This window comes from Ursus americanus, chromosome 14, assembly GCF_024610735.1.
Source record: "Ursus americanus isolate L20-20 chromosome 14, mUrsAme1.1.p, whole genome shotgun sequence".
NCBI lineage: Eukaryota > Metazoa > Chordata > Mammalia > Carnivora > Ursidae > Ursus > Ursus americanus.
The window spans coordinates 6,210,259-6,463,314 of NC_142140.1; the positions used below are offsets into that span (position 1 = coordinate 6,210,259).

The following is a 253,056-nucleotide window of genomic DNA, read 5'->3' on the forward strand; positions in this document are numbered from 1 at the left end:
GGTCCCTTCATAAAAATAAGAAGCAAAAATAAGATGCAAGGCCAGACTCACCCACACCAGCCATGAGACAAAACTTCATAAGAAACCAGGGAACTGAGAAACATTTCTATAACTGAAACCTTTGTAGATCCGTGATATCTTTGGAGATGTTGCTAGAGAATGGAGTTATATGTGAGGTCAAGACTGGATCTGACTTCCTCTTGGGGTAGTTTAACCTAAATGGAAGACTTTGGAGAATTCAGTTCTTCATCTATGCTGAAGCCTCCCACTTCCCCGAACTGAAGTTCTTTATCACTCTCTTAAGCAGATACCATGACAACACAGCAGGTAGCTTTTTGCTCCTTCAGGTTGTTCTAACTCGAATAACAACATTGCTAGTTTATCATTTCTAGCTAAGTCAGGCAATACCTGCTATGCAGGATTTCTAAGCAAAATAATTTACTGCAAGAAACTGTCAATTACCTGTCTGCCTTGGTGACTCTGAAGAGATTGACCAAGACCAGAGATATGAAAGGAAAATATTTGTAAAACAGAATCAGAGTCCTTGCGCCCTCCACTTGGCATCATTCTTATCTTTCTAGAGTAATTCTAAGACTCCTATTCAAGTTGAAACTCACCCTGATGCCCTTCCATGATGAATTTTTGTATAACTGGTTGTTCATTTGTTCCTTATTTAGTTAACCAATTCATTTCAGATGAAGCCCAAGTGTATGGAAGTGAACCAATTTGCATGTACTTTTAGTTGGAATAAGTGTTTCATCCTACCACAGGTGAAGCTAAACTTCACACAAAGAAGCATATTATGTGAAGCACTTTATAAAAGGAACATGCACATTTTCTGACAATTATTTTAGCATATTGGGTTCAAGTAGAACTTATGAAAAGGGTTTATCGGGTTATTCTTTTAAGAAAAACCCTGATATTGGGGCGCCTGGGTAGCGCAGTCGTTAAAGCGTCTGCCTTCGGCTCAGGGCGTGATCCCGCCGTTCCGGGATCGAGCCCCACATCGGGCTCCTCCGCTGGGAGCCTGCTTCTTCCTCTCTCACTCGCCTGCTGTGTTCCCTCTCTCGCTGGCTGTCTCTCTGTCACATAAATAAATAAAATCTTTAAAAAAAAAAAAAAAAAAAAAGAAAAACCCTGATATTGATGAAAGTACCTCAGTATTTTCTCACCCGAGCAAACTTGTGTTGGTTAAATTATGCTGCTGGGTTGCATAACTGAATTAGGAAGCGGGAATACCAGAAACCCACTTGAGGTTTAAAGAGCAATGAAGTTGAAATAACTGTGGTGTCCAAAGTATTGAGTCAAGAAAATGCTCTGAGTTCACAGAGTGATTTGGAGAGAAAGCAAAAGGAATTCAGTGGTTATGTGGTAAGGTAGTAAGATTTTTGAGCCAACAGTCAAAGGATCTAGCTTCGGATTCCAGCTTTTGTTGCCGCACACTAGGGAATTCATTTCTCCTCTCTGGGTTTCAACCATAGAATAAGGTGCTTGGATTAGATGGTTTCTCTGAGGTCCCTTCCACGTCTATTAATCTGTGAAATAGGTGACCCTAGTTTACGGTATGCTGGTTTTGATCAGTGATACATTTTTTTATGGTTTATACATGATTAAATTAAATTAAAATATGTACTACATTAGGATGCTTGGGATTTTTTCGATTTTTTAAAAAATCCCTGCATTCAAGTTGGTTAACCAGACTATTTAAATCATTTAAGACTAGAAATTGCCAGGTAAAATTGATAGGGAAGGATTGTTATCTATGTCAACAAAATAACAAAAAAAGAATGAATGGGGCATGGAGATTATCAGAGCAAGCTGTCACAATAGTAGCATGGAGACCTTGTATCAAAGACAAGGATGAAGATATTTAACACTTGTCTAAGTTTTAGCAGACAGAACATGAGAGCAAGAGAATTTGAAGAAGGCCATGGTGGGAAAATAGATGTTCGTAAATATTTCTTTATTTCAGAGCATAAATTTTGGTTTAAAAGAATAAAAGAAATAGAGGATGATCAAAAAGAGCATTTGTGACATTAAAGAAATAAAATGATATAACGTGAAAAAGCCCTTGATACTTCATAGGCTATAAGCAAAGTCTAAATACAACTTCTTCAATAAAAGTGGTTATCTGAGTAAATGTTAGCTTCTAATCTATCTTTTGAAGCCTAATTTTTATGACCTCAACTAGTAAACTTCAAAGTCTCCACTCGAAGGATTTCTGTAGAAAGTATGGAAATATAGAAGTTGGAGCAGAAGATGAGCAAGATAGAGGTGTTATCCTAATGCATAAATGTTGATGTCACAGAACTGTGAAGGATGCCACTAGCCTGGCTGCCATTGGCTGAGGAACTCAGTACTGCCTCTCTTAGGGTAGGTTGCCTGAGATGGGGACTCTGGGATGGAGATTTGCCTGAAGAAGATTCAACAGGAATTCTCTCTAGGCCATCACCTGGAAGGGAGTGAGGTGAGTGGGATTGGGCAGGAGAAGCTGAGCTGTGGTACGGTTGCAATAATGGGTTTAGCCAATCCCACAGAAAGCTCTGGAGCCTTTCAAAGTTGTCTTCAGTCAAGGTAGGAAGGCTGGACCTATGTACACTCACACACATTGGTCATTGGATGTGAGCTGCACCTGGGGGAGGAAACACAACCTGGGGCAAAGCAGCTCCCCCTGGCTGAGGGCAATGGCCAGAGAGAAACTCACCTGTGAGATTTAAGTAGCTAATGCTGTCAACTGCTGGGGGAGAGAACACCCCAGTCCTGAAAGGCCATTTGGGGTCCTGTAGCACAGCATCCACTGCTCATCTTGATAGTATGAAAACTAACTCCTCACTGTGTAAAAACTGTATAAAATAGAATCAAAACATCAACAAACAAGAGCTCAGCTCCTAAGCAACCTCACCTATCTTTTCCAAAAAAGATCGTGATAACAAATGCCTTTGAGCAGACGAAACAGATTGCCACCAAGTCTATGCACCAAAGCGAGTGAACTCGATTCATTGGAGAGTCTCTGCACAGGAAATCTGGCAATATACCATCTATGCCCATATCCAATAATAACAAGTTAAGAGAAGTATTTAAAAATTTCTTAATAACAGTAACTAGTGTCCACTAATACTGTGTCTGTGAGGGAAGAGCCAAACAAAATGACATGAGGGGAAAACACACAACAACTTAAAAAGGACAGGAGTCTGGAATCAGTTAGTACCATAGGAAAAAATGTGCCCTAGCATCTCACTATACCTAAGGGTATCACCACATTACAGCTCATCACTGTGACTGCAATTTTTAATGATTAAGTAGGTGTTCAACAAAATTGTATTCTGTACATTTTGCTTATAAAAGAAAAATAAATTTCCGGGCGCCTGGGTGGCTCAGTCGTTAAGCGTCTGCCTTCGGCTCAGGGCGTGATCCCAGAGTCCTGGGATCGAGCCCCGCATCGGGCTTCCTGCTCAGCGAGAAGCCTGTTTCTTCCTCTCCCACTCCCCCTGCTTGTGTTCCCTCTCTCGCTGGCTGTCTCTCTCTGTCAAATAAATAAACAAAATCTTTAAAAAAAATAAAAATAAAAATAAAAGAAAAATAAATTTCAGAACTATTTCCTTTTAGAATAGTTAATTTTGAAAAAGCCTGATGCTTATTCATAGTTATCCAGAAAACCTTGGCTGTCCAGATTCCAGTCAGTTCTCAAAAGGATCCGTATAGCCAGTATTTACTATATGCGTAGACTTGGAAGTTAAAGGTTAACAGGCACGGCTTCACAATGTTTTATTAGGTAGATGTTCACACAGCAGATCTGTGGCAGTGGCTCCAAGATCCTATTTCTTTCCTTCCGTAATCAGGTCCCCTAGGGAGTACACTTGATAAGCAGGAAGCTCGGTGCAGATTCTTTCAGGTGAATTAGACAATTCAACTGCAAGGAGTTTGGAGCATGCTCTTTGCCTCACCGGCCGTGTCACCCTTGCTAACCTAGCTTAGAAAAACTGTCTGCCGGGAGGTAGAATTCTGCTCTGGCTTGGTCATCCATTCAGTCTATTTCCTCTTGCTTTCAGAGGGGAAAGTGGATATAAACAAGACGGTAAAAGCAGGGCTCCAACCAGCCTTCAGAAGCTCTGACTGCTTTGGGAGTGAGCGATTTGCCTTTCCACCGACTCAGTTACATAGGAGGAGAAAGTATTCCTGAAAATTTACCTAACTGGAAAGTCGATGGAAGCAAATTTTTTGTGAAACGCTGAATCATTCTGCTACATTAGCCAGAAGTTTATGCAATTTCTCTTTTATCACCGGAAGATCTTTAGTAATTGTAGGCACTCCTCTTATTTCAATAGCTTCAGAGAGGGATTGTTGACACCTTAGATTAAGCCAGTGGATACATGCCACCTTTTTCCATTCATAAAGTCAAAGAACAAGTCATGTGCCGAAAACCTGAAAGTCTTTACGGGACTGGACTTCAAAACAATTTTTTTTTTGTCTTGAAGTCTTTTTAACATTCCTATAAGATCTCCATACCACAAATACAATTAGGAATCCTCTAATCTTTTTTTCAGATTGTAATAAGAACACTTAACATGAGATCTATCCTCTTGACAAATTTTTAAGTGTACAATACAGTGTTGCTGGCTATAGGTACAATATTGTGCGGAAGTCTAGAGCTCACTCATTTTGTTTAACTGAAACTTCATGCCCCTTGATTAGTAACGCCCTGTTTTCCCCTCCCCCCACCCCCTGGCAACAATCATTCTACTCTGCCATCCTACATATTTGACTACTTTAGATACTTCGTATGAGCGGAATCATGTACTATTTGTCTTTCTGTGTCTGGCTTAGTTCGCTGAACATAACTTCCTCAAGGTCCATCCATGTTGTTCATATATTGCAGAACTTCCTTTATTTTTGAGGCTCAATAATATTCCATTATACGTATAAGCCACATTTCCTTTATCCGTTCATCTGCCAAAGGACACAGAGGCTGTTCCCATATCTTGGCTACTGTGAATAGTGAGTGTTGTGATGAACATGGAAGTGCTAATATCTCTTCAAGATTCTGGAAATCTTCTCATCTTAAACGCATACAAATCATATTCATTCTCTGCCTTTCTCCTCCCTTCATCTTTCTTTGTTCTCAGGCGAGTTTCCTGGCTTAACAGCATTTCTGACATTCACCTCAATTACTGTGTTTCCACAGAACAGCATGACACATTACTCTATACCCTGGCATAACTAACTAAATCCACCCTTTTTACAGGTAACAGTTTTGCTTACACTGTATCTTCAGTGATGTGGGCACTTGAATAAATATTAATAAGCAAAAATAATTATGTCTCCTTTATTTACCTTTTTGTTTGAAGTTGCTTAACATCTCCTATAGTCCTGACCACACATAACACAAGCTATCTCAAATTAGAGATTTTTATACTTAAGAAAGAGACTCACCTTTCCATTTATCCTAATTGTTAATTTTCTACTCAGATGAAATATCTAGCACTATGTAAGCCTTGAAGTGGAGGCATCTATCTGAAAGTATACATGAAAATATGTAAGACTCATTCAAACTATTAATCATGTCCCCACGGTTAAAAAAAAATCCAAACACTCAACACAAATCAAGTGAGAAAATTGGCCATAATCTCAAGAAGTAGTTAGTAATCTAGTTCTAATCTCTTAGAAGTAGTTCTACTTCTAACCATGGCAGAAGAACTGGAACAGACTTGTCCTCCCACTGTAAATGACTAGAAAACAGATAAAAATTTATGAAACAACTATTTTCAGACATTAGACAATAGAGAGCACAGGACTGTGATCCTTAAGAGAAACAAAAGAAGCAAGTCCTATGATCACCAGAGCTTTCTGCCAAAGCACTTTCTGGACTACAGTGTAGTGAAGGGTACCCAAGCAGAACAGGTAGGTCATACTAAGTGAGGAGACAGAGATTAGAATTCTGGGGAGGCTGGAGCATATGGTGTAGAGAAACAGTAAGGAGAGAAAAGTTCCAGAAGTTTGCATGAGTTCCCCGTTAGTTTGTACCTGAGTACTAAGCTGAGCGTGCATAGAATGGGACCACACAAGGCGGGGGTAGTAAAAACTATAACAATTACTGGGAAAACAACTATCAGGGAACTATAAGCACATAGTTCAATTCATGGAGCACAATTCATACAGCTCACACAATGCTGAGAGACATTCAGGTATAGACCTCTTAAAACACCTGGCACATTCAGTAAAGACCTCAGGAAGACCATGTTTTAGAAGGAGGACTATGGGCTCCTGTGTGGCTTAGTTGGTTGAGCATCTGACTCTTGATTTCAGCTCAGGTCATGATCTCAGGGCTGTGAGATTGAGCTCCAGGTCAGGCTCCACACTGGGCATGGAGCCTGCTCAAGATTCTCTCTCTCTTTCTCCCTCTGCAGCTTCCCTCCCTGCCCTGGTGCTCTCTCTCTCTTCTCTCTGAAAAAGAAAGGAAGAAAGGAAGAAAGGAAGAAAGAAAGAAAGAAAGAAAGAAAGAAAGAAAGAAAGAAAGAAAGAAAAAAGTAGGGCTAAACTAACCATAGATTAAGGCTATTCTACACCTATGTAACAAAACTTAAAAACCAAGCCTCAAAAAGACAAAATTTATCTCCAAGTATTTTAATGGCCTTTCCAAATCTCACAATACTCTTTGAAGGAAGATAACAAAATCCAAACAATCAACACAAAAATTCACAATGACCAGTATCCAATAAAAAGTTGTTAGACTTGTGAAGAAGCAGGAAATTGATCCATAGCTATAATAAAAATTAGTCAATAAGGACAGTCATAAAAATGACAGAGATGATGGAATTATCAGAAAGGACTTTCGAAGTTATTGTTAATGTATTCAATGATTTGAATAAAAATATGAATACAATGAAGAGTGAAATTAAAGATATGTAAAAAGACTGGATGGACATTCTAGAGTTGAAAAAAACAATATTTGAATTGAAAAAATCCACTGGATGAGAGTAACAGTACTTTAGGAAATACAAAAGAAGACCAGGGAAATTGAAGCCATAGCTATAGAAATTACCTGGACTAAATATGGAAGAAAATCATTGAGAAAAAAATGGACAGAGTCATGTGACTTTGTGACAACATTAAATGGCCTAACATGAATATAATTAAAGTCCAAGAAGGAAGAGAGGTAGAAAAAAAAATGAAGAAGTAAAGACCAATTTTCCCCCAAATTAAAAAAACAAACAACCTATAATCCTACTAATCAAAGAGGCTTAATGAATTCCAAGCAAAATTAATATGAAGGAAAGTATATCAAGACACATCATACTCAAACTGCTGAAAACAAGTTATAAAGAGAAAATTTAAAAGCACCCAAAGACAAAAGGCAGATTATAATACAGAGGAAACACAGATAAGAATGACTTCTGACTTTTCCTCAGAAACCATGAAACCAGATGATTTTTAAATGCTGAAAGACAAAAATACACAGTGAAAATATCTTTAAAAATAAAGGTAAAACAATGACATTATTAGACAAACCAAACCTGGAAGAATTGGTCAGCAGCTTACAAGCACTGCAAGAAATGTTTAAAAAGTTATTCAGGATGAAGGACAATGATTTTGAAGTTTGGATTTATACAAAGAAATAATGAATCTCAGACATAATAAATGTGTGGGTAAATATAAGAGCTTTTTTCTTTTTTTATTGTATTGAGTGTATTGTATTCAACATACAGAGTGTTTATAACGTATATAGAATTTAGAATGTATGCAATAATAACACAAAAGCAGGAGGGAGGAATGGAATATATTTTTTTGCATTTTTGTTTGTTTTTTGGAGGTTTTTTGCATTTTTTATTGTGGTAAAATATATATAACTTAAAATTTGCCTTTATAACCATTTTTAACTATATAATTATGCACTTGCCTATTTCATATAAGTGGGATCATATCATATTTGTCCCTTTGTATCTGGCTTGTTTCACTATGTTTTCAAGTCTCATCCATGTGGTAGCATATATCAGAACTCCATCCCTTCCTATGGCTGAATCATATTCTATTGCATGTAATACTACATTTTGTTTATCCATTCATCTGTTGATGAAAACTTGGGTTGTTCCATCTTTTGGTGATTGTGAATAATGCTGCTATGAACATTAGTGTTCAACTATCTGAGCCCCTGTTTTCAATTATTTGGGGTATATCTGGGAGTGGAATTGCTAGGTCATGTGGTAATTCTATGTTTAACTTTTTGAGGAACTGACAAACTGTTTCCACAAGGGTCACACCATTCTATATTCCCACCAGCATTAGAGGAGGGTTCCAATGTCTACATTCTCACCAACATTTGTTACTTTATAATTTTTTAGGTAAAACATCCATTCTATTAGGTGTGACACAGCATCTCACTGTGGTTTTGATTTGTATTTCCCTACTGACTAATGATGTTTAGCATCTTTTCATGGGCTTACTTGCATTTGTATATTTTCTTTGGCAAAATGTCTATTCAATTCCTTTGTCCATTTTAAAACTGTTTGTCTTAATGTAGTTTTTTGATGTTGAATTGTAGAGTTCTTTGTATTTTCTGAATATTAAACCTTTATCATGTATATATTTGTAAATATTTTCTTCCGTTCTGCATATTGTTTTTCATTCTCCTGATAGTTTTCTTTGATGCACAAAGGCTTTTTTGATAGACTCAAATTTATCTATTTTTCCTTTTATTTCCTGTGCTTTTGGTGTCATAGTTATGAAGCCACTGCCAAATCCAAAGTTGTGAAGATTTGTTCTATATTTTCTTAGACTTTTAAGAAATTTAGCTCTTAAATTTAGGTAAGTTAAAGGTCCAACTTCATTTCTACATGCGGATATCCAATGTTCCCAACACCATTTCCTGAACCCTGTCTTTTTCCCATTGAATAGTCTTTGCACTCTTGCCAAAAAGCAGTTGACTAGAGATGACAATTTATGGGCTCTCAATTCTATTTCATTGGTCTACATGTTATCCATATGCCCAGTAGCACATTGCTGTAGCTTTGTAGTAAGTTTTGAAATTGTGAAGTATGAATTCTCCAACTTTGTTCTTTTTCAAGATTATTTTGGCTATTTTGGATACCTTGAAATTCCTTATGAAAACACAGTTGGGATTTTGATAGGGACTGCATTGAATCTGTAAACTACTTTCAGGGGTATTGTCACCTTAACAAAATTAAATCTTCTGACCTATAAACATGGAATGTTTTTCTGTTTAATTAGGTCTTTAATTTCTTTAGTAATATTTTGCAGTTCAGGATACAAGTTTTGCATTTGTTTTGTTGAATATGTGTAAGTATTTTATTATTTTTGGTGTTACTAAAATGAAATTGTTTTCTTAATTTCCTTTTTGGATTGTTCATTGCTAACACATAGAAAGGCAACTGATTTGTGTGTGTGTGTGTGTGTGTGTGTGTGTGTGTATCTCACAACTAGCCTGAATTCGTTTATTAGCTATAACAGGTTTTTTAGGGGGAGATTGGGGGCTGGATTCTCTAGGATTTTCTACATGTAAGATCATGTTATCTGCAAAAGAATTCATTTTGCTTCTTCCTTTCCAATTTGGATGCTTTTGATTTCTTTTTATTGCTTAATTGTTCTGGCTAGAACTCCCAGTACTATGTTCAATAGAAGTATCAGAAGCAGGTATCCTTGTTCTGTTTTTGATCTTAGGAGAAAAGTTTTCAGTATTTCACTATTAAGTATTATGTTCACTAGGATTTTTCATATATGGTTTCACCTTCTATCATGTTGAAGAAGATCTTTTATATTACTAGCTTACTGAGTGTTTTTATCATAAGAAGGTGTTGCATTTTGTCAAATGCCTTTTCTGTGTGGATTGAGAGGTTCATGTGGCTTTTCTTCCTTTCATTCTATTAACATACACTGATTTTCATATGTTAAAACTCTCCACTACTTTTTTCCCTTGTGAATGAGCCACATTGTCCTGTTTCTTTGTATGCATTGTATTTATTTTTGTTGTTGTTGTTGTGGTTGAGACCTGGAGATTTTGAATTTTATAATGTGGTAACTCTGGAAATCAGACTCACCCCTTCTCAGGGATTGCTATCAAGGGCTACAGTTTTCTATTTTAATAGTGATGTTTCCAAACTGTATTTACAGAGCCTGTGTTCCTTGTTGTGTGTGGTCACTGAAATTTCTATTGTTATTTTTGAAGTCAGTCTATGAGGGGAAGAGTATGATCTCCTCAACAACGTGTTCTATCTCTTTAAATCTTCTGATAGGTGCTGTCAGGGAAGCTGTCACAACCTGAGAGGGATGAAACAGAGGTAAGTGTCTGTGCTGGTCCCCCAGGGAACAACCAGATTGACCAAAATGTACAATGCAATTATCCTTATTGCCCATCCTAGCGCTATCTCCACAGCAACAGAAGGACTGAGGCATAGGGCATGGTAGTTCGTTCATGTGTGCTGCTCTCTTACCAAGGTTCAGTAATCTCTCCTTTCATCACGTGTTCCACCAGTTACTGTAAATGCCTGGCCAGGTTCCAGAGTTCTGAAATAGTTGATTCTGATTTTTTTCAGGTTAATGTTTGTCTCAGTGAAGGGACTGACCCTGAGGCTTTCTCCTTCACTATTTTCTATGATCAGGAAGTATCTTTTTTAAAGATTCTTACATTATATGTGAAAAAGTATATTACTTAGCTGTATATAAAGTTAAAAAGTGATGCAAAGATGCATAGATATTATATGCATTATTATATGCATTATATGCATAGGTATTATAAATCTAGAGAAATGCAAAAGGCAACAAAAGAGTCTACCTAATATGCCAGTCAAAGGTATAAGAGAGTACTCTAAAAAATATTAAATCAAACCAAAGGATGCAGGAAAAGAGCAAAAAAGGAGAAAAAACAGAAGGGACAAATAAAAAACAAATAGCAAGACAACAGACCTGAATTCAATCATATCTATTATATATTACATGTAAATGATCTAAACACTCCAATTAAAGTGCAAAGATTTCTAAATTTTCAAAAAATTTTCAAAATTTCTCCTAGTTGTATGTTCTTTGTGCAAAGTAAAGTTTACATATACAGACACAGATTAGTTAAAAGGATATCATCCAAAATATACAAAGGATTCTTTCAACTCAGCAATAAAAAGACAAATACCTTAATTAAAAAATAAGCAAAGCATTTGAATAGACATTTTTCCAAAGAAGATATACAAATGACCAATAAGGACCTAAAAAGATGCTTAGAATCATTAGCCCTCATGGAAGTGGAAATAAAAACCACAATGAGATACCACTTCAGACGCACTAGGGTAGCTATAACCCAAAAGACAGATAATAACAAGAGTTGGCAAGAATATGGGAAAAGTAGGTGGGTGGGTTGTTGGGTGAAATAGGTGATGGGGATTAAAGAGTACACTTATCATGATGAGCACTGAATAATGTATTAAATTGTTGAATCACTATATTGTAGACCTGAAACTAATATAACACTGTATGTTAACTATACTGGAATTAAAATTAAAAACTTAGGGGCACCTGGGTGGCACAGCGGTTAAGCGTCTGCCTTCGGCTCAGGGTGTGATCCTGGCGTTATGGGATTGAGCCCCACATCAGGCCCCTCTGCTGGGAGCCTGCTTCTTCCTGTCCCACTTGTGCTGCTTGTCTCTCTCTCATTGGCTGTCTCTCTCACTGGCTGTCTCTGTGTCAAATAAATAAATAAAATCTAAAAAAAATTAAATTAAATTAAAAACTTAATAAAAATTAACAACAACAAAAAAAAGAATATGGGAAAAGTAAAACCCCAGTATACTGCTAAGTGAAATTAGCAGGGCCACAGATTAGACAATGAATATACAAATTCATTTGTATTTCTACATACTACCAAAGAACACATGGAAAGTAAAATTAAAAATATATTCATAATAACATTCCCAAACTTAAATTACTTAGGAAAAAAATTGATGAAATATGTTTAAGACCTATACACTGAAAACTACAAACTTGGCTAAAATATATGAAGGGAAGAATCATGTTTATGGATTAAAAGACTCAGTTCTTCTCAAATTGACCTATAGATTCAATATAATCCAAATCAAAGTCCCAATAGACTTTCTAAAGAAAAGAAATGCATAAGCTGAATCTAAAAATTATATGGAAACATAAAATACCTGGATTAGCCAAAACAAATTTGAAAATTCTACTACCTGACTTAGTATAAGCCATAACAATCAAGGCAGTGTCGTATGGCATATAGATTGACCTATATTCTATAAAATGATGAGAATATATAACAATGAGATTATATATATATAGTTAATATATAACTAAATTCTAATATACAAGACTATATTCTATAAAAGAATGAGGCTATATATATAATCTTGTTATATATATAATCTCACTGTTTTATAAAATATATCTCATTTTTATATATAGTCTTACATATATAGTTTTTTATATATATAGTCTTTATATATATAGTTTTATATATAGCCTCATTCTGTATAGAATATATATAGAATATTATCATAGAATATATATCTATATATAGAACATATATATAAGTATATGTAGATATATAGAAGGTATAATGTCTATATATTATATACTGTATATAGAATATGATCACATATATTATCTTATATATTATATAGAAGATATATATGTATCTATATATTATATAGAATTGATTTCAACAAAAAAATCTAAGGTAATGCAATGGGGATAGAAAAATCTTTTCAACAAACAGTGCTGAATAACTAGATTTCTATATGGGAAAAAATGAGCCTCAGTCTTCATCTTACTAAGCTAGCTCAAAATGGATTCTAAACCTATATATAAAATAAAAGATTGCAAGGTATAGAAGCAAAGGAGAAAAATCTTCACAATTTTAGGAAAAGCAAAAATTTCTTATATAAGATGCATAAAGAGCTAACCATAAGAGAGAAATAATGATAAATTTGACTTCATCAAAATTATAATCTACTCTTAGAAGAAATCTACTAAGAAAATGAAGACAAGTCACAGACTAGAATATTCATAATACATATTTGTGACAAGAGACTTGTATCCAGAAAATATAAAGAACTCTTATGTAACAGGAAGACAAATAAGCCAATTATTTTTAAGTGGGAAAAAGGTTTGATTAGACACTTCACAAAAGAGGATTCACAAATGCCAATAAGCACATGAAAAGATGCTTAATATCATTAGTCATCAGGAAAATGTAACTTAAAACCACGATGAAATACCACTATATACCCTCTAGAATGGCTAATATCAAAAAGACATACTATCAAGTTTTGGCAAGGATAGGAACACTTAGGACAGCTATACATTGCTGGTGGGAACACAATACAGTCCAACCACTTTGGAAAACCATTTGGCCATCTCCTGTAAAGTTAGTATCTTACCATCTGACCAAGAAATTTCACTCCTAGACACTCCTCAAGAAAAATAAAAACATATGTCCACACAAAGGCTTATAAATGGATGATTATGGCACTTTAATTTATAATAGTCCCAAACTATAAACAACTCAAATGTCCATCAAGAGATGAATAGATAAATCGATCGTGATATGTATGGACTACCAGTCAGCAATAGCAAGGAATGAACTGCTGCTATAGGCAACAAGAATGATTCTCAAAAACAATATACTGAGCAAAATAAGTCAGACACAAAACATTACCCACTTTTTCATTTCATTTAAATGAAATTCTAGAACAGATACAACTATCTTTAGTGTTAGAAATCAGATCAGTTGTTGTCTTTAGCCCAGGGCTGTTTGGCTGGTGGAGAAGAACAGGAATTGATTGCAAAGGGCACAAGGGAATCTTTTGGGGTGGTAGAAACATTCCATATTCTGATAAGTGGGTGGTTACATGGATATAATCATTTTTTAAAAGTTTTTAAAAATGCTGATTATAGTAACATTCAGTTAATATTCAGGTTGGTTTAATGCAATACAACTTTGCACTAAATGCCAAGGAAGGAATATAAAGTTGAGTTAGACATGGCCTTGCCTCTGTATACCTTTCTTCAGACAGATAAGTATATAGATAATTATTATACAAAACAAATTGTAATTACATCCTTTTACAATTTCATACTACCATGAAGGGACAAGACTTAGTCTAGACTTCTAAAACTGTGCAAGAATAATATGGATTCAGCTAGTGGGGGGCACAGAGTAGGTGCAGGGCTTTCACCATAAAACCTACATATAACCATGTATAACAAAGCATTAAATGTGTTCACTCAAACTCTATTAATTGTACATTTGTAACAATATGCAAAGCACATTTAAGAAATTCTTGTTGAATAGGAAGTTATGTAATTTAGGACTAATTTAGGACTTTAGAGGTAAGGTATCATTAATAAATAATAAAGAACCAATGGACATTGTATACTTTTTTCTTTATCACACTCTTTTATGAAGATAAATTGTCATGACAAAATAAGTGTAAGCTTCAGAGATAAACCTAATAATAATAATAATAATAATAATAATAATAATAATAATAATAACAGCTAACATTTATGAGGGTTTAACAGGTGCCTGGAAGTGTGCAAAGTTCTTTGCATGCCTTCCCTTATTGAATCTTCACAATGAATCAACCTGTGAAGTTAAGTCTTCTTCTTCTTATTATTACCCATTTACAGATGAGGAAACTGAAAATTGGAAAGGTTAAGTAACTTTGCCCAAGTTTACAAGTTCATAACAGACAAAGCCAGGAACTAAACTAAAGTCTATTGCTCCTGGAGCTCAACTTCCCAACTATTTTACTGTCTCAAATTCCAGTGTGGTACTTATTAGTTTTGTGTCTTTTGGTAAGTAACATAGGCCTTTGAGCCTCAACTTTCTTGTCCACCAGGCAAGAATAATTTATGGAGGGTTCTTGATTAAATGAGATGATTTAAGTTAAATTACTTAGCACAGTATTTGGAAAGGGTACAATTAACATAGCTCTTCTTTGCTGCATAATTTAGACTTAATTTATAACATGTATAGTTTAGGACTTTGTGACTATCAAATGAGAAAATTATGTAAAAGTCCTTGTCAAACAACAGAACACTATATAAATTCTGACTATTATTATAAATCTACAGAGACATAAGTAAAACTTTGCTGTTTTTTTCTTTTTTTAATTCAGCATGTAAAATTTAAACTCCTAAGACTGCCCTAAGAGTAGTTTCCAAACCTGGCTGCCTAGCAGAGCTACTGGAGGAATGTTGTAAAAACCATATTCCTTAATCACATTCTATCTACACAGACCTACTAAATTTAAGATCTCTATGACCCTGGAATCCAGGTGATCCTAATGCACCTGCCTGGTGATGGCTGCCCATATAAAAAACACTTATGTTTATCATTCATTTAGTAAATATTTAATGTATTTAAACTATGTCAAAGCACTGTGTGGGTCCTATGATTAATGATTTGTTATTAGAAACACCAATTATTCATAACTGGATATCTCTGATATGTATGATAGCATTCTTTTAGTGTCTTAAATGTTCTAAGATCTGCTTTATATTCTTAACTTATCTAGGAAAGCATTTCTTGAGAAAATTCCTTTTTTATTGAAATACATGGATTGAATTAAGATGGTCAAATGAGTGTGAAATAAATCTATACATTCCTCCTATGCACAATTCTATATAATGATAAAAAATATATATGTGTAAAAAGAATAAAAACTAAGACAGGAGTCCAAAATGGTGAAGGAGTAGGATAGCTTAGCTTTTTCTGTTCCTAGGAATTCAGCTAGATAACTATCAAATCATTCTGAACACCTGCAAACTCAACCAGAGATCTAAGAAAAGAATAGCTGCAACTCTACAAACAGAAAAGTGACCACTTTCTGCAAGAATGCCAAGATGGAAAACTCACCTCAAAAAAGAGAACAAGAGACAGTACTGACTGCCAGGGACCTAATCAGTATGGATGTAAGTAAGATGTCAGAACTAGAGTTCAGAATAATGATTATAAAGATACTAGCAGGGCTTTAAAAAAGCAGAGAAGACACTAGAGAATCTCTTTCTGGAGAAATAAAAGAACTAAAATCTAATCAAGTTAACATAAAAAAGGCTATTAATGAGATGCAACAAAAAATGGAGGCTCTAACTGCTAGGGTAAATGAGGCAGAAGAGAGAATTAGTGATAAAGAAGACAAAATGATGGAGAATGAAGAAGCTGAGAAAAAGAGAGCTAACTACTGATTCATGAGGGAAGAATTTGAGAGATAAGTGATGCCATAAAACAAAACAAAATTAGAATAATTGGGATCCCAGAAGAAAAGGAAAGAGAGAGAGGGATGCAGAAGATACGTTGTAGCAAATTATAGCATAGAACTTCCCTAATCTGGAGAAGGAAGCAGGAATTCAAGTCCAGGGTGCACAGAGAACCCCCTTAAAAATAGGTAAACACCTCAACATATAATAGTGAAACTTGTAAATCTCAGAGACAAAGAAAAAATCCTGAAAGCAGCTTGGGACAAGAGGTCCATCACCCAGAAGGGTATAGAAACATTAGACTGGCAGAAGACCTATCCACAGAGACCTGGCAGGTCAGAAAGGAGTGGCATGATATATTAAGGGTGCTAAATGAGAAAAATACACAGCCAAGAATTGGCTAAATGACAAGGAAGGTTGTCATTCAAGATAGAATGAGAGAGATAAAAAGCTTCAAGGACAAACAGAAACGAAAGGAATTAGTGATCAATAAACCAGCCCCACAAAAAATATTAAAGGGGATACTCTAAGCAGAGAGAGAGCCCCGAAGTAACATAGACCAGAAAGGAACAGAGACACTATACAGAAACAACGACTTTACAGGTAATACAGTGGCATTAAATTCATATCTTTCAACAGTTACTCTTAATGCAAATGGGCTAAATTCCCCAATCAAAAGACACAGAGTATCATTGGATAAAAAAGCAAGACTCATCAGTATGCTGTCTGCAAAAGACTCATTTTAGACCCAAAGACACCTCCAGATTTAAAGTGAGGGGGTGGAAAACCATTTATCATGCTAATGGACATCAAAAGAAAGCTGGGGTAGCAATCCTTATATCAGACAAACTCACTTTTATTTATTTATTTGTCAGAGAGAGAGTGTGAGAGAGAGCACAAGCGGGGGGAGCAGCAGGCAGAGGGAGAAGCAGGCTCCCTGCTGAACAGGGAAACTGATGTGGGACTCGATCCCAGACGCTGGGATCATGACCTGAGCCAAAGGCAGACAATTAACCCACTGAGTCACCCAGGAATCCCCAAACTCAATTATAAACTGAAGAATGTAATAAGAGATATGGAAGGACACTATATCATAATTAAAGGGTCTATCCAACAAGAAGATCTAACAATTGTAAATATTTATGACTCTAACCTGGGAGCAGTCAAATATATAAGCCAATTAATAACAAAATTAAAGGAGCACATTGACAATAATACAATAATAGTAGGGGACTTTAACACCCCACTCACAGCAATGGACAGATCATCTAAGCAGAAGATCCACAAGGAAACAAGGGCTTTGAATGACACGCTGGACCAGATGGACTTCACAGATATATTCAGAGCATTCTATCCTAAAGCAACAGAATACACATTCTTCTCAAGTGCACATGGAACATTCTCCAGAATAGATCACATACTGAGTCACAAATCAGGTCTCAACCAGTACCAAAAGATTGGGATCACTCCCTGCCTATTTTCAGACCACAGTGCTTTGAAACTTGAACTCAATCACAAGAGGAAATTTGGAAAGAACTCAACTACATGGAGGCTAAAGAGCATCCTACTGAAGAATGAATGGGTCAACCAGGAAATTAAAGAAGAATTTTTAAAAATTCATGGAAACATATGAAAATGAAAATACAACTGTTCAAAACCTTTGGGATGCAGCAAAGGCAGTCCTAAGAGGGAAGTATATAGCAATACAAGTCTTTCTCAAGAAAGAAGAAAGGTCTCAAATACACAACCTAACCTTATACCTAAAGGAACCAGAGAAGAACAGCAAATAAAGCCTAAGCACAGTGGGAGAAGAGAAGTAAAGATTAGAGCAGAAGTCAATGAAATAGAAACCAAAAGAACAGTAGAACAGATCAATGAAACTAGGAGCTGGATTTTTTTTAAAGAATTAATAAGATTGATACCCTCCCCCTGGCCAGACTTATCAAAAAGAGAAGAGAAAGCACCCAAATAAACAAAATCATGAATGAAAGAGGAGAGATCACAACCAACACTGAAGAAATAGAAACATTATATGAACATATTACGAACAGTCATATGTCAACAGATTAGACAATCAGGAAGAAATGCATGCATTCCTAGAGACAGATAAACTACCAAAACTGAAACAAGAAAAAATAGGAAACCTAAACAGACCCTTAACCAGCAAGGAAATTGAATCAGCAATAAAAAATCTCCTAAGAAACAAGAGTCCAGGGCCAGATGGCTTCCCAGTGGAATTCCACCAAACATTTGAAGAAGAAGTAATACCTATTCTTCTGAAGCTCTTTCAAAAAATAGAAATTGAAGGAAAACTTCCAAACTCGTTCTATGAGGCCAACATTACCTTGATCCCAAAACCAGATGAAGACCCCACCAAAAAGGAGAATTAGAGACCAATATCCCTGATGAACATGGATGCAAAAACTCTCACCAAGATAGTAGCCAATTGGATCCAACAGTACACATTAAAAGGATTATTCACCACAACCAAGCGGGTTTTTTTTTCCTGGGCTCCAAGGGTGGTTCAACATCTGCAAATCAATCAATGTGATACACTACCTTAATAAAAGAAAGGACAAGAACCATATGATCCTCTCAAGAGATGCAGAAAAAGCATTTGACAAAGTACAGCATCCTTTCTTGATTAAAACTCTTCACAGTGTAGGGATGGAGGGAACATACCTCAGTATCATAAAAGCCATGTATGAAAGACTCACAGCAAATATCATCCTCAATGGGGAAAAACTGAGAGCTTTTCTTCTAAGGTCAGGAACATGACAGGGATGTCCACTATCACTACTGTTGTTCAACATAGTACTGGAAGTTCCAGCCTCAGCAATCAGACAACAAAAAGAAATAAAAGGCATCCAAATTGGCAAAGAGGAAGTTAAACTTTCACTCTTCGCAGATGACATGATACTCTATGTGGGAAACCCAAAAGACTCCACCCCAAAATTGCTAGAACTCATACAGGAATTCAGCAAAGTGGCAGGATATCAGATCAATGCACAGAAGTCAGTTACATTTCTATACACTAACAATGAGGCAGAAGAAAGAGAAATCAAGGCATTTATTCCATTTACAATTGTACCAAAAACCATGATACCTAGGAATAAACCTAACCCAAGAGGTAAAGGAGCTGTACTTTGAAAGCTATAGGAAACTTATGAAAGAAATTGAGGAAGGCACAAAGAAAGGGAAAAGCATTCCATGCTCATGGACTGGAAGAACAAATAGTGTTAAAATGTCTATGCTACCCAAAGCAATCTACACATTCAATGCAATCCCTATCAAAATACCATCAACATTTTTCACAGAGCTGGAACAAACAATCCTAAAATTTGTACGGAACCACAAAAGATCCTGAATAGCCAAAGGAATGTTGAAAAAGAAAAGCAAAGCTAGAGGCATCACAATTCTGGACTTCAAGCCATATTACAAAGCTATAATCATCAAGACAGGTACTGGCACAAAACAGACACATAGATCAATGGAACAGAATAGAGAACCAGAAATGGACCCTCAATGCAATGGTCAACTAATTTTCGACAACGCAGGAAAGAATGGCCAATGGAAAAAAGACAGTCTCTTCAACAAATGGTGTTGGGAAATTGGACAGCCACGTGCAGAAGAATGAAACTGGGCCACTTTCTTCCACCATACACAAAAAGAAACTGAAAATGGATGAAAGACCTAAATGTGAGACAGGAATCCATCCAAATCCTAGAGGAGACCACAGGCAGCAACCTCTTTGACCTTGGCGGCAACAACTTCTTGCTAGACACGTCTCCAAAGGCAAGAGAAACAAAAGCAAAAGTAAACTATTGGAACTTCATCAAGATAAAAAACTTCTGCACAGTGAAAGAAACAATCAACAAAACTAAAAGACAACCTATGGAATGGGAGAAGATATTTGCAAATATCTTATCAGATAAAGGGTTAGTATCCAAAATCTATAAAGAACTTATCAAACTCAACACCCAAAAAACTGATAATCTAATCAAAAATGGGCAGAAGACTTGAATAGACTTTTTTTCCAAAGAAGAGATACAGATAGCTAACAGACACATGAAAAGATGCTCAATATCACTCATCATCAGGGAAATACAAATCAAAACCACAATGAATTATCACCTCACACCTGTCAGAATGGCTAAAATAAACAATACAAGAAACACCAGCTGTGGTTGAGGATGTGGAGAAAGGGGAACCCTCTTGCACTATTGGCGGAAATGAAACTGGTGCAGCCAGTCTGGAAAACAGTATGGAATTTCCACAAAAAGTTATTCAGGTTTTTGGGTTTTGAGTTTGATAAGTTCTTTACATATTTTGGATACTAACTCTTTATCAGATATGTCATTTGCAAATATCTTCTCCCATGTCATAGGTTGCCTTTAGTTTTGTTGACTGTTTCTTTTGCTGCACAGAAGCCTTTTATTTTGATGAAGTCCCAATAGTTCGATTTGCTTTTATTTCCCTTGCCTCACGAGACATATCTAGTAAGAGGTTACTGCGGCCGAGGTCAAAGAGGTTGTTGCCTGTGTTCTCCTCTAAGATTTTTATGGTTTTGCATCTCACATTTAGATGTTTAATCCATTGAATGCATTGAATTTGGGCACTGGGATAATAAAAAGTAGGCCAGTGTACCAGTAAAAGCCAACCATGAGAGACAGAGAATCTCCACAGCCAAAGCAAACCACTGTAATTTCACATTTGGAAGATGTCTGTCCTCTTTAATTTAGCATCTAAATTAGACAATGGCAAACAGAAAAAGCCTTCACATAAGGATCTCACATACAAGATAAGCATACAAAGAAGAATCACCAAATATTTGAAAAAAATCAGCAGCATGATAAAAGAAGCATTAAACTCAATAAAGACATTAATTACTGAGCTAACAGAAGAGTATGAAATAAATATAATGATTTTCCATTAATATACTGCAATAAGTTCACACTTTCACATACCTTATCTGCTTTAGACATGTAGAAATATCTGCAAAATATAAAAAGCAAAACCCAAAAAGGTCCTTACACTTATGGTCAATTGATTTTCAAAAAAGGTGCCAAAACAATTCAATGGAAGAAAATAGTTTTTCAGCAAATGGTGTTGGGACAATTGGATACATGTATATAAATTGCCAAAAAGCATATGAAAAGATGTTGAAGATGACTAGCCATTAGGAAAATGCAAATTAAACCCACAATGAAATACTACTTCTCACTCACTAGGATGGCTATAATACAAAAGACAGATTATTACAGCACTGGCAAAGATGTGAAAAACTGGAACCCTCATACACTGCTGGTAAGAATGTAAAATTGTGCAGTTTCTTTGGAAAAAGTCTGACGGTTTCTCAAAAAAAAGCAAAACAAGGCAAAACAAAAAACTAAACAGTTACCATAAGAACCAACAATTTCACTTTGAGGTATATACCCAAAAGAATTTAAAACATGTGCCCATACAAAAGTGGTACACAAATATTTGTATTTATAATAGACCAAAGATGGAGACAACCCAAATGTCCATCACTAATGAATGGATAAATAAAATGTGGTACATTCATATAATGGAATATTATTTAACAATTAAAAGAAATGAAGTATTGATACATGCTACAAGATGTATGAACAGTATGCTTAGTGAAAGAAGTCAGTCACAAAAGACTATATCTTGTATGAGTCCATTTATATGAAATGTCTAGCAGAGGCAAATCTATAAAGACAGAAAATAGATTAATGGTTGCCTAGGGCTGAGAGAGAGGTAGGGAGTGACTGTTAATTGTATATGGTTTCTTCTGGGGTTAGTAAGAATGTTCTAAACAGACTGTAGTGATGGTTGTACAAGCCTATGAAAATCCTAAATAACATTGAATTGGACCTTTCAAGTGGGTGAATTGCTTGGTGTGTGAATTAAATATCTTAAAATAAAGCTTTCAGTGAATGCACATTGTAATCTCTAGAGTAACAAAAGAAAGGTTAATAATTGAATAAATACAAGCTAAGAGAAGGGATAAAATGAAATAATAAATATTTCTTAATTGATCCAAAAGAAAACATGAGAGGAGTTAAAAAAAAGGCAAAGGACATATTAGACAAATTTAAAAAAAAATTAGATGATAGATTTGAGCCAAGTATACTGCAATTACATTAACTGAAAATGAGCCAACAGCTCCAGTTAAAGGTCAGAGATTGTCTAATTAAAATAATCTAAATATATGTTGTCTGTAAGATAGCCACCTTCATTATAAGGACACAGAAAGATAGCAGGTAAGATAGGCCATGCTAACTGTTATTGACTGTTATCACCTTGAATTCATATGGTGAAGTTCTAACCCTGGTACCTCAGAATGTGACTATATTTGAGGATAGAGCCTTACAAGACGTAATTAAGGTAAAAAACAATGGCATTGGGATTGGCCCTAATCCAATCTGATTGGTGTCCTTATAAGAAGAGGAAGTTATGGGATGCCTGGCTGGCCCTGTCAGTTGGGCATCTGCCTTCGGCTCAGGTCATGATTCCAGAGTCCTGGGATAAAGGCCCTCATGGGCTCCTTGCTTAGCGGGGAGTCTGCTTCTCCATCTCCCTCTGCCTACTGCTCCCCCTGCTTGTGCTCTCTTGCTATCTCTCTCTCTCTCTCTCTCTCTCTGTCAAATAAATAAATCAATAAAATCTTAAAAAAAAAAAAAAAGAAGAAGAGGAGGTTAGGGTTACAAGAAACAGCAGGGATGTGCATGCACAGAGAAAAGTCCATGTGAGGATACAGCAAAAAGTCAGTCATTTGCAAGCCAAGGAGAGAGGCTTCAGGAGAAACCAAACTTGCCAGACCCTTGATCTTGGACATCTAGCCCCAGAACTATGAAAAAATTCTGTTCTTTAAGCCACTCGGTCTGTTGTATGTTGTTAGGGTAACCTTATCAAACTAATATACAAACAATGATCAAAAACAGTTATTGTAACTATAATAGTATTAGACAAAGTAGAATTACCAGTATTTGTAATGAAAAAAACAGAAGTATAAGATACTACAGATATTGAAAAGATGAGATACCATAGAAAACTTTATGTTAATAAATTGAAATTTTAAATTAATGGACAAATTCCTGGAAAAACACATCCTTCCAATACAGACAAAAGAAGACAGAAAATGGGAATTGTCCTATATCTACTAAGCAGACTGAATTTTAGTTTAAAATTTTCTCATAAAGAAAATTCCAGTGTCAGATGGCTTCATCAGTGAATTTTCAAATACTTAAGGAAGAAATAACATTAGCCTAATGAAAAACTTTCCCAAAGAAAAAGAGGGATCACTTTCCAACTCATTTTATGAGGCCAATATAATTGTGACACCAAAACTTTGGTGAGGACATCATGAATAAATAAAAATACAGGGATGTCTGGGTGGCTCAGTTGGTTGGGCATCTGCCTTCAGCTCAGGTCATGATCCTGGGGTCCTGGCATCAAGTCCCATATCAGCTCCCTGCTCAGTGGGGAGCCTGCTTCTCCTTCTGCCTGCCACTCCCCCCTGCTTGTGCTTGTGGTCTCTCTCTCTCTGAGAAATAAATAAAATCTTAAAAAAACACATTAAAATAAGTAAATAAATGAAATTACAGATCAAAATTTCTTATAGAAAAAAACCCTAAACAAAATGTTAGCAAATCAGATCTACTGATATATAAGAGGCATAATACATTATGACCAAGTCTGATTTATTCCAGAAATACAATGTTGATTTAAAATTTAAAAGTTGAATGATATAATTTACATATTAACAGAATCAAGGAGAAACCACATATTATCATCTTAATAGATGGAGAAAAATCATTTGATAAAATTCAACATTCGCTATTGATTAAAAAAAAAACTCTTCATAAGCTAAGAATATAAGGGAACTTCCTTAATCTGATAAAGGGTACGTTAAAAATTAACCAATCAAATAAACAGCAGGAAAAAACCTAGTAAATATATTTAATGGAGAAATATTGAAAGCTTTCCTCCTGAAATTAGAGACAAGACAAGAATATATGCTATCACCACTTCAGTCAACATTATATTGGAGGTCCTGGCCAGTACAGTAGTCACAGAGAAAAAAGATATAAGGATTGGAAAAGAAAGAAACAATCATCATCCACAGATGACATGATTGCATAAGTAGAATCCAAAAAAGTCTGCAAGCCATTACAAATAAGCGAATTTAGCAAAATCGCTAGATATCAGATCCACATACAAAAATATCAGTGGTATTTCCATATACCAGAAATAAACAATTAGATAACACAAGTTTTTATTTATTTATTTTTTCTTTCTTTCTTTTTTTTTTTTTAATGATTTTTTATTATATTATGTTAGTCACCATACAGTACATCCCCGGTTTCCAATGTAAGGCTCGATGATTCATTAAGACAACACAAGTTTTTAAATGATTATTTGTATATCTTTATAAATATATATATGTATTTGTAATAGAAAAAAAATCAACTATCTGGGGGGAAAAATCTAGCAAAAGATGTGGAAGACTACACAGAAAACTACAAAACATTACTTAAAGGAATTAAAAAAGACCTAAATAACTAGAAGGATATACCATATTCATGAATTGGTAGGCTCAATATTGTAAACATGTTAAGTCTTTCAACTGGATACAAACCAAAAAAAAATTTTTCAGAAGACTTTTTGTGGAAAATGACAAGCTGAAGAATACTAAGATAATTCTGATGAACACTCGTGTTAGAGCTACTTGATAACAAGATTTACCATAAAAATATAGTAATTCAGACAATGCTATTTACAAAAGTATAGACCACTAAAACATAATAGGGGATTCTAGAACAGACCTCCAGATATTTGTGACTAAGTAGTCACTGTAATTTAGTAGGTCATAGGTTGTCTTTTTGTTTAATGGTGCTGAATTGACTTGATATCTATATGGAAAAATTAATAAATCTTGACTCTTATCACCTACCATACACTAATCAATTCCAGATGATTCGTAGATCTAAATATAAAAGGAAAAACAATAAAAATTTTAGAATATAGGAGAATACAGAACAACTTTTTTTCTTTCTTTCTCTTTCTTTCTTTCTTTCTTTCTTTCTTTCTTTTTTTTTTTTTTTTTAAAGATTTTATTTATTTATTTGACAGAGAGAGACAGAGCCAGCCAGCAAGAGAGGGAACACAGACAGGGGGAGTGGGAGAGGAAGAAGCAGGTTCCCAGCGGAGGAGCCTGATGTGGGGCTTGATCCCAGGACTCTGGGATCACGCCCTGAGCCGAAGGCAGATGCTTAACAACTAAACCACCCAGGCGCCCCAGAATAATTTCTTAAATATGAACTGAAAGCAATAAAATGAAGGGAAATCTTGATGTTTAGGACTTAATTAAAATCAAGAACTTCTGTTCATCAAGAGGGAGGGAAAGTAAATTAGAGGCTAAAAGATTGTAAAGGAAGATTGAAAATAATCCTTCTTTGTACACAATAAGAATGTCTACATGGAAAATCCAAAAATTTCTAAACATACAGCTAATGAGAGAATGTAGCAAGATTCCTGAAGAAATTGACATTTAGAAAAACCAGTAGCACTCCTGTACACTAGTAATAATAACTCAATTAGAAAATGTAACAGAACAAATGATGTCTATCATAATAACAAAAACTATAAGCTATCCAGAAATAAATCTAAGAAAGCTTATGCAAGATAATTATGTGAAGATAATTTAAAAACACCACTGAAAAACATAAAAGAAGTCCTAAATAAATGGAGGGATATTTATGGGCTAAAGGACTCAGTTTGTAAAAATGGCACTTCTCCTTAAAATTCATCTGTGTATTTAATAAAATTACAATAAAAATCTCAACAGGGTCAATTTGTCAACCTAATAAACTAATCCTAAATTTTTATGGAAGGGCAGAGAGTCAAGAATCACAAAGATAATTTTGAAGGAGAATGTGGTAAGGGACTTTTCCTATCAGATATTAAGATTTATTAATTACAAGAAGATAGTGCAGTATTTGTGTAAGGACAGATGAATAAATTAATGGAACAAATCTGAGGAGCCACAAATAGACACAAGCATTGATGTATGATAGACGTATCACTGCAAGTAGATGAGGATTATTCAAGAAGTGATTCTGGGATCATGGCTATCCATAAAGGAGAAAAATGAAACTGTATTCCTACATCACAATACCACTAATATTAATTTCAGGTACACCAAAGACCTAAATGGGAGTGGCAGATTTATAGAAGGAGGTTTAGGAAAGTATCTTTATGACCTTGAGATAAAGAAGGATTTCTCAAATAAGACACAGAGCATACAAACCATAGGGGAAAATATTAATAATTTGAGTATATTAAAATTTAAAGCTTTCATGCTTCCTATTTCCCAGGAATAAAGGGAAAGTTCTTTAACCTGATAAAGTTCATCTATCATATTTAATGGTATTTAATAATTTACTATGATGAGCATTTCCTAAAATTAAGAAACAAAACAAGGATGCTTCTTACTCATAATTTTCAATATTTTATTGGAGGTCCCAGCCAATGAAAATCAGAACAGGGAAAGATTTCAGGTAAAATTATCAGAAAGGAAAAGACAATATTTGCAAGTTATATGATTATTGATCTAGAAAGTCCAAGACAGTCAAGTAAGAAACTATTAGAATTTTCTAATTTCCAACCAATTAGAAAGTTAAATGGAATAAAATTCTTTTCACAATAACAACAACCACACACATAACTAGAATTAATTTTCAAGAAATTAGCAAATCGGGGTAGGCCGGTGATGGGTATTAAGGAGGGCATGTATTGCACGGTGCACTGGGTGTTATACGCAAGTAATGAATCATAGAACTTTACATCAAAAACTGGGGATGTACTGTATGGTGACTAACATAATATAATAAAAAATTATTTTTAAAAAAATAAAATAAACTACGTCAAGAAGAAAAAAAGAAATTAGCAAATCATATATGCAGAAAACTGTAAATTGTTATTTAAGGAATAAAAGAAGACACAATTGTATTAATTTATCATCAAATATTTGTTGAGCACCTGTTAAGTGTCAGGCACCATCCTAGGCATTGGGGCTATTTACAGCAGTAGAGAAAACAAAGGTACTTGTCCTCATGGAGCTTCCATTCTAGTAGGGGGAAACAGATGATAAACAAAATAAATAATAAAATATAAAGTATGTTAGATGGAGACAAATGCTATGGAGAAAAACAAGGCAGGGTAGGAGAATAAGAAGCGTTGGGGGGATGCAATTTAAAATAGGGTGGTAGGGAAGGCCTTGCTTAGAGGGACAGCATATGCTACCAAGATGGGAAGTCTTATATTGTAGCAATGTCAATTCTCCTGGTAAATAAATATGTAAATGCAATGCCTCCCCAATCAAATAATCAAGCCAACTTTGGAAAGGGAGAAAAGGCTAGAATTTTCCTAGCAATAAAAACACATGGTAAAGTTATAATAGTTAAAATTGCATGATCCTGGTCTACAAATGGAAAAAACAAACCAATGGAACAGAACAGAGTAAACAGGAATGTGTCATATTAAATAAGTGGTGGGGGGGGCAGACCTATTTCTTGCTTCATAACTAAAGTCTCTAATTATTTGTAGTTTTCCATCAGTTCTCTTGGATTGCCACCACAAGATCATTTTATCCCTCTTTTCCAATTCTTAAGCCTCTAATTGCTTTCATTTATTGAACAGCATGGACTAACAACTTCAATAACCTCCAATATCAGGTTAATAAAATGGCGACTGTGGTCACCCTTGTCTTAACCTGACTTTAGTGGGAATGCCTTTGGGATTTCCCATGAAATAAGATGCTGGTCTGGGAGCTAAGATATCTCTGTCTCTATCTCTGTCGCTGTCTCTCTCTCTCTCTCTCTCTCTCTCTCCATTTCTATATCCATCTTCATATCTACATCTATAGCATATATAAAAATAAAAGCATAAAAGCAGTGTGTATATAAATTCATGTTAATGAAATAACATGGTAATTTTTGTACTTTGTGATTTTAAGAAGGTATCCATTGGTTCCTGTTTTATTGAGTGCTTCTATCAGGAATGGGTTTTTAATTTTGTCAAATGTTTCGATCTGCTAATATGATGACTTGTCTATTTGATTGACTTATGATAACTAATGATTTCCTAATAGTAAAGCATTCTTGCTTTCTGGAACAAGTCCTGCTTGATCATGACATTTGCTTAGGATGCTGTTGAGTTCTATTTTCAAATATTCTATTTAATAATTTCTGCATTAGTATTCATAAGCAAGATTGCTCTGTAGTTAAATTACATATATTTTTTTGTAAATTATATTTTCCTAGAACATCAAGTCTCCAGGTCTTTCTCTCATTGTCTCACTAATACATGGTAGAGGTATCCAGAGGCTACAGCATGTAACATCACAATAAACTCAGGGCAGAAGTGGGTGAGAATCCAGCTGTCTTCCATCAAACCAGATATTAAAGAGATCTGCAAAAATGTAAACCAGCTACTCCTCTCGGTAATTTTTAAAGAACAGAATTTATATTTTTCCTAAAATTGTTATTTATGTTAACATGCAATGGGTTTTAAATTATTTAACATTTTAATTAATACATAAATATTGTTTAAATTGTTAAATTTAATATCAAACATGGTAAACAGTAATAGATACAACCCACATAAATGAAAATTCTTTTGGGTCTGGAGACCGCAAAATTGCTTCTCTTTTAATGGTTACTTTCCCCTTGCCATTTCCTATTTTCTGTCTTCAGGCTTCCTCTCCTTTTTCAAAATTAGTTTGGCTATTGGATCATTTATGTTTGTTAATTTTTTCAATGAACCAGCTTTTTGGTGTAATAGTGTCAGTTTTTACATCTCATTAATTTCTGCTTTTATCCTTACCAATTTCTTTCTTCTGCTCTCTTTTCATTTGTGCTATTTTCTTTTTAGTTGCATATTTAATTCATTTATTTTAATATTTATCAACATAAATATCTAATACTATTAATTTTCCTTGAGTACTGCTTAGCTATATTTGTGAGATTCTGATGTGTCTGTTTTCAGTATCAACATTTTTTAGAAATTCTGCAATATCATGTTGCATTTTCCCTTTGACCCTAAGGTTTTTGATTATATATATTTCAAATATCATAAATAACATAGTTTTTTATTTTCCTTTTTATTTTTCTATGCCCTTTAAGAAATATTGCAAAATTTGAAATAATAGAACTCAAAAGCATGAAGTTTTACTGCTCATCTGTTTGTACTTTGCAAACCTCATGCACCGCTCCATGCCAGGTTTGTGATAGATGAGTTTGGGCTAGATCCCCTCTGAAATTCCTTCCAATTCTAAGATTCAGTTATTCTAAATGTATGTGTACAGATAAGATTTTTAAAAGATTTTATTTATTTATTTATTTGAGAAAGAGAGAGAGAGCACACACACAAGCTGGGTGGGGGGGAGTGGCAGAGGGAGAAGGAGAAGCATACTCCCCGCTGAGCAGGGAGGCTGACCCAGGGCTCATTCCAGGACCCAGGGTTGATGACCTGAGCCTAAGGCAGATGTTTAACCAACTGAACAACCCAGATGTCCCTTTAAAATTATTTTTTAAAAAATAGTTGTTTCTCTCCTCAGAAAGATTTTATGGCTCAGAGAAAAAGCAAGTGTCTTCATTCTGTCCCTAACCCCTAAACTGACTGCAGCCAAGCAGACAATTTCCTATGCGAGGTGAGTTTAAAATAAAGTGGAGGTGGCAAAAGTACAGGAGACTGAATACAATTCTGGCCATTACCAACCAGGGCCCCTGTTCTCAGGGCCACTGCCCAGTGTTGCTTTATTGCGCTAAAGGCCTATTACACTGTGTTCTGTTGACAGCAGAAATTGCACACACTGTTTATCTCCAGCAAGGGCAATTGTGCAGCAAGGAGCCCAAATGACTCCTATTTATACACTGACAACATGAAACCCCTATGCCAGCAGCTTGTTACTACCCATTAAATAACATACGATCTATATTTGGAAGTATGTTACCAGCCTCAGCATAATTCAGAAGAAGCAATGTGGCTGATTGGTAGGTTTTATGTTGTGTTTGTTTCATGGTTCTGTTTGATTGCCTGAATTCTGCATTCTGAGGGTTTGCCAGGTGTCTTCTCAGAAACACCCTTCTCTTTTGTGCTCTCCAATATACATTCTTCTGGTAGGCACGTGGCTGGCCTTTTACCCATGGGCTGGGGCACATCTACCAAAATCCAACTTTGGTTGTTTTGTTTTTTCTCAATTTGGCTCCCAGCAGACTTACCCTTACTCACAGTAGAGTGTAGAATCCTCTACTCCTTTTAATATTGTATTTAAATACAGTACATTTTAAAATGAATCCCTTCCTTTCATACAGAGTTGTGTCTTCCTCTCTTCCTTCTATCTTACAACCATGAAACATTTGCAGGTTTGTTGGAAGGCAATAACATCTAACTCAGGAGTGGGAGTGGGAACACTGGCTTAGCCCCAAGAGGCTCTGGACAGCCACCAGGAGGAAGTTAAGCTTCCTACTTGTGTTTATCAATTATCTGCCACATAGTGCTTTTCCTCAGTTCATTGGATGTGGAACCCGGCATGAGGAATCCTTCTTCCCACAATGCCATTAAATGCTTATTGGTTTTTGAGATGTTCTTTTTTCCATGAAAGGAAAAATACATGTATTTTGTGATCCTGGAAGATCCCGTCTATTGGTCTTGGACTTCATTATGAAAGAGAGAGATCTGGGATGGGTGTGAGTGAAAAAAAAATGGCAATATGATACACATTTTTAATGTTCTCCGGCCTTAGTCTTTGTAACCTTTCATTAGATTGATCCTGTCACTTAGAGTAAATGTTTTAATTAAAATATTTCAAACAGCCAGCAGCCCTGAGGCTTGAAACAATTGTAAGGAATAAAGATAGTGTCAAAGAGCCCAGTCCCATTTTCCAAGGTACACTGTAGGACTCCTGCTGTCTTCACTGCGCTGGCAGTGGTTGGCTGTGATCCGGAGGTTGACATTGAGTCCCTTGCCTCATTGTTGTCAGAGTACTTTGGCATGCACAGCACATGCTACTATCTGTTGAAGGTTCCTGACCTGTTCATCCCAGGTGGATTTTGATTTGAGTAGCTGCTACTTCTTCATTTTGATACTGGTTATAATATTAGTTATAGCTCACATTCAGCTAAATAGGAGGTCTAAGATCTTAGATTTAAAGACAGGCTGGAAAGGGGTGCCTGGGTGGCTCAGTTGGTTAAGTGTCTGCCTTTGGCTCAGGTCATGATCCCAGGGTGCTGGGATTGAGCCCTGCATTGAGCCCCAAATCATTGGGCTCCCTACTCAGTGGGGAGCCTACTTCTCCCTCTCCCTCTGCCCCCACCATGTGCTCTCTCTCAAATAAAAAAAAAAAATCTTAAAAAAAAAAGACAGGCTGGATGAACAATCATCAGGATGTTATAGACTGGATAGCAGAATTGGACCAGACTAGCACACTTGGCATTCCTTGGAAGGGAAGCAGAGATCACCTTGGGGTACAATAGGTCAACTGAGTGGTGTGCCTGACCTGCTGTCCTGCTTTAACCAGAATAAATTTGATCTATTTTATACATAAAGTTTCCATGTAAAGAACTTTTTTGAAAATAAAAGGTGTTCTATTACGAAAGAAATTAAGCTTCAAAACTAATGGATTAAAAATAATACTTATAATTTATAAATTTCCTAGAGAATGCACAGATCCCCCAGACTTTTAAGACTTGCTGTCCATGACTAGAAGAACAAATATTGTTAAAATGTTTATACCACCCAAAGCAATCTACATATTTAATGTAATCCCTATCAAAATGCCACCAGCATTTTTCACAGAGCTAGAACAAACAATCCTAAAATTTATATGGAACAACCTGAATAGCCAAAGCAATCTTGAAAAAGAAAAGCAAAGGTGGAGGTATCACAATTCTGGACTTCAAGCTATATTACAAAGCTGTAATCATCAAGACAGTATGGTACTGGCACAAAAACAGACACTTAGGTCAATGGAACAGAATAGAAAACCCAGAAGTGGACTTACAATTATATGGTCAACTAATCTTCGACAATACAGGAAAGAATATCCAATGGGGAAAAAAAAAAGGACAGTCTCTGCAACAAATGGTGCTGGGAAAACTGGACACATTTCACGCAGAAGAATGAAACTGGACTGCTTTCTTACACCATACACAAAAATAAATTAAAAATAAATAAGAGACCTAAATATAAGACATGAAACCATAAAAATCCTAGACGAGAACACAGGCAGTAACCTATAGTTAATAACACCATATTGCATATTTGAAAGTTGCTAAGAAAGTTGATCCTAAAAGTTCTCATCACGAGAAAAAAATCTTGTAACTGTGTGGTGATGGATGTTAACTAAACGTCAGGTGGTGAACATTTTGCAATATGGACAAATACCAAATCATTATGTTGTCCACCTGAAACTAACATAATGTTATATGTCTATTATACCTCAACCAAAAAAGTATTAAAAAGAATGTTAAAAAAAAAAAAAACAAGAAAGAAGAAAGCCAGTCTCTCCAGCTATAACAATGTTTTTTGAAAGAGCAGTCTTAGGAAAATGTGCTCAGTCAATCCATGAACTTAGCTTAGGGGCCAAACTCTGGCTTCAGAATTCTAAAGATCAGATCTAAAGCCTTGATAAATCCTTAACCTATTCCCTTGTCTTGAGGTGAGCCATGGACCCATTTCTTTACCTTAAAACAGAAAAACAGATCCCAACAGCACAAACTTGGAAGAGATATTGTGAAATCCTTAGATCATTCAATAGGAGAGAATCTCTAGAAATTTCCTAAGGAAAAGTTTGTTTCACTCACAGGTATTCAGTCTACTAGGAAATTACAACTCTAAAAATAGGTACAAAGTCCAGCTCAGGAGGCCACTCTTGATGAAATCCTTGTATCGTTAATTCTTTGGTCCCACCCTAAATTGAGCTTCCTGCAAGTCTAGGGTTCCTTTTGCCTGAATTCATATGCTTCCTGTAGTCTGACCTGAGCGTCTCTGCCCTACCTCCCGAGAGACTGCTGTTTCTGGTTCACAGCTTGCACTCTTGGGCTCAGGCTAACATCTCCGTGTTCCTGAGAATCTTTTCTTCCACAGATGCTACACCTTCAACTCTGTCTCACAGTATTTCATCTCCTCTGGAGGAATCTGTGAGGTTTCTCTTATATGTACAACAAGAATAATTCTATACTACATTTATTCATGCAGAAAAAAGAGACTATTATTATACATGAAAGTGTTCAGATATCACCAGTAGTAAGGGTCTGGAGATCAGAACAGTAAGTAGTGACTCCTCTCAGGATCCTTTTTTCAAACCACCAGACTTAGTTGGATACTCATGTACTTTATTATTTAACTATTTGTAATGATCTGTTCAATATCTATCTTCCCCCATTAAGCTGTAAACTCCATGATGACAGAACCTTTATTTGTTTTGTTCATTACTATATTTCTGGGACCTGGCAGAATACCAGGGACATAGTAGGTGATCAATATATACTCGGAGATTAACTGATCAATGTTAAAATAATTGCTTAATATCTTAGGGCTTTAGTTTTTTCATCTATAAAACCAGGGGATAAGGTAGATTATCCTCACAATCCTTAACAGATAGAGCTAATTTGTGTCATGATTTGCAAGGTGTTCTGATGTCTGCAACTTACTATGAAATGCATTAAAAATGTAAGATGGATTGTTGGATGCATAGAGGGATGGATAGATATGGGACAAAGCGAGCATAATACAATGTTAATTGTAGAATACAGGTAGTGAGTATAAGGATATTTATTTTATAGGTACTTCAACTTCCTGTGTATCTTAAATTTTCCAAAATAAAATGTTGGGGGGAAATGTGTGACTCAGAATAGCCTAAAACATAGATTTTGATAGGGGAAAAAAGCTGAAGAGAATAATTCAGTATAAAAATAATCAACAAGAGTTCAAGATTATTAATAGAATGTAGGGATGAAATAAATGTATACATTTTAATAAAATTTTGTGAACTTGCAAAAGAAGCAATAAGTGCATTGTAAGACTTTAGAGGAGAGACAATAATCACAGGAGACTACTGTATTGTAAGTAGTACTTACAATAGTAAGTAAGTAAGAGACTTACTGTATTCTAAGACTTTAGAGGAGAGACAACAATCACAGGAGACTATTAGGTGGAAAAAAAGTGCTCCATGGAGTAGGTGATATTTCAGCTGGGTATTGAAGGGTGTACATGATTTGGATGGGTAATGAAGATAAGAAAAGTAATTTTTAAGAAGCTGAGGATAGCTTAAAAACTATAAAATGAATATATGTATAGAGCAAGAATGCAAAAACAAGGACAGTGAATTTTACATCAGCTTAGCTGCAACTTAAAAGGGGGAGATAGGATGGAAAAGCAATAATAGTGATAAATAAAATGTGTTAGAATCTTCCTTATATGTGTGAGGTAACTGCACATAGCACTTTCCATGCATTATCTCATTTAATCCTCAAAACAACCATATGAGATATTACAACTACAATCATATAAGTAAGGAAACTGAGGTTTACAGAAGTTTAGTCATTTGCCCAAGATCACACAGCTAATAAGTGGTAGAACTGGTACTGAAACCAGGTTTGTCTAACCCCAAAGCCCAACTACTTAACTATTAGACATAACGTCTACCTGGTCAATTGAGGCCAGACTCTAGTGGGGCTTAACGACTAAGATAAGGAGTTCAGGCTCCACTTTCTAACCGGACATCCACTGAAAGATTTTGATGATCAGAGATCTCAAAATAAGTGTACCTTGCAGACATAAGCAAGAAATTGAAGCTAGGAAACACAGTTAGGAGACTGTCACAATAAGAGGTGTGAATAAATGTCTTACCCCAGAATAATATCTATGGAGACAGAATAAAGGAATAGTCTTTAAGAAGAAATAATCTATTGACCTCTTCCTACTAATAATACATTGAGAAATTCACTGCTTTAGTATTAAATATTCAAATCAAAAGTGTCTTTAGGAGTTATATTGTGTTAGCTCAGTGAAACTCCAAAGGCAACTGAGCAGCCCAAATGTCTTCCAGTCCACTTACCAAGCTACTCAGGTCTCAGGGCTGGTTTGAGAAGCTTTAGAGTATTTTTTTAAAGAGTTTATTTCTTTATTTGAGAGAGAGAGAGACACACACAGAGAGATCATGACTGGGGGGAGGAGCAGAGGGAGAGGGAGAAGCAGATGCTCCACTGATCAGGGAGCCTGATGTGGGGCTCAACCCCAGGACCCTGAGATCATGACCTGAGACAAAGTCAGATGCTCAACCAAGTGAGCCACCCAGGTGCCCCTACAGAGTCTTTAGAGTATTGATAAGTCAGGATCGGTTGAGCCATCTATGGGACTCCTTTGGATCTAGTCTTTGAATTCCCTATCACTACCCATGAGCTCTAGAGTGGATCCAAAATTCCAAACCTGTGTCATCCCATCAGTAATCCAGCAAAGCTAGTCCCCTTTCCCCAAGAATTGGATCTAGAACAATCAGGGTTGGTCAGGCAGTCACTGAACTTAACCCGATCCACTGGGATGGCTGTGGCTTTCTCTTGCAAACTGCCTGAAGGAGTTAGCTGAAGGGTGGAAATTCTTATCAAAAGAGATGTATATGGATATGGAGGTGGATGAAAATGAGAAGGGTGGTGTTCCCTGGGCAAAATTTATTTACACATGGTGTGGGGTCCCTGAAACAGCTCTCTGGTGTTCCTTTCTCCCCTTTTTCTCTCTCAGGTTATTTCCTTGATACAGGTGAAAGGCCAGGGAGTATGGACTGTGAAACAAGAGAAGAAAAGATTCCTGAAAATATAGACTAGTGGACCTGCACAAATATGTGTGTGTGCATATGTGCACGTGTGTGACTATATCAATATCCAAACAAGATAGAAAGCAAGTTCTCAAAGAGTGATAGGGTGTTGAAGAGGGAGGGTACATCAGACAGAATTAATAACTGCATTATTTTCCCCACATGTTTACAATCAACAGGCTTTGAAGTCCAAGGAGAATTGTAGAAGGAAGAGTACCATTGAAGTGGGAGCCCAAAGCTCAAACACTCAGAAATCACCCGTAAAGAGGGATAGCATCATGGAGCTATTGTGAGAATCTAACAAAAAGATGGAGGAGTCAGTGTTTTATAAACTGTAAAGTGCCTTTAAGTTGCAAGGTGCTATATAAACTGTAAAATACTACATAAATGTAAGGGGTGATGATTATGATTATTTGAGGAGGAAAACATTATTCTGACTGTAGTCTGTGGCTTGAGAATAGACAGTAATAAGGTTATTTTTAACATACAACAGAACTTGCCTGTTGAAATGCATCTTCTGTCTTTCAAAATCAATAACCTTGATGGGACTTGACATTCATTTCAAAGAGAAACAATTCAAAACATATGAGACTCCTTTAATGGAATTAATTTCCTTCAGAACCAGTTTATAAACCACCCAAAATTATCTCATTAATTTACAGTCTCATTTTGTTTTGAGCTTTACATATTATCTAGCTTAATCATGAGAATTGACTCCAAAAGAATTTTACATGTTTTTTTTAAATCAAAATTCACTCCTTAAAACAATAATTCTTTACCATTTTTTGTGTGTGTTGGGAACCCGCCAAAATGCACAATACACAGAGCAGTTTGCATGGGAATCTGTATTTTCCCAGGTAAAGAACTCCTGACCTTCCACAAGTTACAGAAATTCAAATTTGAGGGTCTAAGGACAATCATTTTCTGAGCATAAGCAGCAGGCTTGTTGGAACAAACGTTTAGGCTCCCAAAGGAATTGTTTGGAGGAAACCACACCACTGTAGGAAAGATCACATGGTATGAGTATCTAAAAATTAGCCCATTAGAGTCATACAGGGTTTGTGTTGTCATTTCCATAGCTGCAGTGGTTTTTGTTGTGCGTGTGTGTGTGTGTGTGCGTGCACGTGTGTGTGTGTGAGTGTGTGTGTGTGTACGCATGTATGCTCTTTGCTAGTGGGATGCTTAGGGCAGAAGCATTTGCCTCCCTAGGTGTCTACCCTCAACTCAATTTAACCAACTTAATCTAAAAGAGCTATAGCCTTAGGAAAAGGCATCTAATGGGCTGAAATTGCCCTAGAGGCCCACCTGGTTACAGGAGAAGAAGGAAGGCATGATTGACATTTTTTTAACTGCTCCTGGAGGAGTCCTGGCTAAGGCGGTATTTGGGGCTTCCACTGGTGTTCTCTTCATGAAACAGAGAGGATTTCTTGTGATCCTCTCACACACCAACCACTGTTAGGAAGAGACGTTAGATGAATTAATTCATTTAACTTTTTTTTATTCAAATATAATGAACATACAGATTTAATTAGTTTCAGATGCACAATATACTGATCCAATGATTCTATACATTTTTCACTGCCCATCAAGATAAGCGTACTCTTAATTCCCTTTATCTATTTCATCTATCTTCCCAGACACCTCCTCTTTGGCAACCACCAGTTTGTTCTCTGTATTTAAGAATCTGGTTTTTGTTTATTCCTTTTTTTCTTTGTTTTTTCATTTGTTTTGTTTCTTAAATTCCACATATGAGTGAAATCATATGTTATTTATCTTTCTCTGACTCTTATTTCACTTAGCACTATATACATCCATTCATGTTGTTGTAAATGGCAGAATTTCTATCTTTTTTATGGCTGAATAATACATAGTATATATATGTGTATATATATATCACATCTTCTTTCTTGAAAAATTTTTAAATATTTTAATTTAAATTCAGTTTCATTAACATATACTGCATTATTAGTTTCAGAGGTAGAATCCAGCGATTCATCAGTTGCATACAATACCCAGTGCTCATTACAAGTGCCCTCCCTAATGCCCATCACCCAGTTACCCCATCCCCCCACCCATCTCCCCTCCACCAACCCTCAGTTTGTTTCCTCTTGTTAGGAGTCTTTTATGGTTTGTTTCCCTCTAGGTTTTCCTCTTATTTTCCTTCCCCTCCCCTATGTTCATCTGTTTCTTAAATTCCACACATGAGCAAAATCGTATGGTATTTCTCTTTCTCTGACAGATTTATTTTGTATAAGTATCCTCTAGTTCCATCCTTATCACTGCGAATGTCAAGATTTCATTCTTTTTGATGGCTGTGGTATATACATTCCATTGTATGCATATACCACATCTTCTTTATTCGTTCATCTGTTGATGGAGCTCTGGGCTCTTTCCAATTGTGGACATTGCTGCTATGAACATTAGGGTGCATGTGCCCCTTCGAATAACTACATTTGTATCCTTTGGATAAATACCTAGTAGTGTAATTGCTGGGTCATAAGGTAGCTCTATTTTTAACTTTTTGAGGAACCTCCATACTGTTTTCCAGAGTGGCCGCACCAGTTTGCATTCCCACCAATAGCAGAAGAGGGTTCCTCTTTCTCCACAACCTCACCAACATCTGTTGTTTCCTGAGTTGTAATTTTAGCCATTCTGACAGGCGTGTGGTGTTATCTCACTGTGAGATTTTGATTTTGTAGTTCCCTGAAGCCAAGCGATGTTGAGCATTTTTTTCATGTGTCTGTTGGCCATTTATATGTCTACTTTGGAGAAATGTCTGTTCTTGTCTTCTGCCCATTTCTTGACTGAGGTTTTTGTTTTTTGGGTGTTGAGTTTGATAAGTTCTTTATAGATTTTGGATACTAACCCTTTATCTGATAAGATATTTGCAAATATCTTCTCCCATTCCATAGGTTGTCTTTTAGTTTTGTTGATTGTTTCTTTCACTGTGCAGAAGTTTTTTATCTTGATGAAGTTCCAATAGTTTACTTTTGCTTTTGTTTCTCTTGCCTTTGGAGACGTGTCTAGCAAGAAGTTGTTGCCGCCAAGGTCAAAGAGGTTGCTGCCTGTGGTCTCCTCTAGGATTTGGATGGATTCCTGTCTCACATTTAGGTCTTTCATCCATTTTCAGTTTCTTTTTGTGTATGGTGGAAGAAAGTGGCCCAGTTTCATTCTTCTGCACGTGGCTGTCCAATTTCCCAACACCATTTGTTGAAGAGACTGTCTTTTTTCCATTGGCCATTCTTTCCTGCGTTGTCGAAAATTAGTTGACCATTGCATTGAGGGTCCATTTCTGGTTCTCTATTCTGTTCCATTGATCTATGTGTCTGTTTTGTGCCAGTACCTGTCTTGATGATTATAGCTTTGTAATATGGCTTGAAGTCCAGAATTGTGATGCCTCTAGCTTTGCTTTTCTTTTTCAACATTCCTTTGGCTATTCAGGATCTTTTGTGGTTCCGTACAAATTTTAGGATTGTTTGTTCCAGCTCTGTGAAAAATGTTGATGGTATTTTGATAGGGATTGCATTGAATGTGTAGATTGCTTTGGGTAGCATAGACATTTTAACACTATTTGTTCTTCCAGTCCATGAGCATGGAATGCTTTTCCCTTTCTTTGTGCCTTCCTCAATTTCTTTCATAAGTTTCCTATAGCTTTCAAAGTACAGCTCCTTTACCTCTTGGGTTAGGTTTATTCCTAGGTATCATGGTTTTTGGTACAATTGTAAATGGAATAAATGCCTTGATTTCTCTTTCTTCTGCCTCATTGTTAGCGTATAGAAATGTAACTGACTTCTGTGCATTGATCTGATATCCTGCCACTTTGCTGAATTCCTGTATGAGTTCTAGCAATTTTGGGGTGGAGTCTTTTGGGTTTCCCACATAGAGTATCATGTCATCTGCGAAGAGTGAAAGTTTGACTTCCTCTTTCCCAATTCGGATGCCTTTTATTTCTTTTTGTTGTCTGATTGCTGAGGCTGGAACTTCCAGTACTATGTTGAACAACAGTAGTGATAGTGGACATCCCTGTCATGTTCTTGACCTTAGAGGAAAAGCTCTGTTTTTCCCCATTGAGGATGATATTTGCTGTGAGTCTTTCATACATGGCTTTTATGATACTGAGGTATGTTCCCTCCATCCCTACACTGTGAAGAGTTTTAATCAAGAAAGGATGCTGTACTTTGTCAAATGCTTTTTCTGCATCTCTTGAGAGGATCATATGGTTCTTGTCCTTTCTTTTATTAAGGTAGTGTATCACATTGATTGATTTGCAGATGTTGAACCACCCTTGGAGCCCAGGAAAAAAAAAAACCCGCTTGGTTGTGGTGAATAATCCTTTTAATGTGTACTGTTTGATCTTATTGGCTAGTATCTTGGTGAGAATTTTTGCATCCATGTTCATCAGGGATATTGGTCTCTAATTCTCCTTTTTGGTGGGGTCTTCATCTGGTTTGGGGATCAAGGTAATGTTTGCCTCATAGAATGAATTTGGAGGTTTTCCTTCAATTTCTATTTTTTGAAACAGCTTCAGAAGAACAGGTATTACTTCTTCTTTAAGTGTTTGGTAGAATTCCCCTGGGAAGCCATCTGGCCCTGGACTCCTGTTTGTTGGGAGATTTTAAAAAAAACCTTTTTTAAAGATTTAATTTATTGAGAAAAGTGAGAGAAAGCGAGAAGAAGAGAGAGAGAAAGCACAGATGGAGAGGAAGAAGGAGACTCCCTACTGAGCAGGGAGCCCAACGTGGGGCTCGATCTCACGACCCTGAGATCATGACCTGAGCTGAAGGCAGATGCTTAACTGACTGAGACACCCAGGTGCCCCTGTTGGGGGATTTTTGATTACTGATTCAATTTCCTTGCTGGTTATGGGTCTGTTTAGGTTTCTTATTTTTTCCTGTTTCAGTTTTGGTAGTTTAGCTGTCTCTGGGAATGCCACCATTTCTTCCCGTCTGCCTAATTTGTTGGCATATGACTGCTCATAATATGTTCTTATAATTGTTTGTATTTCTTCAGTGTTGGTTGTGATTTCTCCTCTTTCATTCATGATTTTATTGATTTGGGTCCTTTCTCTTCTCTTTTTGATAAGTCTGGCCAGGGGGAGGGTATCAATCTTATTAATTCTTTAAAAAATCCAGCTCCTAGTTTCATTGATCTGTTCTACTGTTCTTTTGGTTTCTATTTCATTGACTTCTGCTCTAATCTTTATTTCTCTTCTCCCACTGCGTTTAGGCTTTATTTGCTGTTCTTCTCTGGTTCCTTTAGGTATAAGGTTAGGTTGTGTATTTGAGACCTTTCTTCTTTCTTGAGAAAGGCTTGTATTGCTATATACTTCCCTCTTAGGACTGCCTTTGCTGCATCCCAAAGGTTTTGAACAGTTGTATTTTCATTTTCATATGTTTCCATGAATTTTTAAAAATTCTTCTTTAATTTCCTGGTTGACCCATTCATTCTTCAGTAGGATGCTCTTTAGCCTCCATGTAGTTGAGTTCTTTCCAAATTTCCTCTTGTGATTGAGTTCAAGTTTCAAAGCACTGTGGTCTGTAAATAGGCAGGGAATGATCCCAGTCTTTTGGTACTGGTTGAGACCTGATTTGTGACTCAGTATGTGATCTATTCTGGAGAATGTTCCATGTGCACTTGAGAAGAATGTGTATTCTGTTGCTTTAGGATAGAATGCTCTGAATATATCTGTGAAGTCCATCTGGTCCAGCGTGTCATTCAAAGCCCTTGTTTCCTTGTGGATCTTCTGCTTAGATGATCTGTCCATTGCTGTGGGTGGGGTGTTAAAGTCCCCTACTATTATTGTATTATTGTCAATGTGTTCCTTTAATTTTGTTATTAATTGGCTTATATATTTGACTGCTCCCAGGTTAGAGTCATAAATATTTACAATTGTTAGATCTTCTTGTTGGATAGATGCTTTAATTATGATATAGTGTCCTTCTCCATCTTTTATTACAGTCTTCGGTTTAAAATCGAGTTTGATATAAGGGTGGCTACTCCAGCTTTCTTTTGATGTCCATTACAATGAGAACTCCACCCCCTCACTTCCAATCTGGAGGTGTCTGCATCTAAAAGGAGGCTCTTGTAAGCAGCATATCAATGGGTCTTGTCTTTTTATCCATTCTGATGCCCTATGTCTTTTGATTGGAGCATTTAGTCCATTTACTTTCAGGGTAATTATTGAAAGATATGAAGTTAGTGCCATTGCATTACCTTTGTAAAGTTGCTGTTCCTGTAGATTTTCTCTGTTCCTTCCTGGTCTTTGTTCCTTTTGGGCTCTCTCTTCACTCAAAGCATCCCCTTTAACATTTCTTGCAGTTTAGTGTTGACGAATTCTTTTAATTTTTGTTTGTCCTGAAAACTCTTTATCTGTCCTTCTATTCTGAATGACAGCCTTGCTGGATAAAATATTCTTGGCTGCATATTTTTCCCATTCAGCATGTTGAATATATCATGCTAGTCCTTTCTGACCTGTCAGGTCTCTGTGGATAGGTTTGCTGCCAGGCTTATGTTCTCCCCTTGTAGATTAAGGATCTCTTGTCCTGAACTGCTTTCAGGAATTTCTCTTTGTCTTTAAAATTTGCAAGTTTCATTATCATGTGTAGAGGTGTTGACCTATTTTTTTTTTAACTTTGGACCATTTTATTTTTTTATTATTAACATATAATGTATTATTTGTTTCAGGGGTACAGGTCTGTGATTCATCAGTCTTATACAACACACAGTGCTCACCACAACACATATCCTCCCCAGTGGATGTTGACCTATTTTTATTAATTTTGAGGGGGGTGGTTCTCTGTGCCTCCTGGACTTACATGCCTGTTTCCTTTCCCAGATTAGGGAAGTTCTCAGCTATAATTTGTTCAAATAAACCTTTGTCCCTCTCTCCCACTCTTCATCTTCTGGGACCCCTATTATCTAGATATTATTTCATTTTATGGAATCACTGAGTTCTCAAAGTCTCCCTTTGTGGTCCATTAGTTGTCTTTATCTCTTCTTTTCAGCTTCCTTATTTTCTATCATTTTGTCTTCTGTATCACTGACTCTCTCTTCTGCCCCATTTAGTCTCACTGTTAAAGCCTCCATTTGTGACTGCATCTCAGTAATAGCATTTTAATTTTGGCCTGATTAGATTTTAGTTCTTTTATTTCTACAGTAAGGGATTCTCTAGTGTCTTCTATGCTTTTTTCAAGCCCAGCTGGTATCTTTATAATCATTGTTTTAAATTCTAATTCAGTCATTTTACTTATATCTGTATTGATTAAATCCCTGGCAGTGAGTATTACCCCCTGTTCTTTCTTTTGGGGTGACTTTCTCCATCTAGTCTAGTCATTTTGTCCAGAAAAGAAAGGAGGAAAGGAAAAAAAGAAAAAAAAAACTCAGTAAAAACAGCAACAACAACAAAAGTTTCAAGAAGTGTTTCTGCTGAATGCTGTGTACACTCTGGTGTTGTGTTTTGGCTGCTCTCTCCCACTGGACCTTCTTCTAGAGTTCCTCCTTGATTGTAGTGCAGTGTTTGGACTTTAAGTAGGTGTGCTTTGATTTGTTTGTCAAAATAAGTCTCGCACCTGCCATGTTCTCTCCCTCCAACTGTGCAGATTGTTTCCTTAATCCTCAGATCGTCTTCCTTGTTGTTCAAAACAGTTGAATGTTGACCTAGCTTTTGGAGATCAGGAGCATCCAAGAGAAGCACTTCTGACATGAAGGAGAATTCTGGAGAGCAAGAACTGAGGCAAGAAGAAATTTTCTTCCTCTATTCATGTGCTCTCACTGTGCCCTGAGGCAGAGGACAGAGACCTGCACAGGCAATGCTTGGTGGTACAGACCGCTAGGATTTAGCGACAAGCCAAGCACTGCCAATAGGATCTCCCACATCCTTTTCATCTTCTTTATCTGTTCATCTATCGATGGATGCTTGGGTTGTTTCCTTATCTTGGCAATTGTAAACACTGTTGCAATAAACATAGGGGTGCATATATCTTTTCAAATTAGTGTTTTCATTCTTTGGGTGAATACCCAGTAGGGGAATTACTGGATCATATGGTAGTTCTATTTTTAATTTTTGAGGAACCTCCATACTGTTTTCCACAATGGCTATTTCAGTTTGCATTCCCACCAACAGTGCACGAGGGTTCCCTTTTCTCCAGATCCTCGCCTTGCCAACACTTGTTATTTCTTACGTTTTTGATTCTAGCAATTCTGACAGGTGTGAAGTGATATTTCATTGTGTTTTAATTTGCAGTCCCCTGATGATTAGTGATGTGGAGCTTCTCCTCATGTGTTTGGGCCATTTGCATGTCTTCTTTGGAAAAATGTCTATTCAGATCCTCTGCCCATTTTTAATTGGATTACTTGGGTTTTTGTGTGTGTGTGTTGTGTAAGTTCTTTATATATTTTGGATATTAACCCCTTATGAGATATATCATTTGCAAATATCTTCTCCCATTCAGTAGGTTGTTTTGTTTTGTTGATGGTTTTCTTTGCTCTGCAGAAACCTTTTATTTTAGTGTAGTGCCATTTGTTTAATTTTGCTTTTGTTTCATTTCTCTTGCCAGAGGAGACATATCTAGAAAAATGTTTCAATAGCCGCTGTCAAAGAAATTACTGCCTGTTTTCTTCCAGGAATTATATGGTTTCAGCTCTCATGTTTAAGCCTTTAATCCATTTTGAGTCTGTTTTTATGTATGGAGTAAGAAAGTGGTGTAGTTTCATTCTTTTACAGGTAGCTGTCCATTTTTCCCAACGCCATTTACTGAAGAGCCTTAGCTCATTTAATTCTTAAAATAATCTCCTCAGAAAGCTACTATTGTTCTCATTTCATAGATGAGAAAGTTGAGACACAGAAAAGCTATAATCAAAGTCAACTAGCTAATAATTAGCAAAGTCAGGATTTAAACTCAGATTTGATTCCAGGCTCTTTCTGTGGCCCATCACTGTCTCTTCCCATTTCTTTCCTGGCTTCTGAAATGCTCCATAAGCCTCTCCCTCCCTGGAGGGCTCCTGGAAGTGAAACCCATTCATTTATCTCATGAAGGACAGTGTCTTGAATGGCCCATCAGACACTAGGACTGAGACTCATTTAGTGTTATTACTAATTTCCTTCATAACCTTGGCCAGCTCCTTAAGTTGCCTGGGCCTCAGTTTTCTCAACTGTAAAATGAAAGGATAGATCTAGATGAAACCTCCAGCTGTAAAATTCAGTGACTGCATTCTGTTCACTCACTCCATTTCCCAGTGGGCATGTCTCCTCATCCTGTGGGCTGCTCACAACTCACTAGTAGGGTGCCCATTCTCTGACCACCCAAACTAGAAGTATGCTCCATTCCCACACCACCTACTGCTTATTGTCCATTTTACTCTTTTTTGGCTCATCTTTTTCCTTCTCTTTCCATATCTTATCTGAATTTAACTAAATTCCTCAAATATTTTTATTTCTTTTTAAAAAATATTTTATTTATTTATTCGGGGGGGGGGAGAGAAGCAGCACATGAGCAGGGGGAGGGGCAGAGGGAGAAGCAGACTCCTTGCTGAGCAGGGAGGCAGATGTGGGGCTTGATACCAGGACCCTGGGATGATGACCTGAGCTAGGGGCAGACGCTTAACTGACTGAGCCACCCAGGTGCCCTGATTTTTGTTTATTTATTTAACTTCTATATAGTATTCCAATTTATGAGTAAACTACAATTTATGTTCTAATTCCCCCATAAGAGACAGTTGGTTGTTTCCATTTTTCACAAATGGTGCTGCGACTAATATTCTTTTACTTGCCTTCTTGCATACATGTGCAAGAGATTCTCTAGAGTGAATGTCTAGAAATGGAATTACTGAGTCATAGGGTTTGTGCATTAGATATTGCCAAATTGTTCCCCAGTGTGGTAGTACCAACATGTTTCCATTTGTAATGTGTAAGCATTCTGTCTCCCATATCCTCACCAATACCTATCAAGCTTAATTTTTTTTCCAAACTAACATTTTGACTGCATATGTCTCACAGCACTGACCACTCTCTTCTTTATATTTGTATATATGTTACCTCCCCTACTGGATGGTAACTTTATGAGGGCAGAATCTTTGCTTAGCTCATTTTTATATTCTTCCCACAAGATTTATTGAGCTTAATAAGTATACCATAAAGAGTTATGAACAAAAAAATAAGCAGAATTACTTAATTCTGACCCAAAGAGATGGGGAGTTCCATGCGGCAGGGATGAGGTGTTCTAGCTTTATTAATACGGGGTAAAGATATGGGTAGGGAATCCCCATCAGCTGCCTAGAGGGCTGCAGAGTGGTCACAACTGGCCTACAGACTGAAGGCTTCAAGATCTATAGTGGACTATCACCAACCCTGGGAGATCCCAGGTTTAGATCATTTTTTTAACATGATATTCATCAAATATTTATTGATTGTTGTGAGTGGCTAATTTCCTAGTCTCTGGGGCCAGCTTTATTATGTACCAAGAGGGATGTTTCTAAATGGAACTCCCCCACCTCTGGCCCCACCCCATTACTAAGAGTTGAGTAGAATCCATGTGTCCTTTGGACTAGGGTGCTACATGACCTATGGTAAATGCCTCCCCTTTTTGTCACCCTAGCAGTTCCTGGCTGACTCATTTTCTAAATAAGCCACTTGTGGTTTTTGGTCTGACATCACATGTGGAAGAATGAGTAATTTTTTAAGAACCAGAACTATATTCAATCAGAATAAGATACATTGTGTATGTTACTCATGGTTCTAGGACAAGGGGTCAACACTGATACAAGTTCTCTGACCTTCTCCCACTGCTCCTTTCCTGGGGCCAATGGCTAGAGAGAAGATAAAGGAAGGAGGAAGGTATGGGTGCAAAGAATTTTTCTGTATATTTCTTATTTTGCTTTCACATTATGTACAATTTAATAAAATTATATCTTGTGTCCTTTGCTAGATTAAATAAAAATATAGCAAAGTTGCCAAGGCCATGAGTTAAGCTGCTATACTACTTGGGTTCAAATCCCGGCTCCACTGCATGCCAGCTGGGTGAATTTGAGCAAGTTATTGAATCTTGATGTGCCTCCATTGCTTCATTTATAAAACAGTAATAGTACCTATAATATAGGATTCTTGGAGAGAATAAATGAATTTATACATGTTAAGTGCTTAGAATGGTGCCTGAAACTTAGTAAGCACTATGAAAGTGTTAGTAAACATTTTTTGACTCCATCACAATGTTTATGCTCATAGTAAGTGCTCAATAAACGCTTTTTGATGAAATGAATGCATTCTACTAAACATTCCTAGGATCAGGGGGACAGAAGTGACCACAAGTGGCAGACCCTTGGTTGAAAATAGAAGGAACCCTGAAGATCAATTCCCTGGAGCATAGGGAGTTCCCTGCTCCCCACCTTTTTGTTTGGTTTAATAGTTTGTTCCCCAGTTATGTGTGTTTTGAGGGAGGAGGGCTGCCACCTCCCCCCATCCACCCCTGGAGCCACTCAATGGGAACTTCTACTTCCTGTTTTTTAAGTGTAAGAAGAAGGTACAGTTCTGCATCCTTGAACCCTGAAATCATGGGCTGAGTTAGAAAGGAGACCCTGGTGCCAGAGAACTTCACTCTCTGGCCTTTCAGTATCTATTGCTGGTGAGGAGGGGTAGCAAGATAGTGGCATTTGGCTGAGTGTTATTTTGTTGAGTTAGGATGGGTATGTGATGGAAATTAGATAGATATAACATTAACACACTGGTTTCCATTTATTAGTGCAGATGTGGTGCTTATCTTCACAGGACTTGTAGTCTTCGGGAACTACTCTTGTGTGAGCTGTGAAGAAGCCAGAGTGAAGTCCCTTGGAGCCCACCCTCAATCGCAGACCTCTTTAGGATGCCTGAGGCCAGGCTTGTAGGACTCCACTCATCAGAGCAAGTTGGTCCAGCCTCATTGGCACCACCATGTGGCTTTAGCTGAGGAGCTTGATGGACCAGACAAGGAGGTCTAACTTGGCTGCCACAGGAACAAGGGTGCTATGCTTACTAGAAAAGCTACAGATTCAGTAAAATTGGTAGAAATGCCGAGTTACCAAAGGAAGTTCAGTCGTCCTGCATGAAACATTCACCAGGAGATGTCAGGAGGCCCAGCATAAGTGACATCTAAAGGATAGCCATACTCTCAACCACTTGCAAATAGCCACTCACACATAAACACATTCACATACATACCGGCACAAACAGCTTCACTCTCCTAGATATTTTCCCTTCCCTACACTTGCAAGCACACACATATGCTTCACATATACTCTCTCAGCCAAAAGGGTGGCCTAGGGGAAACCTCATGGCTGAATCAAATGCTGGTTAATGCTGCTGCTTTTATTACACCAAAGGTCTTAACATTTATTTGGAGATGAACACAAAACTTGGCATACTGCTGTTACAGTGGCATGCATTCTCTACAGTGCAGCTTCGGAGCTTGAGATCACTGCAGCACGCACATAAGAACTGCTCTCCGGAGGAGAGAAAAGGTGGTGGTGGGGAGAACTGCAGATCCTTGCCCTCTCAATTATCAACAGACTAAAGGTGCTTTACCATGATAGCAGTCGAGGAGTCTCTTGTTTTGGGCAAGTGTGTTTTAAACAGCCAAACAGCTATGACAAGGGATCCAAGTGGGTAGGTTCCTAACACTTAGAGCCAAGAGCATTTTTGGGTAAGTATATGCTCCCCAAACAGGCAGCACTGACTAAAGCGGGGGCATGCTTAGCACTGCATCTGAGCTAGGTAAAGCTACCAAGAGTCCTCAGTGAAGGGAATCCTGGTTTCATGAAGAAGAATAAGACATGAGGGCACTGTCACAATAAGGCCACTAAACTCACAGCAAACAATGACCTCAGAGGAAACTCGCAGGACTATAGGAAAGCAGCTCTATTCTCTCTGATATCAGATGCCCCTTGCTGGGTAGGCACCTGCCCTGAGACTTTCACATGGTCTTTTCTGAGCTGCACAACATCACTTAGCACAACGGAGCAGAGGAAGGGACCACACACATCAAGGTCATGGAACATCACCAAGGGTGGCTGACTATTGGCAAATGTCTCAGATGCCTTTCCCGGTTGGGCTAGGTGTCCCCGTGTATCTGGAGAGCTAATCTGAAAAGAGGCTGGCAAAGGACTTCCTCAAGCTCCGGATGGTCTCCGCTTTGGCTTCATCCTCATTGGCTGAAGACCGGAAGAAGGAGGACTCAGAGAAGCTGAAGGCATTTGTCAGGGACTGCGACTTGCTTGAAGATAAAAACCAGAGAGAACGTGAGAGGGGGTGTTCCCAGTGAGGCAGGGAAAGACGATGACATGAGGATACACAACCGAACCCCTACTCCCACCCCAGGGAGACCAGGGTGATGGAGGAGAAAGCCACAGTGGAGTGCTGCCAGGACCCGGGGAGGCCCCTGTGCTATTATCTCACCTTTGGTGCTGCTAAAACAGGAAAGGATGGGGGCAGTGTGGGAGAGAGGGAGAAGGGGAAAAAGAGAAGGGAAAGAGGGAGGAGTCACTCAAAGGCTGCTTCTTATACTTAATGCTAAACTAAAGGGTGCACAGGCTACATTTCAGAGGTCCTAACTTGGTAAGTACTAATCTAGGAATCTCACACCCTTCCCTTCTGATGAAATATAGTAACCAGGGGACCACAGACTCTTTGCACTTTCTTTTCCATCAACTGTCAGTGGTAAAACCAGCATCAGAAGACCTGGGTCAAAGTCTTGGATTTGCCCTTCACTCACTCTTGTGCTTCTCTGGGACTTGGTTTCTCATTTGTGATGTACAGATGTTTTGTAAAATGCTTTCTAGGCCTTTTCAGGTCTTTATATTCTGCTTATTTCCTCTGATTCCAAATAAACTTGGAATAAACCAAGGCCTTAAGTTACCTGCTCTTAAAATGGACATGACCATCCTTTGTAGCCTTCCTCAGAAAAGCCCTAATATGAGGTCTGTGCAGTTCAGGGTATCCAGGGGCAAAAGAGATACATATCTGGTACACACGAGGACATTAAGCAGTTTTCTAATTAAAAACCCAAATCACACACATTTTAGGAGACAATTTTTCCCCTGAGAGACTAGGGATCCAGAGGGAAAAACTGTGAAGACAAGAAGGTCTAGGGGAGGCCAAGCCCAGTACTTGAGAAGAGAATACAAGCTCTGGCGTCTCCAGTGGTCTGCCCTGTCTCCTTGACTTTCACTGTCTCTTTCCTGATGATTTCTGGCTGTAGAAGTCTTCTCCTGATGTTTTAGGGCTCCCAGCCCTTCTCTACATTTGGGATACAGCCCCCAAAACTCCCTTCTACAGGAGTGTGAGCAGTTTCTCTCCTGCAGTGACTGTGAACAGATGCCCTTTAGAGTTGGCGATGAGCCCCAACTCGCTGGCTTTTGGGAGGGAGGGCCCCTTCTGCATGCACAGCCAGGGGCACCGGCTATAAGCCTCCTGCTTGTTGTCAGACGCTGGCTCTATTTAACAACTTCAGCCCAAAGGCTGTGGCAACCCAAAGATCTGCTCTCACACTGGGGGTGGCTAATGAGAAGGCAGGAGAGATTTTAAAAGTTAGCATGCAGAAAACAATTGGATTAAGGGTAGGTTATGGGTCAGGTGAGATGTGAAATGTGCCACTGGCCAGAGCTGGGGAGCAGGAGTCGGTGATGCTCCTCCAGTCACGAGGGCTGGAAGACCCAGAGAAAGTGGTCATCTGGACTACCTGAGCCTGGCTCTGCCACTAACTAGCAGAGTGGTTTGAGGAAGAAAATTAATCAAATCTCTCTGAGCAGTTTACTCATCTATATAATGACTAGACCATGTCTAAGTGGCCTCCTTTTCTCCCTCCCTGAGGAGTCCTATCACCTCACTCTGAGAAGCACTGATGGGTCACTCCCATCCCTGCAAGGCTACAGCTGTTTCTGCTGACAGTGATGACAGAGGCCCGTTTGGGGACAGTGGAAAGAGGCATCTCTGGTTCTAGAGGAGAGGGGAGAACTAACCACCATCCACACCCAGGTGCTGTCCATCCCAAGTACAGCTTTACTGTTTTCCAGGGGCCCTCAGTTCTTCCTCTGAAGCAGGACAGTGTGGTGGGGGCTTCTAGGGTGTAAGGAAGCCCAAGAAGATGGAGTTCCTCAGGGTATCTATCTGGGCCCTGCTCTGATGACCACACCAGAAACCGACATCCTTCTGACAAAGCTGAAGGTAAAACGTTGAAATGGATTTAACTACTTCCCCCTTTTCCTTCTGGGCAGCCTTGCTGATTGCATACCCTAAACTGTGAGTCAGAGGCAGGAAAGAGGATTTTTTTTTTTTTTTAATTTTAAGAGAGAGAAGTGTGCGCGCAAACACACACACTCACACAGAAAAGGAATGGAAAAAAAGAGTGGGAGACAGGATTAAAAAAAAAAAAAAAAAGAAACAACAACCCTAAGCTAATATAAGAATAGGAAAGGGGCAGTGACTCTGCCTTATTGGCAATCCCCAGGAAGAAAGGGAAGGGCCCGAGCTTCTAGCTAGACCTTAGACTTTCACTTCCTTCTTTTCTACCCTCCCCAATCAACCCCCAACCATGCCCCCAACCAAAAAAACAAAACAAAACAAAAAAAAAAAAAAAACAAAAAAACAAAAAAACCCCAAAACCAATACCCAAAAAAAGCCCCACAAAAATATCTGTAGAGAAAGCCTGATTGAAGGTGCTTTCTAGCAGCTCTGGAGCCTAAGGCCTGTGAGGAGGGGCAGGAAGAGGGGAGGGGAAGGAGCTGCTGAGTTGTCTCTTACTTGAGTTGTGGGTGAGGCTGGGGCTTCTGTGGTGGAGCAGCCGGGGGTGGCTGGGCCTCTGCCAGGGAGCTGCTGCTGGAGGGTGCATCTCCGTGGGTGGTGGAGGAAGAAGAGGAGGAGGAGGAAGAGGAGGAAGGTGGCAGTGATGGTCCAGGGGGAGGCCGGCGTGGAGGCAGCACCTTGCCTGGGGGTTGCATTCCTTGGGGTTGCCCAGGGCCCCCTAGGTTCAGTACAAGAAAAACTTCATAATTTAACCATATCAAAGGGTTTCCTTATTAGAATCTATGTGTTAAAGGATGAGATTAGTTAATCACCAAAATGTTAAGCTCTATTACAAGAAGCCACCTGCGGCTCTGTCCGGCTCCAGAGCCAGTCCCTGGTTTCCCTCATACATCTGCCACTACTTGCTCTTCCTCAGAGACACAGCACCTCAGGCACAGCGGAAGTCAGGAGGACAAGAAAGGAACCATGGGATGAACGGCCCTGATCAGAAGCAAGCTCTTGTACAGAAGGCCCCCTAGACCAGAGGGACCCCACCACTCTTCCCCAGAGGTTCCTCAGGTATAGGGCAACCTGCCCCACAGTTTACTAGAAGGTCTCGAGTTCCACACTGTAGATGCAGTACAAGGCAGTGGAAAGAGCACAGGTCTGGGAATCAGAAAGTCAAGACACAGTCTATCAGTGACTCCCTGAGCCAAGTCAGCAAACTTCTCTGGGCCTTGGTGTTTACAACCATAAAACTGTGAAAAAGTGATCCCTAGTCTTAGTTGTCTTTCAAGAAGGTAATGTTTCAAAGATGTTAATGGACAAGAAAGTTCTTCAAAAAGTATTGTGTGCTTTATGATCATTAATGATCACAGACTTTGTTTTGACAGAGCTGGGCCTTGTTGGGCTCCTGACCCGCACGTGTCTGATTGCCATGCCCCGCCCCACCAGGGCTTCATATTAACATTAACTCAAGCACACGACTAGGGGGTATCTTCGGTTTCCTTGTGCTCTTTTGCCTCTTAGTACCATCCTTAGGGCTCTACTCCCTCCCCAGTGTGTGTGGTGAAATTCTCCAGAAATCCAAGTCCTATTCTCTCCTGGGGATGTTGTGGGCCCCATCCCACAAAGAAGCAGCCCCCCACCTCCACCCCACCCCCAAAAGGACCAGGATACCATTCTCTCAGCATGAGACAGAAAACCATCTGGTGGCCTGGAAGGGGAAAAGGCCATCCTTCCTCTGGGGGTTGTCAGGCAGTAAGTGTGATACCTGATTGCTCAGATTTTGCTAAGGAGGGGTTCCTGCAGTCCGAACTCAAAAGATGTCCTCATCAGTGCATTCTGACTAGTGGAAATAATGCATAATTGGCCTGAGAGATCCAATTACTCAAGTCTCATTCCCAGCATCTACATTCATGGGCTGGGTGGAAGGAGTAGGCTTATAGAAACTCAGGAGCAGCTAAGAGTTGTGTTGTAATTTAGTGTCCTAGAAACACCAGAATACCTATACCCTCTGGAGAGAAAGAATTATACATCTACGCCGCTGTGCATCCATGATTATCAGCCCATCTCCCTACTACATGGCGTGGGCTCCACTGTATCAATTACCAGTGAATACCAGAGTTAGTTTTACATAAACAAATACATAAATGGACTTTTGGATTGAAAACTTGAAGTTCCAAGTTCAAATCAGATAACCAGTGAAGACGAAGGCGACAGATCAGCATAGTTCACGTTAGCCAGTTTTTGCCTCTTCCCAAGTTTGGCTTCATCTTGTAAAGTACAGCAGGTTGATAGCTCAGCCTCTTACACCAGGAACCTGAGTTCTTTCCGACTTGTACAGAGATGCTTGAATAGCCAGAAACTTTACAACTTAACACTGAAGACAGATATAACTTTTCCTTTATTGCACATTAAGCTGTACAAGAGAGTCACAAAAGAGAGGTACTTAAATCACACTTCCAGCATTGGCTGAGGTTCTCCCAGCTGGATCGGTACAAAAAAAGGGGACAACATCAGAAAAGAAATGGGTACAAAACACCTGAACAGCAATCCTATACTGTGACATGGATGTCCCCCAGGCCACAGAGTTGTCCCTTAGCATGCTGCCTGAGGGCCATGATAGTCAGGTTACGCTGCCTGCTTGCATTTGGCAGTAGGAGCCCTAATCAGTTTCTCCCCCACCTGAGAAACTTTGGCTAACACCACCCTGGAGCCTGACTGAATTCAAATGGCAACGTTGTATTTGTGGCTCACAAATGTCACATGAAAAGCACCTGGATGTTCACACTGATAACATGCAGAGAAGCAACACCACCATCAGCTCACCACTCGGACAAAAAGTAAAAATAAAAAATAAAAATGCATTCCTCCATTCTGGGAAATGTTGCTTTATTCCTTTCTACCATTTCATCAAATTGGGAGGTATTTAAGGACCTGATTCTTATGCAACCCACCTGGAAGTGCATAAATGCATTTATGTATATATTTACAACAGATTGACCACCATCACCATCTAAGGAAGGGATCACAGATGAGAACACTCACACTCAGCGCATTTCCCTGTAGCCTCAGAATTTGCCAGCAACCAAAGGAGAAACTAGGGCACGTGCCCTTGACACATATATCATACTATCAACACTATTTATTCCTCAGACCTGGAATCCAGACTGGTAACATATCAGTATGGAAGTGAGAGGAATGTAACAGTAGAGCTAGAAGCACTTCTTTGAAATGCAAACTGCTGGCATGAACTCCCACGGACCACAGCGCTAGAGGAGAACGCTCAGTGCCCGTGCCAGCCCGGCTAGGAGATGGCACGATGAGGCACTGAAGCCGAGGCCTGATTTAATTAACTGCCTCATCACGGTCCAGGAACCACATGTCAGACGAAAGAGGACTAACTGGCTGAAGACAGATATACTCTTTCTTCAAGAGCCATGGCTGTGGAGCCTCCGCCCCAAACACACACGAGCTAAAATCAGAGACAGTTCTTCCCAGGAAAGATAAAACTCCTCATTCTCTGGCCTCTGGAGGGCTCTTGTAACAGCTGAAAATGAAAGCAGGAGTCCACCTCAGAGTTCTGTAGGCAGTGTACCCACTCTGTGAAATGGGACATTTCAGTTTTTGTCTCATGATTGCCTAGGGAGAGGCCAAGAGCAGAATGGTCAACTCCTTCTCAGACTTTCAGTAGCTTCCTGCATCCTATGTCCAAAATTGCTAAAGAATCATCTCTGTACATAGGTCAGGCTTTGGGGAATACAAAGCAGCCTCAGTTCCACAGAAGCGCATAATATGGCCAATTCAGAAACAGCAACAAAGAAGAAACAACTTAGGGGGACTGAGATCAACACACAGAAAATACAAGTTCACTTTGATATTGCACATCAGCGGCCCCATTTTTTTTTTTTTTTTGTCTAATCTCGTAGCTAATTAGTTAATAATAAAAAAGAAGGTACACTGGGATGTAAAATACAGAACACATTCCTGGAAATAGCTTGTTCTTTATATTTCATGTCATCACTAAAAACACAAGAGCTCTACAGGCACAGCCAGCCTATTCACATAAACTCAAACTGCACCAAATTTTAGCAAATGGAGAAAAAGGTGGATGCCTTCAGATTCAATGGATGAAGCAACGGAAATTAGACCTTGAAAATCTCTTAAACTTCTATCTATTTACCCTAGTCATGCAGAAAGGAAGCAAAAAGCACAATTCATTGAAGATCCCAAGCACACTCATGGAGGTAAGCAGGGGGTGGGGGGGCGCTTTAATCTGAGCCTGGGGGGGTGGGGGAGAGGAGAGGAGTTGGGTTTTATTTCTGTGGTCTTTGTTTCTCCCCTGTCCATCCCCCCAGTCCTATTTCACCCCACATTGTGTAATACTTTAAAAAATACTATCAAACCACCCAGAAGATAGAGTCACACTGGACTTGGGAGAGGCACAATTCTTTTGTACACTGTTGACAAACAGCCCTGGAATCACAAGTTATACAGAGAAACGTTAAGTGAGCATTACAAGCACGAACAGGAACAGGTAAACAACCAGACAGGGGAGCTGACACTGCACAGGAAAACACAGTCCAGTCAGCATTGAAAGAACGCAGAAACGGCACCAATGGGAGGGTCTGTTGCTCCCCTCCCCGCTTTCCTTTCTTCCCTTGTTTGTTTTTGGCTTAAAATTTCTGCTTTGAAAAATGAACTACCAATCACTTTAAGAAGCTTGGACTTGTTTGGGCCCTACTGCAATGCCATTACAGTCGAGAATATACTGTAAACAACCTTGGGGGGCTGGCCGCTGAGGTGGGGTCTTGCTCGAGTCCGGATCCTTAAGTGTTCCACTCTGGAAGACAAAATGCAAAAGAGATAAAAACAAAACTCCGAACAGATTCCAAAGAGAAACTGTGGCTCCGTGGCATGGGCACAGTGGGATCTGATGGGGATCATGGGGTCCAGCCTAGAGGCTTCTGCTGTTCCAGAAACATCTCAAAGGGGTTCTCAACCTCTGGGGTATTGCTGGGGCACAGGTCTAGGCAGTTTGGGGCTGATAGGCATTGTCTGAGACCCCCTAAACCCTCCCTCTTAGACTTATTCTGTCTAGAAGTTTTGAGTCTTCTAACAGCACCTGGTTTTTTCTCTGGCGGCTACCCGCTGTCCAGTTCCCCGTCATACTCACAGGCCCAGCTTCCTGAAGGAAAGGGAGGATCAACACCAAACTCCAGAGAGTGGGTTGGGCTTTAGGTGATTGCAGGGGCCCCAGGAGCAGGGGCTGGACCAGGCGACGGGCCCAGACTTCTCTCACTTCCCTTGTGTAGTTAACTCTGGGGTAGGATCAGCTCTGGGGCTGGCTCTGGGGTCAGATCCACTCTTTGGGGTATGCTGGAACTCCAATAGGGAAGGACTTGAAGGAGGGTGCAGTCATCTGTTTCCCCCAAACCCCCCTTACCCAGAGGAAAAGAATAAAATATTAATGCTTGTAAAAGTGCTCAAGGCCAAGCTGTTTTTCCTTCTCAAATAGCATAAATGAATTTTATCCAACAACATGGCTCCACTCCCATGCTTCCTCTCCTCCCAGCTATCATTCTGATTATGCCCTGACAGGATCAAAGATGCATGTGACTTCAGTTTGTCTAACATATGAATTAAAGGCAGTGAGCATTTGGAGCTTAAATTCAGTGCAAGGGAAATGCTCTATAAAGCCTAAGCGTTGCCAAGTGTGCCAATGTTGATGTCACAGAGGGACCTGAAGGGGCAAGGCTGTGAAATGGGCTGAGCATGTCTTCAGCATTCTCCCACTTCCTCTTTCAGTGCTTCCCTTCCTCGTGACGTGCCCCTCAGCCCTATTCCCACGTGAAAACTGTTTTTCCTGTTCCCCATTTCCTACGGACCTTCCATTCTCACCATCAGTCTCCTCTCCTGCCTGTGAAGGCTTGTTTTCAGCTCCACTCAAGGAGAGCTGAAGTGTTACCCTCTCCAGTGTCATGGTCTTTAACAACATTACCTAAAACTATCCTACTAAGAGGAATTGGGGCAGTAGGAGGCAGGGGACCTTTGAAATGTCCTTAGTGCCACTACGTCAGAGGGTGCCTGTTCTGTCTACGATCCTCGCCCTCTCACAGATCACAGCAAGCACACCAATACTTCCCCTCTCCTTCTTCCAAGCACCGTCACGGGATCCACGGTGCTTGGTCTGAGCTCTGACACCGAAATACCCATACACAATACACCAGCTAGAGACCATGCCATCCATTCAACAGCGAGACCTGTCAGTTTTTCCCTCTCAACATCTAAGATTCACCGCCTTCTCCTGATCATTGCTGGTCAAGCCTGTACTATATCTTGCTTAGACTACTAGACTACTACTATTGCTACTATACTACTACCGGAATAGTTTCCTCCTGCTTTAGTCTTCTCTCTCTCCAATCTACCCTTTCTGTGCCTACCTACTGTCCTCCTATACTCCTTCCCTAATTGTGTCACTTTACTGCTCTAATAACTTATAGCTAACGCTACGTATGTACCAGGGAACATGATGGACACTTTGATAAATTATCGCAAACCTCATAAGACCTCTATGAGGTAGATGCTATTATTATCAACATACCTAATTTTTAGACAAAGAAACTGAGGTCCAACTAATTCAGGGAATTTACCCAGGGTTACACAGTAAAGGCTGATGCAGCTGGGCTGTGAGGCTAGGCAACCTGATGCTCCATTTTCTTCCCATTGCCAACAGGATGACAATCATATCCCTCAGGCTGACGTCTAAAACTTGCTGCAGTATGGTTGGAATTGATCTTCCTGGCCTTCTCTCTCTCTCATGTCCTAAACACACTTGCTCCCTCCAAGCCCAACCCCTCACTCCTTATTCTCTAGGGTAGGCCACACCATGTTACCCTCCAGGAATACCTTTTCACCTGTTCTAGCAATCCCATCCAATACATCCCAGACATCTAAGTCACTTTCTACCTCATCCATGAAATCTTCGCTTCTGACTGCCCCCTTTGACTGTGATCTCTTCTCTAAAATCCTGAAACAGCACTTAGGAGACTCAAGAGGGTCTTCATAGTGAGGTGTTGTGATCCTAAAGGCTGGAATGATGCTCCGAAGAAGACTGACAGATCCTTCAGGGCACAGACTATGTGTCTTCATCTTCTCATGAATTCCTAACAAATGCAATGCCCCTTGTTTTCAAAGAAAAATAGGGATATATGGCCTGGAACAGGAGCTATTTATTTAAAAAGTTAAAACAGTTGGAATTAGGAATATTTTGGAAAATTCAAGACTATCATCATTTTACCAATACCATCAAACACAGGGCTGAGTATATAAGAGGTCCTTAATAAAAGCTTGTTAAATAAATGAACATGTAGTACAATAATGGTGAAAATCCAAAAAGGACTAGAGTATAAGTCTTTAAGAGAAAAATGTTGTTAAATCATAGAAGTTAAACCATGTTGTATTTGATATCCACTCCAGGGAGCAGCTCTGAAAATGGTCAGGTTAGGGAATTAAACTTGAGGCCTGCTATATGTGCCATATGTTAGATGCAGAAGGTAAAGTTAAAACAAGCCTCAAAGAAGCAGAAATTGCTTCCATCAAGACTGCCTAACCCAGGGACACTTTAGGCCCAGGACTTCTTTCCCACTGTGATCTCTTCTTTCTCTTGACCTGGTTGCCAACTAGTGAAGTCTGGGGCCAGGACATAGTGTTTGATAATGGGTGCACAGATAACAGGGTGGCTTTTCTACCTGTGCTTCTGACATGCTAAGACTGGGCTGGGCTTCAGCCCCACCCCCAACACACATACACATACACTGCTCCCTAGGTCTCCAGCAGCAAGTCTTTTAAGATTGGGCAGCAGAGTGACTAAGGAATTTGGGCCTTTGGGCTGGGAAGACCTCAGATCCAGATCTGCCATGCACTAGCTTTGTGACCTTGGGCAAGTTATTTCACCCCTCTGTACCCACCTTTTTTCACAAGGTTTCTGTGATGTGAAGTGAGATTATCTATCTATCTATCTATCTATCTATCTATCTATCTATCTATCTACCTATTCATCTCTCTAGATATCTATAAGCATCTGGCCCCAGGAGGTGCTAAGTAAAATGCAACAGATGAAGGTGATATTGATGAGGAAATTTCCTCTGAAATTCTGTTGTTACCCAAGTCTTATCCCCATGATGGAATACCCCCTGCAGTGCTCTATTCCTAGGCTTCAGAGAACTCTATTTAGTTGTGATTGTAAAGCCTCCTCTGGTCTCTCTGACAAGCTATCAGTGTTATGGTTTCTCATTGCCTGAGAATCATACTCAGATGAAAGACAGCAAAATTCACACAGTTTGTGGAGTCATTAGACTGTCTCTTGCCACTCTCCTTTCCTGGAGCCTCACCCCAAACCACTGATGGCTGCCAATCACCTCAGACATTGGTCAGGAACAGCTTAAGATGTTCTCCTCCAAGAGAATTGTCATTTTTAGATAGGGTTATGGAAGACCAAATAACAAGAGAGCAGAACTAGGGCCAATGGGCAAAAGCTCCAGAAAGATAGAATTTTAGTTATGGGGAGAACTTTCTATGGTAAAATCAGTGGAAGAGGCTATATTGGGAGGTGGGTGTATTCATGCAGAGGCTAGAGAATTAGGACAAAGATAATGTAGAGAATATTCCTTCGCTAAATATGAGATAGATTAGGTGAACACTATGGTTCCTTCTATCCTGACAATTTATGATTCAGGGGTGGGGGGGGCACTTTAAAATCCCATAGACTCAGTTTCAATGGTAGAACTCCGGATTCTCATTGGATAAGCTGACAGGGGTAATCATACCAGTGAAGGCTGGCCCTGGCTCTCCTCAGCCTCAGAAATATATATATAAGACATGGATGAACTGAGCCCAAAAGTTCCTTCCAAAAGCTTCAGAGGAAGAGCTCCCAGAGGCAGTCCTTTGAGCTGGAGCCTGGGAATATGCCTTGGCCACCCTTGTCTGGCGCCTAGGGAGCTTCACCCTTTCCTGGCTCCACAGAGGTTGTGGACTAAAGACTTCCCAGGGACTATGAGGGGTAGGAGAAGAGTCCCCTAGGACTATCTGTTGCTAGGCTGAGACTCTCTGGCTCCACCCACAAGCCATCCATCTGTTGGGGCTGAGGGCTATTCCCGTGGGGTTTGGCTACCATGGGATCTGTCTCCAGTCACCAAGAACTGCCTGAGATGCTGAATTCCACAGAAGTCTGGCCACTCTGGCGTCACTGCCAAAGTCTGGCCTGTAGCCAACCCGCAACAGGAGCCCATGGCCAGACTGAGCTGCAGTTTCCCTCAGGAAGTTGAGTTGACTAAAACAGGTAAGAATATGTAGTCCAATGCTTGTGCTCAGATGCACTCAAAAAAGAAGGGGGAATAAATGGCCTTTACAGCAGCATAAGGGGAAAACAAACACACAAAAAACCAAACAACTGTGGCTTTATAGAATGACAATGAGCTCAGAAGGTCTCCATTTATAATGCTGCTGCCAAAAATTTGATGCAGCTAGAGGGGCTTCAGTGTCTCAAAGAGGGGAGGGCACAGGTCCTTTGCTCTTTTATCTGATAAGCCTCACAAGAAAGCACTGCAACGTTCTGGGTGTTTCTTTAAGGGGGACACTAGTGGAATTAAAATGGGTACATGGGGAATAAGTGGGTACCCGGAGCAGATAGGATGGTGAGAAGTACGGAAATGACATCTTTCCTCCTGTGACTTTGGGAAAGTTACTTAATTTCTGAGTCTCAGTTCCTCAAATAGACCAATTGGAAGGATTAAGTGAGGTAACCATGGAAGCACCTAGGACTGAGTAGTAGATCAAAGTTAGTCAAATGTAAATCTGATCAAGATCAAGGATGACTTGGGTAGTAGTGAGCTTCCTGGCCTCCAGGCCTTAGAGGTGTTTAAGCAGGGCCAGGACAAACTCGTCAGAGAGATGCTATGGAGGAGGTCACGAAGTTGCAGGCAGATGACTTCTACAGGCTCTCTGGTTCTGGGTTTTCATTAATTCTTTCATGTATTTTTCAGTTCTTTAGGTGTCTGAGATAGGATACAAGCCCTTGTTAGCTGCAGAGTCTTGAGCCCAGCAAGACCCCAGAGCTATTGGGCCTGAGCAGAGGTGTCTGCAGGCACAGGCTTCGAGGGGCTTGGCAAGTAGAGTGTGCTACTGCTTTCCATCAAAGCCGGTTGGGCTGGTATCTCACTTTGCTGAACCACTGGGTTTTAGCAATCTGAGAAGTCAGAGAGGCAGGAAAGGCAGGTGTAGCTCAGAAACTCCTCTAGGTTGGCAGGTTTAGCACTTGGTTGTCAGGAGAATGAAAGCAAGGGTTTCCCTTACACAAGGTCATGAAGGCCCAGCTCTCTCCATTTTTACCTTCCCCAGTGGTCTGGTGGGGACATGAAAAAGGCATAGTGCATAGTGTTGTAGACCACTCCCTAAACTGGAAACCAGAAGATTCAGCTCTCCTGCTTATAAACTGTATGACTTTGGACAAGTCATTTGCATTCTCTTTGGTTATGCATGAAATAGATATACCATCTCATGTAAGGATGGTGAGGCTCAAAGTAATGTCTGTGCTTTGTAAACTGTACAGTGCTAGGCAAAGCAATGATATAAGTGAGCACCATTACTATTATTTAAATAATAATAACTATCAATCCAAAGGAATGCAGCTCCAACGAAGCTCTAGAATTTAATGCATTGATGGAGATCCAAGTATTGTTGGGTGGCTTCCTGTCACCTGGTGCATAATAGCTCAGTATGTAGGGGATTCTGGGCTAGGTTATATCATGCCCTCTGCATATCACTGACTTGTTCCAGTGAGGTCCCTGAAGATGCAGAAGAGTCATTTCAGAACAATAAATATTAGCTCTAAAGGTGAATGGACAGGAAATCACTTGTCTAGGAGAGAAACCAAGCCCATGGATGAGGATTTGTGGGGTTTTGTCAAAGCCACCTTTAATTTGCTATCCTGTGGCTTTCAGCAGACAAGCTGGGAGACAGGAGCTCCTATCTGAGGTCCCAGCAGAGATGAAAGCTGAGGAAGGAAAGAGTCACTGAGTGACTCAACTTTAGAGAGTTTTTGGCTTGAGTCCAGCTGCCCCCACCAAGGAGGAAGGCCTGTGCTTGCTCAGCATATCTGAGACAGGAAATTGGGAAAGGGTCTCAGGGTCTGGCCCCAGGAAAGAGGCCAGGCCAAGCTCCTTGCCGGACACGCCACAGAGCTATTCTGATCAGCTCCCCCAGGCTCCGTTCCCCGGTCTAGGACCCCAGGGGGAATGAGGCAGCAGGAAGGAATGTGGTTGGGAGGTTGTAGGTTCAGTCAGAGCAAAGGGTAAAGCATGTTTTCTGGCACCTTGGGATTTCTCTGAGATCACTCCAGCAGTTACCAGTGCCCACCTTTCTTCCTCTGAAAGGTTATGAAAGGTTCCCAAGGATGAGCTCCTCCTCCTCCTCCTTTCATGAGGGAAATTGCTACTCTGAGGGCAGAGCTCATCTCCTGGATTGGGGCCCTCCCATAATCAGTGATTTCCTAAGGACACAAGAAGTGTCCCATGGGGACAGTCCATGAGACCTATGGGGGCACTAAGGGCCAGGTCACCCGAGGTCAGAATGTCAGCCTCAAGTGATTAAAGATGTCCCTTAAAAGTTAAGACATCCCCAAAATAGTCAGTTTCCCTTAATAGTCTGCTAAGGGATCTGGTCACTAGTGACTTTATCTGAACCTGCCTCAAATCTCCTCACATTTTCAGCTTACACTCACTGGGGAACAAACTCCCTAAAGCCAGTCCTGCTGTGGGAAGCAGGAAGGCCTTTCATTTGTCCTAAATTTACTTCTTCTAAGCTATGTAAGTCCTTCTTAGTCCCATGTTCGGGATCTGAGCTGTGTCCCTTCCCCAAACTGCATTGCACTTTAGACCCCAGTGAAACCCCTTCTCAGTCTTGGTGTCCTGTACTCAAGAAACTTCATCTTTTCAAGCCTCTGTAGGTGGAAAGACCTGTCTGGAAATGTTTTGAGTATCTCTTTAGCCCAGAAAGCCAGTATAAAGGACTGGTACAACGTCCTACCAGAGGTCAGAGGCTACAGGTTTATGGATCTCAGTCCTTCAATTCTGAAGTCTCATCGCTGCCCTTTCCAGGTCTGAGGCTACCACATGTCATCTTAGATCTGGAAGGAGATTTTAAGTTACCTGCTCCAACAGTCCTAGCCCCCAGCCCACCCTTTTACCATATCCCTGACAAGCGGCCCACCTTGCCCCCCGAATGAACATCAGTGATGATGTGGCAGCCGCATACCACTTCTCAAAGTAGCCATTTCCTCTCCTAGTGTTAGAGAGTTTACTCCTGTCTTCTAGCAAGTTTGCCTTTTGGCACCAGTCCTCTCCCATGACAGCCACCAGAAAGCTGAAGGCACCAAGTCATGGGCTTCTTGGGACTATTGCTATTCAACTGGAGCTCCTTTAACTTTTACTCAAAGATTTGCCAAAAGCCTCAACCTCCTGGTTCTTTTCGTTGAGCACATTCTAGTTAGAGTTAGAGGATGTCCTTGTTATACTGTGACCCTCAGACTGGAGACAACATTGCAGGTGTGATCTGACCTGCTCAAGGTAGGGGAAGAGGCTCATCTTCCTCCTGGACACCACATGTGTACTAATGCTTCCAAAGCTGTCTTAGAATCACTCCTCATGGGTATAACCCACAAGCCAAATAGAAAGTTCATTAGTGTCTAAAATCTCTGCATTAGCAATTCAGCCCTTTTACTCTGGAAGACTTTACAGGAAAATAACAAAAGTGGAAGTAGTGTAATGGAAAATGAAAAGAAGATTAGCCACACAAAGGAGAGCACCAGGATGCCACCTCTACTGGCATGACTTGAAAGCTTTGTCTAGTTGAAGTTCTCTCCCTGATTCCCAACAGTCTCAGGAGCAGTGTACACCTCTCTAGAGCCCTGGGTTATAAGGCCCAGCTCGGATCCCAGAAGACAGATCCCAAGGTGTGTGGGGGATGGGAGAGCAGGGCCTATAGGGACTTTTCGAAGGTATATAGCCTGGAGGCTTTGGCCATCAATGGCCACCAGGTGTCACTGCCACCTTGAGAACAGTCTCCCTGAAGCACTTCAGAGCCGATGGAGTCACTTGCCCTGGCCAACTCTTAGGGTAGCACAAAACCTGGCAATCAGCTAGGCTGAGACCAAGTTGTCATTAGCCAGATAAGGTTTTGCCACTCGCCTCCCTACTTTCAGCAACATAGCCAGTGCCTCTTACACCCCCATCTCTACCCCTTTGAACTGGGCAAGCAGCTAGCCTCGGCCCACTCCAATGACTTTGCTCTTTGTTTTCTATAATTAATCCATCTCAGGCTAGGGGGCTAGCTGACAAGGCAAGGTGTGCCCTCTACTAATCTCCCCTTCAGCCTCCTTTAGGGGTTCTTCTAGAGTCAAAGAAATGAAAGCTGTAAGGGTGGAGCTGCAGACAAGGATAGAGAGGGAGAAAGAGAAAGGTAGATATATGACTAGTCATTGTCCATCCTGGTCTTGACCTAGAATACTGGGCAAAAAATAGCTCTTAGGGCTTGTGACTCAGGCCAGAAGCTCTTTAAGCCTGAGCTGCCAAAGCCACAGAAGAAAGAGGCCAGCAAGAGGGGCTTGATTGTGAGGAATGGAATGTAACTTAGTGACAGCAGCTAAGGGCTCAGTGCACCATGCAGAGTTCTGGCTGGGACCCAGGTAATATCCCTTGGTTTGTATCCCTCCCATTTGTACACTACCAAAATCGCTCATAGGATCCTGACACCAACTCCAATATGCTGCAAGGGCTGTTAAAGACACTTATTCCATCCGGGAACTCATTCAACAAATATGAACTGCAATGCCATATCTAGGGCAGGAGAAGGGGAGTGGTTTATCTCGGTAGGAGGAATATTTTAATCACTGTCATTTGCATAGAATTGCAATCACATGATCATAATAAAAAGCAGGCAGACATAGTTTTGTTACTGTTGTTTAACTCTCCTACTGATGACTGACTGCACCCTCCTTTTTTTTTTTTTTAAAGATTTTTTTTATTTATTTGACAGAGATAGAGACAGCCAGCGAGAGAGGGAACACAAGCAGGGGGAGTGGGAGAGGAAGAAGCAGGCTCATAGCAGAAGAGCCTGATGTGGGGCTCGATCCCAGATCGCCGGGATCACGCCCTGAGCCGAAGGCAGACGCTTAACCGCTGTGCCACCCAGGCGCCCCCTGACTGCACCCTCCTTAGTATACCCCTGATGTATTCAATGGCTACAAGGTGCTAGCTATTCTGCAGACCTTAGAGATACAGCAGTGAAGAGACCCCCTACAGTGATTAGGTGGTAACTTTGTATTGGATGGTTGAAGAAATTTCAGTTAGACTGTCATGAAGGAGCCAGCCATACAAAAACAAGGGGAAGAGCATTTCAGATAGAGGACACAGCTCATACAAAGGCCCTTACCAGTGAGGAAGAGCTAGGATGGTATGAAGGCAAAGAAGCAGGTAGGGGCCTAAATGAATTGCTTGGGGAAAATTGAAGGGAGGACAAATTAAAGCGGAAAAAAAAAGAGTTCTGCTTTGGCCATGTTATATTTAGGATGCCTTTAGACATGCAAATAAAGATGTCAAGCAAGAGTTAGAAATATGAATCTGGAGTTCAAGGAGTCGTCAGGACAAGAGATAGATATGGGTTAGCTGAGATCACCAAGGAAAGTGCACAGACCAAGTTCTAGGTACTGACATGTGGAGGTTTAGCAAAAGTGGAGGGGCCAGCAAAGGTGGTGAGAAAGAGAAACCAATGAGGTGGAATGAAAACTAGGCAAGAACAGGATCACTGAGGCCTAGAAAGGAAAGTGTTTCAAGGAGGGAGAGTGGGCAATTGCATCAAGACTACCGAGAAATCACGCAAGATAAGAAGATGGGAAGATGAGAACTAGGTGACATGGAGTCACTTTGACAAGAGCAATTTCAGTGGGATGGTGGGATTGGCTTTTAATTTATTTTTCTAAATGAGAGATGTTTATAGGTGGATGTGATAATTTTCTAGAAAAGAAGAAATTGATGATAGAGAAGAGAGGGATAACATGAGAGCAAAAAGAAGGTGGGATCCAGATCACCCATGGAGGGTGGGCCTTAGAAGAGATTCATGTGGCTAAAGATGCAGATAATCTGGCAGATGTAATAGTGGGAACACAGATGCAATTTGGTCTGACAACTCCACGGGCCTAGAGCCAGGATGACTGAAATGTCTCCTCAATCATAAGCAGTGGAAATGTACTACCATCAGGGAGAAATGGGAGGTGGAAATACGACCAGTACAGTCATGACGTCAAGCCCAAGTTGCAGTGTTTTGCCAAATGTGACAGACTGTGGTATACTTTGTCTTTAGCGTGGCCTGGAGTCAGGGCACGGGGTTCAGGAGGAAACTAACAGAGAATACAAGGAGGTACCATCTGACAAATGGTGACAACCTCTTTGAAGTCAGTCATGATTTCAATTTAGAATATAAACAATTTTTGGACAGGGACTGTATCTCATTCATCGCTGTAGCCTTAAGTATATTAACTAATTTTAAGCACACATGTTGAGCTAGGCCTGTGCTAGTCAGTGGAAACACAGTTGAATAAAGCATAGCCCTTGTACACAAAGGGCTAAAAGTATTTGAGAGACATTTGCTAAATTAATTTAATCATGTATATATATATTTTAAGGTTTTATTTATTTATCAGAGAGAGAGAGAGCACAAGCAGGGGGAGAGGCAGAGGCAGAGGGAGAAGCAGGCTCCCCATTGAGAAAGGAACCTGATGCAGAACTGGATCCCAGGACTCTGAGAACATGACCTGAGCCGAAGGCAGACGCTTAACTGACTGAGCCACCCAGCTGTCCCTTTATCATGTTATAGTAAAGAATTTGGCCTTGCCCAAAGAGAAATCTGGCCTTTGTCCCTCCACTCCTGGGAGATAAGTCTAAATTCTTCAAATTTCCTGAGTAAAAGGAGTGTCTTTTTATTTGTGGTGAGAGCCCCTCAGACCACACTTGGTAATATATGCTGATGAGGGGAATCACAGTGGTCCCTGGGGCCACATGGCATTAACCTGACTTTCACGGATGGGGATGCTGGAGACCAATTTCAAGGTGATCAATCAATCAAGCATGCCTATGACATGAAAGCCAAGGAAAACTGTGAACACTGAATCTCAGATGAGCTTCCCTGATTGGCACCATATGTACCTTTAAACATGGACGCTAGGAGGTTAGGACAATGGAATCCTCATGCTTGGAACACTCCCAGACTCTGCCCTGTGCATCTTCTTTTGGTTTATTTTTGATCTGTATCCTTTCCTATAATGCACCTGTGAGTATAAGAGCTTGCAGTAAATTATATGAGTCCTTCCAGAGAATTCTTGGGAACTCTGAACTTTTTGTTCGTGTCAGGAGAAAGGGCAGTCTTATAGAGGACTGTACTCAGACTTCACAATTGGGCAGACTCCAGGTTTCATGTGACCTTAGAATTGAAAGGGATCTGGATATCAACTGATTCAACCTAATTCTAGAAGTGAGGAACCAGAGGTCTAGAGATAGGGAATGACTTACCCAAGGTCACATAATGTTATGACAGAGTAGGACTAACCCCTGAGTATCCTGACTCCCAGCGACAGTGTACTTTCCACATCCTGTTGTAGCTTTGAATGTGATCCTGAGCAGAGAAAAGCTTATCAGAGAAAAGCTTATCCTTGAGTCACTCTGGCTTTACTACTAGGGATTTTGGCAGGAGCCCCTATATTTAGGAAAGCTCACTCCTTACTATGTTTCTTTTTTTTTTTTTTTTAAAGATTTATTTATTTATTTATTTGACAGAGATAGAGACAGCCAGTGAGAGAGGGAACACAAGCAGGGGGAGTGGGAGAGGAAGAAGCAGGCTCATAGAGGAGGAGCCTGACGTGGGGCTCGAACCCGGAACGCCGGGATCACGCCCTGAGCCGAAGGCAGACGCTTTAACCGCTGTGCCACCCAGGCGCCCCCCTTACTATGTTTCTTGACTTGACTCTGATAGCTTCCAGATTTTTCTTGAGAATATTTAAATTGCAATATGTAATGCTTGGAAAGTAAGGGACTTGTACCAAAGAAGAGCTAATGCTTTCTGTGGGGTGGAAAGTTTTTTTGGTGATTTCTCTTTGTTATTGAACTTTTATGCTTCAGATATCATTTCTGTATAATCTAAATTTCATTGCTAGAAGACATCTTAGTAGTTTTTTTTGTTCAGTCCTTCATTTTACACATGAAGATGCTGAGGCACAGAAACAAGAAGATATCTACCCAAGGTTACTTGGTAAGTCAGTAGCGAGGACAAGGCTGAACTCAGGTCTCCTCTGCATTCTAGTTCAAAATGACTTCCTTGTAGAAGGCCAAGAGAGTTTTGCACACTTCTATTTATAAAAGTACTTAAGGGATCCTCACAGAATCCCAGAACAACCCATTTTTGTTTATCATGCCTGGGTAGCATTGGGCTGTCTTACTCTGTCACAAGTTCTTTAAGCTGCAACCAGATGGTCTCTGTATTTCTCAGGGTTAAAGGGAAGAAAAGGGCTACCTGTCCCTCTTCCTCTAGGGCAGGGACAAACAACAATCTGCTAATCCCTAAGCTCTACAAAATCATAAAACCTAACCACAGGTCTGATATTTTTTTAACCAGGAAAATCTTTTTTTATCAACTCTCATCAAGTACAACATTTAAATAATGGGCTTGTATCTCTAACAAGCAATTAATCTTTGTTCTCTTAATTACCCTACTGTAATTCTCTGGTGACTAACATTCCTGATGTACAGAAACAGATTCTTGTACTTGCCCAGAGTTTTAACACATGAGAGCCAGCTACAGAAGGTATAAAACACCCACAGCATCCCACAGCAGGCGGGCTATTCTCAACTTGGATGCCCAGTGTAAGTCTATTATCCCAGAAGCTCCCATTTATCCAGCATGAGTTAGGATGGATGTATTCTACTCAAAGAAATTTTCAGAGCTCAAAAGGTATTTAGATCTATCTCATATTATAGGTGGAGAAACTGAGATCCAGAGAAAGAACTGACTTAAAATTGTCACACTGTTTATTTTAGTCATTTCTTAAAAAAAAAAAAAAAAAAAAAAGATTTATTTATTGATTTCCGGAGGGGGGAGCCAGGGGGGAAGGGCAGAGGGAGGGAGAGAATCCTAAAGAAGATTCCCTAAGACCTCAGGATCATGACCTGAGCCGAAATCAAGAGTCAGATACTAAACTGACTGAGCTACCCAGGCACCATTATTTTAGTCATTTCTACAGAAATAGTTCTTATACATTATATTTCTAGCTCTCTTTAACAATATGTGGAATACTGACTTAAATATAACTTTATTTATGGTTCAGGTCCATTATTATGAATATCAACTAGGCTCCTATGCTATGATTCTGTGACATTCAAATGATAAGAAGATAAATGTGGGGGTAATTTGCTTCTATACCATAACCCAGGCTTGTTTATACTGTTTTCCCCTCTCCACTTCTTTCCTTCTTTCTTACTAAGGAATTTCCGGAATCCAATTACTTGGCTTCCAGGGTTGCAGTATAATCCTGGCAAGGCGCTGATCTTTAGAAAAGGGAGTGATGACCTCGAAGCCAGAGTTCGTAGGGAACCCAAGCCCGGAGACGGCTTACTTACTTAATAATAGGTAACCTCTTTTGAGCATTTATGATACATTATATATATACTACATTTTAGGTTCTTCATTTAATTCTCATAATAACCCTAGGAGAGGGGTGCCATTGTCATCTCTGCTGAGTCACATATAAGTACTTTATCCAAGGTCACAAAGCCAATAAATGGAGGGTCCAGGATACATACTTGGGTAGTTCTCTTTCCAAAGTCCCCACTCTGAAATCACTACTCTATTCTATCTCCTTAACTGTTTAAAGTAGGATTTTGAAAGAAAGATTTCTGAGAGATTTTTATGTACAAGTTATAAAACTTGAGCCCTAGAAAAGGTAGTAACTTCCCCTCAAAGTCACACAGCTGTTTAGGGAACAGCTAGACTAGGACTCAGTTCTTGGATTCTTTGTCCCAAGCTCCTACCACTTCATTATGCAAAAGTTCAGTGGGAAGAAAGTTGGGGGACATTTCTGCAAAGGGAGATATCTCCTAGATGGGACTTAAGACCCTCAACCCCTGCCTTTCTTTGGCCCATTCTAGAGCCACAGGGCCTGAGCCACAGAAACTTCAATGTGGACTTCCTACCAGACCTGCATCTGGGATACTGCCATTGTGAATGTGGTTGGCCATGAGTCACACACCACAGCCACCTGAAGAAAGCTGCCTCCTCTCCCTTAGGAAGGAAAGCAGATTTCCAATTTGAGTTTTACCTCGTCACTATCTAACAGAATGAGGGACCTGACCCTTTCTTCTCTCTAAACCAGCACATTTCTGGTAAACACCCTTCTTTCTCCACAAACGCAGCAGACCCCTCACAGACAGTGAACAGCTGGTGAGAGGTCTAACCCAGCCCTTCCTCAGAGACCTCCCATTTAAAAGTGGGAGTATCCCAAGGGAAATGGGCTCTGGTTCCCCAGAGACTTCAAGTTCAGAAAGAAGAGATCCAGTGCTCCATTTTTGGACAGTTGTATAGTTGATATTGCAGACGGCTAATGAGAAGGCTCCTCCATCCTGGAGCTACCACAGTCTACAGCATGGGCTTGGAAATGGTTCTTGGCTCTCCTGTGTCTCTTCATGCTGCTTACCTGTGGTTGCTGGGTGGTTAAAGGTCTCTGAGGGGACAGGACAGGGGTCCTAGACAGCAGCTGGTTCATCTTGCTAATGACTAGTTCAGTGATGAGTTGTCTGTCCTCCACCTGGTGTTCACCAATCAGTGGCATACTGCAGTCCATGACCTGATGGAAGATGTAGTCCAGGTTAGGAAAGAGTCTGGAAACATCAAAGGCCTGGTATAGAGTTTCAGAATGAGTAGAACTTAAGGCATCAGAGATAGGTTGGGGATGAAACTGGTGTTCTTGTCTTGAGCTGAAAGCATGTTCCTTTGCAGAAACAGGACCTTGGTCCCCTCCTCCAGCAAACTTTTGCCTTGGATCCTTCCCCGCAGATGTCACCCAGGCCAGGGCTCAGTGAGACTGAAAGATTCGTGCCTGAAGGTAGTGGGGAAAGGGAGATAGCAAGTAGAGAACCTAGCCTCAGGGCTTAGAGGTTTGCAGTCAGGGAAAGCAGGAGTACATGAAGGTCATTCCCTTAACTCTCTAATTAGGAGTAGGCAGTTTTCATCTCTGAGACTTTTCACCCATGCAGTTTCTATCTCCACACATAATCTGCTCATTACACAACTAGATTTCTGCTTTTGCTCATGACCTGGGATGCCTTCCCTTTTCACCACCATCCTGATTCTTCCCGTACCTCAAAATCCAGGTAAATGTTTTCCTCCTTTAGGAAGTGTCCACCTAACCAGGATCATAGACTCAACAGTCCAACTCTTATGTATTGATGAGAAAACTGAGTCCCACTGAGAGAAGGGGGTATGATTATCTAGAACACTATGTGCCAGGTAGATCATGGAGTAGATTCTGAAGCCCACTTTGGGCTTCTGACACTAATCCTTTGCAAATACCACCAACTCCTGGCAAGGAGCCTTTCCTGCTCCCAGGAAGATTGGGCAGGAACATGTGTGAAGGATTCATACTGCTACTGACTTTCCCTTTAATATGGGGAAAGGGAGTCAGCAAAGTTGTGTTAGAGGACCAGGCTGAGTAAAGTATCTCCAATGCTCAGAGAGATGTTAAGAAGTATCTCCTGCAGGTTGAGGCACTGATTCACTCCATGGCCTTGAGCACATGCTCATGGCATTAGGCCTTAGTTTTCTCATCTGCAAAATGAGCATATTGAACCAATGATTCTCAAGTCCAGCTTTCTGAGAACAAAAATGGTAAATCACTACAATCTTCCCAGAGGAATAGCATTAGGCTAGAACCCCAGGAACCCAAATCTGGCATCTCTTACCCATGGCATGGATCAGCTTAGCTGATTGGAAACAATAGTAGAGGTAGAGGTATTTCACTATGCACATCCATTGGTCGTGTTCTCTGGGAATCATCCCCTGGCCTGAGAGACTCTAATCTAAATGCAGTTTGGGCCACCCACATAATTCTCAAGCTAAGAGCCTAGCCTCTAGCTTACTGAAATACTCTTACTGAGATACTCCTTTGGCCAGACTTACCTCAAAAATGTAGTCTTTCCCATCTTTGCCATGTACAGCTTTGACAGCGCAGATGTCCAGGCCACCAAACATCTCAGAGCAGGTGTCCACCCACAGCTTGTACCTGGAAGGGATGGGAAGGTATTCTGAGGCTGGGGTGTTAGCTCATATCAAGCCTGCTTGCTATTCATTCTCCTTGGTGTCTCTGCCTCTATCATCCCACCCCTTTCCTCCTCCCCTCCCTCTCCCCAGCAAGCATATTGCCTTCTCTACAATGCTTTCTCACTTGCTCTCCAGATGCCACCCAGGTTTCCAGGCTCAAAGCAGGTCTCACATACTCTAAGTGCCTTCCTTGGCTCTTCCAGTGCAGGGTAACTGCTCCTTTCTTGGAGCTTCTACATCATGTCCAGTCTTTATCTTCATAATTTAGCATATAACCCAGTCCTGCCTGATCTTGTTACCTGGTTGCTTGGGCCTTTGTGTTCTGTCCTGATTAGAGGCTTCCTTTGGGCAGGGCTCATTTCTTATACCTCTTCAACTATGGAAGTTGGGCTGGGGAGTGGACTCCTTCTCTCACTCACCTGTCTGACATGGCGATCTGCTCCAGCATTGCAGAGCCAGTGTTTGTCTTCCAGTTCCCTGAGATCGACGTCCTCCTGCAACAAGGTCCCATCAGGATAGGACAGACAGTAAGCCACACCAGCAAGAGGGGGGCATGAAACTTTCCAGAATTTTAGCTAACTGCTGCTTTCCCCACCTGTTTCTTGCATAAGTAGCCCAGGCGCCTGTCTGCTGAGCTGAGATCCTGGCTGCCCTGCCAACCTCTACCCTCAATGTCCTTCTCTCTATAGTCCAGCCCAGACTGCTGTGGCTCCATGGAGGCTTCCATGATCTTTTCAAAAAGATGAGCACTTACTCTCCTGAACCTCACTTACAGTCCTATATCTACTTTTTACATTAGTTATTTGAGCTAAGTCTTAGGTCCAGAAGTCTGTAAACCACTTGCAGCCTACCCACTTAGTATCTGGGCTGACCTGGTATATACAAACTGAATTCTATCAATCCTGGGAACACTCTCAGGATTCTTGTGAATATCTCCCTATGGCTTCCTTATTAGCTCATTTATTTGTCCATTCAACAGTTAATTTCTGAGAACCTACAGTATTAACAATGTGACTCTGGACAAGTCAATTAACTTCTTCAGGCTTAAGTTGCCTTGTCCATCAAATGTGGCTGATGGAATCAAGTCACTAACCTCTTCTCTGCTGTGCCCTCTGCACCCTCTCCATCCACGAGCAGGTGTTAGAGTCAATTAGGCTTAGACTAATTAGGAGGTGGATGACCTGGTTTCTGGTTCTGAATTTGCTCTTAACTGGCTGGGTGACCATGGGTGAATCACTTCACTCTCTGAGCCTCTTATCCCTGTGTAAACACAGGGTTGTCATGAGGATCAATTTTAAATAAAGTTTTAAATAAATTGTAAAACACCAAAAGTAGGCCTTATTAATTATTAGTCTTCACTCAGAGTCAAGAGGAAGAGGATGGCCTAGGGGACAGAAAAGCCCTGTTCACACTACTGACAGACCGTTCATGTGCTGTCCTTTTCACTTGCTACCGTTCATGTGGTAGTCTCCACTCAGCAGTTCCCAGGAGTACCTTCCCCGGAGGTCTGATCTCAGACACTGAGAAACCTAGACATACAGCTAGTTTTCAGACCGTGAGTCGGCCCAGTGAGTCAACTGATGTGATAATAACAACCGCTCACACTTGTACAGTACTGACAGCTTGACAAGGTTCTTCCTCCACCAACCCCTCACCAGAGCCTCAGTGCAAACCCCTGTCGTGAGGCTGACATCCTCGCCCCAACTTTACAGACAAGGAGATTAAGACTAAGAAAGGTTAAATGACTTGCCCAAAGTAGTGTACCCAGTCAAATTAGACATAAGATAAAAAAAGTCCAAGATTCTTGGTTCCCTCATTGTGCTGTGCTTCCCCTATACTCCACTACCTAGTTTAGAAAAAAATAAATAACTAACAGATGAGTGACTTGCAAAATCTGAGTAGGGACATGAAGATAGATCATAATAAAAACAACACTGTCTTCCTAACACTGTGGTTTATGAGTGTGTCCCTGTGACCAGGCTGGGCTCTTCAAGGGCAGGGACAGAGTCACTCATTCCAGGTACCCAGCACAGGGCCATGGTATATAATAGGGTCTTGGAAACTTTGAGTAATATTCTGTCCTTCACTCTCCACACCTTTTTCTAACAATGAGATGCAGGGCACAGATCCATATAGGCCACTGGGGCAGGGGAGAACATCAGGGGCATCCAGAAGCCACTCAGTAACAGCTCAACTACCTCTCAGGACTTCTAGGTCATCTGACCTCCACAGAGGGATGCACGTTATTACCTACTGAGAGTAGAAAGGGAACAACCCCCTCTATCTACCAAATATGGCTGTCTCTGGATCTCCAGGGTGAGAGCTAAGGGAGTAGGGAAGACTCTCAAACCTTATCTTGGCTATTACCAGGTCAATTCCTTCTGAAAGCAAGGGGATAGCTAAAAGCTTAGGGAAGAGGAACCAAGAGGACCTCAATATTCCCCCTAAATAACTGTCCCTTGCAAATTAAAAAGAAAGTAAACGTTTTCTAAAGATTCTTTGGGGGTGCCTGGTGTCTCAGTTGTTAAGCTTCGGCCTTGGCTCAGGTCATGATCCCAGGATCCTGGGATCGAGCCCCGGGTCAGGCTCCCTGCTCATCGGGAAGCCTGCTTCTCCCTCTCCCACTCCCCCTGCTTGTGTTTCTTCTCTCGCTGTCTCTCTGTCAAATAAATAAATAAAATTTTAAAAAAAATAAAAACAAAAAATAAAGCTTCTTTGGTTGCCCACCCTTCATCAGTATTAGAGGATTCTCTTTTCTTATGCTTCTTTGAAATTGCTTTTAGAAATCCTAACCTTTAAAAATGAGATGTCTCCTTTTAAGGATCAAGACACTCTTGCTCCACTATTGTAAACATTTTGTGTTTGTTTGGGGGATTTTATTTTTTTATTTTATTACTTTTATTTAGGGGATTTTAAAAGTAAAGGATAAGAAATCTGCTTTCCTAGGTGACTACACATACTGATTTTTCTGCTACTTTTAGCTGCTTTTCATAATTGTCTTTTAAATTATCTTGTCTTACATAGTGCAATTTTAAAACAATCCTAAATTCCTTTTTGAAGCAGCAAGACTTTAAATAAAAAACTGTAAACTTTTAAAAAGTAGTAATCTAGTAAAAAAGTGAAAAAGATACTATGCTTCGGTTCTGTGCAAGGGTTCTTCCCTGAATACTTATTGGGTGCCTACTCTGCGCCTGCTGCTGCACAAGCTGCTGGGGCTGCAGAGATGATTTCGCTGCTCCTGCCCAGGCAGCGCAGAGGAGGGGGACAGAAAGTCCTGTTTGTGCAGAGAGCTAAATTAGAGGTGTGTGTAGGGTTATGACAAGGGAGGGGGACAGGGCTCCTAACTAATTCCAGGGGTGGGGAGTACAAACACGGAAGGGGGAGACAGAACAATGGAAATAAATGGGCAAGGGCAAGGGAAGCTGCTCAGCCTTAAAGTCTGTTCAAGTGCCGAGTGGCCAAGACCAAATTCATATATCAGAATGTTCTTGTTTATAAAGGAAATACCACCCTACAGGTTTTAAAAAGTGAGAGGCTCGTATTTCCAAAATTGGAATCGTAAGCTATTTGCATTCTTATGTATATTATAGAAGATTGGGTCATCCTGAAATCTTTTCTTTCTCTAAAGTTTAATGGAGGAAATTTTTAACTTTCCATTCTGGCAGATGGACACAGTCATGTGAAGTCACCTATTCTTATAACCACTAGGTTTTTAATGTTCTGCAGTGTTTTCAGGGCTGTATATTTTCATTAGGAGTTTCTTAACCTTTTCTGAATTCTGGCAGCTTGGTGAAGCCTATGAATTCCTTTCAATGTATAAAAATACATAAGATATGTAAATGTATAAAATAAAGTACATAAAAAGAAACCCAATTTTTAAAATCATTATCAAAATAGTTATCAAAAACAAATCTGTGATTTAGTAAAAAGTACATATCTCTGTAAATAACAAAAGTATTTACAGGTATAAATGCAGTGACAGGTCTAATAACTACCATGATTCTTGAGTAGTGATAAAAATAATTGGCATTTAGAGATATTGGTCATAACTGCAGTGTTAATCAAAAATCTCTGTGATTACCTTTAGTAACAAAGTCACATGTGCTGTTGCTACTACTGTAGCCTGTTGTGATTTATAACCAAGAAGATGTCAAATTTCACTTAGAGGCTAGTGAAAATAAATATTAATTTTATTTCTCATCTTAGTTCATGGGCCCTCCTCTGACTTGAAAGGAACTCAGTCTGGAAGTCCCTGACTTGAATGGCACCCTCTCTCTGGTCTCTGCCTTTTGGGCCAGGTGAGGTTAAACTGAGAGTTGGCTGCTACCTGGAGGCTCAGATTTTCAACTGGGCTGAGGAGAAAGTGAAGAGTATCTGCTGGGACCCCAGCCCCACTCACATATAAGCCTTGTAGTTGTTGCCTATCTTCTGGACCCGGATGTCATACTTGGCGTCAATAAAAGGCTCTGCTGTGGCATATGTCTGGGTGAGGGCCACCACACTAGCAATGTCCTGGAAGTCGTAGTGGTTTTCCACTTTGACCTAATGTTGGAGCAAGGCAGAGAGGGAGAAAAGGAGACATACAAATACACATACTGAGAGTCACAAGAGCTCTGAGCCTCTAAAACCAGCAAGATGTTTTCCATCCAGATGTCAACCTGGGTGCCACATCTCCCTAGGACACCCTTTCTCTTTAGCTTCCGCTCCTAGAGCTCAGGAGCCACACTTGCTGCAAAGGACCTAAGGGCCCAAGCAACTGGCCTGTACTCTGCTTGTTGGAAGAGGTCTGTTAGGGTAACACTCATGACTTCGGGAGGCAGAGCAGTCCATAACTAGGCTCTCTAAAAAAGTGCCCTTCTTGGCCTCAACCCCAAAGCACAGCAAACCCTTACCATGGCCTTACCTTGCCCATGCCTGAGTGAGCATGGCCAATCTTCACCACCACAGGGAATGTGGGCAGTGTCAGCTGAAAGCAGAGGAGAAAGGAATGAACTGATCAGAGCATGCCTCACTCTCTGTGGAATCTTACAAATATTTTTCTTGGTAATAGCATTGGAAGGGTCCTTTACAGAACTAGCCCAACCTTTACAGATTAAAAAACTGAGGCCCATAGAACGACAGTGACTTGCCTAAGGTCACAGCATACCAGTAGCAGAACTGTAAGAACCCTGCTCTGCCACTCAGTACTCTCTACAACTTTAAAATTCATTGCTTCAATCTTCTCTGCATTATAGAGACCCTGGGCAGGACCAGTCCTGAGAGAGAGAGAGAGAGAGAGAGAGAGAGAGAGAGAAAGAAGAAAGAAAGAAAGAAAGAAAGAAAGAAAGAAAGAAAGAAAGAAAGAAAGAAAGGGGGGCGCCTGGGTGGCTCAGTCATTAAGCGTCTGCCTTCGGCTCAGGGCGTGATCCCAGCGTTCTGGGATGGAGCCCCACATCAGGCTCCTCCGCTATGAGCCTGCTTCTTCCTCTCCCACTCCCCCTGCCTGTGTTCCCTCTCTCGCTGGCTGTCTCTCTCTGTCAAATAAATAAAATCTTTAAAAAAAAAAAAGGAAGGAAGGAAGAAAGAAAGGGCATCTTTGAAAGGGTGAATTCTGTTGTATGTAATTTTATCTTAGTAAACCTGAATTTAAAAAGAAGTATATCTTCAGAATCTTAATGTCCCTTTTGTCATGTACCTTTTAGTCCCCTCCCCTTCCTCTTCAAAGGTCCAGCTTCCTGTAGTGAACCTGGCTCTTCTCCCTCCCTTTCACAATGTCAGCACTGCTCGTCAATATCCCAAACTCACCAACAAACACAGCTTAGAATGCTAAGGCTTCTTTCTGACCAGTTTGGGGTTTGGAAGAGAGCTGACTTATGAACTCGACATGTTTATCATTTGAAAAACATCCTTAAGAGTGTAAACTCTATCTTGAGGTAGCCATATAGAAACTTAAAAGGAGAACTGCCCTCCAAAGGCAGGATTTCAAGTGGTTACAAAGTGGCCACGGAGGAAGTACTATGGTGGAGCGGAAGGAGCACTACATCACATGTCAGGAGACTTGCATTCTTGTCCTCTCTGCCATTAGCTTTCTGCAAGTCACTTTACCTCACTGAGACTTTGTCTTCACATTTGCCAAATGAAGAGACTGGACTGGATGCTTTTCGGGGTCCGTCCAATAATAAACACATCAGGCTCTGTCTTGGTTCAGGTGTTATATGAAGAATCAACTCAGTCGACTACCAAATCTCATCTTTCTCAATCACACTCAGATTTCTCTCAATTTCCTTCTTTTCAAACATCACTACCACACCAAAATGAGATGATGTCTTTTGAAAAAATTAAAGTTAAAATAATAAGTCAGATTCCCATGGGAGTACCTGACCCGAGGATTTCAGTATTCCTGGCTGAGGCCAGTTGAAGTTGGGGCAAAGACCTTCAAAGGGGCTTGGAAACATGGTTCAAGCCTATTTAACGGAGAAGAAAGTGAGGCCCAGAGAGGCAAAGGTTGCAAAGCTACATTGTGACAGAATCAGAACCCGGCCTTCCACCTTCTAGTCCAGCACCAGGTGGAAATACACTACAATAATCTCATGGGTCTTTTTCTATTTGGAGACTTGCAGCACTATGCTCTGTCAAACACGGCGCACAAGGCTCCGGTTGCAGCGACCCCATGTGCCTTGCTTCTTTGTTTTCTAAGCTGTCCCACCTTCTATGACAAGACATAGTCTCTCCAGTGAATAATGACATAAGATAGGAACCATGTAGCCTAGGATCTGGAGAGGGCTTTGAAGTCCCAGGTTTGCAGTGTGGTGGGATATCCTGTGCTTTGAGCCCCCACCAAGAGTGCTGTCCTCAGCCATCTGCAGAGTCTGAGGCTCTGGATATGGGAAAGGGTTTCTAAAGCACAGGCTGCTTTCTCTGACATCTCTCCCCACCCCCCAGCCAACAGCGCCAAGACACACACACACACCCCAACTTTCTCTGTCCTATTCCATTACTGTTTGCTGTTGCTTTGGAGCCTCATAAATAGGGCATTGAAAACACTTCCTGCAGCTGAAAGAAACCCTGAGTAGCTTGTCTCATTCCCAGTGTGCAGCTCAGCAAGGGGTCCGTCCTCTCTGTCACTGTCTCTTTTGCCTGTTGTAATTCCGTCTGCCTCTCTCTGACTCTGCCTGTCTCACTTTCTGTTTGTGCCTCTCCTCACTCTTGTTCTTCCAGTGTGAATCACAGCCCATCGGTCTTTCTGCCCTCATGCATTTGTCTTTGTTGTGCTTTCTGTCTTTCTGCCTTGACACCATCCTCTTTCCCAGTGCTTTCCTCTATTTCTATGAGGCTTAATTGCTTAGGCAGGGAAACAGAGGCTAGGGGCCTCTCTCCTGGCTTCCCTCTTCCTTTTACTGAGCCTGCCAGTCAGGAGTGCTGCGGGTCCTGCAGCCGTGGGTGGCCTACAGCCAAAAGAGGGAGGAGCCCATCCGGCGGGATTGGCCCTAAGTCCACCTCAAAAAGCCTGGGGCGAGGGGCGCGACGCGTTCTGAATGAGCCCTGGAGGGCCGGTTTGGTCAGACAGTCCCCGCAGGCTCAGTCGGGCTTTGCAGTGTCATGCCCCGGAGCCCCCGGACCGCGCCGAGCTGGGCGCTGTTGCTGCGGCTGCTGGCGCTGCTGCGGCCACCGGGAATGGGTGAGGCGTGCAGCTGCGCCCCTGCACACCCCCAGCAGCATGTCTGCCACTCGGCGCTTGGTGAGTCCGGAGGCCTGAGAGGTCCACAGCAGGGGGTGGTTGTGTGGGTTTGGTATGGGGCTGAGCTGTAGACCTGGAGTCTGGAGGGAAAGGGAAGAGATCAAATACCGCACCAGTTGCCTCCCACTGGGGCTGATGGGTCGGGCAGGGCTGGCGCCATAGCAACCTTGCAAGCGCAGGGCCTGGCTGACTTGGAAGGAAATGAAAGACAGTGTAAAGGACCCCCATAGCGACCCCCTCACCCCTGCCTACTGCAATTATGAACTTCAACAAGTCACGGGAGCTATCCAGTGATTATTCTGAACTACTGGAAGCAGGGAGCGGGAGCCAGGGCCCAGGGAACTGGGCTTTCATTATAAATATCCCGTTGTGTCAAAGCCTGTAACTGATGTTTACTCCATGCACCCCCCCCCCCACCTTTTGCCCTTTCTCTTTCCTCTGCCTGAAGTGCCCTTCCCCTATACCCTTAAATTCCTGGCAGACTCCAATTCATCCTTCAAGGACTTATTCAGGTATCTTTTCTTCTCTGAAGACTTCCTGACTTCTTGGTGCTACCACACTATCTCTAACAAAAATTTTTGTACTCTGTTGTGCTGTTATTCTTTGTAAGTGTATTCTCTACTAGACCAAGAGTTCTGCAGGATGGAGGACCCTGTCTTAATCATGTTTATGGACCTAGTACCTAGTGTTGGGCCAGGCACATAGAAAGAACTTTATAATCAGTTTTTGATTAATGCCCAAATGGCAAGAGACAAACTACCTCTGTACAGGGTCAGAACATATTTACTAATTCAATAAACATTTACCAATATCAACTCTGGGTAGACTCTCTTGAGGCCTCAGGCTATATAGGTAGATGACTGCAAACTGACTGTCTTCAAGGGGCTCCTTCCTCCTCTATCCTGATGCCCACCTCTAACCCACTGCAGTCTGGGCTATGGAGAATTAGACACTCAAAACTAGCAGGTAAAGTATAGAGATTATAGGGCCCAGTAGGCCTGAGGAGTTTGGAACTTCTAGCAATTGTGGAGGAGGAGGAGTTTCCAGGTCCCCACTTTTACACACACGGTCCCCCTCACAATCCAACAAGACCTAAACCCAGAATCCCCCTATAAAATTCTCCAGGGGCCCAGGTCATCCAGATCCTAGATGGACTGCTCCCACAGGTTGCTACAGGTCCCCTCTTTTCTCTTCTTATGCAGCCATACGGGCCAAAATCTCCAGTGAGAAGGTAGTTCCTGCCAGTGCAGACCCTGCTGACACTCAAAAAATGATCCGGTACGAAATCAAACAGATAAAGGTACATGGGGACAGGACAGGGCATTAACCCCCTCGGGCTGCTGGGAGGAGTGGGGTCTGTGTACTGGGAGTGGGGCTGGTAGGAGGTGACCCGGCTCATTGATCCTGAGGTATTGATGCTGAAGTAGAAGTGGATGACATGTTGGGAACAGGGCCCACAGGCCCGCAGTGTCCACCCAGCCCTACAGCTGCTTGTGAGTGGGACTACTAGAGGTATTCTCACTGGAATAAACCAAGGTTTAGATTTTTAAGAGAGAAATGACCCAGTTGGGCCATCTGTGTATACCAAATCCTGAACTAGACTTCCGCTTAATTTTTTTTAGATTGAGAAATGAGTTTTTCCTGTTAAGATATAAAGTATACTCACTGACCCGACACTGCTTTTTTTGTAATTGCCTTTCAGATGTTTAAAGGGTTTGAGAAAGTCAAGGATGTTCAGTATATCTATACACCTTTTGATTCTTCTCTCTGTGGTGTGAAACTAGAAGCTAACAGCCAGAAGCAATATCTCTTGACTGGTAAGTTAAAGACCAACAAGCGACCCTATCAGTCTCTGTCCTAAGGAAAACAGTCAAGAAGGAGCCAGGGCTGTCCTTGGGCAGCAAACTGAGCTAGGTGGCATTTTCTTGGGCAGAAAACAGAGCTGTGTTACTAAGAACCAGCCTCTGCGTTGGGAGGAGCTGTGGTAACCTTCCTTTCAATGCAAGAGTCTTCATTACGGTGATCTTCGCCACTGCTTCACTATTGTAAGGACAGGCTGCTCTCCCAGCCTAGGGCAGCTGGTTCCTTTTTTTTTTTTTTTTAAGATTTTATTTATTTATATTTGACAGAGAGAGAGAGAACAAGCACAGGCAGAGGAAGGGGCAGGCAGAGGGAGAAACAGGCTCCCTGCTAAGCAGGGAGCCCGATGTGGGACTTGATCCCAGGCCTTGGGATCATGACCTGAGCCAAAGGCAGATGCTTAACTGACTGAGCCACCCAGGTGCCCCAGTTGGTTCCATTTTTAAACAGTTTTAATCGATGTAAGTTTGGTATCTTGAGCCAAAAATCCACCCCTCTGAAACTGCCCCTTGTGGGTTCATTTCTGCCTTCTGCCCATGATGATCCGTCAAAGCCCAAGGACGATAAATACATGCACTCTAGCTCCAGGCCTGCTGGCCGTGGTTCCCAGACCCCTTCCTATCTTGGCCACCTTCTTAAATGGGATATAGCTTGTCCCTGTCCCTCCCCTAGCACAGGCCCCTAAACTAGACACTGTACTACAAGTAATGTCTTGGTTCACAGAGTAAATGAAGATTGTGCATGTGCAACCTTGCCCCCCAACACACATATTATAGTTACTATAGTCTACAATGGCATTAACTTTAGATAGCTACATTGGGTCATGATCTTGGCTCATAGTGAGCCTCTGTGGCTAAATCACATCACACATCATATTCTGGGGGTACAGTAAAGCACAGGCCCTAACAGGAGCCTTCAGTCTAACAAGTCTAACAAATCTCTATGAACTTGGGCCCAGGCAGGTCTCCACACTCAATTGGTTGGGACAGAACAGTTAAGAAACCACACAAGATTATGACTCTGTAAGTAAATGAATGCAATACTAAATTATTCTGTAGTTCAAGGGAAAGAAGTATTTATGTGATTGTAAACAATTAGGGAAGCTTCACTGTGTAAGTGGGACCTGAATTGCCCCTAAAGGAAGAAAAATATTTGGAAAGAAGGCAAGGAAAAGAAAAACACGGCAGGTGGGCAAAACAGGAGGAATTTCCATTATCTGCCCATCCATTCAGCAATAATGACCACCTGCTTGCTGCCAGGCCTTGGGCAGGAGGGTGGAGACTCAGTGACAGGCCACAGTCCTCAAAGAGCTCACAGTCCAAGCTTCGCTCTTGAGAAGTCATAGCCATTAGAAGCCACACTGGTAGGGGCTCCCCAGATCTAAAGATGTAGAATTGTGTTGATCTGGGAGCCTCTGGATGGGAGAGACAGAGGCAGGGCATGCCACTGAGCCCTCCAGTTTCCAGGATTAGCAGACAAGGCCTCTCTGTGCCTAGACCTCTGCCAGGCACTGTGGTGCATCGGGGGAGGAGGAGACATATTCTCTGCCCTCAAAAACGTCAAGTCTAACTGAGGGTGGGGACAAACGACAAAATACAAGTCTACTGAGAAGTCATCAGTGGTGCCCATGCTCTTCAGGAGAAGGCAGAAGCTCTTTTGTCTAATGTTGAAAGCCTTTGTGACCAGAACACTGCTGACCTCTCCAGCTTTGTCTCCAGCCATGTGTGAGTGACAGCTTTCAGCTCCTCTTTTCCCCCAGAGCTGAACTAAACTCCTTGCAGTTGCAGAAGGTGTTCTGCTGGCTGTGCCCCTTCACCCTGCACAGGGTAGTCACAATGTCCAGAAGTCCTTTCCCTCATTTGTCTGGCAGAGGGACTCCTACCCACCCCTTCAATGCCTAATACAAGCATCATCTCCTCTCAGACACCTTCCTTGCCCCACACCCCTTCCACAGATGGAGATAATTGTGCTTTGTTCATTCTTATACTGCATCTTGTATATAATCACACAACAGTATAATTTTTGCCTACTTACCTATCTGCCCTACTGGTTATTAACCCCCTTGGGGAAGAGATTCTGTCATATTTATTTCTGTATTTCTGCCAGGCCATAGTAGTTATTCAGTGAGTAACTGAGTGACTGAGGTTCTAAGAGAGGTGTGTGCTAGGGTGGTCGGAGATAGCTTTGAGGACACTGTGGTACTGAAAATGGTCTTTGGAAGCTAGGAAAGAGTCTGATAAGTAAAGAGGGGGAACTTTCCGATGGGGAAGGGAGAGACTCACTGAGATAGGTATCAATGGGGCAGAAGACCTGGCTGTGTAGATATTGGGAAGGACTGGAAAGAGGAAGGGACCTATTATTTATGGACCCTTCTGTGGGCCCAAGCTGTGCTAGGAACTTTACAGACATTCTCTCATTTAATCCTGACAACAACTTACTACTTTCATCTTCGAGCTGAGAAGTTATGTGACTTTCTTAAAGTCACATGGCTGTAAATGAGAGAAAAGAAGGGGATTGCACAAACAGTCTGAATTTAAAGCCCATGTTTTTCTCTCTACACCACACTAAAGGAAAAGGCCTTCATCCCACAACTCTCTCTCATACAAACATAATCTGTGAATATCTTTCATATAAAAATTATAGAGGTTTTTCTGGTTCTTTCATTGAGCTCCATGTCACCACTGCCACCAAGAAGCCATTGAAGAAACTGCAATTCTGGGCTCTTTGAGGACCTGGGCTCCTGGAGCTCCATGAACAGATTCCTCATGCTAGGTCTCCCTCCATTCCCCTTGAAGGTCAGGTCCTCAGTGATGGAAAAGTCTTCATCCATCTGTGCAACTACATCGAACCTTGGGAGAACCTGTCCTTTTTGCAGAGAGAAAGTCTGAATCACCACTACCATCTGAACTGTGGCTGCCAAGTAAGGGAATATCCATTTGCAAGGTCTTTTGGGGATGGGGGAAGGGTCTTGAGCCTTGCAGTCTTACTCTTCGTGTATTCCTTCCTTTGTGCATGCATTTATTCCACTTATTGTACTATATTTGAAATCTGCCATGGATCAGCCACTGTATGAAGTTGGAGATGGGAAAGCAAGATAGTCCATAGTCCGTGATCTCAAAGTACTTCCATTTTGCCTGGGAAGGTGGCCATCATATAAAGAATGAGATAATATAGCTACCTTTTAAAGAGAGTCTACTTTTTGCCAGGCCTTGTAATGATGTATTTATTTAAAATATTTAATTTAGTCTTTATAACAAATTTATGAAGAGTTAAGATTTCCATTTTAAGGTAAAGAAATTAATGCTGTAGGAAGTGAAGTGATTTGCTCAAGGTCAGTGGTGGACCAAGGAGTCCTGTCTCACTCCAGAGATATCATTTGAAAGGCAATACTGTATGTTAGGAGATAGGGGAAAGGGAACTCAGGAGGAAGTTTGGGGACTAAGAAGGGCTTCAGGAGTCAGGGGCATTTGAGCTGGGTTGTAAGGATATGTAGGAGTCTGAAAGGCAATAATGGAAAAAGGACACCCTACTCATGTTGATGTTGTGTGGCTGTGACTCTAGATTACCACCTGCTATACAGTGCCCTGTACCATCTCAGCTCCCAACGAGTGCCTCTGGACAGACTGGCTGTTGGAACGGAAGCTCTATGGGTACCAGGCCCAGCATTATGTCTGCATGAAGCATGTTGATGGCACCTGCAGCTGGTACCAGGGCCGCCTGCCCCTCAGGAAGGAGTTTGTTGACATCATCCAGCCCTAGTAGGGGCCAGTGATCATCATATTCCTTCAAGCATCCTGAAGCCCAAGCCAGTTCTCCCTCCCTGTGGAGCTCTGGCTGTCACCACCTGCCTCATCACTGCCAGCCAGCCAATGGAAAGTACCAAGTGGATGGTCTGGCTAGTGTTAGGATAGGGATGGGGCACGTTACAGCTTGTGCCCAAATGCCAGCCCAGCACCTGTCAAGGACCAGGGAAAGTAACATGACGTTGCTAGCCAGCCTTCAGCCCATCTCCCCTGCCTCCCAAACCCTTTTAGTCTAGCTAAAACCTGTTACTGAAAGTTTTGATTTTGGCTTAGTTTGCTTTTTTAAAGCCAGAACTATTCCCTTTTCTCCTCAGGAGAGTGTTTTCTCTTACCTTAACTGATCTGATAGGGGAGAAATGGTGATTATTATACATATGAGATAATGTTGCCTTCTGATGTACGATAGCAGAAGGTGGAGTTCACAGAATCAGAAACAAGCTGATTTGGAAGAATGAAAAAGAACAACCCACTGTGGCTGTATGTCCTCTACTCATGTCCCAACTCATCCTAATCCTCTCATATACTTTCATCTGTTTGAGGAAACACTTGGGGGAATATAGAATCACTCAGTGTGAGACCTGCAATGGCTTAACCTCCTTCCACATGCTATAATCCCCTCTCTATCATTCCTGGCAGAGGATCTGGCCCAGTTAACATACCTCTTTGGACAAGAATAGACTTAGATATTGTCTCTCCAGGTTAACTGTCCTTAATGCCCTCAACTGATATCCATAAAGTTTCTCCTCTCTTTCTTTCAGAAAGTCCTTCTCTACTGCATTACTAATGTCTTATTCCTAATTCAGCATTTTTTTAAGCCAAAAAAAGCCTTTCTCTTTTAGAGACAAAATTCCCCTTCAGCTTTTAACACCTCAGAGATCTTAGGAGGTCCTCTCTTGAGGGCAAATTTCAGGACAGAGGACAGGAGAGAAATAACACAAGGACACTTGGGGGAAAAGATGGTAGATGGGGAACATATTTGCAACTGTTTCAACTGTTCTAAATGGTCAGCCTTGCTAGACTTTATGGCAGGAAAAAAGCCAGCTTTGTTCCCTGTCTGCCCTAAAGTTCAGTCCCCTCATCACTGTGTATTAGACTCCCTGAGAACTCCAAGCATGGACCCCTTAGGGTTCCTTAGATTCTGCAAGGCTTCCTGGCTTGCCCTAAAAGAGAAAGCCCTTAATGTTCATCTCAAGGATTTATGAAGGATGAGGGCTTAAAGTTCCAGAGTCTCTCCACGGCAAAGATGAAGCAGGTAGTTCTTTTCAAGGCCCAAGGTTACTACTCATCTTTTATGTGTGGTTTGCTAATAAGCAGGGCCATGCCCAATATGCCAAATGAAGGTTCTTGACTCACAGAAATGGTTCAAATGGAGATCCCTTTTGGAGTAGGGAGGAGGAGGGGGAACAAACATGATCTATGTCCCACAGTACAACACTGGAATGCTATGGCAGAAAGTCTCCATTGGTGGGTTAAGCAGGATCACCAACTGACTATGCAGGCCTGGGGCAGAGGATGTAGGGACAGAGAATAAGAAGGAAGTTGAGCTAGAGGTTGTAATAAAGGAAAAACATTAGCTATAGCCTCTGCACCAACCAACCATGTCATTTCTCTGCTCCTTCTGACATCCTAGCATGGCCTCAGAGAAGGCATAGTGTTAACCCAGTCTTATTGCAATCTTGAGGAAGCCAAAGGAATGGAAGGGGCTGCTGAATAATTATTGGAACAACACCTTACATCTGAGGAGTGCTTCACACTTTTCCAGAAGGCTGTTACTTAATCTCACTTACATTTTATAAGTACCATATTAGATATCCTGGTCAGGAATAATTATGCCCATTTAACTTTCCTATTGAGAAACTCACACACAGGGAATCTAACTAGTCTGGTGACATGTGGCAGGCCAGGGCTAGAACCCAAAACAGTAGAATCTTCTGATCCATAGGTTACTTTCTCAACTTGATAAAATGCCCTTGTTTCTGCTCTTCCCTATATGGTCTCCAGACTTAGGAGACCAGGGATTATCAATTAAAATTCAGCTGCTCTAGCCGCACAAATCAGGTCCACAGTTCAATCCCAACAGTCTCTGGGTTGAAATGCTGAGGCCCTCTTTAGGGCCCCATAATCACCATGTGGCTCACAATAGAAACGGCAGAGGAACTAAAGTCCCCACTCAATCACCTACCATCTCTTTATGGTTGGGGTAGTATGTCTGCTCAATGAGTGGGAAATTTTCTCCTCCCAATGTCTTGTAGATGGCCACCAGCTGGGCAAACTGCAAAAGAGAAGCAAATGTTTCAGCTTATCTAGACACTGCAACAGACAGACAAACATCAGTCTATCAAACAAATATGTATTGAGTATTTGCTCTGTTGGGGACTTTGTACAAAACACCGAGGATATAAAAGAGGTGTACAATTCTTATTTTTAAAGAACATATGCGTTAATTGGGGAAGGGAGAGAGAATGCACTAACATTCTTCAGTACCTATACAATTTTAATGATATTTCATCCATTCCCCATATCAAATTGATGAACTACGTATTTTATCATCTTTATTTTACATATGAAGCTCAGAGACAGTAGAAAAGTTGCCTGAAGTCACAGAGCTGCAAAGAGGTGAAGCTGGAATTGAAATTTGGATCTCTGACCTTAACACTTGCATGTCTAGAGATGACAATTGATAAAGCTAGATAGGTAACATGGGGACAGGTCTTGAAAGTTCAAATGCTAAGAAAGGAATGGTAGCTGTTTTCTGCAGGCAGGATGGAGTCATAAGAATTTGAGCAGGGGCCATGAATAAAGCTGCTCTTTAGGAAGATTTTGATGCTCCCGGTATGCAGGATAGAGAGACCTAGTCTCTCTAGGACTTACTACTCATCTAAGAACTGAACTCACTGGATCCTTCACCTAGGAGAATTCAGAACAACTCTGAAGAAGAGGTAGGTACACATACTTACAGTGTGAGGGTTGAAAAGCCTCTGGCAAATATCTAGCACTCCCTGGAGTCCCCTTCCCCCACATTTTATAAGTGAAGAAACTGAAGGCCAGAGAGATCACTTGCCCAAGGTCACATAATAGTTGAGCCGGATTCATAGCCAGGCCCCTTTATTTCCAATTTATAACTCTTCCTACTCCTTCATATGGCTGCCTTTCAGACTCTGCACAGACCATGCTCTTCCTGTAGGAAACACACAAGACTTTTCTGCTCAATCCATTCAAACACACACACACCCACACAGTATCTCCAGTGTACTGGCAGCAGGGGTAATCTAGCATCTTCCCTCTAGTGCTACTTATGTTAGTTTACACTCTAAACCACTGATATCTGGAACTGCTGGAAGGAAAAGTTGCCAGATCAAACTTGCCTTCTATTTATCGGAGAAAGGAAAGCTAGGACATTTTTCAAAACCTAAGGTCCTATTCTCTCTAAGGGATGTTGGTACATGAGCCAGTGGGGACAGGGGGGGTGTGGGGGGAGGAGTAGAAACTTAGAACTGGGTTGTTAGAAAACTGGGTTAGAGTCTTCTGGTTCTTGTTATGCCTTGAACTCACTTGGTGTCTTTGAGCAAATGATTTCTCCTCTCCAGGCCTCATTATCTTCCTATATAAAATGAAAGGAGTGAATTTGATCAGTTCCTCAAACTTTTTACCATAAAGGAACATCATTTTATTATATTTCCTTCCAAACTCCGCTATCAAACTGCAGTTTAAGTGACCATATATTGTGATCCTTTTGTTGGCAAGGATAGAATTTTATTATTTTTGAAATGCTGGAAAATGTTGGAATTTCTGGGTCACTCCCCTTTGTGACACGGCTGGTGACTATAGATCTTGAAGGCCTCCTCCAGAACTGAAAGTATGATTCAGGGACTCTCAAGCCCTCAAGATTTTATTATTGAAAGAGACTTTAGAGAGTCTCTAGACCAGACATTTCATTTTACACATGAGGATACAGGGGCTAGAGAAGCAAAGGAAAGCATAGGTTCCCAGATCATGCCTGGAATTGGGACTGCACTAGGACAGCAACCAGGTAGGTCTCTTCCTACCCGTTGCATGCTCCATTGAACCCTGCTGTTCTCACCATTCTTCAGTTTTTCAACTTGCTTTGACTGTCAAGAACAACCCCTCAGACTTTTCTTGCCTTCTCTGATTCTCTCCATCACCCCATTTGACCTTTAAGTCCTGCCAGCCCACCTTGGCCAGCCTGGATTCCTGTTCTGCCTCTGGATATCTGCCTGAGCTCCCACGGCTCTCCAGCATCTCCAACGAGCTGATGCCAGCTCTGCCTAACAACCTCTGTCCTGCTGCAGCCCACGCCCTGGCCTGGCACCAAGGCATGTGGGGCCTTATCTTTCCAGCATGTGGGAGAGTTACACAGACACCACAGCGATGCCGGGAAGGCCCACGGCAAAATCCCAGAGTCCTGGGACAGCAAGATTAAAATGGCAGCCAGTTCCCAGGCACTAGTTAATTCCTGGGAGCTCACCCTACCCTCCTCCACATTATCTCCAGCAGTCCCTGTCTGCTCAAGGTACTGGGCTTGGCATCTAACCCCTGCCTCCTTGGAAACTTAGATTAAGTCACAAGCACACAGTTACCAATTAAACAAATGTAATATCTGATAAGGGTTATTTCCTCTATGCATAGACAAAAGAATGGATTTAGGACATGGGGGTGGTGTTGGCAATGAATAGGAAGATAATGTTCATTATCACCACTTCTTCAGTGAATCGGGAGAGACTTCTCGGGAGAAATGAGATTTCAGGATCAGTCTGAGTTTAATATGTTATCCTTAGCCCTCCTGGAAATAAATGCTTTAATTCAACTCTTGTGCCTCTGTCTCTAAAAAACCCAGATGGAGTGATAGGATTTTTAGATGAATTTGCAGCAGTATGGGATGGTGGCATTCTTGCTTTCTCTGGAATGCTACCTTCATTGATAGGGCTACATCTGCTTCCCAAATCCCAGGGCACAGCCTGCCCTGACCAATTTATAATAGCAGATGTGCTCAGAGACACAGTGATGCAAGGTAGAGCCTTAACAACCCAACTGAGGCCTCCCCTCACACCAAGAGTGGTCACAATAAATATAGAAAATATGAACAAAAGTCATCATCTCAGAGGGAGCCTCCCTTCACAGTCACCAAATTTGTTCACCCCCATTAACAAGCAGAGAACAATATGTAAAATGTCATTAGTGTGGCAGCTGCTTAATGAAAATGGGAGACCTTGGTGTCTGCTTAATGAAGGGAGAACTTGGTGTCTGGCCAGGGAGTCTTGCTGTTCTCATGTGATGCCAAAGGCAATGTGCTGGGATTGTGAATGGGTGAGAATGTGAACCCTCACCAGATCCCAGATCCCAGGAGGGGTAAAGCCCTAGGCATAGGCTCTCTGATCCTCCCACCCTGGCCTCTGGCATAGTTTTAGAACACAGAGAGGGGAACTATTTTCTTTAAAAGATCCTATATATATATATATATATGCCATAACAACTAGACTGGCAAATTGGTGACAGGTACTACTATTATCCCTAGTTTACAGACAAAGAAAACAGGCACAGAGAGGTTTACCTAGAAGAAAAAAACTAGCAATAACAGAATCATCCTGTGTGGCTGTGAGGGAGCCAAATTCTAGCAGGTATTGAAAGGGTGGGGAAGAAAAGGGCTAGGGCTTATTTGCAGTGGGGAAGTTTGTGTGACAAGGGGGAAGTGGGAGGTCCCTAGAAAAGAAACTTAGTGAAGGCCTCAAATATGCTCTTCTGTGATTAGTAACACATTCAAATCATACAACTCTTTTAGCCTGTTTCTGCAGAACTCTAGGATTCTTAGATGCCTTAGGCCAGAGGGAAAGCCTGAATGAGTGCTGATCAGGAACCCAACCCTCCCTCCTCAACCACAGCAGCTCCAGACTCCTCATTCATGGGGTCTTTCTCTTACACTGTCAGGTCTCCCTGGTTTCCAAGGGAATGGGAAAACTGTGAGTTCAGATGTGAGGATGAGATCAAGAGCAAAGGTGATGGGTCCATCTGGTTAAAAAACCCCTCCAACTCCCTGGGTGGTGGAGGCTTGGGGTCTGAGAACTTCACAGTGACGCTTGGCAAGCCAGTGTGATAGCTGAAGTGATTTTTGAAAAACAAGAGGAAGAGGATGCGATTGGGAGCAGGTGTTTCCTTCTAAGAGGGCAGCCCGGAGCGGCAGTTATAGGAGCTGGGTCCCAACTGCCCTCAGGCCTTTCCAATAGACCATTCAGAGGCAAGAAACACGTATTTTTATTCTTGCATCTTATGGCTGAGGGCACAGCTTGCAGACCTATAAGGACTTCTTTACAGAATCTTTGTGTGACTTTGTTGTGAGGCCAAAGGTCTGGTCTACATCAAAGGCAGCCCAGCTCTTGATGATAACGTTTTGTGAGAGCCCACCCTATCCCATGTCTCATTTGAAGTTCCTCTCACATCCTCTTAGCTGTGCCCAGTGCATCTTGATTACCAGTGGTCCCTCCTGGGGGACTGGGAGATATGGGACCTGGATCCTATCCTTTTACCTGAGGGGAAGGGGGCCTCACTCACCACCCATGGCTTGTCACAGAAGTTGTAAATGGATTCCAATGAGTTGATGCTGGGGAGGCCTGCATACTGCATGCCAATGACAAGGTGGCGGAAGTCCTCATTCTCTGCCATGCCGAATGCATGCTGCCGGATAAGCACAAAGTCTGGCCGGAAGGACCTGGTAAAAATGTAGAGGCAAGTTTCCCATCAACCAGCCCCTCAAGTCATATATCATCTTGTCTCCTATTTCCAAAGCCCTAGGCAGAGAAGGGATATTAAAGGTCACCTGACATAAGCCCCTCATTTTATTATTTTTTTATGGACTACGAAGTGAGGTATTATGGCACTTCTTAAAGCAGATTTAAGGAACAGATGTCTAAAGTTCCCTTATTCCTTTGGATTAAGCACTGTCTTTTTCTAAGGTACAAATACCCTCAGGAGGGAAGAAACACTTTCAGACCCTCACACCTTAAATGTACAAGAATTTACCTGGTCCCTATGGGGCAATAAGAGAGCAGAAGCTCCTTGTGGCTTCAGAGTTTATGCTCCAAGGGGCCCCAGTAGACTTTGAAGACATATTTCCCTGACTTCACCACCCTGCCATGGAGATCCCTAACCTCACTGTCCTATTCTAACTCCTTAAAGCTGCTCCTTAAAATAGGCAATGCCCTCATCAGGCCCCTAGAAGAGCAAGGGTCCAGGCTGGCTGAGAATAAATGCCAAACTTCCCAATGTTATTCTTCCAAAGTGTACGCTAGGGAGGGGTGCAAATATTTTTCAGAGAACTGAGGTTGAGCAATGGCTACAGGAAGCACTGGGAGTACAGAATGTTCCCATGCATGGGAAGGCTCCCTGTGTTTCCCCTCTAGCCAGCAAAGCTCCTCAGCTGCTCCATCTTCATGCCCTGACTCCAAGGGAACCCCACCTTCCCAGAGAGTCAGTTCTGTAGCAGCATTCTCCCTCAAGGCTCTGGAGCTTTCCAGTTTCACACCGCATGCAATGACCGACCTGGTTCTCTGCCCAGGCACCCATTCAACCCGCACGTATAGCTCCAGTACCACCTGAGCTCAGAGATAAGTCTTTTAAAGTGGGGGTGTAAGAAGCCCTCCTCAGTCACTCAAGGAATGTGGCATCAATATAGCATGTGCTGGAGCTGTTCTGATCTCCTTGTGCCCCAGTTCTGGGAAACTGGCTCCAGCTGTATGCTTGAGATCAAACCTTATATGCCAGTTATAGGAACTGAGCCCTAGATTTCCTACACTGGTCAGCTCTTAAGTTCCTACACTCGTACCTGGAAGGGCCTGCCTTAGTTTTGTCAGATCCCTCCTGGCACCCTGCGATGACCTTTCTGTCACCACCTGCTTGTGTTCATGCATCCCTATGACTCACTCTACCTACAATTTGAGGGGCCCATCATTCTCTCTTGAGCTCGCTCCCCACCTGGACAGACATCTTATTTTTCTGTCCTCCTCATCTCTGGGATGGATGAGTTTACATTTCCTGTTGTTAAGGTTCCAGACACCTGAGATTTGCCTTCCCTGTCACTGAGCCAGTTCCTATTGGACATTGGAGACCTCAGTGTCAGGATGCTGCAGATTGAGGTAAGGAAGAGGATGAAGTGAAGATTCTTCCTGGAGCAAGATTCTGATATCTGAAAACCCTACACCATGCTGAGCCCCTGGGAAAAATGACACTGTGGATACCATTTTTCCCTCATCTGGAATTCTCGTTACCTCCCTCACAGAATTGTTTTATTAAATGTGATCATATCTATAAGTTACCCAGCACACCACCTACCATGTAAGTGCCCTGTAACTGCAAATTTTCTTCCATCCACAATGTCCCTTCCAACCTAGACATTCCTATCAGACCTATGAATTCCTAGGACTAAGGAATATAGAAAGAGTACAGGGCTGGGAGTTAAGAGAATTCACATAGAAACACAAGGCTCTGCTACCAACTCACTGAGTAAATCTAAGCAAATCAATGTAAAGTCGGACTAGGAGGTTGAACTAGATCAGAGGTTTTCAATTTTCTTTTTTTAAGCAATGGAATCCTGTTTTCCAGAGAAAATATATGCAGAGATAAAAGCACAAAAATCACACTGGTGGCAGTGGGGCTGGAATCCTAGAACCCCTCTGGTAGGAATCTGGTCACTTCTCAATGAGTCCTGAGCCCTTTCTCTACCATTGGACTAAGAGCGCTCTGAGAGCAGGAGCTGGTTTTCTCTGCCTTCCTCTACCACTTCTACACAGCCTACATCGTTAACTTCTGTACCGTACGTATGTGGCACCGCCACCCCTCTCCAACACTTGCCTTTGAAACCACCTACGCAAACCAGAGACAATAACTCTGAAGACAGTGACAGTGACCCTGAGGACAGAAGGGACCTTACCGGACAACCTTTGTGCCATTCCGGAGCACCTGCATATCCACAGCATAGGTCCCATCTGCGTGGGCCACCAGGTTAAGCTCTGAAAATTCCGCCTGGAAAATAACAGTAGGGGATTAAGAGGGGATTTCACGTTATGTGTTTTTTTACTACAATTAAAATTGTTTAAAAAAAATTAAAAATAACAGTAGGGGATTAAGAGGGGATTTCACGTTATGTGTTTTTTTACTACAATTAAAATTGTTTTAAAAAAATTAAAAATAAACAAATAAAAATAACAGTAGGGAAATAAGCCCATAGTCCTGGCTTTGCCAAGTTATCCATAGAATAGCAGCAGCCCTCCCACAAAACATTTATTCAGTTTTCAAAGCATTTTCACAAACTGATTTCATCTCACTATCATAGCAACTCTGTGAGGCAGGAAGGACAGAGATAATTCTCCCCGTTTACCAAAGAAGCAGTTAAGTGACTTCCTAGACGAACAAAACTTATTCTTGGCAGAGACAGGAGCAAAGCTTCGGACAACTCTGTGCTGCCTTTCTGCAGAGTGGGAATGCAAACTGGGGCAACATGCCCTCTATCAGTTTCAACATAAAAACACTAGATTTTAGTTTAGGCAACTGGGTGTTACTTCTGTTCTGCTCCCAGTTAGCTCCATGGACTTTAGGCAAATCACTTGTCCTCCTGTGGGTGAGGGGGTGTGGGAGGGAGAGTTTCTTTCATCGATAAAATAGGAATAATTTTGAATCAACACTGTCTATCCAACAAGTTGTTTCAAGAACTGAATACAATAATGGGTAGGAAAGTACTCTGTAAATCACAGAGTGTGTACTCTTTACACACTGTGTAAAGAATGATGAGTAACTTCTACGATTACATAGGAAGTACATGCATTGTTTAAACCAGACATCCCCCTCTCCACCTAAATGGACTTAATCTCTATCTATCATGAAGTGAAGGGTAGAGGAAGATTAAAAAAAGGGGAGAGGGGGCTTTCAGGACTTCACTACATTAAAAGAAGCAGGGGTGTGTGTGTGTGTGTGTGTGTGTGTGTGTGTGTGTGCGTGCACGTGTGTGTGTTAATTCTCTCTGAAGTGTAGCTTCATGCCCAGAGTAGGCAGCACTGGAGGCTGCACAACTGAATGGCAGATATGTGCCAACCCAGGAATATCACGCCACCAACAATATGGAGGTGTGGCCAGTGTCCCAGGAAGACATTTCCCTAAGGTTATCCTCTGCTTGAGAACACACTACAAAGAGGACCATAAGAACTACAGTTCTCACTACTTTACAAACACCAACACCATGAAAAGAAGTCAGGGAAGTTGAAAGGCAGACTTCATGGCCATATTGCATAGAAAAGCCCCAGGGAACAGGGCCGGGGAGAGGAGATGGAGGGCCTGGAATCCACTCTGAAGACTAGATGATTCACTCTGGGATGACAGGAGAGAACAATGATGACGCAGATGTAACTCTGGGCTTCAAGATAATTAATTACCTGTTCTACTTTGATGTCATAATCTCCAAGGACTTTTTTACCCCGGAAGCACTTGGCCCTGGAAAAGAAAAACAAAACAAAACAAAAAACACACAAATTAGTTTTGTACAAGTGTTTGAGATCAGAAACTTACCATCATAAAGAAGAGGACTATACCAGACAGAACCCCAGAATGAGTGTCAAGATGTGTGTCCTACCCACACATCTCTATACTTTCCTTATCTTCCCCCATCACTCTGATTTTCTAGTTGGGTTCCACCCTTGGAATTTTAGTTTTTAAAGAAACTGTTATCATTTTACCTCTTCATATCTATACTTCCAAAAAGGAGTTGAGGCAATTAATAATTTAAAAGGCAACTATAACCAACAAAGTAAGGATTAAAGGACAATCAATGAATGACAAAGCATTAATTATACCAGAAAAGAAATTTTAAAAGGTAGGAGGCTGACGAAAGCTACTATAATTGAACACAAAACCTATTCTGTATTTCTGAATTTCAGTCAAGAAAACTAGTCAGGCTGAGTTATACAGTACTTATTATCTTCCTACTTGTCATGGATCTAAAGGAACCTCACATTAATGCATCAGGGGCTTCAGAGCCCCTTGTAAGTGGACTGTGTTTATGTTTATACTGATATCCATTCTTACTTTGCCCTTTATCTCCCCCTCCCCACCCCCCAAAAGATGTTCTTACCTATCCATGTAGGCTAGTTCTCCATGTGTAAAAAGAGCCTTTCCACGCTATACCTGTTAGCGAGGTTGTCTTTCCCAGTGCTTGAAATTTCAAATTAGCATGTTTCACTTTAGGTTTCTAAAAGTCCCTCTCCAAAATAAAGGGAGAAACTAACATTTATTGGGCATCATGTTCTAGGAATTGTGTGCAAGTTGCTTTCAAGAACATCTCATTTAGTCCTAATAACAATTTATGATATAGGGAGAAAGGTCTTCATTTTTGAGATGAGGAAACCAAGACTCGGGGGAAAAATAGTGTATTCAAGGTCACATGGTAAGTTAGTGACAGAGCCAGTATTCACACCCAAGTCTGAGTCCAGTGCTCCTGGGACTGTATAGTCATCTCCCTCTGCTGATTCATTCTCTCCATCTTCACTCCCGCCATTACAAAAACTGACTTGTCATGTGTGCTGCATCACATATTTTTTTCCCCATTTTCCTTCTTCCGCTCAAAAGGGACTTGATGTTGTGAGCACTAGTTCCACTACAAATACTTCCTACTCTGGTTCCTGTGAACTACCCAGGACGAGGCCAAGCTATTTCCTTTCCTCTCTGCTGGAACAGTCCGTTCTAGGAAGTTGTCATTTGTCCTATCCAAGTCCCTGGCCACCCTCAAATTGTTCCTCAGAGGCACTCAGCCATCCTGGAGCTGGATCACTGAAGCCTATTCCCCAGCCTTTACCCCAATAACTCACTAAGCTTCATCAGCTTGCTTCCAGAACGCTGTTCAACATTTATAGCTCAGCAACCTCCTCTAGCAACGGGCCTCTACCCTATCCTGTCCCTTTGGCTACTGTTCTTATTTATGGACTTAAATGATAATCTACAGATGGCACTATCACTGCTCTGTATATCTTATACTCTGGAGGCCTTTGTCTAGGACTGTAAAAAGGAGAAATGGAGTAAATGACCCTGAAGGTTCCTTTCTTGTACTGATGAGGTGTGTCTATCTTATTACCAGCAATGCTTTTCTGATGCTTCCTCCTATCTTCCTGTCTCAAAATAGCTCTTGTTCTGTGAGGTAAGTCTCAGAGACATTAACAATAACCTCTCATTCTGTATGATACCTTGCATTTTCAAAGCACATTCCTTGCCTTATTTGTTCTTTACAACTTAGTGAAGCAGCCGGGTCAGACAGCACTGTTCGTTTGACCAATGGGGAAACTGAAACCCAGAGCAGTGAAATAATATGCCCAAACCACAGAAAAGTTCATAGGAGCTAAGCTTAGAACTTAGAGTTTACATCTAGGTGCTTATGTGTTGCCAAGTATTTTAATTCACTCACTTATTTTGTGAGTTTAAAACACTGAAATTGAAGTATATTTATAGATTCTGGCTGGGTTTATCTGCTACTTCCTGCACCTGCCCATTGACCAAGTTGGCTAATGATACTGTTTTCATGCCTTCTCCTCGCCCCCACCTCTCCAATGATCTTAATGCCTTTTCCTTAAGGTAATTTGTCCTGTTGAGAATCTTAGTCTGTGTTTCCTGACTCCAGGTCACTGACCTCTGTTGGCTGAGCACAATCTTATGGAACAGGAGCTAAAGATGGCAGGCAGATGGGGCACAGAGCCTTCTTCTGGAGAATGAGCACATTTTTCCTAGCTCTAGCCCTTGGAAATTTAGGTTCCAGGTATTTTCATGAAAAATTTTTTGCCTTATAAGCAAGTGATAGAAGTACCTCCTGATACTAAGATAACACTGTTAGGAGGCAGAAAGTTAGAATCCAGGGGAGTTGTGAATCACAAGGCTCTGTAATCATAGTCTGGGTGGGAATCCTAGATGTAGCCTTTCCGGGCTCTGCACCTTAGGCAAGTGGTTTAAAAAAAAAAAAAAGTATGTTATAGGGTGAAATCAGTCAATCAACCTTCAAAAGTACACAAAAGAATAAGATAAAAAATAAGTTTCTCCTTTCCCATTTCTTTTTCATCACACATAATCCCCATTATCAGTTGCAAGTATATCTTTTCAGTGTGGGGAAAATGTCTGCACATATATATGCTTTAAACATACATGCAGCATCATGCTATGTAAAAACTTCTTTTTTGAACCTTGATTTTTATTGCACTCAAAAATACATCTTAGTAATACGCTTTCAGCACATACTGATGGGCTTCTTTCTTTTTAATAGTTGCCTGAAATTCCATTTGAAGGTCGTACAGTAATTTCACCAATATATATTGGTGAGCATTTAGATTTCCAGTTTTTGGGTTGTTTTTGCCATTATAAACAGTGCTATAATAGCTAACATTTAAGAATATATCCATAGGAGGCGATCCTGGATGGCACAGTCAGGTAAGCATCTGACTCTTGGTTTTGGCTCAGGCCATGATCTTGGGGTGCTGAGATTGAGCCCCACACTGGGCTCCGCACTGAGTGTGGAGTCGGCTTTCTCTCTCCCTCTGCCCTTCTCCCTCTACTCTAAAACAAATAAATAAATCTTAAATATATATATCCAGGGGTGCCTGGGGGCTCAGTTGGTTAAGCATCTGCCTTTGGCTCAGGTGATGAGGTCCTGGGATGGAGCCCCACATCGGGCTCCCTGCTCAGCGGGGATCCTGCTTCTCCTTCTCCCTCTGCTGCTCCCCCTGCTTGTGCTCTCTCTCTCTCTCTCTCTCTCTCTCCATATATAGAAAAAAAAGAACACATCCATAGGATAAATAACTTATTTTTTCCAATTGTACTGAGATATAATTGACAAATGAAATTGTATATATTTAAAGTGTGCATCATGACTTAATATACCTATACTTTGTGAAATGGGATTACCACACTCATCTATCACCTTGCATAGTAACCATTTTATGTGTGTGTGGTGAGAACATATAAGATCTACTCTCTTAGAAAATTCCAAGTATACAATACAGTATTATTAACTATAGTCACCATGTTGTACACGGAGGATAAACAATTTATTGCAGAATTGCTGGTGCCAGGAATAGACACAGTTAAGAGTTTTTACTGATATTGCCACACTGCCCACCCCCCATTAGGAAAATATACCACTCTTCTCAGTGTTTGAAAGTTTGAGAAAGTTACTTCACCTCCCTTAGTTCCCTTCTCCCTCTCCCAACCCCCACAGTTTCTTGCATAAACTGGGCACAGAGAAGGACTTTCTCACTGGCGGTCTTGTCAAATCAGCCCAAATTCACCTCCTTTGCTCAATCCTAAACAGAACCCAAGATGTACATCCTTGAAGCACAGACTAAAAATATCTATGGTGCCTGTGTTGTCAATTTCCCCCTATTGTAACATTTTCTTAACAAGCCTAGCAGCTGAGGATCTATGTGAGTTTAATGGCTTGCAGCTTCCTTGATGGGCCAGCCAATGAACCATCTCACCTTATTACTAAAAGGAGTAGAGGCTTCTAGATTTAACTCTTCTTACTCAAGGCAATGAATATGCTCACCAGTTCCTATCCAGCTAGGGCTTGTGAGGCTGAGGAGCACAATTTCAGACACTTCTCTGCTAAGGCTGCCTCAAAACTTGGCCCAACTTAGGCAAGCCCAACTTAAATTCTCTGTTTTATGCATGGGATAATGGAGAAAGGTCTAGAAATAGGAGCCAGTGGAATTGGGTTCAGGCATAGTTCTACCACTTTTCAACTGTGTGACTTTGGGCAAGTAATTGCCTCTCTGAGCCTTAGTTTTGTCATATATGAGATAGGGTTAATAATAATTGTAATACTAATAGCAAGCATTCGCTATGCACTAGCCACTATTCTTTTACGTATTTTACCTCATTTATTAATACCCTACTCACAGGTTGTTGTGAAGACTTAAAGCCAGATGAGAATAACTGACATGAAAGTGTTCTGGAAACACTGAAATGCTATGCAAATATTAAGTACCATTAGCAAAATGCAACATTTATGTACCAGGTATTATTACTGTTTTATTATTACCACAGCCAACATGGCCTCTTCCTCTTCTGAACTTTCATCCCATTTATTGTCTGCTCATGATGTTTGGCTCATAGCATCATCATCTGATACCAACTTTCAAACTCAGTTGTCCAGTAATCTGGGACACCCCTCTCCAACTCTCAGCCTCAGACAACTGGATTATGTAATAATGCTTGGAATAAGGACCAACCACATGTGAGCCCTGGATTTTCCAGAACATTTTAGATTAAATAACGATTTTGTCCTGTTGTCAGGTTATATGATCTGAGCTAAGGCCTATACAAACATAATCATTGTATCTATAAATTTCTAACTCCTTCACTTACCTAGATTCACAATCAGGGCTTGCTTATTGACTGGAGATGTTAAGAGTGATGGTTTTGGCTGGAAAATGTAGAAAACCAGAAGAGGCCACCTTCAGGACTGACCAGACAGCCTGTCTCTGCAGGCCCAGCCTCCTCTTTTCTCACGTGTGCACATCTGAGGATGTCATGCAAAAATCTGTTCTCAATCTCCATCCACACTGGAACTAAAGGACCTAAAAACAGCCCATAGTGTAAATCCTCCCTAGGTGCCTGGGGTTTGTATAAGAATCAAATATGAAAGCACTAACAAGCATTCTTAGAGCTCTAGAACCAGTCTAGCACCTAGTAAATGCCTGGCACTGATCTGGATACTTATCTTTAACACGGTGCTTAGTTTCTGGCACTCACTGTCTCACTGGCCTTGTTCTTTCAGTCAAGCATCTCTAGGCATCAAGAAGTTAGAAAGTAAGCTAGAAATACTAGAGGATTCCTATTTCCCACCCTATGGTAAAATTAGGCCAGCCGGTCTTGGAGAGAGTTTGTGAGGTCCTGCCGCCACCCACTGGCAAGATGTGTACTGCAGACATGCTGTGCTCCCAGTCCGCCCATCCACTTAGCCAGCTGAATAGCCACCAACCCCACTGGCCCAGGAATATCTCTCCAGGTGCTTATTTGCTGCTTTGAAAAATGATGCCTGAAAATTCACTGTTTCTCCTAGAAAGTATGTGTCCATACACCCCAAGCTAGATACTTAGCTTTTTGCAATCTCTAGAAATAAAGGCTGTGATTTGTCAGTAAATTCAGCAATAATTTACTGAGTATCCAATGGTAGGTGCTGGGACTGTAAAAATATATTAGCAGTTGCCAAGTAGAGAAAGCACAGTCTAGAAAAGGAGAATGATATCCATTACCAATATGGGTTATTGCTAAGGTACCTCGCAACTCTTAAGATTTATAACTAGTATTCACATTCCCACCTTTCAATCTTCCTTTAAAAAATATTTAAAGCACACAACTAAAACAATAACAGAAGTTTCACGTAGCTCAGAAACATGTACACTGAAAAGCAAGTTCCCTCTACCTTCAAAAGCTCACAGGTTAGTGGAGAACAGAAGCATAAATAAAAGGTATACGTGTAAATATAGGGTACAAGCTGTAGCAGATGTACAAATAAGGCACTTTAGGAGCTCAGAGGAGGCAGTTCTCTTTGCCTGTAGAAGTCTGGGAAGGCTCCAGAGAGGGAGCTGAGTCTTAAAGAATGAGTAGGAATTTGCCATATGGGAAGAAGGAGCAAAATTAAATGGCTGAGTGTAAAGGCACAGAGGCTGCTTGAGCACGGAACACTGCAGGGAAGGACACTGGAGGCTGAGCAGTGGGAGCTGCAGGTCCCAAGAAAGGGAAGCATTGAACTGGCAAGGGGTTCAGATGTCAGGCTGAATAGTTGGGACTTAATTAATGGCCAGCTTCCAAAAGACTTTTTTAAACACTTTTTTATTATGAAAAAACTACCCTCAATAGTTATCAACATTTTGCCAATCTTTTTCATCTATCACCATCACTGTTGAGACTATTGTCTGAGCATTTTAAAACAAATCCCAAATATTATGTCATTTCTTCTATAAAATTTTAAGTACTATCTCTAACTGGTGATGATTTATTTTTTTAATGTAACAATATATATAACAAAATTTGCCATTTTAACCATTTTTAAGTCTAAAATTCAGTGGCATTAAATACATTCACAATGTCGTGCAATCATCATCACTACTTCCAAAACTTTTTCATTCTCCCAAATAGAAACTCTGTAGCCATTATGCAATAAGTGCCCATATCTACCCACGCTCCCAGTCCCTGGTAACCTCTAATCTACTTTCCATCTATGAATTTGCCTATCTTAGGGTAATGACTTTTTAATAATTAATTTATTAGTGAATAATTAATAATATTTTTAAACATCTTTACTCAGTCAATATTCAAATTTTCCCAAGTGTCTCCAAAATGCCATCAAAAATATTAAGCAGGGAGGTGACATGATCAGTTGTGCCTAAAATCTGAGAGAACACCTTACCTGGAATGTGGAAAAGACTGGAGGGAGCAAACCAGGGCTTGAGATCATTTGGGAAGCCGGTGCAGTAACCAGATTTCAGGACTTGGTTTTACCGGTACATAACAAACCCATAGCTACTGCACAGCACTCATCTGGCAACTCAATTGATCATTTGATTGATTAGGCCTCGGAACTTTGTAGCTGGCTGGAAAATGACAGTTATTTAAAAAGATGTTTAAAAAGATATTAACAAAGAGGATTTAATGAAGTCATAGAAAGTGGTATAGGGCTCTTACTAAAGATGTTCTAGAACAGAGATATAAAGGAGACCTAAAATAGGTAGGGCCTTAACACTGGTAAAGGGATTCTTAACTTAAATTTGGACTTGTTTTCTGGGGCGCCTGGGTGGCACAGCGGTTAATCGTCTGCCTTCGGCTCAGGGCGTGATCCCGGTGTTACCGGATCGAGTCCCACATCAGGCTCTTCCGCTATGAGCCTGCTTCTTCCTCTCCCACTCCCCCTGCTTGTGTTCCCTCTCTCGCTGGCTGTCTCTCTCTGTCGAATAAATAAATAAAATCTTTAAAAAAAAAAAAGTACTTATAAAAAAAATAAATTTGGACTTGTTTTCTAACTCATGAACCATAAAACTTTCTTTCAGTATGCGGAGAAATGCGTGTTATGGACAATTCGTTTAGGAATAAGAAGCAAACAACAGGAAAAAGCGAACACTTTTCTGGATAAAGAGTGCTGTGGCTATTCCTTGATATCATTAATTCAGTGATTAAGCTGTTCAATTAAATGCTCTGCAACTAAGGCACTTCTTAGATAGAAAGCAAGCTGCATGGTGTCTTAGCTGACATTCATATAAATGATCTGGAAGAGAGTACAAGGGGAAATTGCCAAGTTTGCAGATGGCATTCAGCTCTTCCAGGGATTAAAATGCCAAGCTGATTAGGGATAAACTGAAAGAAGACGTGGACGTGGGCAGAAAAGTGGCAGAGGAGTTTTAATGTGACTAAGTGTAAGAAAACACATTCAGGGGAAATGATTTTATCACAGGATCATCCAGTAAAGAAGCCTGAAATGACAAGCAGAAAAGAAAGACCTCAGTTCTATACAATGTCACAGACAAAACACAAAAAGATCGAGAGTGAAAGGTTAAAAAATGTTGCATATCATCAAGAAAGTTTATTGGAAACCAAACACAGAGGCTTTCTTACACTCTGACCTATTCTTGTACAAGTCGTAGGACTTTCATATTTCTAACCCAGCATATTAGGTCCACTTATCTAAAAACAAATGACATAATGAAAGTAGAAATGACCCAGGGAAAAATGGAACAAAATGTAAAGACTCTGGTTTTAGGAAAGACTGAAATAATGTCTTCTTCAGTCTGTAAAGGTAAAGATCCAAAGGGGACAGACGGGTATGAGGGAGGGAAAGAGAACACTGAACGACTACCTGTCATTCATCCCAAATAACCTATTAATCTCATGATATTTCAGGCCTTATAGGGAAGTCATCTCAATGTTACTGGTTTTATAATAAAATGAGGCTCAGATAAACTAAGTGACCTGCTTAGAGGTAGCAGTAATAGGTGGCAGACCTAGTAAAATTAAATTTCAGGGCTTCTGATGATCAAATTTAGAGACTGTTTACTTCCTCAAATAGGGACTAATGCTCTATTCATTTCTGCATTTCCAATACCTGTCGAACTATCTGACACATAGTAGATGCTCAGAAAATGTTTCTGGAGTTACTGAATTGAATATAGCTAGACATTTGGAGGTCAATATCAGAGAGTTCAGCCAATATCCTTGTGAAAGAGTCCTGGGCTTGTAGGTTTCTGAGGATACCTACATCGTCCATTTCTCTGGAGTTTATATAACTCCCTCAAGTTATCTGTGGGAAGACTTCAACAGCCTTGGGTGGCAGATGAGACCCCTTAAGAAAAACAGCAATCTCAAAGTTCTGAAAATGAAGGAAACACCCAAGTTGTGACTTCAGTTGGGAATACCAAATACTTTTCCTGAGCAGATTTTCTGAAGATCTCTATTTTAGGGAATAATTAAATGATGCAGTGTAACCAGATAACAAGATTATCAAATACAGAAGAAAAAAAAAGGAATCCTGTAATTCAGATCACATGGTGGGAAGATTAGATGCATTTGTCTGTAATTATAGCAGAGCTACAGAACAGAATGCTTTGGAGTCATGGGACAGATTCTCTTTCCATGACTGGCTTATAAAATTAAATCAGGCTGATTTGATTTTGGAGCAAAATGGGTGAGTTATGAAGTTTGCTTTAGAGAAACATCAAGCAAATATAATTTTTAAAAGATATGGATTTATTTTATGCTAGATAAACATGGCTCCTAGCATTGACAAATCTCTAGGTTTAACTCCAGTGTAGGGTCACAAATCATACCTACAATCACCACTGCCATCAAAGCTGCACATTTCCATCCATTTTTAGCAGACTAGACGCAGAGGAATGTTCTTTATAATCTGGCCCCACCCTTCTATTTCAAATTTATCTCCTACTACTTCCCTCCTGCAAGATAGCTGCAAAGTTTTTGTATGAATTAGAAAAAGGCACTCCTTCCTCCAGATGGATACACTCCTGTACTAGGGTACTTAACTTGACAAAAAGAATGTGGGGCTGAGTTTCATCCCCCACTAGTTTCCTCACTCGAATGCCCTTGTATGGTGAAAAACCTGCACAAGCATATGCAGACACTGAATGGTAGTAGTACATCAATCTACCATTAAGACACTGTTTCCCAACTACCTCTCATCAAACTACTGCCTCTGTGCTTTGGTCCGCTTAGAAATCACTGTTCTTGGGGCGCCTGGGTGGCTCAGTTGGCTAAGTGTCCGACTCTCAGTTTCTGCTTGTGGCCATGGTCTCAGGGTCGTGAGATCGAGGTGTGTTGGGCTCTGCACTCAGCTCAGACTCTGCTTGGGATTCTCTTCCTCCCCCACTACTCCTCCCCTCACTTACTCTCTCTCTCATCAATAAATAAATAAATAAATAAATAGAATCTTAAAAAAAAATAAAGAAATCACCACTTTCTCACAATAGCCAAGATATGGAAACAACCTAAATGTCCACTGATGGGCAAATGGATAAAGGAAATGTGATGTATACCTAAAATGGAATATTATTCTGCCTTTAAAAAGGTAATCCTGCCATTTGCAACATGGATGAACCTGGAGGACATTATGCTAAGTAAAATACGCCAGACACAGATAAATACTGCATGATCTCTCTTACATGTGGAATATAAAATAGTCAAACTCAGAAGCAGAGAGTAGAATGGTGGCTGCCAGGGGCTTGGGAGGGGGAAATGAGATGTTGGTCAAAGACTCCAAAGTTTTGGTTAGGTAAGATGAATGAGTTTTGGAGATCTAATGTACATTATGGTAGCAATACTGTATTATATACTTGAAGCCTGCTGAGAATTCACTTTTTAAAAAAGATTTTATTTATTTATTTGAGAGATAGAGTAAGAGAGAGAGAGAGCGCACAAGTTGGGGAGGAGGGACAGAGGGAGAGGGAGAAGCAGATTCCCCACTGAGCAGGGAGCCACATGCTGGGCTCAATCCCAGGACCCTGTAATCATGACCTGAGCCAAAGGCAGATGCTTAACCAACTGAGCCACCCAGGTGCCCCGAAATCTGCTGAGAGTTCTTAACATACACACACACAAAAGGTAATCTCAAAGGACTTTTATTCATCTATTGAGATCATAATTTTTTCTTATTGTATTTGCTGCTGTGGTGAATTACGCTGACGGATATTCAAATGTTATATGAACTTTGAGTTCCTGGGTCATTATGCATGATCCTTTTTATATATCGTGGGATCCAATTTGCTAAAATACTGTTAAGTATTGTTGCATCTATGTTTACTGGGGACTTTGGTTTGTGGCTTAGGTTTGGTGTCAGAGTAATAATGATGGCTTCACAGAATGAACTGGGGAGTAAGAATGTTTGTGGAACTTGTATTATCTCTACCATAAATGTTTAGGAGAATTCCCCTGTGAAGTCTATTTCTACTTTTCTTCCAGCCTTTGGATCCAGGAATAAGTCTTACTTTATTATACAATGTCCTTCTTGATACCTAATTGGATTTTATTAATTAATACATTACAAAGAATGATTGCATCAAATTTGTAAGTGGAATGAGACAAATAATTTTCTCTTTGCTTTTAGCCAAATTATTGCTAAGTTTATTTTAGCCTCAACCAAATTAGATGGAGAGTCTCCTATTTTTTTTTTTTTTGGTACAAATTTGAATTACCTTTGCATGTATCCTAAAACTTATTAGAGACCACTTGAAAATTAATGCTAAAAAAAAAGAAAGAAATCACCTCTCCTCATTCTTTAAGGTCCAAAACAAGTTCTGCCTCCCTTATGAAATCTTCCCTGTCTTCCTCTCCTATGGTGGTGGTTTTTCTTTCCTCTGAAAGCTTAGTCTGAAACCCATTCACTCATCACTTTAGAAAGACACAGCTTTGTATAATCCACCGATTTTTCATTTATGTATGCCTTTTCCTACTGTATCAGAGTCTTCTGAGGGTGCACACTATCTTATATTTCCTTCCCACTTTCCAACCCTAAGTCTCACACTCATCTCTGCTGTAAAAAAAGCATACTTGAGATAGTTAATTTTATGTGTCAACTTGACAGGGCCACAGGTGTCCAAATATTTGGCTAAATATTATTCTGGATGTGTCTGTGATGGTGTTTCTGGATGACAGTAACATTTGAGTCAGAACTGAGTAAAGTAGATTGCCCTCCCCAATGTAAGTACACCTAATCTGATCCACTGAAGGCCTGAATAGAAAAAAAGATGGTGGGGGCACCTGGGTGGCTCAGTCGGTTAAGCGCCTGCCTTCAGCTCAGGTCATGATCCCGGGGTCCTGGGATCAAGCCCCACATGGGGCTCCCTGTTCAGCAGGGATCCTGCTTCTCAGTCTTCCCCTGCCTGCTGCTCCCCCTGCTTGTGCACTCTCTCTCTCTCTGTCAAATAAATAAATAAAACCTTTAAAAAAAAAAAGAAAAAGAAAAAAAGATGGAGTAAGGAAGAATTCACTGTCTCTGCCTATCTTTGAGGTAGGGCATCAGTCTTCTGCCTTTGGTCTCAGACTGAAACATAAACCATCAGCTTTCTTGGTGCTTAGGCCTTCAGACTTGGACTGGAACTATATCATCACCTCTCCAGGGTACCCAGTTTGCTGACAGATCTTGGGACTTCTCAGTCTCCATAACTGGGTGAGTGAACTCTTTATAATAAATCTCTCTGTCTATCTACCTACCTACCTATCTTTCTATATACTCTCACTCTACTGATCTACAGATAGATAAATATCTATTATCTATATATTTATACAAATATTTATATATATATAAATATATAAGAAATACCTGTTATCTATGTATTTATTACCTAATTATGTTATCTTTATGTTATCTATATGTAGATATAGATATATAGATACAGATATCTATCTCCGCCAGCTGCTGAAGCAAAATTCCATAGACTGGGTGCTTAAACAATAGACATTTTTGATGGGAAGTCTAGATCAAGGCAGCAGTCTATTCAGTAAGACCCCCTTCCTGGCTTGGAGAGACCAACCTTCTAGCAGTGTTCTCATAGCTGTGTTCTCATATGGTAGAGAGAGAGGACTCTCTGTTTTCTTCTTTGTTTTTTTGAAAGATTTTATTTATTTATTTGAGAGGGAGAGCAAGAGCAGGGGGAGGAGGAGGGGGAGGGGCAGAGGAGGGGGGAAGAGAGAGGGGTCAAGGAAGAAGCAGAGGGAAAGGGAGAAGCAGACTCCCTGCTGAGTGGGGCGCCTCTACCCCAGGACCCTGGGACCATGTCCTGAGCGAAAGGCAGATGCTTAACTGACTGAACTACCCAAGTGTTCCTGTTTTTTTCTTATAAAGACATTAATCCAATCATGGGGGCTTCACCTTCATGACCTCATCCAAACCTAACTACTTCCCAAAGGCCCCACCTCTAAATACCATCACACTGGGAGTTAGAACTTCAGCATATGAATTTGGCAGGGGGTGGTGGATGGGTGGGGGAGATGGGACACACAAACATTCAGTCGCATAACAAAATCCTTAATAAAGACCTGTTGCTTGATTCCTGGCAGAGGACACCCACCCATCCGAGACTTGAGGGAATGAGGAACCACAATACATAAAATAGTATCATATAAGAATACAGTACTGTATGTTCATCAATGTCAAAAGCAAATAGTCATTTACACCTTTCAGCTGGAGTATATACTCCCTGAATCACAATGAAGAAAGAGCACCTTTCCCACTATATGACAAAGAAACAAGTTATTCATGTCAACTCAGAAATTTCGCATTTCAATCAGTTGCCAAGTGGTATGGCTCAGTGGAAGGAGCATGGATTTTAGAGCCAGATTAACCTGGGTTTAGGTCTCAGCTCCTCAATTTACTGCCTGAACTTGGGCTCTTTATTTCTCTGTATCTTTATCTATAGGATAAAGATAAGACCTATTTCTAAAATTCGTTAGATTTAAATGACCCTGATTTTAATGTATTCCTCAAACATGCTAAATTTACCATCTATTTTAAGCTTTTGCACTTTGTTGCAGGATATATCCTCCCACTAGACCTTTGCACATTCTGCTGCTTCTTACTATCTAAATCTCAGCTTACACATCACCTCCTCACAGTTACGTTTTTCCAGACTACCTGAGCGAAGGTAGTCTCCTCCCCTCCAGTCATTCTGTCTATATTATCTTCAAAGACATTATCTTTATTTAAAAATTTTCTTGAGAGGCGCCGAGGTGTCTTAGTCGGTTGAGAGACCCATGATCTCAAGGGTTGTGGGATGGAGCCCCAAGTTGGGCTCTGTGCTCAGTGGGGAGCCTGCTTGAGGATTCTCTCCTTCTGCCCCTCCCCTGACTCTCTCTAATAAATAAATAAATAAATAAATAAATAAATCTTTAAAAAAAAATTTCCTTGACTATTTGTTTATTATTTGTCTCCCCAGTCACAATGTAAGTTACATGACAACAGTGACTTTGCTGTCATGGTAACTGCTGTATCAATCCCATGCCCAGCTCTATTACAATACCTGTACATGTTAGGTGCCAGATAATATTTGTTGAATGAGTATGTAAAGTATGTAATAAGTATGTAAGTATCTAGCACAGCACCCATTCACACACCATAGGTACTTTTCCTCCCCCTTTCTATGTAAAAATCACTGGGTTGAACAATGTGCTTGTGTGAGTCCTTTGAAATGGAGAGCATTTCAAGAAAATGGATTCTTTGTTTGAATGTTGATCAGGCATTTATAATTATAGACAGAAATACGATCACTTACTCCAGTGTTTGGTGAGGCCATCCTCTGTCTTAATAATTTATTTTAGGTACAAATCAACATATTAGTTATTAAAGTGTTTATAAGACTTTTTGCTTAGAGGCCTTTTATTTAGGAAGAAACAGAGGCCCAGAAAGTGGAAATACTTGACTAATTCAAGGTCATACACTTAGTTAGAAGTAGACTACATTCCTTTTCCATTCCACCATGCTACCCCCTTAGAGCAAGAAAGGCAACTCTCCCCCAAACCAAGGAACACTGGAATTGAACAGAGATCACTAGGTGACATTATAGTATGTGGAAACTATTCACAGTTACTGAGTTCCATTCACAGTGCTTGTGAAATCAAGTATGATAAAGAATATAAACGGCTATGTATTACAGAAGCGTAAGTTTTACTTATTTTTATCACTTTACTGATACATTGATTCTGTTTGTGATACTGTGCTGCAGTTCATACAGCAAATTGCTGGAAGAAAATAAGAAAAGAGCTCTCTTCATTCTGTTATCATTAGCAAAGGAGGTTTGACCCTCATTTCCTAGTGCAAGTGAAAACTGCCACAGCTGTTATTATCAGCCTACTCACCTCAATGGCTCGGTAGAAACATCCTTGTACCTCAAGGCAACAATACTTTGGATTTCCAAATCCAAACCCAGGTGGCACATTCCATTCTACAATTTTCCAACTGGCACCAACTCAGGGGGAGATATTACTCACCAGAATAGGCATTAACAACTGAATTTTGGCAGGATGGGAGAATAACTGGCACTGTCCTGGAAGAGATATGCCACAGGTTTCCAGATGCACCCAAGTTTAGCAACATGGAACCACACATATTCTGAATGAAGAAATGGACCTTAAATGTTATCCTCTCATTTTTATAGGGAAAGAAACTGAGGCTTAAAGAGGAAAAATGGCCCAAGGTCATGTGATGGGAACGTCATGGAAGACAACTATGCTCACTACTAAATCACCAATGTATACAAGAACCCTGTGGGAATGGTCATCTCTTCTCAACCCAATGCTCTTCTTGTTATACCAAGTTTTGTCCAGAATGGATCTGGATAGAAGCTCATGCCTTGGTATAGCAGTGCAAAGATATATGGTGCTGTTCTGGCTCTCTTCCCCTCAATGAATTTGTCCATCCTTTCAGCCACCCCTCATGATCCACTGAAATGCTCCTCACATTTAACAAGCCCAAAAGAGTATTTTTAAAAATCACCTTAAACTGATTGAAAACCCAGTTCATTTTTACTTAGCATTGGATATATTCCTTTGAAAAGGAGTTTATTATTCAGTGCTATTATAATGAAATACATTCCATAAACCTTTAAAAATATTATCATCATTCATTCAACAAAGATTTATTAGATTATGTATCTACTATTTGTCCAACAATATGCAAAGCACTGGGTGAGGGGTAGGAAAAGGAAAGACTATAGACCTCACCCAGCTCTGGCACAAAGAATAAAAATTAGTGTTAACAGCAGTAGAGTAGATTATTTACCACAGAGTCCACGCACAAGAATTATATTAGCTAGAGTAAAATTAATAATAGCTAATATTTATTAAGTACTTAGTAAGCCCTAGTTACTGTGCTGACTTTACATACCTTATTGAATAAATCCTCATATCAATCATATAAGGTAGATAACATTGTCTCCCAATCTAACAGATAACTAAGGCACAGAGAGATTAATTTGTTCAAGTCATACAACTACTGAATGGTTGTTTCAGGGTTTATGACCATGATTCCAGAGCAGATCTTATTAACCACTTTACATGACTCTAAAATATGAAATTACTCAGAATTTTAAAGAGTAGTCACTTTTGAAAGTCTCACAATTTACTAATAATTTTCTAAGATATTTACTTTTTTAAAAAAGACTTTATTTGCGAGAGAGCGCGAGCGCGCAAGAGTGAGAGAGCAAGAGAGTGCACACAGGCTGGGGGGAGGGGCAGAGGGAGAGGGAGAAGCAGACTCCTTGCTGAGCAGGAAACTGATGTGGGGCTCCATGTGGGGCTCGATCTCAGGATCATGACCTGAGTTGAAGGCAGATGCTTAACCGACTGAGCCACCCAGGTGCCCCTAAGATATTCACTGTTATGCATGCTTTTAAAACTTGTGCTTTTGACTAAATAAAATTTTGTAATAGAAACAATTGAGCATAAGAATTTCTATTATTAATTTAAAAAGGCTTCCTAGCAAGTATGACTTTTGTAATAAAAATACAGCTTTAAAAATAGATACTTATACAAAACAGTAAAGACAACCAACACCTTTAGATACAATTTGGTAACTTTCTCACTAAATCATCAACCATTATAAATATTCTCTTTTTTTCCATAGCAGATTTCAAGAGGAAAATCTTTTCTTCATTTATGAGGAATCATAATTCTCCAGTTCTTGAAATTAAAGTTTTCAGTTTCTTTTTAGTTATGACATATATTCTTTAAAAAATCCTTTATTTCTTTCATCACACCTTACATGATAAAACATCTCTTTAAAATTCCTTGTGCTCATTGTTTGATGGATATAGGTATTCAATTTTACAAGATAAAATTGTTCTGGAGATTGGTTATACAACAATGTGAATATATTTAACACTCCTGAACTGTACACTTAAAAATGGTTAAGATAGTAAATTTTATATTATGTGTATTTTATGACAATTAAAAATAAAAATTTCTTGTGCTCTTTTAGAGTCAAGATGCTTAACCTTCAAAGATATTGTTAATTTAGAACAGATAAAATCTCAAACATTCTATAGAATTTTCTGTTGTGCTATAGTACAGAGAAAGGAGTGATAGATTCTAATTATAGAGTGAATGGGAGAAATTTTGTGTAGTTTAGAAATTCAGCTGAATTACATTTTCTTTATATGTAAATGTGGCAATTTAATTACATGGTTTCTAAAGGAAATTTCAGGTTCTGACAGCACAGGAGTTAAACAATTAGGATTTCAATGTGTGATGCAGAAAGGGCATTTCAAGTAGAGAAATGGCTTAAACAAAAGTATTGCAGCATGAAAGTGTAAATCACAAAACCTGCTAAGTGGTGGTGCAGTTATGGTATAATATAGGATATGCACATGTCAGAGAGGAAGTCACAGGGCATAGGGATAGGCTGAAAGGTAGGATGGAGCCAGTTCCTTGTTTTCTGGTTTGCCAATGACCAGGAGAGGGGCCTTTGAAGACCTGTGAATCCAATAATTTAGAATTTGGGGAATGATGAAACAGACACCTTGACAGTACTGTCTTGAAGGGAGATTTCTATTTGAATGTTGTTTATTTCCCAGATTCCAGATTCTGTACTTTGGGGATTTTCCTAAAATAAAGCTGAAATCCCGAGGCCAAGAGTAGTTTTCCCCTTTGTGTCAATAATTCTGGTATGTGACTAAGCCACTAGAATGGCTTAAAGACTTAATAGTCTGTCTATCATTCATTCATGTGTAGGAAGCTTAAAACTAGGTCAACAAATCCCACTTCCCACCCCAACGTGAGGATCTACTCTATAATGTTCATAACAAGGGGCCTCAAAAAAATTACTGTTTTTCAGGGGTTTTGTTTTTGTTTTCATTTTCAGTCAGTCAATTTTTAAACTGAGCCAAATCTTGGAGTTTGCTGTTTGGTTTTGGCTCTGTCCACAGAAAACCAGTCTGTTCTTTTCTTGTACGTCTGCCTTGTTGGGGACAGTGAACAGGCCTCCCAGAGACTTCACCTCTTCAAGTTATACTGCCACTATTCTCTCAAACAGCATCAGCCTGAAGCCTCCTCTTTGAAAATGCTCTAGTTTATGTTATAAGGGCATGATGACTAGAACATAAAGAAATCTTCTGGATTGGTCAGATCAAACTTGAGTTAAGCAACAAATATTGGAAGTTGGACAAATCGGAGATTTTATTCAATGTTGCTTTCTCCGGGCAAACTACCACTTAGAGAAAAAATGATTTTGGTAAAATACAAGTCTGTGTATTTCTTTAAGTTACACATTTTAATCAGGCACAGTGGCATCTGTCTAAATTTCTGCCATCACTTTATATCATGTTTTACTATGAGAAAAATAAACGTAACTAATTAGAATTAGTTATACACATAACTATACACTTTTCTAAAAGCTATACACATTTCTCCAAATTTAAGTTCATTATTTGTCTAAATGAAGAAAGACTTCAAGCACACAGAAATATTAAAAGAATGCTATAACAAATATCGGTTTATCCCACTACCAAGCTTTGTCAAATCTTAATATTTTTCCACATTTTCCTCAGATTTTTTTTTAAAAAAGAAATGCAAGATTTGCTGTTGAAATTTCTTGCACCTTTCTCCTCAGTTTCATTCCCCTACTGCTCCTCCCCAGGGATAACTACTCTGAATGCATGTGTATTATTTCTACATACAGATTTATATATTTTTACTACATGTGTGTATTGATAAACTATATGTAGTACTCTTTTACTTGCTTGAGGCCTTTATGTAAGTGGTGTTATTCTCTATCCACCTGCCTGTAAGCTGCCTTTTTCCACTCAATGTTGTAATTTTTATGTGTATTCACGGTAATACATAAACCCTGGTTCATTTATTTTCATTGTTTAAATATATCAAATTTAATTTAACTTTTCTCCCAATGATGGACACTTAGGTTATTCTGAATGTTCACTATTACAAAGTATGCAGAATCTTTCTTGTATGGGGTCCCTGGTGCAAGTCTTTTCCCTTTAATAGTCTGGCAATTGCACGTTTTATTTCTGTTGTGTGGTTACCCTTAACTCTTCTTTTAACATGCATGCTTTACTTTTCAAGTATAAATTTAATCAGTAGCTCTATTATCCTCCCAAATTTTAGTGTGCTTTACTACCAATCACTCCTCTTTTTTTCTTTACTCCTCTGCCATGTCACTTATTACTATTGCCCAATATTTCAATTTCAATTTGTTTTCATACTCTCTAAATTAGTCATTATTTTTGTTGTTATTCCATACAGTCAAGTTTTTCTGTTTTGTTTTCGATTTATTCCTACATTTACCAATTTTCCTGCTCACTACTGCTTTACTCATGTTATTAACTTCCTTTTGGATTCAATTTTCTGCTTCCTGAAGGACACTCATTTTCAGGACTCCTTTCGGAAATGGTCTCTGAGATGTAAACTTGATGTTGTTATCTGTCTAAAATTATCTCCATTTTACCCTTATTCTCGAATTAGGGTTTAATTAGGTGGAAAATTCTAGATTGAGTGGGTTTTTTCCTCCTTCTCAGCTTTTGAGGACATCATTCCTTTGTTTATTTTAGTCACTGTTCTCAGTTTGTGATTTCTAGGAGGTTATCTCTTCTATCTTTGGATGCCCTCAAGATGTACTTTTGTCTTTGCAGTTACACAGTTTCACTAAAATATGTCTAGAAGTGGCTTTATTTTAATTTATCCTTTGGAACTCAAAGACCTAACTCAGACCTTTCATCAATTTTGGAAAAAGATCAACCATTACTTCTGAATATTGCCTCTTTCCATTTTCTCTATACTCTCCTTCTAGAACTATTATTAAACGTATATTGGATCTTCTCATTCTATCTTCCTTGTCTCTTAACTTTGCTTTCATATGTTTCTTCTTTGTCTCTGTGAGGGGTATCATGGGTAATTTCTGCCTTAACTTCCAATTCACCATTTTTTTCCAGCAATATCTAATCTCCTGTTTAAACAGTACATCATGTTTTTAATTTCAATGACTATGTTTATGTCTTTTTTATTTTTAGAAATTCTATTTGTCATATATGCCTTATATCATGTTTCAAATTGTTTTGTCCTTAATAATTTTAAATATGTTAATTTTATATATCTTTTTATCATCTTATAGTTTTAGATCTCATATCATCTTAGGAAAGTTTGTGTTTTCTTTTGTTAGACACCCTGGGGTACTGTTAGTTGGGCATATTTTTTTGTTAACTAATCAACTTGGAGAACCTCGGACTACCCAGGTAGTATAAATCCAAACTCCAAACTCATTTTAAGATAGACCTATGGTATTGAATTCTCAGAGAGAGAGAGAGAGACTTTTTTTTTTTGTATCCAGAGCATAGGCTGAGGTAAACAACTTTCTTATGTCCATATGTTAATGAGATTTTTTTTCTATCCATCATTCTACTGAAATCCAAGGCTCACTTGTAGGTCTCAGCTTTAATGCCTATCTCATGAAGATTCACATCTATTCTTGTGTGGGTATTAAAATCCAAGTTCCAAGGTTACCAAGACAGATATCCCAAGAGGCCTGATAGGAACATCATCTTATAGACTTACTACTCAGCCTATCTCCTTTTTTAGCCTCCGAAGAGTCCATTATGTTCTCGCAAATGTAGTTGTGTATTTTAAAGAATGTTAGTGTTTTTTATTCAGAGCCGTTAGGGGTTTAGTGGATAGAAGATTTTCAGATTATTGAACTCAAACTATTGCTGGAAACATAAATAAGATTATTCTCTTTTTCTGAGCTTCAGATAGGAAGCTCAAAAGCATACTTCCATTCAGCAAACATTTATTGGTCACTTACTGTGATGATTAAATTTTACGTGTCAGCTTGGCTAGGTTGTGGTGCCCCACTATTTAGTCACAAATGCTAGCCTAGATGTTGCTGTGAAAGTAATTTGTAGATGTGATTAATATCCACAAAGCTGACTTTAGGTAAAGGAGATTATCCTTGATAATTGTGTGTGGACCTCATCCAATCAGTACAAGGTCTTAAAAGCAAAAACAGAGGTTTCTCAGAGAAAGAATTCTGCCTCAAGACAAACATAGGAATCCTGCCTGAGTTTCCAGCCTAATACAGATTTCACTCAAGTCTGTATTATTAATTCTTGCCTGAGTTCTTTAAAATTCATTAAATTACATTTGATCCAATTCCTTAAAATAAATCTATGTGTCTATATAATTCTTATTGATTCTGTTTCTCTGGAAAACCCTAGCTAGTATACCTATTATGAATTAGGCCCTGTGAGGAACAAAAATGTGAATAAGACTCAAACCCTGTCCCTGCTGTCACACAACTTGTAGTCTAGTGGTAGACAGTTTTTTTTAATGTAATAGTATAAAAGTATTAAAATAGTATAAAAATGATTTATTCATCTATTCCACAAATATTTATTAAGTGTCTACTATTAGTGAGATATTGCTAAATGCTGGAAATAGAAAACGTAAGGCATAGATATCTCTCTTGCAACACTGTCGAGTGTGGGAGTCAGATACAAAATAGATAAACACAGTGTGTAAGTACAAAGATAGAGATAGGTATAGTCTGTTATGGGAGTAGCCTAACTCAGCTCGGAGGGGTCAAGGAAGGCATCCTGAAAAAAGTGATGCCTGTGCCCATCCTAAATTTAAATAGGAGTTATCCAGGCAAAAGTGAAGTAAAAAATAGGGTAGGGAATTGTGGTAAATGGACAGCATAAGCAAAGCCACAGAAGTGAGAAACAACATGGTATGTACAAAGTTGCTGTACATAAAATATGAGGCAGGGAATGATGGGAGATGGGGCTAAAAGTTATAAAACTACAACAGAGGGAGGCTGCATAAGGTTGGAAATGAGAAGTCTTCTTTTTTTGTTTTTAAAGATTTTATTTATTTTAGAGAGAGAGTGAATGAGAGAGAGTGAGCATGAACAGGGGAGGAGCAGAGGGAGAGGGAGAAGCAGACTCCCCACTGAGAAGGTACTCTGGGATCATGACCTGAGCGGAAGGCAGACACTTAACCTGACTGAGCCACCCAGGCACCCCTTGAGAAAAACTTCTTAAAGAAGGTGGCATTTAAGCTTGATCTGGAAGGATGAATAATAGTTTAACAAGTGGAGATGAGGAGGAAGGGAAGAAAACACAATACTCTGGGAGAAAACATAGGATGCATGAAGGGGACACCGGAAAATAAGAATACAGAGGTAAATTATGACCAGACCCAGAGACCTTTGAATGACTGATGACTCCTAAAGTAGAGGTTTTGATGTATTCCCTCGGTCTTTGAAAAAAAAAAAAAAAAAGATGGGGGGGGCTGGGTGGCTGAGTTGGTTATATATCTGCCTATAGCTCAGGTCAGATCCCAGGGGTCCTGGGATCAAGCCCTGCGTTGGACTCCCTGCTGAGCAGGGAGTTTGCTTCTCCCTCTGCCTCTGCCCCTTCCCCCCCTACTTGTGCTCTCTTCCTCTCTCAAATAAATAAAATATTTAAAAAATATATAGATAGATAGATATATTCCCTCAGGTAGTGGCTAGAGGCCTGTGAAAAACAGAAGCTAGTGAGGAAATTGCGGTTATAAACACCTACCACCTCCAAGGGCTTGGAAGGCCCTGAAAGACACACCTGGCCGTGGCATTCAGCTGCCTCTGAAAGACACAGCCAGACTAGCCAAGGGACAGGAAACATCTGTGCCACCATGACCTGCCTGAATCCGCTCTCTCCCTATTCTTCTTGGCACTACAAAAACTGGGAACAGAACAAAGGCTAAGGCAAGCCCCAGCCTGGGTTCTAGAGAAAAACAATAACAAGAGGGGGCCAACCTGACTTACTAGAGGAGAAGAAGAGGTGGACCCTGTCAGATCTCATCAAGGAGAGTAAAATAAAAGACTCATTGTTACTGTTTTCTCCCCTTGGGAAATGAGGCTCCAAACAGTAAACTGTGGTTCAAAGCACACTGACCTGGAAAGAAAATCTGGGTTCTAGTCCAGATCCTGTCACTAGCTTGCTGTGTGGATTAGGCAAGTTGTTTCACTTCTCTAGGTCTCTGTTTACCCATTTGTACTGTGAAGGAGTTGAACCAGATTAGTGGTTCTCAAACCATGTCCTGTGGAACCTCAAACTAACTCTAGGAACCTCTAGCCCTATTTCATTTAAGCAGCTCCATTTTCAGTAGTTTTATAGAAAGAGTTGTGCCTAAAGCTTTGTTAAAAAAAAAAAATCAGCTATTTAAAAATGTATGAAGACCCCTGAATGTGACTCTGTAAGATCATTTCTAACTTCAGGATTCTATGACTTTGTGGTTTCACGTTAAGTTGCTGTTATGGAGTTTCCACCTTAAGGTCAACTGGGGCTGAGAGTGCATAAGAAACTCCTAGTGAAGGGAAAGTCTGGACAGAGTGTAAAGGCAGGTATGAAGACAAGAAGGATAGGGAAATGAACCTGGGAGAAACATCAGGAATCAAGTAGGCAGTTAAACAGCCAAGTCTATTAGACTCTGAAGGCTTTCCCAACATAGATAAAATCAGAAATCCTAAAAAGTGACTAAAGAAAAGTCTTCTGGAAAGAACTGTAGAATATGGTTTAAAATTCTGACTATTTGTTTTCCTGCAATAATGAAAACCACAAACAACAAGGGTGGTCTTTATGTGCCACAGTATAGCCCTGTAACAAAAACTATCATTACAGAGAAAAATCACTGTTGAGGAGGAAGAAGTAGATGGGGAGGTATCCAGGAAAAGCTGACTTATTTGTTCAATTACTAAAAATTTATCAAATTTCTTCTAGGGGCCAGTAACTGTGCTAGGAGGCTGGGTTCAGAGAAATGAATAAAACACTATCTTTGTCCATAAGGCGTACAAAATTTAGTAGAGAGACAGACACATAAGTAATATGAGATGGAAATCTCAGTTCAAAAGAGCTGAATATTCACAGAGAAAGAAAGGCATGGTACAAGGAACACTAGCTGATTTCGAATAGTAGCTAGAAGAGAAGAGAATTTTTTACCTGACCAAAGGAGGATACCTGGCACTTAGATAGAGAAGTAGCCTGGTTGTCTAAGAACCAAAGAATGGGAAAATAAAAAGATCCATTAAAAGAAAGCAGTGAAAATTGGAATGAAGGTTAGAAAGACAGAACTGAAAGGTGGGAAAAGAGGAAACTGTACAAGCCTACACTGTCAAATAGAGTAACCACCAGCCACATGTAACTACTGAGCACCTGAAATGTGGCTAATACAAGTTGAGATGTGCTGGGAGGCAAAACACACATGCCAGCTTCAAAGATTTATTATGAAAAAAAAAAAAAGAATGTAAATATCTCTTTAATGATTTGTTTTATATTGATCACATAAAAAAAATTTTTGTATTATGGTATGTTAGTCACCATACAGTACATCATTAGCTTTTGATGTAGTATTCCATGATTCATTGTTTGCATATAACACCCAGTGCTCCATGCAATAAGTGCCCTCCTTAATACCCTTCACCGGGCTAGCCCATCCCCCCACCCCCCTCCCCTCTAAAACCCTCAGTTTGTTTTCAGGAGTCCATAGTCTCTCATGGTTCATCTCCCCCTCTGTTCCCCCCCCTTCATTTTTCCCTTCCTTCTCCTAATGATCTCCCTGCTATTCCTTATGTTCCACAAATAAGTGAAACCATATGATAATTGTTTTTCTCTGCTTGACTTACTTCACTTAGCATAATCCCCTCCAGTTCCATCCATGTCAATGCAAATGGTGGGTATTCATCCTTCCTGATAGCTGAGTAGTATTCTATTGTATATATGGACCACATCTTCTTTATTCATTCATCTGTTGAAAGGCATCTCAGCTCCTTCCACAGTTTGGCTATGGTGGACATTCCTGCTATGAACATTGGGGTGCATGTGCCCTTTCTTTTCACTACATCTGTATCTTTCGGGTAAATATCCAGTAGTGCAATTGTTGGGTCATAGGGTAGCTCTATTTTTAACTTTCTGAGGAATCTTCATACTGTTTTCCAGAGTGGCTGTACCAACCTGCATTCCCACCAACAGTGTTAAGAGGGTTCCCTTTTCTCCACATCCTCTCCAACATTTGTTGTTTCTTGCCTTTTCAATTTTTGCCATTCTAACTGGTGTAAGGTGGTATCTCAATGTAGTTTGGATTTGAATTTCCCTGATGGCTAATGATGTTGAACATTTTTTCATGTGTCTGTTAGCTATTCGTATGTCTTCATTGGAAAAGTGTCTGTTCATATCTTTTGCCCATTTTTTTATTTGATTATTTGTTTCTTGGTTGTTGAGTTTGAGTTGTTCTTTATAGATCTTGGATACCAGCCCTTAATCTGTAGTGTCATTTGCAAATATCTTCACCCATTCTGTGGGGTGCCTCTTTGTTTTGTTGACTGTTTCCTTTGCTGTGCAGAAGCTTCTTATCTTGATGAAGTCCCAAAAGTTCATTTTTGCTTTTGTTTCCCTTGCCTTTGGAGATGTGTCATGAAAGAATTTGCTGCAGCCGATGTCGAAAAGGTTACTGCCTATGTTCTCCTCTATCATTTTGATGGATTTCCGTCTCACATCGAGGTCTTTCATCCATTTAAAGTTTATCTTTGTGTATGGTATGAGAGAATGGTCGAGTTTCATTTTTCTGTATGTAGCTGTCCAATTTTCCCAGCACCATTTATTGAAGAGACTGTCTTTTTTCCACTGGATGTTTCTTCCTGCTTTGTCAAAGATTAGTTGACCATAGAGTTGAGGGTCCATTTCTGGAGTCTGTATTCTGTTCCACTGGTCTATGTGTCTGTTTTTGTGCCAGTATCATGCTGTCTTGGTGATCACAGCTTTGTAGTATAGCTTGAAATCAGGCAACGTGATGTTGAAATGAGAATATTTCATACATATTATGTTAACCAAAACATATTATTTTCACCTGTTTCCTTTTTTTTTTACTGTGGCTACCAAAAAATTTAAAATTTCGCACAAGGTGTACATTTGCAATTTGCATTATATTTCTCTTGGTCAGTGCTGTGTTAAACCTTTGCCAAGCCAAATGAATAAGGTGACAGCATATCCCTATAACCAATATCCTTAGGATAAAATATGGACCCCTGAACTTCCTCACTCTCTACCCCTAAACATACTTTATATAGGGGTAACAGCATCCTGGCTACCTAACAGTCTTACAGCAGACAAGGTCTATAAGGGAGGGGGAAAATAGAAAAAGTCGTTCTGTTTTGTGTCTAAACTACAGGTGGCTGTTTCATCACAAGCACACAGGACTTTCAGTAAGTTTTTCATCTCTCTATGCCTGTTTCCTTAAAATAGGATAAGATCACTCTCCACTTGCCCACCTGTGTTTGTATTTTAAATTGTGTTTTCCAAAGTTTCACATACTATAATATCTCACTTGACCCTACTACAACCTTGAGAGTTAGGCAGGGTGAAGATCATTATCCCCATTTTATAGATGAGTAAGCTAGGGCAAAAAAGGTTTGTTTGTCTATGAACATAAGACTGAGCCTTTCAACCTAGGTCTTCTAACTGTAAGGTCACTGCTCTTTCCATTTCCCTATGCTACCTCTTACTGTACGAACATCACTCATCTGAAACTTCCTGCTCTTTTCATTTACCTCTTCCTGTATATATCCTATCTCCCTAATCAGACTACATTTTTTAATGCAATATCCATGCCACATTCATCTCCATAACAACCATATCTTCTAACATTCTCCATGTGGTAGCAGCTCAGAATTAAGACTAAGTAGAATGTGGCACAGAGGGCCAGGATAGGAAGACCTGGGAATCCCCATTTTCCAACCTCCCTCCAGGAAGGCTGCCTCTTGCCTCTAGGGAAGATGTTGCTAACTTCTGGGTAGGAAGTTCTACACTTTCCCAGAAGGGCAAAAGGTAGAAAACATAGGGGAGAGGATTTAAAACTTGACAACTCTAACTGCAACCTCAAAGCAGAATTTTTAGCAGGTTATATAACAGTTTCTGGCACTACCCACTCATATCATCCAGAGTGCTGTTAGTTCCAGTTCCCAATGTTATTTGGGAGGGTGGACTGGGATATAGTTAGTTCTCTGTCTCCCAGGGCCTTTATAAATAATGAATGATGAGATATTGTAGGAGCCAGCATTGATTGGTACAAAATCCAGGGCAATGTGTCTAAATAATTTCTAGCATTTCTTTGTAGATTTTGAGAACAGATTTAAACAAAACAGGATATTCCTTTTTCTAAAGATTTATACCTTGGTAAGGCACAATTTAGGGACTAAATTCCTCTATCTTAACATTGAAACTAAAGCACCTAAAACAAAAAATATATGCTGAATGACTGGAAGAAATTGCTTTGCAGTTTTCTCTAGGAATAAAGATTAGATCCATTGATCTTATATTTGGAAGCTTTTGTGAGCAAGGAGAAATCACAGTGATAGTACATCTTAAGTGAGTCTTTTTACATACCTATGAAGGTGGGGAAAGGGACACATGGTTGTAACTAATTGCACTGATTTTATGTAACTTCCATCAAATATATTTATCCTATAGAAAATTCCTGGGTGACATTGAAATTGCAATGACTTTTGCTTCTCCCCGAGGTTAAACTCCAATCAAGAGTGCCCCAGACTCTAAAGCTTAGAGCAACATCTGTAATCACAAGAGGGAACCTCTCTAGGATGTCTGAGACTTGATTATGGAGGAGGAGAGCTGTTACTTATGCCTCCTCCCTTCTTTCTCCACAAAACATGAAAAGCTCACTCTAGATCACAAGGGTCCCACAAGACTAGAAAAGGGTTGTGAGGATGGTGACTACTAAAGTCAAACCCAATGCAGTGGATATTCTGTCTACTGTGAGGAAATAGTTGTCCAGCAAAAATTCGTTCGCAACTGATCACTGACCAATCAAAAAAGCACGGTGAGGTCATAGCCACTATTTTCTCAGGGCATCTTATTTTTCTCTTGGCATTACTAGCTACCTTTTCCCTCTCCTAACTGTGTCCCCATTCTCTTCCCCTCTTCTCCCAACCTTTCTCTCTGCTCCACCTTTCCATACTGGCAATCGGAAATACAGCATCCTCACAAAAATCCCTAGTTTCAAGCCCAGAAATCTGATTAAGGAGGAGTTTGTCATTTCCTTTTCCAAGGAACTCAGAAAGATCCATAGTTTTTTTCTATCTGGACGCTATGGGTTCAGTATTGCTAGTCTTAATTAATCTAGGCTACCCCAAAAAAGCCAGCTCTCCAAAAAAAGCTGACATACAGCTCCACAAATCAGCTTATAAGCTCAGTCCATCTTTACTAGGCTATTGTTAACTCTCTGATCCTGACTTGATGACTCATTCAGGGGCCTGACACTCCTGGCTGAGAAATGTCTAGTTAAAATAACAGGCACTCCCCTCAAAGTGAAGTAAAAATCTTGATTCAATTAATTCTTTAAAAATTCTTGAATATCTATTTTATGCTAGGAGGAACCATACTAGGATATGTACAAGTCCAGACCTCGCTCTGAGGAAACCAATAGTTACCCCAATTATCACAAGTTCACAGAATGCCTACTATGTACTATTTACTGTATTTAGTACTAAGGAAAATGAATGGTATTCTGGGGAGCAAAATAATATCCCCAAAACATAATCTTTTGCCATAATGTAAAATTAGGGAGGCAAATATCAGAGACCCTTAATCAAAAGCTCTTGGGATTTAAGTTTCTATGTAAATTGGAACTCTGAGGCCCTTGTACACATTTTCCCAGGAACTGGTTGTTTAAGAAGGACCTTGAACAGGTTATTACAAATGAATAAAGGATTAAAGAGATCTTAAACATTAGGAGTTCCTGAACCCTGAAAGGTTTCATCTGACATATGGCACAAAAACTCATGTTTTTCACAGCCAATTTTCTAGGAGAGCTTTTTGTAAGTAAGTTAGGAAAATAACTTAAGGATATGAAGATTGAAACTGTTTTTATGCTGCTACTAAGAGCTGGCTATAAGCACTCTTCCCCCCAAGAAGTTGATTTACTACCAGGGCTAGGTCCTAAAGAAGTAGCTGTCCATACAGGAGAATTTAAAGAGTAAAAAATGTCCTTGCCTTCTGAAACTCCACCACACATTCCTTTAAGTCCTAAAGAGGAAGAGTATGATATACTGGAATTAGGCACTCCTGGATCCAAAATCTGGCTCTACTATTTATTGACTGTTTGACCTTGCACAAGTCATTTACCTGAGTTTACTCTAGAACACAAGTCTCCTGCCTCCCAATTGACTATTCTTTCCACACACAAAAATGCCTTTGTTCAGATGAAAATGAGATGATGATTCTTTGGAATGACGATAGTGAAATCTTTTCAAGGCAGTAAGATATTTCTCCAACAGAAACAGGTTTCATAATTAGGAATAAAATTAAAGACTGATAGGCAAGTTTCTTGAGAACATTGGTGGTGGACATACTCTGGGTAACAACATAGGAAGAGTCCTAGCCTAAGAAAGGAGTTAGGGATAATAGAAAGTTGTCATGCCAGCTTGGAGCCTGGTGAGTGAATTCTTGCTACCTTCACCTTGCCCAGCATTTATGTAACATTATGTCCATCTTATGAAGCTGAGGAGAAGGTCGGTAGGAGAGGGTTCTAGATGGGGAACTATGTTTCTAAATTTGGTTTCCTTTCCTTCCTCAATATTTTATTATGGAGAATTTCAAACAAAGAGCAAAGTTGAGAGTTGAAAGAATTTTATAGAGAATCCACTACCTAGATTCTACCATTAACATTATATAGTAGGTCCCCACTTATTTGAGGGGGATACATTCCAAGCCCCCAGTGGATGCCTTAAACTGTTGATAGTACTGAACCCTATATATACTATTTTTTCCTATACATACATACCTATGATAAAGTTTAATTTATAAGTTAGTCACAATAAAGAATTAATAATTAATAACAAAATAGAACAATTTAATGATATACTCTTATAAAAGTTATGTGAATGTGATCTCTCTCTCAAAATATCTTATTGTGTTGTATTCACACTTCTTCTTATGATGATGTGAGATGATGAAATGCCTATGTGATGAGATGAAGTGAGGTGAATGATGTAGGAAAAGTGACGTAGTGTTAGGCTACTATTGACCTTTTGAACATACGTCAGGAGGACCATCTGTTTCCAGATCATGGTTGACCACAGGTAACTGAAATTGTGAATAAGGGAAGACTACTGTACCATACTTGCTTTATGACATAATTGTCCAACTGTCTATACCTCTATCCATCCATTAATACATCTTATTTTTTTATCAACACCTAAGTAAACTGCAAACATCAATACACTTCCCCCTAAATACTTAAGCATGCATATCATTAACTAAGTTTAATACTTGATTCTTTTTTTTTGAGATAACATTTATATACAATGAAATGACCAAATATTAAGTGCATTTGCTATGTTTTGACAAGAGCACACCCCTATGTAACCCAAATCCCTATAAGTACAGAACATTACTATCACCCCAGAAAAACTTCATCATCCCCCTTTCCCATCAATCCCCACCCCAACACTTCCAGAAGCCATTGCTGATATGATTTTTTTCCATAATAGATTAGTTTTGCCTCTTGTAGAAGTTCATATAAATGAAATCATACAGTAAGGCTTTTTTCTTTTTGTTTTTCTTTTTTCTAAGATTTTATTTATTTATTTGAGAGAGACAGAAATAGTGACAGAGAGCACAAATGGGGAGGAGAGGGAGAAGCAGTTTCCCCGCTGAGCAGGGAGCCCAATGCGGGACTCGATCCCAGTACCCTGGGATCACAACCTGAGCCAAAGGCAGACACTTAACTGACTGAGCCACCCAAGCGCCCAGTAAGGCTTTTTTCACTCAACATAATCTTTTAAAGATTATTCACATGCTCTATGCTCAGTAACTTGTTCCTTTTACTGCGGAGTAGTATTCCAATATTTGAATATAAGAATTTGTTTGTTTAGTCTCCATGATGGACTCCTGGGATGTTTCTAGTTTGGAGCTATTATGAATAAAAAGCTATGAACATTCTTGTATGAGTCTTTTTGAGAACATATGTTGGTTTCATTTTTTATTTTACTGCATACTATCCTAGCCACAGAATTGACTTCTCAAGTTCATAGGAAAACTGCTGTGGCCCAAGTTCTACTCACTACAGCAAATATATGAAGGAATTAGAGTTCAGTTGAAAGAATGCTGGAGCTCTTGTGAGAGGACCTCAGCTCTAACTGAAGCTGTGTGAGCCTACAATAAATCATTAAACTCTGAGAGCCTCAGTGTCCTTATCTGTAAAAGGAAATATTATTGGCCATCTTGTTATTAAAAGAATAAAAATAGATGTAAAAGCACTTTGCAAATTGTAAAGTGAAAACAAAAGAAATATGTCAGACTATTTTCTCACATTGGGGTAATGTTTACTCACAGCAAAATGAAGTAGTACGATATAATGTGTAATATTCCTTTAAAAGTGGGGAAGGAAGTAATTCACACATTATACATGAAACTTAAGAATCCACACACACACACACAAAAACGAGAGCTAATAAATGAACTCAGCAAAATTAAAGGGTATAAGATAAACATACAACAATCAGCTATATTCTATACATTAGCAATTAACAATCTGACAAGAAAATTAAGAAAATAATTCTATTTATAATAGTAAAATAGATAATAAAATACTTAGGAATAAATTTTATTAAGGAAGTGAAAGAGCTGTACAATAAAAACTATAAAACATTGCTAAAAGAAATTACAGATGACCTAAACAAAAGGAAAGACATAATATTGTTAAGACGACCATATTCCCCAATGTGTGCTCTATAGTTTCAGGATAATTTGTACCAAAAACTTAATGGCCTTTTTGCAGAAGTGAAAATATTGATTCAAATATTTACATGGAATTTCAAGGGACTGAGAATAGCTAAAACAGTATTGAAAAAGAACAGAGTTAAAGGACTCAATCACACTCCAACTTACTACAAAGTCACAGAAATCAAGACAACGTGTTACTGGCATAAAGACAGACATATAGATCAATGGAATAGAATGGAGAGTCCAGAAATACACCCATATATCTATGGCTAACTGATTTTTGACAATGTTGCCAAGACTATGGGTAAAAAACAGTCTTTTCAATAAATGGTGCTGGGACAACTGGATATCCACATGCAAAAGAGTAAATTTGGACCCTTACTTCACATTACATACAAATATTAACTCAAAATGGATCATAGCCTTAAGTGTAAGATAAAAAAATGATAAAAGAAATGGTAAAAGAAAACATAGGAATAAATCTTCATGACTTTGGATTAGGCAATGCTTTTTTAGATATACATGAAAAGCACAAGTAACCAAAGAAAAAAACAGAAGGGGGAATGAACCATGGGAAACCATGGACTCTGGGAAACAAACTGAGGGCTTCGGGGGGGGGGGGGGGGGCCGGACTGTGATAGTCTGGTGATAGGTATTAAGGAGGGCACATATTGCATGGTGCATTGGGTGTTATACACAAATAATGAATCATGGAACATTACATCAAAAACTAAGGTATACTGTATGGTGACTAACATAACATAATAAAAAATTATTATAAAAAAATAAATAAAATAAATTAGACTTCATAAAGAACTTTTGTGCATCATAGGACACCATCAGGAAATGAAAAGACAACCCACAGAATGGAAGGAAATATTTGCAAATCATATATCTGATAAGGGTCTAGTACCCAGAATATTTAAAGAACCCTTACAGTTTAATAATAAAAAGACAAACAGCCCAGTTTTTTAAATGGGCAAGGGACCCGAACAGACATTTTTCTAAGAATACCTAAAAACAGCCAACAAGCACATGAAAAGTCGCTCAACATCATTAGTCATTAACGGGAATGCAAATCAAAACCACAATAAGATATCACTTCACACCCACTAGGATGGCTATAATAAAACAGATGGACAAGTGTTGGTGAGCTTGTGGAGAAATAGAAATTTCCATACATTGCTCAGGGTAATACAAATTGGTACAGCTCTGTGGAAAACAGTATGGCAGTTCCTCAAAAAATTAAACATAGAGTTAACATGAGTCAGCAATTCCACTCCTTGGTATATAACCCCAAAGTGAAAATAAATGTTCAAATAAACCTTCTACATGAATGTTCACAGCAGCACTATTTCTAATAGGGAAAAAAAAAGAAACAGCCTAAATGCCTATCAACTAATGAATAAACAAAATTCAGACATAAAAAGGAACAAAGTACTGATACATACAACATGAAAGAACCTTAAAAACACGCTAAGCGAAAGAAGTCAGGCACAAAAGACCGCATCGTATGATTTCATTTATATTAAATACCCAGAATAAACAAATCCATAGGAACAGAAAGCAGAATAGTAGTTCTCAGGGCTGTGGGATGGGAGTGAATGCTTAATAAGTACATGGTTTCCTTTTGGAGTGTTGAAAATATTTTGGAATTAGATAGTGGTGATGGTTGCAAAACATTGTGAATGTATTAAATGCCACATAGCATACCAAGAATAGAAGTGTGTACTTCAGAATAGTTAAAATGGTGAACTTTACATTTTACTCATTATACCACAATTTTTTAAAAAAAGGAAAGGTAGAGGAGCCTGAGCGGCTCAGTTGGTTAAGCATCTGCCTTTGGCTCAGGTCATGATCCCAGGCTCCCTCTCAGGGAGAGTATGTTCAGCGGGGAGTCTGCTTCTCCCTCTCCCTCTGCCCCCCCCCCCGCTCGTGCTCTCTCTCTCTCTCACATTCTCTATCTCTCAAATAAATAAATAAATAAAATCTTTGAAAAAATAAAAGTAAAAAAGAGGGAAGGTAAATATGGCCTGTCTTCTTGAAGCATCGTTTTTACTTATTTTTTCCCCTTTTCTTTCAAAGGTTTTCACCTTAAACAATTACAAATACTGTGGAGTAGAATGCAAATTTTACATATACTTAAAAATCAAAACATAAGACTTACAATACTTCAAGTTAATGCCAGCAGCTATTGGAGTTACAATATGTACTCTCTTCTCCACAAGAATACTTCGGTGAAAGAAATACTGCATGAAGATATCAACACACAGAACTAGGATACTCAGCTAGGCCACAATCATTTCTACAGAGTGGAACAGAGAGGAGGGTGAAATGCTTTTTAAGGATGACAGACAAAGGGGCACCTGGGTGGCACAGCAGTTAAGCGTCTGCCTTCGGCTCAGGGCATGATCCCGGCGTTATGGGATCGAGCCCCACATCAGGCTCCTCCACTATGAGCCTGCTTCTTCCTCTCCCACTCCCCCTGCTTGTGTTCCCTCTCTCGCTGGCTGTCTCTATCTCTGTCGAATAAATAAATAAAATCTTTAAAAAAAAAAAAAAGGATGACAGACAAAGATCACCACCACTGAGTTTAGAACTTGCACAAAGATCTCTACAGGAAAGAGCCCTGTCACTCAGAAGAACAGACACCAAAAAACCCCTTCACAGTCCCTCCATTCACTTAAGGCCCAACTCAAATCTTATCTATTCTACAAAGTCTTCCCTAATCATTACAATCCATGATTATTCCAGACTACCATAGAACCTACTGTTTATACCATAGGTATATACCATATACTTACTTGATATGATTTAATTCTTAAAGTATTATATTTGTGTTTTTTTTAAGTGCATTGCAAGATGTCCATGGAGGTACCTGAGGCATTATTGAATGAGCTTTCACTTGGAGGCAGAAAAAAATGGGTTCATGTTTTTGTCTGCCATTTACTAGAGGTGTGCTATGACCCAGGTGGACACATTCCTCCTCTTCAAGCTTTACAGTCTTCATCTATAAAATCTACATAGTAGTTAACAAAGACTATACAGCTCTCTGTGATAACTGAAAGAGAATTATGTACATTTTGCAAACTGCCAAATATTATGCAAATGTAAGAAATTCTTAGTACTTATATTTCAATGGGTTAACAGCCCTGTAACTTCATTGTAAAAAATTTGAAAGTACAGTCTACATGTCTATGACCTCCATAGCTGCAAGCTGTGTCTGAGCACAGGACAGAGACCCCCAAATAGTGAAATGAATTAAAACCAAAGCTAAGAAGCCCATGTCACAATTCAGTTGACAGAGGTAGTTAAACAAATCTGAATACAGGAATAAAGTGAATTAATTGAATCTGACTGTGAAGCTGCCAGGAATGCCCTCAGAGACAGTGGAGTTGATCCAAGAAATAGAACAATGGGTAGGAGGATGGCAGATAGTCAACCTGCAGCATGATATTTTACTTGCACACAGGTACTATGCTTTCAGATTCCAAGGAGAATGCTGGACTTCCCATCTAGACTCAAAGCACCTCTGTCAGGCCTCTAAGTTACACCACTCTCGTGCTTTTCAGCATTAAATACTGTCCTCCTCTTAGAGATTCTAAGAAGATAAACTATACCACCATCACCCAGGGATCTTATCTAGGAGTTTCTTCCAATGTCTTAAGTTGTTTCTAAAAATCTGACTTCCTAGAAGCCTGGCTGACACAACAATGATACCATGCCCCAGATTCCATTTCACTTTATCAGGCACTGAGAGTCCTTTTCCCAGCCACTTAATTGCCTAGGGATCCCACAATGATTCATCACACTACACTGACCAAGGATTCTCTGATTCTTCAACATGGAACAGTAGTCAATATCCCCCAGAGATAAATGGCCTAATACAGTGAACTGATGGATAAAGAGTTCCTTATTTCTCTTCCTTAAATAATATCCCACTAACTAGGACTATTCGGAAAGCAGGTAGAGTTAGCAATATATTGATACCAAAAGCCAATTCAAAGCTTTTTAGTCAGAAGTCCTATTTAAGATAAAGAAGAGAAAGATCTATAAAGGAAGACCTGCTAAAAAATAAGACCATTTTCTCTGAGCCACCCTATCAAACTGCTTAGGAATTGCCAATTCTTTAAAAGTTCATTTAGGATTGTCTAAGGACCTGAAGGGGAGCTCAGTTGGATAAGATGTTGATAATACTGATAGTGATGATAATAATAACAATAATGGCAGCTAACATTCATTGAGTGTCACAATGTGCCAGATACTATGCTAAATATATACAAATCACAACTCTACTAGGTAAGTATTATAATTATTAACACTTAAAAAGGGAAACAAACAGAGGTGCCTGGGTGGCACAGTCAGTGGAGCATCAGACTCTTGGTTTTGGCTCAGGTCACGATCTCAGGGTTGTGAGATGAAGCCCCAAGTCGGGCTCCATGCTCAGCACAGAGTCAGCTTGGGATTCTCTCTCTCTCCCCCTCTGACCCTCCCACTCATGCTTTCTCTCTCTCAAATAAATAAATAAATAAATAAATAAATAAATAAATAAATAAATAGAATCTTGAAAAAATAAATAAGTACAAGGGAAAAAAAAGAAGTTTCATCAAAATAACTTGTCTTGGTTGGGGCGCCTGGGTGGCTCAGTCGGTTAAGGCTCAGTTCATGATCTCAGGATTGTGAGATTGAGCCCTGAGTTGGGCTTTGCACTGGGCATGGAACCTGCTTAAGATTCTCTCTCTTGGGATGCCTGGGTGGTGCAGTCAGTTGAGCGACCAACTCCTGCTTTCAGCTCAGGTCGTGATTTCAGGCTTGTGAGATCGAGCCCCTCATCAGGCTCATACTCAGCATGGAGTCTGCTTAGATTCTCTCTCCCCTCCTTCTGCCCCTCCCCCCTGCTCTCTCTCTCTCCAATAAATAAATCTTAAAAAAAAAAAAAATTCCCCCTCTGCCCCTCCCCCTTTCTCCCTCTCTAAAAATTTTTAAAAATTAAAAAAATAATAACATGTTTTGGTTATTCAGCTAGCAAATGATAGGAGCCAGGATACGAATTCATATTGAATTTCTCCTGAGCTTGAGTCCTGAATCTGTATGCTTTATTGCCTCTGTCAGAGAACCAGGACGGGCAGAGCTTCCAACTCTCATCCTGTACCTACCCCAAACCCAGGAGAGTTGTCTGTATAGTGGGTATTATTCTCTTCCTTACAGACGAAACAGGTGGTAGTAAGAGATAAATCAAGGAACTTTGGTGGTGGAGAGTGTGTTGGAGAAAGAAGGAAAGGAGAAAAGAAAAAAGAACCGATTGAGCACTTAATAAATGTCAGGCACTTCACATAATTCTTTTTTATATTAAAGCAAAAATATCTTTACTAGTTTTCTGATACTCCAAAATTATCATAAATATTTCCAAAAAAGGAGAAATTAAAAATGTTTCTCAATCTCACAACCCACAGGCAAACTTTAATTGTTTGATGAATATGATAATATAATAAACACTCATACTTTGATTTATGTAATCTTCATAATCCTGAAGATAGGTGGTATTATCCTCATTTTAGAGAACAGATAATGAGCCCAGAGAGATTAAATACCTTATTCAAAATGACATAGCTCAAAATCAGAAAGTCTGGTGACTTCAGAGTCCAAGTACTTTCTACTACGGTGCCTTTGGTAGTTGTGTCTCCTGTGCTTTTCTTTCTGTTTCTTGCCTTATACTTCTCCATGTCCCCACACCCCCAATTATGTTCCTATCCTGAGTCCAACTTCCTTCAATTTCCTAGAAAGTATTCCCTTAAAATGGTTTCTGACAATGGCACTTTCTGGCAAATGAAAGCAAGAATAAGAAATCTTCAACATGGAGGCTCCTGGCTGACTCAATCAGAAGAGCACATGACTCTTGATCTCAGGGCTGTGAGTTTGAGCACGATGTTAGGTGCAGAGATTACTAAAAAGAAATAAATAAACTTTAAAAAAATCTTCAACATGTAAAGAAACAGATATTTTACAAGCTGTAAGCAGGGGCAAACTGCAAACCTTGTTGAGTCTTTTTTTTTTTTAAGATTTTATTTATTTATTTGACAGAGATAGAGACAGCCAGCAAGAGAGGGAACACAAGCAGGGGGAGTGGGAGAGGAAGAAGCAGGCTCATAGCAGAGGAGCCTGACGTGGGGCTCGATCCCATAACGCCAGGATCACGCCCTGAGCTGAAGGCAGACGCTTAACCGCTGTGCCACCCAGGCGCCCCCCTTGTTGAGTCTTTATGGCCACATTCTCTTTTTAATCAGACGGCTCAGTATTAAGAATAGGTATTTGAGTTTTCTCCATACAACTTCCCTCCCTGAAACTTTCCATCTGTTTCCCCCCTCTCTCCCTTAAGTACAGGGTCAAGAAAAGCTCTGGGAAAACCGGTTGCCGGACCAATTATATCTTAAAAACCAACAACCAAACAAACAAACAAAAGGAAATTAAAAACAACTCCCCAAAAAACCACTAAGAAATTTATGAAGGATGCAGGTCCTCACTTGGAACACACATTCTAATAGTACAGATGTTAGAAATAAAGATGGCTGATTAGTTTACACTGGAGTCTGATAACTTAATAACAGCTATTATTCCTGAAGGGAGAAAGGGAGATATGAAGTCTTTACTCAAAAGGACTTCATATAACAACACTACCACCAAAAAAACTGGAGCTGAAAACAGCTATCTTGTGACATTCTTTAAACAAAAACCAGTATACGCTTTAAGTCAAAGCCCTCTTTTCACTCCTATCCCCAAACTGAAGCCCAGTCAATGTTAAAGGTACAGTCATTTTCAGCAAAAAGGGGTTTATGGATAATAATACCTAGGTGATTTTATCATAACAATACCTAGGTGATTTTATCTTTGTATTAAGAACTGCAATCTAGTGAGAAAAGCACAGAAGTGAGAGACAAGATGTCTGGATTACTTTGATCCAAACACTGTCACCAACTCATTATCTTGGACAACTCTCTTCAATCCAAGAGTTCAACCAGAAAATGTCTAAGGCTACCTTTAATAAAAGTACACTATAATGCTCCTATGAGTTGGTCTTAGTTTCTTAGATTAGAAAAAAAAAAACCAGCCTTTCCCAAACTGTGTTCTATGACATTTATTGAGTGTTCTGTGGCAGGGCTTCTGCAGCCAAATGATTTTCGGAAATGTTGGGTTAAAAACCATCCTGCACCAACTGGGTGTTATACACAACTAATGAATCATCGAGCCTTACATCGGAAACCGGGGATGTACTGTATGGTAACTAACATAATATAATTAAAAAATCAAATAATGAAAAAAAAATAATAATAAATAAAAACCATCCTGCACCGAAAGGTGGAGATGATGAGTAAGTCATATTACTCCTCCTTATGTAGTATCCTTTAAAATACAGTACCTTATGCCAGAAGCCTCCACTTGAGTCATCTCAAATGGGAATGACCTCTCTGGATGACCATTAGCAACTGAGCTAAGCAGAGAATTAAATTACCCAGCCTGATTACAGTGACATCATTACACAGACAAGCCCTCTGATGGGATTAGTATCTGCTAATCTATTATTTGAGAAGATAGTCAATAGGGGCTGAGCAAATGCCATTAAATTGTAACAATAACCATCACTCAAAACTGCAGGTTAAAAAGCTACTCAAGCAGGAAGGAAAACATTAACATTAGATAGTCCCACGGTAATAAACTTTCAATTCCAAAGATAAATTTGTCTTGGAAGCTATTGTTGGCATCCATTAATCTCTCTAATACCTAACTTCAAGTATTTTTTCCTTTAGTTGGAATACTGTTGCTGGGTACCTGGAATGTCTAAGGCACATTTTATGTGAAATAGTATGTTTGAACAGATGAGTCGTATATGGAATAGTAGCACTGGACACTGGAATTAAAAGATTATCTAATCCAAATTGTCTTCACCCTGAAAACGCACACACACACACACGCCTCTAGTTAGTTAGTGGCTGGGTCGAGATCTGAATCTATCTTTCATTTCCTATTCCAGTGCTCATTTCTTTAAACCAGGAAAAAATATAAAAGATAGTTATGTGAATAAGTAATTTGCAGAATTTTGCTTTTAAGACATCAATTGAAAAAAAATTGAAGACTATAATTTCATGAAAACTACAAAGAAATTGCAAACTTAATTATATATTATTTTAGAAAAATATATCTTGCTATATAACCATAGTGGCCATTGCTCTGAATTACATAATTACTCATTCTTTCATTTATTCATCTAAGTATTTGCTAAAACTATACTATAAATCATACTCTATACTAGATACTATGGATTAAACATGAATAAGATTGTAATCTCATACTTCTAACACATTAATTATTAGTCAGTGATAATGTAAATATCAGAATCTACTAAGTGTTATTATGTGCCAGGCATTAACCTGACCTAAGGACTCTTCCCATCTAGTAAAGTAGATAAAACTCTTAAACAAATGCAGTAGGCAGAACTCTAAAGTGGCCCCTGATTTTGCAATCTAATCCCAGGATTGTTAAATAGGATGGATTTTACTCCCATGGGTAGGTTATGATATGGCACAATGCACTTTAAAATAGGGAGACTGTTTAGGTTGCCCTAAATAATCTGTGATCAGATTAAATCATAGAAGCCTTTTAAAAGCTGAGACTTTTCTCCAGCTGGTGGCTGAAGGGGAAGTCAGAGACTTGAAGAACAAGAAACATTTGAGGTGCCACTGCTGGGTTAAAGATAGAAAAGGCTACATAGTAAGGAATTCAGGCAGCCTCTAGATGCTGAGAGTGGCCCCTGGCTGACAGCTAGTAAGAAAATAGGATCTCAGTCCTATAATCACAAGGAACTGAATCCTTCCAACATCAAGAATGAGATTGGAATTAATGAATCTTTGAACACTACATCAAAAACTAATGATGTTATTATATGTTGGCTAATTGAACATAATAAAAAAAAAGAATGAGATTGGAAGCAATTATTCATCTGCATCTCCAGCAGCACAGCTAACACTTATTATACCCTCAGCAGAGAACACAGCCACACCATGTCAGACTACTGACCTACAAAACTGTGAGCTGATAAATGGGTGTTGTTAAGCAGCAGTAAAAAACTAATACAACAAAACATTACCATAGAAATTGTATGTATATTCTCTAATTCTTGAAAGGAAGATCTGTAAAAAGTGCCTATTAGATCATCCATATTAATTATACTGTTCAAATGTTCTATCTTTACTGCTTTTTTGAAGCTTGACTTTAAAAAAATTATGGAAGATATATTGAAATATCCTAGAGATATATTGCGTTTGTAAATTTCTCCCTGTGGTTCTATCAATTTTGCTCTATATATTTCAAGGTTATTTTGGAATTAATAATCTTCTGAGTTGAACCTCTTCCCCTAAAATGTATTTTGTCTGATATTAATCTGGTTATCCAACCTTTTTTGTTCTTCTTTCTAAATAGTTTTGTAAAGGTGTTACTGCTACCTCAGCATTCTTATTTAATGTTTGCCCGGTGTACCTTTTTGATATTCTCACTTTCATGACCTTATGTTTTGGTGTGTTTCTTGTAAAAAGCATACAGTTGGGTTATTTTAAATGCTATTTGAGAGAGGAGTTAAGATGGCGGAGGAGTAGGGGTCCCCTTTTTCAGCTGGTCCCCTGAGTTGAGCTGGATATCTACCAGACCATCCTGAAAGCCCACGGAATCAGCCTGAGACACAGGAAGATACATCTGGATCTCTACAAATGAACATCTCCAGCGCTGGGTATAGAGGTACGAAGCGGGGAGCCGTGAATCCATGCACAGATATCGGAAGATAAACGGAAGGAGGAGGGAGTCACTGCGCTCAGGCGCTGGGAAGCAGTAGCCACCTGCACTGGGGAGCAGGCAGGACTCGAGGACCGGCACCCTCGAGAGAGCAGACTGAGACCGTGAGCCTGGGAACAGGTGTGGGACCAGACTGAAATCTGGAGCTCAGGAGCGCACACTCGAACTAGACTGAAAACTGGTTCTCTGGACTGTGCGCAAACCACACTGAAACAGAGAGCTTGGGAGCATGTGCGGGAACCAGGGCGGCTGGCGGTGTTAGAAACACAAAGGACAGAGACCTGCCAGCCCTGGAAGTGACGGCTGGGACACCAGCTGTGGGGTGCACAACCCTGGACGCTGCAGGGTTTTTAGCAGCACCAACAGAAACATAGTTAAAGAGGCCAAGAGAGCTCAGTGGAGAGCAGACTGAGATCTCTCTGTTCTGAGACAGAGGCTAGGATTCGGACACTGCTGCTCGGACTCTCAGAAGAGCCACAGAAAACCGCCAGGAAGAGCTGCCAAAAAACAAAAGCCTGGAAATACTGGCTCACAGTGTGCCCATCCCCATCCCCCCTCACAGGGGACAGGGAGACTCTACCCAAACAGGGTTGCCTGAATATCAGTGCGGCAGGCCCCTCCCCCAGAAGGCAGGCTGAAAAATCAAGAAGCCCACATCCCTAAGGTCCCTATAAAACAAGTGCACACTGCCTGGGTCCTGGTCAATAATTTGGGCTCTGAACAACCCCGCAACCTCTCCTCATCAGAATGAAGAGAAGGAGAAATCCCCCCCAGCAAAGAAAAGATAATGAGTCTGTGGCCTCTGCCACAGAACTGATGGATATGGATATAACCAAATTACCAGAAATGGAGTTCAGAGTAACAATGGTCAAGATGATGTGTAGACTTGAAAAAAATATTAACGAAAATATTAACGAGAATATAGAATCTCTAAGGGTGGAAATGAGAGTGAATCTGGCAGAAATTAAGAATGCTATGAATCAAATGCAGTCAAAACTAGATGCTCTGACGGCCAAGGTAAATGAGGCAGAAGAACGTATCGGCGAATTGGAGGATGGGATGGTAGAAGAGAAACCTAAAATAGAAACTTGGCTCAAAAAAATCCAATCTCAAGAATGTAGGTTATGGGAGATTACTGACTCAATGAAACGTTCCAATGTCAGAATCATTGGCATCCCTGAGGGGGTGGAGAAAAACAGAGGTCTAGAAGAGATATTTGAACAAATTGTAGCTGAAAACTTCCCCAATCTAGCAAAGAAAACAAGCATTCATGTCCAAGAGGCAGAGAGGACCCCTCCCAAGCTCAACCACAACAAACCTATGCCACGTCACATCATAGTGCAATTCACAAATATTAGATCCAAGGATACAGTATTGAAACCGGCCAGGGCAAAGAAATTTCTCACGTACAAAGGCAAAAATATTAGGATTACGTCAGACCTGTCTACACAGACCTGGAATGAGAGAAAGGGTTGGGGGGGCATTTTTAAAGCTCTTTCAGAGAAAAACATGCAGCCAAGGATCCTTTATCCAGCAAGGCTGTCATTCAGAATTGATGGAGAGATAAGGACCTTCCAGAATCGCCAGTCACTGACCAATTTCGTAACCACGAAACCAGCCCTACAGGAGACATGAAGGGGGGTTCTATAAAAGCAAAAAGGCCCCAAGAGTGATACAGAACCGAAAGTTACAATCTATAGAAACAAAGATTTTACAGTCAACACAACATCATTAAAATCATATCTCTCAATAATCACTCTCAATGTGAATGGCCTAAATGCTCCCATAAAACATCACAGGGTTGCAGACTGGATAAAAAGGCATGACCCATCCATTTGCTGTCTACAAGAGACTCATTTTGAACTTAAGATACATCCAGACTGAAAGTGAAGGGATGGAAAACAATTTTTCATGCCAGTGGACCTCAAAAGAAAGCTGGGGTAGCAATTCTCATATCAGACAGATTGGATTTTAAATTAAAGACTGTAGTTAGAGATACAGAAGGACACTATATTATTCTTAAAGGATGTATCCAACAAGTGGATATGACAATTATAAGTATCTACACCCCCAACAGGGGAGCAGCAAGATACACAAGCCAACTCTTAACCAGAATAAAAAGACATATAGATAAAAATATGTTAATAGTAGGGGACCTCAACACTCCACTATCAGCAAGAGACAGATCACCTAAGCAGAAAACCAACAAAGAAACAAGAGCTTCGAATGCCATACTAGACCAGATGGACTTCATAAATATATATAGAACACTACACCCCAGAACAAAAGAATACTCATTGTTTTTGAATGCACATGGAACGTTCTCCAGAATAGATCACATGCTGGGTCACAAAACAGGTCTCAACCGATACCAAAAGACTGAAATTATTCCCTGCATATTCACAGACCACAGTTCTTTGAAATTGGAATTCAATCACATGGAAAAATTTGGAAGAAACTCAAACACTTGGAAACTAAGAACTATCCTGCTCAAGAATGAGTCAATAAACCAGGAAATCAAAAATCAATTTAAACAATTTATGGAGACCAATGAGAATGAAAACACAACGGTCCAAAACCTATGGAACACCGCAAAGGCAGTCCTGAGGGGAAAATACATAGCCATCCAAGCCTCACTCAAAGGAATAGAAAAATCTAAAATGCAGTTTTTATATTCTCACCTCAAGAAGCTGGAGCTGAAACAGAATAACAGGCCTAACCCACGCACGAGAAGGCAGGTGATCAAGATTAGAGCAGAGATCAATGAATTAGAAACCAGGAGCACAGTTGAGCAGATCAACAGAACTAGAAGATGGTTCTTTGAAAGAATAAATAAGATCGCCACTGGCAAGACTTATTCAAAAGAATAGAGAAAGGACCCAAATTAATAAAATTATGAATGAAAAGGGAGAGGTCACAACCAACACCACTGAAATAGGAAGGATTATTAGAAACTTTCATCAACAGCTTTATGCCAATAAATTAAACAACCTGGAAGAAATGAATGCCTTCCTGGAAACCTATAAACTACCAAGACTGAAACAGGAAGGAAATTGATTTTTTAAACAGACCAATTAATTATGAAGAGACTGAAGTAGTGATCAAAAACCTCCCGAAAAACAAGAGTACAGAGCCTGACGGATTCCCCAGGGAATTCTACCAAACATTCAAAAAAGAAATAATACCTATTCTCCTGAAGCTGTTTCAAAAAATAGAAACAGAAGGAAAGCTACCAAACTCATTCTATGAGGCCAATATTACCTTCATCCCCAAACCAGGCAAAGACCCCATCAAAAAGGAGAATTACAGACCAATTTCCCTGACGAATATGGACGCCAAAATTCTCAACAAGATCCTAGCTAACAGGATCCAACAGTACATTAAAAGGATTATCCATCATGACCAAGTGGGCTTCATACCTGGGAGGCAAGGGTGGTTCAACATTCACAAATCTTATCAGTGTGATAGATTATATCAACAAGAAAAAAGCCAAAAATCATATGATCCTCTCAATAGATGCAGAAAAAGCATTTGACAAAATACAGCATCCTTTCCTGATTAAAACCCTTCAGAGTGTAGGGATAGAGGGTACATTCCTCAATCTCATAAAAACCATCTATGAAAAGCCTACAGCAAATATCATTCTCAATGGGGAAAAGCTGGAAGCCTTTCCCTTAAGATCAGGAACATGACAAGGATGCCCACTCTCGCCATTATTATTCAACATAGTACTAGAAGTCCTTGCAACAGCAATCAGACAACAAAAAGGGATAAAAGGTATCCAAATCGGCAAAGAAGAAGTCAAACTGTCTCTCTTCGCAGATGACATGATACTCTATGTGGAAAACCCAAAAGAATCCACCCCTACTCTACTAGAAATTATACAGCAATTCAGTAATGTGGCAGGATATAAAATTGATGCTCAGAAATCAGCTGCATTTCTATACACGAACAATGAGACTGAAGAAAGAGAAATTAGGGAATCCATCCCATTTACAATAGCACCAAAAATCATATGCTATCTCGGAATTAACTTAACCAGAGATGTAAAGGATCTATATTCTAGAAACTACAAATCACTCTTGAAAGACATTGAAGAAGACACAAAAAGATGGAAAAATATTCCATGCTCATGGATCGGAAGAATTAACATAGTTAAAATGTCTATGCTACCCAGAGCAATCTACACTTTCAGTGCTATCCCAATCAAAATACCAATGACATTTTTCAAAGAACTGGAACAAACAGCCCTTAAATTTGTGTGGAACCAGAAAAGCCCCCAAATCGCCAAGGAATTGTTGAAAAGGAAAAACAAAGCTGGGAGTATCACGTTGCCGGATTTCAAGCTGTACTACAAAGCTGTGATCACAAAGACAGCATGGTACTGGCACAAAAACAGACACATAGACCAATGGAACAGAATAGGGAACCCAGAAATGGACCCTCGGCTCTTTGGGCAACTAATCTTTGACAAAGCAGGAAAAAACATCCGGTGGAAAAAAGACAGTCTTTTCAATAAATGGTGCTGGGAAAATTGGACAGCTACATGCAAAAGAATGAAACTTGACCACTCTCTCACACCATACACAAAGATAAACTCCAAATGGATGAAAGACCTCGATGTGAGACAGGAATCCATCAAAATCCTAGAGGAGAGCATAGGCAGCAACCTCTACGACATCAGCCACAGCAACCTTTTTCATGACACATCTCCAAAGGCAAGAGAAACAAAAGCAAAAATGAACTTGTGGGACTTCATCAAGATAAAAAGCTTCTGCACAGCCAAGGAAACAGTCAGAAAAACTAAGAGGCAGCCCACGGAATGGGAGAAGATAGTTGCAAATGATACTACAGATAAATGACTGGTATCCGAGATCTACAAAGAACTTCTCAAACTCAATACACGAGAAACAAATAAACAAATCATAAAATGGGCAGAAGATATGAACAAACACTTTTCCAATGAAGACATACAGATGGCTAACAGACACATGAAAAAATGTTCAAAATCATTAGCCATCAGGGAAATTCAAATCAAAACCACACTAAGATACCACCTTACGCCAGTTAGAATAGCAAAAATTGACAAGGCAAGAAACAATTGTTGGAGAGGATGTGGAGAAAGGGGATCCCTCTTACACTGTTGGTTGAAATGCAAGTTGTTACAGCCACTCTGGAAAACAGCGTGGAGGTCCCTTAAAAAGTTAAAAATTGAGCTACCCTATGATCCAGCCATTGCACTACTGGGTATTTACCCCAAAGATACAGACGTAGTGAAGAGAAGGGCCATATGCACCCCATTGTTCATAGCAGCATTGTCCACAATAGCTAAATTGTGGAAGGAGCCAAGATGCCCTTCAACAGATGACTGGATTAAGATGTGGTCCATATATAAATGGAATATTACTCAGCCATCAAAAAGAACGATTTCTCAACATTTGCTGCAACATGGACGGGACTGGAGGAGATAATGCTAAGTGAAATAAGTCAAGCAGAGAAAGACAATTACCATATGGTTTCACTCACTCGTGGAACGTAAGAAGTAGGAAGATCAGTAGGAGAAGAAAGGGAAGAAGAAAGGGGGGGTGGGTAAACAGAAGAGGGAATGAACCATGAGAGACTATGGACTTTTGGAAACGAACTGAGGGCTTCAGAGGGGAGGGGGGTGAGGGAATGGGATAGGCTGGTGATGGGTAGTAAGGATGGCACGTATTGCATGGTGCACTGGGTGTTATACGCAAGTAATGAATCATGGAACTTTACATCAAAAACTAGGGATGTACTGTATGGTGACTAACATAATAAAAAAATATTATTGGGGCGCCTGGGTGGCACAGCAGTTAAGCGTCTGCCTTTGGCTCAGGGCGTGATCCCGGCGTTATGGGATCAAGCCCCACATCAGGCTCCTCCGCCATGAGCCTGCTTCTTCCTCTCCCACTCCCCCTGCTTGTGTTCCCTCTCTCACTGGCTATCTCTGTCAAATAAATAAAAAATCTTTAAAAAAATATATTATTAAAAATTTTTATAAAAATAAAATAAAATAAAATAAAATGCTACTTGATAATCTTTTTTATTTATTTATTTTTCTCTCTTTTAACTGGTAAATTTTGGCCACTTACATTGAACGGAATGACTATTACTCTTCAACTCAACTGTGCTTTTCATTTGCCCTGTACATATTTTTTCTCTTTTCCTGCCCCATCTTTTTTAATTTGTTAATTTTCTGTGTTAATTTGGAAATTATATACACATTATTTCTTTTCTTTCATTGGTTAGTTTTGAAATTATATTGTTTCCTCTAATTACATTTGAAGCTAATTGATATCATAATTCTCCTTCCTAAACAATTCAAGGACCTGGAAGAGTGCTTCTCAATCTTTAATGTCCATATGAATCACCTGGGGAGTGTTAAAAAAGCAATTCCAATTCAATGATTGTGAGGTGAGCCTGGTATTCTGCATCTCTAAGCTCCCAAATATTCACTGCTACTGAGAAGCAATGCCTTAGAATACTTTACTTTAATCATCCCCCTTTAGACTGGCATGCTATTGTTGTCTGGGATTTTAATCCTGTCTTTTTAAATTCCATAATTATACATTATCATTATTATTTTATACAATGTTCATTTAGACTTACAGAGAAAAGTTTCTTCATTTCTTTGGTCACCTTTCTTTCTTATATCCAAGACTTTCCCTCTGGGATTATTTTCCTTATTCCCAACATTCCTTAAACAAAGCTCGCTAAATGGTTCATATTCATTCTTGAGAGACAGCATTAAATTAGTGAACTACAGCAGATGTCTAATTTTGAATCCCTGCTCTGTCTGTTACTGACCACAGACTTTAGGAAATTCACAGTTTCCTCATCCATAAAATGAGGATATTAATTTATAACTGTATCTATCACATTATAAATTCTAAGTAAGTGTTAGTAATTATAGTTACATAATTCTAAGTTGTCACTTATTTTCTCTCATCACTTTGGAAACATAATTTTTGTTCCTCTGGCTCCTATTATCACTACTGAGGATCTGTAATCTGTATCAATCAAATAGGCTAGGTTATGCTTCAGTAATAATCCCCCAAGTCTCTGTGGTTTAACACAACAAAAGTTTATTTCTTGCTCACACTACATTTTCTACAAAGTTGCAGAAGTTTCCGTCCCTCAGTCACTCAGGGACTCAGGTTTTCAAAGGCTCTGTCTTGACATCTTCTTCCAAAATAGCTTAGACAGGAAAACGGAAATGAATCACATACTGGTGTTCCAGGGAGTGACGTTCATTTTGTTCACATTTCATTGGCCAAAGAAAGTTACATGCCACACTTAACTGCACAGAATAAGGAAAGCAATCCTACTAATGGCAAAAATAAAGAAAATGAAATATTTGTAATAGCATTGCTGACTACTGTAAATCTAACTATACTTCTTCTATAGGTAATCTTTTTATTCTGATTATTTCAAGATGTTTCTCTTTTTCTAGTTTCACTACAATGTGTATAGTGTAAGGTGGTTGTTTTTTCCCCCCATATTTAAAAATATCTTGTTTTATGCTTTTTTTGGAGATTAGGTTTATCAGCTCAAATTATCTTTTTGGATAATGCCTCTCTTTTATCCCCCATCTCTGAGGCAACAATGTAGATGGATTTCAGACCTTTCAATTCTATTCTCCATATCACATAACTTCACTGTCATATTTTCCAACTACTTGTCTCTCTGTGTGCTGTATTCTAGGCAATTTCTTTAGGTCAATATTCAAATTTATTAATTTTCTCTTCAGCTGTATTAGAGCTGCTATTCAACCCAATTTATTGAGTTTCTTTTTTCAATGATAATTTTTATTTCCCAAAGTTCTATTTTGGGATGCCTGGGTGGTACAGTCAGTTAAGCGTCTGCCTTTGGCTCAGTTCATAATCCCAGGGTCCTGGGATTAAGCCCCACGTCAGGCTCCTTGCTCAGTGGAGAAGCCTGCTTCTCCCTCTGCCTGCCATCCCCCCTGCTTGCTCAGTCTCTCTCTCTGACAAATAAATAAAAAATAAAATTATTTTAAAAAATATAAGTTCTATTTTGTTCTTTTTCAAGTCTTCCTAGTAATTTCATATTTCTTCAAACAGGTCTTTCATAAAGACTTTACTTTCTTTACTTGAAAGCTCTAATATTAGAAGTCCTTGGGAGTTTTATTCTGCTGTTTGTTATTTCTGATGTATCTTATTCGTGGGTGCCTTGTTTGCTCATAAGTTTCGTGATCTTTACTTGTGAGCTCATATTTGGTTGAATTTAATCTTTGGGAATCCTCAACACCTAAATTAAGGATGCTGTCCTCCAGAAAAACTTTGCATATAATAATGCTTTCAGGAGTTGGGAGTGGGATGAAGTATCACATTTTATCACTTTAGACTTCTCTGAGAAACTATCTTAATGTGGTCAGCAATAAAGTTTCGGGGTCAGGAACCACCTTTCAGAAGACACAACACTTAGTCTGTAGTTCCCAGTGTTGATATCAGTCAGCCATTTTCCTCAAGGCTAATTCAGCTTTTGGGGTTGTTTATTGCTTATAGTTCTCAATTCAGTTTGCACTCACTTTTTTCCTTATCCTTTTTTAAAATTCATAGAGGGAAGGGGAGTAGGGAAATTTGGAGATTTCTCTTATGTTTTGGGGGGCCTAATAATGGTTAAAATATTATTTTTACTGTAAGTTATCAAAGATATATTTATAATGGAAGAACCTCCAGGACAGCTCTGCCACCATGTTGACAGTTTATTACAGTAAAATCCATCCAGTTCCCATCAGCAAAGGCATCAAATGTCTTCAACTTCTTTGCTTCTTTTCAGAGATATTCTATGCTTATGTAAGCAATAAGATATATAATTTTTCCTCTTTTAATGCAAAGGGTAGTATACTGTATATACTTTGTACTTCCATCTCTTTTTTAATTTAAAAAGGTATCTTAGAAATTGTTCCATATCAGTACCTAAAGAGCATCCTCCTATTCTTTATGGCTTCACTTTATTCCATTTTATGGGCCATTTGAAATCTCACCTGATCCCTCAATGCTCTTTATTCCCACAGGACTGTCTTTTTAACACTTCTTTCCTCTCTCCTATTTGTTGTAGTTCAGCGTAGCCTCTGCTTCTGCCTAGCTTCTAATATTGCTCTCACTCCATATCCTGAGTTTAAATGACATGAACATTATACTCTAGTTTCCACTTCAAGTTCTCACAATATCACATTAAGTGTAAATTCATCTGAGTTCCAGGACTTGCTCATTTAAAAAAAAAAATCTCAAAGACAACAATTCTCAGCCATCTACTCAAGGAAGAAGAAAAAATAAATCTAAGGAATGAGACCTAATTATATTCGATTATTTCCAAGACTTTGCAGTAAGATATAGTAAAGCAATCATTTAGGGCCTAATCTGGAAAAGGAATAGAGGTTAGGGGCTAAAATTCAGGAATGAATGACAGAAACAAATATTAGTTTGAGTTTGGGGCAGGCTGAAAAGAGGAGGATGAAATTTATTGCTATTATTTCCTCTTCTATTTTCTAATAAACAGTACGTGCGAAGCACATTTTTAATCTTGATGACATTTATCATTTTTTATTTTTATTGCTTGTGGTGTCATATCTAAGAAGCCATTTTCTTTTTTTTTAAATATTTTATTTATTTATTTATTTATTTATTTATTTATTTATTTATTTATTTATTTATTTTAAAGATTTTATTTATTTATTTGGCAGAGAGACAGCCAGCGAGAGAGGGAACACAACAGGGGGAGTGGGAGAGGAAGAAGCAGGCTCCCAGCGGAGGAGACTGATGCGGGGCTCGATCCCAGGACCCTGGGACCATGCCCTGAGCCAAAGGCAGATGCTTAATGACTGAGCCACCCAGGCGCCCCTAAGAAACCATTTTCTAATCCAAGGTCAAAAAGACTAACACCCACAGTCTCTTCTAAGCATCTTATAGTTTCAGCTCCTATACTTTAGTCTATGATCTATATTGAGTTAGTTTTTGATATACTGTGAGGAAGGAGTCCAATCTAATTCTTTTGCATGTAGATATTCAGTTGCTCCAGCACCATTTATTGAAGACTTCTTTCACCATTGAATGGTCTTGGCACCCTTGTTGAAAATCATTGACCATGGTATATGGGTTTATTACTGGACAATCGGTTCTATTTAATTCACCTATATGTTTATATGTTTGACCCATATGCCAGTAGCACATTGTTTTGATTATGCAAATAGCTTTGTACTCATGCTCTGTAGTAACTTTTGAAATCAGGAATTGTGAGTCAGCCAATTGTTTTGGCTTATTCTGGGTCCCTTGAATTTCCATATGATTTTAAAATCAGCTTGCTAATTCCTGTGCAGAAAAAGAAAAAAAAAAAAAAGAAAGAAAAAGAAAAAAGCCAGGTGGAATTTGGGCATAGACTGCACTGAATTTGCAGATGAATTTGGAGAGTAATGCCATCTTTTAACAATGTTTTCTGATCCATAAACATATTTCCATTTATTTAGGTCTTCTTTAATTTCTTTCAATGTTTTATAGTTTTTCAGTGTACAAGTCTTGCGCTTTTGTTAAATTTATTCCTGAGTATTTTATTCCTTTTGATGCTATTATAAATGGAATTGTTCTCTAAATTTCATTTTCAGATGATTAGTTGCTAGCACATAGAAATGCAACTGAATTTTCCCTTTCCAACCTAGAAGACTTCTATTTCTTTTTCTTGCCTAATTACCCTGGTTAGAATCTGCAGTTGAATGGAACTGTGAAAGTGGACATCCTTGTCATGTTCCTGATCTTAGGGGGACAGCTTTCATTCACCATGAGTATGTTATTTCTTGTGGATTTTTTATAGATGTCTTTTATCAGGATGAGGAAGTTCCCTTTGATTCCTAGGTTACTGAATGTTTTTATCAGGAAAAGGTGTTGGATTTTGTCAAATGCTTTTGCGGTGTCTATTGAAATGATCGTGTGGGATTTTATATATTAGTATGGTGTATTACATTGACTGATTTTCATATGTTGAACCAACTTTACATTCCTGGGATATAGCCCACTTGGCTGTGATATATAATCCTTTTTATATGGTGCCAAATTCAATTCTCTATTATTTTGTTGTGGATGTTTGTGTATATGTTCGTAAGGAGTATTGTTCTGTAGTTTTTTCTTATGTGTTACCTGGTTTTAGTATCAGGGTAATATTGCCTCATAGAGTAAGTTAGAAAATGGTCCCTTCTCTTCCATTTTTTTGGAAGAGCTTGTGAAGGATCAGTGTTAATTCTTAAATATCTGCTAGAAATCACCAGTGATGCCATCTGGTCTTCAGCTTTTCTTTATGTGATAATTTAAAAAATTATTGTTAATTCAATCTTCTAATTTTATAGGTCTCTTTGGATTTTCTATTTTTTCTTGAGTCCGTTTCAGCACTCTTTCTAGGAATTTGCCATTTTAACTAGATTATCTAATTTATTGGCATAAGATATCATAGTGTTCCCATAAAATCCTTTTTATTTCTCCAAGACCAATAGCAATGTCCCCTCTTACATTCTTGATTTTAGTAATTTGAATCTTGTATCCTTCTTTCTTAGTCTAGCAAAAGATTTGTCAATTTTTTTTGTCTTTTTAAAGAACCAACTTTTGGTTTCATTGATTTTTCTCTATTGTTTTTCTATTCTCTGTTTCATTTCTTCCCACTCTAATTTTTACTTTCTTTTTTCTGCTTGCTTTGGATTTAGTTTGCTCTTTTTTTCTAGTTTCTTTTTTAAGGTCAAGGGATAATTATTCATTGAAAATCATTCTGTTCTCTTAATATAGGCATGTACAGCTATAAATTTCCCTTTAAACACTGTTTTAACCACATACCACAAATTTTGGTATGCTGTGTTTTTGTTTTCATTAATCTCTAAGTATTTTCTAATTTCCCTTCTGATTTCTGCTTTATCTCATTGTTTGTTTAAGAATGTGTTTATTTGGGGTGCCTGGGTGCCTCAGTCAGTTAGGCCACTGCCTTCAGCTCAGGGCATGATCCCAGGACCCTGGGATCAAGCCCCATATCATGCTTTCTGCTCAACGGGGAGCCTGCCTCTCCCTCTCCCTCTGCCAGTCCCCCTACTTGTGCTCACTCTCTCTCTAATAAATAAATAAGGAAATAAATAAATGAATGAAATCTTTTTTTAAAAATGTAAAAAAGAATGCTTTTAGTTTCCACATATTTGTGAATTTCTTAAATTTCCTTCTGTTATTGCTTTACAAATGCATTTCATTGCAGTTGGAGAACATACTTTGTACGATTTAAATTCTTTAAAATTTATCGAGATTTGCTTTACGGATTAATGTATGGTCTATTTTGAAGAATGTTCCATAAGCTTAGAGAAGAATGGGCATTCCTCCATTGTTGGCTGAAGTGCTCTATAGATACCTGTTAGATCTAGTAGGTTTTTAGTGTTGTTCAAGTCCTCCATTTCCTTACTGATCTTCTGTTTAGGTAATATATCCATTATTCAAAGTGAAGTAGTCAAGTTTTCAACTATTATTATTGAACTGTCAATTTCTTCCTTCAATTCTGTCAGGTTTTTTTGAGGCTTTGTATATTTAGGTGTATGCTTATAATTGCTATTCTTCCTGATAGATTGACCTTTTATCAATATACAATATCCTTTTTTGTTTCTAGTAACAATTTTTGTCTAGTCTCTTTTGCCCAATATTAGTATAGCCACTCCCATTCTTTTGGTTACTATTCTCATGGCATATATTTTTCATGCTTTCACTTTTAAATTATCTGTGACTTTATTTTCTTTTTTAACTTATTTAAATTCAATTAGTTAATGTATAGTATATCATTAGTTTCAGATGTAGAGTTCAGTAATTCATCAGGTGCGTGTAACACCCAGTGCTCATCACATCATGTGCCCTCCTTAATGCCCATCACCCAGTTACCCCATTCCCCACCTATCTGTGACTTTAAATCTATTTTAAATCTATTCATTGCCAGCAATGAATTCATTCTCTCTCCTCACCCTCTCTCTCTCTCTCTTGCTCATTCTCTTTCTCAGTTAATCTGGGAATGTCTTAATTTCTCCTACATTTTTGAATGATGATATTGTTGGATATAGAATTCTTCATTGACAGTCTTTTTTTTTTCGGCATTTTGAACGTGTTATCCCACTGCCTTCTGGCCTCCATCATTTCTGATGAAAAATAAGCTGTTAATCTTTTTGAGGATCCCGTATACATGATGAGTCACTTCTCTTTTATGCTGTCAAGATCAGCTTTGGGGCTGGCTTTGATAATTTGATTATGATGATTTAGGTGTATATCTCTTTTGACTTTATACTACTTGGAGCTTATTGAGATTCTTGGGTATTTCATCAAATTTGAGAAGTTTTGGTGATGGGTAGTAAGGAGGGCACGTATTGCATGGTGCACTGGGTGTTATACACAACTAATGAATCATCTAACTTTACATCAAAAACCAGGGATGTACTGTATGGTGACTAACATAATATAATAAAAAAACATTAAAAAATTTTGAGAAGTTTTCTACAATTATTTTGTCAAATACTCTTTCTGCTTTTTCTCTCTCCTTTTGGGACTCCCATTATGTTTATGTTGGTATGTCTGATGATACTCCACAGGTCTCTGAGGCTCTGTTCATTTTTCTTCTTTCTTTTTTATTTCTATTTTTCAGACTGTATAATCTCAATAGAACAATCTTCAAGTTCACTGATTCTTCTCTGCCTGCTTAAATCTGCTATTGAACCTAGTGAATTTTTCATTTCAGGTACTGTATTTTTAAACTGCAGAATATCTATTTTATATACTTTTAAATATCTGTATATTTTTATATATCTATATATCTTTTACATCTATTTTACATACCATTATTTATTTTCTGTTCATTGTTATTCTCTATTTGGGGATACATAATTCTCATATTTTCCCTTAATTCTTTTCAAAAATTGAGGTATAATTGACATATAACATTATATTGGTTTCAGGTGTACAATATGATTCAATATTTGTATACATTGTGAAATGACCACCACAATAAGTCTAGTTAACATCCATCACCTTTCATAGTTACGATTTTTTTCTTGTGATGAGAACTTTCAAGATCTACCCTCTCAGCAGCTTTCAAATATGCAATACAGTATTATTAATTATACTCAACATGCTGTACATTATATCCCCATAAGTTATTTATAATGAGAAGTTTGTACCTTTTGACCCCCTTCAACCACTTCTCCCACCTCCATCCCTAAACTCTGGCAACCACCAATCTGTTCTCTAGGTCTACGACCTTGGTTTGTTTTATTTTGGTTTTACCTTTTTGTTTTTTAGATTCCACATATAAATGAGATCACATGGGAAAAAGTCAAAGAGCTGCTGTTGCTATTTGTTTGTTTAGTTACTTTGATGAGAAAAGTCAGTATTCTTTGTGCGTAGCCAGTGAAATCTCTGCTCGGTTAGCTTAGTAGTCATTAATAATTGAACAGAGATTTCCTTAAATTCCTGGAATCAGTAAGTCTCGTCTTTCCTGAGGGATCTCTGTGTGTTGGGATAGGACTTCAATACTCAGCCAGACAGCTTATAACTCTGCTGCAGCCTACAAATCCTGCACATGCACACAGCTCTGCACATGTGCATGGCCTTCTAAATTGCAAGTAATATTCCAGAGCTTTTTGAACATGTCATTTCTCAACTTTTTCTTTTAAGTTTCTACCACCTCAGGCAGTCATGACGTTAAGCAATTGCCACTGATTGTTTTTAGAAAATGCCCCCAGAGAAAAGGCTTTTCTCACTGGGCAAGTTTCCAGCCAGATCAATAAAGACAAGCCTTGCAAATGGCGTCTTCCAGGTAACCAACAAACAAGTCAAATAATGGCAATTCTTTGGGTATGGGGCTTTGACGGGGCTCCATCCTCATTCTCATGGAGATTCAGCCATTTTTCTTGAAGATGCTCTTTGGATTGCTGTAGACCTTAGTTAATTTCCCCAGTTCTGACAAAGTAGATTTTGACATGTTTTGCCCAAAAAGCTCATTGCTTTTTTCCCCCCTACTGATTCATAAAGGTAATTACATCACTTTTATAGGGAGATTTGTCAGAGATCTGCATGCCATCATTCTCACTGACATAACTGTTTCCTTCTTGACTTAGACAATTCTTAACTTGATCCATTTTTCACTTTTCCTTATTTTTGTTTCCTCAGAATCTTTATCTTCTGGTGCACAATTTCTTTCCTCTGGGATATAGAGTCACTGTGAAATTTTATGAAATATTTCCCTATCATTATCTGATGTATTTTTATACCTGTGATCATGTTTTTGTCCAAAATGCCCTCTCCCTGTTATGGCAAATGCCGATTCAGCCTTTATGGTATAGTGCAAGTATTGACTCCTCCTTTAGGTCTTCTTCACTCCATCTACTCAAAAGTCAAACCAATCACTCCTGCATCTTCTCCTACAGCCTCTTTACATGCATCCATTATAGCTAATATTTAATCTACCCTGTTTGCTTTACTAGACTGTGAATTTTGAGGACAGATAAAAGGTATAGACCTTATTCCTCTTTGCATACCTAAAATTTAACACAGGGAAGGAAATGAGGGAATGTTTTTTGACTTTTCTCAATAAAGAAGTTATCACTCTGCTGATAGTAAGAACCAATCTCATCAAAGGCACTGAGCCCTCAGGCATAAGCATAAAGCTGATGATCACAAATGAATTTTATAATATAAATCTAACAGCAGAAGTCTTATGATTAACAGAATAAATAGAAAAGCCGTGTGCTTTCTTTTTACTTAAATTTGAGAAAATGTCAGTTGGACTCATATTAGTAAGGGTCCTTCTGGAGCTCTCAACTGGTTCTCTAGACACCTGGGTTCTCTTCCAAGCCACCCCCTAACCTGCTGTAGGATTCTGAAGGAACCAACAAGAATCTGTTTTAATGTGAAAGTGATTAATTTCATCTTTAACTAATACATGCCCTACCAAATTTATATTTTTAAGAGATTTCTTTCCCTGCAGTATGGAGAAAGAATTATAGAAAGACAAGACTGAAAGGGGGAAAAGTAGATAGGAGACTACTTTAAGAGTCTAGGCGAAAACTAATAGGACCTAGACCAGACAGAAATGTGATAATTTGAGATATTCTGGAAATAGAACACATTTGATTTGGTGTTAGATGTCAAGAATGAGGGAGACGGAGTGAAGCTGACCCCAAAGTTCAAGCTTGACTGGTTTGGACAGTCGTACTATTTATTAAGATGAAAAGAAGTGTTGAAAAAAAAAAGAAAAAAGAAAGAAAAGAAGTGTTGAGGGGGACACAGGTTTGAAGGGGAAAATATTCAACAGTTCTGTTTTGGATATACATATATGACATATTAAGTGGAGATGTCATACAGAAAATTGAAGCTCACTGGAGAAGTCTTACTGGAAATAAAAATTTGGAAGTTAGCAGATCAAGATCATAACAAATCTATAGCAATGGTTGAGATCACCTAAGTGAAAAATTTTCAGAAACAGAAGAGATAAGGGCTTGGTTCTGAGCCCTAAGGAATCCTAACACTTAGGGATCAGGTAAGAGGAGCTGGAAAAGAGGAGCCACAGAAGTAAGGGAAAGAAAGAGGGAATGGTCAACTGTGCTAAATGCTGTTCAATGAGGATGGAGAAATGCTCACTAAATGTGTTCAACTGTGGATAATGGTCTTTTGAAAAGAGCCATTTCACTGCAGTTGAGGGGATGGTGCAGAAGCCAGACTGTACTGGGTTGAAGAGTAAATGGAAGGTAAAAAAGAAAGATATGATGTGTGACAATTCTTTCTTGAAATGTTTTCTACTCTTGGCTTCTGTGACACTATACTTTCCTGGTTTTCCAACCCATCTGGCTGCCTTTTTAAATTCACCTTTGTTGGGTTATTCTCTACTCACTTTTAAATATTTAAGTTCTACAGAATATAGATACCCTAACTCTGCTCTTTATCTTTCTCTTCTACCTGAGGGCTTCAGTTATCACATGTAGGCCAACAACTCCCAGATTTTACACTGTATCCTTGTCTCAGATTACTCCTTTGAGCTGTAGACTTACATATTCAATTACCTATTCAACATCTCAAAATTAGTCATTTCCTTTTCACAACTGTTTTTCTTCTAGTGTCCCAGATTCTCTGTAAACTATATCATTATTTTCTCAGCTATTCAAGACAGACACCAGGAGTCATCCTTCATTTTTTTTTCCCTCTTGTGTACTACAACCAATCCAATAGCAAGTCCTGTCCATTCTACCTTCCAATGTCTCATTTATTAACTGCTTATGGGACAAACACCCAAAGGTTCCTTATTTATATTATCTTTCTCATTAAGTTTCACAAGCACCCAATAAGGTTGTTTTATCTCCATTGAAACTGAAGCTCAGAGAGGTTCAATAACTTACTGTGGTAAGACAAAAAGTAAATGGCAGAGAGGGAGGAATCTAATACTAAATATGCCTAATTCCACACTGCCTCTGACCTCCTTTCCCCCTTACTTAACCTCTCTGAGGTGAAGTTTCCTTAGGAGTAAAATGGACCTAATATTTCCTAAATTTAGGCTGTCATAAAGATTGAAAAATAAACAGTGAGGTACATAGCCTTAGTACAAGGTATAAATTCAATAAATGTTAAGTCCTTTACACTCCCTCCACTCCCTCCTCTATACTGTTTCTGGAGCCATCTCAGTGATATTAGTATTGCAGAGATGAACAAAGATTGTTCCTTGCCTTCAAAAAGCAAATAATTTAAGGAGACAAATGAACACACATAAAACAATGAGATAATAATATAGGAAGACAGTAGAGAACTAAGCATTAAATTGCATAGAGGCTTCTTATATTAGAATTACAAAGAGAGGATAAAGGGCTATTGGGGAGATGGAGATGGGAGTGGGCTTTTGAAAAGGACCTATTAGTACAGTTAGAATATTTAGTGAGGGGCAGGACACTCAGAAAAAAAGAATACTGATGTGGAAAGAAGAATAACATGCTCAGGGTCAGTGATGTGAGCAACCTGATTTCAGCAAAAGGTGCTTATTTTTTCCCACATCAAAGTATTTTTACTACTAAGTTTCCTTATTATGGTTTAAGTTCCCAATGGAACAAAGAAACATTTGTGCCCATTATTAAAACCAAATGTCCTGGTAGGCAAAACCATCATTAAACTGTCTACCCACCTTCCCAGGGAAGGGGAACAAGACCCAGACTCTGACCTACATGAGATAAAAATAATTCAGATGCTGGGGTGTGCTTTGAGAATAATATCACACTGTCAAAATGGGTCTAATGACGTCAATCACATTTTCTTAGCTTACATCTCTCAGTTGCAGCTAACGCTGACAGATATCACCATTCCTATGTCTGAAGTTTCCTTTGATAAAAAACCTATAAAGACCACCAATACTAATATGCCTATTAAGTCTGGGGCTTGGATGAAGAAGTTTTTATTCTACAGAACCTGTTCATCAAACCAATTTGGCTTCTACAATGACAAGGATAAATAATTTGCTTCATCATTCAACAGAGTTTCTGGACTATGGCACCATAGAATATTAGAGCTGGAAAGAAACTTATTGGTTACTTTGATCTTATTTTACTAATGAAGGCACAGAGGCCCAAAGCAGAGAAGTGGTAAGTTCAAGGTCAAAAGGGGACCAGGAGAGGAAGGCTTATTAGGATGGCCAACAGAACCTAGAGAAGGAGAGTCATTAGGTCCCCTGCTGAGAAAAGTGATGAAAATGTAGGAAAATGAAAAATATTATAAGTTACTTTCAGAGCTCCAAAAGCTCTTTGGTACTGGTCAAGAAACCTAAAAGATGGCTCAGTTGGTTAAGCATCTGTCTTTGGCTCAGGTCATGATCTTAGGGTCCTGGTATCGAGTCCTCCGTCAGGCTCCTTGCTCAGCAGGGAGCCTGCTTCACCCTCTGCCTGCCATTCCTCCTGCTTGTGCTCTCTCTCTCTAATAAATAAAAATCTTTAAAGGCCTGAAGTACTATCCTTCCCAGAATTCAAAGATTCAGAAAATCAAGGCCTAGCCCGCCATACTACATGATCTTCCGAAAGCTCTATTTGATCATGTCACTCTTTGGATTTTTAAAAAATGTCTTCGAGTCAAGCTCTGCCTGGTTTTCAAGGATTTTTACAACCTTTTCTGCTTTTCTGAAGTCATCCTTTGCCAACTAGTCACACCACAAGATCTGCCATTTAAAACTATGTACTTTAATTCTTCTGAATTTTTATGTATATTATTTTCTCTGCCAGAATAATCAACCCCATCCCCACTTGTCTATGTCAAAAAATTTTACTCATCCTTCAAAGACACTTGATGTGATCCCCCCTGGAAGATTATTTACATCTTCCTCTGTGTTCCTGGTATCTCTCTAAGCAAGCCTTTCTCTCACTTAACATGGCTAATTGCATTCCTATCTGTAGTCCCTACTAGATTGAGTTTTTGAAAAGCAGAGATTGTGTCTCAACTATCTCTTGAAAAACGGAGAGCACATAGTTTTTCCCTTACTTGGATATAAACCCTAATTATCTTTAGGGTATTATCTAATTGCATTTTAAAACATAGTGAAGAAAGTTTGAATACTGGTGCTCAGTTTAGCAGTGATAACAGTTCAAGTTTTTTTCCCACTAATGTCTCCTAGGTGACCCTAAAAAGTTCAAATTCCAAAAAGCCACTGATAAATGATCTTAGATATATAAGACATAAAGATAACATGCTCAAGGGGGAAAAAAACTCACCTTAAAAAAAAAGAACTTTCCTTGGCAAAAAATAATGACCAATCTGTAGTAATTTGCCTTAATTACCTTTATGGTGACTTCTTCTATTGATGGTTAATACCTATTCTGTACAATTATTTTGTGACTTGGCCAAAGTAGTTCTGAAACTTAAATCCAGAAGTTCTTATTAGAAGGCTTGATATTCATTTTGCTATACCCCTATGTCTCACAGCTTCCAAGTAATGCTTTAAACACTTCTACATAGGCTGTTTATTTATTTGATGGTCAGTCAATTCCTCTGTTGAGTAAGGGGCAAGATACAGAGGCTAGACCACTGTTAAGTCTCCACTAAGTCTTGAGATTTTATTATTTTGACAGAACTAAATACCATAAATAATACCCACAATCCAATTTAAATACAAAAAAAATTCCACCAAATTAAGTACAGAATAAAAGCCCTGTGGCAAATCAAAAGACCTGGTTTCAAGTCCTAGCTCTTCCACATATATTGAAAGTGATCTCAAATAAGTCACCTTCCCTGCCTCCCCCCAGCACCTTCCCTTAAATTTTTATTCAAGTGTTTATTTAAATTCCAGTTAGTTAACATAGAGTGTAACATTAATTTCAGGTGTAGAATTTAGTGATTCATCACTTATGTACAACATTCAATACTTTTCCAAACAAGCGCCCTCCTTAATATCCACCACCCATTTAACCTACTTCCACCACCACTTCCCCTCCAGCAACCCTCAGTTTGTTCTCTAGAATGAAAGAGTCTATTTTCTGGCTTACCTCTCCTTTGTTTTTCCCTCTATGTTCATCTGTTTTGCTTCTTAAATTCCACATATGAGTGGAATTATATATTTGTCTTTCTCTGACTGACTTGTTTCACCTAGCATAATACTTTCTAGCTCCATCCACGTCATTGCGAATGGCAAGATTTCATTCTTTTTTATGGCTGAGTAATATTCCACTATACACACACACACACACACACACACACACACACACACACACACCACCACCACCACCACTTCTTTATCCAGTCACCTGTTTGATGGACATTTGGGCTCTTCCCATAATTTGGCTATTGTTGATAATATTGCTATAAACAACAGGGCACATGTGTCTCTCTGAATCAGTATTTTTGTATCCTTTGGGTAAATACCTAGTAGTTCCATTGCTGGATTATAGAATAGTTCTATTTTTAACTTTTTGAGGAAATCCTATACTGTTCTCCAGAGTGGCTGCACCAGTTTGCATTCCCACCAACAGTATAAGAGGGTTCCCCTTTCTTGGGGCGCCTGGGTGGCTCAGTCGTTGGGCATCTGCCTTCAGCTCAGGGCGTGATCCTGGTGTTCTGGGATCGAGCCCCACATTGGGCTCCTCCGCTGGGAGCCTGCTTCTTCCTCTCCTACTCCCCCTGCTTGTGTTCCCTCTCTCACTGGCTGTCTCTCTGTCAAATAAATAAATAAAATCTTTAAAAAAAAAAAAAAAAGAGGGTTCCCCTTTCTCCAAATCCTCAACAACATCTGTTGTTTCCTGTGTTGTTAATTTTAGCCATTCTGATAGGAATGGTATGATGATACCATAGTTTTGATTTGTATTTCCCTGATGATGAGTGATGTCGAGCATCTTTTCATGTGTCTGTTAGCCATCTGTATGTCTTCTTTGGGAAAAATGTCTATTCATGTCTTCTCCCCATTTCTTAACCGGATTATTTGTTTTCTGGGTGCTGAGTTTGATAAGTTCTTTATAGATTTTAGATACTAACCCTTTATAAGATATGTCATTTGCAAATATCTTCTCCCATTCCGTAGGTTGCCTTTTAGTTTTGTTGATTGTTTCCTTTGCTGTGCAGAAGATTTTTATCTTGATGAAGTCCCAATAGTTCATTTTTGCTTTTGTTTCCCTTGCCTCAGGAGACATATGTAGTAAGAAGTTGCTACAGCTGATGTCAAAGAGGTTACTGCCTGTGTTCTCCTCTAGGATTTTGATGATTTCCTGTCTCACATTTAGGTCTTTAAACCATTTTGAATTTATTTTTGTGTATGGTATAAGAAAGTGGTCCAGTTTCATTCTTTTGCATGTTGCTGTCCAGTTTTCCCAACACCATTTGTTGGAGAGACTGTCTTTTTTCCATTGGATATTCTTTACTGCTTTGTTGAAGATTAGTTGACCATAGAGCTGTGAGTCCATTTCTGGGTTTTCTTTTCTGTTCCATTGATCTATGTGTTTTTGTAACAGTAACACAGTGTCTTGATCACTATAGCTTTGTAATAGAACTTGAAGTCTGGAATTGTGATGCCTTCAGCTTTGCTTTTCTTTTTCAAGATTGCTTTGGCTATTCAGGTCTTCTGTGGTTCCATACAAATTTTAGGATTGTTTGTTCTAGCTCTGTGAAAAATGCTGTTGGTATTTTGATAGGGATTGCATTAAATGTATAGACAGCTTTGGGTAGTATAGACATTTTAACAATATTTGTTCTTCTAATCCATGAGCCTGGAATATTTTTCTATTCCTTTGTGTCATCTTCAATTTCTTTCATAATTGCTTTATAGTTTTCAGAGTACAGATCTTCTACTTCTTTGGTTAGGTTTATTCCTAGGTATCTTATGGTTTTAGGTGTAATTATAAATGGGATTTATTCCTTGATTTCTCTTTCTGCTTCTTCATTAATGGTGTATAGAGATGCAACAGATTTCTGTATGTTGATTTTGTATTCTGTAACTTTACTGAATTCATGTATCAGTTCTAGCAATTTTCTTTCATGGAGTCTTTTGGGTTTTCTATATGGAGTGTCATATTATCTGTAAATAGTGAAAGTTTGACTTCTTATTCACCAATTTGGTTGCCTTTTATTTCTTTTTGTTGTCCGATTGCTGAGGCTAGGACTTCCAGTAGTATGTTAAATAACAGTGGAGTGAGTGGACATCCCTCACCTTCCCTTATTTTAAAGTAAGGATGATTATCAATCAAGCTATGAAGATCAAAATGGACCTTGAATATGAAAGCTTTTTGAAAGGAGTAAAGTGCTTCTTCAACAAGAAGAAAGAAGTAAGGAAAAGAAAGTTTATTAAGTATTTAGTATGTGCCAAGTGCTATGTTGGGCACTTATGCATATATTATCTTACTTAATTTTCATAACAACCCTCAAAGGATGCAGGGATCATTTCTGAATAAAGTCATGGACGTTTAGAGAATATCGATGTCTTGCCACAGTCTCATAACTCACAACTTCTTTGGCATTTTTGGTTTTTTGCACAGATTGATAAAGAAACATAAATAATAGATTAGGTTTTTGTTTTTGTTTTTTTTACTCCAAAGCCCAGTCCTTTTCCTATTACATCATGCTGTCTCTCAAAAAGACTATAACAATTACACCTCTCCCGTCCATAGCTGGGATAATCAAATTTGCCCATACAGGTCAAAGCAAACAGTCTGGGAAACACTAACATTAAAAACTATAACTTAGGCTATACAATGTCAAAATATTTCTGAGAAAAGATAAGGGCAAGGTTGTCATCTTTTCCTATTGTCCCATGCTCCTTAAATTAGAATAACGTATCAAAAAGTACATATCTCCACAGAATATGCATAGGGACTCTTCCTGTAATTCCAATTTCATTCAATGACTTTTTGGAGAAAAGGTGGGTGTTTTTAAAAATTTTACTTTTTCTGAATATATACTTGCAAGAAGTTTAATATAAAAATATAAACTTAACTGAAAGAGTCCTCTTCTATCTCCCCTCTGAAAATAAACTACTATAAACAGTTTAGTGTTTATCATTATTCCAGACTTAGGTCTTCTGTCTACTGAGATTATGAGGGGAAGAGACAAAGGAAATAGTTTTGAATATTCTTTTCCCTAAAAATAATTTAAAACTCAATGTTGATAGTAAAACAAAAATATGTTACAGAATAGAATTTTTTAATTTACATGAGATTGTCTTAATATAACATTTTAAATATATCTATTGCTCAACTTGAAGTAGACTATTTATGTTGTACTGTTCCCCTCTTCCACAAAAACCTTGAGTTTACCTTCCTCTGTCATTAGTGTTATCAGTGGGAGGAAAGTTAGAAAAGCACTACCTACCTAGTCTTTCAGTGGCACAATCAGGATAAAACACCACAACTTCAATTAGGCCCAGGTACAACAAGAAGTAACGCTTCATTATCAGTCTCCTGGCCAGGAACATCCTGCTATCTCTGCTGTCATCCTAGATGACTTTCCCTCCAGGGGCTTCTAGCTCCAGTCCCTTACTTCCGAGTTGCCAAGTTTCAGTTACTTGTAAGTTAGTCCAACACTCTTATTTTACAGCTAAAAATTCTAAGGCACATAGAAGTTAACTCACTAGCTCAAGGGTTTACTGGCAAGGAAGTGACAGAGCCAGTACTTCAACTTGAGACTTCAGACTCTCTATTTAGTATTCTTTCAACTCTATTGTGTCATCTCTCTTTTTGGACATTTTAGTTTCAGGTGTACAACATAGTGATTCAACATTTAATACAATGTTATGACTATACTCTATGCTGTACATTATATCCCCAAGACTTATTTATTTTATAAGTGGAAGTATGTACTTCTTAATCCCTGTCACCCATTTCAACCTTTCCCTTCTGGCCACCACCAATCTGTTCTCTGTATCTATGAGTCTGGGTTTTGTTTTGTTTGTTTGCTTGCTTTGTTTTTCAGATTCCACATATAAGCGAAATCATATGATATTTGTCTCTCTCTGGCTGACTTACTCATTTAGTATAATACCCTCAAAGTCCAACCATGTTGCTGCAAATGGCAAGATTTCATTTTTAATGGCTGAATAGTATTCCATCATATATACATACCACATCTTCTTCATCCATTCATCCATTGATGTATACTTCGGTTGTTTCCATATCTTGGCTACTATAAATAACACTTCAGTGAATATATGGATGCATATATCTTTTCAAATTAATGTTTTGATTTTCTTCAGATAGGTACCCAGTAATGAAACTGTTAGATCATAATAGCTCTATTTTTAATTAAAAAAAAAAAAAACCTCCATATTTCGTTCCATAGTAGCTGCACCAACTTACATTCCCACCAATAGTTCATGAGGGTTCTCTTTCCTCCACATCCCTGCCAACATTTCCCATTTATCTTTTTGATAATAGTCATTCTGACAGGTGTAAGGTGATATCTCACTATAGTTTTGATTTGCATTTCCCTGATGATTAATGATGTTGAGTATCTTTTCACATGCCCATTGGCCATCTGTATATCTTTTTTGGAAAGATATCTGTTCAGATCCTCTGCCCATTTTCTAACTGGATTGTTTTTGTTTTTGTTTGTTTTGCTATTGAGTTGTATGAGTTCTTTATATATTTTGGACACTAACCCATTTTTGATGTATGACTTGCAAATATTTTCTCTCATTTGGTGGGTTGCCTTTTCATTTCGTTGATAGTTTCCTTCACTGTGGAGAAGCTTTCTAGTTTGATGTAGTCCTAATAACTTATTTTTTTCCTTTTTTCCCTTGCCTTTGCAGTCAGATCCAAATAACAACAACAGCAACCATAAGACCAATGTCAAGGAGCTTACAAGCTGTTTTCTTTTAGGAGTTTGATGGTTTCAGGTCTTACAATCAAGTCTTTAATCCATTTTCTGTTGATGTCTGTGAACAGTGTAAGACAGTGGTCCAGTCTCATTCTTTTCCACTTAGCTATCCAGTTTTTTCAACACCATTTATTGAAGACAGGGTCTTTTCCCTATTAATAATTCTTCCCTCCTTTGTCAGAAGTTAATTGACCATATATACATGGGTTTATTTCTGGGCTCTTGATTCTGTTCCATTGATCTATGTGTCTGTTTCTATGCCAATACCATACTGTTTTGTTTACTACCACTTTGCAATACATTCTGAAATCAGGGAGTGTGATACCTCTGACTTTGTTCTTTATCAAAATTATTTTGGCTATTTGGGGTCTTTGTGGTTCCATACAAATTTTAGAATTTTTTGTTCTAGCTCTGTGAGAAATATCATTAGAATTTTGATATGGATTGCATTGCATCTATAGATTGCTTTGGGCAGTATGGACATTTTAACAATATTAATCCTTCCAACCCATGAGCACAGAATTTCTTTCCATTCATTGGTGTCTTCTTTAATTTCTTTCATCAATGTCCTAAAGATTTCAGTATACAGGTCTTCCACCTCTTTTGTTAAATTTATTCCTACATGAAAGGGGAACCCTCTTACACTGTCGGTGGGAATGCAAACTGGTGTAGTTACTCTGGAAGACAGTATAGAGGGTGCCCAAAAAGTTAAAAATAGAGCTACTCTACGACCTAGCAATTGTACTATTAGCTATACAAACACACTGATTCAAAGAAGCACATGCACCCCAATGTTTATAGCAGCAATGTCCACAATAGCCAAATTATGGAAAGAGCCCAGATGTCCATTGACAGATGAATGGATAAATAAGATGTGGCATATATATACAATGGAATATTTCTCAGCCATCAAAAAGAATGAAACCTCGCCATTCACAGGGCATGGATGGAACTACAGCATATTATGCAAAGCAAAATAATCCTGTCAGAGAAAGACAAATATCATATGATTCCACTCATATGTGGAATTTAAGAAACAAAACAGATGAACATAGGGGAAAGGAAGGAAAAATAAGACAAAAACAGAGAGGGAAACAAACCATAAGAGACTCTTAACTATAGGAGACAAACTGAGGGTTGCTGGAGGGGAGGTGAATGGGGGAAGAGGGTAAGTGGATGGTGGGTATTAAGGAGGGCACTTGATGGAATGAGCACTGGGTGTTATAAGCAAGATGAATCACTAAATTCTACCTTTGATACGAATAATATACTATACGTTAATTAAATTGAATTTAAATAAAAATTTTTAAAAAGAAAGAATATATTCCTATGTTTTATTCTTTATGTTGCAATTGTAAATGGGATTATTTTCTTGATTGCTCTAATAGTTCATTATTAGTATACAGAAATGTGACAGATTTTTATATATTAATTAAAATACCCTGCAATTTTACTGAATTCATTTATTAATTCTAGCAGGTTTTTAGGTAGAGTCTTTAGAGTTTCCTCTATACACTGTCATGTCATCTGCAAATAGTGAGCTTTACTTCTTCCTTTCCAATTTGTATGCCTTTTATTTCTTCTTCTTGCCTAATTGCTGTGGCTAGTACTTCCAATACTATGTTGACTAAAAGTGGGGATAGTGGGTATCCTTGTCTTATTTCTGATCTTTGAGAAAAAGCTTTCAGCATTTCAGTACTGAGTATGACATTAGCTGTGGGTTTGTTATTACAACCTTTATTATGTTGAAGTATGTTCCCACTTTGTTGAGGGTCTTTATCATAAATGGACGTTAAATTTTGTCAATTATTTTTCTGCATCTATTAAGATAATCCTATTATTTTTGTCTTTCAATTTGTTAATATGGTGTATCACACTGACTGATTTGCAAATGTTGAACCATCCTTGCATCCCTGGAATAAATTTCACTTGATCATGGTTTACAATCACTTTAATGTATTGTTGAATTTAGTTTGCTACTGTTTTCTTGAGGATTTTTGCATCTATGTTCACCAGAGACATTGGCCTATAAATTTCTTTTTTGTGTGTGGTATTCTTGTCTGGTTTTGGTATCAGGGTATTGCTGGCTTCATGAAATGAGTTTGGAAGCATTCTCTCCTCTTCAGGTTTTTTTGGAAGAGTTTGAGAAGAATAGTATTAAATCTTTAAATGTTTGGTAGAATTCACCAGTGAAGACATCCATTCTGGACCCTTGGTTTCTTGGGAGGTTTTTGAATACTAATTCAATTTCTTTGCTAATAATCAGTCTATTCAGATATTCTATTTCTTCATGGCTCAGTCTTGAAAGATTGTATGTTTTTAGGAATTTATATAATTTTTATAGGTTGTCCAGTTTGTTGGTGTATAATTTGTTCATGGCAGTTTCTTATGATCTTTTGTATTTTTGTGGTATCCATTGTAACTTCTCATTCATTTCTGATTTCATTTGTTTGAGCCTTCTCTTTTTTTTGTGGTGAGTGTAGCTAAATGTTTGTCAACTTAAAAAAATTTTTTTCAGAGAGTCAGCTCTTAGTTTCATTGATTTTTTTCTATTGTCTTTTTAGTATCTCTTTCACTTATTTCCACTCTGATCTTTATTTCTCTCCTTCTACAATGTTGGGATTTTTCTCCTATTCTTTCATTTGTTCTTTTTCTAGTTCCTTAGGTGTAAAGTTAAATAGTTCATTCAAGATTTCTTTTATTTCTTGAGGTTGGCTAATTTTGCTATAATCTTCTCTCTTAGAACTGCTTTTACTGCATCCTATAACTTTTGGTACGTTCTATTTCATTTGTCTCTAATATTTTATTTCTCCTTTGATTTCTTCTATGACCCAGTAGTTGTTCAGTAACATGTTTAATTTCCATGAATTTGTAGTTTTTCTGGTTTTCTTCTTTTTTTTTTTTTTAAATGATTTTTTATTATATTATGTTAGTCACCATACAGTACATCCCCGGTTTCCGATGTAAGGCTCGATGATTCATTAGTTGTGTCCGGTTTTCTTCTTATAATTTATTTCTAGTTTCATATTGTTGTGGTCAGAAAAGATGCTTGATATGATTTCAATCTTCTTGAATTTATTGAAACTTGTTTTGTGGCTAACACATGATCTATCCAGAGAATGTTACATGCGTACTTGAGAAGAATGTATATTCAACTGCTTTTGGATGGAATGTTCTATATATATTTATTATGTCCACCTGGTCTAATGTGTTTGTAAAGTTATTTCCTTATTGATTTTCTGTATGGATGATCTATCCACTCGTGGAAGTGAGGTTTAGAAATCCCCTATTATTATTGTATTACTGTAAATTTCTCTTTATATCTGTGAATATTTGCTACATATTTTGGTGCTCCTATGTTATGTACACATATATTTATAAACATTTTATCTTCTTGCTGGATTGACCCCTTTACATTATGCAGTGCTCATTTTTGTCTTTTATTATAATCTTTGTTTTAAAGTCTATGTTGTCTAATATGAGTATAGCTACACCACCTTTCTTTTTGTTACCATTTGTGTGGAATATCTTTTTTTATTCCTTCGCTTTCAGTCTCTGTGTGTCCTCACTTCTTTTTTTTTTTTTTTTAAGATTTTATTTATGTATTTGACAGAGAGAGCAAGAGAGCACAAGGAGGGTGAGTGGTGGGAGCAGCAGGCTCCCTGCTGAGCAGGAAGCCTGAGGTGGGGCTTGATCCCAGGACCCTGGGATCATGACCCGAGCTGGAAGCAGACACTGAATTGAATGAACCACCCAGGTGCCCCAGTGTGTCCTTACTTCTGAGTCTCTTCAACGCAATATATAAATGCGTCTTTTTTTTTTTTTATCCATTCAGATACTCCATGTCTTTGATTGGAGAACATAGCCCATTTACATTTAAAGTGATTAATTTTTTTAAAAGATTTTATTTATTTGAGAGAAAGCCAGAGAAAGCATGAGCGGGGGTGAGGAGGAAGGGACAGAGGGAGAAGCAGACTCCCCACTGAGCAGGGAGACTGACACAAGGCCGAATCCCAGGACCCTGGGATCATGACCAGAGCTGAAGACAGATGCTTAACTGACTGAGGCACCCAGGCATCCCTAAAGTCATTACTGATAGGTATGTACTTATTGCCATTTTTTAAGAAGATTTTATTTATCTATTTATTTTTTTATTTTAAAGAGAAAGAGAGTGTGAGTGAGGGAAGAGGCAGAGAGGGAGAGAGAATCACAAGCAGACTTCCTGCTGAGCACCAAGTGTGGAGCCTGATGTGGACCTCAATCCCATAACCCATGAGATCATGACCTGAGCCAAAATCACAAGTCAGACGCTTATCCAACTAAGCCACCCAAGCGCCACTACTTATTGCCGTTTTGTTAACTGTTTTCTGGCTGTTTTCATAGTCCTCTCTGTTCCTTTCTTCTTCTCTTTTTCTCTTCCTTTGTCATTTGGTGACTCCTTAGTGTTACTTTTAGATTCCTTTCTCATTTTCTTTTGCATATTTCCATAAGTTTTTACTTTGTGGTTACTATAAGGTTCACATGTATCATCATTTGTATATAACAGTCTATTTTAAGTTGATACCAACTTAAATTTGAACACATTTTAAAACTCTAAATTTTTATCCCTCCCCCAACATTTTATGTTTTTGATGTCACTTTTTGCATCTTTTTATTTTATGTATAGCTTTGTTAATTATCAACATTTTAGTTCATTTTACTATTTTTGTTTTTTAAACTTCTTATAGCTTTAGGAGTGATTAACCCATTACATTTACTATATACTTACATTTTCCGGTGAGACTTTTACTTTTGGATATTTCTTGTTATTAATTAGTGCCATCTCTTTTCAGCTTAAATAAGTCCCTTTAATATTTCTTGTAAGGCCAGTTTAGTAGTGATAATCTCTTTTAGCTTTTGCTTGTGTGGAAAACTCTTTATCTCTTCTTTAAATCTGAATGATAATCTCGCCAGGCAGAATATTCTTAGTTGGAAGTTGTGGTTGTTTGGTTTTTTTCTTTCTTTCTTTCAAGACTTTGAGTATGTCATGCCACTCCCTTCTGGTTTGCAAAGCTTCCACTAAGAAATCTTCTGATAGCTTTTTGAGGTTTCCCTTATATGTAACAATTTGTTTTTCTTTTGCTACTTTTGTGATTCTCTTTTTAACTTTTGACATTTTAATTATAATGTGTCTTGGTGTAGCTCTCTTTGGGTTCATCTTATCTGAAGCTCTCTGGGCCTCCTAGATCTGGGTGTCTATTTTCTTCCTTAGGTTAGGAAAGTTTTCAGCCATTATTTCCTCAAATAAATTTTCTGCCCCTTTTCTCTCTCTTCTCCTTCTAGGACCCTTATAATGCAAATGTTAACCCGCTTGATATTGTCCCAGAGGTCCCTTAGGTTATCTTCATTGTTTTAAAATTCTTTTTTTCTTTGTGCTGCTCTGGTTGAGTTCAACTCTGGTTAAGTTCCATTGCTTTATCTTCCAGTTCATGGATCCATTCTTTTACTTCATCCAGTATGTTGTACAACCCCTCTAATGTATGCTTCAGGTCAGTTACTGTATTCTTCAGCTCTGTGACTTCTGTTTGGTACTTTCTTGTTTTCTATCTCTTTGTTGAAGTTCTCAATGTGTTCAACCATTCTCCTCCTGACTTTGGCAAACATGTTTATGACCATTGTTTTGAATTCTTTATCAGGTAAATTACTTATCTCCATATAATTAAGGTCTTTTCATGAGGTTTTACCTTGTTCTTTTGTTTGGAACACATTTCTCTGTTTCCTCATTGTGCTTGACTCTATGTTTGTTTCTACATATTAGGTGAAACAGCTACCTCTCTCGGTCTTGAAGGAGTGGCCTTGTATACATGATGATCCTTCTTGTTCAACCTTGCCCTATCTCTTGGCTGTTTCTCAGATCTTTTTGATAGTCTAAACTGCCAGATTTATCCTTGATATGTACCCATTGTTGAAGGTGTGCCAAGACCTGTTAGTATTCCAAGCAGAGGAATCTCATTTAGCACCTAGTTTCAGGCTAATTGAAAACTAGATCTGAAGGTGTTCCCTGGGCCACAGCTGCAAAAACTGGGGCCCCAGACAAATATATTAGCTCCTTCCTGGGAGGTCTCATGGTGCTATAGTGAGGCCAAGGGTGTGTGAAAAGATGGTATCTCCCTTGGAGTGCCTCCTTAATGTCTCAGTGTATGGGTAACCTGAAGCCTATCCCTCATTCTAAGGCTCCAGGCCAAGTAGAGAGGCCTTTTTCATAGGAAGATTGGGGTTATGTTTCAGTCTGCTGTCTGTGCAGTGCCCTGAGAGTGGCATAGTGTCAAGAACAGTCTTCCTGATTTTTCGAGTCCCATGGAATTCTGGAACACCAGCTCTCTGGGCCACCAGGGCCAGGCAATCAAGGGGTGTCTCCTTTGTAGATTGCATAGGCCAGCTGGCTTTAGTAAGGCTGCTATGGATTGTAGTGGGTAGGGCACAGTTGCCAGCTTCAGAAAAGCATCACGGCAGGGCAGGAGAGGCATTGTGTGGGGAAGGAATATCTTGACTGCATGCACCTGTGGGCTTCAGCAATTCACCAAGAGAGTGCCCTGTCTGTTCACATACACAAGCTTTAGGCTGGGAGCGGGAAATGCCTGCAATTGCCAGCTCCACCCAGGGGGAAGGAGAGTGTCACAACTGCCTATGCTCACAGACTTTAGCTAGGGAGGAGAACTCTACAACCATTTGTGCTCACCCATCCAAGCCAGGGAGTGGGGGAGTGCTGCAACTGTCCATGCTCTCCAGCTTCAGCAAGTACTATGACTGGTCATCCCCACAGGTCGCAACAAGCGGGTGGGAGGGTGCCACATCCAACCTCACCTGCCTGTGCTAAGCAGGCTATCTGGAGAGTGCAACAATGGTTCTGCCAGTGCCTCCATCTCTGGGGAGTGTTTCAGCTGTCCCCTGCCTCTCCAGTTGATGCCTCCAGATCAGCAGATCTCTCTCACACATAGTCTAGGGACTTTTCAAACTGCTATTTTTCACTGGGTCTCCAGGTGAGTGTGACCACATGTGAGCCCTCCAAGAGGAGAATCTCACTTTTCTATAGCACTTTAGGACCCCCAGACATCAGCCTTCTTGGTTTTCCAAGCCAGAGGTTCTGGAGGCTCATCTTTTCAGTTCAGATCCCAGAGGCTGAGGTGCCCAAAGTGGGGCATTGATCCCTCCTTCCTGCAGGGGAAGTGCTTGTCTGGTGAGATCCTCCTTATTGTAGTTCCCAGGCCAGGGGTGGGGTTTTGTGTGAGACCTTATCTCTGCCTCTCCTACTCATCTCCATATGATCCTTTTATCCTTTGTTGTTCTATAGAAAGCAGTTCACCTAGTTTTCATACGTTTTTCAAAGGAAATGATCCATGAGTTCAGTATATTCCTACCCCACCATGTTAGACCCCCTTCCTGTCTTTCCTCATGGTCATTTAAAAATAACAACACATTTTATGGAAGTGTTGAATCACTATATTGTATACCTGAAACTAATATTATACTGTATGTTAGCTAACTGGAATTTAAGTAAAAACTTAAAAAAAAAACTATTGGTAAGAAAAAAATAATAAAAGAATATTATAAGCAAAGAAAAAATAAAAATAAAATAGGTAACACATTTGCTGGAAAATGACTTAAGCATTTCTGAAAGCCACAGCCAGAGACTGACTGTTCATCTGCTCTGGATGTAGATCTCTTAAGAAGCTACTGATTTTATAATTCATAGGGACCAAGGAAACCATCAAAAGAAAAAAAAGAATGTTTAGAATTAAATGTGTTCATTTTGAAAATAGTGTGTCCCCTAGAGGCCAAGTTAGACATCTAGGGCAGAAATTTTCTTAAAATGCATTTGGTCTATTTCCTAGTAATCACAGCCTATAGTGCTTTAAGGGCTACCCAGGCCCTATTAAATTTTCTAATCTAACTACCTCATATTACAGATAAGAAAACTAGGCACCAGAAGTGTCTGCTCGGAATTATAGAGCTCATCAAGAATAAAGACAAGACTAAAACCCAGGACTCTTAAATCCTGTCCAGGTTTCCCCCTGTACTCTATTCATTCTTAGGTAACATGTAACTGCTGGGATACCTTATCTACCTTTCTGCACCATCTGTCACTCTCCATTTTCCCCTGACTCCTCTGAGACACCTAATGCCCTTAGGTTCCCTAGAGGCTGATGTAACACTATTCAGCCAGGATTGCTCTAAAATAAATTATTCCTTCTAGATTCTTATCTGATCCACCATCCTGGAGGAAAGAATCTGATTAACTAATTTGCATATGAATTTAATGAATTGCATTTTCCAGAGGAATCTGCAGGTTACAACAGTATTTTGAAGGGCTTCCTCAGAGGAAAACAGGGTGGTCTGAATGACACAAAAAGATATAATTAGGAAAATGAAAAATAGTTAGATGTTATAGGGAAGCAGCTTTAACCTTAACATTATAAAGAATATTCAAAGTGATCAGATGAATTATCCTAAGGCACAGAACTAAGCTCCTGATCAATGAATGGTTTTAATTCAAACGTGGATGACTACCTAACAGGGATGCCAAAACAGATTTCTGAATTACATGAACAGTAAGAAACATGTCTGCACAACAGACTGTCTTAGCATTCTCCTCTTCCCACATCAACTCATAAAAAACATTATATGGCCTCTAAAGATTTCTTGCTCCCTAACTTTGGTCATTTTCTACTTGGTAGAATATTGACAGCTTATGGGGGTAAAATATAGACGTCATTCTAATTCTGCCAGGTAGTTGGAGAAGTTAGGTCTTTTTTAACCCCAGTGGGCTCCTGTTTCTAGACAGGTTAAAACTAGGGGATAGTTCAGCTCTGCACCATCGTTAGGAGAGACTACTGGGTGGAATAGATGATGAAGAGCCAATAGCAGTCCACACCTAGGCTCTTTATGCTCAGAGAGAATCACTACAGTCCACAGAGATATAAATTATAGGCACACTGGAGTTTTAGGAACAGTCAAGCACTTTTAGTATTCTCTGAATGTTTTCCTAAACCTGAAGGGTTTCCAAGTCTAAGGGAAACTATGGGAGGAAGGAACAAACATTTCCCTTGTCCTTAGCTCTCCCCTGAGTTTCCCCATTCCTTATTGTCCCAGTTCCACCAACCTAGGGTGAGAAGCTAAACTCAAACTTTAGTCTGGAAAATTTGTTAGCACCAACACCAAGAGTGGTAGAACTCATACACAGGCATTGTAGGTGAGAAATGGAACAGATCTGTCCAGGACATAATTAAGAACAATAGGAATGGTTGGACATGAAAGGTAAGTAGATTTTTACCTCAATATCATCAAGAGCTTTTTAATAATCACAGTAATCCGATGGACTCTCTCAAGGGGCAGAGATATGAGAGGTAGGCAGAACGTCTGAGATCAAAAAGTTTAAGTCCCTTATAAACAGATAAGAAAAATGAAGGAGACAAGTGAAGAATGACGGCACTAAGAACTCAAGTCTCTTGACTTCTAATACGGTGCCTTGTATTAAAGGACTAACACAAGGAAAAAAGAAACTACAAAACAATATATTTCATGGGATTTTAAAAAGTCCTAGAATTGGATAGTAGCAATAGATGGATCACCTCTAAAACTTTTTCTTTCTCTAAAACTTCCATGTAAGTTTTTTAAAAAGAGTCTATTTAAGGAAGAGAGAGAGCATGAGCAGGGGGAGGGGCAGAGGGAGAGAGAGAGAGAATCTCAAGCAGACTCTACGCTAAGCATGGAGCCCAACTCAGGGCTCAATCCCATGACCTGAGTCAAAATCACAAGTCGGATGCGTAACTGAATGAGCCACCTAGGCACCCCTTTCATACAAGTTTTTATCCAACTTATTTGGAAATGCCTTTTACTAACAAGGTAATGTTTACTTAATACATTAGCCTATTTCACCTTCTGTCTGCACTTTAGAAAGGTCTTCCTAATACCATAAAAAGTTAACATACCAGGCTTGAGAATGCTCTCCTTAGAAAGTCCTGCTTGCAAGGGTGGCCCTTGGCTAGTATCTAGGAACTTAGATTTCAGGAGGGTACCCCCATTGTCAGAATTCATAAGAATGGCTCACTGTGCCTAAACTATTTATACAAAGAATGTGGTTTATGATGAATACCTGCTTTCTTTTTAGGGGTCTGGATGGTATGTGATAAGTAGAGGGTGCCTGCATGACCAGCCCCCAGTTAAAACTTTAGGCAGTGGGTGTCTAATAAAGCTTCCTTAGTAGACAACATTTCACACTTATTGTCACAATACTTACTGCTGCAGGAATTAAATACATCCTGTGTGACTCCACCAAAGAGGACTGTTGGACGCTTGCACCTGTTTCCTCCAGACTTCACCACATGCATTTTTTCCCTTAGCTAATTTTGCTTTCACTGTTGAGTATGACTATATGCTGAGTTCTGAAAATACTCCTAGCTAGTGAATCATCTAATCTAGGGATAATCTTAGGGACCCTCACACACACTGTTTTGACACACATACTGAGCTTTATTCTGTCTTTCTTAGTTTCTGCCCATTGGTCCTTCAGTTCTACGTCTTAGAACAAATGCTAAAGTTAATGATAAACTGATAATCATACAAAAAAAGAACAATGCGAGTTTTAGAAAAGTGCATTAGAGGAAATAATACGTGACTTGGGCCTTGAAGAAAGGGTGGCATATAGATAGGTAGGAAAAGAGATTACAAATCAATCCATTTAGTTAGGCAAGCAGTTTGAACATAGGTAAAAGCTAGAGATTGGTTTGGGAGGGGGCATATGTGGTGGCAGAAGGATGGATTAGATGGTTGAGAAAAATACTTCTGAGATTCTGATTCTCCGTTTTTCAAGCACTGTTAGAAATCATCAATCCAATACAGAACTTTTTCCAACCCCAGAAGTATACAGAACACATTCTTTGGGTCTACTACAAAGTGCTGATCATCATCTGAATTGCCTTCTCAAATGTTCTTTTAGAACATTTGCATTGGTAACAACGACAACAACAAAAAAGTAAATGAAGGGAAGAAACTAAAGGCCCAAATATCTAAAATGAACAACCTAATAATATGCACTAAGCTAAGGAATGCCAAAAAAAGCAAATACTCTTTCAGCTACCCTTTTTATTGTCGAAATGTAAAATATCTAGAACAATAGCTCACTCCCTCAGAAACTAGCAGAAAGTAATATCACATATTCCATTTTCCATTCAAGTATCTCTTTTGTGATTTGATATTATGGACATACTTACAGCATTGCATTAAAAAAGACAATTGTGTATGCATAAATAAAAGGCAGCCTTTTACTTGTTTATTCAATGAGCATTTATCAAGCATTTATATGCCAAGCACTACCAGGCTAACAGCACAGATAACCTTTGACTAAACTTTATTGTTTGCTCTCTAAAAGTGCTCTGATTCTAAAATCCAGACGTGATAAAGCCTCTCATCAGTGAAAATACATTAAGATGATGCTATTTACTTTCTTCATACCACTTAACAATTAAATGATCTATCCTCTAAACTATCAGTCTTCAAATTCTTATAGTTAAACATTTTTCTTCCACCACAACTGAGACAGCAAATACCCTAAAAATTTTTATGCAAAATTTAATTGAAAACTGTGGTCAGCCTTATTCTTACAGGAGTTTTCCTTAGAGTGAATTCATCTCAACTGAGTCACTGACATCAAGCTCAGGGTTTAATCTAACCTACTGAACTAACTAGTTGTGGAGAACAGATTATGGAGGAGACACTAGTAAGATTGTCCCGTTTGCAATCCTGCAGTGAGTAGTAAAATTAATCAGGAATAAAGTCAGAGAGGAAACCATACCTCTCCCTTTGTCAAATTCTAATCCACTGGTTAGCAGCTGCTTCCCTCAACACCCTTTCCTCCTCTGTCTTAACATCTGTTTAAAACCACACAATTTGTTTGTTTCCCAGAGTCCATAGTCTCTCATGGTTCATTACAAACTGAGGGTTTTAGAAGGGAGGGGGGTCAGGGGAAGGGCTAGCCCGGTGATGCGTATTAAGGAGGGTGTGTATTAAGGAGGGCACGTATTGCATGGATCATGGAGCACTACATCAAAAACTAATGATGTACTGTAGCAGTTCAATAAAGTCTCAGAGGATTTAAAAAAAAAACAACAACACACACAATTTCCCAGGTCAAAGTTAACTTTGCTCAACCTTGTTCCTCCAAAACATCTATCACTACAGAGGCATTTGACATGTGGTAATCTTAACATCAGTGGGTTATAAGGATAACCCCAGTTTGTTTCCAGAGCAGTGGAATGGGAAGTTCAAGGGCTTATAATGATATAGATGTTTGTTCAAAGCAGTTCTACTGGGGTCTGTAGGTAGCTCAGTCAGTTAAGCATCCAACTCTTGATTCTGGCTCAGATCATGATCTCAGAGTTGTGAGATTAAGCCCTGCATCAGGCTCCATGCTGGGTGTGGAGCCTGGTTAAGATTCTCTTTCTCCCTCTCCTGCTCCCCACTCCCATCCCTCTCTCTTAAAAAAAAAAAAAATCTACTACTAAGGAGCCATATGAAATTAGTCAAGTACTTAACCTTTCCTAGCCATGGCATTAATTAATTAATTAGGGTTCATTAATACAGGTAAAACATTTGGCATAGTGTCTGGCATCTGGTAGTAACTGATTTAAACAGTAAACTGAGCCTGGGTGGCTCAGATAGTTAAGCATCTGCCTTTGGCTCAGGTCATAATCCCAGGGTCCTGGGATCGAGTCCCAAAGCTGACTCTCTGCTCTGAGGGAAGTCTTCTCTCCCTCTTCCCCTCCTCCCACTTGTGTTCTCTCTCAATCGTTCTGCTCTCTCTCTCAAATAAATAATTTTTAAAAAGTAACTATTATTAGCATTATTTCTTTGAAATTTTTTTCTTCATTCTCATTTCCCATGGTGATCAGGTTGCCATAATAAAAAATTGGTTCACATAGTCTAATAAAAAACTTATTATTTCTAAATTCAAAAAGCAACCTGGGAAATATATTTTACATGACATAACACTGGATTTTGCCTAACATTTTCATGGCTCATGGGGACACAGAGACTATTTGAAATCAGTACTGAGAAAATCCAATCACTATGGTAACACAAATGCACTTAGTCCAGGCATTTATCAACTCACACCAGCATTACTCCATCAGCCTCCTTACTAGCCGGCTTTTTCCCACCTCTAAAGGCAGCATAGCATAATGAGAAAAGCATGAACTTTGGAGTAAGTCAGATATGCACTCTAGTCCCAGCTATACAACTAACTAGCTGTATGACTTGAGCTTGTTCCTCAGTATCCTCATTTATAAAATGGGGATAGGGGTGGCTGGGTGGTTCAGTTGGTTAAGCATCTGCCTTTGGCTCAGGTCATGATCTCGGGGTTCAGGGATCCAGCCCCACATAGGGCTCCATGCTCAGTGCAGAGCCTGCTTCTCCCTCTCCTCCCCACGTATGCTCTCTCTCTCTCAAATAAATAAATAAAATCTTTAAAATAAAATAAAATGGGAATAATAGTACCTATGTCACAAGATTGTTTTGAGGATTAATACATGTTCTAAATTGTTTAGAGAGCAGTGCCTGACAAAGAGCACCTACTTAAGGAGCATTGACTATTACTACCAACTATGTGCTCTTTACAGACAGTAACTAACTCATTGTTTCAAAATTCCCACATGTGACCTAGTGTTGCAAACAACGGGCATTTTACATGCTTTTCTTTATAAATGATTTTAAAAAGCATTTATGGCAAGATGTCATTCTTGTCCCCATATCTTAACTGGACAAGAAGCCCAGAATAAACCCTCACATTTATGATCCACTGATTTTTGACAAGGGTACAAACATGAATTAATAAAGAAAAGTATTTTCAACAAATGGTGGTGGGACAACTGTATATCCATTTGTAAAAGAATGGATTTGGACTATTTCATATTATATGCAGAAATTAGCTCAAAATGGATAAAAGGCCTAAATCTAAGAACAAAATCTATGGAACTCTAAAGAAAGAGACAACCATAAATCTTTGTGACCTTGGATTAAACAATAGTTTCTAAGATATGACCTCAAAAGCACAACCAACAAAAGAAAACATAATTGAACCTCATTAAAATGAAAAATGTTGTGCTTCAAAAGACAGTATTAATAAAGTGAAAACACAATCTATAGAAAAGGAGAAAATTTTTGCAAATTATTGATGTGATAAGGGTCTAGTATCTACAATAAAGAACTCTTACAACTCAATAATAAAAAGATAAAAAACCCAGTTAGAAAATGATCAAAAGATCTGAATAAACATTTCTCCAAAGCACATATACAAATAGTCGATATCGCATGAAAAGATGTTCAATATCATTATCCATCAGGAAAACAGAAATCAAAACCACAATAAGATACCAATTCTTATCCACTAAGATGACTACAATAAAAAAGACAGAAAAGAACAACTGCTGGTAAGGATGTGAAGAAACTGGAATCTTCACACACAGCTAATGTAAAATGGTGTAGTTGTTGTAAAAAACAGTTTGGCAATTCCTCAAATGGTTAAACACAGAGCTACCATTTGACCCAGCAATTCCACTACCAGGTATATGCCCCAGATAAATGAAAATTACACAAAATGTTATACATGAATGTTCATAGCAGCATTGTTTATAATAGCCAAAAACCCAAATGTCCATCAACTGAGAGATGTCCATCAACTTGGGAAAACAAACTGACTTTTCCTTGGAGTATGACTGCTAATGGGTACAGTTTCTTTTTGGAGTGAAGAAAATGTTCTAAAATCAACTGTAGTGATGATTGCACAACTCTTGGATATAAGAGAAACCATCGAAGTGTACACTTTAAATGGGAATATTTCTTAAGAGAAAAAAATATCACTAAAAGAGGGGCGCCTGGGTGGCACAGCGGTTAAGCATCCGCCTTCGGCTCAGGGTGTGATCCCGGCGTTATGGGATGGAGCCCCATATCAGGCTCCTCTCTGTGAGCCTGATTCTTCCTCTCCCACTCTCCCTGCTTGTGTTCCCTCTCTCGCTGGCTGTCTCTATCTCTGTCAATAAATAAAATCTTTATAAAAAAAAATCACTAAAAGAAAACGCAATAGAAATGTTGGGAGAAAAGTTGAGGAAATTTTCCTAAAAATAGAGGAAAAAGTCAGAGATGGAAAATAGAAAACAAAAAATTCAAAATTTCCTGATTTGTTCAGAAATTTCAACATCCAAATAATAGCAGTTCTAGAAAGGCAGGCCAGAAAAATATGAGTTGAAAATCAACAATGAAAAAATTTAAGAAAGTGTCCCAGAATTGGACTTGTTTTCCAGAACGAAAGAAATTCTCCATGGAGCTTAGCATAAATAGAATCTCACCAAGATTCAACATTATAAATTTCAGAAGAGCAAGTCAAAGAGAAAATTCTAAAAGCTTTCAGGGAAAAGGGTTGGGAATAGATCACATACAAAAGATCAGGAAATCAAAGTGACATTGTACTTCCCAGGAACAGTACTAGAGTCCAGAAGTAACTGAGCAATGCTTCAACATTCTTATGGGAAAACGACTTTAACCTAAAATTCTAAAGCCAACAAACTATCAATTAAGTGCAAGAGTAGTAAAAAGATATTTTCAGATATGAAGGTGGAACTTTAAATGTTTCCATAAAAAGAGATATCAAGTTCATACCAAATACTTTATTACAATTGAGTTCATCCACATTTTAAAATTTAAAGAAAGCTTAAGAAGTGAAGACACGGAGACAGAATAAGTTTGAGACATTCTCCCAGGAAAGGAACAAGGAAATTGGGAATATGCGAGTCAGGGAAGCCTTTTTGTTGTTGTTGTTGTTGTTGTTGTTGTTGTTGTTTTTGTTGTTGTTGTTGTTGTTAAAGCTAAGTGAGCCAGAGCGTGTGATATGTTGATGGGAATGATTCAGGAATCATGCTACTTGGAATGCCCCCTCCATCAGCTCGATGAGGCTTCATTTATAACAGCATAAACCTTCCTAAAGTGCTGGGTAGATACCCACTAAATCGTTGATGGTTTTCTGAACACCATCAGCACCAATGCAATCAAATTCTTAGGTTGGATTTGTGTGACTTCACTTGAACCTTGCTGTCATAATAGAGCTACAAAGGACCCTGAAGTGAACCATCTTGGAGGTAATACTGCTGATAGTGCTTAAAGGGCTAAGAGGCAATCATTGCAGAGGTATTATCTAGGAGAAAATATTGATTCTCTGGTGCTCTGGGTTCAAGCTATGAATCTGGTTGTGATTCTTGATACCTTTATCACACATTAGGAGCTCCAAGCAAAACCTATCATCTTCAACCTAATAGTTAAGCCCTACAAAGTCTCAAATGTTAGTTCTGGAAAGGACTCCAGCAATCGTTTCGCTCAACTCCTCAGTGTGAAGATGAAGAAAATCTAAAAATCTAAGAGATATGGAATTTTCCTAAGGTTAACAGATCAAAAATTATGTGTAAAATGATTTGGGATCAGATTTTTAAAAAGCTAACAAATTTATTGTTTCAAAAATAGGGGCGCCTGGGTGGCTCAGTCGTTAAGCGTCTGCCTTCGGCTCAGGGCGTGATCCCGGCGTTCTGGGATCTAGCCCCACATCAGGCTCCTCCGCTGGAAGCCCGCTTCTTCCTCTCCCACTCCCCCTGCTTGTGTTCCCTCTCTCACTGGCTGTCTCTATCTCTGTCAAATGAATAAATAAAATCTAAAAATAAAATAAAATAAAATAAAATAAAAATACAAGAGTACACTTATCATGATGAGCACTGAACAATGTATATAATTGCTGAATCATTATATTATACACCTGAAACTAATATAACACTGCATGTTAACTGTACTAGAATTAAAATTTTAAAAGAAAGTAAAAATAAAAGTCAGAGGCAGAGCCAAAAGCAAAACTTGGAACTCCAAGTTCAAGTCTCTTAAATTTCCTCACACCTTCCTTTCATCAATGATATACATTTGGTATCTCCTCCCTGAATGCCTGACAATCCTATATTACTATTTCAATGTACACTACAGAGGCTTGTAGTAACTGAGTTGATAAATGGGGCTAAAAAAAACACCAGTACTTTCAGAATAAATGTAGCCACTTCTTTACCAAGGCCCTACAGAAAGCCCTAGAAAATGTGCAAATAGCTAACAGCGCCTGTAGCATAGAAAAGTCTGCATTCCTGAGAGTAATGTGAAACAAATGTACCTTCCCATATTTTAGTAAAAATGACAGTCTGATTTCAACTTGAAAATACCAATAACAATGACTCCACACACAGGAAAAAGTGCCTAGAAAAATGTTCAATTTTTAAAAAAATTTATTAAAATCCTAACAGGTATTCAGCCCCATGGAAGATGCTCTATAAGAAGAGAAGAAATCATTTCTGCTGTCACAGAACATTCACAAAGTTAGTGGGATGAGACTGACACACATACTTACATTATATCAGGAAATAGCCTTAGAAATTACAAAATTCTTTCATTTTGCAAGTGGGGAAATTAAGGCTAGGAAAAGCAAATGACTAATTAGTGACCAAGCCCACTTGAGAACCCAAGTCACCTGACTTCCTACTTATTGTTCCTACCATAACAGCTATAACCACACACCCATGAGTAATTTTAATGTTTAAATCCTTTCAGAAAGGATTTAAGAGTGCTTCCCAACACATATATGATAAAGAAGAATAAAAATAAATTATTGATGGTGTTAAGGCAAGGAATATAGCAGCAGCAGAAAATGGTGAAGCCAGGACTAAGAACAGTACAGGTATATGCCCTAAGCTCCTATATACAGTTGCTAGCGATGGACAATAAATCTGGCACTCAGTGTCTGTATAACAAAGCAACAGGGAAAACCAACCAGTAATTTGGGAGAGGCCTACCTAATGCTTCATAATAAGAACTAAAAGGAATTTCTCTCATAGATTCTCACAAAAGGCAAATATATCATATATGTATTGATAGATATTCCAAATAATCAATAAATATAAATTCTAATACACTCTTATTTAAAAAACAAAGTAGTCTCCGCCCTCAGCGCAGAGCCGGCTTGAGGATTTTCTCTCTCTCTCCCCTTCACTCTAAAATAAATAAGTAAATCTTTAAACAAAATAAAAATAAAAAACAAAGTAGTGATAGAGATATAGGCTTCATAGCAGAAATGGCCTTGGAGGATAGAAAGACAATCACAAGAGAAGTTCAGACAGAGCTGAAACAATAAGAGGAGTAAGTTTCCCTCTTTATCACTGAACAACTTAGGTTAAACTCTGACATGGACTTGTTCTGCTCCTTTTCCCTTAATAAAATCTGCATCTGTGGGGTGCCTGGCTGGCTCAGTCAGTAGAGCATGCCTGATGTCAGGTCCTGAGTTCCAGTCCCATGCTGGGCATGGAGCCTACTTTTTTAAAAAAATAAAATTAAAAAAATCTGCATCTGTCCTTTCTCTGCTAGGGAGATATGAAGCAGAATTTAATAAAGCCTGTGAAGAAGTTCTTGAACAGAATGTAATGCTTTACATTCTGAATGTAACTACCATACCACCCTCTGTGATGTTAGGACTCCAGCAATACTTATTTCCATAACTTACATGCTATAAACATTCTGATATCAATATGCAAATACTGTTGGGGAGGAAAGAGGGAATCATTTGGACTGAAAAATTCAGTAGTTATGCAAATATGATATCCAGTTTGCAGAAGAGTAGTCGGAATTTCTACCAATGCCTCCAAGAATTTTGGTGAATATACTCGATTCATGCTTTGCAATTTGATTAGAGATTTTCTCCCTTTGAATCTTTTTTTATGAAACAAATGGCTCTCTCTGTTTTCATAAGTGAGATTTTGTTTCTTTTCCCCTCTTATGTTAAAACAGCTGTTTTCATTTTTTAAAACTAACTTTATTTTTAAGAACAGCTTTAGATATACAGAAAAATTGAGACAATGATGTAGAGAGTCTGCACAACTCCCAAACCAAGCTTCCTCTATTAACACCTTACATTAGTATGGTACATTTGTTATAATTAATGAATCACTATTTGTTATTATTAACTAAAGTATACTTTATTCAGATTTCCTTAGTTTTTATTTTATTGAGATATAATTCACATACCATAAAATTCACCCTTTAAAGCGTACAATTTAGGGGCTTTTAGTATCTCGGAAGTTTGTGCAACCATCATCCACTATTAATTGTAGAACATTTTTAATATCCCAAACAGAAACCACGTGCCCATTAGCAGTCAACCACAATGCTCCATTCTCATCCACTGATAACCAGTAATCTACTTTCTGTCTCTACAGATTTGCCTATTCTGGACATTTGATATAAACAGAATCACACAATATATGGTCTTCTGTGACTGACTTCTTTCACTTAGCATGATGTTTTCAAGGTTCATCTATGTTATAGCATGTATCAGTACTTCATTCTATTTTATGGCTGAATAACATTCCACTGTACGGATAGACCACATTTTGTTTATTCATTCATCATTTGACAGACATTTGGATTATTTCTACTTTTGGCTATTGTGAATAATGCTTCTCTGAATATTCACATACAAGTTGTTGTATGAACATATGTTTTAAATTCTGTCAGGTATGCCTAGAAGTGGAGCTGCTGGCTCATATTGTAGCCCTATGCTTAACCTTTTGAGGAACTGCCAAAATGTTTTCCCAAGCACACCATTTTAAATTCACACCAGCAGTGTACGAGGGTTCCAATTTCTCCACATCCTCCCCACCACTTGGTATAGTCTTTTTTTATTGTAGTCATCCTAGTGGGTGTGAAGTTATATCTCCTTGTGTCTCTGGCTTGAATTTCCCTAATGACTAATGATGTTGCGCACCTTTTCATGTGCTACTGACCATTTGTATATGGTTCTTTGGAGAAATGTCAACTCAAATCTTTTGCCCTTTTTTAAATTTAAATGTTATATTTTTTAATCTTTTGCCTTTTTAAAAAACCGGATAGTCGGGGGCACCTGGGTGCCTCAGTTGGTTAGGCATCGACTCTTGATCTCAGCCCAGGTCTTGATCTCAGGGTTGTGAGTTCAAGCCCCATGTTGGGCTCCATGCTGGGTGTGGAGGCTGCTTAAAAAAACAAAAACAAAAACACCTGGATTGTCATTTTATTGTTAGTTATAAGAAAGAATTCCTTATATATTCTGGATACTAGAACTTTCTGAGCTATACACTTTACTTTTTTCCATTCTGCAGACTCTTTCCACTTTCTTGATAGTTTCATTTGAAACATAAACTTTTAATTTTGATGAAGTTCAATTTATTTACATTTTTTGGTTGTTTTCTTTTAAATGTAGATTTTCTTAGTTTTTAACCTGCTGACTTCTTCTGTTCTAGGCTCCCATATAGTACGCCACATTACATTTAGTTGTCATGTCTCCTTAAGCTCCTCTTGGCTGTGATAGTTTCATCAGGCTTTGTTTCTCAGAATCTTGTCAATTTTAACAAGTACTTTCCAGGCATTTCGCAGAATGTGCCTCAACTGGGATATATCTAATGTTTTTCTCATGATTATGTTAGGGTTATGGGTTTGGGGGAGGAAGAGCAGAGAGATAAAATGCTATTTTAGTCACAACACAGCAGGGGTACATACTACCAGCATGACTTATTACTGTTAATGATGACCTTGATCAACTGACCGAGATAGTGTTTGTCAAATTTTTCCACTATAAAGTTACATTTTCCCACTTTCTATACTGTGCTTTTTGGCAGGAGATCACTATGCACAGCTCACGCAGTGGGGAGTTATGCTCCACCTCCTCAATGACAGAGAATCTACATAAATTATTTGTAATTACACTAAAAGGAAATTTTTTCTCTTCTCATTTATTTATTCAATCATTTATTTATATCAGTATGGACCCATGCATATTTATTACACATTTTGGATTATAACCCAATAGAATTTTATATTTTTGCTCAAATTGTTCTACCTTTAGCCAGTGGGAACTCTTTCAATTGACTCCTGTGCTCTTGTAACACATCCCCATCAATGTCATTTTTTTAATACCTATAAACATTTCTATATATAACTATTTTTACCTACGTTAAGCTAAACATGAGTTCACATTAATGTCTCCAATTCTAATCCATTGCTATATAGATAATTCTAGCCTCCTTCCCATGCTTATCCATAAACTCACACTCCAATAGGGAGAAACCTGGTTTCCACTATTGGCCATTCATTTACTTAATTGTTCAGTTCAGTCTACGTCCATAGCAGTATCAGATTGTTAACCCATACCTCCATGGGATACAACATTATCAACTAGAGTATAGTGCTTATGTACAGTTTCATTTACCTTTAGTCTTAACTCTACTCACTGTCACAATTAGGTCAGTACCTTTTTCTCCTCATTCACGTCAGTGAGATTGTTTCATGTATTTGTAACTCTGTTACATTCTGTATTCATCTTGGGATCACTCAACCTCCTATATGATTTTTTTTAAATTTCCAAACATTATGGTTCACTCTGAGCTTTTGAGTTCCAAAGATTTTGACAAATGCATAGCGTCATATATCCACAATTACAGTAACATATGGTATAGTTTCACTGTTCAACAAAAAATCCAAATCTCCTATGCTTCACCTAATTCAAGTTCCCTCCTCCCTGTTTCCCTGGGCAACCACTGATCTTTTTACTGTCATTATAGTTTTGCCTTTTCCAAAATGTCATATAATTGGAATTGTATAGCATGTAGTCTTTTCAAATTGGCTTCTTTCACTTAGCAATATGCTTTTAAGATTCATCCATGTGACTTGATGGCTCATTTCTTTGTATCATTGAATAATATTCATTGTATGGATTCCTTCACCTATTGGAGGACATGGTGATTCCTTTTAGTTTCTGGCCTCTATAAATAAAATTGCTATAAATATGTGCATGTCAGTTTTTGTGTGGGCATATGTTTTCAGATCAGTTGGGTAAATACCTAGGAGTATGAATGCTAGATTTTATAATAGGATTATGTTAGCTTTGTAAGAAACTGCCAAACTGTTTTCTAAAGTCTACACTTCTTACTGCTGAGACTTGGAGTACTTTGTATATTTGGATGGAAGTCCTTTATCAGATATGTGTTTTGCAAATACAGTTTGTTGGTATCTACAAAGCAGTTTGCTGAGATTTTTATTGGGATTCCTTTGAATCTATAGATCAAGTTAAGGACCGACATTCTAACAATATTAAGTCTTCTGATCCATGACCATAAAATATCTCTCCATTTATTTCAATCTTTTATTTCTTTCATCAGAGTTTTGGGGTTTTTTTCTATATAAATATCCTGCACATATTTTGTTAAATTTATACTTAAGTCTTTTCTTTTTTTTGTAATGTTCTTCTAAATGGTTGAGTTTTGTCAACTTCAAATTCCAGTTGCTCATTTTTGGTACATAGGATAAAAATTGACTTTTATATATTAACTTTGTATCCTGAAATCTTGCTCTACATACTTCTTAGTTCCAGGAGTTTTTTGGTCAATTCTTTTTTTTTTGTTTTGAAGATTTTATTTATTTATTTGACAGAGAGACAGCGAGATAGGGAACGCAAGCAGGGGGAGTGGGAGAGGGAGAAGCAAGCTTCCCACTGAGCAGGGAGCCTGATGCAGGGCTCCATCCCAGAACGCTGGGATCACGCCCTGAGCCGAAGGCAGACGCTTAACGACTGAGCCACCCAGGCGCCCCTGTTTGGTCAATTCTTAGTAATTTTCTACATGTCATTTGTGAACAAAGAGTTTTATCTCTTCTTTCTCAATCTATATACCTTTTACTTCCTTTTCTTGTTTTACTGTAATAGCTAGGTCATTCAGAACAGCTGAACATGAATGGTGAGAAAGGACATGTCTGTCTTATTCCCAATCTTAGGGAGAAAGCATACAGTTTTTCATCATTAACTATGATATCAGCTATAGGTTTTTGGTAAGATGTTCTTTATCTAGGAATATCTGTTCTATTCCTAGTTTGCTGAGAGTATTTATCATGAATGGTGTTGCATTTTGTTAAAGGCTTTTTCAACATCAATTTCTGGTCATTATTATTCAAATATTTATTCTGTTCTCTCTTTGCCTTCTGATATTCTAATTATACATAAGTTAAATCTCTAGAAATTGCCCAACAATTCTTGGATGTTCTGTTCTGTTTTGGTTTTTTTTTAACTCTTCTCTGCATTTCTGAGAAATTTCTATTGTCATATCTTCAAGCATGCTGATACTTTCCTTGGCTGTGTCCAGTGTAGTGATTAGCCCACAAAAGCATTCTTCATTTCTGTTACAGTGTTATTTCTAGCATTTTTTTAATTGAATAAATTTGACATGTAACACTGTATAAGTTTAAGGTATACAGCATGGTATTTCAATACATTTATATATATATAATTTAGTTGTGATATAGTGATTTTATCATGTTACATAATTAATAGTACAAGATTATTGTCTACGCTCATTATATTGTACATTAAATCTCTATGGCTTATTTCCTATTTGTTACAAGTTTGTACCCTTAAGAACCATCACTCTTACTCCCTAGCCCCCACCATAAGGTAACCATTGTTTTACTGTTTTTTTACAGATTTAACTTTTTAAAATTCCCATATAAGTGGTATCATATTGTACTTGTCTTTCTCTAACTTACCTTGCTTAGCATCATATGCTCAAGGGCTATTATGTTGTTGCAAACAGAGGAACAGCCTCCTTTCTCATGGCTGAATAATATTCCATTGTGTATATGTACCACATCTTTTTTATCCATTCATTCAATGATGGGCATTTAGGTTATTTCCACATCCTGGCTATTATAAATAATGCTGTGATAAGCATGGGAGTGCATATATCTCATTGAAATCCTGTTTTCATTTCCTTTGAATATATACCCAGAAGTGGAATTGCAGGATCATATGGTAGATCTATTTCTACTTTTTTGAGGAATTTCCATATTGTTTTCCTTAGTGTTTGGACCAATTTACATTCCCACTAGCAGTGTACATGGGTTCCCTTTTCTCCACATTCTTGCCAACACTTGTTATCTCTTGTCTTTTTGATACTAGCCATTCTGACTGGTGTGATATATTATCTCATTGTGGTTTTGGTTTGCATTTCACTGATGAGTAGTGATGCTGAGCATCTTTTCATGTGTCTGTTTGCCATCTTGTGTATCTTCTTTGGAAATGGCTATTCAGGTCTCTGCCCACTTTTTAATTAGATTTTTTGTGGGGGGGGGCGGGGCTTTTTTTGTGTTGTTATAGAAGTTCTTTATATATTTTGGATATTAACCCCTTATAGATTTCATTTGCAAATATCTTCTCCCATTCACTAGGTTGCCTTTTTGTTGGCAGTTTTTATCTTTCAATATTTTAAATATGTCATTCCACTCTCTACTGGCTTTAGAGTTTCTGCCGAAAAATCTGCTGATAGTCTAATGGGTGTTGCTTTGCAGGTTACTGTCTTTTTTCCCCTGGCTTCCTTTAAAATTCTTTATCATCGACTTAACAGTTTTAATATAATGTGTATTAGAGACACTCTTTTTGTGTTGAGATAATAAGGTGTTCTATTAGCTTTGTGGACTTGAATACTCAGTTTCTTCCCCAGGTTTGGGAAGTTCTCAGCTATTATTTCTTTAAATAAACACTCTGTTGGGATGTCTGGGTGGCTCAGTCAGTTAAGCGGCTGCCTTCGGCTTAGGTCATAATCCCAGGATCCTGGGATGGAGTCCGGCATTGGGCTCCCTGTTCTGCAGAGTCTGCTTCTCCCTCTGCCTGCCACTCCCCCTGCTTGTGCTCTCTCTCTCTGACAAATGAATAAATAAAATATTTAAAAAAAAAACAACTCTCTACTCCCTTCACCCTCTCTTTTCCTTCTGGAACACTCATTAGTCTTATATTGGCTTTTCTATGAAGTTTGATAGCTCTCATTGGCTTTCTTCGCTTTTTAAAAACCCACTTCTCCTCTTCCACCTGAATCATTCCTAGATTCCTGTCTTTTAGCTTGCTAATTCTCTTTTTCATTTGGTCTTTTCTATTTCCAATACATGCTAATGTATTCTTCAGGTTATTTTTTTAGTTCTTCAGCTCCAGAATTTGGTTCTTTTTTAGAATTTCATTCTCTTCAGTAAAGTAGTCCATCCATTCATTAATTTTATTCCTGAAATCACTGCATAGCCTTTCTAATTTATCTTTTAACTTGTTGAATTTCTTCATAATAGCTCTTTTGAATTACTTCTCAGATCACTATATTCCGTATCTTTGGGTTCAGTGCTGGAAAACTGTCATTTTCTTTTTGTGATACTGTACTACCATGACTTTTTAAGGTGTTGATGAGAAGTGCCTCTGTCACAGCATTTGAAGTAGCAAACACCTTTCTTATTTAGGAAGCACTTTGTTTAATTCTAACAGTTCAACAGGTTGGTAATTAGGCGTCTTTCTTTTGTTTTCCAGAAGGTGGTGCTATAGCACAAGTTTTTAGTTTCTCTTCCCGGAGCCGACTGGCCACTAAAATTGAGAGCACACCACGTTTTTGGGTTTTGTTTTGTTTTGTTTTGTTAATGTTATGTTAGTCACCATACAGTGCATCATTAGTTTTTGATGTAGTGTTCCATGATTCATTGTTCGCATATAACACCCAGTGTTAAAAGCACCTTCACTTTCCACCTCCTTGCCATGAAGATCCTGGTGTCTTGCTGCTGGACCTGCCACTGGTTTCTCTGCTACAAGCTCCGCTGCCACCAGTTCCACTGCCACTTCCCTTGCTCCACAGCCTCCTCCAAGGTTTTTTCACCCACTTTCAGGTACACAGATGGGTGGATATCTTAGATGTCCTGGAATGCTATATAGGGGTGATTTTTTAGGCTATAAACATTCAATTAGTTGTAAATAAAAGAGAAAAAAAGGAACAAGTCACACCATCATGATTCTGATGTCACTTCAAACATTTCTTTTTCATTCTTTCTTATGGTTTTTCATCTCTCTGCTTATCTGATCTATCTGTTCCTTTATGTTGTCTATTTTTCCATAAAGTCCTTAATATATTAATCACAGTTACTTTAAATTTCCTGTATGATTCCAAAATTTGTGTCATATGAGTCTGTTTCTGATGCTTGCTTTGTCTCTTCGGGCTGTGCTTTCTTATTCCTCTTAGCATGACTTGTAATTTTTTGTTGAAAGCCAGACATGATTTATCAGGAATCAGAACTAGGGTAAACAAGCCCTTAGTGTGAAGTTTTGTGTTAATATGGCTAAGAGCATGGCTGTATAGTATTTGCTGTAGCAGTATTTGCTCAGAGTCTTCAAATTCCACTAGTGTCTCTGTTTCTGTCTCCCCTGTTGTTGTGGTTTCCCTGAGAATTCCACCTCAGATAGAGTTTACGTGTTGCAGCTCTTTTGGCTATAATCCAGTTATTCTGTCAGAGCCTTATCGGCGCGGTAGTAAAATGGGGAAAGTATTCTATAATCTTACGATTAAATCTCAGTCTGTTAGTGGGCCTGTGTCTCCATGCTGTGACCTTCACAAGTGTTTCTCCGCTTCTTTCCTCTCTCCTCATGTAAGTGAGACATTAAGAGTGGAGAGCAGTGAAGTTCAAGAAATGTCCCTTCCCCAGGTAGGATAAGGCTCTACTAGTTTTTCTCCTGAAGAGGAGACCCTTATTATGAAGGCCATAGATGTATTTTATAATGGTTCCTCTTTTCTTCCTGCCAGAATCAATATGAAATCTTCCTTGGCTCTTCACATTGAGAACCTGGTGGGGTTCCTGGATATAAAACCCATGAAAGTGTGGGTTTCTTCTCTGAGAAGAATCTTAGTCTTCTCTAAGATTGGGACCCCAGGAGTTTTTCATTCTCAAACTAGCCCACCTTCAGCCTCTAGCAATTCATCAAAATTATCAATTAAGTGTTCCTACCAAGTTTATGACTCCAGCAGCTTCTGTTCCAGGTAAGCAGATCTCAACTGTGACTTTCTGGATTCACCTGTCTCTTCATATTTTAGGTAGCAATCTCAGTTCTTTGATATGAAAACTTACTTATTACTTATTTCTTACTGCCCAAGAAAAATTACTGATTTCCATTTTGTTCAGTTGTTTTTTTAAATTATGTTGTTACCACACTGTACGTCATTAGTTTTTGATGTAGTGTTCCATGATTCATTGTTTGTGTATAACACCCAGTGCTCATTGTAATATGTGCCCTCCTTAATACTCATCATCATGCTAACCCATTCCCCCACCCCCCTTCCCTCTAAAACCCTCAATTTGTTTCCAGGAGTCCATAGTCTCTCATGGGTCTTCTCCCCCTCTGATTACCCCCCCTTCATTTTCCCCTTTCTTTTCCTGATGTCCTCCATGCTATTCCTTATGTTCCACATATAAGTGAAACCATATGATAATTGTCTTTCTCTGCTTGACTTATTTCACTTAGCATAATCCCCTCCAGTTCCATCCATGTCAATGCAAATGGTGGGTATTCATCCTTCCTGATGACTGAGTAGTATTCTATGTATATATGGACCACATCTTCTTTATCCATTCTCTTGGCTATTCTCTTCCACAGTCTGGCTATTGTGGACACTGCTGCTATGAAAATTGGGGTGCATGTGCCCCTTCTTTTCACTACATCTGTATCTTTGGGTTAAATACCCAGTAGTGCGATTGCTGGGTCATAGGGTAGCTCTATTTTTAACTTTCTGAGGAACCTCCATACTGTTTTCCAAAGTGGCTGTATCAACCTGCATTTCCACCAACAGTGTAAGAGGGTTCCCCTTTCTCCACATCTTCTCCAACAGTTGTTTCCTGCCTTCTAATTTTTGCCATTCTAACTGGTGTAAGGTGGTATCTCAATGTTGTTTTGATTTGAGTTTTTCATGTGTTAGCCATTCGTATGTCTTCTTTGGAGAAGTGTCTGTTCATGCCTTCTACCCATTTTTTGACTTATTTGTTTTTTGTTTGTTGAGTTTGAGTAGTTCTTTATAGATCTTGGATACCAGTCCTTTATCTATGTCATTTGCTAATATCTTCTCCCATTCCGTGAGCTGCCTCTTTGTTTTGCTGACTGTTTCCTTTGCTGTGCAGAAGCTTTTTATCTTGATGAAGTCCTAATAGTTCATTTTTGCTTTTGTTTCCCTTGCCTTTGGGGACATGTCTTGAAAGAAGTTGCTGGGGCTAATGTAGAAGAGGTTACTGCCTATGTTCTACTCTAGAATTTTGATGGATTCCTGTCTCACAACAAGAACCATATGATCCTCTCAATTGATGCAGAAAAAGCATTTGAGGGGCGCCTGGTGGCTCAGTCATTAAGCATCTGCCTTCAGCTCAGGGCGTGATCCCGGTGTTCTGGGATCGAGCCCCACATCAGGCTCCTCCACTGGAAGCCTGCTTCTTCCTCTCCCACTCCCCCTGTTTGTGTTCCCTCTCTCGCTGGCTGTCTCTATCTCTGTCAAATAAATAAATAAAATTAAAAAAAAAAAGAAAAGAAAAAGCATTTGAAAAACTACAACATCCTTTCCTGATTAAAACTCTTCAGAGTGTAGGGACAGAGGTTCCCTCTATTCCTCGATTTCATAAAAACCATCTATGAAAAGTTCACAGCAAATATCATTCTCAATGGGGAAAAGCAGAGAGCTTTTCCCTTAAGATCAGGAACACGACAAGGATGCCCACTCTCGCCACTATTGTTCAACATAGTACTAGAAGTCCCAGCATCAGCAATGTGACAACAAAAAGAAATAAAAGGTACTCAAACTGGCAAAGCAGAAGTCAAACTCTCTCTCCTCGCAGATGACATCATAACTTTACGTGGAAAACCCAAAAGACTCCACCCCCAAATTACTAGAACTCATACAGCAATTCAGTAATGTGGCAGGATACAAAATCAGTTGTTTTTCTATACACTAACAAAGTAACTGTAGAAAGGGAAATTAGGGAATTGATTCCATTTACAATCGCACCAAAAACCATAAGATACCTTGGAATAAACCTAACCAAAGAGGTAAGGGATCTATACTCAAGAAACTACAGAACACTTTTGAAAGAAATTGAAGACAACACAAAAAGATGGAAAAACATTCCGTGCTCATGGATTGAAAGAATAAACATTGTTAAAATGTCTATACTGCCCAGAGCAATCTATACTTTCAACACCATCCCGATCAAAATACCAATGGCATTTTTCAAAGAGCTGGAACAATCCTAAAATTTGTATGGAACCAGAGAAGACCCCGAATCGCCAAGGAAATGTTGAAAAAGAAAAATAAAGCTGGGGGCATCACATTGCCTGATTACAAGCTATATTACAAAGCTGTGATCACCAAGACAGCACGGTACTGGCACAAAAACACACATAGATCAATGGAACAGAATAAAGAGCCCACATATGGACCCTCAACTCTATGGTCAACTAATATTCAACAAAGCAGGAAAAAATATCCAATGGAAAAAAGACAGTCTCTTCAATAAATGGTGCTGGGAAAATTGGACAGCTATATGCAGAAGAATGAAACTCAACCATTCCTCTTACACCATACACAAAGATAAACACTAAATGGATGTTCAGTTGTTTCTTGTGTAAGGATGGAAGTAATTATTTCTAAGCTCTTTACATGTCAGAGCTGATACCTGCTGCCTGCATTTTCATCCTTATGGTTTAATCAATTGCTCTCTTGAGGAATCACTTGAGCAACATATTATGTGGGATGCATGTAACCTGGCAGGTAGATTTAGATATGCCTCATTGTTGGGATTCAGCTCTCAGCCAAATACTAAGGCTCCCTCATTTCAACTGGTAGTTATGTGGGGCCCAAGTGCTATCATTAGGAGATGATTTTATAAGATGAGAAAGTAGTTGAAACTACTGTAGAACAGGAATGAGAAGGTACTCTTGAGAAATGGCATGTGATGGGGGAGAGGGGATGATAAAGGTGAGTGTTCTTTTTAGAAACAATTCTCACTATTATGACACTCCAACAGAATCTTTGGACGAGGTCAGGAAAAGCAAAATTGTCAAATAGATTTTCAGTACCCAGGCTCCTTTCTGGGTTTCTCTCTGCCCATGCCTCTCTCCTTGTTTCAGCACTGCCTTTGTATTTCCTTTCCCAATGCTTTTATCTTGACTTACTCACTGGGCCCACTTCAAAATGCTAGAGCTTAATTGTTATCAGAAGGAATGATACTAGAGTAAGAGAAAATAATAGAGGCAAACTATCCATCATGGCAAGGAACAGTTTGCTCCAAGAAAGAATTTCCTGCCACTGGCTTATTAAACAGAGAAGAAACAACTGCTTGTCAGGAAAAGAAGTAAATTACTGTTATCTTACACCAAACAAACATACAAAGGTTAATGACTGGAATAACTGACTCTCATTCTGAAAGAAAAAAATCTAAGACTTGATTCCTTTTTTAGTCTTATATATACATACAGCATAAGAAAATATCTTAATTAAATGTCTTTGATAATGCAGCTGAGAATCATTCAGAAATCATTCACTATCATTAAAAGGATCCTTAATTTGTTGGAAAGAAAATGTATTTATGCTATCAAGATCTCCAAATTACATCAAACCTATTATCTCAAAAACATGCAAATGGTCTATCAAATCAACCTCCAGATAGCCTATTGATATCTACATGTCCTTACAGACATTATACATAAAAAAATCAAATGCAAACTGGTGCAGCTGTTGTGACAAACAGTATGGAGGTTCCTCAAAAAATTAAAAACAGGGACGCCTGGGTGGCTCAGTACGTTAAGCATCTGCCTTCGGCTCAGGTCATGATCTCAGGGTCCTGGGATCAAGCCCCATGTTAGCTCTTTGCTCAGCGGGGAACCTGCTTCTCCCTTTCACTCTCCCTCTGTTCTCTCTGTGTCTCTCAAATAAATAAATAAAAATTATTTTTAAAAATTAAAAACAGAATTACCATACAATCCAGTAATTCTACTGGGTATTTACCCAAAGAATGTGAAAATACTAATTCGAAAAGATATATGCACCCCTATGTTTACTGCAGCATTACGTACGATAGCCAAATTATGAAAGAAACCCAAGTGTCCGTCAATAGATGAATTTGGATAAAGAAGATGTGGTGTGTGTATGTATGTATGTATATATGTATGTGTATATATATAATGGAATATTACTCAGCCATAAAAGGAATGAAATCTCGCCATTTGCAACAACATGGATGGATCTAGAGGGTATAATGCTAAGTGAAATAATCCAGTCAGAGAAAAACAAATACACTAGACAAAGACAAATATGAAAGACATATTTCACTCATATGTAGAATTGAAGAAACAAAACAAATGAACAAAGAAAAAAGAGAGACAAACCAAAAAGAAAAAGGACTCTTAATTACAGAGAACAAACTGATGGTTACTGGAAGCGAGGTGGGTAGAGGGATGGATGAAATAGGTGAAGGGGATTAAGAGTGCATTTATCATGATTAGCGCTAAGTAATGTATAAAATTGTTGAATCGCTATATTGTACACCTGAAACTAATGTTAACACCGTATGCTAAAAGAGAAAAAAAGAAAATCATATCTAAGAAAGGAAAAAATCAATTTAAACAAATAAAGAAATAGAGAAACTGAAAAAAAGATAACGATCAAATTCTAGGCACAGTCACTTGTTAAAAGATGTAGAGGTTCTGACTCACAGGGTGGGACCTAAAGAGTATGCTTTTCAAGTAAGCATCCTCGGTGATTTTGATGTATCTGACAAAAGTACCACACCTTGAGAAACTATATTCTAAGATGATCAAAATAAAGAATATGTTTCAAGTACATTTATAAAATAATTTTTTAACACTTTTAAAATTATAGAACCAACTCAATTTACATACTTAAGTATTTGCGTTATATTTTTTCATAAAATCTTCCCTGATTGTCTTATAGTAACAAGAAAAGCAAGCCAAGGGAGTGGAAAAGCAAAGCACCAGAGAGAGTAGAAAAGGTCAGTTCCCTGCAAATTAAGAGAACAAATTATGTTATTGACAGATAAGATGCTGAGAGAACTGGATCCAAGTCAAAATTAAAACTATAAATATAAAACCAACTTTCTGAAATCAAACTGCAACCAAAGAAATAACAGATTGACTCTTACTCAACCTATAGGCATATCTAATCCAAATTTATGTTGTTCAGGACTAAAGTCAATACCACATAAAATACTGAAAATAAAATCCCTCCCTGCACCCTCTATTTCTACATTTTTAAGATTATTCTGGTACTGCTCGGCTGCTGAAATAAATTTCAAATATTTTTGTTTATTTGTTTTATTTGAAATAAAATTCAAAAATCTTTGTTCATGTTTCACTAGAAAAAAATTCCCCAAGAAACAGGAGATTTAAAGTTATCACTGTATTTTCCTACCTGATATTATCTTCTTAAAACTATTATTTTCTTCTGTTAGAATTTAATATACATGTTTCCATAGAATTTTTAACATCCACAAAGCACGCAACTTTTCAGAAGGGTGACTAACTGGAGGACAGATACTACTGCCACTTAATTTAGAGAGAAATTAATATATAACCCACACTTTTAGTTGCCAACATCAGTCTAATGAGGAAAGTAAAAGGACTCTGTTTTGGAACCAGAACAGGTTTGGGCTTGAATTTCTACTCTACTACTCATCACCATGAGCAATTTATTTAACCTCTATGAGACTTGGTAAAACAAGGATAGTTTTGGGTTTGTTTTGTTTTGTTTTTTTTAAACCCATGTGTCAAAGGCTGACTTTCAATGAAACAGGGATGGTTTAGAATATTAAGATAATACCTGTGAAATGCCCTAGCAGAAAGTCAAGCACAGCTCCCTTCTTTCCTCCTCTCTACCCACTAATCTCTTGTTATTTCAGACCACAGAAGGTATTTTTTTTAACCTTTACGTTGTAAAATAAAACAAACATACAGAAAGCCACACCAAAAAAAATGTATTGCTTAATGAGTTTGACGAGTTGTTATGAGGTAAACACCCATGTATCCACCATCCAGGAAAAGAAACAGAATTTTGCCTACTGCAGCAGCCTCCCCAGTCCCCTATCACAACCTTAACCTATTCCCATCCCCACAAAGTAATCTCTATCTTGACTTTATAGTAATCACTTTTTTACGTTTGTACCCAAGGGTACACTCCTAGACATTATAGTTTAGAGTCTGTACGTGTCTTCTAAATCCCTTTTAAGTCACAGGATTCCCTCCTTCATCTGTTTCTTTCTCTTATGGTACATCTGTTGAAAAACCTGGAGTCATTGACCCATACGTAGAATTTTCCACAAAGAAGATCAACATGTTCCTCGGCCCTTTGATTTCCTACAAATTGGCAGCTGGACCCAGAGGCTTGATCAGACGCGTGTTGGATCCCTTTATGTTCTTTTATCAGGGTACATAATTTCTGCTTGTCTCTTTTTTGTGATGTTAACAGCTGCTGATGTTCAATGCCTAGATACATTAGTTTACTAGGAGCTGCAAAATGGTAATGCTCTAATTTTGTCATTTTTATGCAAAAAAATTATTTAGTTCTATGTCCCAGCAACCAATAAACAGAAATAAAATTCTAAGAGTAATGTCATTTATGATAGCATCAAAAAAAAAAAAAAAAAAGAAAAACCCACCAAGCACACAGGGATAAAGACAACAAAATATGTGAAAGACTTCCACACTGAAAAACCACAAAATGAAATTGAGAGAGGTTACAGAAACATCAAATAAATGGTGGAATACATCATATCTATGAACTAGAAGATGCATAAGTGCAAAGATGTAATTTTTCCCAAAACTGATCCACAGAATCAATGTAATCACAAAATCCCAGCAAGTATTTTTTGTGTACATGGAAATCCATTCTTTTTTATGTATTTCTCTTTTCCTTTCAGTTCCTTCTCTTCATTTTCTAACTTCATAAAATGGACACTTAGCTCATTCATTTTAAGGCTCTCTTATCTAATATATGGATTTAAAAGATAAATATTCTATACTCCACTTCTGTTTTATGCCTCAATACTGTTATGTAATGTTTTCATTATCATTCAGCCCTAGATATTTTTAAATTGCATTAACTACTTAGTCTGTGTGTGTTTTTTAAAGATTTTTATTTATTTATTTATTTATTTATTTATTTAGGGTGGGGAGCAGAAGGGAAGAGAGAGGAGGGGGAAAGAATCTCAAGCAGACTCCACCCCAGGCATGGAGCCTGAATAGGGCTGGATCCCAAGACACTGAGATCATGACCTGAGCCCAAATCAAGAGTCTAACGCTTAAACAACTGAGCCACCCAAGCACCCCCTTAAGTCTGTGTTAATTTTTCAAAATACTAGAAAATTCTTAAAATTTATCTTTTTGTATTAACTTCTAATATCATTGTGTTGTAGTCAATGATCATTTTTATAATATCTATTTTTGAAATTTGTTGATATACTCCATGACTTGTTCATATCAATTTTTTATAAATGTCCATGTATATTTGAGGAAAAGGTATGTTCTTAAATTGTTAGATATAAAAATCTATATATTTTTTAAAGATTTTATTTATTTATTTGAGAGCCAGAAAGCATGGGGCGGGGAGCGGGAAGGCAGAGGGAGAAGCAGACTCCCCACTGAGCAGGGAGCCCGATGCGGGGCTCGATCCCAGGACCCTGGGATCATAACCTGAGCCAAAGGCAGACACTCAGCTGACTGAGCCACCCAGGCTCCCCAGAACTTTTAAAATTTTAATTCTGCCTTCTTAACCTCTCAGAGTTAAACTTCTCAATAATAATATAAGGTGTTAGAAGAAAGAAGCAATAATTTTCTTAATTTTGGAGAAAAATTATTTTCAACCTACAATTCTATATTCTACAACATTTTTAACACACAATTTCTTAGAAGATTCATCTCTTAGGCACCCTTTCTTGAAAAACTCCTGGAAATTGTGCTTCTGAAGAATGAGACAGTAAGGTAAAGCAAAAAGGAAAAAAGTGGGATCCGTGAAACAGTAGCTACTCCCCAGGACAGAGGTAAAAAAAAAAAAAAAAAGGAGTCCCAGAACACAATAGGCCTAGGTAGCAAATAGTACAGATTGCAAAAGAACAGAGATGTCTGGAAGGGAGATCTCCAGACAGGGAGGGGCTGGAAAAAGGGAGAACTGGTAGATTTTTCAGATGTTCTTAGTAGTTGACTATATTAGACACATTTCTTGCTCCTTGTCAGATTCTCTTGGTTTTACTCATTTTATCTTCAGCCGCCACCATAGTGATTCTGTGTGGGCTCAAAGAGTTCCACTCAGGGTGTCTCTGGCTCCTCCCACAACTTTCAGATTCAGATGAAGTATCACACTAGGGAAGGTAGAATCTTGCTTTCCCCCAAATTGCCAAACACACATTTGATGATGCAAACAAGAAGGGTGGGGAGGGGGTTTATTCTTCATGGGGCAAATTTTAACCCATGGGAGACACAAAATATGGGGAAATTAACAGATAAAATCCGTTTCCCTCTTTCTGGTAGACTATTCCAACAATTTTCAGTACAGCCCATATGGAAATGTGCTGAGTGGGTGAGTAGGTGAACCTGCCAAATGACCAGCTGTTAGTTTTTCATGGCTTGTTGTAAAGCAGTAGCCAGTGAGTTAATGCATCACCTTGCGTTTGCTTCCCATTCTTCCTGCCTTGCTTCCCCCTACCCTCATTCTTGCTGCCCTGAGATTGCACCTCCCAATAAACGATTAGCATTTAATGCTTGCCTCAAGCTCTGTTGTCTAAGGAACATGGAATAAGTCACAAATGTATAATGGATTCTGATGAAACTCATAAATTTTTAATTTGTTTGTAAAAATTATTCAAGGAAAAAATCAGAATATTATTAACTCCAGTTTTGTAAGGAAAGCCCTGTAATCATAGTATGATATATAATCTAGCTCTGCAGAAAATATTTACACAATTTTAATAATGTAAACACTAATCACTGATACAAGTACAAATTGTGGAATAATTAAATTTGGTGGATGGAGAGTAGAGGAGTGTGAGGGCTAAAATTATCTCTACCAGGTAATGAGAAAGAAGGATCACACAATTAGAATCCTATTCTCAGCTCTAAAGTAATTCAATGTGAGATCTTGCACAAGATGTCTAATTTACCTTTGGCTCAGTCTCTTTACTTGCCAAATGTAAATAATACCTGTCATGCCTTTTGCAGCAGGGTTGTTGTAAAGGTAAAATGAAACGTGTGTGGAAGCATACTGAAAAAGAGAAACAGGGATGAGAACCACAGTAAATTCAAAAGAGCATTTTGGGATCAAAGGTATAGAAGTGGGATATGAGTCTAAATCCTCTACCTACCACCTCTTTGAAAGCTAAACTGAATGGGGCAAAGCTAAGAATTTCAATAATGTTATGATCCTTCAGCATTTAAAAAAGTTCTCTTTTCCCTAGGAAGGAGGAAGGTATGACCATGCCTGGCTCCTACGGGTAACTTTGATTAAAGCAACCTCCTAACTTGTTTTCCTGCCTCTAATCTCTCTTCCCACCAATATCCCTATCTAGCTTACCATTCCTAACCTAACTCTTATCTTGTTATCCTCAGATCAGGGATCTATAAAGGCTCCAGATCCCTCAATTAAGGTTCTATCTTTTCTCCTTAATTTTTTTTCTTGGAAGTATAACTAACAGTTAACATTTAAGATTTATTTATTTATTTGAGAGAGAGAGTGAGAGAGAGCATACATGCACAAGCAAGGGCAGAGGGAGAGAGAGAACATCCCCAAGCTGACTCCCCACTGAGTGGGGAGCCTGTTGTGAGGCTCAATCCCAGGGCCCCGAGATCATGACCTGAGCCGAAATCAAGAGTCAGGCGCTCAAACGACTGAGCTACCCAGGTGCACCCCAACAGTTAATTTTTAATATTAGATTACATTCTACCTTGTCTTTACAAATCTTGACCCCCCTCAGACACTGCATCAATTTGAGAACATCAACTATGTCTTTTGCTTCTCCCTAAGTGCTAAGCACAATTCTATCCAGGTGGCAGGTATTACAAAAAAAGAAGAAATGAATGGAACAGAAGTTACTTACTTAACCACTTTATTCTTCAATAAAATGGGGACAATACCTTACCGAGATACTATGGGACTTTTAAAAATCATACATATGAGAGAGTCTAGCGAAATGTCTAGCACGTAGCTAGCATTCCATAAATGTTTGCTGAATCTAGATACTAAAATGTGGATAATATTCATCTCATATGATTGGTGTGAAGATTAAATAAGGATGTGTCAACACGCTTTAAAACCAAAACACTCGTCAAAGGCCAAGAATTATCATCATTAAAAAGCACAACATAAAGAAACAGAATGGAAGAGGGACCCAGCAGGGAACCAACTCAAAAGCAGTAGCCCCATGGGAAATATATGATGTATTTAATAAGATTTCTGGCCTCTGAAAAGCTGCTTTCTTGGAGAATCTTAATGAATACGTGAGAGTTTTCGCCTGAAGAGGTGACATCCTAAAACCACAGGTACAGGCAAGCCTTGAAGCAGATGGTGTTGTACAATATGCTTCTAAAGACACTCTTTACAACTGACCCATTTAAGAAATATTCTCTCTAGTCCAGAGAGGATCTTTGGCAAGCCATCTCCAAGTAGGGTGATTCAAGTCTGAGTATTCCATTTCAGAGCCCTAGGATCCACTTAATGTTGAAGAGTAGCTCCAAACTAAAAGTTTTCCATAAAATAAAGGAGGTAGACCATACGAGCTCTATGACATTCAGTTTTGAAATCTGGGGATTCATCTGTACTAAGAAAACTTATTGGGGCAGGAGAATTTGAGGAACAGACCACCACTACCCAAAACTAGAAGATCAGCAGTAGTTCTGGAGGAGAAATTATCAGTCCCTGTGCCTCTGTCAGAGGTACAGAACAATGTAGTAATTCATCTCTCAGCACAGTGCCCTCTGCTTATATACCAATAAAAAATATTCTTTACTGAAAGCCCCCAAGGGAACCTAAATATCCCCTTGCCACAGTCCTATGTGATCACCTTAAATTCCTGTTCATCCAGGAAGCTAAGATTTTTTGTAGCCATACTCTGTAGTCTAATATTCTGAACTGCTTTTATTGAGAGGACACTTAAATAGTCAGACAGGTAGGTCCATTGTCATATACTAGGCATTGGCCTGCGAGTCAGAAGACTTGGATTTTTGTCCAGACTTTTCTAATGACTTGCTACAATCCCTTTGACAAGGCACTTGTCCTTTTGCTATTCTCCTTGGTCTCTATTTTATGTTTAAAAATGAAAAAGTTATATGAGAGGGTTCCCAAAGATCTTTTCAAGTCTACAAACCTATGAAATCATTCATAACTGTAGCCATCACTGTCAAGGAATCTACACTAAATGAAGGGGGTAACTTAAGGATCTGCAAATATGCGAAGATTGCAGAGAATTATAATCATTTACAGCTAAGAGCTGCTGAGACTGGTTTGAGTTGCGTAGGTACAGCGCCCACTTGGAGCTCTCCAGGGTACTGATTTCATCTCTGCCTGTTATTTGTCCTACTCTGGACTTAAGCATGTTGTTTCCAAATCTATCAACCACCTGGGCAGAGGTGTGACACAAATATATGCATTGCCCAATGGATATATGAATGAACAAAAGAAAAGAATGTCTAACAGAGAACATCACAGGACTGCAAAACAAAATGAGTTCCAAACACAGTTTTCATTCAACACATACTAGCCACTTTACAGGAAGTACCGTACCATTTTCTAACAACCTCCAAGTCATCTATAGCACTCCGGTACCAGACTAGAACCCAGGTCTCTCAACCTTCAATCTAATATTCTTTCCATAATTTCTCCCTACTTCTCTTTTGAGTCCCAATGTTAAATTCCCAAAGTTAGACTACACCAGGAAGAATTCAGACTGTCTTATAATACACCTAGCACAATGGCCTGATATACCCTAAGTGTCCATAGATATTTATTGAATGAATGATAAAGATGGTGACCATAAGCATTTCTAAACAGCAAGTGCCTTCAGTTTCGCCATGTCTTACCTGCATATTCATGAAACCTTGACAATCCCAACTTACATAGAACTCAAAAGACTGACACATAAAACTTCCAGGGCTTAGGTCTGCATGTGATTGCAAAATTAATAAACCAGTTGATATAGTGACTAAAAGTAGACACTACTGTGTTGATTGCTGCATTCCAGTATAGTGATTATAAACAGAGGTTTGAAATTGGACAAACTTGGATTTGAACCTTAGCTATCACTTACTAGCTGCATGACTTAGGCATATTACTTACATTTCCTAAATCACACTTGACTTATTTGTAAAATGGGGAAATACAGTATATACCCTCATAAATCTGCTGAGAGGATTAAATTAAATACCACATTAAAGCACCTACTAAGTAAGCCTTCTTTAGATTGCCTTACTGTGTAACTGGCACAATGCCAGCATCAGCTGTTGCCATCATCTTTATAATAAATTACTGGACTCTATAACTAAAATGGAGATTTTATATGTTAAAAACAGTCTCAAAAGAATTTAGAAAATTTTGTAGTTAAAAAAAAATAATGAAATCTCACACCATCCCTTTGGGAAAGTAAAACATAGGAAACATTGATTTTAAATCAATAGGGCCTCATTTTAATAAGGCACAGACAGGCTAAAGTTTTCACTTGGGGTCACATAAAATGCTCAGTCCACTAAAGACAAGTAATGGGCACTTTGCCTTAAGTCAGAAGCAAAAGGGTGGAATACACAAAGTATGTAACTTGTGTAGAGGGTCTGACAATCAGGTACCAAAAAAAACCCAAAACAAAACAAAACAAAAAAAACCACTAAAGTACTTTCATATAGTTCTTTGCTAATTTATTAAACCACCTTAAATCTGAACAGCTTAGAGCAAAAAGTATGTTAATAGCTCTCTTCAAGGGAGCTGGTTAAGCAGCTGCTTTCTGCTCTGGTCGTGATCTCAGGGTCCTGGGATAAGTCCTGCATCAGGCTCCCTGCTCAGCGGGGAGTCTGCTTGTCCCTCTCCCTCTGACCTTCACCCCTACTCGTGCTCTCTCTCTCTCTCTCAAATAAATAAATAAAATCTTTAAAAAATAGCCCTCTTCAAATTAGAGAGAAAATTCACATACTGCCTCCTTAATATATAACAACCAAGTGAGAAAAGCATCAGAACTTTACCTATTTTACAAATGAAAGCAATCTTCATCTTAAGAAATCCTCCAGATGATTCTGATGCACACTAAAGTTTGAGAACCACTGTCCCAATTCCCACTCCCCTATCTTCTTTTGCCTCTCTTTTCAACTTGGATTCCATGACCTAGTATTTCAAGAACCTAAATTTCCTTTCCCTTTCATCCTCTCCACTTGATAAAATCTCAAAAACTCCTGATAAGCTCAATTATCCACTTTCTCCAAGTGTATCACCAAGTTGCTGAGAAACGGAAAAAAATAGGGCATACTAGCACCTCAACAAGGCTTTCAACTGTCAATAAATCATGTGTTTGGTCAAAAGGTAATTTTAAATCCTATTCATTCCCTTCAAATAGCACCCCTTCTTTCCTCCTTCCTCATTCTCAGTAGATGACCTAGCCTCCTACTTAACAGAGAAAATAGAATCCACCAGATGGATACATCTTCAACTTCCCACCATCCAATCTACACAACTTTCTGTATCTTCATCCATATTCTCCTCCATCCCTTCTGTTAAAATAATAAATCAGGGGCGCCTGGGTGGTGCAGTCGTTAAGTGTCTGCCTTCGGCTCAGGGCATGATCCCAGCGTTCTGGGATCGAGCTCCACATCCGGCTCCTCCACTAGGAGCCTGCTTCTTCCTCTCCCACTCCCCCTGCTTGTGTTCCTTCTCTCACTGGCTGTCTCTGTCAAATAAATAAAATTAAAATCTTTAAAAAAAAAATAAATAAAGTGGCCCTCCTCTTATCTAAGACCAAAACCACCTGTGAACTAGACCTCATTCCCTCTTGCTCTTAAAAATCACATTATCAATTCTTCTTCTCTCTCCATATTATTTACCTTTTCCTTCAGTTACTTATTACACATAATCAGTACCCTAGTATATACAATGAAATGCCATACAGTCATGAAAAAAAAATACGGTAGTTCTTTCTGTCCTGATATGGAACACGATATGCTTTCCAGAAATTCAAACCCCTATACCCAACTGCCCATAATCATCCTTTAGTTGGATGTCTCATAGGCACTTCAACATAACATGTCTAAAATAACTCTCCTCATCTCCCCCTAAAATCTGTTCCTTTAGACTCTCTAATATTCCTCATCTCAGTAAACATCACCCCTATCCACCCAAGTGCCCACCCAGAAATCTAGCTGACGTACTTTGCTACAATCCTCTCCTTCATCTCCTATCTAATCAAACATCATGTTCTGGTAATCTTATCTATTAAATATTTCTTATGTTATTCCAGCTCTCTCCATCTCCACTACCCCTATCTTTGTCCAAGTCAATATCATCTCTCACCTGGATTTCTGCAACAGCCTTTTAATGGTTTCCCAGCATCCACATTTCCCCTCCTCCAATTCTGAGTCCACTAGATTGCAGCCAGAGCAGTCATTTCAAAAGGAACATCTAATCATGGCTCTCATCTATCAAAACTGTTATAGTTTCCCATTTGTATGAGAATAAAGTGCAAAATATTTAGCAAAGCCTATAAGCCTCTGCGTGATCTAAACTTTGTTTATTCTTGTCTCATTTTACACCACTTTCCCCTCTCTACATTCTAGTCACATGGAAATATATTTCTCTAAACTATGCTCTTACCCCTTCAGAAGCTTCATGAATGTTCTTTCTCCTGGAATGTGGTTCTCCTCATTTGCCTAGCAAACTCCTATTCATCCTTCGGGTCTCCACTGAAATGTAATATCCTCAGTGAAACCTTTTCCAAACCTTCAGATTTGGCCAAGCCAATTTTAGCCCTCCCCCTAACTTACCAGACATTCATTCATTTATTCATTCAACAAATATTTATTGAGCACCTAAACTATACCAGTTGTTGTGCTAGGTGCAGAGAATATAATTGAACAATACTAACAGTCTCTTTCCTGATTAAATATACATCCTAGTGGAAAATATAATCATTACACAAATAATTATTTAGTTTCTGTTATGATAAATACCACTATTAAGGAGAAGTACAAGGTGCTTTGAGAATGAATGAATGTCTGGTAAATGGGGAAAGGAAGGAATTCAAATCCAGGTCCTTTGACTCCAGAGTCTAAGCTTCTTTTCCCACTACACTATGCTATAAATTCAAGCTTCATTTTATTTCTATCCATAACTGATTTTAACTTTTTCCTTCGTAACTCCGGCAGATTCAAATTCCACATAGCTCTCTCTTGTGCTTCTGGGAGGCAGTCCTGAGCTCACCACCACTCAGCACGGCAGTTCTCCAACTCCAAAAGGCCCACAAATCAGCTGACTATGAATACTGTTCTGGGAGTGAGGTGGGGGTGGTTAATGACATAAAAAAAATAGTTTAAATACAGTGCAGGGCTATGTGCAGAGGACTATGGGAACACAAAAGATGGAAAGATTAATTTTGTTCAGGGCAATAACATAAGTGAAAGTACTCTGTAAAATGTAATAGGTTACTCAAATGATTGTTATTAGTGGTGGCAGTCTCTCTAAGCAATAGAATCCTCCAAGGACAAAAACACAAAACAAAATAAAACAAAAACCATCTATTCAACTAGAAAAACAGTATGGCCATTTGCTTATTTAACCAAGAAAAGAAAACGTGAAATATATTTCTCTTCATTCACTCTTAGTATCCCATTTTAACTCATTTTACATTTTACAAACAAAATTCTTATTTGCAGCAAATGACAAATTTATGTACTTTAGGGGCGCCTGGGTGGCTCAGTCAGTTAAGTGTCTGCCTTTGGCTCAGGTCATGATCCTGGGGTCCTGGGATCAAGCCCCACTTTGGGCTTCCCACTAGCAGGGAGCCTGCTTCTCCCTCTCCCTTCTCCCCACTCGTGTTCACTCTCTCGCGTGTGCTCTCAAATAAATAAAATCTTTTTAAAAAATTTATGTACTTTGCTTTTTATCTACTTTCTTTTATTGCATCAAAAAAATCTTAAGTTCTGATACTTCTAATTTATTATAATCACATCTCAATCACTAAGGTGTTGCTGAAGTTAAAACACACACACGCTAAAATATTATCTGCAGGGGCCACTGGGTAGCTCCATGAGTTAAGCCTTGGACTCTTGGTTTCCACTCAGGTCAGGATCTCAGGGTTGTTCTGTGAAATTCCCAGTCAGGCTTGCACTCAGCGGCGAGTCTGCTGGAGATTCTCTCTCTTCCTCTCTCTTTGTCCCTCCCCTTGCTCTCCCTCTCTGAAATAAATAAATAAATCTTAAAAAAAATAAATAAAATACTAAATGAAGTTAACTCCTTTTACATTCATTTTTATCACAGATTTGGTCACACCACAGGTACAGCCCCCTGGTGGTGGTATAGTGGAATGAATGGATTGAAATTTAGGGGACTAAGACTCAAGATCACTGACCACTTGGAAAGCCTAGGCTGGGAACCTCTGGACCATATAATCTTTAAGGCATACAGATTTTTAATTTTTAATAATTCCAGTCTGCCACTTAGCTGAATGACCTGGAGTACATTTCTTAACTTCTGTTATCTTCAATATCTTCATGCATAAAATAGAAATAACAAAACCATCTCATAGAATAACTTAAGAATAAATACAATATGTAAAGAGATTAGCACATTACACAGCACACAGCTAGTACTCAATAAATAGTTATTATATTATTATTCTTTCAGCTCTAAAGTCCTATGAATTCTATAAACCAAATGCCATAGAGCACAATATAATATAGAAAACTTATCTTATAGGTATTGTTCTTATTCCCCACTAGCAGGAATGTGCTGTAGTTCACAACAAAAAATCATGACCAGGTAGACTTACAGTTAAAAGGGATACCAATGCCTTGTCTAGAGATCTCAGTGCCTCCATATCCTTCCATAAAACTAGATGATCATGACCCAAGGTAAAAAGCCTCCTCCTATTTTGAGGGGTTCTATTGTTTAAAGAAATGATTTCATTAGATTCCAAATATCTCATATCTAATCCCTTAGTTCTTTCCTATGAAAGGATGGAAAATGGTTGCTTAGAATTATTTTAAGCACAGAGCCAAATAATTTTAGAGAATTACTAAGTCATGTTTCTGGAACCCTTTATTTTTCCACAGTGATCTTATTTCAAATCTTTCAGTATCCTAATTACTCATGTAATGGGGAAGACAAAATGAAATACAATATTCCATGGAGTACAAACAAGTTTGACTTACAGAATTCCCATTCTTTTTTGTCTTTGCTCATATTGTTCATGTTCATGCCTTACCTCTCCTCATCTGAATCCTACCCATCCTTTAAGGTCCAAATTATACTTTTCTTCTGAACCTCTGATTTCATTCCATCAGTTGACTTTGTGAGTTAAACAAAAGAGCTATCAGCATCAGAGTCCTAAGAGAAGAAACTAAAATTCAGAGGCTGAGATTTGGCCAAGTTTACAAAGCTGGTCAATACCAATACTATGATTTTATAAATCCATTGAAACATCAGTGGTTAGATTTAACTATAGGGAAACAAAGTAACAATTTAGTAGCACCAAGAACATCTACACCACCAATCTGAATTATTCTGATGAAAAAAAGTCCAGTTTATTTCAAACAGGTATCAAGATAGAAGTCAATCTACCTCTTAATGAGCCCTGTGTACTCATTTTAAAGATAATAAAATAAAGACTCAGAAAAGCTTATTTAAATTGACTTTTTCAGTTAGGACTCTTACATTTACAAGTGTAAACTAGGCAAAATATAATTTACTAACTCACATATTTGAAAACTCCGGGTTTTGAGTTCAACAGATTTTAGGAGTTCAAAGGAGCTGGTTGCTCTTCAACTGTTCTGGCTTCACTCCCAGACAGAACTTCTCCTGAGGACCCTGGTCTTATATCCTTCCAGGTTCTTGTCCAGTATAAAAAGAATACTTATCGTCTCTAAAAAAATGATTTAAAATCAGAGTTATAGATCCAAACTGCGGTTGGTGCCCATTCCTAAGTCAATCTCCACGATGAGAAGAATGTAATACTTTAGTTAGCAAAACATGAATCACATACCTATCCTTGGAGCCGGGGGTAAAGTGGGCTCTGTCCAAAGCTCAAAGCCTGAGTTCTGGAGAGGAGATGGCTCCCCAGAGTAAAATCTGGGTACCAATGCTAAAAGAAAGGGAAATGGACACTGGAAGGCAAAAACAACAAAAGTCCACTACAATCATATAACAAATTAGAGTCATATCTGGGACCAGAACTTGCACTATGGGGGCGCCTGAGTGGCTCACTCGTTAAGCGTCTGCCTTCGGCTCAGGGCGTGATCCCGGCGTTCTGGGATCGAGCCCCACATCGGGCTCCTCCGCTGGGAGCCTGCTTCTTCCTCTCCCACTCCCCCTGCTTGTGTTCCCTCTCTCACTGGCTGTCTCTCTCTGTCAGGTAAATAAATAAAATCTTTAAAAAAAAAAAAAAAAAAGAACTTGCACTATGACTCCCACTTCAGTGTTCTTTCTATTATACTATGCTATCATACTATACTATACTATTCTTCCAGGAGGAAGAAACTATAAAAGAGGATCTCAATCAGCTCTAAGCCTTGAATTATCTAAAGCTTAAAATGTTTTGCTTTGCTTCTTAAAAGCTATTTTCATGAAAAGACAGCATCACAAAACTCTCCAGGAAATAATTCTGCTCCATATGGAGAGTTTCAGAATCACTTTTCAAGATGATCTTGGCCTTATGATCTACTTTCCATCTATACCTGGCAGGATCAGCCATATAAACTAGTGGGTGACCTATAAGGTCAAATATTTAAGGGGATCAAAAAGCTCCCAATCCAGACCTCTACCTCACTACTTATTAGTATTTTTTTAAAATCCTACCACCAAATTCAATAGGATTTGGAAGGTCTATTGAGCTACAAGTTTTCCTAGAAAAATATAGACCTTTAATTTATCCACTCAACCAACATTAAATGAATGTGAAGCAAAAAGCTAGGAAGCATTTTGTGTCTAAGAATGAGCAAGAAAAACCATTCCTTTTGAGGAGTTTGCAGTTTAGGAAGAAGACATCTACTATAATTATAACACATTGTGAATGAACTATGATAAATCTCTTATAAAATGATCTGGGCCACAGCACAGCAATCACTTCAGAAGAGAAATGAGAGTCAGCAGACAAGAAGGCCCAGCGATCTTGTGGGGTACCCATCACCAAGGGTAATAATGTCACCAACAAGGAAGATAGGAAGAAACTACAGATAAACTTTGCCTTCCAAAGGTTGGCACTGTAACCTCGAAAGTGGAGAAGAGGGAGAAGAGGAAAACAGAAATTCAACTAACAATTAATTAGCAGATGTGACATGTAAGGATTCCTAGTAGGTAATATGGAAGATATAAAAATGACAAGAGAAGATCCTCATCTTCAAGAAGCCTACAATATACATGGGGAAATAAGAAACAGGCAGAAATCACATAATAAAAAATAGACTGTTTAAAGTGCAATAAAGCTGAAACAGATAAACTGCTATAGAGTTTCAGATGAGAAAGAGACAAGGAGATAGAAGAATATTAGAGAGGAATCTAGGAAAGTATCACAAAGGAGGTGTGACTATGTAGTGGGTGAAGAATAGGTAAAGATGCTAGGGGAGACAGATGCTGAAAGTTAATCCCAGAAGAAAGGTCATACGAGATTTCTCGCCCTCTTTTGACTAACCCACCTTTCACATCTTTAACCAATTTAGTAGGGATGGACCATCATAATTCAGTGCCCAGCCACTCTGGGGGCCACAAAATATGCTCCTCAGGCAACCAACAGGAAAAAAAGAAAAAAGCACATAGCTGACAACACATGACAGAATAGTCTTAAATAGTCTTAAGGGGCGCTGGGGTGGCTCAGTCAGTTGAGCATCTGACTCCTGATTTAGGCTCAGGTCAGGATCTCAGGGTCTTGACAATGAGCCCACAAGTCAGGCTCTGCACTCGGCAGGGAGTCTGCTTGGGATTCTCTCTCTCCCTCTCCTTCTGTCCCTCCCCATCCCCCTTCCCTCTTTAAGAAAAAAAAAAAGAAGTCTGAAAATACAATCTTTTTATTTTATCTTTCTGAGCCTTATTTTTCTGACCTATAAAATATGGATAAATAACCCCTGCTCACATAAAGTTCTTGGAAGACAAAGTAACATATTAAAGTGCCTAGAACATGTCTGGTATACAACAGACCTTTCAGTAAATACTAATTTTTCTTCCCTTCTGTTTTAGTTTCCTAAGGCTGCCATAACAAATCACCATAAATGTACTCTCTAAATCTAAAATTTATTCTCTCACAGCTTTGGAGGCTTAAAGTCTGAAATCAAGGTGTTGGCAGGGCTATGTTCCCTGTGAAGGTTATAGGGAACCATGGGTTCCTTTCTTCTTCCAGCTTCTACTGGTTATCAGCAATCCTTGTTCCCTAGTTTGTAGCTATGTAGATCCAATCTCTGCCTCCATCTTCACATGGCCTTCTCCTCTATGTTTCTCTCTGTGTCCCCACTTCTCCTTTTAAGTATCACCAGTCTCTGGATTTAGAGCCCACCCTAAATATAGGATGATTTCATCTCAAGATCCTTAACTAATTACATCTGCAAAGACTCTATTTCCAAAAAAGGTCACATTCTAAGGTGCTGGACGTGAATTTTTGGGGGGGGGACACTATTCAACCCACCCAACCTCCCTTCTTCAGATTTATTTGAGTTTGAAACATTCACATCTTTTGTGACTGTCCAGGTCACAGGAATACATTTCCTTTTCCCTGCTCCCATAATATTTCCATGGAATTGAATAACAATATCAACAAATACCTTAAGGAAAACTGAGATTTTAAGAAAGCCTGAGGCAAGCCGGCATTTTGAACAGACCCAAAAACCTAGGTTCCAGTTCTCTCTCTACCAGTAGCAACTGTGAGACCTTTGGCAAATTACATCAACTCTTCAAGATTCAATTTCTTCATCTTTAAATGGGAATATCAAAAAAATGGGGGGAGAATTAAGATAATAAATGTGAAGGCATTTTGGGAATTCTAAAATAATATACAAATACTAGTTATTCTTTACAGATTTTTCAATGTTTAATTATTTAACAAAATATACTGATAATTGCTAGGCATCATCTTCAATACCATGGTCCATGACTTCAAAGAGCTCATAGTCCAACACTAATACAAATAAAGATTATGAAATAATTTACCTCTGAATTATTTGGAAATGACCATATATGTTTGACAGAGCTGAGAAGACAGTGACCAATGCTACCTTGAAGGAGGAAAAAAACTGAGTTAACTCTTACAGGACGGGTAGGTTTTAGCTAAAGAAGAAAGGAATGAATGCTAGGGAAGAAGATAAGACATTAAGGCCAGATATAACAAATTTCAAAGCTAGACAGTATGCCTAGACTTGAAGCACAGCAGCAGCTTCCACAGGTACCTGAATGAAGAGAGCCATGATGAAAGTAGGGTTTTAGAAAAAAAAGCCTGGCACCATTTATAGTCTAGATTGGCAGGAGAGAGACTAAAGGCAAGGATACCAACTAAAAGGCTGTGGCCTTAATCCAGAACATATTCATCTTCACTGGTTGCTAAAATCGTGACTGGCAGAAGATCTATAACTTCTGGAAAGCCGCTTATTTCTCAGGTGGTAGTTCCAAGTCTTTCCCAGGGATTTTTCCTCTGCTGACCTCACTAAACCTATCACTAGACTGTATAGAAGCTTCCATTTCACATCTCATCATCTTGGGGCAGAAAAGAAGCATGAAGGACACATTGGCAATCCAATCCAATGTAAAATCCTCTCTAAAGCAACATGGATGGGAGTAACATCCATTGGGAGTTACAGTCTCTGCTTAAACACTTCAGCCTAAGAAATGCCCATTACATCAAAGCCACTATCTCTGCAAATGACCAAGGTCAAATACATCATCAGCTTCTTGAAGGAATACTTGGTCCTCCGGAGTCCTAGGTAGCTGGGAAGGTTAGAGTTCGCCACTGCAAGAGTAGAAGGAAGAATAACACGATCCTGCAGCTTTTGACTGAGATTCAAGCCATACCCAGTAGTGGCTGGCTGCAGGGAGGCAGGTCTGAGTCAGTCTGCCAGGCGATGAAATCCTCACTCCATCTGCTCTGAGGGAGTCGTCTGCCAAGTTTGATGCCTGAACACATGAGCTCCCACTCCCACACCCACCACTCTCTCCTCTGAGAAGCAGAAACAAAATCTGTTTCAAACCTTCATCTTTTCTCTTCTTCCCAAAGCCCAACTCAAAGAAATTACCTTTTCAGTTACAGGTTAAGAAGAGAATAGAGAAGCACATAGTCCCCTAATGACTCCAAATGGGCAAGATGGCTATAATAAAACATACACTAAGCAAAGGCTAGCTGGCATTTCCATTGTTAACACATTAGTTCTTTGCTGGGACTTAATTATTTTCCTTTTTTCCTCTTTCTTTCTCATCTTTTTTTGAATGAAATACTAGATATATTTAAAATTGTAATATATACAGAAGTTATAAAGCCTACTAATAAAAAGAACTCTCATGGACCTACCATTCACTTTAAGAAATAGAACTTGCCAATACCGTTAAAGCTCTCTACCACACCCTCCTGGCTCACCCTGACTTTCATCAGAAGTAACCAATCACCATTCTCCTATCCTATTCATTAAAACTAGATTAACTTGCCCATCCAAAGCCCTCCTATCTACTACTTTTCCACTCCAAAATCTACTTTCACTGCCATTTCCGTCTGCAACTACATACTTGCCAGCCCATCTCTCATCAAATTCCAATCACCTTTGGGAAGCTGAATGCCCACACAATCCTATTTCATGACAATCAAACTGTTGAACACTCAGGGAGTCTCTCCTCCTCAAACATGAGCACAAATCTCCCAAATCACCAACCTGTGTCCCAAACCAGTACGCTTTATATCAAATCACTCCATACTATTATTATTATTATTATTACTACTACTACTATTACTATTATTAACAACTACTACTACTACTACTACTACTACTACTACTACTATTACTATTATTAACAACTAAGTATAAAATGAATATTCCAGGCTCCCCCAACACCAGTGCCCACCTGGTTAATGTGGGCCATTGCTAGAGGCCTAGAATCTCACTGTACAGCTTGCATGTCATCCAAAACTAGACCATTAACTACTTAAGGGCAGGAAACATGTCTTCTTTAAGCCTGAGGCTTAAAGATGGCTTTGACTTAGGGGTTAAGTTCTGATCCTACCTGATTTCAAAAAAGAGTGGCCATACAATTAAGAAAAACTTTAATTTCCTTCTCTCTACCCCCCAACCCTTCACCTGATAAAAGATCTCTACTCTATGATCGTACCCAGGTCCAGTTCTGTTACTACATGCATAAAGCTAGTTTTAAAACTCAGGATGCACCCTCAAAAAATCCTTTGCTTTATTTGGTTCTGTCTCAATTCTTTTCCTTGCAGCATCAATCCCTATTTAAGGGAGTTTAAGTGCTGAACAACCACAAAGAAACCAAAAACAAAAACAAAAATCTTTGTCCTTTTGTTTTCTCATCTGCAAGATAGGGACACCATTACCTAGCACACAGTGGGAGATTAAATGGCCTCCACCAGGCACAGAGGTAGAAGTTTAAATAAGGTCACATTATGAAAGGCCTTTAGCAAGGTGATGGCACATAGCAGTTGGTGGGATAATATGAGGCAACTTTCATTTCTCTTTGTATAATGTCAGAAGATCTACTAAATACATTGCAGCTATAAACAAACTGTTGGGAAACCAAATCTACCAATATATAAAAGGGATTATATAGCATGACTAAGTGAGATTTATCCCAGGAATGCAGGTTAGTTCAACATATGAATATCAGTCAATGCAATACACCATATTAATAAAGGACAAAAACCACATGATCACTTCAATAGACACAGAAAAAGCATTTGACAAAATCCAACACCCTTTCATCATAAAAACACTTGGCAATCAAGGAAACAAACATTACTTCCTCAACCTTATAAAGGGCATCTATGAAAAAAAACAAAAAACGAAAAACACAGCTAATATTATGCTAATGGTGAAAGACTAAAGGCTTTCCCCAAAGATCAGGAGTAAGACAAGAATGTCTATTCTCTCTATTTTTACATAGCATTGTACTAGAGATTCTAGTCAGGAAAACTAGGCAAGAAAAAGAAATAAAAAGCATCCAAATCGGAAAGAAAGAAGTAAAACTATCTCTACTTACAGAAGACATGATCTTATATAAACAAAATTTAAGGAATACATACACACAATTAGATAATTAGATTAATAATAAATGAATGCAGCAAGGTTACAGGAGACACAATCAATATGCAAAAATCAGTTGAACCATGAGAGACTATGGACTCTGGGAAACAAACTGAGGGCTTCAGAGGGGAGGGGGGTGGGGGAATGGGATAGGCTGGTGATGGGTAGTAAGGAGGGCATGTATTGCATAGTGCACTGGGTGTCATACACAAGTAATGAATCATGGAACTTTACATGAAAAACTAGGGATGTACTGTATGGTGACTAACATAATATAATAAAAAATATTATTAAATAAAAAAATCAGTTGTATTTCTATATATAGTAATGAATAACCCAAAGATTAAATAAATAAAATTCAATTAAGAAAAAACTCCATTTATGATAGCATCAAAAAGAATAAAATTTGGGGGAATAAACGTTGAAAAGGAAGTGCAAGACTCATACAGTGAAAACTACAAAACACTATTGAAAGAAATTAAAATTAAAACAAATGGAAAGACAACTATGTCCATGGATTGTAAGACTTACTAGATGTCAATAATCTTCAAATTAATCTATAAATTAAAGCAATCTGTATCAAAATTCCAGCTTTGTTTGCAGAAATTGACAAACCAATCCTAACATCCATAAGAAATTCAAGGGACCCAGAATAGACAAAAATCTTGGAAAAGACAAAGTTGGAGGACTTACACTTTCCTCTTACACTTTCCAACATTACTAAGCAAACATACTACAGAAGTAAATAATGAAGACGGTGTGGTACTGGTATGAGGATAGATGATAAATCACTGGAATTCACTAGATCAATAGAATAGAATTGAGAATCCAAAAATGAACCCATAATTCTATTGTGAATTGATTTTCAACAAGTATGTCAAGACAATTCAATGGGGGAAGCATTTCCAACAAATGGAAAAACAGATATCCACATGTATAAGAACAGAGCATATAAAAATTAATGCAGAGGTGCCTGGGTGGCGCAGTCGTTAAGCGTCTGTCTTCGGCTCAGGGCGTGATCCCAGCGTTCTGGGATCAAGCCCCACATCAGGCTCCTCCGCTATAAGCCTGCTTCTTCCTCTCCCACTCCCCCTGCTTGTGTTCCCTCTCTCGCTGGCTGTCTCTATCTCTGTCAAATAAATAAATAAAATCTTTAAAAAAAAATTAATGCAAAATGGTTCAAAACCCCAAATTTTTTTAGTAAGTGTTAATGGTTTTTATTATCTATTAATACCATTGCTAACAAGAACAGATATGTGATTCAAATTTTTTTAAAAAGAGGCAGCTTCAGAAACAAAAGGAATAAATAATCCATAAACTGAACAAGCCAAATAAATAAATGAAAATGAGCTCGACATAAAATTAATGAAAAAAGCCCCCAAAACTCAATAAATTCATAAGTAAAAAATTTGAAATTATATCAGATTATTCTTGCCTAACAACAGGTTTTAGACTTATAACCTGAGAGAAGAAACACATTATCAGCAAAAGACATAATTTTTCAATTATAATTTGTATCATTAAACTATTATTATGTTACACACTGCTGGATTTTTTTCCTGTTTTGCAAATTGTTTTTCAGGGATCCAAAATCTAAATGTATTTTTTACATTTTCCAGGATTTTCAAAACCCCAAATTTAAGAGATAAAACTATAAAATTCTTAGAAGAAAACACAGGTCATGTAAGTATTTGTGACTTTGAACAAGAAATAGAAAAAATAAACTGGACTTCATCAAAATTAAAAACTTTGTCCTTTAAAAAAAAACAGTGTCCAAAAAACCCAACAATGTCAAACATAAAAAGACAAAAAAACTGGAAAGACAACCCACTGAATGGGAGAAAATATTAGCAAATCATATATCTGGTAAGGTACTTATATCTACAACATAAAAAGAACTCTAACAACCAAAAGACCAAATTAAATCAACCCAATTAACCCAATTAAAAAATGGGAAAAGATTTGAATAGACATTTCTCCAAAGAAGGTATGCAAATAGTCAATAAGTACATGAAAAGATCATCAGCATCATTAATCAGTGGGGAAATGCAAATCAAAACCACACACACTAAGGATGCCTGGTTGGCTCAGTTGGTTAAGTGACCAACTCTTGATTTCAGCTCAGTTCATGATCCCAGGGTTGTGAGATGGAGCCCTGCGTCAGGCTCCATGTTCATTGAGGAAATTGCTTGACATTCTATCTCCCTTTCTCTCCCTCCCATACTCACTTTCTCTCTCTCTTTCTCTCAAATAAATAAATCTTAAACACACACACACACACACACACACACACACACACACACTAAAATAGCCATTAAAAAAAAAAACAAAAAACAGGGGTGCCTGGGTGGCTCAGTCAGTTAAGAGTCTGTCTTTGGCTCAGGTCACGATCCCAGTGTCCTGGGATTGAGTCCCATATCTGGCTGGCTCCTTGCTCAGCAGGGAGCCTGCTTCTCCCTCTATGCTCCCCCTGCTTGTGCTCTTGTGCTCTCTCTCTCTCTAATAAATAAATAAAATCTTTAAAAAATAAAAATAAAAAATAGGGGCGCCTGGGTGGCTCAAGATGGTTAAATGTCTGCCTTCGGTTCAGGTCATGATCTCCAGGTCCTGGGATCGAGCCCCAAGTTGGGCTCCCTGCTCCTCCCTCCCTCTGCCTCTCCCCAGTGCTCATGCCCTCTCTCTGTCTCTCTCTCTCTCAAATGAATAAATAAAATCTTTTAAAAAATAAAAATTAAATAAAAATTTAAAATTAAAAAAATTAAAAATTAAGAAAAAAAGAGACAGTGGTGTCAAGGATGTAGAGAAAGTGCAATCATAACAGTCCTGGTGGAAATGTAAAATGGTACGGCCACTTTGCAAAACTGTTTGGCAGTTCCTCAAAAAGTTAAACATAGACTTACTATATGACCCAGCAGTTCCAGTCATGGATATATACCTAAAAGAACTGAAAACACATATTAATGTAAATCTTATACATAAATGCTCATAGCAACGTTACTCATAATAACACAGAAGTGTTAAAAACCCAAATGTCCATCAACTGATAAATAGATAAATAAAATATGTTAATCCATACAATATTGTATAAAAAGGAAAAAATGAATAAAATCCATAAAAAAGAACCAAGTACTAGCATACTACAATGTAGATAAACCTTGACAATACTACGTTAAGTGAAAAAAGCTGTATAAGAAAGGGTTGATACATAATTCCACGTATGTAAAATGCCTAGAATAGGCAAATTCACAGAGACAAAAAGTAGATTAACCTGGAGCTGGGGAAAGGGGGTTTGGGTATGAGGTTTCTTTCTGGAATGATGAAGATGTTCTGGAATTAGATAGTGCTGATGGTTACACAACCTTGTAAATATACTAAAACCAGTGAATTGTATAGTTTAAAAAGGTGAATTTTATGGTATGCAAATTACACCTCAATCTTTTTTTTTAAGAAAGCCCCAGCTACATATCATATCAATCTCTTGCTCCCTACTCTGACTGACACCTGGAAATTTCTAAACTCACCACTGGCCACAGCATAATCTGTTTCATTCCCAAGTGGGATAAATATTAGAATTGCTTATAACTCATTACTTCGTTCTACTTCTGATTAAGTGTCGATTCTCCAAAACCTCTTTTCTGACCTTTATGCCTGAAGTCCCTCCCCTAAGCTTCTTCGCATTCAGAGGTGAAATTTCTATGACTCTAATAGCACAATTACTCTGCTTTCAGAGTCGAAAAATAAAAAAAAACATGGATTTTCAATTCAGACAAACATTCAAATCCTCACTTACCAATTTCTAGCTGCATGCAACTTTCAGGAAGTTACTTAACCATCTGCTTATATGTAAAATGGCAATAACACCTCTTTGGAAGTGTAAGAATTCCATGAGAAAATGTATGTAAAGTGACCGGTCATTGTAACTTTTCTATGTCACTTCACTCCTTCTCAGTTTTGTAAAATGGATGAAGCTGACACTGGCTCCCACTAGGCAGATACTGTGCCCCAATGTGAAACCTGTCCTCAACCAGTATAGAACTCATGAGATCTAGGGACATTTCAAGGGTACAGATGATAAAAAGGAGGCAAATGGGTGGGACATATTTATATGTGTTTAATTGGGAACCTGATTCCCGACCCAATGCAATTCACAGGCTCATTACATCATGCTCTGGGCCTCTCCAGGCAGGGATATGGGTATTTGACAGAAGAATGAAAAGGCACGCTGCTCCAATTACCATGAATGTAATGCATTACAAATAAACGTATGTTTCCAGGACAGAATGAAGAGATCTGTTATGGAGAAGAGCTAAGAAGAAGCCTGAGCCACAAGGCTACAATCTTGCCACTTCTACCTCTGATGACAAGTTTTAATGGTAAGGACACCACTGAGTTTATTACAGTGTGGAGACTTGCTGCTCAACAACAGAGCCTCTTCCACACCCCACCCTTTTGTTTTACACAAGCATTACACATATATCCAACACTCTAAGCCAATTAAGAAGAAATTAGTGTAGACTCCAGTTCACCAAGGTCCTCTCTAATCAAAATCACTTCTGAGTGTGTGAGCTTCACAATTGCCATAGCTACCATCAAAACACTGCTGTGTGGATCAAGGGTGCAGAGTTTAGAGGAACCCAAAATTCATTAAGCGGTACTAATTCAAATGATATTTACAATTCTTCATTAGTCATCATCACTACAACTATAATGTTCAAGTCCCTTTACAAAGGAGCCCATTGACCTCTCAACCCATATCATCTAGCATTCCTCTTTCTTCCCATTTTCATCATACACAATATCTACACTAAGAACACAGTATTTCCAAAATAAGTGTCTTTTCATGCCTTCCTGCCTCATTCCTCTACTTGAAATGCCTTATTCCCCCCAATCTCCTAATCCATCCAGTGATTTCTACTCTTCCTGTAACTCTAGCTCAGATGCCTCCTCTTTGATTAATCCTTCCCAATCTCCTACTAGACAAAATTAATTATACCTCCTCCATTCCCTCATGGTGGTCAGAGGATAGCATGAAGGCCTTGCGTACACCAAGAAAATGTTAAAGGTGAGGGGCACCTGGGTGGCTCAGTCGGTTAAATGTCCGACTCTTGATTTCAGCTCAGGTCATGAGCTCAGGGTCCTGGGATGGAGCCCTGCATCAGGCTCCATGCTCAGTGGGGAGTCTGCTTGAGATTCTCTCTGTCCCTCTCCTTCTGCCCCTCCCTCTCCTCTCTCTCTCTCAAATAAATAAATCTTAAAAAAAAGAAAAAGAAAATGGTACAGGTGAAATTTTGCTCATCCTTGTTGTGCCATTCATAATCTTTCACAAAGTAATACTTTCACTTATAAGAGATCGTCTAATGAATTTCAAGCATATATTTGTTACATAATCCTGTGCTTTAACTAAAATCTCAGGAGGAAGCTCAATACATACACGACAAATAAAACCTGAGCTGCTCTGGTTGTAATAATATGCAGAAGATCCAAGGTATATCTCCTACTTGGGTCTTCCCACAGTAGGCCTTGAGGATGGTCCATGGAACCACTAACTCCAATCCAACTCCCTCTTTTTATAAATTATAAAACTATGATCAAGAGAAGGGAAACATGGTATTTAAGAGCATATAACAATTTAGTATTAGGGCCAGGACCCAGCTCTCCTGCCTTCTAGCCCTATTTCATGTCATTCTTGATTTTCTACTCTCGGGGGTAAAAAGCTACATGAAGAAAACTGGTGTGAGAGAGAAATGAGGCTTAACTAGCCTTAAAAATTCTATGGGAGCTTCTTCCATCAGCCTGCCATCTGGAGCAGAGGATATGCCAGTATAATATCTACCTTGAGACAGTCTTAATGACGGGCTGCTAAGAGATTCATTGGGGAGGCAGAAAGAGCCTAAGGGACTGAGGGTGGGGAGCGAGGAAGTGGGAGTTGCCTGGTTAGGAGCCTGCTGTTTGCAGGGCCAGCTAAGTACTAAATCTCAGAAGGGCGCCACCTATATTATGGGCTTTCAGGGTCTTCAAGAAGAGCCCCCTTTAACCACACACACACACACACAAAGCAAAAGGCACCTCACTGACAAAATGCAGTTTCTATGTGATGTGACTGGTTTGGATTCAAGACATAAGTTGGATTCTGGTTGGCAATTATGAGCGGCCTGACTAACCTGTGAGTATTGGTTTTATGGCTTGTAAAATCAATGCAACAACACTGATTTTGCATGAGTATTATCTTGATTACAAGACAATATAAGTAAAAGCACTTAGGCAGTACTAGTTTGTAGCAGGCATTCAATAAGCAGTAGTCCTCTTCTTCCCCTATGTTAGATAGAGCCCTCTTTGTTCAAGTTTCTTAAAACATAAAAGCCTTCGATATTTAAAATACTGTAACACTGAGTAATTATATAACTCATTACGAACTGAAAGTTTATGCCCACCCCCAGCCCCCAACCCCAAAATCCATATGTTGAAGCCCTAATCTCCAATGTGATGGTATTTAGAAGTAGGGCCTTTGGGAAGTAATTAGATTTAAATGAGGTTATAAGGGTAGAGCCCCCATAACGGGATTTGTGCCCTTTTAAGAGTTTGAAGAGTCCAGAACTCACTCTCCACCATATGAGGATATAGCGAAAAGGCAGCATCTACAAACCAAGAAGAGGACATTCACCAGAACCTGATTATGCTGGCACCCTGATCTTAGACTTTAAGCCTCCAGAACTGTGAGAAATAAACTGCTGTTGTTTAAGCCCCCCAGCCTATGTTATTTGTTACAGCACCCAAGCTGACAAAGACACAAGTATTGGTAAGGAACTCTTATAGACTGCTAGTGGGAATTTACACTTGTAAACTCTATAAAAGTGGATAAAACAGTTTGGTAGTATCTATTAAAGCTGAACATACATATTGCCCTTACCCAGTATATTCCAATCCTGTGTAGGAAACAAGAGCCTATATTCACCAAAAGATATATACAAGAATTGTTCACTGCAGCATTTTCATAACATCCCCAAACCGCGAACAACTTAAGTATCTATAACCAGCAGAATAGATAAATAAAATGTGATATATTCAAACCACTGAATGTAAGTGACCAATGAAAAAGAATTTAGTAATGCTTCATACAAGAAAACAGATGGATCTCATCAACATAATGTCAAACAAAAGAAGTTAGACCCAAAACAGTTTATATTGCATGGTTCTATTTATATAAGCTCAAGTCAGGCAAAATTAATATACAGTGAAGGAAGTCAAAATAGTGATTACCTGTTAAGGGAGAAGTAATGACTGAGGGGGTACCATAGAAGCTTAGCAGGTATTGGTTATGTTGTATATCTTGACTTGGGTTGTACTTTATACTTTGCAAAAACTCTTTGAACTATACACTTATTATTTGTGCACTTTTATACTTCAATGTTCAAAAATTTTTCAAGGAAAACAAACCTCTGGGAGAGATAAGAGATTGAAGCTCGTAAGGTCCCAGAGCTCCTTTAGCCTAGACTACACTCTCTGACCTCCTTATATCCACTCCTTCTTCACTGCCGTGGTCCCATCATTACACGCCTCCAGTATCTCATAGGTGGACAACCAAAACATCCTTCTAAAGTCTCCAGGCCGACACAAGTTTTTCCTCCTCCCAATTTTCAACACTGTCTCCAGATAAACGTTCCTAAGGCAGGCACTGATAGTGATCGAATCACTCCCTTGGTCCAAAACCTTCACTATCCCCACACTAAAAGATAACTCATCATTTGCAAAACTGATAAAAAGCTAACAAAGTCTGTTCACTCCCCAAAGTTACCCCCCTCCCATCCTCCATCCTTCCTCACTATTTCCTTGGGGGAAAATAGTACTTTAGAAAGCTCTATTTCATCTTCAAATGATAAAGATTGGCAGCAAAATATAAAGAATAAATCCAGCTCCTGGGAAAAAATAAAGGTAACTTTATCTCCCTATTCTTGGTTTCTTATGAGATAGTGATGATAACAATGATTTCTTTTCACATAGCACTTTTGAGTTTACAAAACACTTTCATAACCTACTTTATTTCAATAAAGTCTCACAATAACCCTAGAAAGCAGGCATCCTCATAGACATTTATGCATAATGACACCAAGGCTCAGGTGACCACTAAGATTGCTTTCCAGGTCTCATACTCCTGGGATTCTCTGCAATAGATGAGGTTTATTTCTGACAACTTCCTACTACTCTTCTGAGCATCTCTCTCACCCCATCTCCACTCCTCCACCACCAGGTGTCTAGTCTATATTCCATCCCTACAGAATGTTGCTCTCACAGTGTGGCTATAATCTCCAATACATTGCCTGAGAGCACCACAGTCATCCTCCTATAGGGATTAATAAATTCCCAGAGGCCTCCAAGATTAGAAAATCTTTAAGACCTAAATAATGAATCTAAAATGTGAAAGTTTAGGCAATTTAAGAAGAGGTGAGAATAATACTTAGAGAAGGAGCTTATCTAGCATCCCCAAGAAATTCATATTCCTTCAACAATTTTTTGAGGCCTACTATCGGCCAGTGTGCTAAAAGCTGAGGCAAAGAATGAAATATGGCTCTTGCTCTGAAAGAACTTATAGCCTAGTATAAACCCCACAGGTGTCAGCCCTACATGTAGTACTGCCTTTCTTTTTAAAGATTTTATTTATTTTATTTTATTTTATTTTATTTTATTTTATTTTATTTTATTTTATTTGAGAGAGAGAGAGAGAGCACAAAAGCACAAGTAGTGGGAGCAGCAGGCAGAGGGAGAAGTAGGCTCCCGCTGAGTAAGGAGCCAGATATGGGACTCAATCCCAGAACCCTGGGATCATTACTTGAGCTGAAGGCAGACGTTTAACTGACTGAGCCACCCAGGTGTCCCTGTAGTACTGACGTTAGCTCAAAGAATCTGACTCTTGGCTCCACAATCACAGAAGTTTTTGATAAGTTAGATCAAATCCCCAAAAAGACATTCCAGCCACTGTCATCCATTCCTCTTCATCAACAATGAATGTCCCATTCAAAATCAAACCACCAAGTAAGCAAATCAACAACTGCCAAAAGTACAGAGCAATCATTTCACACATTTATAAACAAACATTAGATATTTGTTTATATTTTCATTTCACATATTTATAAACAAACAAAACATTCAATCTTACCTGTACTCATAGAAATGCATGTTAAAACACTCAAATATAGCTTTTATACCTATTAACACTTAAAAAAATAATACTGTGCTGAAAAGTGAGGTAAAAATGGTTGATGAACTACAAACTGGTAAAAGTTTTTATGGGAAGCAGTATAGCTTCTATCAAAGCTACATATATTATAATTTTTGATCAAGTAGTTCTTTTCCTGAAAATTGAGAAGGCCTATAGCCTTACTATGTAGTAACTATGAAAAATCATAAGTCAATACAGTTCTCTAATAGAAATATAATTGGATAAATCATGGTATAACAGCTATGAAAAAAATACATAAGTAACAACACGTAAAAATTATTTATTAGCAGAAAAACATAATATGAAATTTTAGCTAGACAACAATCACAATTATGTAAAAAATATGTTTGCATATGGAAAAATATTGGAAGAGAATAAGGAAAAATGTGAAAGCAGCTACTCTATTGCTATGGTGATATTATGAGAAAAATATGTTCTATTTAAAACTTCCTTTAATCATGTTGATGTAACAATAAATCCCACTTTACTACATTGCTTGTTTAATTGACTATCTTCCCAAATAAACTATAAGCTTTGCGAAGACGGGTCAATGTCTCTTGTGCTCAGCATTATAGCACCAGTTCCTACAGAATAATTCATGAAAAAATGAATGAAATACATAGGAAACCACACAATAAATATCCTCAAGGAGGGGAGGGGAAGTGGACCACCAAAAGTAAACAAAAGGCTGATCTCTATATGACTTTTTTTCAAGTTCTAAATATGGGAAAAACCAAGCCAACCATTAAAAAAACTTCTGGGAAGTCTTTATTTTCAAGGCCACTGCTGAGATGCTCCTAAACGGTCTGGAGAAAGACACAGGATGCTGGGAAGTGGACACAGCAGCAGGTATTCCCAGGATTTGGGGAGAACATATGGAATCAGAAGGGACAGGAGCTTCATATCCTTTCCCTACCCCCAAACTCACTGTCCTTTGACTCTTAGAACCTTACATATAACTAAAGCTGGAATTAAGGGATGGGGTGTAGCAAAAGGGACAAGCTATGTGGGGAAAAAAAAAAAAAAGCAGGCAGAAAAAAACAGATCAGCAGGGAACAGTCTTTTTGGTAGGAACTTAAGTCTGATAGCACCCTGAACTCTGGCTAAGAAATAAATTTCCAGGTACAAAGGAAAATAAGAAGCTTTAAAGGAATTGAGCTCTGGAGTGAAAATCCCCTTTCCTGACAACTTAAAATCAGTCTGAAATATACCAAAGACACCAGAAGGATTCGAAGTCATAAAAATATTATAAGCATTAAGAAAAACACATAGGGAAAGGAGTTAATCTTTAAGTTGTTTTTCAACCAACCTACGCAGCACCTGTCACAGACCATACAGGCTCTTTCCAGCTTAAGCAATTTTTTTATCCATCCTTAGTGCTTTTAGGCAAAAGAGTCATAATTGACTAATGCAGAGCTCAGAAAGGAGTTTAGCTGCATAGAGAAAAGGGGCACTGAGTAAGGAGAAAAGAGCAAGAAGAAGAGTCTAGATTTTAGATGTAGCTCTACCTATTTCATGTTGTAACTGTAAGTGAATCTACCTGAGCCTTGATTTCCTAATCAAAACAGGAAGCTATATTGACTTACAAGGTTAAGATGACAATTAAATGAGGGGACACACGCAAGTCAAAGTATATAATAAATAACAAAGTTTTACTCAAATGTATGACCTTATTACAGAATCCTAAACGCTCTAATTTCTTTCCAGGCTCAAAGTTAAGTTGAGTGCTTTTTTTTTTTTTTCCAAGCAAATCTGAATGCACAAGCTATCTGAAAGCTACAGGAAAATCAGTCTTATCCCACTTTGCCAAGTTAATTCACAGTTTATTCTTTCAAAGAGTAGACTTTTCACGTGGGCAAGTGGCAATAAAGAAAGATTCTCCTCCCCCCCCCCCATCTTAGTGCTGAAATTCCACTATTCATTAGGTTGGATTAGAGAAGTTTTTCTACTTTCCAGCTCCTTTTATGAAAAGGCAAAAACCTGTGAAAAGAAATTGCCAATAACCATTAATAACCTGTAGCTAAACAAAGATTAACTCAGTCTGCTGAAAATTAAAGGCTGGGAAATAGGGATGCCAACAATAATTTGGCCTATAATTTCCAAGAACCTCCTGACTTCAAGGAGGTTCCAACCACCACTGTCTCCAACCACCAAAATTTCCCAATTCCCACATTTCAGCAAGTAAAAATCACCCAGACTAGTTCTTGCACTGAAAAATAAGACCTCATGTCCCAGTTTTATTTCAGAAAATATGTTCACCTCTGGAATGGGACCCAGGTCATTCATAGGACATATGTCCATGGACACAGAACGAAAGGCATCAACAGGGAGAGAAGGCACAGAAAAGTGAAAAAAAAAAAAAATTCACCACCTCCACAGTCCTAACTATAATCAACATCCCTGATTTTAGGAAAAATATATTTGCTCCCCCAAATTCCTACTTCTCATAACTAGAAAAACTGCCCATGACAATACTTAAGAGGAAATTAAGTGGGAAATTCTTCCTCATATCAACTCCCAATCCCACCTGTTGCAATAGTTTCAATCCATATATATTTAAATCTTTGTGGTACAGTTTGCAATTTGACCTCACAACAATCCTATGAAGAAAGAAAGGCAGGTCTTATTACTACAGTTTTAAGGATGAGGAAATTGAGATTCAGAAACTTGCTATGCCTGAATTCACCCAGGCCATCTGACTCCAAATTTACGCTTTTCAGAACACCATGATGCTTCTTAATGTCTTTTGGTTCCATTCTTTTCAAAGACTACCAGTCTCAACCTTTCTGCCATCACTTTTTGTGTCAGAACCCAGCAGTTTCTGCAAGAGAAACTTGAGGTATCATTAAAGGGAAATCATTAAGCTAAATACCCTTGGAAAACAAAGAAGTTTGTTAAATGGCTGAAAGAACTTATGTTCGTGTCCACTTGTCAACTAGATTAGCCACCCCCCTAGTTCTATGGCACCTGTAACTCAGTATAGGAAGCCCATAGAAAAATATACAAGATCCAAAGTCAAAGACCTGAGTTCTAGTCCTGACTCTATCATTTCCTGGCTATGTGAGCTTGGGTAACCTCTCCATCTCAATCCCTTTATACATAAAATGAGAATCATATTAATTATGCCCCACAAATACTATTGCGTGGAGGATTAAATAAGATAATGGATGTGACAGCACTCAAAGAATAAAGTTTCTACAAATAAGCCATCTCAAAAACATCTTCCCCAGAGACTGTTTCAAAACACTAGTAATCAGTGTTTTCTAAACTATATGCAACAAACCACTATAACTAAAATGAAGGAATATTCATCAAGGGTTGTCCTATTTTTCAAAATTATTTTTAGTGTCATGGAAATCTGTCTACAAATTATTTTACTTGACTTGAAGTCTCCTATAAATACTCATATGGTAAGCTGTTGTCTTAAAGCTGCTGTGAAAATCTGCTCGTCATGGTGGAACATTTACTGAACATCTCCATGTCCCAGACACTGCATTAGACATTTTCAGTTTGATTGATTCTCATAAGAACCCTTTGAAATATATTTTATTTCCTCTTTATAGATGAAGAAACTGAAGTTCAGAGAGAACAAGAAATTGTCAAAGGTCAAATGTGTGTTTATGTCATTGAGGATAAGAAACATCAAGGTGTTTTGTGGCAAGAAATTTGAAACACTGTTATCTAGTGATTACACAGCATGTTGGTTAAGAGCTTGGACTCAGAGCTGGACTACCTGGATTCAAACCTTGGATTCACTATGAGCCTTAGTTTCCTCATTTGTAAAATTAAGTTCATAATAATAACCTATTTCATAACCTAGCAAATAAGTTAATACATCTACTTAAAATAGCACCTGCCTGTCACATGGTATATCCAATACATTAGGTATTATTATCATCATTTTCCCCACACTGCTTACCCAAACTTCTCTCCCACTTTTCCCTGCCCTGAAACCTGTATCTCCTCTACATACACGTTACTCATTACTGTTGTCTGCTTTTGCTCTTTCTTTTCCTTTTAACTGAAATGCCTCTTTCCTTCCTCACTAATCTAAATCTCATTCAGCCTTAAAAGGCTAGCTTAGATCTACCCCTTATGTGAAACATTTTCTGACTTCATCAGCCCACAGTAACTTCTTCTCTGAAAAACTCTTTACACTGTCAAACAATCTAACCTGTAGAAATCACTTGGTTTCTTTTCTTTCTTTTTCTTTTTCTCTTTTTTGAAATCATTTGATTTCCAAGGGCTTCTGAAGATAGATGATTTAACCCAAATCCCTAGATTTTGAAATAGAAATTGAAGTGTAAAGAGTTAAATTGCCTATGGTGACACAAAAAGTTAACTGGCAGAGTAGACACCTGAATCTGGATATTTTAAATGTTTGCAGAGCTCCTTCTACTATACTCTTCTAACTTTTGTCTTCCTTGAGATTCTGCACAACTTCTTAAAGCTGAAAACATATATTCTATAATTATCTGATTCTAAGTATTAACTGGTCTTGTGGCCTTCATGGCAACTAACACACTGAAGTTAGTAGATGTTTGCTGATTGATTAGCAGATCAATCTTTCACTGATGCCTGTTTGTCCAATAGTTAAAGTGTTAATACTTTAACACTTTGCAACATAGGATGCAACAGAACTTAAATTCTCACCTTCAGGGAGTGATAGGGGCTGAAGAGGGGAACATATCCATATATATTCCTAGAGTTGCATCGCAGGGTCCATCGCATCCCACTACACACCCTCAAATTTGGAGCCCTGCTATGAGACTTGGGGCACAACACTCTCCAGCATGCCTCCCCCCCACCACACACACACAGCTCCCTCTCTGGATTATTACTGGAATCCAGAAGTATAAAAGAAACAGTCTTCAGGTGAGTTTTCATTATTAATATTAAGGCCCTTCAAGGATTTGAATCTACAGCAGAAAAAAGAGACCTCAATTTCCTTCCACAAAGGATCACCTCAGGCTAAAGTTACTGCATAAAGTTACTAGGTCCCTTGAGCAGAGAAATAAATAAGAGGTATATGTCCTGGAAAGGTATTATAGCTGTACTTAGGAGGACTGGAATGGAAGAATGGTCCTAAACAGAAGGAAAAAAGAAAGAACAGACTCTAAAATTTGAGAAAGGCTCAAGTAAACAAAGACATCTTAGTGCCTAGGCTGAAAAAGGGGAAGAAACAGAGAGCACATGGCTGTTCTCCAGAAAACAAGCATGGAGTATTTATGACCATCAGAAAAGAGTATATTTGAGAGGGGAAGAACAGGTACATCATCAGCTTCTTGTAAGGGAGGCTAGTAAAAATAATTAATGATTTTATAGCATTTTATAGTTTACAAAAAGATTTATATTTTATATATATACATCTCACTTCTTTTTTTAAAAAAAGATTTTATTTATTCATTTGAGATAGAAAGATACAGAGAGAGAGCATGAGCAGGGGAAGAGGCAGAGGGAGAGTAAGAGGCAAACCCCCCACTGAGCCAGGAGCCCCACACGGGGTGCCATCCCAGGACCTGGAGATCACGACCTGAGCTGAAGGCAGATGCTTAACCATCTGAGCCACCCAGGTGTGTGTATATATATATATATATATACACACACACACATAAGTGATATACATACATAAGTGATACACATATAAGTGATATATATACATATATATATATATATATACACACACACATCTTAATGAAGTGTCTTAATGAATAGTCACTTTGGTTAATCTAGCTCTTGTTTGTTTATATTTACAGGGAGTGAAGAGTTGCTTTTGCTCGTCATTCATATTTTCATAATTATTTAATAAGTCATTGACTGATCCAACAAATAATTATTGAAAACATTCTTTGTCATACCAAATGCTTGGGATATCAAAATTAAAGTTATAGTCATTGGGGCGCCTGGGTGGCTCAGTCGGTTAAACCTCTGCCTTTGGCTCAGGTCATGATCTCAGGCCCCATTTCGGGCTCTCTGCTCAGCGGGGAGCCTTTTTCTCCCTCTCCCTCTCCCTCTGCCTGCCACTCTGCCTACTTGTGAGTTCCCTCTCTCTCTAATAAATAAAAATAAAATCTTAAAAAAAAAAAAAGAAGTTATAGTCATTGTCTTCAAGGGGATCTCAGGATTGAAGAGGAGATGAGAAGACAAATAAAATGTGATTATAAGTTAATTGCTATGAGATAAGCAAGCATATTATGGTTTCTAACACAAATTGAAAGAATTAAGAAAGGAGTAAGTCTAGTTCTGACTCTAGAATAGTCAACAACTGAATTGAGTCTTGGAGATTTTCCAGGCAAAAACACAGAAGAAGCCTTTCAGGTAGTAGGAGTAGTATAAAGACAGGCACATGGCACATTCAATTAAACCTAAGTAGGGCGCCTGGGTGGCTCAGTCGGTTAAGCATCTGCCTTCGGCTCAGGTCATGATCCGAGGGTCCTGGAATTTAGTCCCACGTTGTGCTCCCTGCTCAGTGGGGGATCTGCTTCTCCCTCTGCCCCTACCTCCCCCAACATTCATGCTGTCTCTCTCTCTCAAAAATAAATAAATAATATCTTAAAAAAAAAAACAAACAACTAAGTAGTTTGTCATGGCTATCAAAGTGGGTGCGGAATCAAAGAAAGGTAGAACTGAAGAGGTAGGCAGTCAGATCATGAAAGGCTTACTGTGTATTTCCTTTCAACATCTGTCAGTCACAATGCTGTTTAGTTCTCCAGAATGATCCTTCGGATAACCTAAAGATTTTTTTCTCACTAATGAGAAAGAAACAAGCAGCTTGGGTGGCCCAAGATTGGAGTGTTTCACATTGAGGAAAAGTTTGCTGGACAGGGGGAAAAAAACAAAAAAAAGCCAAAAGACAAAAAGCAGGATTAACTTCAGAAAAATGAGCTCCATGAGAGCCAAGTGTCAATATAAGCTAGGGAGGAGAACCTCGGCCCTTAATTTTATTCCATTTGCCTTTACTCTGCTCAAAGCTATCATGGGCCAGGTAATACTTTCTAGTATTGAAAGCTGCTATGGCTCTCAATCAGAGCTAAATCTCTAAAGATTTATGATTTGGACTGGTTGAAAACTAATAGTTAAGTTAATTTGTATTTCATAGAGCATAAGTAAGAGCAAAAGCATTCTAGTGGTTGTATTTGCAGTAAATAAAGATGATTTCCAACATAATAACATATACTTCTAATCCTAGAATACTTTTTCTCACCATTGTTCCCTTTTACCCCTTTTCTCATTCTCTGAATCTCTCTCTCCTTAGCTCAGTTTGGCAAAGATTTACTGAACTTAAACTATGTGTCAGACACTGCTGGATGCTAAGGATATAAAAATGAATAACACACTAAGCCTACTGCAAAGAATTCTCCATCACACAAATAGATCATTGTGTTGAGAAGAGTGATAAAGATATCCACATGACTGTAAGAGGGCATGGAGGGGACAGAGAGGCCCAATATATCCAAGGGGTAAGAGAAGGATTTCTGAAAAAGAAAATACTCATCTCAGCTCAAAAGGTGCATATGAGTTTAGCCAAGAAAAGGAAGGAAAGAGATAGAAAGATAATTGCAGGAGGAGTGAACAGCATAAACAGACAAGGGGCGGAATGCCATAATGTGTGTATGGAACAAATAATTCAGTATTGCTGTAAACTGAAGTTTAAGGATGGAAATGGTTAGGAGATTAGAGAAGAAAGCACAGGTCAAATCGTGGGAAGGTGATGAACCTTACCTATCAGACATGGAATAGGACATGAAAAGCTTTAAGCAAAGGAGTGAACGAGTCAGATTTGTATTTTAAATAGTTCATTCAAGCTATTAAGTGGAAATCATCATGAAACTTACTAAAGTTCTAGGTGAAATTTTTGAGAACTTGAAATAGGCAACAGTCAGTGTCCTCAGTTGAGACAGAGAATATGAGAAGAGCTGGAATAGGAAGGGAGATAAGGAATTCAATATTGGAACAAATGACCTTGAGTTGCTTTAACCACCCAAATGGAGACATCCAGCAGACAACTAAATATGGGTGTAAAGACCAGGACAACGTTCTGGTCTAAAGGCTGAGATTTGGGAACTGACATCTTGAGAGTAGATGGATCAGGGAATGTGTGTAGAGTGAAAAAAGAAGTGGGCAGAAGATGGGGCCATGGGGAATACTTACATTTATGAGGTAAGCAAACAAAAAAAACAAGAATGAGAAGGAACTTTAAAAAGGTATTAACAAAGATTGCCATATTCAGAAGTGAAGGGACTTCCAAATGGAAGATAAACAGTGACAAACCAATCCGTGAAAGTATAGACTGACACCTTCCTTTGGATTTAACAAGAACAATTTCGGGGTGCCTGGGTGGCACAGCGGTTAAGCGTCTGCCTTCGGCTCAGGGCGTGATCCCGGTGTTGTGGGATCGAGCCCCACATCAGGCTCCTCCGCTATAAGCCTGCTTCTTCCTCTCCCACTCCCCCTGTTTGTGTTCCCTCTCTCGCTGGCTGTCTCTATCTCTGTCGAATAAATAAATAAAATCTTTAAAAAAAAAAAAACAAGAACAATTTCAGTATTATGGAGGTGGAAGCCATCAGTGCAGGAGGGGAAATACAGGCTAAGGAAGTAAAGACAAGAGTGAGATTTCTCTTTCATATCTGGAAGAGTGATTAAGAAGGTGAAGAGCAGATTTTGCTTGTTTCTTTATTTGCAAGGATGGAACAACCAGTAGAAAATGAGAGAATGAACAGAAGGAAAAAGAAGGGGTGATATTTAGGGCAAAGACATGGAGAAGCCAGGAGGGGATGGGTCTTTTTTAAACAAGACAGAATCCTCATGCTCTGAGAATGGAATAAAGAAAATGAGCGTTGAGGTAAGACACAGAAGTAGAACAGGAACATTCCAAAGGAACTGTGTAATAATAGCGTGGAATCCTGAAAGCCAAATATGTGTTCAGAAGAGTGTAATCCAGGATATAGCAAAAGTTTAGGATTAAGAGAGTAGTGACAAATGAGTCTGAAAAGATAAACTGGAGCAGGTTGTAAATAAGCCTCACGAACAACAATGTGTTAGAGAAGAACATTAAAAAGGAAATTATAAGATTTGTGAATGCTTTTGTTTAATACTTCGAATGCAATGTGAAAGATAGATTGAATAGGAGGCACAGGCACACCTTTTAAAGCCATTCTGTTTCTCTCTTCATTTCCCTCTGTAACCACCCTTCCCTAATTAGTCACGAGTGAAACTGAAGCAGAGCTATTTTAGAATTTATTTATTAAATAAAATAAGAATTTATGTAGTCCTGTCCCTAATTGTTAAAATAGCTGAGTCAAATAGGTAATATTTCTCTTATTTAAAAAAAAAAAGCAAATTATATTTCCTTTCAAAAAATAACAAAGAAAGCCTTCAAAAATTTTGTCTTTGAGCAAGTAGCCTTCAATTTAAAAAAATAAAAATATTCTTCATCCTCAAAGTGTGTAAAATAGACAATAAAACTACACAATAGGGGAACTCAAAAAAAGGGACCAAGATAGGTTGGGTACTTGCAGCTGGAAACAGGGAAGGGTGCAACAAGCAGTAGTATAGCTCTTTACCCTTTACAAAGTGCTTTTCCAAAACCTTATTTTATTCAATTCTCACAACATCGCTATGAGATATACATGTTTTCACTTCCATTTCACATATACTAGAACTAATTTTTGTCTGTATTACTCTGGAACCTAGAACAGTGTCTGGCATATGGTAAGTCTCCAATGAAAAATGTGTGAAATAGAGGGGAAAAGGGGTTCAGAGAGGTTATGTAACTCTGATAGGGTCATATGGTTAAGGGTGGAGCCTAGGTCTTCTGACCCTCAATTCTGTATGTTCACATTGCTTCATGGTGCTGAAAAGAGAAGAAAAGGGTGGAGTGATTGAATATAATCATAATCTGCTTTACAATTTAATGTAAACTGAATAAAATTTCAGAAATGCCTACTATCAAGCAACAAATGCCACGGCCAGCATACTTCCTGCAATTCTTAGTCATGCTGCATGGGCATCTTTAGAGTTCAGAGATCCATGGTATTTGCTCACTTTATTCTCTCCATAGGTCACCTGCCCTATTCTATGTTACTTCCTCCTGCTGCACTGAAGTAGTATCTGCAGAAAGAAAGGCCTTTTATATCATCCTCTCTTCTCTCTAGGAAGCTGTAAGTAGCCTTCCGGTATTCAATTGCATCTATGTGGAAAGCTAAAACAAAGGATGACAACGCCACCCAATGAGTATGGAGAAGATCTTATTCACGAGATTTAGAGGGGCACACATAGTGTGAGTACATTAAACACCAAAAACAGGACGCAACTCTCCATTTTGAGGCCACTATGTTTAACCATGCCCTCAATCTGTAATGAATTTAATCCCAAAAAAGCTGTGTACATATAAAATGTTTGTAAAGTGAGCAATTTCAAAAGCAGTGGGGTGCTTACTATTTAAGTGAATCCTGTGGTAAATCCTTTTGCAAAAGAAACCTTTTTTATAACAAAAAATAATCTAATTTTTCTGCTGGCAAATTTGTCTTGTGTGTGTGGAATCTACCAATTTGGGTTCAGAACCTGACATTTCAGCTTAACAGCTATTTAATACTGGGCAAGTGATTACTTTTATGAGTTTGTTTATTCATCTATGAAATATTCTTTCTACTGCTCAGGATCACTGTGAGGATAAAATGAGACAACGTGTATGCACATGTTGTATAAACTGCTCAGCACAGTGTACATGGCAGGGATCAAGAAATAAAGTCTGTCAGCCAATACTTCAACATATGTATACAAAAGTTCTTAGATCTATCAGGAAGAGAGGAATTTAACCACAAGTCCCCAATTCCCATCATGAGGAAGTAAGAAAGAGACTAAATGGAGAGTACTCAAAGATGAGTATCTCATCAAAGACATGTTTAGTCATTTATTAACCTATGCCTCTTCTTTCAAAGATTTACAAGCATTATTCCATAGAGTAAATATAAAGCTTTTTAAAGAAAATGGCACACAAACTGTAACGTGGAAATAAAGTAGTGCTGTAAAGGATCTTAGAAAATGTCTGTTTCAATCCTCTCATTTGACAGAGTTTAGAAAATCAAAATCCAAAGAGGCAAAATGGTTTACCTAAGGATATATAACGGTACATTTTCAATAGCACAAACATTTCCAACCATATTTTCATTTCCCAGGACAGGCCACCTCTGTACCTATGCACACAAATTACCGTACTATAATAAGTCCTACTTAGAGGTCTGTCCTCTCCCCTCCTGGACTGGAAAATCCTAGTAAACAAGGCCAATGCCCAACTTATCCTTATATCTCCAGCACCTGGCTTGTGTTAGATGCTCAACTGCACAGAACATATCCCCATTAAAACTGTTTTACCAATTTGAGGGGAAGATATACAATTCTAGAAAACTTACTGTTTAGGCCTCCATTACATTTTACTTAGCGAGATATTGAAAAGGCTAATGTAACTACAGATTTGAACTTGGGTACAGAAAGACAGGAAGCAATCTCAGGTAGACAGGGACACTACGGTAAAAATTGATCCCTGAAAGAAAGGTCATTGTTGTAGCACAGTCCTACTAACTTTATTACATTGTTGGATTTCGAAGAGTCTCTCCTTCAATCATTTTACAGTGACCTCTGCTGAAACAATAACACAAATAAGACAGTGAAATTGCCAATATGAATATAGTGTGGTGTTCATATGGCTCTTTTTAAAGTATTTACTAAGAATTCCACAATGAATCTTTAAAAGAAATAGATAAAAGCAGTATTTTAAGGAGAAAAGGATTAAATTTGAGGGATCTGCCTAAAGAGTGACTTAAGAGTAGAAAGAGCTCTTTGAGAAAGAAGTGGTTGCTGATACAATGGAGCCCTGGATGCCCTGCTCCTGCTCCTGACTCACCGCTGTTTGCTCTCCTCCAGGAACAAGTCAGTCAGGAAGCCACTCCACAGTCATGGCTTTTAAAAGCACTGGGAAGACACCCTGGAGCCAGAGGTGGCGATTCACCAATTTAGAATTACTCTTAGCCAGCTGCAACCTAAAATCTTAGGAGACGGTATGTGCTAAGTTGATCAGAGGCACAAAGGAAAAGAATCTCAAAGTGAAAGGACCAGTTCGGATACCTACCAAGATTCTGCGAATCACTACAAGAAAAATTCCTTGTGGTTAAGGTTCTAAGATGGGATTATTTTCAGATGAAGATCCACATGCGACTCGTTGATCTGCACAGTCCTTCTGAGATTGTTAAACAAATTACTTCCATCAGTATGGAGCCAGGAGTCAAAGATGAAGTCACCATTGCAGATGCTTAAATCAACCTTTTAAATAAATTATCAGTTGTTAAAAATAAATAAATAAATAAATAAATAAATAAATAAATAAATAAAGAGAGAGAGAGAGAGCAGAAGGAAACTTGAGTTGGAGTCAGATGATTTAAGTTCTAGTCCCCATTCTCTAACTTCTTATTTGACCTTGGCCAAAGCATTCCATTTCTCTGCACTACGTGATCATTCAGGTTCTTTCAAGTTCAAATGTTGTAATTATAAAAGTAAAAAATCCCTATCAATCCTTGAAAGAGTCATAGATGGAGAAAGATAAAAGGCAGGTAGAAAGATAGTAAAATAGAGGGATACTGTGGTATAATGGGGCAAAAAGCTTAGTAGAGTGACTGAAGTTCTAGATTGTAGTTCTGGTTTTGCCATTAACATTCAACTAGAATAACCTTGAACAAGTCACTTTCCTTCTTCAGATCAAGATTTCTCCCATTTATAAAGTACCCAGATGATCTTCCAGCTCTAATAATCTAGAATTCTAAGCTATAGCCTACTGCTGTTATGAACAATGAAATGTTATACAATCAGTATGTTTGTGTTCACAAGTCAGAAACAGGACATACAGATAAAATATTTAGTAGACAGAAGCCTCAAACTTCACTTGAATTTTCCCCCCAAGTTCTAATTCAAATATTTTTCTAGAGCCTCTCACAAGCACTGGTCCAGACTACCGTACTTTGAGTTCCCCTATTCTTAATGGTATGTCCAAAGACGGACCATAAAAGCATGGAAAACAGGTGCTGCCTAGATAATGCATCAATCCGGTCTTTTCATGGTCTCTCTCTTTTCTACCACTGTACTTTTCTTATACTATCCACTCTCTGGACTGAGCCAAACCTATCTCTTTTGATTCAGATTCTTCAAGGTTCAGTTCAAATCTCAATACTTGCATGAAGTTCTCCCTTCCCACTGTAGCCAACACCTATTTTTCACTCTTTTAAACTTCTAAAGTACTACAGTGCTGTGGCAGAGATTCAATGATATTTGTAAAGAGCTTACTACAACATTTCCCACATAGCAAATGCTCAATAAATGATAGTAGTGCTGTTGCCACACCTTTAGCACTAATCACATATCCTTTAGTTCAGTGCATCTTAAATTTAATGTGCATTTGAATCACCTGGACATTTTATTCAAATGCAAATTGATTCGTAGGTATAACGACCTGATAATCTGTAGTTCAAAAAGCTCGTGGTTGGGGCACCTCCGTGGTACAGTCAGTTGAGCAGTTGAGTGTCTCAACTCTTGGATTTGACTCAAGTGGTGATCTCAGGGTCATGGGATCGAGCCCCACATTGTGCTCAGCGATCAGTGTGGAGTCTGCTTGAGATTCTCTCTCCCTTTCCCTCTGCCCACGCCCACTCGTGTTCTCTACCTAAAATAAATAAATAAATCTTTAAAAAAAAAAAAAGCTCCTGCTTGATGTCAATGCTATTGATCCAAGGACTATATTCTTTGAATACAAGGGGTAGTTTTCGTAAACTTAAAAAAAAAAAGTATGGGGGCGCCTGGGTGGCACAGTGGTTAAGCGTCTGCCTTCGGCTCAGGGCGTGATCCCAGCGTTCTGGGATCGAGCCCCACATCAGGCTCCTCCGCTATAAGCCTGCTTCTTCCTCTCCCACTCCCCCTGCTTGTGTTCCCTCTCTCGCTGGCTGTCTCTGTCTCTGTCAAATAAATAAATAAATAATCTTTAAAAAAAAAAAAAGTATGGGGGAAACCCCCTACACTGTTGGTGGGAATGCAAGCTGGTGCAGCCACTCTGGAAAACAGTATGGAGTTTCCTCAAAAAGTTGAAAATAGAGCTACCCTATGACTAGGCAATTGCACTACTGGGTATTTACCCCATAGATACAAATGTAGTGATCCAAAGGGGCACCTGCACCCCAATGTTTATATCAGCAATGTCCACAATAGCCAAACTATGTTAAGAGCCCAGATGTCCATCAACAGATGAATGGATAAAGAAGATGTAATACACACACACACACACACACACACACACACACACACACTGGAATATTATGCAGCCATCAAAAAATGAAATCTTCCCATTTGCAACAACATGGATGGAACTAGAGGGTATTATGCTAAGCGAAATAAGTCAATCAGAGAAAGACAATGATATGATCTCACTGATATGTGGAATTTAAGAAACAAAGCAGAAGATCATAGGGGAAGAAAGGGAAAAAATGAAACAAGATGAAACCAAAGAGGGAAACAAACCATAAGAGACTCTTAATCATAGGAAACAAACTGAGGGTTGCTGGAGGAGCAGAGGGATAGGGTAACTGGGTGATGGACATTGAGGAGGGTATGTGTTGTAATGAGCACTTGGTATTATATAAGACTGATGAATCACAGACCTGTACCCCTGAAACAAATAATACATTATATGTTAATTTTTTTAAAAGTATATTATCTTATCTGTCCACCTGAACAGAAAGATCTTAGAAGACAGACACTACATCTCCTTTTTCTTAGCATATACACCCTATACCAAGAAGGTATTCAATAAACACCTGCGGACTTACCATATCTACAGTCCCTAGAACATCTAGATAATCTCTAGAATGTCTGTGCTATGCTGATTTTCAAATCCAACATTGAGACATGCTAAGATGAAAAAGCTCACTTGGTCTCTGGAATTGGAATTGCTGAAAACAGAGGCAGGGAAAAATGTGAGAGAAAACTTACCTCTTCACCAGTGAGAGTGTAATATACAGAAAAAACAACGTACAAATGGACGTTTGTTCCATTTAACCACAAAGATAATTAGAGTGCAGTCTTAACTGCACTTCAAATTTAGGTATGAACCTTAAAAGAAGACATGCATTTTCAGGCAAAATATATATATTTAAAACACTAGTAACAATTAGTAATAAGGGATATAATAAGCTTGATTTCATTTTTTAGTGGAGCAGATACATTTTTTTCAATGATTCTTTAGTGTGCAATTAACCTAAAGATCTCAAGGAACCAATGAAAACACATTTCAAGCAAGAGACAGAAACACCCTCCAATTTTCCCATCAACTTAGTCCATGCAAAAGTCCCCAAGTTCCATTGCCCACAATTACACTGATAAAAATTTTAAGGAATCTGCTGTATATTAAGGTTGCTCTGAGAGGCCACCTACTTTAAGCCCCAATTATTTAAATGCTCTTTTAAACCTCCAATTATTTAAATGCTTCTTAAAACCCTTTTATTTTACCATTCTATAATTCAAATGGGACCAATATTCTTAAATTCTACTGGGAAGCTACACTCTGACTTCCTATTCAAGCATCAGGAATATAATATTGGGCATATATGACACCTGCTCACTGAATGCTATCTAGATAGCTTAAACAGTGAGACAAATTTACTGAAATTTGCCGTTAGAGGAAAAAGCACCTTTTTAAGTCACTGTGCTTGTCATAAGCAGACACCTGCTCCTTAACTTATAGAGAACTTTCAAGAAAACCATTCAACAATATTTAACTGAGATGTTTTTAACAAATTTAGGCAAGAAAGAAGACAAAATCTGCAATCCTGAAAATTGCTATTAAGCATAGAAACAGAGAAGCGTCAAATGCTGTCAAGCACTAGACTCAACTGGGTTTATGAGTTTTAATAAATCAATGTTATTACTTCAGAGAAAATCAGAAAACAGTTGGGAGTCAGCCCAAAGGAAAGTGGCTTCTATTACTTCCATCAGAAGTGTAGTCCCCAGGGCAAGGCAAATTCTCTGGTTCATGCCAGGCAGGCAGTGTTCCTGGAGAAAAATACTATCCAAACAGAGTTTTGAATCCTAAGCTACTGAATCAGTTGTGCTAAACACAAACTACAGCAGCCACATCATACCCGTACAAATAAGTCTCTTCCTACCTGTGGGTACCTAACTGGTAATTAAACCCAAAACAAATGCCTTCAACAGGATAGGAGATCAGCACGAGGTACAGGAGTGTCAGATTCTTGCATAAAAAATGAAGCACCAATATCATTCCCATTTCTCCCCTCCTTTTCCTGGCCTTTCTTCAAGACTTTTGTAAAGCTTTCTCCAATAACTCTGACTCTCCCAATCACTCAGTTTATTGAATGCCAAAAACACTAGTCTGAAATAATAATTGTAGAATCGTTTTTGTTAACTGTTTCGTGTCTCCATTTTGTCTCCCAAATTTCAATGTGAGTTCTTGGTAAGGCCCCTACACTGCCTACACTGTAGAGGGAGCCTATTATTAATATTGTCAATAATATAATAATAATAGTGAGGCAACACAGCATAGTGGAGTAGCAATACTAGAGACAAATGGGCCTAAGTTCAAATCCTAGGTCAACTATTTGCTGGCTGTATGACTAGGAACACATTACTCACTTTTCATAAGTCTCAGTTTTGTGTTTAGAATTTAATGAGATATATATTAGAGCACCTAGTACAGGGTTTGACATATAACGGATGCTCAATGAAACTTAGGTACCTACCTTTCTCACTTAATAAGCACTTGTTGATTTGAACTAAGAACAATCCTCCTAGGGGACTACCAATGGTACCGTCATATACTCATATTTTCCTCATACACCTCCTTGCTGGTGCCTCTGTCATTTCCTAACAAAGGTCCCTTAAAAATTTCTACTCCATTGTTCTGAGAAAAGGCATCTACACAAGTCACCCAAATGATTATTCAGAATGGTCATACCAGGGGCCAGCAGGAGTGGATCTCCACATCTACATCTCACTCCCATTACACCCACGCCAGTACTCCCTCCCTCCAAGTCTCCCAGTGAGAAAATGATAGAGAAAAGCAGTAAAGCAGCCAAAAGAGGAAATGGAGATAAACAGCTCTGTGGCCCCTCCGAGCCTCACTCTTGGGAGGGAGCACTTGGGTCCAGCCTCTAACCTCAACCCTTGTGAGAAAGAAAAAATCCTTCCCATATTCCTGAAGAGGAAGGAACCCAGATTCCTTGCCTCTTCATTTCTTCAAGCCCTTCACCAGTCAATTCTTCCATCACCACCCACCCCAACCATCCCCTGGGCCAACTTCTTGCTACATAAAATAGAACCTCTTTAACCTGATTTGTCTTGAATGAACCCCATTCATGCTTTTAACAACTAGAGGTAACATTCTCCCCCAGCCTTCAACGTTCTAGGTTTGAATATCCCTAGAAGAAAGAAAGAAAGAAAGAAAGAAAGAAAGAAAGAAAGAAAGAAGAAAAAGAAATTCTCGAAGTTGCTGTCTACTACATTAAGGTAGATCTCTTTATTTTTTTGTGCCCCTTTAACGATCCAGAATATTTTACCTCGGTCATCATCTTTCCAGCTGGAAAAAAACACCATCACTTTCACACCACCACCACCACCACTACCCCCACCACCTCCCCCCTCCCGCCACACACACACACACACACACTTTTTTCTACTAAAACAAAAACAAATTTAAAAATCCACAAATCCCCTCCCTGCTGCACAAAACACAAGAATTTTATTATTCTTAAACGGACTACAGCCATGCTCCACTGGAACAAGCCCAGGTCCACCTGGGCTCTCACCTCCGTGCTTTGACCAACGTGGATGTCAATACTGATAACAAGCCTTCATCCAGCCAGGTGAAAACTACCCCATCACCCTCTCCCCGCAAAACACCCATTTCCACCGCAAATTCACTCCCGTGCCTCACGATGCAGAATCTTTTTATTGGCTTCAAATGTTTCACCTGAGCTTTTACGTGTCTAGGCTGAAAGTCTGTTCCTTATGCCCCCCTTCAAAAACAAACAAAACTCTATTTTTTTAAGATTCTTCCCTGTTGCATAAAGTAGCTCCTTTTACGTGTCGTGAGGTATTTGAGAGCATCGAGGCAGTATTTCACCTCAGGATTCACCTTTCCAGACGCCCCCTTCCCGCCCCGCACACACAACGCTCAACCTCCCCCCGCCCCCACCTCCCCACTGCGGGACCGTGCAGACTCTCCTTCTCAGGGGTCAGAAACGATTCCTTGGCGCCCGGGACCACCTTCCCTTTGGTCTCCCGCTGCCCGGCAGGCCCCGGGAGCCCCGAGCGGCGGCGGCGGCCGGGCACCTACCAGTCGGTGTGCGGCTCGTCGACGACCAGCAGCACCTTGGCCTTCCTGGCGGCGGCGGGCGCGGGCGCGGGCGCATCCACCAGGCCGGCCGAGGCGGCCGTCTGCTTCACGGCTTGGGACAGTGAGCTGAAGAAGCTGCTGCCCACCGACGGCGCCGCGGCTGCCTGCGGCGCGGGCTGCGGCGCGGGCGCCGGGGCCGGGGCCGGCGGCGGCCTCCGCTCAGGGCCCGGCGAGGCGGCCGGGGGCGCCGAGGAGGCCGAGGCCGCGCCAGGACCGGGGGGCGGCGGCGGCGGCTGCTGGGGCTCGGGCCGCTGCAGGTCGGTCATGTAGCCATTGGGCAGGTTGGCGATGAAGCTGCTGTCCGACAGCCGGCGCCTCAGGAAGTTCATCATCTGGCTTGAGGGGCTGGGGGCGCGCGGGGCGGCGGGGCCGGGCTGCGCGGAGGGCGAGACTGAGGCGGCGGCAGCTGCGGTACTGAGGCTACTGAGGCTACTGAGGCGGCTGCGGCCGGGTGCGCTGCGCGCGAGCCCAGCAGACAGCCGCGGAGCACTGGGCCGGGCGGGCCAGGCGGCGTGAGGCTCAGCGCCAGGGAGAGGGCGGGGCCGGGGGCGGGGACACTGCTCGTCCCGCCCCGCGCCGCAGAGCCGGCGCGGGTCCCGGCTAGCCGCCTGCGCGCCCTGCACCTAGCGGTGGGGTTCCTAGTCTGGGGACTTGGGGGCAAGGGATTGCCAGGCTTCCTGCAACCTGAGAGGAGCTCTGTGGAGATAGCGTGGGAGCCAGTCTTGCTCCCCGAGAATAGGGAAAAGGGAGCTGAGACTCCTACCACCTTTTCGTTTGGGGATAAAAAAGCCATGTCCCACCCGACATGGAGGTGAAGGAAACTGTCCCCACTCCCTTTGCAAGGAAGAGAGGCGTCAGCCTCCCCACCCTGAGGTGAGAAAGGACCCATTCCCCTGGCGCGCGCGCACGTACACACACGCACACACTCCCTGTAGTGGGAAAGAAAAAAACAACCTCCTTTCCTAAAGCTGGGAGAAAGGTGCCATCTCCTCAACCTCCAGGTGATGGAGGAAGGAATAATCTGCCCCCCAACACACACACACACACACACACACACACACACACACACACACACACACTCCTATGATGAGACAAAAAAGAACTACTCCCTCCTCAATATTAGGTGAGAAAGACATCCTCCTCCCCCGACCTTCAGCCATCAGGTGACAGAGACTTGACAGATCCCCTCACCGGGTCTGCCAGCGCATTTTTCGTGCTGCACTTTAGGGATGGCTCACTTAAGAGCACCTTCTTCTCTTCCCCTCCTCATGGACTAGAGAGAAGAAACCGTGTGTAAGGCTGAAGAACCCCTCCCCCCAAGTGGGATGTCTAAGGGTCCCCCACCCCTTGTGTGTTCACCTCCCTGACAGGCAGTGGTGTGTCCTATGTTGTACCAAGAAGTTCATCTTTTCAAAATCTTTCTATTTGTTTTTTCCAGTTCATTAACTGGCTAGATCTGCTTCCACCTCCAAGAAGACCTCCGATTATCACCTTTCCATGTGCACTCGCTAAATCCGGTATGACCTCTGGACTTTTGTTTTCACCTCTCGTGAGATACACTTAATCCATGTGTTGTATGGAAACAGGACACAGCAGATATAGTACCTTACATTCTGGCCATTCTGGGTGATGTGTGACCTCAGGCAAATTAGCCTCTGAGCCTCTTTTCCCTATCTGATAAAAGGAGATAATGCCTTGAAATTTTTATCTTAGTATAATTGACACACAATGTTACATTAGTTTCAGTGTACAACATAGTGATTCAACAAGTTTATGCATTATGCTATGGGGAGATAACACTTTTCAAAGTTGTTACACAGAATAAATGAGATGGTGTATATAACACACCTGGCACACAGTAGGTATTCTAGTAGTAGTGGCTAGATTCTTATTCTTATGTGAGCTAGTTCTCAGTAAGTGTCTGTTGGACTGAATAGAATCAATGAGCAACTTGTCGCTAATATTGGCAGGCAGTTCTTGCTTCCTGCATCCCAGCTGGCTCTCAACTTGGGACCTATAGATGCACAATCTGGCTCTGAGCCAGAGACCCAGTGATGTTCAAGAGGTCTCCAGCCAACTATAATAATACAGTGATCTTCCCATCCACCATGTGCCAGGCAATGGTAAGTGCTGGCCAGATTTATATGAATGGGAAGTAGCCCCCTGTCTGTGGAAAGTTCATGATTTATGAGGGCTAGAGGAGAGAACGGGGAAGATAGACCTAGGAACAATTAACCACAATAAGATGTGAGAAATGCTATAATACCGTTGGGCAAAGTGGTTTCAGGGCGCCAAGGAGTGAGGGAAGCATTCTACCTTGAAGTTTAGGAATGGCTTCTCAGAGGAGGTGACATTTGAAGTGGGTCTTGAAGCAACTGTAAGCCTACCAGCAGAGAAGTGAGGAAAGCACTCAGGCAGAGAAAGCCTGGAGGAATTGTAGTTGATGACTCCTCTAAGAAGCCTTCCCTCAATCTTCCAAGGTGGACTAAGTGTTTCATTACCTGTGTCTGGTTTTTTCATAGCCCCTTAAAAAATTATAATAAAATTCTGGTGACTTGAATGTATGCTTTTCAAGGAGAGGATTATGTTTGAGCCATCTCAGACCCCAACATGAAGCCAGTCCTTGGCATGCAGTAAGGACTCAGCTGTTTGAGAGTTGAACTGTACTCTTACCCAACTCAGTTCTTGTGTCTATTAGAGAATAAAACTGATATATCACTAATCACTAAATAAACTTAATTTAATGTACTGCCCTTCCTGTAAATATTTTTTAGAGTATCAGATGAGTTTTTCCAAAGGCATGAATCTCTAATGATGGGATTTCACATACTGTTATCACTTTGATTTTTCAGATGTTCGGGTTATCTTTTTTTGTATTTCACTAAGTAATTCCCCTTAACCATTAAGCTTGTAGTGTATGTATAATATTTTAAAATCAACCAGTTAAAAAAACATGTTGTGAGTACCTAATACATGCAGGGTATTATGCTAAGCACTCATGGATAAAGAAGATTCCAGAATAAATAAAACCCAAGTTATGCCCTTAAGAAGACAGCTCATAAACTTGTGAACACGTAACCAACAATAACAGAGCAGTCTGTGAATGACCAGAAAGTGGAGCAGGCAGTGAGTGTTAAAAGAGCCAGAGGAAGAAAGGATCTCTGAGGTATGAAAGGATTTCACAGGGGAGGTAGGGCTCAGTCCTTATGAAATAGGTGGAATTCAGACACCCAGGACAGGGTGGAGAAGGCAATAAAGACAGAGAGGATAGGAAAAGCGAAGACAGGGAAGCTGAACTGGGTAAGTGATGAGAATGTATTGATCTATTCCTTGAAGGCGAAGACCTCACCTATGTTATCACTATATTTTTTGAACCTTAGAATAGCTTCCAGCCTGAAGTATGCCCTTAAATATTTTAAGGAGGCTCTGCAGGCTGTACTTGTGTGTATGTTTATGTTGTTAGTGTCTATCCAGGTTTCTTTTTAGATGGCAAGCACGTCAAGGTGAGGGATTCTACTGTTTCTCTCAAAATGTTCTACAAAGCCTGATATAACATCTAACACACAATTAGTGTCCCAGTCTTGGGTGCTAGACCAGAATATTCCCAAAGAACTCTTTAGGTTTAGATTCCTTCATTGGGGCGCCTGGGTGGCACGGCGGTTGGGCGTCTGCCTTCGGCTCAGGGCGTGATCCCGGCGTTATGGGATCAAGCCCCACATCAGGCTCCTCCACTATGAGCCAGCTTCTTCCTCTCCCACTCCCCCTGCTTGTGTTCCCTCTCTCGCTGGCTGTCTATCTCTGTCAAATAAATAAACAAAATCTTAAAAAAAAAAAAAAGATTCCTTCATTGATACAAGACTACTGAAAAATATTTACCGAATATTCCATGAATTTATTATTATTTTCTGGTAGGTCTTAATAAGAATATTATTCTTATGGAGAAACAGACTATTTTCTTATAATTGGGAATGTGTGGTCATTAATCAGTTGTATATGAGCAGAAGATTTTGATTAGTTGGCACAGCCGTAAATCACATCTGCTTAAACTAGTATTTTCCATATTCCTCTGAGTCCTTGCCAAGAAGTGTCAGTGCAGCATGCAAAGACACTTGCTTATAAGTGGGCTTGTGTTTTTAATGAGCCATAACAAAAATCTTTCCTTTATCCTTACCTGCGAATCCAGGTTCTAGATGCAGGAAGAATATAGCACTTTCAGTCTATCTTACATCCTTCCTATTCTCTGGAATTAAAGGGGAAGCCGGGCTTGGAAATTCTACAAAATATATAATTCTGGCACAGTTCAGGCCTTTTCCCTCTATCTCCCTCTGAGACCAACCAACCATTCCCATCTCTAGGTAGAAGGCATTTCTCCCAGAGCAGTTGGTAGAAGGGTCTCCTCCCACCTTTCTGAATCACTCAGGGTCCAAGTAAACCAAATGTCAGAATTTCAGAGGTCTCTACCAATTTTAGAAGCTCAGGACTCTGTAAGGCCCTTCCTTGCATAATCTTTATCTTCCCACTGAATTGTAAACACAGGCACACATCTGGCCACTGCAGAAGAAAGAATCCTGCTAAAATCCGGAACCAATTTAAATGCTTTATCGCCTCTCTGATTTCTCTCTTCCCCTGAACAACAATGCAGCAGAGAATGCTCACAGGGAGAAAGGCAGGCAGAGCTCAAAAACAGAGCTTAAAGGAAAAGCCGACACATCAAGCCACCTGACCAAACACTTGCTGTACAGGTGTCATCTCAAACAAGGAGGTTTGCTGGATTATGCCGCCTTTGGCCCTTGCTCGCTTCTCAGGACCTGGGGACCCCATTCAGGCCCACCTGCCCTAAAGAGATGTAGAAAGAATTTGAAATTCAGAAACTATAAGTTCCATCACTACTTGGCTTTGTGATTTTCAACAAGTTGCTCAGCTCTCTGGGCCTCTTATGTAAGCAGAGATGGACCAGTGTGCCTTGGGCTTCTCATGAGATAATATGGGAATACTTTGAAAGTGAAAAAGTTAACCAGAAAAGGCATCAATATTGCTTTCCACACTCATGTTACCTGTCATTTGGAGAACCCAACTGAATTGAGTTTGTCACCTTCATTCAGGTGGCTATTCTTGATAATCAGCCCTGTGGGTGCCCTTCTTCCTCCACCTCTGGATAGAGGACAGCTATGTCCTTGACATTGAATCCTCCAAAGGTGGCCATGTCAGCTGGGCCAGTTTGCTATGATTAGGAATCACACAAATATAAGTTTAATTCCTAAATCTACCTCATGGTAACTGTGTAACTTTGAACGGATCACTTTCAACCTCAGTTTTCTCATCTGTAAAAGAATGGTGTGATGATCATAATGACGTTGAAGGGCTATTGTGAAGACTAAATAAGATTAGGTCTATGAGTGTATTTTATAAGCAGTAAAGCACTGTGCAAATGTTAGCTATTAATATTTCTAACACCAGGGGAATCACAGAACGCGCCAGCACCACAACTAAAATATAAAAAAGGACTTTCCCCACACATACTTATCCTAAAGTTACACACCCAAGAGAATTCATGGAAAGCATGAGGTGGATCCTCTGCAGTTACTCCCAGGCTTAGTCATACCTGCTAAAATATATGCAACAATCACTCCAACTAATGGCATCTACTTTCCTGGGTGACCTTGAACAAGGCACTTCTCTCTCCAGGCTTCCATTTCCTGGCCTGTAAAATAAGCTGAGTGATCCCCAAGGTCTAGTGTTGTGAGATTCTGTGAGCAGAGCCCCACAGGGGGAAATAAGCACCTGATGTCACCAGGCTGAGCCAGGGAATACAGGGGCTGAGTCTGGGGAGCAAGCACTGAGCATGGCTTTAGGAAGAGAGAGAGAGAAGCAGAGGCACCCAAGACAAACAGGTGGCATGAATTCTAATTCGAAGTCTTCCCCTAACTTAAAGAAGTCAGAGATGGTCCCCTTGCCAAGTCTCCATTTCTCTGGCAATACTGGGGACACAATAATGACTACCACTGATTGGGTGCTGACCACATGCCAGAAACTCCCCATGTGTTATCTCATTTAATCTCCTTCAAGGGAGGTGTTAAATATCCCCTTTTTACCATTTAAGCAATTGGACTTCAAAGACGTTATACTAACTAATATGAGATCTTAGAACTAAAAAATTGCAGAGCTAGAAGGCAGGTTTAGTTGCTTACAAAGCCCATGAGATTCCCCATTAGAGTACACTGACAGGCCCCATAGAAAGATGCCATTCATCAGCAGCTTGCCTAATAAACACATTTCAGTGGAAGCCATAGAAGAAATAATGTGCCCTCCTGGGCTCTCCTCAGCTTCCCTGTCATTTCCCTTTGCCCCAAATCCTGCAGACTAGGAGGATTGGCATCCTGTATAAACATTCCTGCCCCCAGGAACAAGCTAGCTTCAAGCAAAAAGAATCAAGCCGATGAGACACCCCTCCCCCCATCCACCCTACTCCTACGCCCACCCAGCTTGGACCACAGCTCCCCACAGAGCAGCTCTGGCCTCTTGTGGGATGCGGGTGTATTGGTTGTTGCCATGGTGATAGAGGAACATTACTGTCACGCACACAGGAGCAGCACAGAGTGGGTCTCCCCCGCCTGGGAAACTCAGAGGATTCATCAGAGGTTGTTTTCTAGTTGCTTCCTCACGCCACTTCATGGATGAGTGAAAGAGCATCCTTTCCACTTAGCATTCAACCCACCCCAGGGACAGCGCTGAGCTTTCTGTACTGAGTGGGTATAGAAGTCAACCCCCTCCCTCTACTTCTGTTACAGTTCCTCTTCAAGGAGGCTTCTGGCAGGTGGTAGGAAGAGATATTTACAAGATGCCAGTGAATGAGCTGTTGTGTTTGTAATCTCGGCTATGCTTAGATTGTGAACCAATTAGATTTTTAGCATCGGACCCATAATGGGTTTATCCTCTGCCACAGCTGCTTATTAGCAAAGCAATCTCATGCAATTTCTTTAATGAGACTCAGTTTACTTATCTGTAAAGTGGGGTTTAATCATTTTTTGCAGAGTTTTTGAAGAAAATGAAGTGAAATCATTTATATACAGTGCTCAAGACAATGTCTGGCACATATTCATGACAGCAATTATTTTAGAAGAATATATAAGGAAGAAAGATAAGAAAAGATAAGGAAATATAAGGAAACAGATGTTCTGATTTGGAGACAAGTATTTAAATCCCTGGTTCACCACTTAATAGCTTAATAGCTATGTAATATTCTGAAGTCAATTTTATTTTGAGTCTCAGTTTCCTCAGGTGTAAAAGGAAGAGGTCATACAGATTCATAGGCTCAAAACCTATGATTTCTAAGTGAAGATTTATTTTGAAGATATGGTTATAATATCTGAGGATTTGTGTGAAAAAGACATCCACTTCTTTATTGGTGAAAGGCCATAAGGAATCAATGGTATAACTTCTTAATGTCGCTATACATTGAGAGGAAACTTTTCCCCACCCCCACCCTCGACGCCACATTGTATGAGTTCCTGCACAGCTGTCCCCAGGGAAAGGTTCCTTAGTGCCAGGACCAGCTCTGAGCAGATGGCCCTATTTCTTCTTTGAAAACAGCCAGCTCCAGGGATTGGAGAAAAACAGAGTCATAGTCCAAGGTCGAACACTTGACTGTTGTTTTAATGAGTGTGATTCAGCCTGAAAGCCCATCAGCACTTTCTCTCCATCCCCTCCCCTGAGTCCCAGAGTCTGCAGGACTGCCAGGGCTGGAGGCCTTCTGGAGAGCTGAAGACACCTGGCTGGCTTGCCTGTCCCCTGTTCCTGATCAGGAGTGGGTCGGTTTTCCTATTCCTTGGTTTTTATCTTCTCCCTATACTGCCAGTGTCAATAGAATGTCTTTTCTCATCTCCAAAATAGCATCTGGTCCATTTGAAGCAGGCTAGCAGTAGGCTTTCTGCCAGCATTCTCATTTCTGGGAGGATGGAAGGCATTCCCCCATCTAATTATCTAAAAGTCCCTTTGCCTGATGATTCAGCCAACCCCTCCATCATGAACCATTCCTGGGTATCCTAAAGTCACCTTGAACAAATCGATTGTAATGATTGTTTCACACATTGCCTCGAATTCTTAAAACTCTACAAGGTAAGAATCATGCTCTCACGCAAATGAGGAAACAGAGGCTCTGAGAGGGGAAGAGACTTCCTCAAGGTCACACAGCCTGTCACAGAAGAGCTGAAATTCAAACTCTAATTGACAATTTTAGGAGTAAGAGTTGAACACTCACTTGCCATTTGCTTTTCCTACAAGCCACAGTGAGCACTTTGGAAAGTGCTAGGGACTAGAGAGCGTGGCAGCCGACAGTTCCAGAAAATTATCCCATATGTCATCTCTAGTGTGCCTCCAAGCCTTTGCTCAAGCTGTTCCCTCTAATTGGGATACCCTTCCCCATGCCTTGCGGCATGGTGCAGTGGAACAACCCCAAGCTTTGTAGTAGACAGAGCTATTAAAATCCTGATGGTGCCATTTGCAGATCTATGATCTCAGATAATTTATCTAATCTCCCTGAGGTTTTCTTCTTCTGTAGAGCAGGACCACCCACCTTGTCATGTTGTCATGAGGATTCGAGCTAAAAGGGCCTAGCATGGTGCTTGGTGGTGAGCAGATGCTCATGACTATAACCAGTCTTTCCAAATGCAGCTCAGTCACCACCAGGTCTGCGAAGCCCTCCCTGACTATGCCTCTCTCCTCCATGCCCTAACATTCATTCATTTTTTTTCTTCATTCAACAAATACTTAGTACATAAATAACTCAATTGTAGTACTCCGCAGATGGTATTGTAATTATTGGGTCATATTCTGTTTCCTTCATTAAACTGAGATCTTTTTGAGGGCAGATATTTCAACTAAGTCATCTCTGAATCCAGAATGCCTCATCCAGGGCCTGGCAGAGGGAAGGACAGGCAGAAGAAAGAAAGATGAAAGAATAAACAGCAGAAGGAAAAAAAAAAAAACCCAAAGACTGTTTATGAAACCTGTTCAAAAAAACAAAAACAAAAACAAAAAACCACCTCTCAATATCCAGGCAGTCGAAAAAGCACCTGGTTCCTTCCCCAGACTATTCTGCAAAAGCCTCCCAATTCCCCCATTGACAGGAGCCAACAACAGGATGCGAATATCAATGACTGTCTGAATAGAAAGCCTCAGAAGAGTCCCACATGGAGAGCGGAGACAGGCAAGTGGTGAGCGCTAAGGCGCAGCTGCAGGAAGGAAAATTCCGTCTGTGCAGCCTCTGGGGATAGACAGCCTCCGGGGCCTGGCAACAGCGCTGGCTGTTGACCGAGCTCCGCCCATCTCCAGCGACTGCGGCTGCATCCAGGCAACGGCTTGGCCTGGCAGGTGATGAAGGCAGCTACCGAATCAGCGCGGCAAGGCGGGAGGCTCGCCCACGTGAGGGCCTGAGACCGATAGCTCTACAGAGCTGGAGCTTGGAGCCCCAAGCCTTGGGCAAAAATACCAGGGAGAAGAAGATGAAGGTCTTCTTTCTTCCTGCTCCCCGAACATGGCCCCTACCCACCACCAAATCATCTGCGGGCCTTTTATAAAACCCCATTCTAGGGGCGCCGGGGTGGCTCAGTCGGTTAAGCATCAGACTCGGTGTATGTGTTACATTTATGAATTTAGACTTCCTATGGTTGCTTCTATAAGCATACTTCCATCTTCTGATACTTGACTATGAGCATATAAAAATGACTTCTTTTAGAGGATAGAATCAGTACTCAAATTAGAATAACTCAAATAGCGAGGTGAGCAAGGGCAGGATGGAGAAAACTTATAAGAATAGTTTGGTTGTGTGAGACTTGTTTGGGATAATTTCTGCAGTTGTAATCAGGGTCATACAATACATACTCCTGTTTCATAATGTGAACCCTACTCTGGAAAACATTTTCAATGTTAAATCAACTAACTGATCCTCCTTGATGTGAAGAAATAGTAGAAAGATTCCTACTGAAATGTTCTCTTATAATATGCAGTAAAATATTCAAATACTCAAAAAAATTTTTAAAAAACATCTGACTCTTGATCTCAGCTCAGGTCTTGATCTCAGTGTCATGAGTTCAAGGCCCATGTTGGGCTCCATGCTGGGTGCGGAGCCTACTTAGAAAATAAAAAATCCTATTCTCATCCACCATCCTTCCTCCAAATTGTTCATCTCCTAGCCTTCCTTGAACTGGTCTGCAATCATCTGCAACTGCTTTCTGGGCCCAAAAGAAGGCATGCTGTCATACTTCTGTGCCTTTACTGATGTTCTTCCCTCTTCTCGGAATGCACTCCGCCTATGCTTTGCTCTGTTGGGTCAGTTTCCCA

General features: G+C 39.2%; 2 protein-coding genes and 1 pseudogene across 2 annotated transcripts; 2 read left to right on the top strand and 1 right to left on the bottom strand.

Moving 5' to 3' along the window:
• Positions 1-48,410: 48,410 nt before the first annotated feature.
• Positions 48,411-243,173, bottom strand: SYN2 (synapsin II). The gene is made up of 13 exons (XM_045812407.2): positions 242,659-243,173; positions 96,572-96,629; positions 95,077-95,168; positions 92,703-92,859; positions 88,321-88,410; positions 77,662-77,724; positions 77,158-77,300; positions 73,178-73,252; positions 72,618-72,720; positions 71,137-71,286; positions 56,127-56,187; positions 51,861-52,080; positions 48,411-49,335 (listed from the first exon to the last, which is right to left on the bottom strand). Exons 1-13 carry the CDS (start codon positions 243,048-243,050, stop codon positions 49,200-49,202), a joined length of 1,740 nt encoding a protein of 579 aa, XP_045668363.1. The 5' UTR covers positions 243,051-243,173; the 3' UTR covers positions 48,411-49,199.
• On the top strand, positions 79,944-90,963 carry TIMP4 (TIMP metallopeptidase inhibitor 4). The gene is made up of 5 exons (XM_045812408.2): positions 79,944-80,475; positions 81,678-81,775; positions 82,178-82,292; positions 85,131-85,255; positions 85,897-90,963. Exons 1-5 carry the CDS (start codon positions 80,337-80,339, stop codon positions 86,092-86,094), a joined length of 675 nt encoding a protein of 224 aa, XP_045668364.1. The 5' UTR covers positions 79,944-80,336; the 3' UTR covers positions 86,095-90,963.
• Positions 236,225-236,582, top strand: LOC148108905 (small ribosomal subunit protein uS10 pseudogene; annotated as a pseudogene).
• Positions 243,174-253,056: the final 9,883 nt, after the last annotated feature.

Excerpts from the sequence above, each read along its gene's own strand:
- TIMP4 (XM_045812408.2), top strand. The coding sequence starts at position 80,337 with ATGCCCCGGAGCCCCCGGACCGCGCCGAGCTGGGCGCTGTTGCTGCGG. Across the intron at positions 82,293-85,130 it reads GAAGCAATATCTCTTGACTG|GTCAGGTCCTCAGTGATGGA; the intron begins GTAAGTTAAAGA and ends TTCCCCTTGAAG. Across the intron at positions 85,256-85,896 it reads ATCTGAACTGTGGCTGCCAA|ATTACCACCTGCTATACAGT; the intron begins GTAAGGGAATAT and ends CTGTGACTCTAG.
- SYN2 (XM_045812407.2), bottom strand. The coding sequence starts at position 243,050 with ATGATGAACTTCCTGAGGCGCCGGCTGTCGGACAGCAGCTTCATCGCC. Across the intron at positions 88,411-92,702 it reads TCTGTGACAAGCCATGGGTG|TTTGCCCAGCTGGTGGCCAT; the intron begins GTGAGTGAGGCC and ends TCTCTTTTGCAG. Across the intron at positions 77,301-77,661 it reads CTCACTCAGGCATGGGCAAG|GTCAAAGTGGAAAACCACTA; the intron begins GTAAGGCCATGG and ends CTCCAACATTAG.